Source organism: Giraffa tippelskirchi, chromosome X (assembly GCF_054371585.1).
Source record: "Giraffa tippelskirchi isolate mGirTip1 chromosome X, T2T-mGirTip1v1.2.pri, whole genome shotgun sequence".
NCBI lineage: Eukaryota > Metazoa > Chordata > Mammalia > Artiodactyla > Giraffidae > Giraffa > Giraffa tippelskirchi.
The window spans coordinates 75620640-75908997 of NC_137289.1; the positions used below are offsets into that span (position 1 = coordinate 75620640).

Genomic DNA, 288358 nt, shown 5'->3' on the forward strand with positions numbered 1-288358 from the left:
TTCTCTACGCCCTCGTGTCTCCTAACAATTCTTGCTTCATCATTGTCAAGCAATTCGCAGGTCTTCCCACCATTCATCCTACCCATAAGAGTAAAAATCTACAACTCTTTTCTACCTCAAAACTCCAGGCTAAATGTGCTACTGTACTCAGCCTGGAAAAGGAATGGAGCTTTTAACGTTCGATTAAAAAGTTTCAAATACAATGCTGTAGCCCCCTACCTGGACCCACCACTCGAGAACTACAATACCCAGAATGCACGGTTTCCCTTCCGCCTTCTACCGCGGCAGTGCCTAACTTGATCTTATTTGCACAAGAAACAGTCACATGACACGTTTCCTGTCAAGATGGCGGATAATCTCCCTTCGGAGTTTGATGTGATCGTAATAGGGACGGGTATGTGTGGCTCTGGTACTACCTGGACAAAGTGTAGGAAGTCTGTCCCATTCCTACCTTCTCTGTCAGGGGCGAGGGTCGGCGAGAAATGTTGGGGTCGAGTGTGGGACGGAGGACGGAAAGGAAGTGAGGTAGTCTGGAGTCAGCGCGGGACTTGGGCGCTCCAGGGAGGGGCTTGGACCCGCGGTGCTTAGCGCTATTTGAGTAGGGGTCGATCTGGTTGATGCCGATTGCTGAGGTTGGTTGCTGCGGGTGATTGCTGTAATTTCCTTAGAGGGAGGAGGGTTTGCAGTGTCATGAGAACGGAGGGTGGGAATTTTATCAATGGAGACACCTTTGGCATGACATTATGATTTCCTCGTTGATTTCAAAGTGATATTCCCCATCATTTTGTCTCGCCATTTCATAGGAATTTTTCATATATTTATATAATCCTAGGGTTCGGTGCATCTCGGATACAGTTTGTTACTCAGTTGTTACCCATTCACGTTTAAATGTACTAAGGCGAGGAAGTGGATTCTTTTTTGTTGTGTTGAGAAGCCTAGGGTGTTGTAATTTGTTGAGGTAGCCATTATTCCTGCTTTATAGTGCTGAAAGAAATCATTTTGATTTCTTCTACCCACCTATCTACCCACAGCTAAATGAGCTGAAAACAAGGTCTGTGAGTCCAGTTCTGGTGTGTGATCATATCTTTCTCTTGTTTGCCCATCGTTGATTCTTTATGTTTTGGGTGGTGCCAGAACTCCCTCTGCAATTTCTAGTTGACATATTACACGTACAACACATGGCAGAAGACGTTTGGAAAAAGTTGTTATTTTGTTTTTCTTAACAGTGTAAAGGGTGAACTTTAGATGGGATGAAATAGTTTGTTGGGTGGGGTTTTGTCCTGTCTACAGAATGTGGTAGGCTGGAGAACCTCTGGTGAATGAGACCCTGTCCATTGTGTTAATAAATTCAGCTCATTGTCTTCTCAAACAGTAGTAGCAGCCATGTTTCCAGGTCGGGAGTAAAAATAACTACCTATTTTCGAGTGATTATTTGCTAATCCGTGTGCTAAGCGCTTTACAGGTCGTATGTAATCCTCACCACTTTGTTAGAGTAGGTATTCTCTATACTTTACAGAGGAGGAAAAAGGGCTTAAAAAGGTTGCAGTTTGCTCAAGATCACACTTCTGGTAAATTTCCAAAAGTCCATTGTATACTAAAAGGAGAATCAGTAGTTCTGACACTCAGAATTAAACCATATTAATAGAAATAAGTGGGAAAACTTGGTTGTAGACCTTGCTTGGCCATTAACCAGCTGTGTGAATTTCTAGGGTTAGGAACTTAATCTCTCAGAGCCTCAGTTTCCTTGGTTTTGACTATAAGCAGGATAAACTAAATAACCTTTCCAGTGTTGTCTAACAAAAAATTCTCTTATTCTAGTTCTACATGGGTGATTGTTCTCAAAACAGCAAGGACATGTTTATTCTCAACCTGAGAATTGCATGGCTACAAATAACCTTGCTGTAGCTGCTATGAACAGATCTTGGATGACAGCTGGAAGGAGTCAGTAGACTCTATTTATTCTCTCCAGTCTATCCTAAAACTTAGAACAATATCCATTTTAGAATAGTTGTTATACCATACTTGGGTCCTCTGTTACTCCCTTTTTTTGTTGTACTTTGGAACTTAGGGTGTTTTAAAAATTACTTTGTATCATTAAAATATTGTTTCTTGATTCAAATTTTAGTTGGTAAGTGGCAATTCTTATTATTAAGTGCTGTTAATTCTTTTTTTGTTGTTGTTAATTCTTATATAAGAAATATTTTACTTTCTAGTTCAGTTTGTAATATGAACTATATCTATCTTCTTGGAGTCTGTTATGATAGAGGTAGGAAGATTCTGTGAGTGATCCAGAAAATTGCATCAGGAAGCATTTGGTGTATTTGGAAAAAGATTCATTTTAGACTTATTTACATGAGAGTAATGTTACTTCTCAAAGTATGGGAAGAACTTGTTTGAGTTAGAGGTTTTCATATCACTTAGTGAACACTGTTTAACTTTTCAAGCACACTGTTTAAATTTATGATGTGAAGCTTTTTCTTTAGATAAAAGTCATTCCCAAATAAATGAATTCAATAATTATAATCATTATTTTATGAGTGATTTTTAATGTGTTTGGAATATTTTTCTTCTGAAATAGTATGCTGAAAGTGGCCTTTAAGATGTGTTTGCCTTACTAAGTGTACTAGCTTGAGTCAATCATAGAAAAATCAGTGTTTCAAAGATTCAGTTTTGATAACAAAAGCAGAATTAATCATGCATGTATCAGAAACATGGAGAAATGGGCTATGAGATGCAGTTTTTCTTTTAGCAGATTTAGTTTTAGTTAAAATGTCATAAAGAAACAGTTGCTTTATCAAGTAAAATAACCTGTGGATAACATTTTAAATCCTTTTGGCCTTGATTAACTTGTTTTTCTTTTCATTCTTCATATATAACACTTTCATTAAGGTCATGTTTTGAAGAGATTATGGGAAAATAAAGATTTGTATGTATTTTCTTAGTTAAGCCCATTTCCTCCTGATTACAAAATACAGAAAATAATCTCTCAAACACCTGAAAACCAAGGAATAAGATAAAGTACTAAAACCATGCAAAATATAGAAGAAACTGAAATAAGGAAGGAGGGCCAAATGGAGCCTCAAGGGAGAGGACAGAAATGGAATAGTGACTCCAGTATAAAATTTAAAAAAATTTAAAAGTAAAAAATATCATGACAATTATCTTAAAATATGGATGTAGAGATAAGTGTCTAGAAAGTGGCCTTCAGTTTGGGTGCACGGTTGTCGTTTTTAAGGTATTTGCTGTTTATAAAGACATTTGAATAATAACTTTGTAGGTTACAGAGAAGTATCATTGGTCACAGGTTAAAAATCATCCTAGTCACATAATAACATAATAACACCTCACTGGAGGTGACTTATCTGGCATCTTGTATAATCTGTAACCTGCAGCAGAGCCATCAACTCGACATAAGGGCAGATGGGATGGAAGTTACAAGCATCATGGGATATTATTGGCATCCTTCTTACATAGGGGAATCCCTCATTCTCTCACTTAGAGCATAGTCATTTTAGAAAATTCTAGCATGCTCAGAGCATATTAAGTGTTAGTCACTCAGTCGTGTCCATCTCTGTGACCCCTTGAACTGTAGCCCACCAGGCTCCTCTGTCCATGGGATTTTCCAGGCAAGAATATAGGAGTGGGTTGGCATTTCTTCCTCCAGAGAAGACAGGAAATATTAACAACTTCTGCAAAAACTGTGTTTGGAGGGTGTCATTAGACCTATGTGACAGTTTATATTGTAATGTGAAAGAGGAGAGACAAACACACCTAAAATGCAAACCTACATCTGGCAACACAATGACCTGGGACCATTTGGCATAGTGACAGACTACACATTTTTTAGAATATTCAGCCCAGAATTACTGAGAACCTAGTCCCTGCCCTTGTGACGTTTAATGTGTTACCTATTCTGAGGAACTATTTGGGGTTCCTGACAGTCACATGCTCAGAGCTGTTCTAAGCCAATGTGGGCTTTTCATTGCATCCTTCTTGCTTTCGAAGACCACATAGAGATTCATTCAGCATCCCTTTCCTTTCTAAAGTACATCACACAAATTATATTTTGGAGTTCTTCCCCTAAATGGACTGTGGAGTAGAATAGCTTAAAACATTTTTCCCGCAGAGGATAACACATGGATCCTTTTCATTTAAGAATTTTATTGCTAAAGATTATGGGGAAAGAAATGAGATAAGAAAAATAACAAACATGGGGGAAATTACAGGGATATTGCTCATAAATCCTGACTGCCTTGCTATATCATGCTCAGCATAGTCCAGAATCAGTCATTGTGGCAGCCTGGCATAAAGGGAATCACTTAACCTTCCTTCTAGGTGACTTTGGGCAAGTTCCATAACATCTTGGAACATCAATTTGTTGATCTGTAAAGGGAGAGACTTGAATTAGGTGACCTCTAAGATAGGCATTTTCCAACTCTAAAATTTACCATTGTGTATGCATAATTATGACACTGGGTCCTTGAGGAAAGACTAAATTTTATATAGTCCTCATTTGAAGTCAGTGGCACCCCATTCCAATACTCTTGCCTGGAAAATCCCATGGACAGAGGAGCCTGGTAGGCTGCAGTCCATGGGGTCGCTAAGAGTTGGACACGACTGAGCGAGTTCACTTTCACTTTTCACTTTCATGCATTGGAGAAGGAAATGGCAATCCGCTCCAGTGTTCTTGCCTTGAGAATCTCAGGGACGGGGGCGCCTGGTGGGCTGCCGTCTATGGGGTCGCACAGAGTTGGCCACAACTGAAGTGACTTAGCAGCAGCAGCAGCATTTGAAGTCAAGTCAGTGTAGTCCTTTCCTGGGATGCCTGTATGTGGTTCTAACATCAGAGGCTGTCCATGCTTTTTTTTGCCTGTATTTCCAAAAATCCATGAACCTGTGGTCTAGAGCAGAGGTTTTTTTTTTTTTTTTTTCTTTTTTAATTTGCAAGATGCCACCTATTTGTGGGTCATGGAATCAATTCCAGCACTTAATAAAACAGAGGTAGAATAGAATATGTATTAGAATATATTATATATAGTAAGGATGAGTATAGTTTTATGGAACATATTTCATGTGTGTATCACTGAAGCACACCCACATACATATATTCGTATATATTTAAGGGGAGTGGCTAAGGGCAAAAAGTTTTAAAGTTTAGAGAATATTGATTAACTGAATAACATAGTAGGAATGAAAGTAGTATTTCAAAAGTCCTTTTGTTTTATAAATGCTATGCCATCCATATGTTCTATTTACTTTGACATGTATGTATCTAATTTGAGAGCATCGTGTAGTGCAGCAGTCCCTGATCTTTTTGGCATCAGGGACTGATTTTGTGGAAAACATTTTTTACATGGATGGGGGGCAGGATGGTTTGGGGATGATACAAGTGCATTACATTTATTGTGCACTTTATTTCAATTATTATTACATCAGCTCCACATCAGATCATCAGGCATTAGATCTCAGAGGTGGGATAACCTGGTTTAGTGATTGACAGTGTGGCTCTGAAATTGGACAGACTGTGTTTGAATCAGATATGACTGTTGTGCCACCTTACACATGTTCTTTAATGTCTAAGTTTCTTAGTTCTAAAAGAGAGTAAACCTCAGAGAGCTGTGTTGAGGATTCAGCGGAATAATTATTTAAAATGCTTAGTAGGTGTTCAGAAAACGTAGATGAAATTTATAGCCCATAATGTCATATTGAGGGGCTTTTATCACCACTGCTGTCAAGGAGTGAAGGCTTCCTAGGAAAGGCTCATGGTTTCCATGGAGAGCAGTAGAAAGATTCAGGTGTCTGAGTCATTGTCCTCCTCTTCTCACTGGCTGTTTGGTGGGAAAGACCTTTGTGTGTCTATTACCACTATTTCTATCAGACTTCTTAACTGATGGTTTTCTTTCATTTTCTTTTACTCTGTTTTGTTCACCAGCTTGCATTATTTGTTATTTGTTTTGCCTGACAGTTTTGAACAGGTTTATCTTGTTTGAGGCGTAGTATGAAACTCTTGTCAGTGTAAAATGCTGAAGGAACTAAAGAAAGCATACAGATTTTGCTGTTTGAAAAATGCTTTGCAATTCTTCAGCCATTTATTGATGAAGAAGTATGTCTTTTCTGTTGTCAATACCTAGAAAAGTAAAGGGAACTATATAACTGTGGAGAAGATTCTTTGGGAGAGGCTTACCCTTCCCTGTAAATCATAAGTTTGAACCAATCCCTCAGAGCTGCATCTGTAACCAGAGTTCTCTCTGCAGCATCATTTTCATCTCCCATGCCTCATGTCATTTCCTCGTTTTCTCCAGTGTTCTCATGATGTTTTGGGTAGCTCAGACTACAGCAATTAAAGTCAAATACGGCTGCTCACCATCACATTCTCATGTTTAACATAAAATCTTAGTGCACAGAAACAATTTTAATTCCATATAATTGACGTGTTACTCACGCTATTCAGTTTCAGTGCAATCTTCTAACTGAAAAGTTAGCCTTTGTAACTATGTAAATGGTTTAAAATGGTCTGTGTAAATGGTTTAAAAACTAGAACAGCTTAAAAATCACTAACACTTCTCAGTTTATATTCATATGTATATTAAAAACTATATGTATATGTACACATATATTATGCATAAATGCTAGAGAGATTGGAAACATTTGGGGGATATTTAGTTGTGACAAAATAGGGATACTTTTGAAAGATTGATTTATTATCATTTTTACTTTTCTGATAATCTTATTAAAAGGCAGTGTAAAAGATGAGAATTTATCAGAGATATTGACTTCTCCAAGTATGATTATGAGAGCTATTGTGTTATTCATAATGAGACTATTTAAAAACTAGTTTGAAAATAGACAAGTGAAGAGACCAGGGGCAGCTTTGCCTGTGTGGTGCTTCACATGAGTGTTTGATCTTATATTGGATTTTTACCAAGAGTTTAAGTGAATAATGTCATACCGTTTGACTGATTTCATTTATATCACATTTATGAAAGTACCAGTATCTGCTTTTTCTCCTGAGTAGTGTTCATACATATCTTTTTTGTCCAACCCAGTGTTCATGTTGAGTTACAGTGGCTTTTGGTTAATGGCAATTTTAGTCATTTTGTATTGCTTTGAACTATTTTGGGTCATGTATCTGTGATCTGAATTTGCATATTTGTTAAACTGCTTTTCGATATATGCATTTAAAATGATGGTGATGGAAAAGCTTGCACAAAATAAAGTGTCGGGATATAACATTTTACATACAGATATCAGGCATATTAGGAAGATGCTGAATTGTGTTCTAATCCTTAGTTTTCTATGTTACTTTGGCATGAGTGATCTAAGCTAAATAGATGACAGAGAATTAAATTTAGTATATACAACAGACTGTTAAACAAATGTATGAAATTATTTCAAGCATTTGTTATATGCAGAGTGCTGTATTGAGCCCGTAAAGTGCATTATCTCATCTGATTCTCACAGTAACCTTGTCTGTTGCTAGATGCTTATTGTTATCTCCATTTTACAAATGTGGAACCTAAGACTTAGTTAAGTTTGACTGAGGTTCCTCTGGCTAGGTGTTGTTAGATTGAACTGGTTGTATTTTTCCATGTGAAAAAATACCTTATATTGTGAAGGTTAGATTATTGTGTTATAGTTTAGTGGCTGGCAATTGCCTCATTTTGGGGAGTTACTATTGTTGACATTAAAGTCCTAATGCCAGAGAAGCCTTGTGATGTTAACTCATTATTATTGACAGCATCATGACGTCTGTTGTCATCTTGCAAACCTTTTGATGAAGGTGAACCAAATGACCTGGTTGTGTTTATCCCTTAAAATTGAAAAAACAGAATCGGCCACTGAAGTAATGGCAAGAAATGGGGTCAGAGAATACAGTCATATTTTCACTTGAAAATCTGTTTCCCTAGGAATTACTCACTGATTACAAGATAGATAATTTCCCATAGAAATAAAATCATTGTTAGAAATGCCCTATTTGTGTGTGTGCAAGGGTTTGCCATTTTGTCATTTAAAATTTTTTTTTTAGCTTTAGGCACTTGTAAATTAAGTTTTCAAGATCAAGCATGGGGCTCATTGTTCTGTTCTTGAAGTTTTTTTTTTTTTTTTTTTGGTTGGTTGGTTCTTTTGGTTCCTATAATTGTCAACAGTTGTCAGCACTTACAATAGATTCATCCTATTAATAATTGACAGAGTGGATGTGATAATATCTTTTCCCTCCAAGGGCCCTGTCATTAACAAATAATAATAATAACTAACACTTTTATGTCTATATTTCCAGACCTTTTCTCACTTTGTGTGTATAGATGTGTGTATGCTATTCTATTTTTCAGTTCACAGCACTATGAATATCATTTCATAATAACCAAATCTTCATCCTGTGTCTTTTAAAAAAATAACTTCTTATTTGGAGATAATTTTAGATTCACATGCAGTTGTAAGAAATAGTATAGAAAGATCATGTATATAGTTCATCCAGCGTTCCCCAGTGATAAGTTAACATCTTGCATAAATACGTGTAATATAACCAGGTAATTGACCTTATGCAATGACCTTATTCAGATGTTACCAGTCTTACATAAACTTGTGTGTATATTCAATTCTGTGTAATTTTATCACATGTGTAGATAGTTGTCAAATCCAGATACAAAACAGTTTCATCATAGTCTCTCATGATATCTTTTTATAGCCACGAACACTTCCCTCCTTCCTACATCTCTAAATCCTGGCAACCCTTTATCTGTTCTTCATTTCTATGATTATGTCACTTCCAAAAGCTTATTAAATGTCATTTTTAGTAGATGGTTAGTAAATACACTAGTATTTCTATAGATGTCCTGTCATTTAAATTATCAACTTTTTTTGGACATTTAAAGTTTTCAGTTTTTCACTTTCATGAAGTGATACTATGATGAACATGCTGTACCTTAACCTTTTGTATGTATTTAGTTATTTCCTTAGGATAAATACCTAGAACTGTAAATGTTAAATTTAATTTTAGAGGGTGGTTATGTAAAGGTTTTGATTTGTATTGGTGAATTACCTTAAGGAAAGTTTGCTAATCTAGTATCACTAGCAGAGTATGAGAATGCTTACTTTCCCAGTCTTTCAATATTTTCTATGAATGTCAACATCATAGCCAGAAAATATTTCCTTGTCTGAATTTACATTTTCAGATTATAAGTGAGATTATTTAATAGGTATATTGGTCAATTATGTTTCTTTTATTCATTGCTTTTACCCATGTTCCTATTGTGCGATTTTTTTTCTTTTCAATATATAATAATTCTTTATATATTAAAAACTTTAATTCTTTGTTATGTATTTTATAAATTTGCCTTCTATTTTCATGGCAGTTTTTCATGTGTGAAACTTTATAATTTTTATGTATCTATCAATTTTTTTTTCTTTTATGGTTCCTGCCTTTGGAGGTATGCATGGAAAGCCTTCCTCTCAAAGATTAAGTAAATACTGATGCTGTTTCTTTTTAATATTTTATATCTTACATTTAAATTTTAATATACCTGAGATTTACTTTATTCTAGAATATGAGGGTTTTTCCTCCTAAGTCATTAACTTGTTATTCTAACACCATTGATCTAATTTTGCTCCACTAATTGAAATACTGCCTTTATTTTTTCATTATAGGAACAATTTTTGAACTTTCTACCAGTAATCTGAGTGTCTCTTTGAGTATAGTTGGAACTGTTAAGTGGGAATAGATGGGTCATCTGATCTGTAGAGAAATGATAACTTTTCCTTTTTGAAATCTCAAGAAACAAAAGGAAATGTTAGAATATATAAAAAATTATAGCATCTACTCTGAAAAATAGCAAACTAAAAGAAAAAGGAAAACAGAGTAGGAATATTTGTAATTCATAACAAAGGACTATACCTTCAAATTTGTATGAAAAACGTCAAGATCTCTACAGGTAAAATGGGCAGAGAATGTAAACAGACAAGAGGAGTTACAGATAGTTGACAAGCTGTGGGGAAAATATTTTTCCTAATCAGTATTCAAGTGCAAAATAACCTAATAATTAAAGACATTAAAAACACACAAAAACACAAAAAGTTTTTACAAATTTAATATTTTAAAAACATTAACATCAACTAATTGTTGATAAAGTTGTATTCAGTTGAAATGCTGATGGTATTGTAAATTGGGACAACACTTTGGCAAAGTAATATAACGATTTGTCCTAAGAATTGTACATATGTTTATTCTATTAGACTCAGTAACTCCAGATCTGAGAATTTATTGTGAGAAAATCACTAATAGAGGTAAAAAGCTACAAGGGTGACAGCATCTATTTTAAAGCTGCTTATCATGGTAAAATTTGTAAAAAATATAATGTTGTATATTGGAGAGCCCCAATGTCTCAAAGGAGTCTGGTGGGTGGATGGAGTAGGCAGTTTTACAATATTGCTCAGGATATTTTTTATTACAAGATATCATACATACAAATGAAATATATGTGTGTGTGTGTGTATATTATTTCTTTCTTTCAATGAACAACAGCAAAGTGAGTGACATGTATGTATGACCCAGGTGAAGAAAAAGAACATTACCAGAACCTTGGGAGCTCCCTGTATGTATATGTATCACTGTCCATCTTCCCTTCCTTTCTCATGCCATAACCATTATGATAAACTGCTTTAATTGTTCTCTTGTTTTTTTTGAAGTGTTTTTTATTACATGTGTATATCCCCAAACCATATGTTGTTAGTTTTTTCTGTTTTTGACACTTGTCAAAAATTCTGTGTATTCTTTCCATGACATGCTTTCCTTGATAAATATTATGCTTGTGAGATTCATCTGTACAGATGCATTTAGTGTTAACTCCCCCTTCCCTACCCACAGCTATTAGTATTATGTAGTATTCTAGGATTGCAAATCTTCAACTTAAGTAGGTCATGCATATTCACCAAAATAATTGTATTTATTTGCCCTTTGGTTTTCAGCTTTTCAAGCCCCTGTCTCCCTTAGGAAATATATAATGTCGTAAACACACTCACACATTCAGGACACAATAAGATCATTAAGTACCTGTTTTTCTGCAACTTTTGCAGTACATACATAATTCTCCCCTTTCTTTTCATTCCAATAGTTTTATCTTATCTAGCACACAGACTGTATTTATTTTGTAAGGTATTTTGTAAGGTATAGTTCGGGCTGAGGCAGAAAAGGAGGAGAGATGGCCTTGACGGAAGTAGGTTACCTATATTCAGGCAAGGAGGGTGACAGTCGGCCTAATGACCAGGCTGAGCGCAAGAGGGATCAGGGAGGCTTCATATTTAAAGGGAGGTTTGTGGAAGCGATAAGGGAAACGTTAATCAGGCGGGATGTTTTGGGTATTCTTTAGTTGAGATGGCATTTGTAGTTGGGCAGGGGGTGATAAGTCTCTGACAGATGTAGGGGGTGGAAGGTTTCTGGACAGGGGGTGATAAGTCCCAGATAGATACAACTGGCCCGGAGCATCAAGGCAGGACCTAAAGTTCGGTTTTGTTTTCTCCAAAGTTAGATGATTCAGCAAGGGCCTTTGAGACTGTTGTTTTCTTTTCTAGGCCCAAAGACTCCTTCAACTTTCCACATTCTCCCACCCCAAAATACCCTTTACAGCTGGTATGTACAAACTTGTGTCCAATTCATTATTATGCAGTGCTTCTGTTTGATGTGTCCTGTAAATCTGTTTTATTCTGGCTTAGTTTTTTTTTTTTTTAAAGTGATGACTGAGATGTCAAAGAGAGACTAGGCCTGTGATCCTTCTCTTTTAGATTTGGCTGCTTTCTTGCTCATAGGATCATTTACCTTGTTCCTCTAGACTCTGTCCTATAAACCGAAATATATATCTAAAGGCTTGATGGATTCAAGGTTAACATTTTTGGCTAGAACATCTTTGGTGATATAGATATCATGTTGAATCATACCAGAAGACATGAAATATCTGGTTGATCCACTGTGAGTGTTGCTAAGATTGACCCAGGATTAGGATGATGACAATATGATGCCTCCATTGTATGGATGTATTTTTCCCTTGTGTATTGAAAATAATTTGTATGTTGCTTCTGGCACTATGCAAAAAACATTGTTTGATACCAGCTATTCACAGCATTGTTTTAAAATTGATTGGTAGTCCTTATCTGAATAAGTATTTTCATTAGGACTTGCAAAATGATGTTTTTGTTTAGGTCTTTGATTCCTTCTACATTTGATAGCTACCACTGAATGCCAATTTCTTAATTTACAAAAAGGAACATACCTTTATAGCATTATTATGCTGTGTTAAGTCGCTTCAGTCGCGACTGACTCTTTGCGAACCCAGATGCCATAGCTCACCAGGCTCCTCTGTCCATGGGATTCTCCAGGCAAGAATATTGGAGTGGGTTGTCATGACCTTCTCCAGGGGATCTTCCCGACCCAGGGATTAAACCTGCCATTTTATTGTCTCCTGCATTTTCAGGTTGGTTCTTTACCACTAGCGCCACCTGGGAAGCCCTTTATAGCATTATTGGTATCTACCAATAAGTACCTATTTCCAAGATTCAAGTCATTTGGGAAACTGAATTAATTGTAAGATTACTTAATGGGGATGAACGAAGAGATTTAGATGTTCTGAAGCAAGATAGTACTTAAGAGCACAGACTCTGGGGCCAGACTAGATAGGTTCCAATATTAACTTTGCCATTTACTGGGTATGTGACTTTGGGTCAAGTACTTAAGCCCTGTTGTCTGTTTTCCCATCCTTTACTGCCTAATGTATACCTGTGGACAAAGAATAGTAAGTAAAGGAGAAATGAAAAAAAATTGTTAGGGGTTGGGTTATGGGTGAGTAAAATATTTTCCTTAGCATTGTGTCATATTTGCAGTGTAAGAGAGAAATGAAAAAGAAAAGTCATGCTGATTTTTAGATGTTTTTAATGTGCATTTTCAAGTGCAAGATCATTGACAAATGACTCACCAACCTTTTATATTGATTTTGGTTTATCCCTCTTGTTACAGTGTTTAAGAAATTCTTAATGCAATAAAATTGTGATTTTCATTAAATAAAATGTTATCCTTTGTTTTATTTTAGTAAACTCAGTGTAATCACTGTTCAGCTTTTTAATAAATAGTATAAAATATTATCCTCAATGTTTTCTCAATGAAATGTAGCCAATTTTCTCTTAAATACATAATAAGACTACGTTTAAAACTTAATTTGAAGTGTTTTACCTCAAGGAATGATATATAGTAACAAATTCATAGGCTCTTTCAAAATTTAGTTCATAAGGATCATAAGGTTTTTCTCTCTACTTTTTAAAAAATGGATTTCATGAAAGGATTCATATAAGGAAGAAAGGTTATTTGTTGCATGATTTTGTAACATTCTTGAAATAAGCACAATCTCTCTTATCATCTATTATAGTCTCATAGCTTTATAAGTAATACACTAAAGGTCATTTTTCTTCTGTGACACCTAAGTAAAATATGTTCTGAACAAGAGACTTTATTTTCCTTATCACAAGTTACATATTGCTATTAAATTTGAAGAGAGCTCAGCTGGGATATCCTTTGCTGTGAAAGATGATTTTAGTCATTTAAGTTGATAAAACAGAAATACTAGCATTAAGAAAATCAAGTGAAAATTAATTGTAGTTGAATCTGCTTGTTTTATTTCCTGGTATGAAATAGGTCTTTGTCAAATATTTACATTACTTAGTAAAACTTTCATTAAGAGATTTGAGTTGATACAGTTTTCTCAGTTTAAAGAACAAAATACTAAATGTGTGTTTTCCAAGGGATTGTTTTATTTCATAGACACAGCCTTTCATTATCTCACTAAATTTGGTATTAAATTTTATTTTTTAAACGTTTTATTATGGCCAGTTTCAAACATAAAAAAAATAGAATAATAAAACTCCTCATGTACCAGTTTCCCAGTTTTGACTTTTATCAATTTATGGCTTATCTCTTTCATTTGGTACCATCCACCTTCTCATTTCAGCCTCCAATCCTGGATTATTTTAATGAAAATCCTATGTGTCATATTATTCCATCTGTAAATATTTCAATATGTATCTAAAGGATAAGGGCTCCCCTTTTAAAATATACCTACAGTACCTTTGGACTGGGCTTCCCAGGTGGCTTAGTGGCAAAGAATTCACCTGCCAGTGCAAGAGACGCAAATTCAATCCCTGGGTTGGGAAGATCACATGGAGAAGGAAATGGTAGCCCACTCCAGTATTCTTGCCTGGAAAATTCCATGGAGATAGGAGCCTGGTGGGCTACAGTCTGTGGGGTCGCAAAGAGTTGGACATGACTGAGCACTCACTCACTCCCAATAGTTACTCCTCCATGCAGGAATTTATCTAGAAGGACAGTTTTTCATTTTCCTCAGTTCATAGGGCCCAACTCCATCCCCACTTTCTCACCTCTCTAGCATTCCCAGGGGATCCTTTGCACTCATCCACAGCTTGGAGTCTGTAATGTATCCTCCCACTTGCTGCTGTTGTTCTCAGAATGACCTCTCAAGCTTCCAGTGAGTACCTGATAGCAGTTTTGGGGTTTTCTGGCCATCAATGCTGTCACAGATTTCTTTGTCTTCCGGTCATTTTCCTTGTACAGTTTCTGATACCATGTGGATCTTGCAGCTATTGGAAGTTCCTAATGACTCACTTGTATTTTGGAGTTCATCACAATATTTTGTCACCTATCTTTGTTGTAGATCTTGTCCCTGGGTGTTTGGTTTTGGTATCCTGGTTGCACTATTTTTATGGGGGCCTTAGGGGGAGATTCAGAAACTTTGCTCCTAATGCCATCTTCCCTGAATCTTGTTTTTAAGTTCAAGCCATTTGCATAAGAACAGAGGCCAGGTTGTTGATCTGTCACTAATATTCACTTTTGAGAACTTGCAACAAACCTTACAGGTCACTTACTTCCAGTTCTTCATTTTATCTATAAGGATATTTATAAGGAAGCTGAATTCCAGAGAGGCTAAGTGACTTTTCAGCTATTTACTATAAGCCTGAAAGCAAGAATCCAGTTTTCCTAATATTGAAACTTATCTCACACACTAGCAAAGTAATGTGAAAATTCTCCAGGCTAGGCTTCAATAGTAGGTGAACCGAGAACTTCCAGATGTTCAAGCTGGATTTAGAAAAGGCAGAGGAACCAGAGATCAAATTGTCAGCATCTGTTGGATAATCGAAAAAGCAAGAGAATTCCAGAAAAACATCTACTTCATTGTCTATGCTAAAGCCTTTGACTGTGTGCATCATAACAAACTGTGGAAAATTCTTCAAGAGATGGGAATACCAGACCACCTGACCTGCCTCCTGAGAAGTCTGTATGCAGGTCAAGAAGCAACAGTTAGAACTGTACATGAAACAATGGACTGGTTCAAAATTGGGAAAAGAGTACTGCAAGGCTGTATATTGTCACCTTCGTTATTTAACTTATATGCAGAGTACATCTTGCAAAATGCCAGACTGCATGAAGCACAAGCTGGAATCAATATTGCTGGGAGATATATCAATAACCTGAGATACACAGATGAAACCACCCTGATGAGAGAAAGCAAAGAGGAACTAAAGAGCTGTTAATGAAAGTGAAAGAGGAGGGTGAAAAAGTTGGCTTAAAATTCAACATTCAAAGACTAAGATTATGGCATCCGGTCCCATCACCTCATGGCAAGTAGATGGGGAAACAATGGAAACAGTGACAGACTTTATTTTCTTGGGGCCTAAAATCACTGCAGGTGGTGACTGCAGCCATGAAATTAAAAGACGCTCCTCAGAAGAAAAGCTATGACCAACCTAGACAGCATTATTAAGAAGCAGAGAGAATACTTTGCCTGCAAAGCTCCGTAGAGTCAAAGCTATGGTTTTTTCAGTAGTCATGTATGGATGTGAGAGTTGGACCATAAAGAAAGCTGAGTGTTGAAGAATTGATGCTTTTGAACTGTGGTGTTGGAGAAGACTCTTGAGAGTCCCTTGGATAGCAATGATATCAAACCTGTCCATTCTAAAGGAAATCAACCCTGAATATTCATTGGAAGGACTGATGCTGAAGCTGAAGCTCCAATACTTTGGCCACCTGATGTGAAGAACTGACTCATTAGAAAAGACCTTGATGCTGGGAAAGATTGAAGGCAGGAGGAGAAGGGGACGACAGAGGATGAGATGGTTGGATGGCATTACCAACTCAATGGACATGAGTTTGAGGAAACTCCAGGAGTTGATGATGGACAAGGAAGACTAGTGTGCTGCAGTCCATGGCATCACCAAGAGTTGGAACCGATTGAGCCACTGAACTGAATTGAAAAGCTCACACTATATTAAATTTTTAAAGAAAAACTAAATTTTGTGAGTTAATATTTCAATGGATAGTATATTTATCTAAAGTTCTAATAATTGCATATTTATTAATAACAGCATTTTCTCGCATGAGGAAGAAATCCATAGATACTAAGTTAGTACATTCATTAATATGTTTGTTATTTTGTGTGGGTCAAAGTGAATTATAATAATTGTCAATTTAAAAACAGTATTTTTATCTGTACTTCTTGGAATTCCCCTAAGCTGCTTCACTGGCAGGTTTTTTTCTTTTTAAGGTAAACACTAAAAATTAAATATAAGATAAAAACCTTTTAATTTAGAATTTAATAGGAATGAACAAAACTGCTTGAACCTGCTTTGAAATTTAATTTCTGTCTAATTTTGTGATGTCACTTTTTTTTGAATGGCTATGACATGAGTTAAGTGGATAGTGTTATGTTTGCCTTGCTCAGTCTAGTCAGTTTTGTACTTAATGTTGTTTATGCTTTGTTTACAATGGTACGGAAGGTCTGTACATAGGGTTGTTTGATAGTAAAGGATGTGGCTCTCTAAAAGCTTGTTGTACTTATGAGTTTTTCCTTGCCAGTAATTCTGTTTCATTCCTTTTTAAAAAAAGTCACAGTAAATTTTCTAGTTCTGTGTGATTTTCTTTCCATTCTGGTCTTCACTAGTTATAAATAACACATGAAGTGACTTCCAAGGTAGAAAGCAGGAATCCATTTTGAAATGTTCTAGAAAATAAGGAGTGATTGATAGTTTCATATGATTTGGGCTGAAAGCACTTGGGCTTTGCCAGGTCATCAAAGTCCTGTCAGGGGAATCTATTATTTATTGTTTGATATGCTGGGAGTGGTGTAAGTACTTAATGTTTATCTTATGTAAGTATAGTGTTAGGAAAAGTCAATTCCAGGTATAATACAGTTTTAAGAAAGATCGTAGGGAACTAACCTAAATATTATAGTTGTAAGGGATGAAGTTCAACATTAAGGATTTGGATTAAAGGGTTTTTGAAAAATGAATAAATAATAGTTGCATTCCTATAAAGTATTTTAGATAAGATTCTTGAAAATACTAATTTCATGCCTTTTTGGTGCTGATTTTAGCTTAGCCCTGTTTGATAGTGAAACATCTCTATTTTATCTAGATGTATTTTGGAAAATTATAGAAAGTTGGGACTATGCATATTTGTTATATGATCACAAAACATTCTATAAGCTTCTAATATATTTTTTCTAGTTGCCAACTTTATAGCAGAACCTCAACTGAGAAGGAAGTGATGTAAGAAACCTCAGTTTCCCCTGTTACAAGCTGTTATGAAATGCTAATGTAATACCTAATATTTAACTGTGTTTGACAGAATTAACTTGCTGGTAAAAGTTGTTGATCTTGCATCAGATTTATAAATTTTCCTTTAATCTTTGGCAGATTATTTCTTTGAAACAGCCTCACTAATGAATTTAATGATCATATTTAATGTTGTGAAATGTTTAAATGATATTGTGTTTGATGACCTTCTATAGCATAAATCTAGGAAAGGCCTATAGTATACATATAGAAAAGGTTATTGGATTTTTTTAAAAAAACTGTTTTAAGTTGTTAGATCTTCAAGGATAACTTAATAATAAGCAAATGATAGTTTTTTCCCCCATCAAATATTAGGTTGGTACAAAAGTAATTGCAGTTTCAGACTGCAAATTTCAAATCATTGTGACTAGGCTCAAATACATCTTTATTGATCAAAATAGGAATCATTACAGTCAACACATTTTTGCCAACAAGAAATAAGTTTGTTTATTCCCATAGTATAAAAATCGGTGCTTAGGGATTTGATGAACTCTTGGAAAGCATTTTCTGTCTCCTGCCAGTTGTGGAAGCATTTTCCCTGCAAAAAGTTGTTGAGATGCTTGAGGAAGTAGTAGTTGGTTGGCGAGAGGTCAGGTGAATATGGCAGATGAGGCAAAACTTCGTAGCCCAATTTGTTCAACTTGTGAAGCATTGGTTGTGCATGCAGTTGGGTGATGTCGTGGAGAAGAATTGGGCCCTTTCTGTTGATGAATGCCGGCTACAGGCATTGCAGTTTTTGGTGTATCTCATCTATTTGCTGAGCATACTTCTCAGTTGTAATGGTTCGCCAGGATTCAGAAAGCTGTAGTTGATCAGGTGGGCAGCAGACCACCGAAAAGTGACCATGACCTTTTTTTGGTGCAAGTTTGGCTTTGGGAAGTGCTTTGGGGCTTCTCAGTCCAACCACTGAGCTGGTCATTGCTGGTTGTCATATAAAACCCACTTTTTGTTGCACATCACAATCAGATCGAGAAAAGGTTCATCATTGTGTGGAATAAAAGAAGGCACTTCAGAATGATTTTTTTGATTTTTGATCAACTCATGAGGCACCCACTTACCGAGCTTTTTCACCTTTCCAGTTTGCTTCATATGCCAAGCAACTATAGAATTGTTGACATTGACTTCTTGGGCAACTTCTTGTGTAGTTGTAAGAGGATCAGCTTCAATGATGGCTCTTGGTTGTTGTCAACTTCCCACAGCCGACTACCATGCTCCTTATCTTCAAGGTTCTTGTTTCCTTTGCAAAACTTCTTGAACCACCACTGCATTGTACGTTCATTAGCAGTTCCTGGGCCAAATGCCTTGTTAATGTTGCAAATTGTCTCTGCTGCTTCACGACCCATTTTGAACTTGAATTAAAAAATCGCTCAAATGTGCTTTTTGTCTAACATTTCTGTAGTGTAAAATAAATACAAAATAAACAGCAAGTAATGTCATTATCGAAAAAACATAAAGTGAGAAATGTGTATTAAGATGATGTATAACATAGCCACATTTATTTAAGAATGTATTCCAGTATCAAACAACAAAGTTCAACAATGCAAAACCGCAATTACTTTTGTACCAACCTAATAACTCGAACTAGATAACTTCAGGTTTGTTATTGAAGGGATAGGAAGAGAAGGGAAGGGAACTAACATTTATTGAGTATATGCAACATGCTTAGAGACTCAGTGTAAGGTGTTTTATATCATTTTTACCCTATTCCTCCCTGTACCCCTATGAGGTATATTATTAGCCCCATATTATGGTTGAAAACATTGTACTTGTTTATTTGTACTCAGAGTTTTTACAGTGTGTTTCCAGTGTAATGCTGTGTGATTTGACCCTGATCTAAGGTGTATGTGAAAGTCGCTCAGTCGTGTCTGACCCTTTGCGACCCCATGGACTATACAGTCCATGGAATTCTCCAGGGCAAGGTAGCCTTTCCCTTCTCCAGGGGACCTTCCCAAGCCAGGGATTGAACCCAGGTCTCCTGCATTGCAGGCCGATTCTTTACCAGCTGAGCCACCAGGGAAGCTGATCTAAGGTATTTGTTTCTAACTCATGTCTGGCTTTCCCTTGTGGGAGAGACTGTATAATTCATTGTAAGCCTATGTATATTCCATATAAAAATGCCTCACAGGGATGTTGTGTGAATTTGAGTAACGATTCAGAAGTAAGTAGTTCACTTTTTATGGTGCCAAGTGTTAAAAAAAGCATTGTTTTGAAATTAGTCAAGGGCTTAAAAGCTATTAAAACTGAGCTTATAAATATTAATTTAAACAAAACAAACAGTTACATATTTTGCTAAATTGTAACTAAGACCAAGAAGTTTAATTATGTTAACTTTTCCAAAACAGGAATTTAGGAAACTTGAAAGCTAAAGCTCCAGTTTTATGCAAGTTCATCCTTCATGCTGTGACTAGAGATATTTTCCTGAAACGCTGATTTGATATTGTTCTTATGGCTAAAATCTTAGACTCCCTGTTGCTTAGAGGTTCAAATTCAGATGCCACAGTTTGGCTCCAGCTACTCTTTGGGGCATTACTTTTTGATACTCTCTTCCTTCACCCTTTGCCAAGAATATTCCCTTCCACTTTCTTCTTCTACAGTTTTCAGTTGGGTTATTGTAGATCTGAAAGACTGAGCTGGTTTGTGTCCCCTGCTCTTCAGAGCTTTCCATGACTACCCTTTACAGAGGGAATGCTTCTTTCCTTCATGTTCCTTTAACAGTTTTAATTACATTTATTATTTTAAACCTTTTAAATTCTTGTTGTTTAGACTCTGAGCTCTTTTAGGCTAGAAATTACCTTTATCTTTTTTTTTTTTTCTCACTACCTATCACAGTCTGTTCTGTCCCTCCCTTTCCCCATTACCTTATCTCTTTCTTTTCTTTCTTCAAACAAATGTTTATAGAGAATCTACTGTGTGCCTCCTCTGTTCAAGGCACTTGGTGTTTATTGAATGAGTGGGAAGAAGTATGAAATCCTGGCCAGGAAAACTTTAGCTGTGTTATTAGCCTGTTGTTTTAATCATTCTAAGCATGAGGATAAGAGGCCCTTGCCATTTAACATTGGAATGGTCTATTGCTTTCACCAACTTGTGTGGGACTATTAAGGGAAAACACAAATGATGGTCATTTCGGTTTTGTGTGATTTGGATTCAGATCATGTTCAGTATTGAAATCCGTTCTTGGCTTTACTTTGTCAGTAGAGACATGACTTCTCACAATGCTGATTGAAGCGTTGGAAATAACCACATGCCTATTTGCCTATCCAAGGTAACAGCTAATTTGAGCCAGATAGAGGAGAGTAATTTTATTACTGTTTGCCATTGGAGTTGGCATCTTGTAAAAGTGGGTGTATATTTGGAGTAGTATTTAGGTGAAAATGTACTGCTTCTAAAATACCTCTCTGAAGAAAATAAAAGTAGGTATTCTTTATAAAGCAAATATCCTCTGCTAACAGTTAACAATCCTCCAAGGTAGATGGTGGTATTTCCATTGATGGATGAAGAAGTAAAGGCCTGAGGTCACAGAGCTAGTTAAGCAGCAAAACTAAAATTCAATCTTAGCTCTGTCTGACTGGGACCATGCCCGTTTCATTATGTTACCATCCTGCCCTTACATCCTCATTCTCAGACTCAAGTCCAAATTGGAGAGAGTGAATTTATCATGGTAATTTGAATTTGTGATGCCGAATTACTGAATTGCTTTATCTTTGGCAAGTAATTTAACATTTCTCATCCCATTTTTTTTCACTTGGATAATACTTCTTGCCTCCCAGGGTTATAATGAAGAATAAATGAGCTAATGTATATGAAAATACATTGTGAATCATAAAGCCCTGTACTGATATTTGGTGGTATATTATTAATGCTGTCTTTATTACACACTTAAACATACTGCTTCCTGAATTCTGCTTCCTTCCAATTCTGCTTCCTGAATATTTCTTTGCTGTTGTCCTTTTTAACTAAGTCACTTAGTCAGTCAGTGTTGGTCGCTCAGTCATGTCCACCTCTTTGAGACCCCATGGACAGTAGCCCACCAGGCTCCTCTGTCCATGGAATTCTCCAGGCAGGAATACTGGAGTGGGTAGCCATTCCCTTTTCCAGGGGATCTTCCTGACCCAAGGATCGAACCCAGGTCTCCTGCATTGCGGGCAGATTCTTTCTCATCTGAGCCATGAGGGAAGCCCACTAAACCCCTTCAGTTCAGTTCAGTCGCTCAGTCATGTCCGACTCTTTGCGACCCCATGAATTGCAGCACGCCAGGCCTCTCTGTCCATCACCAACTTAGCAGCCTGTAAAGTACCATAGTGACTTCATTTCTTTATAAAGAAAACTTATTTTTTATGTATAAAGAGTTAAGATCTTAAGATAAAACGTTAGAACAATACAGTTTTTACCATTATGAAGAACTAAGCATACTTAGCTATTTAGAATTTTCCTTTCTTCCTCCTATTTCCTTCTACACTACAAACTCTCACTTTTTTTCCTTTGAATTATATCCAAAGTTAAGGTTGCAACTTTATAATGGCTTATTTCCAATAGCTGATATTTAATGGCTATATCTAGTACATTTGGTCAGAACTTCTTTTTTGAACCAAACATTTTATACCCACAAAGTGCTCAGCACTGGAAAACTACTTCTTCCATGAATGCAGATGGAGCTTTTGTTTAATGTGATTTTTAACTAGAGATTGGCTACATCAGTTGCTTCCATATGCTTGTTGCTTTTTTACATAAAGAAGATAAATCTTTGATGGATAGTGTTTTGTTTAAACCCTTGCCGGAAGGATACTGTTTCTTTTCTACTAGGTAAAAATCCAAGAGGACCATGATATCTCATTGTAGTGAAAGAGAGTCAGTAGCAACACTATAGAATTACACTAAACTAGCTTAGTTCATCTGACTGATATAAAACATTTTAGCCTCTGTTGAAATGGTAGCTCTTACAATAAAAAGTTATGAAAGTGTCTTGAATTTATAACATAGAGTGTTAACTAGCTGATGTAGCTGAACATCTGAATTTTTTATTATAAAATTATCTTTGGTAAATATTTTTTGGTATTGGTATTAGTAGTAGTAATATATATTTCCCTTTATGATAACAAAGGGGCTTCCCTGGTGGCTCAGATGGTAAAGAGTCTGCCTGCAGTGCTGGAGACCCAGGTTCGATGCCTGGGTCAGGAAGCTCCCCTGGAGAAGGAAATGGCTACCCATTCCAGTATTCTTGCCTGGAAAATCCCGTGGACGGACGAGACTGGCAGGCTACAGTCCATGGGGTCGCAAAGAGTCGGACACGACTGAGCGACTTCACTTTCACTTTATTGTAAAAAACTTTATGATATGGCTTAATTTAATTCCAAAACAGTGATGTTCTTATCAAACGACTGTATTAAGCAGAAGTGAAATAATGTATCATGTAAATGACCTTTTTTAAAATTAGTTAGCCTATTGCTTAAACTGAAAAATACATGCCATTACCCCTAAGAGACACTGTGACTTGAAGTTAGATTTATGTTAAAATTTCAACTCTAGAGCTTATTTTTTAAGCATTGGGCAGCAAGGTAAGCAGTTTGCACCCCAGTTTCTTCTTCATCTCTAAAATGTGTATGCAGATCCTTTTCTGTCAGTGCATTTGGAAGAATCTGATCAGCTAGTATGTGAATATAGTTTCTGAAACAAAGTGCTTATATGAACAATATTTTGACAGTTGCTCATTTATGGTAATTGGCAGATAAAAAGAATTTAAGTACTTGAGTTTTAAAAAATCTCCCGCATGATAAAATTTTCAGTATTAGTAGTATATGTTCAAGAAGCATCATTCAACAGTAAATATAAACTTTATAATTTTGAATACAAGAATGAGCCTCTTTTGTTAAACTCTTCTATACAGTAGTGGTATGAATTGAACATTTTTTGTGCTTTATATATATATATATTTTTTTTCTACATCATAAATGATATAGGTGTATGTTTTTATAGGTTTGCCTGAATCCATCATTGCAGCTGCATGTTCAAGAAGTGGCCAGAGGGTTCTGCATGTTGATTCGTAAGTTTATCAGTGGTAGCATTTGATACTTCCTAAATATCTCGATACAAAATTAAAATTTAAATATACGTACACATGTGTGTACATATATATGTCCAATATAAACTTTTAAAGTTAAAAAATTATTAGAATTGTTTAATTTTCACCAGAAACGTGTGAAATATATAATGTATGGGTTCTCCTATTATAGTTTGTGAAATAGTGATCTCTTTCCTTTGAGTATAAACCAAATGTACCATAATTTTATTTTTCACATGAATGATTTTGTTTTTCTAAATGATAAGTAATTTTCCACAAGGCTTGGAAACCTCACACTTACCCTTTTAATCATATATGTATGTGGGTATGTAAACCCTGTATATGCTGTTGTATTTTAGATGTGGCATTTGATAGTTGAAGAAATCAGCTAATAGAGTATGTTGTTTGCTTGCAAAATCTTTTCTAAAATATCTAGAATTTTGTTTTTTCCCCTTTTCCTTAAATGTGATGATAAAAAGGAAGTAAATGGAAAATTCAACTTTAAGGTAAAGTGTAAATCTTTCCATTCCTGCTTCCTTCAGAAACAAACCCTTAACTTTCCACCTATCTATTTAATGCATTCAACCTTTGTATTTTGGTACTTTAATTGTTCATTAAATTGGAGTAAAAAGGAAACAAGAAATAATGACTTTATATTTTCTGTTTGATAGTAACAGGTTTTTCAAAATGCCAGAATGCAAAGAATAACTAGATTTGTTACAGCTTACAGTGCCTTCTCATATATTATCCCATTGTAAGTATGTAGGAATCCAAAAGTGGTATTAGTTCATTTACCCATTCTAAATTTATTTTCAGAATATATTAATTCCCCAGTCACTGAATGAAATTTCTAAATTGAATTACTTTCTGTTTGTAAGTCCTGCTCTTGGAATTCTCTTTCACTGTTAATGCACACACACACCCCACAGTGAATCGCTCAGTCGTGTCTGACTCTTTGCAACTGCAGCCTGCCAGGCTCCTCTGCCCATGGGGGTTCTCCAGGCAAGAATACTGGAGTGGGTTGCCATGCCCTCCTCCAGGGGATCTTCCCAACTCAGGAAGCGAACCCTGAGGAGACATGAGACATAGGTTCGATCCCAGATTTCCCTGGTGGCTCAGATGGTAAAGAATCCACCTGCAATGCAAAAGACCTGGGTTCGGTCACCAGGGAAATCTGTTATGTGTGCAACTGCTGTGTTAATGTCTTAGTTCAATCTTTTTGACATATGGATTCACATGCCAAAAAAATGTGCTGCCTTGAACTCTGAGGTACTAGACCAGTATGGTTTAAAAAGGCTTAATAAGAACACAAATTCAAATTTATTTCTGATAACATTAATTAACCTAAAACTGAAAATAAAATCTCAAATTTCCCAAAGTTATCTGTTGTGTTTGCACTGTAAGCTACTTCCTGTATCAGCTTCTTTACACATGTAATTTAATTCCCATCACAGCCAAGTGAGGGTGGTGGTATTCTAATTAAACAAGTGGGAAATGTGGGGCATGGTGAGGTTAAGTAATAATTCTAACTTCACCCAGCTAGTGCATGTCTTTTTCTAAAACCCGAGATCTTCCCAGAATGAAGAATATTTTATAAATCACATAGGGTTTACTGATAATACAAAATAAGTTTTGATTAAGAATATAAGAAGTTAAATCTAATTTTGATAAACAGTGAGTCAGTGACTTGATAATGTTAAAAACTTATACCTTAATAAATAGTATTTCAAACTGACAAAACTTTTTTCTTCTATTTTAGACCCTCACACTTTGTAGCTTTTGAGAGTTTAGATACATCTAGATATTGATTTATAAGATGGTTTTCTGCTCTATGCCATGCTTAAATATTTTCTCATTTTTATTCAGTTTTGCCATTATGGCTCTTCATGTTGCTGTTGCTGTTTGTTGTTCAGTTGCTCAGTCATGTCCGCCTCTTTGCAACCCCATGGACTGCAGCATGCCAGGCTTCCCTGTCCTTCACCATCTCCTGGAGCTTGTTCAAACTCCTGTCCATTGAGTCGGTGATGCCATCCAACTGTCTCTTTTGTCCCCTTCTCCTTCTGCCTTCAATCTTTCCCAGCATAAAGGTGTTTTCTAATGAGTTGACTCTCTGCATCAGGTGGCCAAAGTATTGGAGCTTCAGCTTCAGCATCAGTCCTTCTAATGAATATTCAGGATTGATTTCCTTCGGGGTTGACTGGTTTGATCTCTTTGCATCCAAGGGACTCTCAAGAGTCTTCTCCAGCACCACAGTTCAAAATCATCAATTCTTTGGTACTCAGCCTTCTTTTTGGTTCAACTCTCACATCCATATGTGACTACTGGAAAAACTATAGCTTTGACTATATGGACCTTTGTTGGCAAAGTAGCATCTCTGCTTTTTAATATGCTGTCTAGGTTTGTCATAGATTTTCTTCCAAGGAGCAAGTGTCTTTTAATTTCATGGCTACAGTCACGATCTGCAGTGATTTTGGAGCGCCCCCAAATAAAGTCTCTCACTGTTTCCATTGTTTCCCCATTTATTTGCCATGAAGTGATGGGACTGGATGCCATGATCTTAGTTTTTTGAATGTTGAATTTTAAGCCAGCTTTTTCACTCTCCTCTATCACCTTCATCAAGAGGCTCTTTAGTTCCTCTTTGCTTTCTGCCATAAGGTTGGTGTCATCTGCATATCTGAAGTTACTGATATTTTTCCCAGCAATCTTGATTCCAGCTTGTGCTTCACTGAGCCCGGCATTTTGCATGATGTGCTCTGCATATAAGTTAAATAAGCAAGGTGATAATATATCTCCTTGATATACTCCTTTGCCAATTTGGAACCAGTCTGTTGTTTCATGTCCAGTTCTAAGTGTTGCTTCTTGACCTGCATATAGGTTTCACAGGAGGCAGGTAAGGTTGTCTGGTATGCTCATCTCTTTCAGAATTTCTCACAGTTTGTTGTGATCCACACAGTCAAAGGCTTTGGCATAGTCAATAAAGCAGAAGTAGATGCTCTTCTGGAATTCTCTTGCTTTTTCAATGATCCAGAAGATGTTGGCAGTTTGATCTATGGTTCCTCTGCCTTTTCTAAATCCAACTTGAACATCTGGAAGTCCTCAGTTCATGTACTGTTGAAGCCTAGCCTGGAGAATTTTCAGCATTACTTTGCTAGCGTATGAAATGAGTGCAATTGTGTGGTAGTTTGAACATTCTTTGGCATTGCCTTTCTTAGTGATTGGAATGAAAACTGATCTTTTCCAGTCCTGCGGCCACTGCTGAGTTTTTCAAATTTGCAGGTGTATTGAGTGCAGCACTTTAACAGCATCATCTTTTAGGACTTGAAATATCTCAACTGGAATGCCATCACCTCCACTAGCTTTGTTCGTAGTGATGCTTCCTAAGGCCCACTTGACTTCGCTTTCCAGGATGTCTGGCTCTAGGTGAGGGATCACACCATTGTGGTTATCTGGGTCATGATCTTTTTTTGTATAGTTTTTCTGTGTATTCTTGCCACCTCTTCTTAATATCTTCTGCTTCTTGTAGGTCCATACCATCTGTCCTTTATTATGCTCATCTTTGTATGAAATGTTCCCTTGGTATCTGTAATTTTCTTGAAGAGATCTCTAGTCCTTCCCATTCTGTTCTTTTCCTCTATTTCTTTGCATTGATCACTGAGGAAGGCTTTCTTATCTCTCCTTGCTATTCTCAGGAACTCTTCATTCAGATGGGTTTATCTTCCCTTTTCTCCTTTGCTTTTCACTTCTCCATAGGGAAAGGAGAAGATAAATAAAAGATTCATAGGGAAAGAAGATTCAATCTTCCCCTAGTCCTTTTACTTCCTTTTTTTTGTTTCAGTTTTCTCCTTTGAGTTTTATTGTGATAAAATTGACATGCAGTACTGTATAAGTGTAAGGTATATAGCATAATGATTTGACTTACATCATGAAATGATTAGCACAATAAGTTCAGTGAGCATTCATCATCTCACATAGGTACAAAATGAAAGAAATAGAAAAATTTTCCTTGTGATGAGAAGTCTTAACTTTCATATATAACATAAGGCAGTGTTAAGTTATATTTGTCATGTTGTAGATTACGTCCCTAGTACTTAGTTATAAGTATTAGGGATGCAATATCTCTATTGAACCTTTTGATTGCCTTCATACAGTACCCCCTCCCACACCCGCCCCACCTCCAGCCTCTGGCACCAGAAATCTGATCCTTTTTTTTCCTATGCCTAGTCCTTTTATTTATGCTTTACATCTACAATAGTACCATATATCCCTGTTCCATGTACATAGCTTCCCATACTTTATAAAAAAAAATAACCCATAAATTTTAGTTTAAAAGAAAGTAACATAATACTTGCCATCTTAACTATTTCTAAGCATTTACAAATCAGTAGTGTTGCTGCTGCTGCTGCTGCTGCTGCTGCTGCTGCTGCTAAGTTGCTTCAGTCGTGTCTGACTCTGTGCGACCCCATAGACGGCAGCCCACCAGGCTCCCCCATCCCTGGGATTCTCCAGGCAAGAACACTGGAGTGGCTTGCCATTGCCTTCTCCAACGCATGAAAGTGAAAAGTGAAAGTGAACTCGCTCAGTCGTGTCCACCTCTTCACGACCCCATGGACTGCAGCCTACCAGGCTCCTCCATCCATGGGATTTTCCAGGCAAGAGTACTGGAGTGGGTTGCCATTGCCTTCTCCGCAGTAGTGTTGAGTATATTCCTAATTGTTGTATAGCAGATCTTCAGAACTCTTTTGATGTTACAAACCTGAAGCTCTATGCCCATTAAACAATAACTCCCCATTCCTCTTCCCCCCAGTTCTTGGCAACTATCATTCTACTTTCTGTCTCCATGAATTTTACTTCTCTAGATACCTCATATAGGCTTCCCAGGTGGTGCTAGTGGTAGACATGAGACAAGGAGTTGGATCCCTGGGTCAGAAAGATCCCCCGGAGGAGGGCACAGCAACCCACTCCAATATACTTGTCTGGAGATTCCCCATGGAAACAGGAGTCTGGCGGGCTACAGTATGTAGGGTCTCATAGAGTGAGACCACTGAAATGACTTAGCACACATGCACACAGATACCTCATATAATGAGAATTAGATATTATTTGTCTTTTTGTAACTGGGTTATTTCACATAGTATAGTGTCCTCAAGGCTCATCTGTTTTGTATCATGTGTTAGAATTTCCTTCCTTTTTAAGATTGGATAATATTCCATTGTATGTTTATACAATACAACGTATTCATCCATCTGTTGATAAACACTTGACTCACCTCTGGCACATAGTAAATAATGCTGGAATGAACATGAATGTGCAAATATATTTTCAAGATCCTGCGTTCAGTTCTTTTGGATATATACCCAGAATTGGGATTACTAGATCATATAGTAATTCTATTTTTAAGTTTTTTGAGGAACTGCCATACTATTCTTGATAGCAATGGAAACTTAAAATTCTTAGTATTACTTGTTCCTTTTTTCTGTTCCTCACTGCTCTGTCTTGGTAGAGATTTGTCTATGTTATTAGTCTTTTCAAAGAACCAGGTTTTGCTTTGTTGTAACCTTCTATGTTATCTTTGTTTTCTATCTAATTAATATCTATGCTTATCTTTATTGTTTCTGTCTTTCTTTCTTTGGCTTGAGATTAGTCTTGTCCTTTTTCTAACTTCTAGAATTGAATTCTTAGTTCTTTGTGTTTTAGCTTCATGTTTAGTGTGTTTATGATTCTAGCTCCCTCTTAGGATCACATTAGATATCTTGTATAAGTTTTAAGTCTCATAGCCATTATGATCTCTTTTTTGATCCATTAGTTATTTAGAAATATGTTTTTGGATTTCTAGATACATTTTTTATTTCAATAACTTACTGAATTTATAATTTTTAACACTCGTGACAAAACAGGGAAGTGAGACAGTAAAGTTCTAGTGTGCTTCTTCATTCTCCTGCCTGCAACCCATCCTTCCCTTCTACTCTGTCTCTCACCCCTTGGAAGCAGTTGCTGTTACCTTTTTATGTGTCTTACAATATGCTTGCCAGAAAAAGAGGATGAAGCAAAAACATGTAAGTTTTTATCGTGTTTAAATTTGATTCAGTATAGAAAAAGTTCAGGATACTGAGTAGTTCCAGCACCATGGATTCCTCATTTTGCCTTTCTATGTCTGTACCCCTATTTCTAGCCTCAGCAACCACTGATTTGATTTTTAGCTGTATAATTTTGTCATTTTGAGGATGAAACTGTGCAGTGTGCATTTTGGCTTTGGCTTTTTTCACTCAGCATAATTTCATCAAAGTTGTTACATATATCAATAATTTCTTTTCCTTTGTTATTACTGAGTAGTGTTCTGTGTTATGTATGTATCATAGTTTGTTTAACTGTTCACCTGTTGAATGGCATTTCAGCTGATTCTAGTTTTTGGCTCTGATAGAATTGTTGTGTTAACATTCATCGATAGGTTTTTGTGTGCGTGAGCTTAAGTTTTTATTTTTCTGGGATAAATGCTCAGCAGTTCACTTGCTCGGTCATATGGTAATGGCATGTTTATTTTAGTTTATTAAGAAATGCAGTCTAGTTTTCAGAGTGCCTATACCATTTTACAGTCCCACTAGCAATGTATGAGTGTTCCAGTTTCTCTGTTATCTTTGACAGCATTTGTTGTTGTTAACTCTTTTTGATGGGGGAGTGAGGAGGGTTCAATTCTGGCTAGTGTGTAGGGGTATCCCATTGGGGTTTTACTTCACACTTCCCTAATGTCTAATGATGATGGCCAGTTTTCAGGTGCTTATTATGGTATCTGTGTATTCTCTTTGATAAAACGTCTTCATGTCTTTAGACTGTTTTCAAGTTGGATTGTTTTACTGTGGAGTTTTGAGAGTTGTTCATACATTTCTTACCAAATGTAATTTTTAACTATTCTTTTTTTAATAATCAATTTCTAATTTAATTACATTAATGTCAGATAATTAGCTCTGTGTGATTTCAGTTATTTAGTAATTTTGAGAATTGCTTTATGGTTTATAACTACATGACTCCATGTGACTTAAAAGGTTTTTTTGTGTTTTAGTATACTTTATTTAAAGGAAAAATTGTACGTTTTTAGAATGTTTTTATGAGTAAATTTAATGTAGAAATAAAACTAAAAAAGAAAACTTTTGCTGATTGTTGGATATGGAGATCCGTCTCTTCATTAGATCAAACTTGTTAATTTTGTTGGTTCAGAATATCTGTTATCTGCTCTATTAATTGCGAGGTGTTTATTAGGAATCACTTTTACTGAGTGTGGCATTCTTATTTTTCTTTATAATTCTATTAATTTTTGCTTTATGTATTCTTGAGTATTCATAAAAGCATATAGATTTAAAATTAATGATATCCTTATGTAGTTTACCTTATGTTTTCTTCCCCCTGCTAATGCCTTTTGCCTTAAAGTTTGTTTTTTATATAACATAGCAATATCAGGTTTCCTTGTTTTTTTCCCCCAAGATTTCTTCTCTGCCCTTTTATTTTCGGTCTTTCTGCATCTTAATATGTATGTATCTTACAAATAGCATATAAGTAGATTTTACTTTATTACTTCAATCTGGCAATCTGTTTTTTAACTGAATAGTATATTTATCATGATTTACTAATATTTGAATGTATTTCTACCGTCTTGTTTGCATGTTCTCTTTACTGTACCATTCCTTTTTGTTCTTCTCTTAGCTTTCTGTCTTGTATTGAGTAGAGGTATGTTTGTACTTTTTCCTTTCTCACAACTGGGTTGGAATTACAGATGAAATTTCTCTTCCTTTGGTCTAGAATATGCTTAAACTTTTGGCACATATATTCGAATTAAACTTTCAGAATCATCAAAGTACTTACTCTTTTCTAGCAATACAATGACCACCCCTCTCATGTCTATAGCATTTTGGTAATACTTTGATCTTATATTTTTTTTATTAATAGTTGATGGGCTTTCCTGGTGGCTCAGATGGTAAAGAATCTGCCTGCAGTGTAGGAGACCCACGTTCGATCCCTTGATTGGGAAGATCCTCTGGAGAAGGGAATGGCTATCTACTTTAGTATTCTTGTCTAGAGAATCCCACATGGACAGAGAAGTCTGGTGGGCTACAGTCCATGGGGTCACAAAGAGTCGGACACAGTTGAGTGACTAACACTTCATTTTATTTTTTGTACTTAATACTTGTTTGGATATGCCCTTGTGTTTATCAGTCTTTTTTTTTTTTTTTTCTTTGCTTACTCTTCATTCTGGAGACAATATCCTGCTTCCTTAAGTTCCTTCAACCTGAATGTTAGTATTAAGCTCTGTCTTTGTTAATGCCTTTGTTTCACTCTTAATCTCAAATTATAGTTTAGTTGGTTCTGTAATTACACACTGAAGGTAATTTTCTCTCAGACTGTCCTCTAGCTTCTTTTGTTGTTGTTGAGAAATGTCATTCTTTGTTAGATGAATTCTCTTTTTTTTTCTGATTGTTTTAATATTCTTCTGTTTGTCCTTATAGTTGTATAGTAATCTGTTGAGGTGTGGATTTTATTTCTATTTATACTTGTTCAGAAATTGTTTTGTTTCTTGAAATCAGATGATTTATGCCTTTTGTTGGTGGGAAAACACTCTACTGTTTCTTCAAGCATTATTTCTCTCATATTCTTTCTTTTAGAAATTCTCTTATGTATTGCACCTTCTCATTCTATCCTTTAGGCCTTTTAAGGGCTTCCCTTGTGGCTCAGCTCGTAAAGAATCTGCCTGCAATGTGGGAGGACCTGGCTTTGATCCCTGGGTTGGGAAGATCCCCTGGAGAAGGGAAAGGCCTTTTAATATCTCTTTCATATTTTTCATCATTTTACTTTTTGATACTACATTCTGAGTAGTTCCCTCAGCTTTATCTTCTTGTTCTGGGGTTACCAACTATGGCCCACAGATTCGCCACTGATTTTATTTATTTATTTTTGGTTGTGCTGTGTTGTGGTACATGGGCTTCTCATTACAGTGGCTCCTCTTGTTGCACAGCATGGGGTATAGACACATGGTCTTAGTAGTTATGGCTCGTGGGCTTAGTTGCCCCATGGCATGTGGAATCCTCCCAGAACAGGGATTGAACCTGTGTCCCCTGCATTGGCAGGTGGATTCCCATCCACTGTAACACCAGAGAAGTCTCCACTTGTTTTTTAAAATAAAGTCTTATTGGAATACAACCATGATTATATACTTAACACCTGTTTACATAGTGACATATTGACCATGGCTGCTTTTACATTACAAAGGCAGAGTTAAGTAGCTTCAACAAAAACTGTGTTGTCTGCAAAGCCTAAAAATTTACTATCTGGCCCTTTATAGAAAATGTTTGCAGACCTCTAGTTCATTAGTTCTGTCTTGTTGTTATTGTTTAGTTGCTAAAGCATGTCCCACTCTTTTGCAACCGCATGGACTGTGGGCCACCAGGCTCCTCTGTCCATGGGATTATCCCATCAAGAATATTGGAGTTGGTTGCCATTTCCTCTTCCAGGGGATCTTCCTGACCTAGGGATCAAACCTGCATAACCCACATCTCCTGCACTGCAGATGGATTCTTTACTACTGAGCCATCAGCTTCCAGAAGACACCTGCATTCCTTGGCTTTTGTCCCTTTGCTCTGTCTTCAAGAGCCTCAGTTCAACCTCTATCATGCCATCTTGTTTTTCTGCCTTTGACCTTCTTGCCTCCCTCATAAGGAACCTTCTGTTTACATTAGGGCCTACATGGATAATGTAGGATATTCCTCCTGTCTTAGGATACTTAATTTACACGTTAGCAAAGTCCCTTTTGCCATATAATATATATTCACAGCTTCTGAGGATTCGGATATGGACATCTTTGGGGAATAATGGTTCCCCATTTTTCTGTCTACTGCAGTGGCTCATAACAATTTGTATATTAATTTCTCAGCATGATGATTCTTGGTTTATGTGAGTGGTATGCATTAAAACATCATAGTCACCTGGTTCAAATTTGCAGTTGTAAAGTCTCAGAGAAATTTTCCCTGCCACCTACCACCTGCTTCAGCAATATTCCACCATATACTCTCAAAGTATACAGTATTCTCTTAAATCTTTATGCCTTTTTTTCATGCTGGGCTCTATTCTGTGCAAATAGAGTACTCCTCCTTAGGACATAGCTAGTATACCACTTTCTAGTGATGTCTTCCTTGATAATCCAAGTAGTATTAATTTTTCTGTTTGTCTGTAGTTTCAAGTATTCTGTATATCCTTGTAGTATTTTTCATACATTATTATTATTATTTATAAATCTGTTGGCTCTGTTAGACTCTTAGAAATTAGGGATCAGGTCTTAGTCATCTTTATATCCCCAGTGCTTGAGAGGTCTGGAATATAGCAATTCTTAAATATTTGATAAATATTACATACGCCAAGCCACTGTTCTAGTGATGGGAATTTAGAATTACCTCATACACACTCAGTGCAACATTGGTCCTTGCTGATCTACAGGAGGTAGATTCACAGTAGTTTGTAAGAGAGTCCTCGGTTGATGAGAAAGTTGAGGTTTGCCTATAGTCAAACAAGCAGATGGCTGGGGCAAAACTCAGATCTTATTCCTATTCCAGCATTCTTCAAAACATACCACACTGTCTTTGTTGTTGACGTACCTGTGTATATTTATTAAAAATAAATTAGTTCAATTATTCTAACTAATTCTAATTTGTAGACAGTAGAAAATCACTACCTTGCATTTTTGCTTATTTCTCAATTAAGTTTTCCTGTTGAATAGATTAGAATCATGCTTTTCAAACTGTAGTGGTGTTCTGGCACTTTAGGTGCTGGTGGCATATGAAGCCAAGGGATAGACAGTGGAGCATCTTCCTCTTGTATAAATTTTATAGACATTATAATCCATTAAAGTATTAAGATTTTTTGAACAGATTTTAGATTTGTGGTTAAGTTGCAAAATTAGTACAGAGAGTTTCTGTCTACACTTTATTTAGCTCCCCTTAATGTTAATATCTTCTGTAGCCATAGTACCATTGTCAAAACTTAGAAATTAATATTGGTGAATACTAACCACTGAACTGTAGACCTAATTTGAATTTCACTCGTTTTTTTCAGTAATGTTATTTTTCTGCTTTAGGATCTAGTCCAGGATCCCACTTTGCTTTTAGTTGTTAATAGTCTCAAATTGTCTCCGCCAAGGTATACTAATGTTTGCCTAATGGTAATTTTCTATTTTCCTCTTCCTATCTTCATTTATTTATTGCATTTCTTCTATAAATAAGAACTGTTTCTTCTTCCTCATTTATTTATTAAATTATATATGTATAACTGTGGGTTAATGGATATTTTATTCTCTAGGTTATAATCTCATGTTGCCATTGTTTATTTTGTTGCTCAAATTGTTCCAGCTTTGGTCATTGTGAGCTCCTTTTAGTTGGTTCCTGTGTCGTTGTGAAATATCCAGTCCTTGTTTGAGCACTTCCTTACTTTCTGACACTACAAGATGCTCCAGGCTCATCTTGTGTTTTCCCTGCTCTAGCCCTAGAAACAACCACTTATCCGTGAGCCCTCTCTCTGTGTATTTGAGAATGAGATTTAGAAACCAAGCTCAGAGTACTAGATGTCATTCTTACTGGAGTGTTATGGTTTCTAGGCTCTCTCAGTGGACAGAGCTAGTTAATATATTAATGTATATTAAGCCATTCATACATACACATCTATATTTCTGTGTCTGTCTACCTGTGCATGCTAAGTTGCTTCAGTCATGTCTGACTTTGTGACCCTATGGACTGTAGCCCACCAGGCTCCTCTGTCCATGGGGATTCTCCAGGCAAGAATACTGGAGTGGGTTGCCATTATATATAATATGTATATATATGTATATATAATATATATAATATAATACATATATATATTTAAATACCAATATCTTCCAGTGAATGGAGAGCATTTAAAAATATTACTTCAAGTGGATATATAATAGAGTAAGATATAAAATGTACCAGAGTTTTTAAAGATGACATGAAAATTCAGCAGTGTGCTTATGTAGAACTACTCTGAGCTATCTCCTGACTTCCCTTAGCATAAACTTTCTCTTAAGCCATGAGAGCTGTTTCAAAAGGAATTTCAAGAAGTCTCATGTTACATAACTTTATCTGCTCTCAGATGCTTGGTACACAGGTGCTTAGTAAATACTTTTTGGGTAAATGACTCAATATGAGAATGTATAAATGTGAAGAGGTCAGGAACTTATATTTATAGACCATGGTCAGTGTTTGTAACCTAGCCATCTTGCCAGATGTGTATCATTGACTATACAGGAGATTGGAGATAAAGTAAATTAACACTTGCAATTCAACAATAACAACACATATCCTACCACATATCCTACCATCATGTCAACATGTTAAGGACCTTGTCTTTGTATCCTGAACAACATCTGTGTGTAGACACTTCATAAATGCTATTTGTTGATTGTTTAGGGTTCAGGAGAGCTTACTTTTCATTTCTTGAAAGAATAAGATAAGAAAGTTCTACAGAACATGTTTATTTTGCAATTTTCACACCTTCAGTTTTTTTGAAAGATTTTTCCAGTCATGGAGAATGAAAGTTACTATTACTTTTCTTTAATGTTTTAAAACAATCTAAGCTATGTAATATGATACATTGAGGATCATACTATAGACAGGGGTGGGCAAACTATGGTCCACAGGCCAGCTGCCTGTCTTTGTGAATGAAGATGTATTGGAACACAGCCATGCCCATTCATTTATGTATTGTCTATGTCTGCTTTTGTTATCCAGTGGCAGAGGTAAGTAATTGTGATGGAAACCTAATGGCCTGCAAAACCTAAAATATTTACTGTCAAGCCCTTTAAAGAAAAAGTTTACAGGCCCCCCCTGCTATAGAGAATATTTTTAGTCTATATAAATATATACTTTAACTGTTCTGTTCAATAGCTAAATTGTCTAAGATAGGATCAGAGAAGAAATAATGATTTATATTTTAAAATTCATTAAAATCCTGCTTTTACTTTTTTTTAATTACAAAAGTACTATGTATACAGTGTATCATGAAAACAAAAATACATAAGCACTTGTAATAACTGCTGTCACTTGTTGTTTTATATCTGCCATAAACATTAGTTATGACATTTTTCTAAGCCATGCTACATTGGTTAGAATGAAAGAATAACGGGCTGTAATAAAGAGACCCAAAATCCACTGGCTTGAAAAATCATCCCCTGGAGTATTCCTTGCTTGCATGGTCTAAACAGGGTTGCAGGTTTGCCCAGCTTTCACTTTCTAGAAAGGAGATAGAGCATGGATGATAGACCTTTGTCCTTTTAAGGCTTGGAGTGGCATATATCACATTTGTTCCTATTTCCTGGATACACATCTACATTCCCTTGGACATTTACATATAGTTATAGAGTTATATGGAGGCATGAAATTCATCTCTAGTTTGAGGGCCACATGTCTACTCCTAGCTAGTGGGAGAAGGGGAGATTTTGGTGAACAGGTCATAGTCTCTGTAGTTTTCTTACAGAAGATGTATGTTTAAAAACAATTGAAGTATAGTTAAGGTACAATATTACATGTTACAGGTATACAATATGGTGACTGACCATTTTTGAGTTACACTCCACTTACAGTTATTATAAAATATTGGCTATAACCCCTGTGTTGTATAATATGTTTTTGTAGTTTATTTTATACATAATAGTTGTATCTCTTAATCTCCTACCCCTGTATTACCCCTTCCCACTTTCCTCTCTCACTGATAACCACTAGTTTGTTCTCTATAACTGTGAGTATTTTTTATATTAATTAGTTTGTTATATTTTTTAGATTTCACATATAAAGTGATACAGTATTTGTCTTTCTTAGTCTGACTTATTCCACTTAGCATAATACCCTCCCAAGTCCATCTATGTTGTTGCAAATGGCAACAATTCATTCTTTTTTGTGGCTGAGTAATAATTCCATTAAACACACACACACACACACACACACACACATACACACAGACATGTGTGCATGCCACATCTTCCATATCCGTTCATCTGTTGATGGCCACTTAGGTTTCTTCCCTATCTTGGCAATTGTAAATAATGCTGCTATAAGTATTAGGGTGCATGTATCTTTAGATTAGTGTTTTTGGGGTTTTTTTTTGGATATATACCCAGGAGTGGAATTTATGGGTCATAAAGTAGTTCTGTCTTTTTTTTTTAATTAATTTATTTTTTATTGAAGGATAGTTGCTTTATAGAATTTTGCTGTTTTCTGTCAAACCTCAGCATGAATCAGCCATAGGTATACATATATCCCCTCCCTTTTGAACCTCCCTCCCATCTCCCTCCCCATGCAACCACTCTAGTTTAATACAGAGCCCCTGTTTGAGTTTCCTGAGCCATCCCAGCAAATTCCCGTTGGCTATCTATTTTACATATGGTAATGTAAGTTTCCATGTTACTCTTTCCATACATCTCACCCTCTCTTGCCCTCTCTCCATGTCCATAAGTCTATTCTCTATGTCTGTTTCTCCATTGTTGCCCTGTAAATAAATTCTTCAGTACCATTTTTCTAAATTCCGTTAGGTGTTAGAATATGATATTTTTTTATTTTTTTTTAGAATATGATATTTATCTTTCTCTTTATGACACATTTCATTCTGTATAATAGGTTCTAGATTCATCCACCTCATCAGAACTGACTCAGATGTGTTCTTTTTTATGGCTGAGTAATATTCCATTGTGTATATGTACCACAACTTCTTTATCCATTCATCTGTCGATGGACATCTAGGTTGCTTCCATGTTCTAGCTGTTGTAAATAGTGCTGCAATGAACAATGAGATACATGTGTCTCTTTCAGTTTTGGTTTCCTTAGGGTGTATGCCTAGGAGTGGGATTGATGGGTCATATGGTGGTATTCCTAGTTTTTTAAGGAATCTCCATACCGTCTTTCATAGAGGTTGTACCAATTTACATTCCTACCAACAGTGCAAGAGTGTTCCCTTTTCTCCGCACCTTTTCCAGCATTTATTGTTTGTAGATTTTTTGATGGATGGCCATTCTGACCGGTGTGAGGTGATATCGCATTTTAGTTTTGATTTGCATTTCTCTAATAATGAGTGATGTTGAGCATCTTTTCATGTGTTTATGAGCCATCTGTATATTTTCTTTGGAGAAATGTCTGTTTAGGGCTTTTTCCCACTTTTTGACTGGGTTGTTTGTTTTTCTGGTATAGAGTTGTATGAGCTGCTTGTATATTTTGGAAATTAATCCTCTGTCAGTTGCTTGATTTGCTATTATTTTCTCCCATTCTGAGGGTTGTCTTTTCACCTTGCTTATAATTTCCTTTGCTTTGCAAAAGCTTTTAAGTTTAATCAGGTCCCCCTTGTTTATTTTTGTTTTTATTTCCTGTTGTGGTCCTTTAATGGACTGGAACTTGGGGGGTACAGAGTCGACCGATAAAGTGGAAGCAGGAAGAAAAGAGGCTGAGCCGCATGAAGGGGACAGAGAGAGAGAGAGAGAGAGAGAAAGAGAGAGACATGGGGACCAGTGCTCTGATGGAACAAAGGCCTTTATTTAACATATTGTGGGCATATATATACTCTCTTACAAGATAGCCCTTTTTAGCAGAGACAGGGATCAAAAATCTAACAGGTCATCCAGAAAGCCAGAGGCTAGAATCATTCTCAAAAGAGGGGGTTGTAAAAGTTACTTTACATATCAGAAGGGAAGAGAGTTGTAAATGGCTGCTGTTCATGTATCACAGCTGATATATGAATTTCTGTTATCCCCGAAAGCTGGCTTGCCAGCTCTCTGGCACCTGTATTCAGGTGCTGTTAAGGAACATAGAATTCATGCAAGACTGAAAACAGCACACAGGAAGCCTCCTGTTAAATGTATGCTGACAACTCCCCCTGTTTTATTATATTTGTAAAAGAAAAAAGGTCCTAACCATATGAGTTTGTTTAGTATCAACCAATCTTATAGAAAGGCAACGGTAAACAACGAATAAAGTCACCAAGACAAACACCAAAGTTACAGTTTAAGACCTGATGCTGTGAATAATATTTTGAAATCAACCTCGTGGGTATAGCCCAGATAATTAAACTGCTAGTTACTCAGCTAAAGTCTCTAGATAAGTGGAAGAAGGCAGATGTTTTTTAAAAAAGGTAACAAGGAGTTCTTTTTGTACATACAGCAAGGCATTATTATGTATGTTTCATAAATGAATTTTGACTTGTACCCAGTTGTAGGTACTATAATTAGATTGAACAGGAGTAACACAATATTGAGTAGAATCCTAATCACAATCAAAAGGGAATCATTTCTTAACAAGTATATAGTTGGCAATTAATACAGGTTACAGAAGGTAAAGTCTTATTAGCATGTCCTTGTAAAATGTCCATTCCAAGTTTTAAGTTTTTAGGTGTTCGCAACAAGTTTCCAGGTGTCTCGTAGTTTAGGCCCAATCAGTTTATTGATTTGAAGGCGAGGTGGGGAGATTTTTCTGTTAAGTCACTCAAGAAGTCCTTTGTCATGATAATGAATTCTTTCCCTAAGGTTTTGTAGTGTAACCATGGTTTACAATTTAAGCAAAGTCTGAAAGTCTTTTTTGGGAGGCAGGGCGAAAGCCCAAGTTTGTCAGAATTCTGTTGGTCCCATGCACAAAGGAAGGACTTCATAACCTAAAGAAATGTTAATTAGTTTTTTTCTTCTACTTTAGGGTGTGAGGACCCTTTAATGCTCTAGGGAGAAGGCATATGTATAGAGTCATTAGTAGAAACAGTTGATCTTCTCTCCGTCCATTATATCACCTGTAGTAAGAAAGGGGGTTGGGTATGAATGATTAATTTGCTTCAGGCGAAGGGGTGGCACAAGTGACCAAGCTAAGCATGGCTAGGAAAATGTTTTCTGGACTCTGTGGCATTCCCTGTTGAGAGACCAAATTTTCAGCTCGATTAGTGAGGGTTTTTATTTGTCCCCAAGTGGGGAGGTTATAAGGTTGATGTCGCCGAGGGTGGCGCTTCCTAGAGATCTTTAGAGCCGCCATGGCCCGTGTTGGAATTTCTTCTTCCTGAGGTTTTTGTTGTTTCGTCTCTGTTTTGAAGGCTGGGGGCCCCCTTGAGTCCAATTTTCTGAAGAGGAAGCTATGTGAGTTCGTTGGATCCTTCTGGGGAGACACAAGAATACCCCTTTCCCTGTAAGGTTAGTTTCCCAGATTTCCATTGTTTTGTTAACTCGTCTTGGTACCAAATGGGCAGAGGAAGAGAAGTGTCCTTCAATTCCTCAAAATGTTTTTCTGCTCTAATTAAAATATCTCTCTGTGGTAAATTTAAAAAAAATTAAAAAAATTTAAAGCAAATAAAGCTGTATTCTAGTAAAGTCTGCTTTAGATAGAGGAGACAGTACTGTTCCTGTGTATTCCTCCTTTTTTAATTTTTAGAGAACATACACTAATCACCCCTGTCTCCAGACAGGCCATAAATTTTTCTGTACCTCTTGGAGTGTAACCTCGGGCTTATTGATTATTGGCCAATTTTTTAACTGTTTGAACACATCATCTATCACATAAGGTTTTAATGTTGCAGGTTAGCCTTCTGGTCCCTCACATGGATATATTTGAGTACTTTGATAAACCTCCTGTACTTTCATTTGAGAAATTCTTGCAATTTGGCAAGAAATTTGTTGTATAGGCCAAGATTTGGGCCATAAATGATAGTAATATCAGATCCAGTGTCAAGAAGACCAGAAAATTTTTTACCATTAATTTTGATATTTATAGTTTGTCGGGCAAATTCAGATATTAATGAAGTCCACAAGGATTGTTTTTGATCTGTGCTGCTGAATCCGCCCATTTGTACATCTTTAGAGGAGTTAATAGAAATGTAAGATAAAAGCACTAATTCAGCAATTTTGTCCCTCTTTTTGAATTGCCATAAAATCTGAGATGACATCATAATTTGAATTTCTCCTCTATAATCTGAATCAATTACTCCAGGGTGAACAGTAATTCCTTTAGAAGTCAAACTAGAGTGGCCAAGTAAAAGACCGAAAGTTTGTGGGGGCAGGGCTTCAAACAGTCTGGTAGGTATTCGAGAGGGGACTGTTTGAAGGTTTGAGGGAAAAGATGGAATTTGTCCTTGGTTATTGTTGGAGGCGACCTGGGGCGTCTCTAGCTTGGAGTTTCCTGGAATAGGTTTCCCTTCAATGTCAAATCTAGATTTACAATCTTTGGCCCAATGCATTCCTCTGTGGCAGCAAGGGCAGATTTTGGGAGGTTTTTTATTAGCCCTCTTAGGGCATTCCCTTTTTAAATGGCTTTTATCTCCACATATAAAACATCCTTCGTTTCTGTTTTTAAGGACAGCAACCATTGTTTCAGCTAGCATTTGCATCTTTTGAGTTTCTGATCCTAGATTGCGACAAGCCTTCAAATAATCTATAATAGTCCCTGCCTCCCGAATAGGAGCTATGGCTTTTTGGCATTTTTGATTTGCATTTTCATAAGCAAGTAGTTTCTCTAGTTGTCTTTTAGCTTCTTCTCTAATTACAGTACGGGAAATAGCAGTTTGTAATCTAGCTAAAAAATCAGCATACGTTTCGTTAGGTCCTTGCAATATTTTAGTGTAGCTACCTGTAGGCTCCCCTTGAGGAGTAATTTGCTCCCAAGCCTTAAGGGCCACTGTTTTTACTTGTTCATGCAACAAAAAAAGGGCATTGTACTCGAGAATGTGAGCCGTACATAGTTATAATCTTTTTTATTTGTTGCATGGGATAAAAGTTAATAGCCTTATATTGAGGTATTACGTGCCCTTGAGCGTCAGAATTTCTTAAAACTGGAAAAGCGGAAAAACCATCGACTTCAGAGACCTGTGATTGTAAAGCCAGAAATTTAGAAAGCCTCTGTTGCAATGGAGAGTGGGCAGGTAGCAAATTTCTAGAATTAAGAGTATGTGGTAAAAACTCATCATTGTTATTTAGAAAGGTGTTAATTTTAATGTCAAAAGGTGTTCTGGATGAGTCGTTGCTAGAATCATTAGATTTTAGCAAAGGAGAGGCTTTTAAATTTGCCTCTGCTGGCAGATGGGGATCGCTTGGAACAACCGAGGGAGGGTTAGTAAATATATTATGTTGTTCCAATTGGGCCTTTTGTAAGGTTTTATCATTTAGTTTATGTAATAAGTGTTCTGCCTGTTGTTGAATATCTGGAGAGCCAGGATTACCTTGAAGTGGAAGAATCATGGTTTCAGTAGGAGCCCATAAAGGCCAGAAATCTGTAGGAATGTTTTTTCCCTTTCTGGCGGCTCATTTATCATGCTTTTTGACCTGGTGCCAAATTTCTAAATCAATATTGCTTTCCTCAGGGAACCAAGGGTTACATTCAACCACTGTTTGAAGGCCAGTCTCTATTTCCTGGTGCAAAACTAAAAATCCCTGAGCTTTAAATAAGTGATAAAGTAAAAATAAGTGATAAAGTAAAGTAAAAAAGTGATTGGGCTTTCCCACCGTTGTATTTACGTCCTTAGTATTTACCAGCCTCAATAGGCTCCTTGTTATATTTATGTCCTTAATATTTACCAGCCTGAATAAGCTTGCCATTATACCCATGTTTTTAGTACTTACCAGCTTCAATAAGTTTTTCTAGGGTCACTGTGTCCGACCTGCCGTATCCAAAGTCCCTGTTCTGGTGCGCCAATTGTTGTGGTCCTTTAATGGACCAGAACTTGGGGGTACAGAGTCGACCGATAAGAAAGTGAAAGAAGGAAGAAAAGAGGCTGAGCCGCATGAAGGGGACAGAGAAAGAGAGAGAAAGAGAGAGAGAGAGACACGGGGACCAGTGCTCTGATGGAACAAAGGCCTTTATTTAACATATTGTGGGCATATATATATATATATATATACTCTCTTACAAGATAGCCCTTTTTAGCAGAGACAGGGATCAAAAATCTAACAGGTCATCCAGAAAGCCAGAGGCTGGAATCATTCTCAAAAGAGGGGGTTGTAAAAGTTACTTTACATTATCAGAAGGGAAGAGAGTTGTAAATGGCTGCTGTTCATCATATGGAATTTCCATACGAATGAGATACATGAATTTCTATTATCCCTGAAAGCTGGCTTGCCAGCTCTCTGGCACCTGTATTCAGGTGCTGTTAAGGAACATAGAATTCATGCAAGACTGAAAACAGCACACAGGAAGCCTCCTGTTAAATGTATCCTGACAATTTCCATTACTCTAGGACGTGGGTCATAGAGGATCTTGCTTTCACTTATGTTGTCAAGTGTTCTGCCTATGTTTTCCTCTAAGAGTTTTATAGTTTCTGGTTTTACATTTAGGTCTTTAATCCATTTTGAGTTCATCTTTGTGTATGATGTTAGGAAGTGTTCTAATTTCATTCTTTTACATGTAGCTGTCCAGTTTTCTGAGCACCATTTATTGAAGAGGCTGTCTTTGCCCCATTGCATTTTCTTGCCTCCTTTGTCAAAAATAAGGTTCCCATGGGTGCATGGCTATATTTCTGGGCTTTCTATCTTGTTCCATTGGTCTATATTTCTGTTTTTGTGCCAGTATCATACTGTCTTCATGACTGTAGCTTTGTAGTGTAATCCGGAGTCAGGAAGGTTGCTTCCTCCAGCTGCATTCTTCTTTCTCCAGACTGCTTTGGCTATTTGGGGTCTTTTGTGTTTCCATATGGATTGTGAACTTTTTTGTTCTAGTTCTGTGAAAAATGCAATTGGAAATTTGATAGGGTTCTCATTGAATTGGTAGATTGCATTGGGTAGTATAGTCATTTTTACAATATTGATTCTTCCTACCCAGCAACATGGAATATCTCTCCATCTGTTTATGTCATCTTTGATTTCTTTCATTAGTGTCTTATATTTTTCTGTGTACAGTTCTTTTGTCTCCTTAGGTAAGTTTATTCCTAGATATTTTATTCTTTTTGTTGCATTGGTGAATGGGATTGATTCCTTAATTTCTCTTTCTGATTTTTCATTGTTAGTATATAGAAATGCATGTGATTTCTGTGTATTGATTTTGTATCATGCGACTTTACTAAATTCACTGATTAACTCTTGTAATTTTCTGATACTATCTTTAGGATTTTCTATATATGGTATTATGTAATTGTCAAACAATGAGAGCTTTACTTCTTTTCTGATCTGGATTCATTTTACTTCTTTTTCTTCTCTTATTGCTGTAGTTAGGACTTCCAGAAATATGTTGAATAATAGTGGTTAAGTTGGACACCCTTGTCTTGTTCCTGATATTAGGTGGAATGCTTTCAGTTTTTCACCATTGAGAATAATGTTTGCTATAGGCTTATCATATATGGCCATTACTGTGTTGAGTTAGGTTCCTTTTATGCACAATTGTTGAATGTGCATAAATTATTTTAATCATAGGGAATTTTAATTTATTTTAATCATAAATGGGTGCTGAATTTTGTCAAAGGCTTTTTCTGCATCTATTGAGATTATCATCTGGTTTTGATCTTTCAGTTTGTTAATATGATGTATCACATTGATTGATTGGCATGTATTGAAGAATCCATGCATTCCTGGAATAAACCCAACTTGATCATGGTCTATGTGCTTTTGATGTATTGCTGAATTCTGTTTGCTAAAATTTTGTTGAGGATATTTGCAACTGTGTTCATCAGAGATATTGGCCTGTAGTTTTCTTTTTTATGTGTTGTCTTTGTCTGGTGTTCTGATATTTCTCCAGTATTCTGGCCTGGAGAATCCCATGGACGGAGCAGCCTGGTAGGCTACAGTCCACGGGGTCACAAAGAGTCGGACATGACTGAGCGACTTCACCTTTCTTTCTTTTTGTCTGGTTTTGGTATCAGAGTGATGGTGGCCTTGTAGAATGAGTTTGGAAGTGTTCCTTCCTCAGCCATTTTTTGAAAGAATTTTAGAAGGATAGTCGTTAGCTCTTCTATTTCTCCAGTTATTTCTAGAGAAATAACTCCAGAAAGAATGAAGAGATGGAGCCAAAGCAACAACACCACTCAGAAGATGTGATTGGTGATGGAAGTGAAGTCTGATGCTGTAAAGATGCATAGGATCTTTACATACATACTATGCTGTAAAGATGCATAGGATCTTTACATACATCCTATGCTGTAAAGATGCATAGGTACCTGGAATGTTAGGTCCATGAATCAAGGCAAATTGGAAGTGGTCAAACAGGAGATGGCAAGAGTGAACATCGACATTTTAGGAATCAGCAAACTCAAGTGGACTGTAATGGGTGAATTTAACTCAGATGACCATTGTTTCTATTACCATGGGCAAGAATCCCTGAGAAGAAATGGAGTAGCCATCATAGTCAACAAAAGAGTCTGAAATGCAGTACTTGGATGCAGTCTCAAAAATGACAGAATAATCTCTGTTTCTTTCCAAGGCAAACCATTCAATATCACAGTAATCCAAGTCTGTGCCCCGACCAGTAATGCTGAAGAAGCTGAAGTTGAACGGTTCTATGAAGACCTACAAGACCTTCTAGAACTAACACCCAAAAAAGATGTCCTTTTCATTATAGGGGACTGGAATGTGAAAGTAGGAAGTCAGGAGATACCTGGAATAGCAGGCAGATTTGGCCTTGGAGTGCAGAATGAAGCAGGGCAAAGGCTAGTAGAGTTTTGCAAAGAGAACGCACTGGTCATAGCAAACACCCTCTTCCAACAACACAAGAGAATACTCTACACGTGGACATCACCAGTCGGTCAATACCGAAATCAGATTGATTATATTCTTTGCAGCCAAAGATGGAGAAGCTCTATACAGTCAGCAAAAATAAGACCGGGAGCTCACTGTGGCTCAGATCATGAGCTCCTTATTGCCTAATTCAGACTGAAATTCAAGAAAGTAGTGGAAACCACTGGACCATTCAGGTATGACCTGAATCAAATCCCTTACGATTTTACAGTGGGAGTGAGAAATAGATTTAAGGGAATAGATCTAATAGAGTGACTGAAGAACTGTGGATGGAGATTTGTGACATCGTATAGGAGGCAGTGATCAAGACCATCCCCATGAAAAAACAGAGGGATGGGTAGGAAAGTGAAAAAGTTGGCTTAAAACTCAACATTCAGAAAACTAAGATCATGGCATCTAGTCCTACCACTTGATGGCAATAGATGGGGAAACAGTGGAAACAGTGTCAGACTTTATTTTTTTGGGCTTCAAAATCATTGCAGATGGTGACTTCAGCCATGAAATTAAAAGATGCTTGCTCCTTGGAATAAAAGTCATGACCAACCTAGATAACATATTAAAAAGCAGAGACATTACTCTGCCAGCAAATGTCTGTCTAGTCAAAGCTATGGTTTTTCCAGTAGTCATGTATGGATGTGAGAGTTGGACCATAAAGAAAGGTGATCGCTGAAGAATTGATGCTTTTGAACTGTGTTGTTGGAGAAGACTCTTGAGAGTCCCTTGGAGTGCAAGGAGATCCAACCAGTCCATCCTAGAGGGAATCAGTCCTGAATATTCATTGGAAGGACTGATGTTGAAGCTGAAACTCCTATACTTTGGCCACCTGATGGGAAGAACTGACTCATTTGAAAGGACTCTGATGGTGGGAAAGATAGATGGCAGGAGGAGACGGGGACAATGGAGAGTGAGATAGTTAGATGGCATTACCGACTAAATGGACATGAGTTTGAGTAAACTCAGGGAGGCCTGGCGTCCTGCAGTCCATGGGCTCGCAAAGAGTTGGACACAACTGAGTGACTGAACTTCTCTAATTGCTTGATAGAATTCTCCTGTGAAGCCATCTGGTCCTGGGCTTTTGTATTTTTGGGAGATTTTGATCACCACTTCAGTTTCAGTACTTGTAATTGGGTTGTTCATAATTTCTATTTCTTCCTGGTTCAATCTTGGAAGGTTTAAGTTTTCTAAGAATCTGTCCATTTCTTCCAGGTTATCCATTATATTACCATATAGTTGTTCATAATAGTCTCTTATAATCCTTTGTATTTCTGCATTGTATGTTGTAACCTCTCCTTTTTCATTTCTAATTTTCTTGAGTTTATTCTTCTCTGTTTTCTTGATTAGTCTGGCTAAAGTTTTGTAAATTTTGTTTATCTTCTGAAAGAACCAACTTTTAGTTTTATTTATCTTTCCTATTGTTTCTTTCCTTTTTATTTATTTCTGCTCAGATCTTTATGATTTCTTTCCTTCTACTATTTTTTGTGGTTTTTTTGTTTTTCTTTTTCCTGTTGTTTTAGGTGTAAAGTTAGGTTGTCTATTCGATGTTTTTCTTGTTTCTTGAGGTAGGATTGTATTGCTATAAACTTCCCTCTTAGAACTGCTTTTGCTGCATCCCATAGGTTTTTGAGTTGTCATGTTTTCGTTGTCATTTGTTTGGAGGAATTTTTTGATTTCCCTTTTGATTTATTCAGTAACCTGTTGGTTATGTAGAAATGTGTTGTTTGAGCTCATGGTGTTTGTGTTTTTACATTTTTTTCTTGTAATTGATATCTAGTCTTATAGTGCTGTGGTCAGAAAAGATGCTTGATACAATTTCAGGTTTCTTAAATATACTGAGGTTTGATTTGTGACCCAAGATATAGTCTATCCTGGAGCATGTTCCATGTGCACTTGAAAAAAAGGTGTATTCTTCTGCATTTGGATGGAATGTCCTGAAGATATCAATGGGATCCATCTCATCTAATGTGTTGTTTAAGACTTGTGTTTCCATACTAATTTTCTGTTTTGATAATCTGTCCATTGGTTTGAGTGTGGTGTTAAAGTCTCCTACTATTATTGTGTTACTGTCAGTTTCTCCTTTTATGTCTGTTAGTATTTGTCTTCTGTATTGTGGTGCTCCTATGTTGAGTGCATAGATATTTACAATTGTTATGTCTTCCTCTTGGATTGATCCCTTGATCACAATGTAGTGTCCTTCCTTATCTCTTGTAATCGTCTTTATTTTAAGGTCTATTTTGTCTGATAGGAGGATTGCTACTCTAGCTTTCTTTTGCTTCCCATTTGCACCCATCCTCTCAATTTCAGTCTATATGTGTCTTTGGGTCTGAAGTGGGTTTCTTGTAGACAGCATACATGGGTCTTGTTTTTGTATCCATTCAGCCGGTCTGTGTCTTTTGGTTGGAGCATTTAATCCATTTACATTTAAAGTAATTATTGACATACATGTTCCTATTGCCATTTTCTCAATTGTTTGGGGTTGATCTTTTTCTTCTCTTGTATTTCTTGACTGTATAAGTCCCTTTAACATTTGTTGTAAAGCCGGTTCGGTGGTACTGAATTCTCTTAACTTTTTCTTGTCTGAAAAGCTTTTTATTTCTCCATCAATTTTGAATGAGATCCTTTCCAGGTACAGTAATCTTGGTTGTAGATTTTTCCCTTTCAGAAAGTACTTCAAATATATCCTCCTATTCCCTTCTGGCCTGCAGAGTTTTGCTGAAAGATCAGCTATTAAGTGTATGGGGTTTCTCTTGTATGTTACTTGCTGCTTCTCCCTTGCTGATTTTAGTATTCTTTCTTTGTGTTTAGTCTCTGTTAGTTTGATTAGTATGTGTCTTGTCAGGTGTCTCCTTGGGTTTATCCTGTGTGGGACTCTTTGTGCCCCTTGGACTTGATTGACTATTTCCTTTTCCATGTTGAGGAAATTTTCAACTATAATCTCTTCAAAATTTTTCTCATACCCTTTCTTTTTCTCTTCTTCTGGGACCCCTATAATTTCCCCTATAGTTTGAATGTCAGTGCATTTGATATTGTCCCAGAGGGCTCTGAGACTGTCCTCAGTTCTTTTCATTCTTTTTACTTTATTCTGCTCTTCAGAAGTTATTTCCACCATTTTATCTTCAAGCTTACTGAATCGTTCTTCTGCTTCAGATATTCTGCTATTGATTTCTTCTAGAGTGTATTTAATTTCAGTAATTATATTGTTTGTCTCTGTATGTTTATTCTTTAATTCTTCTAGGTCTTTGTTAGTTGATTCCTACATTTTCTCCAATTTGTTTTCAACGTTTTTGATCATCTTTACTATCATTATTCTGAATTCTTTTTCAGGTAGTTTGCCTATTTCCTCTTCATTTATTTGGACTTCTCTGTTTCTAGTTTGTTCCTTCATTTATGTAGTATTTCTCTGCCTTTTCATTTTCTTTTAACTTACTTTTTTAGAGGTCTCCTTTCCCCAGGCTTCAAGGAAAGTTGAATTCTTTCCTTGTAGGTTGAATTCTTTCTTCCTTTTGGTTTCTGACCTCCTAAGGTTGGTCCAGTGGTTTGTGTAAACTTTCTATAGGGTCAGATTTGTGCTGAGTTTTTGATTTTTTGTTTGTTTTTCCTCTAATGGGCAAGGCTGAGTGAGGTGGTAGTCCTGTCTGCTGATAATTGGGTTTGTATTTTTGTTTTGTTTGTTGTTTTGATGAGGAGTCCTGTACAGGGTGCTACTGGTGATTGGGTGATGCTGGGTCTTGTATTCAAGCGGTTTCTTATTTGTGAGTTCTCAGTGTTTGATATTCCTTAGAGTTAGTTCTCTGGTAGTCCAGGGTCTTGGAGTCAGTGCTCCCGCTCAAAAGGCTCACAGCTTGATCTCTGGTCAGGAACAAAGATTCCACAAATGGTTTGTTATGGCATTAAGTGAGATTAAAACAAATATCCAAAAACAAGAAACCAGAGATGAACCCCAGATAAAATGGCAGTTACAAAATCTGCTGCTGCTGCTGCTGCTAAGTCGCTTCAGTCGTGTCTGACTCTGTGCAACCCCAGAGGTGGTAGCCTACCAGGCTTCTCCGTCCCTGGGATTCTCTGTCCCTGGGATTCTCCAGACAAGAACACTGGAGTGGGTTGCTATTTCCTTCTCCAATACATTTACGTGAAAAGTGAAAGTGAAGTCGCTCAGTCGTGTCTGACTCTTTGCGAGCCGATGGACTGAAGCCTACCAGGCTCCTCTATCCATGGGATTTTCCAGGCAAGGGTACTGGAGTGGGATGCCATTGCCTTCTTCGGTTACAAAATCTGGCAAATATTAATTGAAATAATTGAATATACATATAGACCCAAGAGCAATATCATAACAGTCCAACAAAAATACAGTGGATTGACCTGGCAAACAAAGGAACAAAAGATATCAAAATTTTTATTTACAAATCAAGAAAAATACTAACAAAAACACAAACTGGAAAACAAAACTAAGGAAGGTGCCAAGTAAGGAATTAAGTAATGAAAACAAAACTAACAAATATGTTTAGAGGAAAGGAAAGAGAGCAAAGAAGGAAAGAATAGATATGCAAAGTTTAATAGAGGTAGATGAGGAAGATTTATATACATTAAAGTTTAACTGTAAGGGAAAAAGAACAATAGGAAAGGCAAACAAAGGAATGAATGTAGCAAAAATATAATAGGTGTAAAAAATTAAAAATTATAAAAAACAGAAAAGAAAAAAAACAGAAGAAGAAAGAAAAAAGGGGGGAGAAAAAGGAAAACACCACAGAACTGCAAAAGCCCAACATAGAGGCAGAGGTTTATAACAGCAATAAAAAGTGTGACTGAATATACACACATACATGTACACACATAAGCAAAATCAAAACAGTCCAACAAAAATAAAGTACAATAGATTGACCTGGTGAACAAAGGAAACCAAAAATTATATCTACCAGAACAAAACTAACTAAAGCAGAGACTGGAAAACAAAACTATAGCAAGGTGCCAATTGGGGAATAAAGCAATGAAAATAAAATTAACAAATGTGTTAAGAGGAAAGCAGAGAAAGAAAAGAAAGAAAGAATAGATATGTGAAGTTAAATAGAGGTAGATAAAGAAAAGTTATATATGTTAAAGATTAAATACAAGGGGAAAAGAACAGTAGGAAAAGTAAACGAATAAATGTAGAAAAAATAATAATAGGTTTAAAAAATTAAAATTGAAAAAAAGGTGAAAAAATAAAACAAGGAAAGCTCCACAGAACCGCAAAAGCCCAACGTTAGAGGCAGATGTTTATAAGAACAATGTGACTAAAAAAAAAAAAAAGCTTAAAAGCTTATTTGGATTTCTTAGTGCCAGTAAAATCATCAACTACAACAGAGGGGAGAAAAAAGAAAAAGAAGTCCAAAAGAATCTACAGAACAAGTCAAAACATAAGAATAATAAAAGTTTTTCTTGAGTCACTGCTGTCAGAGTCCTTTCCCTCACTGGGAATCAATCCACCTCACCTCCCTAGGATGCCCTCCAACACTGTGTTGGCCTCTGGATCAGCTGCGGGGGCAGCCCAGATTCTAATCTGGTCCTACTTCTGTGCGTTTTGCCTCCAATGTCCACAGTTAGCACTAATGCGTTTTCTTTTGTGGAAGCTCTCAATGTCCTTTTATACATTCCATGGGTACAGAGTCGGCCTAGTTGATTGTGTGGATTTAATCTGCAGCTTGTACAGCTGATGGGAAGGTTTTGGGTCTTCTTCCTTAGCCACACTGCCCCTGGGTTTCAACTGTGGTTTTATTTCCACCTGTTGGAGAAGGAAATGGCAACCCACTCCAGTATTCTTGCCTGAAGAATCCCATGGACAGAGGAGTCTGGAGGGTACAGTCCATGGGGTCGCAAAGAGTTGGACATGACTGATCGACTTTCACTCACTTCACTTTCACCTCTACATGTGGGTCGTCCCTTGGGGTTTGCTCCTGAGGGTGCCCTGGAGGACTTGGGTTTGCCCTTGTGAGGGCCAAGAGTGGAATTGGTGCAGCTGCTTGGGTCCCAGGGGTCCGGCAGCACCAGGTACTCAGGGGTGTTGGCAGCTAGGAAAGCAGGAAATATAGTGCTGTAGAAGGGTATGGCAACCAGTATTGGCCAATACGCTCCAGTATTCTTGCCTGGAGAACCCCCCTCCCTGACAGAGAAATGTGGCAGGCCATAGTCCACAGGGTCATAAGGAGTCAGACAAGACTGAAGCGACCCAGTGCACATACATACAAGACTTTTTTTGCCTGTGGCCGTTTTGCCCCAGTGAGAGTTGTGCATGAAGGTGGTGCAGCTGCTTGGCTTGCAGGGACCCTGGTGGTGCCAAATGTGCAGGGATATGGACTGCCTCTGCCACAGGAGTTAAGGCCCTGTCAGAGTCTTTTTTTAGAGCCTCTTATAGCTGGCGTTCAGAAGGCTTCTTTGGTCATTTTCTCTGTAGCTCCGCCCATTCAGGCACTTAGATTGCTCTCTTGCCTGGGGTCCTTCTCAGTTGTTCAGCGCCTTAGGCACATAGAGGGCCCCCCCCCACCCCTGGCTGGGGTCCTCCTCTGTAGATCGGCACATCAGGCAATTAAAGGGGCACCCTGGGTGGGGTCCTCCTCTGTAGTTTGGGGTATCAGTCACTTAAAGGAGCACCCTGAGTGGGGTGCTGCTCTGTAGTTCAGTGTGTCATGTGTTTGATGGGCCAGCCTCTGTATTGTTCAACTAGGATGCTGGCATGTGGGGAGAGAGACTCAGCAGTATCGCCTTGCTTCCATGGCTGCCTGTCTTTCCTCCACAGGCATTTCTTGCCACAGCCTCCTCCTTCACATTCCCTCAATTCCTCTCTCCGCAGTAAACAGCAACCTTCACCCTGGGATTGCTCCACAGTCCCTAACTCCAGTTCCCAGCTGCTCTACCTTCCAGGGGACCAGTGTTCCTGTCCAGGGTATATATTGCTGTGGCAATGAGTTTCACTCCGAGCCTTAAATGTTTCTCCTCTGACTCAGACAGTTGCCTAGATGTGGGGAACGGACCCCTGCTTCAGTTCCCCCACATGCCAAGTGCAGGTCCAGTGCTACTAACACTCCTGATTTTCCCCCTCGTTCCTTCATCCTGCCGAGTTTTGCGTGGTTCTATATATTCTTTTCCACGGGTCGGGTACTCCTGTCTGCTCTCAGCTGGTGTTCTACATGCACTTCTGTGTCTGAAGGTTTATTCCTGATATATCTGTGAAGAGAGATGTACTCCACGTCCATCTCCTCATCCACCATCTTGTTCTCCATAGTTCTGTTTTTAATTTATTGAGAAACCTCCATAATGTTTTCCACAGTGGCTGTACCAGTTTACATTCTCACTGACAGTGTATGAGGCTTCCTGTTTCTCCGCATCCTCTCCATCATTGGTGTTCTTTTTGATGACAGTCATTCTGACAGGTATGAGGTGATATCTCATGGTGGTTTTGATTTGCATTTCTCTGATGATTAGGTAGGTTTACTCCTAGGTATTTTTTTTTTTGATGTGATGGTAAATAGATTGCTTTTTAATTTCTCTTTCTGATAGTTCATTGTTAGTGTATAGAAATACAGCAGATTTATGCTTATTAATTTTGAATTCTACAACTTTACTAAATTCATTGATGAGCTCTAATAGTTTTCTGGTGGTGTATTTAGGCTTTTCTGTGTGTAGTATCATGTAATCTGCAAACAGATTACAGTTTTACTTCTTTTCTAATTTGAATTCCTTTTATTTCTTTCTATGTTTGATTGCTATGGCTAGGACTTATAGTACTATGTTGAATAAAATGGTGAAAGTAGACATACTTGTCTTGTTCTTGATCTTAGAAGAAATGCTTTCAGCTTTTCAATATTGAGCATGGATTTTAGGTGGGTTTGTTATGTTTAGCCTTTATTATGTGGAGATATGTTCCCTCCATGCTCACTTTCTGCAGGGTTTTCATTGAACATGGATGCTAAATTTTGTCAAAAGGTTTTTCTGCATTTACTGAGATGCTCATATGATTTTTAATCTTCAATTTGTCAATGTGTGTATCACATTGGTTGATTAGTGGATATTGAAAAATCTTTGCATCCTTGAGAAGATGTACTTTTTTATGTTTTTTACTTGAACAACATTTTAACTTGCCAAAAATACAATTTTCGAATTAATTGTAATGGGATACGTATTATTTTTTTCAATCAAACACTGTAATTTATTTATTCAGTTCACTACTGCTGTATTTGAGACTGTTTCTAGTTTCCTATTATAAACAAAATGTAGGCATCCATATACATACAGCTTCTGGTTTTAAATATCTAATATTTTGGGGAAAAGGTAGTGTTCCAAATTTTTACCACATTTGCAAAATCACCTTATGATCTTTTTCTCTAATTTAAAAATTCACAATTTCAGTGACTTAAATGTGCTTGTATAACTTCTGTGCCTTGATAAACTGAAGTTTTATGATAAGGAACTAGGTAAAATATTCTCTTTTTTGCAGGAAGATTTATGTAGTTAGCCAGCAGAATAAGTGACCTGATCTGATTATTTCATCCTGATGAACTGTTGAGTGGTATTGCTTTTCTAATCTTAATTGTAGTTTTTCTTACAGACAACAGCAGGCAAAAATGTACTTTGAATTTTTTTATGTGTATGGATTTCATCCATGATTTTGTGAAGATCAACTTAGTACTTTAACCGCCTGCTACTGTTTACATTTATATACCATTTAAGTGATGATAGTTCTGAAATGACCCATTATAAATCTTAAATACAACCTCTGTTGATTTATAAACTCTATCCAAGCATTATCCCTAGCAACAGCAGCTAATCTCATTTAAAATAGTTTTTTCATTGCTCTTTTGTCATAAATTTTGCAGGGAGATTTTAAACCAAAGTTAACTTCTGCCAAATTGCAATTGAAGGAGCTGTATTTTTGTGTGTCAGTTATCTGTGTAAGTAAATGTAAAATCTGTGGTTCTTTTTAGAGAACTACATTTACTGTAGATATTAATGAGCTCTTGACATGTGAAATTTCAAGAACAGATGTTGTGATTTAGAAAAGCAGTTTGCAGTTCAAAAGGTGGAGATTGGCATTTACTTTAATCTTGAAGTTATTTGAAGGGGGTGCAAGAAGACCAAAAGTTTATACTTTAACAGAATCTGTTTCTACCAATAATTGTTCATCTGCACGGCCTCAGTCAATCTTTTTCTCTAATACATATTGTTTAGTTTTGTTTCCTATATATCTTTACTTTCTACTATAACTGCTTCAGACAAAAAGAAGATAAACGAAATAAATCGAAAATGATGATGTTACCTCACTGCATTAATTTAAATTCATGATTTCTTGGAATCTTTTTTAAAAATGAGTATTCAGTGTCTTTATGTCTCATGCTATTAAGTATTTAGTGGATTTCTGATGTCAACCCAAATGAATGTCACAGATACAGCTATTGATGTTTTAATCTTATGTAATGACCATATTCTTATTCCTGAAAGTTGAAAACATTGTTATACTTTACTAGTTTGACCAAAGAAGTATGTTAATCTAAATAGTATTACCTTGTGTGGTTGCCGGGAGAAATGTCAATAACCTCAGATATGCAGACGACACCACCCTTATGGCAGAAGGCGAAGAAGAACTAAACAGCCTCTTGATGAAAGTGAAAGAGGAGAGTGAAAAAGTTGGCTTAAAGCTCAACGTTCAGAAAACTAAGATCATGGCATCTGGTCCCATCACTTCATGGGAAATAGATGGGAAAACAGTGGAAACAGTGTCAGACTTTATTTTTGGGGGCTCCAAAATCACTGCAGATGATGATTGCAGCCATGAAATTAAAAGACGCTTACTCCTTGGAAGGAAGGTTGTGACCAACCTAGATAGCATATTGAAAAGCAGAGACATTACTTTGCCAACAAATGTTGGTCTAGTCAAGGCTATGATTTTTCCAGTGGTCATGTATGGATTTAAGAGTTGGACGGTGAAGAAAGCTGAGCGCTGAAAAATTGATGCTTTTGAACTGTGTTGTTGGAGAAGACTCTTGAGAGTCCCTTGGACTGCAAGGAGATCCAACTAGTCTAAAGGAGATCAGTCCTGGGTGTTCATTGGAAGGACTGATGTTGAAGCTGAAACTCTAATACTTTGGCCACCTCATGCGTAGAGTTGACTCACTGGAAAAGACCCTAATGCTGGGAAGGATTGGGGGCAGGAGGAGAAGGGGATGACAGAGGATGAGATGGTTGGATGGCATCACTGACTCGATGGACATGGGTTTGGGTAAACTCCGGGAGTTGGTGATGGACAGGGAGTCCTGGCGTGCTGCGATTCATGGGGTCACAAAGAGTTGGACACGACTGAGCGACTGAACTGAACTGAACTGAATTGTGTGGTTAAAAACTGATGTCACCATACATGTCTATCAGTTTGTGGGCTAGATTTGTCTTTGGCCTGACAAATGAAAATTTTTTTCTATTTAGCAACTGTGTCTAGTTAAGAATTATTTAGGAATTGTAATAAAGAGAAGTAAATAATTATTTTGTCCATGATTTAAACGTTTTTGTTTTGTTTGTTTGAAGAAACTTTTTGCTCTTTATCATAAAAATTTACATATGCTTGTCATAAAAATTCAAGCAATGTGTATGTCTGTATATTACATGCACATATATATGAAAATATACATGTTGGTTTGCCCACATATCATTCCCCAGGGACCACTGTTGGTGTGTTACATTCTATCTGGTGGAATTAAAGATAGTTTTATGAGAATTAATTAATTTATGAGTAGTTTTATGAGAATTAATGAATTTATGAGTTAAAGGATAAAATGAATTGATTTTGATGAGGTGAAAATATGCAGTAATAGTGTCTCATCATCATATCTATCTATTTGCACATTCTTTTCTCATTTAAGGATATTTTTTAGTAATATTATGTTGTGGTAGTAATAGTGGGAAAAAAACAATTAAAAAACAAGTTTTAAACAGATAAATAGTTGATCAAAACTAAATGAGATCACATAGGATTGTATCAGGGCTTCCCTGATAGCTCAGTTCGTAGAGAATCCTCTTGCAATGCATGAGACCCCAGTTCGATTCCTGGGTTGGGAAGATCTCCTGGAGAAAAGATACTCTACCCAGTCCAGTATTCTTGGGCTTCCCTTGTGGCTCAGCTGGTAAAGTATCTGCCTGCAATGTTGGAGACCTGGGTTCAGTTCCTGGGTTGGGAAGATCCCCTGAAGAAGGGAAAGGCTACCTACTGTGGTATTCTGGCCTAGAGAATTCCATGGACTATACCCATGGGGTCGAAAAAGTCAGACATGACTGAGAGACTTTCCCTTTCAGGAAAATTCATCCCAGTAAGTTTCTTGGGAGTTGTAGACCTATGACTGATCATGATGTCAAAGGACACTTTGTGTGTTCAATGTTTCTCCACCACTGACTTGACATTATCTTGACATCACCTTTTCCTGTATATCATTGTCCATCTTTATGTTTTGACACTGAGGTGGGAGACACTAAAATTTGTCAAGAATTGTTACTTCTCAAGAAAACACCCTCTTCCAACAACACAGAAGACTCTACACATGGACAACACCAGATGGTCAATACCGAAATCAGGTTGATTATATTCTTTGCATCCAAAGATGTAGAAGCTCTATACAGTCAGCAACAACAAGACCAGGAGCTTACTGTGGCTCAGACCATGAGCTCCTTATTGCCAAATTAAGACTTAAATTCAAGAAAGTAGGGAAAACCACTGGACCATTCAGGTGTGACCTGAATCACATCCCTTACGATTATACAGTGGAAGTGAGAAATAGATTCAAGGGATTAGATCTGATAGACAGAGTACCTGAAGGACCATGGACAGAGGTTCATGACATTGTACAGGAGGAAAGGATCAAGACCATCCCCAAAAAAAGAAATGCAAAAAGGCAAAATGGTTGTCTGAGGAGGCCTTACAAATAGCTGTGAAAAGAAGAGAAGTGAAAGACAAAGGAAAAAAGGAAAGATATACCCGTTTGCATGCAGAGTTTCAAAGAATAGCAAGGAGAGATAAGAAAGGCTTCCTCAGTGATCAGTGCAAAGAAATAGAGGGAAACAATAGAATGGGAAAGACTAGAGATGTGTTCAAGAAAATTAGAGATACCAAGGGAACATTTCATGCAAAGATGGGCACAATAAAGGGCAGAAGTGGTATAGACCTAACAGAAGCAGAAGATATTAAGAAGAGGTGGTGAGAATACGCAGAAGAACTATACAAAAGGATCTTCACAACCCAGATAATCACGATGGTATGATCACTCACATAAAGGCAGACATCCTGGAATGCAAAGTCAAGTGGGCCTTAGGAAGCATCACTACGAACAAAGCTTAGTGGAGGTGATGGAATTCCAATTGAGCTATTCAAATCTTAAAAGATGATGCTGTGAAAGGACTGCACTCAATATGCCAGCAAATTTGGAAAACTCAGCAGTGGCCACAGGACTGGAAAAGGTCAGTTTTCATTCCAATCCCAAAGAATGCTCAAACTACTGCACAGTTGCACTCATCTCACACACTAGCAAAGTAATGCTCAAAATTCTCGAAGCCAGACTTCAACAGTACGTGAACCGTGAACTTCCAGATGTTCATGCTGAATTTAGAAAAGGCAGAGGAACCAGAGATCAAATTGCCAACATCTGTTGGATCATCAAAAAAGCAAAAGAGTTCCAGGAAAACATCTACTTTTGCTTTATTGATTATGTCAAAGCCTTTGACTGTGTCAATCGCAACAAATTGTGGAAAATTCTTCAAGAGATGGGAATACCAGACCATCTGACCTGCCTCTTGAGAAATCTGTATGCAGGTCAGGAAGCAACAGTTAGAACTGGACATGGAACAACAGACTGGTTCCAAATAGGGAAAGAAGTACTTCAAGGCTGTATATTGTCACCCTGCTTATTTAACTTACATGCAGAGTACATCATATGAAATGCTGGGCTGGAGGCAGCACAAGCTGGAATCAAGTTTGCTGGCAGAGATATCAATAAGATCTAATATGAAGATGACACCACTGTTATGGCAGAAAGAAAAGAAGAACTAAAGAGCCTCTTGATGAAAGTGAAAGAGGAGAGTGAAAAAGCTGGCTTGAAATTCAACATTCAGTAAACTAAGATCATGGCATCCTGTCCCATCACTTCATGGCAAACAGATGGGGAAACAGTGGCAGACTTTATCTTTTTACAGGCTCCAAAACCACTGCAGATGGTGGTTCCAGCCATGAAATTAAAAGACGCTTGCTCCTTTTAAGAGAAGTCATGACCAACCTAGACAGTATATTAAAAAGCAGAAACATTACTTTGCCAACAAAGATCCATCTAGTCAAGGCTATGGTTTTTCCAGTAGTCGTGTATGGATGTGAGAGTTGGACTATAAAGAAAGCTGAGTACCGACGAATTGATTCTTTTGAACTGTGGTGTTGAAGAAGACTCTATAGCGAGTCCCTTGGACTCCTAGGAGATCCAACCAGTCCACCCTAGAAGGAATCAGTCCTGAATATTCATTGGTAGGACTGATGTTGAAGCTGAAACTCCAATACTTTGGACACCTGATGCGAAGAGCTGACTCATTGGAAAAGACCCTGGTGCTGGGAAAGATTGAAGGCTGGAGAAGGGGACAACAGAGGATGAGATGATTGGATGGCCATCATCAACTCAATAGACATGAGTTTGAGTAAACTCAGGGAGTTGGTGATGGACAAGGAGGCCTGGCGTGCTGCAGTCCATGGAGTCGCAAAGAGTCAGACACAACTGAGTGACTGAACTGAACTGAACTGAACTGAAGAAATACATACATTACAATTAGACACCGGTTATAAAACCAGATGAGATTATGGGTATTGTTGGTCCCCGAGTGTTGAGAGGTGAACAGCAAAACAGACTGATTCCTGCCTTCATGATAACATGGAAACCTAGTACTGGGAAATAAGCATTCAACATGCTACGATTTTATAAACTGTGCTCATGAAGAAGAAAATGGTAGTGCTATAAGAGAAATGTGGATTACTTAGATTATTTAGATATGTTGATAGGAGGGTGGTTTAAATGGAAGTGGTATAATAACTTCTTAGACATTACTGTGTGGATATGGGACTATAAAGATCTTTGAGAACTAATGTCATTTTCTTTTTAAAGAAAGAGTTAAATTGATTTCTTCATAGAGGCTTTTTTTTTTTTTTTTTTTTGGTGTGGCTTAATAAAGCTCTACCTCATTGAGGTACCTCAGAAATTGCACCCGCAGTTGCATGGAAAATCAATTTTATGATATTTTTCTGCCCTGGAAATTAACTTTACATACATGGAATTGAGTGAAAAATTTGGTCTGATGCCTTGTTTCTGCAGTGGTAGAACAAAAATACTCTCTTCAGATGTTCAGTGATTATGGCTCTTGACAAAGAAGAAACTAATATTGATTCAATAGCTACTCCTGTTGTGAAGTTTCTTTTTAGTAGTTTTTGTTTGTGCAAATTCAGATGTGTTTATATTTTGTTTAAGACAAAAATATAACAACATAGCTCTTTCTCTTACACTGGAATACTTGCTCATATGTGAATAAGGTAGCTCAAAGATAAGTTTTTGAAAGGTTTCAGGTTTAAGACTGCCATTAAGGGATAAGGAAATAAAAGAAAATGTAACCTCACTTAGAAGAACATTTTTATTTATTTTTACCTTCCCATATCCAGATGAAAGGAAGAAAACCTTGTTCTGTCTCCTGTAGGATGAGAAAAATGTATCAAAGAAGCAAGTGTTACCCTAGCTTTCCCCCTTCTGTGTTTCACCATGTTAAAGACATTTCATTAGGTTTAGGGCACTAAATGAGTGAAAGTAGTTTTCAGTTGCTTAACATAATCTAGTATTCGGGACAGTGTATGCTGTTACAAACCGTGTGATGTAAAAATATCTACCATGTATTGAATATTTGCTCATTACTCTGTTAGATACTTTGGAAATATTAAGCTATTTAATTCCTATTCTATTTCTCTAAAAGAAATATAGATTCTTGCCTTTTGCGGATGAGGACACACATTCAGAATTGAAATCACTTGTCAAACGTCACATGTCTATTCAAGGGATGAAACAAGATTTATAGCCAGGTTCGTTTGACTGCAGAGCCTGTGTTTTTTCACTAAGATAAGCTGTGTGTAGGGTTGGAAGACAAAGAAATCCTGAGTTTGATGGTCAGGAGACCCAATTCACACTGTTACTCTGTCACTGATTAGTTATGTGACTTATATTGTTTTCTTCAACTGTAAAATGGGCCTAGTGTACAACCTACCTTGAAGAGTCCCTGTGTGGGACCAGTGAGATACATGTAAAATGTTGAGGTGTGGCCAGAAGGTCTGACAGTTATGTAGCAGGTTCACTAAAAGGCTTTTACTTTGGAATCACTGGGAATACGTTAAGCCTTTATTTTGGAGGGCAGTATGGGGGGAAAAAAAATCCTTGGAAGCAATTCGTGAATTTTTATGGGTTTGAAACAAAAATGTCATTTTGTCTTTAGGTCACTGAAATCTGTATGACAGGAGCTTCATTTGCACATGACAATTCTTGCACAAGGAGGATTTTTGCCCATAGTGCTCAAACAGAGGCTAGATTGATTGAGACAGCTCCTTGCAGAAATCATGATATATCAGCATTTCTCTAGGTATTACTAACTTTGACTTCTTTTAGTCAGTGGGTTTGAATGAGGATAGCTTTCACACAAACCAGAAAAACTACAAGCAAAAATAATTGAATGTACATATGCATTTTTCTGCTGCATTTCTCTCCTCCCCTCACTTTCTTCGTCTTGAGAAATTTCTTTATCATTCATCCTCCTCCAAAAGATTTCTCTTATATTTTCTTCCTCCTTGTTTTTTGTGTTTTTTTTTTTCCTTTTCACTTTGAAATGGCAACTATCCTTACCAGCTCCTTGGCGCTTTGAAGACTATGAATCAGCTTGATAGCTAGAATCAGAGTGATCGACAGCAACAAAACTTAAAGCTTTTTCCTGTCTCTCCAACTTCCCTTCTCCCACCCTCCCCCCAAAAATGAAACTGGAGTTTGATTTGCCTTTCCATGGCAAATCAAGGGTTAAATTTTAGGAGCTGTGACTACTCAGAAGCTGAAGATAGGGGAAAAGGGAGAGGGAGTCAGCAATCCTCAATCCTTTGGTCTCTCAGTTTTGCTGTTCTCTCAGCAGCGTCTGCATTCTTGTTTCTCTTCTACCTTCCCAGGGTTGTCAGTGAACCTAGCTGTTCCTGGCTGGCACTGGACTGTGGTAGTTGCCAATGAAAAGGGCACTGGGGACTCCTGTGGGTGTGTTCTCCTGTGTCCACACTTGGCATAGAGGAGGGGAGGAAGATGATAACTTACTGTGTGCTAGCCATTGCTTTAAGTGCTTTCATTCCTGTTTTAATGATAAACTGAGGCTTGAAAGAGTAACTGTAAGGTTATTGGCTGAGGTCGCACAGCTAGTAAGAGGCACAGCTGAAATTTGAACCCAGGTCCATCCGATCCTGAAGCCTTTGGTTAATAGCAGTACATTTAATTCTTTTAGCATTAAAGGTTCCAAGGTGACCAAACTGCTGCTGTTTCCCTTAAGTTTCTCCTCGTCTAGTCAGAGGAAACACTCATGCAATTTAATGACAAGACAGTATGATAGATAAAAATTGTATCATGATTCATTCATTAGCGTATAGGCTAGGCTACGGTGAAGCAATTGTATTGGTTATACTGGGCGATCATAAAGCAATCATATTGCTGCCTCTTTGTTATCAATGCATGAGTTATACCTGTAAATAAATGTGTGTTTTTTTTTCTCATAAAAAAGACAATATGACAGCTGTTACAGAAGTATGTGCAGAACTCTTGAAACACAGAGATCAGTTCTGATTATATATTGGAGAGCTGAAGACTTCACAGGGAAAATGATACTGGGTTTGAGTGGCTCTGACTGGTTTGACTAGTTTGGGTATGGGCTTCCCTGGTAGCTCAGACTGTAAAGAGTCTGCCTGCGGTGCTGGAGACCTGGGTTCGGGAAGATCCCCGGAGAAGGAAATGGCAACCCACTCCAGTATTCTTGCCTGGAAAATCTCAGGGACAACAGAGCCTGGCAGGCTACAGTCCATGGGGTTGCAAAGAGTCGGACACGACTGAGCAACTTCACATAAAAAAAGCATTGGGTATAGGGAATAGTATTAATAAAAGCAGAGAGACATGCAGACACTTGACTCACTCAGGCAATGTTGACTGCATGGGTGTGGCTGATGCATGACAGGGAAGAATGATGTCCAGAGATAAAGCTGGAGAATTAAGTTGGAAGTAAGTTTTGAAGAGTCTTAGAGTGATGCTAAGATTTTAGACAGTACTCTAGAGGCATTAGTAAGCCATTAAACATCTTTATGCTAGGGAATGACATAATGTGGTCTGCCAAGACCTGATCACAATGGCAGTAATGTGGAGTTGAGGTTGGAAGGGGAGAAACTAGAGGCAGGGAAACCTTTGAGGAAGCTAATTTAAAAAAAACAGAATAAGAGAGAAGATGTGAAATAAGGCAGCATTGGTAAGGATGGCAAAGGTAGAAGGGGTTTGAGAAATTAAGTAGAATTGAAAAATGAGAGAGGGATGATGAGAGAGTTTAAGGTTTTCTGGCATTGGCAGCTGTAAAAATGGTGTTGGTATTTACTGAAATGGGGAAACCAAGAGGGAAAACCAAACTGAGGTTTTGGGACATATAATAAATTTGTCTTTTGGACATGTAGAGATTAAAGTTAATCTGGGATATTTAGTGGATGGAGATGTCCAATAAACTAAGTGACTCATGATACGTATCTTCAGTATTGTATGAGTCTGGAGCTCTCCTCAGAGGGCCCAGATTGAAAAGAGCAATTTGAGAGTCATTGGTAGAAGGTTAATAATTGAGTCAGTAGGAATAGATGATAGGACAACCTTTGTACATTACCCACTCATCTACTTGGCTTGGTTGTCAAAAATGGATTTGAATGGGTGGACTAATGTGGAATGACTAATAACTCTAAACATAGGAAGGTCTCTTCTCCAGCCCTAACGACTGGGAACATACCATGCTATTTCATTCTGGTAGACTGATCTGATTGCCAAAGGAGCTTTCTGTAGCTATATAGGATTCTAAAAATCAAGTAAGGGCTTGGTCTTTCTCTCTCACATTAGAATTGCACCTGCATACTCTATCAAAGAGACTGACCTTCCTTGATCTTAGGATGAGGGTATAGTGAAAGGAGCTCAACTTTCTTGTGTGTCAAATATGTGGTGTGTGCATCTGTGTTCAGTTGCTCAGTCGTATCCGACTCTTTGCAGCCCCATGGACTGTAGCCCATCAGGCTTCTCTGACCGTGGAATTTTCTAGGCAAGAATACTGGAGTAGGTTGCCATTTCCCCCTCTAAGGGATCTTCCCAACCCAAGGATCGAACTCGAATAACCCACGTCTCCTGCAAAGCAGAGGGATTCTTCACCACTGTGCCACTAGGGAATCCCAATTCTGTCTTGTGTGTGTGCTCAGTCATGTCCAACTCTTTGTGACTCCATAGAATGTAGCTCACCAGGCTCCTCTGTCCATGGAATTTTCCAGGCAAGAATACTGGAGTAGGTTGCCATTTCCTTGTCCAGGGGATCTTGCTGACCCAGGAATTGAACCTGCATCTCCTGTGTCTCCTGCATTGGCAGGCAGATTCTTTACCACTGAGCCACCTGGAAAGCCCCATCAAGTATGTGGGGCTTTTAGTAAATGAGAATTTGTATAGGGGGTAAGTCTGTTATATTCCCTAGCCTGTTCTGTTATTTGTCAAGCAGGAAGACAGAAAGATGTCATGGTTCTTTGTAATACTCCAGCCAAAATTAAATAGAATAGTGCCTCTTTCAGTGTGCAAATTGATATAAGTAGACCTGCCACACTATTATTTTCCTACTCCTAGCATATAGAGAAAGGTATCTGTACACATTAATATGTTGTTTGTTGTTGTTGTTCAGTTGCTCAGTCATGTCCAACTCTTTGTGACCCCTTGAGCTGTAGCACGCCAGGCTTCCCTGCCCTTCACTATCTCCGGGAGTTTGCTCAAACTCATGTCCATTGAGTTGATGCCATCCAACCATCTCATCCTCTGTCGCCCCCTTCTGCCTTAGTCTTTCCTAGCATCAGAGTCTTTTCCAGCAAGTTGGCTATTTGTATCAGGTGGCCAAAGTATTGGAGCTTCAGCTTCAGCATCAGTCCTTCCAGGGAGTATTTAGGCTTGATTTCCTTTATGATTGACTTGTTTGATCTCCTTGCTGTCCAAGGGACTCTCAAGTCTTCTCTAGCACCACAGTTCAGAAGCATCAATTCTTCAGTGCTCAGCATTCTTTATGGTCCAACTCTCACATCCATGTGTGACTACTGGAAAAATTATAGCTTTGACTATATGGACCTTTGTTTTGTTTTTTTTGTTTTTTTTAATAAATTTATTTATTTTAGTTGGGGGCTAATTACTTTACAATATTGTAATAGTTTTTGCCATACATTGACATGAATCAGCCATGGGTTTACATGTGTTCCCCTTCCTGGACCCCCCACCAACCTCCCTCCCCATCCCATCCCTCTGGGTCATCCCATTGCCCCGGTCCTGAGCATTTGTCTCATGCATTGAACATGGAATGGTGTTGCATTTCACATATGACAATATATATGTTTCAATGGTACTCTCCCAGAACGTCCCACCCTCACCTTCTCCCTCAGAGTCCATAAGATTGTTCTATGCATCTGTGTCTCTTATTCTGTCTCGCATATAGGGTTATCGTTACCATCTTTCAAATTCTATATATATGCATTAGTATACTGTATTGGTGTTTTTCTTTCTGCCTTACTTCACTCTGTATAATGGGCTCCAGTTTCATCCATCTCAGTAGAACCGATTCAAATGTATTTTTTTAATGGATGAGTAATATTCCATTGTGTATATGTACCACAGCTTCCTTATCCATTCATCTGCTGATGGACATCTAGGTTGCTTCCATGTCCTGGATATTGTAAACAGTGCTGCGATGAACATTGGGGTACATGTGTCTCTTTCAATTCTGGTTTCTTCGTTGTGTATGCCCAGCAGTGGGATTGCTGGGTCATATGGCAATTCTATTCCCAGTTTTTTAAGGAATCTCCACACTGTTCTCCATAGTGGCTGTACTAGTTTGCATTCCCACCAACAGTGTAAGAGGGTTCCCTTTTCTCCACACCCTCTCCAGCATTTATTGCTTGTAGACTTTTGGATAGCAGCCATTCTGACTGGTGTGAAATGATACCTCATTGTGGTTTTGATTTGCATTTCTCTAATAATGAGTGATGTTGAGCATCTTTTCATGTGTTTGTTAGCCATCTGTATGTCTTCTTTGGAGAAATGTCTGTTTAGTTCTTTGGCCCATTTTTTGATTGGGTCTTTTATTTTTCTGGAATTCAGCTGCAGAAGTTGCTTGTATATTTTTGAGATTAATTGTTTGTCTGTTGCTTTGTTTGCTATTATTTTCTCCCATTCTGAAGGCTGTCTTTTCACCTTGCTTATAGTTTCCTTCGTTGTGCAAAAGCTTTTAATTTTAATTAGGTCCCATTTGTTTATTTTTGCTTTTATTTCCAATATTCTGGGAGGTGGGTCATGGAGGATCCTGCTGTGATTTATGTCGGAGAGTGTTTTGCCTATGTTTTCCTCTAGAGGTTTTATAGTTTCTGGTCTTACGTTTAGATCTTTAATCCATTTTGAGTTTATTTTTGTGTATGGTGTTAGGAAGTGTTCTAGTTTCATTCTTTTACAAGTGGTTGACCAGTTTTCCCAGCACCACTTGTTAAAGAGATTGTCTTTTCTCCATTGTATATTCTTGCCTCCTTTGTCGAAGATAAGGTGTCCATATGTGCGTGGGTTTATCTCTGGGCTTTCTATTTTGTTCCATTGATCTATATTTCTATCTTTGTGCCAGTACCATACTGTCTTGATGACTGTGGCTTTGTAGTAGAGCCTGAAGTCAGGCAGGTTGATTCCTCCAGTTCCATTCTTCTTCCTCAAGATTGCTTTGGCTATTCGAGGTTTCTTATATTTCCATACAAATTGTGAGATGATTTGTTCTAGTTCTGTGAAAAATACCATTGGTAGCTTGATAGGGATTGCATTGAATCTATAGATTGCTTTGGGTAGAATACTCATTTTCACTATATTAATTCTTCCAATCCATGAACACGGTATATTTCTCCATCTGTTTGTGTCCTCTTTGATTTCTTTCATCAGTGGTTTATAGTTTTCTATATATAAGTCTTTTGTTTCTTTAGGTAGATATATTCCTAAGTATTTTATTCTTTTTGTTGCAATGGTGAATGGTATTGTTTCCTTAATTTCTCTTTCTGTTTTCTCATTATTGGAGTATAGGAATGCTAGGGATTTCTGTGTGTTAATTTTATATCCTGCAACTTTACTATATTCATTGATTAGCTCTAGTAATTTTCTAGTAGAGTCTTTAGGGTTTTCTATGTAGAGGATCATGTCATCTGCAAACAGTGAGAGTTTTACTTCTTCTTTTCCTATCTGTATTCCTTTTATTTCTTTTTCTACTCTGATTGCTGTGGCCAAAACTTCCAAAACTATGTTGAATAGTAGTGGTGAGAGTGGGCATCCTTGCCTTGTTCCTGACTTTAGGGGAAATGCTTTCAATTTTTCACCATTGGGGATAATGTTTGCTGTGGGTTTGTCATATATAGCTTTTATTATGTTGAGGTATGTTCCTTCTATTCCTGCTTTCTGGAGGGTTTTTATCATAATGGATGCTGAATTTTGTCAAAGGCTTTTTCTGCATCTATTGAGATAACCATATGGTTTTTATCTTTCAATTTGTTAATGTGGTGTATTACATTGATTGATTTGCGGATGTTAAAAAAACCTTGCATTCCTGGGATAAAGCCCACTTGGTCATGATGTATGATCTTTTTAATATGATGTTGGATTCTGTTTGCTAGAATTTTATTAAGGATTTTTGCATCTATGTTCATCTGTGATATTGGCCTGTAGTTTTCTTTTTTTGTGACATCTTTGTCTGGTTTTGGAATTAGGGTGATGGTGGCCTCATAAAATGAGTTTGGAAGTTTACCATCTTCTGCAATTTTCTGGAAGAGTTTGAGTAGGATAGGTGTTAGCTCTTCTCTAAATTTTTGGTAGAATTCCGCTGTGAAGCCGTCTGGTCCTGGGCTTTTGTGTGCTGGAAGATTTCTGATTACAGTTTCGATTTCCATGCTTGTGATAGGTCTGTTAAGATTTTCCATCTCTTCCTGGTTCAGTTTTGGAAAGTTATACTTTTCTAAGAATTTGTCCATTTCTTCCAAGTTGTCCATTTGATTGGCATATAGCTGTTGGTAGTAGTCTCTTATGATCCTTCGTATTTCTGTGGAGTCTGTTGTGATCTCTCCATTTTCATTTCTAATTTTGTTGATCTGGTTCTTCTCCCTTTGTTTCTTGATGAGTCTGGCTAATGGCTTGTCAATTTTGTTTATCTTCTCGAAAAAACAGCTTTTAGTTTTGTTGATTTTTGCTATGCTCTCTTTTGTTTCGTTTGCATTTATTTCTGCCCTAATTTTTAAGATTTCTTTCCTTGTACTGACCCTGGGGTTCTTCATTTCTTCCTTCTCTAGTTGCTTTAGGTGTAGAGTTAGTTGATTTATTTGATTTTTTTCTTGTTTCTTGAGGTACGCCTGTCTTGCTATGAACCTTCCCCTTAGCATTGCTTTTACAGTGTCCCATAGGTATTGGGTTGTCATGTTTTCATTTTCATTCGTTTCTATGCATAATTTGATTTCTTTTTTGATTTCTTCTGTGATTTGTTGGTTATTCAGAAGCGTGTTGTTTAGCCTCCATATGTTGGAATTTTTAATAGTTTTTTTTCCTGTAATTGAGGTCTAATCTTACTGCATTGTGGTCAGAGAAGATGGCTGGGATGATTTCAATTTTTCTTGAATTTACCAAAGCTAGATTTATGGCCCAGGATGTGATCTATCCTGGAGAAAGTTCCGGGTGCACTTGAGAAAAAGGTAAAATTGATTGTTTGGGGGTGGAATGTCCTGTAAATATCAATTAAATCTAATTTGTCTATTGTATCATTTAAAGTTTGTGTTTCCTTGTTAATTTTCTGTTTAGTTGATCTATCCATATGCGTGAGTGGAGTATTAAAGTCTCCCACTATTATTGTGTTATTGTTAATTTCCCCTTTCATACTTGTTAGTATTTGCCTTATATATTGTGGTGCTCCTATGTTGGGTGCATATATATTTATGAATGTTACGTCTTCTTCTTGGATTGATTCTTTGATCTTTATGTAGTGTCCTTCTTTGTCCCTTTTCACAGCCTTTATTTTAAAGTCTATTTTATCTGAAATGAGTATTGCGACTCCTGCTTTCTTTTGGTCTCTGTTTGCATGAAATATGTTTTTCCATCCCTTCACTTTCAGCCTGTGTGTGTCCCTAGTTTTGAGGTGGGTCTCTTGTAGACAGCATATATAGGGGTCTTGTTTTTGTATCCATTCAGCCAGCCTTTGTCTTTTGGTTGGGGCATTCAACCCATTTACATTCAAGGTAATTATTGATAAGTATGATCCCGTTGCCATTTACTTTGTTGTTTTGAGTTCGTGTTGAAACATCCTTTCTGTGTTTCCTGTTTAGAGAAGATCCTTTAGCATTTGTTGGAGAGCTGGTTTGGTGGTGCTGAATTCCCTCAGCTCTTGCTTGTCTGTAAAGCTTTTGAATTCTCCTTCATATCTGAATGAGATCCTTGCTGGGTACAGTAATCTGGGTTGTAGATTATTGTTTTTCATTACTTTAAGTATGTCCTGCCATTCCCTTCTAGCCTGAAGGGTTTCTATTGAAAGATCAGCTGTTATCCTTATGGGGATCCCCTTGTGTGTTATTTGTTGTTTTTCCCTTGCTGCTTTTAATATTTGTTCTTTGTGTTTGATCTTTGTTAATTTGATTAATATGTGTCTTGGGGTGTTTCGCCTTGGGTTTATCCTGTTTGGAACTCTCTGGGTTTCTTGGACTTCTGTGACTATTTCCTTCCTCATTTTAGGGAAATTTTCAACTATTATCTCCTCTAGTATTTTTTCTTGGCCTTTCCTTTTATCTTCTTCTTCTGGGACTCCTATGATTCGAATGTTGGGGCGTTTCATATTGTCCCAGAGGTCCCTGAGGTTTTCCTCATTTCTTTTGATTCTTTTTTCTTTTTTCCTCTCTGCTTCGTTTATTTCCATCATTCTATCTTCTACCTCACTTATCCTATCTTCTGCCTCCGTTATTCTCCTGTTGGTTCCCTCCAGAGTGTCTTTTATCTCTTTTATTTCATTATTCATTCTATATTGACTCCTTTTTATTTCTTCTAGGTCCTTGATAAACATTTCTTGCATCTTCTCAATCCTTGTCTCCAGGCTATTTTTCTGTAACTCCGTTTTGCTTTCAAGATTTTGGATCATTTTTATTATCATTATTCTGAATTCTTTTTCAGATAGATTCGCTATCTCCTCCTCTTTTGTTTGGTTTGGTAGGCATTTCTCATTTTCCTTTACTTGCTGAGTATTTCTCTGCCTTTTCATCTTGTTTAGATTGCTGTGTTAGGCGTGGCCTTTCTGTATTCTGGTAGTTTGAAGTTCCTCTTTATTGTGGAGGTTCCTCACTGTGGGTGGGGTTGGACAGGTGGCTTGTCAAGGCTTCCTGGTTGGGGGAGCTTGTGTCGGTGTTCTGGTGGGTGGAGCTGGATTTCTGCTCTCTAGAGTGCAATGGAGTGTCCAGTATTGAATTTTGAGATGTCTATGGATTTGGTGTGCCTCTGGGCAGCCTGTATATTGATGCTCAGGGCTATGTTCCTGCATTGCTGGAGAATTTGCATGGTATCTTGCTCTGGAACTTATTGGCTCTTGGGTGGAGCTTGGTTTCAGTGTATATGTGGAGGCTCTTGGATGGTCTCTTATTAATTAATGTTTCCCCTGGCTTTCAGTCTTATTCTTGCAGTAGCCTCAAGACTTCTCCATCCATACAGCATCAATAATAAAACTTTTAAATTAATGGTGAAAAGATTCTCCACAGTGAGGGATACCCAGAAAGGTTCACTGAGTTACATGGAGAGATGAGGTGGGTGTGGGGGGTTTGAGGTGACCAGGAGGGGAAGAGGGGAATTCAAATGTGGAGGGAGCGATCTAGCCAGTAAGCACTTCCCTCTATGCTTTCCACAGTTTGGAACCCTCAGAGTGGTTCACAGAGATACATAGAGAGGGGGGAGGAAGGTAATAGAGGTGAGCATGAGTAGAAACGGAGGAATCAAGAGGGGAGAGAGAGATCTGGGCAGTATTCTGTTCCTGAAGTGTTCTCCAGTACCCAGAACACCCTCAGAGATTCACAGAATTGGGTTGAGAAGAGAAGGAGGAGGGTGGGAGATAGAGGTTCCCTGGGGGAGAAGAAAGAGCATCAATAGAGGGAGAGAGTAATCAGGCCAGTGATCACACTCCTGAGTAAAAATGGGTCCTAAAGATTGGGTTCTTAAATGTACAAAATTGATATCAAATATGTAAAACAAAGATTAAAAATCTAGAGTAGAGGTTAGACTCTGATAAAACTTACAATATAAAAAAAGAAAAAAAAGGAAACAGTGTGAAAAGAAAAAAAACAGTAAAACAGTAAAAAAAAGAAACAGTAAAAAAAGTAAAACAGGAAAAAAACAATAACGAAAGAAAACACAAAAGGTATAAGATATATGTATGCAGTTTGCTTTAAAAATAGGGTTTTTTTTTTCAGTTAATAGTGGGTTATGAAAATGAGAGTTAAAGGTGTAATAGAGGACTTGAAGAAAAAAGAAAGAAGGGAAAAAAATTTTTTTTTAAAATTAAACAAAAAGTAATAATAATAATAGGAAAGATGGTAACGATAACCCTATATGCGAGACAGCATAAGAGACACAGATGCATAGAACAATTTTATGGACTCTGAGGGAGAAGGTGAGGGTGGGACGTTCTGGGAGAATAGCATTGAAACATGTATATTGTCATATGTGAGGCAGAACACCATTCCATGTTCGATGCATGAGACGGGGGCTCGGGGCCGGGGCAATGGGATGACCCGGAGGGATGGGATGAGGGGGGTGGATGGGGGGTCCAGGAGGGGGAACACATGTAGACCCATGGCTGATTCATGTCAATGTATGGCAAAAACTATTACAATATTGTAAAGTAATTAGCCCCCAACTAAAATAAATAAATTTATAAAAAAATAAAAAGAAAAAATATATATATATATATATCCCGGACTTTCTCTGGAGCTGTTGTGAGCAGTGTGGGGTCTGCTCAGTTTCAGATAGATCCTTGTTCCTGCTTATACTTTTCAAGATCTATAGGCCCCTTTCAATGCAGTCAGTATTAACTCAGTTCAGTTCAGTTCAGTCGCTCAGTCGTGTCCAACTCTCTGCGACCCCATGAATTGCAGCACGCCAGGCCTCTCTGTCCATCACCAACTCCCGGAGTCTACCCAAACCCATGTTCATCGAGTCGGTGATGCCATCCAACCATCTCATCCTCTGTCGTCCCCTTCTCCTCCCGCCCCCAATCCTACCCAGCATTAGGGTCTTTTGCAATGAGTCAACCCTTCGCATGAGGTGGCCAAAGTATTGGAGCTTCAGCTTCAACATCAGACCTTCCAATGAACACCCAGGATTGATCTCTTTTAGGATGGATTGATTGGATCTCCTTGCAGTCCAAGAAACTCTCAAGAGTCTTCTCCAACACCACAATTCAAAAGCATCAATTCTGCGGCGCTCAGCTTTCTTCACCGTCCAACTTTCACATCCATACATGACCACTGGAAAAACCATAGTCTTGACTAGACGGACTTTTGTTGGCAAAGTAATGTCTCTGCTTTTAAACATGCTATCTAGGTTGGCCATAACCTTCCTTCCAAGGTGTAAGTGTCTTTTAATTTCATGGCTGCAGTCACCATCAGCAGTGATTCTGGATCCCAAAAAAGTAAAGTCTGACACTGTTTCCACTGTTTCCCCATCTATTTCCCATGGAGTGATGGGACCAGATGCCATGATCTTAGTTTTCTGAACGTTGAGCTTTAAGCCAACTTTTTCACTTTCCTCCTTCACCTTCATCAAGAGGCTCTTTAGTTCTTCTTCACTTTCTGCCATAAGGGTGGTGTCATCCACATATCTGAGGTTATTGATATTTCTCCCGGCAATCTTGATTCCAGCTTGTGTTTCTTCCAGCCCAGCGTTTCTCATGATGTACTCTGCATATAAGTTAAATAAGCAGGGTGACGATATACAGCCTTGACGTACTCCTTTTCCTATTTGGAACCAGTCTGTTGTTCCATGTCCATTTCTAACTGTTGCTTCCTGACCTGCATACAGGTTTCTCAGGAGACAGGTCAGATGGTCTGGTATGCCCATCTCTTTCAGAATTTTTCACAGTTTATTGTGATCCACACAGTCAAAGGCTTTGGCATAGTCAATAAAGCAGAAATAGATGTTTTTCTGGAACTCTCTTGCTTTTTCGATGATCCAGCGGATAGTGGCAATTTGATCTCTGGTTCCTCTGCCTTTTCTAACTACAGGGATTTTAATCTGTTGGCCTGTCACTTCGAAGGCGCTTCCCTCTGTTTATTTGGCTTCTGTTTGGAGGTCTCTTCAGTATCTAATTTCCGCCCTGCAGTAAAGGGGTGGAGGTGGTCTCTTTAGGTTCGCTTGTTCAATCGTGCTGTGGGGAGGGAGGAACACTGCAAACCTGGCGTGTGTGGTGAGCTCGCAGTGTCTGGGCCGCACTGGGTTCGCCCCCGCACAGGGCGTGTGTGCTTTCCCCGTCTACCCTGCTGAGGCTTCAGGTTACTCGGCCGGGTAGTGGGCCCTGAGATGCGTGCACTTCCCAGGTCTAAGCCGCTCAGGTTCAGGCTCCCGGTTTTTCCACAAAGGCGCAGACTCGTTTTCGCCCACTGCTTGTGCCGTTCCCGGTGGGAGCTGCTCAGGCGGCCAGGAGTTTGGCGAGCGCGCTCTCCCCTGTTGGGGCGGTGCGGCTTATCACCTCCCTGGTCCCCGCCTCGGTTTACGGGCGCGCCTTGCTCTGGTGTGCTTTGTGTCGGTTCTGGGGAGCTGGTCTCTGGCTGCGACCCTCCCGGCGGCTGTCGACCCTCCGGGATCTCAGGCAGTCTTTGCTTACAAACTGGGAGCCTGTTTGCAGTTTGGTATGGGGTGCCCTCTCTGGGGCCGAGTTTGCCCCTTTCCGGCTCTGGCGGGCTCCGCCTGCCTGCTGTGTCCGGTGGGGGATGGGGCGGTCCGCAGCCGGCTAGCTCTCCTCTGGTATTGCTCAGTCCTTTGTTCTGTGAGCGCGCCAGCAGTGCCTTAGAGTTGGGCTTTTCGCGGGATAGTTCTCTCTCTCTGGCTGTCCCACAGTTTAGGTTACTATCTCACGTTAGCTCCCTCAGATTGCCCTCAGGGTGTTCAGGCCCAGTCCTTACCCTAAGCAGTGCCGCCCGCTCCTCTCCGTTCAGCCCCCACTTGCTGGTGGCGGATGCGAGCGTCTGGGGTTCTTTGCTGGGAGTTGCTTTAGGCATGTAATCTGTGGGTTTTATTTATTTTTTCTCCCAGTTATGTTGCCCTCCGAGCTAAGAAATCTTCCCCCAAACCCGCCGGTGAGACGGTTTCCTGGTGCTTGGAAATTTCTCCTCTTTTACGACTCCCTCCCTGGGACGGGTCTCCGTCCCTAATTCTTTTGTCTCTCTTTTTATCTTTTATAATTTCTCCTACCTCTCTTGAAGATAATGCGCTGTCTTTGTGGATGTCTGATGTCCTCTGCCAGCGTTCAGAAGTAGTTTTGTGAAGTTTGGTCAGCGTTCAGATGTTCTTTCGATAAATTTGTGGAAGAGAGAGTGGTCTCCCCGTCCTATTCCTCCACCATCTTAGCCCCGCCTCCTGGACCTTTGTTAACATTGCGATGTCGCTGTTTAAATACTCTGTCTAGGTTTGTCAAAGCTTTTCTTCTGAGGAGCAAGCATGTTTTAATTTTATATGTGCACATTCAATATGAGATATGCAATAAAATTGATTGTATTTTGGATCCTAGAAATGAATAGTCCTTCCAGGTTTGGCACTAGAGTAGATGTAGTCATGAAATTCAATTTTCATTATCCAAATGAGTTGGAGAAGTGAAACGAGAATTAGACTTCATCCCATCTAGCGTCTGTAAATATATCCCATTGCTTTTACTTATAGTAAGTCAGATTCCAAGATTTGTGTTGTGCTTATGTTTATAACTTTAAATATTCTAATACTGTGTATTATAGCAGACAGTGTTATGACAATGGGAAGAGCATAGGCTTAGGGGCCTTAAGTGCTCGGCTTAATTAGGTGCAGGCTTTGCCATTTCCTAGCTATATGAGTAAAACAAGACACTGACCTTCATGGTTGTTATTATTTCCTTCTAATTTTAAAATGGTGATAATTATAGCACCAGTCTGTCAGGATTCTTATAAAGATTAAATGAGATAGTGAATCGAAAATGATAAGCTCAACATATAGAGTATCCTATTTTTCTTTTTCCCCTTAACATGATTTAAACCAGCATTTCTCAAAATAATGTTCTGTTGAACCAAATGCTGTTTCCAAAAAAATGCTAATTAGTTAACTGAAATTATTCCTTCTTGAAAAGAACAGGTATTAACATATTTTATGGTGCTGAGAAACTGTCTTAAACCATTTTCTGGTGGTTTTACTTTCTCACACCTAGCATTTTTTAAATTTATTGTGTCATTGCAACTTTTTGGTATGCCTGTTAACAGTAGATTTTATTGATGGGATACAGTTTGGAAAAGGTGAATTTAGTAATTGGGTCCAGATGCTGTTTGATATCTAAGTGTTTGGCTTCATTGAACCACAGCTACCATTATAATATCCTATGTTCTCATTGATGCTAGGCCAGCTTAGAAGTTTGGGATTGTTTATGTCGCAGTGGACAGGATTAGGGTTTGGAAGACTAAGTTTCAGTGGCAGTCCTGCCAGTTGTAGCGGTATGGCCCTGAACGGACTTAATCTCTACATAGACCGTTCTCAGGTTCTTCATCTATAAAATAACACCTCATCTGCCTCACAAGAGTGGTGGAAGAATCCATGTGAAAACAGTTTTGAAAATGAAAAATGCTGTCAGTGGAAGGTGGTATTACTACTATCCCAGGAAAAGGAATTTAGGGGCAGTGAATATAGAATAGGGCTTTTTTGAGCTATGCTGCTTCTCTTTTGAGCAGGTTTGGACCCCATCTGCTACCTACCTGAAAACATTTCAACTCCTCGGTTTCTTAATGATAAAAATGATTCCCAGATGAATGTGCCTGTATATCAGTAACTCTATCTTTTGTCAGTGTTTTTGTACCTGTTTAGAGACGCCATTTCCCAATACATGATGTAATTTAGCATCATGTAACTATGGCTTTTGCTAAATATTCAATACTGACTTGTAATTGATGCACAGGAGACAAGATTGTTAGGATTTAATTAATATTCTCTAATTAATAGGTTTAATCCTCAGCCTTCTATTACAGTTCAACTTTATTTCCACCTGTAATGTTTTTCTTTTCTGTTAGTAGACATTAAACAAAATAACGTTGCTTTAACATTTAACACTATGTAAATGAAGAGAAGTCTTACTAATAACTCTTTTAATACTATTTTTTTCTGTTGTTTTATTGGTTGGTGTTAATGGAGACAGTCATATAACTCATTTCCTTTCTGTGTCTGGAAAAACTTAGGTGGTACTTTGAGTAAGATTTGTGAACCTTTAGAAAGATTAAAACATGTTTTCTATGATTGTAAAGTCAACATTTCACACAGTGCCAAGCTGCACCTCAGTGTTGTGATATTTGGGCTTTTCTGTCTTTGAAAATAAAAATGTCCGTTTGAGATTTTTACTATTCTAGCTGAAAACTGTAGGTCACTTTTCCTTCATGAATCTTGAGAGGGCTGTTGATAATAGTTTTATATTTTCTGTCTAAATACTATAAGTGCTCACTCTCTAGTTTCACAGAGACACTAATTTTAAGGAAGTCTTTTCAGCATATAAAATAGTGTTCCTGGCAATAAAGATAAACATCATCCTTCATCATAAACTACTTTTTCCTTTACTTGATGTACAGAGACAGTTGTGACACAAGATGGGCAGAAAATGTTCCATTCCTCTTTTTTGTCAGTCAGGAAGTTCTCACTTTGTCCTTAAAATAAATTGTGTCTGTGAGTTTTAAAAACAAAACCAGTAACCTAACCTTGTTATTCATTACAGAAACAGTTTTAAAGAGTATAGAAATAGTATTTTATAAATTGAATTTCATTGTCAGAATTCTGAAGCTATATCTTTAAAAATAAAATTTAAGAAAGTATTCGGTAAGCTTTAGTTATTACTGTTTCTATTGCAGAATGGTTCTAGAGTGCATATTATAGTGTATTGATTTTTTATTTTTTTTTTTGTCATATTAATTTTGATACTTAAAGTCTTTGGCTTTCTCTTTAGGGTATTATAAACCATATTTAGAACCATGCAAACACCAAAATGAATTTAGTTAAAATCTGCTTTTGTTTTATAGTGAGTTTATTAATAATTATGTTACATTCTTTTGTTAGCAGGACCACAGTAGTAAAAACCATATTTCACCTTTTACATGCATAATTGGATGATATCACCAGATACTGATATTAAGAGCACATCAACAGGAAAAGTTGAAAATAGGTGCTGCATGGAAAAATACTAGAACCAGTTACCTCTGTCAAAAACCATATGACCAAATACAGGGGGAAAAAAAAGATTTTGACCATGAACTGACCTCAGGCCATTTACTAGTGGAAAGAAACAGCAAGATGGCCCTTTTTAGTTTTTTTTTTTTTGACTTTTAATAATAGCAGAAGATATTTTGGAAATTGGCACATTATGGTCAGTGTTGGGTTATTTTTGTTTTTCTAAAATTTTATTATGATAATTTTCAGACATAGAGAAAAGGTGAAAAAATTGCACTGTGAATACTTACGTATCCACTACCCAGATTCTACCCCTAACATTTTGCTGTATTTGCTTTATTATGTAATTATCCATTTATTAATTTTTCTATCTGTCTACTATTGTATCTTATTGTTTTAGACATTTCACAGTAAGTTGTATATGTCCAGTACCTTCAGTCTGAAACCCTTCAGCATGTATTATCATTAGCTAGTTATTTATAGTTCTTTTTTAAGATAAAGTTACAGTAAAAAGCACAGATCTAAAGTGTACCATTTAATAAGTTATTAGCAAATGCATATACTTGTGTGACTAAGAACCTTATCAAGATAAAGAATATTGCCATCGCTCCAGAAAGTTCCCTCATGCCTCTTCAAAGTCAGTTTCTGCCATTACTCCCACCCTAAAAAGCAACCACTCTTAGGATGTTTTTCACCATAGATCAATCAATTTTGCTTGTTCTAAAACTTCATATAAAAGGAGTCATGCTGAATGCACTCTTTTGGGGCAAAACTTCTTTCACTTATCATAACATTTTTTGAAATTCATTTATGTTGTTGTATATATCATAGTTTATTCCTTTAATTGTGAATAGTATCTATCATATGGCTATACCACAACTTATTTATCTAATCTCATATTGATGGATATTTGAGTTGTTACCAGTTTGAAGCTATTAACAAATGAAGATGCTATGAAAAAATTTGTATAAGTCTTTTGCAAACATGTGCTTTCCTGTGTGAAAATACCTAAGAATGGAATCACTGGATCATAGGATAGGTACACATTTAGTTTTATAAAAAAGTTCCAGGCAGTTTTCCAAGTTTTTGTACCATTATTTACTCCCACCAAAATGCCAGAGCATTCTGCCCATCCACCCCCACACCTGGTTTTGTAAATCATTTTCCTTTTAACCATTCTAGTGTGCGTGTAGTGGTATTTCATCATGTTCAATTTTAATGTATACTTACCCAGTGACTAATAATGTTCAGCATCTTTTCATGTGTTCATTAAGCACATCCATATTCCTTTGTGAAATGTCTGTTCAGTCTCTTTGCTCACTTTAAAATTTGAATATTTGTCTTATTTTTAAGTAGAGAGAGTTCTTTTATACATCCTGGATACTAGTCCTTTGTCAGATATGTTTTGTGAATATTTCTCCTACTTTGTGCCTAGCCCATTCATTTTTTTAAACTGATGTATTTTGTGGAGAAGTTTTTGACTTTGATGAATTCTAATTTATTGTTAGTTTTTATTGCTTTCTGTGCCCTTTCTGAAAAACCTTTGTCTACCCTGATTGTCAAATTTCTGGTGTATATTTATTACTTATAAATTGATGTAGCCATTAAAAAATGTACTTAGATCTTAAAGCTTTCACCCAGTAGCCAGAGCTTCTCACTTAGGACTTATGCTGGCTTAAAAGAAGTCTCTTTCCCATCAGGAAGCTTGCAAAAGCCTCTTTCCCTCATCCATCAGAGGGCAGACAGAAGAAGCAAAAACAACAATCTCACAGCATTTAGAACAAAAACCACAATCACAGAAAGCTAACCAAAATGATCTCATGGATCATAGCCTTGTGTAACTCAATGAAAATATGAGGCATGCTGTGCAGGGCCACCCAAGATGAATGGGTCACGGTGGAGAGTTCTAACAAAATGTGGCCCCGTGGAGGAGGTAATGGTAACCCACTGCAGTATTTTTGCCTCAGGAACTCTATGAACAGTATGAACAGGCAAAAAGAGATGACACCAGAAGATGAGCCCCCAGGTCTTTAGGTATCCAGTATGCTACTGAGGTAAAGCAGAGAAATACCTCCAGGAAGAATGAAGAGGCTGGGCCAAAGAGGAAACAGTGCTCAGTTGTGGATGTGTCTGGTGGTGAAAGTAAAGTCCAATGCTATAAAGAACAATATTGCATAGGAACCTGGAGTGTCAAGTCCATGAATCAAGGTAAGTTCGAAGTGGTCAAACAGGAGATGGCAACAGTGAACATCGACATTTTAGGCATCTGAACTAAAATGGACAAGAATGAACAAATTTAGTCCAGATGACTATTATGTCTACTACTGTGGGCAAGAATCCCTTAGAAGAAATGGAGTATCCCTCATAGTCAACAAAGGAGTCCAAATGCAGTATTTGGGTGCAATCTCAAAAATGACAGAATGATCTTGGTTTGTTTCCAAGGCAAACTATTCAACATCACAGTAATCCAAGTCTATGTCCCAACCACTAATGCCAAAGAAACTGAAAATTGAACAGTTCTATGAAGAACCATGAGACCTTCTTGAACTAACACAGAAAAAAGATGTTCTTTTCATTATAGGGGATTGGAACACAAAAGTACATTAAGAGATACCTGGAGTAACAAGCAAGTTTGGCCTTGGCATATAAAATGAAGCAGGGCAAAGGCTAACAGTTTTGCCAAGAGAACACATTGATCATAGCAAACATCCTCTTCCAACAACACAAGAGATGACTGCACATGAACATCACCAGATGGTCAGTAATGAAATCAGATTGATTATATTCTTTGCAGCTGAAGATAACAAGACCTGGAACTGACTGTGGCTCAGATCTTGAGCTCTTTATTGCAAAGTTCAGGCTTAAATTACAGAAAGTAGGGAAAACCACTGGTCCATTTAGGTATGCATGTGTATTCAGTTGCTCCAGTCATGTCTAACTCTGTGCAACTCTATGGACTATAGCCCACCATGCCCCTCTATCCATGGGATTCTCCAGGCAAGAATACTGGAGTGGGTTGCCATGCCTTCCTCCAGAGGATCTTCCCAGCCCAGTGATCAAACACCCGTCTCCTACATTGCAGGCAGATTCTTTACAGTTGAGTCACTGAGGAAGCCCAGACCATTCAGGTATGACCTAAATCAAATCCCTTACAGTTATACAGTGGACATGATGAATAGATTGAAGGGATTAGATCTGGTAGACAGAGTGCCTAAAGAACTATGGGCAGAAGTTCACAATATTGTATTGGAGGCTATGACCAAAACCATCCCAAAGAAAAAGAAATGCAGGAAGGCAAAATGGTTGTCTGAGGAGGCCTTACAAATAGCTGAGAAGAGAAGTGAAAAGCAAAGGAGACTGAATGCAGAGATCAAGAGAATAACAAGGAGAGACAAGAAAGCCTTAAGTGAACAATGGAAAGAAATAGAGGGAAACAATAGAATGGGAAAGACTAGAGATATATCCAAGAAAATTAGAGATCCCAAGGGAACATTTGATGCAAAGAAGGACACAATAAAGGACAGAAACTGCAAGTACCTAACAGAAGCAGAGTAGATTAAGAAGAGGTGGCAAGAATACACAGAAGAGCTATACAAAAATGGTCTTAATGACTGGGATAGCCTCGATGGTGTGGTCACTCACTTAGAGCCAGACATCCTGGAGTGTTAAGGCAAGTAGAATTTAGGATAACTATGAGCAAAGCTAGTAGAGGTGATGGAATTCCAGCTAAGCTACTTCAAAAGATGAAAGATGATGCTGTTCAAGTGCTGCACTCAATATTACAGCAAATTTGGAAAACTCAGCAGTGGCCACAGGACTGGAAAAGGTCAGTTTTCATTTTAACCCCAAAGAAAGGCAATGCCAAAAAATGTTCAAACTACCACATAATTGCACTCATTTCACATACCAGCAAGGTGATGCTCAAAATCCTTCAAGCTAGGCTTCAGCAGTACGTGAACTGAGAACTTCCAGATGTACAAGGTGGATTAAGAAAAGGCAGAGAAACCAAGATCAAATTGCCCATATCCATTGGATCATAGAAAAAGCAAGGGAATTCCTGAAAAACATCTACTTCTGCTTCATTGACTACACTATAACCTTTGACTGCATGGTCACAACAAACTATGGAAAATTCTTAAAGAGATGGGAACACCTGCAGCCATGAAATTAAAAGATATTTGCTCCTTGGAAGAAAAGCTATGCCCAACCTAGACAGCATATTAAAAAGCAGAGACATTGCTTTGCCAACAGGTTCTGTTAGTCAAAGCTCTGGTTTTTCTAGTAGTCATGTCTGGGTGTGAGAGTTGGACCATAAAGAAAGCTGAGCACCAAAGAATTGGTGCGTTTGAATTGTGGTGTTAGAGAAGACTCTTGAGAGTCCTTTGGACTGCAAGGATATCCAACCAGTCCATCCTAAAGGAAATCAGTCGTGAAGATAATCGGAAGGACTGATGCTGAAGCTGAAGCTCCGATACTTTGGCCACCTGATGCAGCGAGTTAACTCACTGGAAATGACCCTGATGCTTGGAAAGACTGAAAGAGGGTGAGATGGTAGATGGCACTACCGACTCAATGGACATGAGTTTGAGCAAACTCTGGGAGATAGTGAAGCACAGGGAAGCCTGGCATGCTGTAGTCCATGGGGTCACAAAGAGTTGGGCCCGACTTAGCAACTGAAGAATAACAATAAAAGAAATCTAAATATCTCAGCAAAATATATAAAGACAGCGGGGCTTTTTTATCACTGCTTCAGGGTTTTTTGTTTGTTTGTTTGTTTGAATACTTAGGCCATTTTATAATTTTGGTGAGTATTATATTGATGTTTAGATGATAGGAAAGGATGGCAGAAGTGTATTATTATCAGGCAAGGGAGAAGAGAGTATAAAGTTGCTTTGGAAAATCTAAATCTAACATACTTCTCTTTCCCTCCTTCTCTTCTGTACTGGCTATTGCCCACCTTTTTCTTCCCCTGTTGTCTCTGATCGAAGGTATCACGGCTTCTCGGCTTCCTTGATTCCAACACCTAGAATTGAGAGTATAGCTGAAATTCTATCTAAATTTTAAAGCTTTCTCAGGATATGGACAGTGTATGAATTTGCATTATCCCCAAGAGAACTATCAGATTATAAGTAGTGATCTGTTATTAGTAGGCCTGCTTTCACAGTTGTTTGGTTTAATCATTTTCTCTGTTAGAGTAAGCATTGATTTTTGGTAAAAAATTTGAGGGTAAAACTGATTGTTCTTAAGACCAATCAAGAGTTGATTGAGGAGAAATCTATATTGGGATTTTGAGAGGCTATTCAGTAGTATTATGGGTGAGTAATTTTAGATATCCTATTAGAGGTTTTACTTCTTGTTTTAAAAAGGCCTTTTATAAATTTTTATTTCCTTAGAGAAAGATCTGGAGAAGCAAAAATGAAAACAAAAGCAACAATCTCTCAGAACTAGAGTGAATATTATAGGTGGATTTTAGTGTACTTGGGGGCTCATCATACAAAGAATCAATATAACATGATGATTTTTGTAAGGATACGGAAGCCAAGTATATAGTGCTGAGTTCTGGTTGCCAGAAGTCTGCTACTGTGTGTGTGTGTGTGTGTGTGTGTGTGTATTAGTCACTCATTCGTGTCCGACTCTCTGCGACCCCATAGACTGTAGTCCGCCAGGGATTCTCCAAGCAAGAATACTGGAATGGGTTGCCATTTCCTTCTCTAGGGGAGGTCTGCTACTAACAGAAGTTAATTAGGAGTCCAGTGTCCACAGGGTTTATCTGATCCTAGCTATCAGATCTCTGGGTTTTATAAAATGGAGTGATTTTCACAGCACTGTGGAGTGAAGAATAGTTCATCCAGTTATCAGTAGAAATATTGTTCTTCTTATACTTATCACAGAATTCTTGATGTGAATAACTGTGTCTCAGGATCTACTTTTATTTTTGGCCCTGAAGGCTTAGAATGGCACAGGGCCTTCCACTAGAGTAGCCAGTAATATGTGTATGTATAAATAAATTTGTTTATGTATTTATGCATGTGAGATGAGTTCTCTGGTGGTCCTAGCAGTGGATATTTACTGCTTGTGGAAAACTTAGCAGTTTTTTCCAGTGATCTTGTTTGAGATCTACCAAGATTTTCTTCCCAGCCATTTTTATAAACTCAGAAGTAAAATTTGTTCATTATCACTTGCTCAGAGACACTTGATCAGTGCAGAAAATTCCAAGGAAGCCAAAGAGATTTTTTTAACTCCTTATATAATGAAAAGTTACCTTTGAGGCCTGAAAGTCCCACTTCCATTTATTTTGTTCTATTACCTCCTCTGATTCCCCACATCCCAATTATGTGTGCTTTTGAACTCTGAGGTAGCAGTGTTAAAAATGAAATGGGATGAAGATCAGTGATTAGATTTTTTATACCCTTTCATTTATTCTTTTTATTTTTTTTATTGTTACAGAAGAAGCTACTATGGAGGAAACTGGGCCAGTTTTAGCTTTTCAGGTCTGTTGTCCTGGCTAAAGGAACACCAGGTAAAATTCTTGTCTTGTTTGTTTTTACTTAATTTATTTTTTAATTGAAGGATAATTGATTTACAGAATTTTGTTTTCTGTCAAACCTCAACATGAATCAGTCATAGGTATACATATATCCCCTCCCTTTTGAACCTCCCTCCCATCTCCCTCCCCATCCCACAGAGCTTCAAAAGCCCAACAGGTAGAGATTTATAACAACAATAAAAAGTGTGACTGAATAAATACATATACATATACACCCATAAGCATAATCAAAACAGTCCAACAAAAATAAAATACAATAGATTGACCTGACAAATAAAGAAAACTAAAAAATATATCTGCCAGTTAAAAACAAAACTAACTAAAGCACAAATTGGAAAACAAAAGTAAAGCAAGGTGCCAAGTAGGGAATAAAGCAATGTAAACATAACTAACAAATATGTTGAGAGGAAAGGAACAAAAGAAAGAATAGATATGCAAAGTTAAATAGTGGAAGATAAAGATTTATATACATTAAAGATTAACTACAAGGGGAAAAGAACAGTAGGAAAAGTAAACAAAGGAATAAATGTAGAAAAAATAATAATAGGTTTTAAAAAATTGAAAATTAAAAGTAAAAAAGGAGAGAAAAAAAGGAAGAAGAAAGAAAAAAATAAGGAAAATTCCACAGAACTGCAAAAGCCCAACATAGAGGCAGAGGTTTATAATAACAATAAAAATGTGACTGAGAAAATAAAAATGCTCAGGAACTTACTTAGATTTCATAGTGCCAGTAAAAACGACAACTACAACAGATGGGGGAAAAAAAAGTAAAACGTAAAAGTCCGTAAGATTCTACAGAACAAGTCAAAACATAAGAATAATAAGTGTTTTTATTGAATCACTGCTGTCAGAGTCCTTCCCCTCACTGGGAAAAGTCCACCTCACCTCCCTAGGATGCTCTCCAACACTGTGCTGACCTCTGAACCTGTTGTGGGGGCAGCTCAGATTCTAATCTGGTCCTACTCCTGTGTGTTCTTGCTGCCAGTGTCCACAGCTATCAAAACTAGTGTGTTTTCTTTTGTGGAAGCTCTCAATGTCCTTTTATATATTCCATGGACACAGAATCTGCCCAGTTGATCGTGCAGAGTTAATCTGCAGCTTGTACAGCTGTTGAGAAGGTTTTGCATCTTCTACCTTAGCCACACTGCCCCTGGGTTTCAATTGTGGTTTTATTTCCACCTCTGCATGTGTGTTGTCCACTGGGGTTTGCTCCTTAGGCTGCCTTGGAGGACTTGGGTCTGCCCCAGTGAGGACCAGGTGTGGAGGTGGTGCAACTGCTTGGGTCATGGGTTCTGGCTCAGGGGAGTTGGTGGCTAGGGCAGCAGGAAATTTAGTGCTCTAGAAGTATGGCAACCAGTATCGGCCAATACACTCCAGTATTCTTGCCTGGAGAACCCCCCTCCCTGACAGAGAAGCCTGACAGGCCACAGTCCACAGGGTCGCAAAGAGTTAGACGTGACCAAAGTGACCCTGTGTGAATAGACACAAGAGTTTTTTTTTTCACCTGTGGCAGCTCTGCTCCAGTGGGGGTTGTGTGTGAAGGTGGAGCAGCTGATTGGCGTGTGGAGACCCTGGCAGTACCAAGTATTCAGGGACACGGACTGCCTCTGCCACAGGAGTTATAGCCCTATCAGAGTCTTTTTCCGAGCCTCTTGTAGCTGGCAATCAGAAGGCCTCTTTGGCCAATCTTTCTCCATAGCTCTGCCCATTCAGGCACTTACAGGGCTCCGTTTCCTGGGGTCCTTCTCTATTTATCGGTGTGTCAGGCACATAGAGGGGCCCCCTGGCTGGGGTCCTATTTTGTAGATCGGCCTGTCAGGCACTTAAAGGGGCAACCTGGGTGGGGTCCTCCTCTGTAGTTCCACGCATCAGTCACTTAAAGGAGCACCCTGAGTGGGGTCCTACTCTGTAGTTCAGTGTGTCAGGCGTTTGATGGGTCAGCCTCTGTATTGTTCAGCTGTCAGATCCTGGTGTGGACAGAGAGGCTTTAGTGACAGCTTCACCCCCTACGCGTGTCTCAGCAATATTGCCTTGCTTCCATGACTGCCTGGCTTTCCTCCACAGGCATTTCCCACCACAGTCTCCTCCCTCGCATCCCCTCGATCTGTTTCTCCATAGTCAACAGCAGCCCTTGACCTGGGGTTGCTCCACAATCCCTAAACTCCAGCGCCCAGCGGCTGCACCTTCTAGGGGATCTGCATCTCTGTATGGGGTATGTATGGCTGTGGCAAGGACTGTCTCATTCTCATTCCATTTAGGCTGCCACAGGTCAGTTGTTTCACTCTCAGCCTTAAATGACTCAGACATTTACCCCAATGTGGGAATCGGACCCCTGCTTCAGTTCCCCCACCCACCGAGGGGGAGGTTCAGTCCTACTAACACTCCTGTTGTTGTAGCCACGCGTTCGGGGAAACAAACTCACTCAGAAGGACAATGCAGATAGTCGAGTTCAGTTTATTACACTGGCGGGCCCAAGGCAGAGTCTTCTCTTGGCCAAGGGCCCGGACCAGTTTTGTGAAAACCCTATATACCCTAAGCATACGTGCCTAAACCCACCTCCCCAAATTCCCTGAAACTAGTCTGAACAAAGGAAAAAGAAAGATACAGTCAAAGTTAACCAGTGGTTCATATGCCTTAAGCCTAGGTAGTTAATAGTGGGCAATTATCAATAGCTTGTGGTAATACCCCAATAAGCATAATAGAATGTATGATTCTATTCGGTTACACAGATAATTAGGGTATTCTTTTAGGCGATGGAGAGCCCTGGGGCTCTTCCTTCTGGGGGCCTGGTTTTCTAGTTGGTATGTCGTTTCCATAGATACTGGGCATATAGCCCAAAGTCCACAGTCCGGCCGAGATGGAGTCCTGCTTTCAAGATAGAGCCTGTTCTGTTTCCTCCTTCACTGTTTTTTCCCCTAGTTCCTTCCTCCTGCCGAGTTTTGCATGGTTCTATATATTCTTTTCTGCTGGTCAGGTACTCCTGTCTGCTCTCAGCTGGTGTTCTGCATGCACTTTTGTGTCTGAAGGTGTATTTATGAAGTATCCATGGAGAGAGATGTACTCCATGTCCGCCTACTCCTCCGCCATCTTGTTCTCCCTTATCTTCTTTTTTTAATTTACTGGATTGTATTTGGTATCATATAATTACTCTGTGTTGAAGAAGACATGAAGGTTCATCTGTATTATAGGACTGATAATTTTTATTTACTTATTTAACAAAAATTCTGTAGTCACCTTTTCAGCTAATATTATCTCAATGCTACTAAAATACAGTAACATCCGTTTTTAAGTGTAAATAAATATGTTGACTGAAGAATGAATCATATATGTTTGATACCATGTTCTAATTACTCTGTATACCCAAATATCAGGCAAGTTTTTTCTCCAAAATATTCTTTCAAAACAATATCTCTATCCTTACAAAATCTCACATATTACTAGTTCTTTCAGTTAGTATGTTTTGGGGAAAAAAATCTAAGTATTTTGGGAAGATACATTAATTTGAAATGATCTGTCATTGGTGGTTTTGCTTATTTATAGAAGTCACCTGACAGAATCATTAAAAACAAAAAACAAGGAAAGAAATTTCATATATACTTAGTAATTTTTACCCCCTTAGAATAGAATTTTTTTTCGCTGGGCTGGAAGAAACACAAGCTGGAATCAAGATTGCCGGGAGAAATATCAATAACCTCAGATATGCAGATGACACCACCCTTATGGCAGAAAGTGAAGAAGAACTAAAGAGCCTCTTGATGAAAGTGAAAGAGGAGAGTGAAAAAGTTGGCTTAAATCTCAACGTTCAGAAACCTAAGATCATGGCATCTGGTCCCATCACTTCATGGGAAATAGATGGGGAAACAGTGGAAACAGTATCAGACTTTATTTTTTTGGGATCCAAAGTCACTGCTGATGGTGATTGTAGCCATGAAATTAAAAGACGCTTACTCCTTGGAAGGAAGGTTATGGCCAACCTAGATAGCATATTTAAAAGTGAAGAAGGAATTCATAGGGCCTGGACTCCATCTTAGGCCTATTCGTGCTGATCGTGCTCCGCCACCTCTCTAATGGACTCTGAACTCTGTGCTTAGTGCCTGTGGAAACAACAATAGAAGGATAAGACACCCTCCAGACAGGGGAATCTTGAAGATTATATCCAGGTTACTCATCACCTAAGAGAAAACATACACTGATCCCCCTACCTCTGGACAGGTCATAAATTTTTTTTCTGTAACCTCAGGCTTATTGATTATTGACTGTTTGAACACCTAACACATGAATGATGGGGTTATTATGATTGTATTTACATTTCCTTTGTTTATGTAAGTCACAAGGAAATTGGGGTGGTGGGTTCAGACACATACACCTGGGGTATAAAAGATTTTCACAAATGCTGTTCGGGGTCCTTGGCTAAGAGGAGACTCTGCCTTGGGCCCGCCGGGGTAATAAACTGCACTTCACTATGTGCATCATCCTTCTGAGTGAGCTTGTTTCCCAAAACGCGTGGCTATAACAAAAGCAGAGACGTTACTTTGCCAACAAAGGTCCATCTAGTCAAGGCTATGGTTTTTCCAGTGGTCATGTATGGATGTGAGAGTTGGACGGTGAAGAAAGCTGAGCACCGCAGAATTGATGCTTTTGAACTGTGGTGTTGGAGAAGACTCTTGAGAGTCCCTTGGACTGCAAGGAGATCCAATCAATCCATCCTAAAGGAGATCAGTCCTGGGTGTTCATTGGAAGGACTGATGTTGAAGCTGAAACTCCAATACTTTGGCCACCTCATGCGAAGGGTTGACTTGTTGGAAAAGACCCTAATGCTGGGAAGGATTAGGGGCAGGAGGAGAAGGGGACGACAGAGGATGAGATGGTTGGATGGCATCACTGACTCGATGGACATGGGTTTGTGTAGACTCCGGGACTTGGTGATGGACGGGGAGGCCTGGCGTGCTGCAATTCATGGGGTCGCAAAGAGTCGGACACGACTGAGCGACTGAACTGAACTGAACTGAACTGAACTCCAATGTTAGACATCATTCTAAAGAAATTTTTATAATATCATTTACAGCATACATTTTACATGCGGAGTTGGTTATGTTTTGGAGTTTACCAGTTTTTATGAGACATTAAAAACTGTCCTAATTTTCTATAAATGGAAATGCAGCTTGAAATGGAATTCCTGCTGAGAGCATCATATATAGAATAAGAAACTGCTGTATTTCAAAAGGGTTTAGACATTTGGGGAAGAAGGATGATAGATTCTCGAACGTTGTATTCAGTTGACTAATAATAATACAGCTAAGACTAAGTACCAAACTAAGCATTTTAGTTTTCTTGATTGATTTAATAAGTGACTCAAAAAGTACCTGTAGTGATGACAAAGAAATTGACGTTGAAGATATACTGAAGATTCAGTTTGAATAATACTGTATGCAACTAGACTGTGGAAAAACAAGCAATATTTGTGTAGTAACATTTAATGTAATAATTCAAGTTATGTGTAAATCAAGAAAGTAAGTGATATAAATAGATTCATTTAGCTATTTTTTATCAATATGCCTCAAATATTTTATGTTGATCAGAAACCATTTTTTGAATGTAATTCTTGGCAAGTATGTGTGAGGGTCACCTTATATTGAAGCATATTCAGTCCTTCTATGAGAAAATTTAACCTAAACTCTCAGAACAACAGCAACCTAAATATAAATATCCTAATTGTCTCAATGGAAAATTTTGGGTGAATGAAGGGATTTTTTTAAAAATAAATTTTGGCAATGGATTAGATTTATTAAAACAAGGTATTTTTGTAGACATTTGTTTTAATGCTTCTTTTACTACTCCAACATCTTGACTTTGTCATCTTATCCTTTTTCCCTTCACATACTTCTTTTTTTCAGGTTGGTAAACCTGTTCAAAGCTCCTATACTTCACCTCCTCTTCTATTTGTGTTGGGATGTTTAATGATTATCTAATAATTATGCTTGATAATAAGAAATGTTTGCTGCTCCTTTTTGTCGGTTTAAAATGTTAAATTCAAGACAGTGGAGCCTTTTAAAAATAATTATGGCCTACTTTGTGAAATCTGTAAGTTTTGAAATTTTCTTAGGTGAATTTACTTAAAATAAAGGCTATTATAGTTATATCTCACTACTAGTTTATTGAGTATATATAATAAATTAAAAATTGTTTTTTCTCTGAAAGGTGTGTATCAAGTAGAATAAAATTTTGAACAGATTAAAAATTGGCCCTTGAGATTTGGAAAGGTATGTCTTGACATCTTCAGAAATCCCCTGTATTTGAATATTGTATCATGTGATTTTCTCCATAGAATATAATTGGAAATTATTGAAAAATTTAAAGGGCCACTTTCAATCCTTAGTAAGAATTTGAAAGTGTGTTAGCTCCTCAGTTGTGTCCAACTCTTTGTGGCCCTATGGACTGTATTCTACCAGGCTCCTCTGTCCATGGGATTTCCCAGGCAAGAATACTGGAGAGGGTTGCCATTTCCTTCTCCAGGAGATCTTCCCAACCCAAGTACTGAACCCAGGTCTCCCACATTGCAGTCAGATTCTTTACCATCTGAGCCACCCGGAAAGCCCTAGTAAGAGTTTATATACTTTATTATGCATTCTTATTTTTAGTGTGTTTCTAAATATAAAATATTTAGGTTGATTATTATAAAGTCTTTAGTTATACTAGACTGAGTGCTTTTCAAAAATACTTTTACATATAATCAAGATTTGACACAGCTACTGACCAACCTTCAAAAATGTGAAATTAAGTAGAATGAAGTAATTTGGGGCCTGCTGTTTGACAACAAAATTTTAAAACTTTTTTAGTAACAAGTAATATGTGCACCAGGCTTCACAGTTAGCGCTAGTGATAAAGAACCCACCTTTCTGTGCAGGTGACATAAAAGACATGAGTTCCATCCCTGAGTTGGGAAGATTGCCCTGGAGCAGGGCATGGCAACCCACTCTACTAGTCTTGCCTGGAGAATTCCATGGGGACAGAATAGCCTGGAGGGCTATGGTTCTTAGTGTCACAAAGAATCAGACACAGCTGAAGTGTCTTAGCCCGCGTAATATGTGTATCAGATATGGCTGAGTCTTAGCAGATGGAGGGTTTGTTGTTCTAGTTCTTAAGCAATGTCACAACAGCCACATCCAAATAACCGCATCAGAACATCACATATCCTGATAGAAATTGGTAAACCAGAATTAGCTTTTGATAGGATAGATTTTTACACATTATTTTCCTTTCCTTCCTTTAAAGTTGTGCACTATGCTGGAGTTGCTTCAATGACTCTGAAGTGATATCCTTTGAATTTTGATGGGTTGGAAGGAAAGGCATGAATTTAGAAAGATATAAATTTTCTCAGAAAAGTATAAGTTCAGATTACCCAATTTAATTAGAATTTCTCATCTGTATTTTGTTTAGGAAAACAGTGATATTGTGAATGAATGCCCAGCATGGCAGGAGAAGATCCTTGAAAATGAAGAAGCTATTGCTCTTAGCAGGACAGACAAAACCATTCAACATGTGGAAGTGTTTTGTTATGCAAGGTATGATAAGTATTTATTTACAATAAACGACATTAATGACTTCATATTCACATCTTTTCAGAAGAAGCCAACAGTAAGAATTTACATGGCATTGCTTGCTACAAGTCTCCTTGATATGCTGACCTGCCTTCTAAAAAATATAGCTTTCAGTTTTGTTATGTTTGTTCATTTGTATTATTTTTTAGATTTCACATGTAAGTGGTATACAGTATTTATCTTTCTCTGTCTGACTTACTTCACTTAGCATAATATCCTCTAGGTTCATCAGTTTCATTGTAATTAAACTTCAGAAACAAGCAAACTCATAGAAAAGAGAAAAAGAAATCATATTTGTGGTTACCAGTGACATTGTGGTAAGAGATGGCAATGGGGTAAAGGGAGGATTGGATGAAGACAATCAAAATGTACAAACTTTCAGTTATGACTGAGTACTAGAGAGGTAATTTACAACATGATTAATATAATAAACACTGCTTTGTACTATATATGAAAGTTGTTGAGAGTAAATACAAGAATTCTCAATACAAGAAAATATATTTTTTTCCATTTATTTAATTTTGTATCTGTATGAGATGATGAATGTTCACTAAACTTATTTTGATAGTCACTTCATGATGTATGTAGTAAATCGATCATTATGCTGTACACCTTAAACTTATACAGTGATGTATGTCAGTTATATTGCAGTAAAACTGGAAGAAAACACTAAAATGTAACTTTAAGTTTTCTTTGTTTAGATAATCTTACATTAATAATTTGTAATTTACCAAGCTCTTTAAATACATTTTCTTGTTTGATCCTTACAGCAGTCCTATGCTAGTATAGAGCAAATAGTATTAGTTAGATTTTTTTAGAGTCCTCAGTGAAACTCAAAGAGTTTAATTTGCTGAAGGTCATCTGGCTTGATGAATGTCAAGCTAGTTAGTGGTGGCGTGCATGCATACTCAGTGGTGTCTGACTCTTTTGTGACCCCACAGACTGTAGCCCACGAGGCTCCTCTGTCCCTGAGATTTCCCAGGCAGTAGTACTGGAATGGGTTGCCATTTCCTTCTCTAGGGCATCTTCTCGACCCAGGGATTGAACCCATGTCTCCTGCATTGGTGGGCAGATTCTTTACCACTGAGGGAGGCACCAGGGAAGCCCTAAGTAGCAGTGGAGTCTTAGATTAAAACCAAGGGGTTTTTAGTCGATGTTCTTCTAACTCTTCTTAGATCATGTTTAGTATAGCAAAATGCAAAATTATAATTTTGAATTAAAAAAATCAAATTCAGTGGCGATGACATTTTGGGGCATATTTTTGTAAATCATGAGAGAACAGGGGAAGTAATACTCTCAGTGTCTCCTTCTAAGTGAAAGAATTCATTGTTTTAAAACAATTAGAAGAGTTTATTTTTTCAGATTACATGCTTAATGGGCTGAAAGGTAACCATCACATAGTTCAGTGCAATTTTTGAAGTAGTTATGAAGTCAAGGGATTTAGAACATCAATGTCAAGCTCTTTAATAGTAATTAAAACTTAAAATCCAAGATACTAGAGATTTTTTAGGATGTGTACTATAATCATACATAGCTTTGTTGTGGCACAGTGGTAAGTATGACTTGAGCCCTTGAAAAGTTGGGGTACTTGTCATTGATTTCTTAACCTATATTCATATCTGTCAGGTAACTAGCATTTTCTGTCATTAATACAGTTAATTTTCTATGATTTTATGTAAAAGGACAGCTTTTGAAATGTCAGATACAGATTATAATTTGCATGTGCTAAATGGCATTCAGTAAGAAAGGTATAACTCTGATACTGTTCAGAGCCAGTGTAGACTGATTTAGAACAAAAGATGATCTCAGCTGTAAAGTCGTATGCTTTAGCAAAAGCAGGGATAAATATTTGGTAACTTTATTGTGTGTCTATGAATACTACTTGACTAGAATATAGTGACAGTCATACTCAGGCCCTTTGAGAGGTGCTTTTGCTGTTTTAAGACCTCTGATTTCTCTACTCTTCATGACAATTAGTGTTTATGATTTCTAATGACTGATATGACACATTTTGAATGCAGAGGAAATCATCTTGTTTTTGATTCCTGATCTCTTCAGTTTCACTTTTGGAGCTTCCCAAAGTCATTAGTTTGTGAAAAAGTAGTTGTAGTTTCAGACCATGAATTTTAAATCATTGTAACTAGGATTAAACACATATCTTTATTAATCAAAATAGGAAAAATTACCTTTCAACACATTTTTACCAACGAGAAATAAGTTTATTCCTATAGCATAAAAATCCATGCTTCGGGATTTGACAAACTCTTGGAAAGCATTTTCTACCTCCTGCTGGTTTTGGAAGTGTTTTCCCTGCAAAAAAAATTGTCGAGATGCTTGAAGAAGTGGTAGTCAGTTGGCGAGAGGTCAGGTGAATATGGCGGATGAGGCAAAACTTTGTAGCCCAATTCATTCAACTTGTGAAGCATTGGTTTGCGGTGCCATGGTCTTAGTATTTTGAACGTTGAGTTTTAAGCCAACTTTTTCACTCTCCTCTTTCACCTTCATCAAGAGGCTCTTTAGTTCCTTTTCACTATCTGCCATAAGGGTGATGTTATCTGCATATCTGAGGTGGTTGATAAATCTCCTAACAGTCTTGATTCCAGCTTGTGATTCATCATGTCTTGCATTTTGCATGTTGTACTCTGCATAGAAGTTAAATAAGCAGGGTGACAATATACAGCCTTTTAGAACTCGTTTCCCAATTTTGAATCAGTCATTTATTCCAAGTCTAGTTCTAACTGTTGCTTCTTGACCTGCATACAGGTTTCTCAAGAGGAAGGTAAGGTGGTTTGGTATTTTCCATAGTTTGCTGTGATCCATATAGTCAAATGGCAACTCCAGTACTCTTGCCTGGAAAATCCCATGGACGGAGGAGCCTGGTAGGCTACAGTCCATGGGGTCGCTAAGAGTCGGACACGACTGAGCGACTTCACTTTCACTTTTCCCTTTCATGCACTGGAGAAAGAAATGGCAACCCACTCCAGTATTCTTGCCTGGAGAATCCTAGGGACGGCAGAGCCTGGTGAGCTGCCGTCTATGGGGTCGCACAGAGTCGGACACGCCTGAAGCGACTTAGCATAGCATGGTATAGCATATAGTCAAAGGCTTTAGCATAGTCAATGAAGTGGAAGTAGTTTTTTTTCTGGAATTCTTTTGCTTTTTCTATAATCCTACATGTATTGGCAATTTGAGAAGCTGTACCATTTTACATTCCCACTAGGCATGTGCAAGTGACTGTTTTTCCATATCCTCACCATCATTTGGTGGTATAACTTCTTCAGTGTAGCTAATGTTTATAGGTGTGTAGTAGTGATATCTCATTGCAGTTTTATTTTGCATTTCCCTGGTGCTTGATTTTCAATATCTTTTCATGTGCTTATTTGCCATCCATACATCTTTTTGGTGAAATATCTGTTCATATCTTTTGCTCATTTTTTAATTGGGTGGATTTTTTTCCGTGGAGATTTAAGAGTTCTTTAGTTTGCAGATATTTCCCCCCAGTCTTTAGCTTGTCTTTCATCCTTTTTACACATGGTATTTTGCAGAACAAATTTTTTAAATTTTGACGAGGTCCGATTTACCAGTTTTTTCTTTTGACTCTTGGCCTAGCTATAGAGCCAGGAGATTTTTTCCTGTTTAAAAAAAAAGTTTCATAGATTTATGTTTTATATGGGAAGTACATGATCCACTTTAAATTTTTGTTTATGCTGTGAGGTTTAGATCCATGTTTGCTTTCCTTTATTGATATCACGTTCCTTCAGTACTATTTGTTGAAAAGGCTGTTTTTTCTCCATTGAGTTACTTTTGCAACTTTGTCAAAAATCAATTGGCTGTACTTGAATGGTTCTCTTTCTGGATTCTGTTTTCTTTTCCATTGATTTATGTCTTTGCCCATACCAGTATCACACTGTCTTGATTACTGCAGCTGTAAGTTGGACTTAATATCTGTTAGAATGATTTCCCCAAATTTATTTTTCTTTATCAAGGGTATTTTAGCTGTTCTGGAGTTTGTGTCTTTCCATATAAATGTTTTAATAAGCTTGACCATGTCTAGAAAATGTTTCTGGATTTGATAGGAGTTGCATTAAAGTTACTGATCAACTTGGGGTGAATTGACATGTTTATTATTTTGAGTTTCCCAATCTGTTGACAAGTTATGCCTCTCCATTAAGGGAGGTCATCTTGATTTCTCTCTATGCTGCTGCTGCTAAGTCGCTTCAGTCGTGTCTGACTCTGTGCGACCCCATAGACGGCAGCCCACCAGGCTCCGTCGTCCCTGGGATTCTCCAGGCAAGAATACTGGAGTGGGTTGCCATTTCCTTCTCCAGTGCATGAAAGGGAAAAGTGAAAGTGAAGTCACTCAGTCGTGTCGGATTCTTAGCGACCCCATGGATTGTAGCCTACCGGGCTGCTCTATCCATGGGATTTTCCAGGCAGGAGTACTGGAGTGGGGTGCCATTGCCTTCTCCGATTTCTCTCTATGCTGCTGCTGCTGCTAAGTCGCTTCAGTCGTGTCCGACTCTGTGCGACCCCATAGATGGCAGCCCACCAGGCTCCGCCATCCCTGGGATTCTCCAGGCAAGAATACTGGAGTGGGTGGCCATTTCCTTCTCCAGTGCATGAAAGGGAAAAGTGAAAGTGAAGTCGCTCAGTCATGTCCGACTCTTAGCGACCCCATGGACTGTAGCCTACCAGGCTCCTCCATCCATGGGATTTTCCAGGCAAGAGTACTGGAGTGGGGTGCCATTGCCTTCTCCGGATTTCTCTCTATAGGATTGTGTAATTTTCAACATACCAGTTCTGTGCATAAGTATTTAATTTTCTTTAGAGCAAGTACTATTGTAAGTGGTATTGCCTTTTTTGTTTTGGTTTTCACATAGTCCTTATCAGTATCTAGAAATACAATTGCTTTTTATGCATTCATCTTGTATCCCGAAATCTTGATGAACTTGCTTATTCTAGGAATTTTTGTGTAGATTCCTTGGGATTTTTGCATGGACAGCTATGTTTTCTGCAAAGAGGAACAGTTTTATGTCTTCCTTTCCATTGGCTTTTTTTTTAAGAGCATCTGTTTTCTATTGAGAGTCATGTGTTTTCTCTCCATAGCCCCATACCACAAGTTAATTGTAATTTTCTCCTTATCCTTAGGCTCACTTAATGAGCGTTTTTTTTTTTTTTTTCATAAAGGAAGTTATTATCGCTTCTGAGTATCTTGTAGTTATGTGCAAATGCTGGGCAGTCATTTAGTTTCTGTTACTAATTATCTTGATCTTGTACACTACTCTCTCAGCATATGCAAGTCAAACTCACAGTCTGACCAAATGTAAAAATATTGAAAATCTTATACTTAAATGATCACTGACACCAAGAGATTATTGTAGTTAGCTACATGAGGCATATAGAGAGAAATCAAACCTCAATCCCTGGTATATTTCCTATGTAGAATATTGTTTTAAATATTTTGGTAAATTTCCAAATTATCGTGTAAAGATAGCTTTGTAATGATATGAATGCTGAAGTGTTATGACTTCTCTTCCCATTTTAGACCAGATGAGTAAGCTTATAGAGTTGATGTTTATTAGGCTAAATCTGTGATTTGATTCTCACATATGTTGCTTGATATTTCATCAAGGAAGAACAGTGGCTGTCTCTTGGCTACAAACAGTATTATAGCTATAACCAGTAGCCTTTTAATTTTTAATCTTTGATTACAAGGAGGATAGGGCAAGGATGCAAGTAGATCAGTGCAAACTCATCACCACTTTTTGGAAAATACTTCAAAGTATTGATACATGGTTAAGTCAGTAACACCATATTCTAATGTAAATATGCTGGATAGCACATTTTTTTTTCATTGTTGACTTTACTTATTTTCAGAAATAATTCTTAAGTGTTCAGTCTAAGAGTTTTAGTGATCTTTTGACCATGAAAGTTAGTACTTTTTCATTATTGCGTAGTTGGGCTTCCCTGGTGGCTCAGTGGTAAAGAATCTGCCTGCCAATTCAGGAGACACAGGTTTGATCCCCTGGGTTGGGAAGGTCCTCTGAAGTAGGAAATGGCAACCCACTCCGTATTCTTGCCAGGAAAATCTCATGGACAGAGGAGCCTGGCAGGCTACAGTCCATAGAGTTGCCAAAGAGTTGGACACGACTTAGTGACTAAACAACAATAACAACAACATAGTTAGGCTGAATATTAAAATATAATAGCTTAAGCTCAATTCTCACAAATTCTATGAAGAACTACCCAGATTGTTTTGCTTTATGAGTGCTTTGTTACCTTGGATGCTGCTAGTAATAAATGAGATAATCTGTAGTTTGGGCCAGAAATACTTTTGCTATACATAGATTATTTTTCTTTGAAACAGATATTGTGATTATTACAGTTGAATTATGGAAGGGAAGCATAAAAGGACTATAGCATTTATTGGATATTATCTTTTTGGCAACTGCTATAGCTCAGTTCCTTACATATTTTATTTCATTCACTTTCACTTAATCTGTGCTACATCAGGGAGAGCTAGAGATAGGACAGGCAGGATTTGAACCCACATCTATCTAACTCAGAAGCTTGTGCTGTTTCCATTGTATCACAGTGTATTTCAGGCATCAGATAAATATATGTATGTGCATCAAGGGAGCCATTAAACCAAGTGAATAAAGTATTTTCTTTGTGAAGACTAGCACATAAAGAAGTGCATTTACTTATTTAATTTACTAGAATATTATTTAGTAGTATAAAGTAGTTACATCTATAATGGGGAATTAAAGTACCTAACTCCCAGTGTACAGAAGATGAGGGATAAATCGAGTATCCTTTAGTTGTTGTGATTGTAGTTAGTACCCCACAGGATATTTTTGTAGTTTATGTGAGAGAATAAAAACAACTACTATTTCTGGTTTTAAACATTCAACAGACTATGAAAAAGCACAATACATTAATTCACACTTAATTCACAAAAATCCAAACACTTTTTAGGTGAAAGGTGTTGTTGGTGTTCCATCTCTCAGTTGTGTCCAACTCTTAGTGACCCCATGAATGCCAGGCTTCCCTGTCCTTCACCATCTCTTGGAGTTTGCTCAAGGTGAAAGGTGGTTGCTTATTAATTGCATAATGGCATATAGTTTCTTTAGTGAGAAGAAATTTTATCTTTCTAAAATTTTGAAAAGAACTTGTGCTTTTTCTGCCCTTTTTCATTTTTGTATAACACTGAACATTGTTTCCCCTTTTCTGATATGATAATATTAAAGCAGGATGAAAACTTGCTTCTTAGACTTACAAACGAACCAACTCTTTCATGGATTGATACTAAAATAAAGACATTGTGATAGTCATCTAAAATTCTACTTATTTATTTTAGACTCTATAATTTATAAATGTAGCATGAGCCTCTTCGACAAAAATGTTATAATACTATTAAGAAGAAAGAAATACAAAATTTTAAAAACTGAAAAGTCACTTGTAAGTTTTATTATTTACCAGAATCTGTGGTTTACCACTGTGTAATAGCAAGTTTGTTTTAGGCTACAAGTGACACAGTGTCCAATTAAAAGTGGTTTAAGTGAGTAGATGTATGGGTAGGTGGGATGGTAGGTTGGTAGGTGGGTTAGTTGGTCATTACATAATTTGCTAATTGAGAATCTTAATCACATCAATCTTGGGGTAGCTGTCCAGCAGTTTTCTTAGCTTTCCGTCCAGAGTTACAAGATAATTGCCATGATTCTGAACAGGTTTTCACACAACAGAAACCTCTAAATGTGAAACAAGGGGGGAGAGTTTTTTTTTCCTAACGTGTGTGTTTTTTTGTTTTTTTGTTTTTGCTGTTATAATGTTATACTGAGGAGTCTTTACCAAAGCCCCAAGTTCTCCCTTATCTCATTGGCTTAAAATAGATAACCTGCTCATTTTTAAATCAGTCACTAACAAAGGACAATAAAATTACCAAAGTTGGTATTAATCAGCCATGATCCAGCCCCTAGTTCTGGGTGCCTTCTGCCTAATATTGGATCAAAATTGCAACTCTTATAGTGCTGAGGAAAAGGATATGGTTGTGAAAAAGACAACCAACAGTATCTGTTCTACATCACCTTATTTTTTTTCCTTGGAGAAATATGACAAGATATTGACATTTCAGCTATATTCTACTGTGTGTGTTGACATTTTTAGTTGTTTACAAATAAGGGAATAAATCTATCAGTATGTTATATTGCATCAATTTAAAATTGATTACAGTGGATTTTTTATATTCCTGTTTTTTGGAACAGCAGCTTTTGAACAGTCTCATTTTTTGTAAATCTTATTCATAATCATTAAACATTTATTTGCAGAAATTAACAGATGGATAGCTGTGTAGCATATACTGTGCAAATCAAAAGTAAATGGCGTGGGATTTCCCCAACAGTCCAGTGGTTAAGACTCCATGCTTTCAATGCAAAAGGCAGAAGTTGGATCCCTGTCAGGGAACTAAGATTCCATATGCCATGTGACGTGGCCAAAAAATTAAAACAAGAAAAAAGTGAATGGCCTTAGAATAAAGTGCATATATCAAAGTAAAGAATATAATTTCTGCAACAAGCTGTACTGTGAGGAAGAAAAGTGCCAATAGCTGAAAAATAAATAGTGAACACCTGTGCTGAATACATTGACCAGTTGGTTGACAATTTTTCATCTGACTTATCTGAAAGTGTGACTGTTACAAGGCATTAAGGCATATTCAGTTTGAGGCATTCCCTTGTTGCTACCATTAATTGGTAACAATACTAGATAATATCAGAATTTATACCCCAAAGTCTCCCCTAAATTCAGATTAAGGCTAATGCATTCATCTAAGCACTTATTCAGAGTTGAAATTAGGTAAAATTATCTCAAAAATATTGTTATACTGTATTGTAAATGTCCCTTGAAATTCAAATTATCAATATAAATGACATTGGATTTCATTTGTCAATTTATTTTCATATTGAAAAGTTTTATAAGAACTAATGGTGCATATTTTTCCCATTTATATGTTAAAATCAGTAGTGTTTTAGAACTCAAAAGATTTTTTTTGAGAATTCATAATCCAGCCACATTCATTTACAACTGGCAAATGTGTTTTTATACTTTTTAGATTCTTTAAAGTTAATAAAATTGAGTTATTGTTCAGAAGTGTTCTTCACAACGTTGAATTATTTTATTTTTAATTTTTTAATTGGAGGCTAATTACAGTATTGTGGTGGTTTTTGCCATACATTGACATGAATCAGCCATGGGTGTACATGTGTCCCCCATCTTGAACCCCCCCTCCCACCTCCTTCCCCATCCCATCCCTCAGCATTGTCCCAGTGCACTGGATTTGAGTGCCCTGGTTTATGCATAGAACGTGGACTGGTGATCTTTTTCACATATGGTAATATACATGTTTCAATGCTATTCTCTCAAATCATCCCACCCTCGCGTTCCCCACAGAGTCCAAAAGTTTGTTATTTATATCTGTGTCTCTTTTGCTGTCTTGCATATAGGGTCATCGTTACCATCTTTCTAAATTCCATATATATGCGTTAATATACTGTATTGGTGTTTTTCTTTCTGACTTATTTCACTCTGTATAACAGGCTCCAGTTTCATCCACCTCATTAGAACTGATTCAAATGCATTCTTTTTAATAGCTGAGTAATGTTCCATTGTGTATATGTACCACAGCTTTCTTATCCATTCATCTGCTGATGGACATCTAGGTTGCTTCCAAGTCATAGCTATTGTATAAACAGTGCTGCAATGAACATTGGGGTACACGTGTCTCTTTCAATTCTGGTTTCCTCGGTGTGTATGCCCAGCACTGGGATTGCTGGGTTGCGTGGTGGTTCTATTTCAAGTTTTTTGAGGAATCTCCACACTGTTCTTCATAGGGCCTGTACCAGTTTGCATTCCCACCAACAGTTGTAAGAGGGTTCCCTTTTCTCTGCACCCTCTCCAGCATTTATTGTTTCCAGACATTTTGTTAGCAGCCATTCTGACCAGGGTGAGATGGTACCTCATTGTGATTTTGATTTGCATTTCTCTGATAATGAGTAATGTTGAGCATCTTTTCATGTGTTTGTTAGCCATCTGTATATCTTCTTTGGTGAAATGTCTGTTTAGTTCTTTGCCCCACTTTTTGATTGGACCGTTTATTTTTCCAGAATTGAGCTGCAGGAGCTGCTTGTATATATTCGAGATTCTCGGTCAGTTGCTTCGTTTGCTACTATGTTCTCCCATTCTGAAGGATGCCTTTTCACATTGCTTATAGTTTTCTTCTTTGTGCAAAAGCTTTTCAGTTTAATTAGATTCCATTTGTTTATTTTTGCTTTTCTTCTCATGACTCTGGGAGGTGACTCTAGAAGATCGTGCTGTGATTTATGTCAGAGTGTTTTGCCTACGTTTTCCTCTAGGAGTTTTATAGTTTCTTGTCTTATATTTAGATCTTTAATCCATTTTGAGTTTTATTTTGTTTATGATGTTAGAAAGTGTTCTAGTTTCATTCTTTTACAGGTGGTTGACCAGTTTTCCCAGCATCACTTGTTAAAGAGATTGTCTTTCCTCCGTTGTACATTCTTGCCTCCTTTATCAAAGATAAAGTGTCCATATGTGCGTGGATTTAACTCTGGGCTTTGTAGTATGTTCCATTGATCTATATTTCTGTCTTTGTGCCATACTGTCTTGATGACTGTAGCTTTGTAGTATAGTCTGAAGCCAGGCAGGTTGATGTTGGGGCGTTTAACATTGTCCCAGAGGTCTCTGAGGTTGTCCTCATTTCTTTTAATTCTCTTTTTTTCCCCTCTCTGCTTCATTTATTTCCACCATTCTATCTTCCACCTCATTTATCTTCTCTTCTCCCTTGTTATTCTACTCTTGGTTCCCTCCAGAGTGCTTTCGATCTCAGTTATTGCATTATTCATTATTGATTGACTTTTTTATTTCTTCTAGGTCCTTGTTAAACATTTCTTGCATCTTCTCAATGCTTGTCTCTAGTCTATTTATCTGTGACTCCGTTCTGTTTTCAAGATTTTGAATCATCTTTGCTGTCATTATTCTGAATTCTTTTTCAGGTAGACTCCCTATCTCCTCCTCTTTTGTTTGTTTTTGTGGGCATTTATCATGTTCCTTTACCTGCTGAATATTTCTCTGCCTTTTCATTTTGTTTAGATTGCTGTGTTTCAGGTGGCCTTTCTGTATGCTGGAAGTTTGGTTCCTTTTTATTGTGGAGGTTGCTCCCTGTGGGTGGGGTTGGAGGAGTGATTTGTCTAGGTTTCCTGATTAGGGGAGCTTGCATCTGTGTTCTGGTGGGTATAGCTGGATCTCTTCTCTCTGGAGTGCAATGAAGTATCCAGTAGTGAGTTTTGGGTTGTCTATGGGTTGGGCATGTCTTTGGGCATCCTGTACTTTAATGCTCAGGACTGTGTTCCTGTGTTGCTGGAGAGTTAGCTTGGTATGTCTTGCTGTGGAGCTTGTTGGCTCTTGGGTGGAGCTTGGTTTCAGGGTAGGTATGGAGGCTTTTGGATGAGCTCTTGTCTCTTAATGTTCCCTGGAATCAGGAGTTCTCTGGTGTTCTCACGTTTGGATTTTAGCCTCCTGCCTCTGGCTTTCAGTCTTATTATTATAGTAGCCTCAAGACTTCTCCATCTGTACAGCACAGATGATAAAACATCTAGGTTAATGGTGAAAAAATTCTTCATAGTGAGGAAAATCCAGAGAGGTTCACCGAGTTACATGGAGAAGAGAAGATGGAGGAGGAAGATAGAGGTGACCAGGAGGAGAAGAGGGGAAGTCAAAAGGAGAGAGAGCAATCAAGCCAGTAATCACACCCCTAAGTGAAAATGGATACTGAAGATTAGATTCTTAAAGGTACAAAATTGATAACAAATACCAAAAAGCAAAAATTAAAAAATCTAGAGGTTAGACTCTCAAAAATATAATGAAAGTACAAAACAAAATCAATCACAAAAATTATAAAATATATATATATGAAATTTGTTTTAAAAATAGAGTCTTTCAAATGCTCAAGGCTGGGGCAAAGGGATGACCCAGAGGGATGGGATGGGGAGGGAGGTGGGAGGGGGGTTCAGGATGGGGAACACATGTGAACCCATGGCTGATTCATGTCAATATATGGCAAAAACCACTACAATATTGTAAAGTAATTAGCCCCCAACTAAAATTAAAAAAATGGAGTCTTTTTGGCAAGGTAATAGTAGGTTATAAAAATCAAAATTAAAGAAGTAATAAATTACTTGTTCCAGGTTGTACTTCTTCTCAAGGTCTATAGGCCCCTTCCAGTGCTTAGTCAATGTTAACTACAGGGTTTTAATCTGTTGCACCTGTCACTTCCACAGCTTTTCCCTGTTCTTTTTTTTATTTTGGCTTCCTCTGTTTGCAAGTCACTTCAGTGACTAATTTCTGCCCTGACACAAGGGGGTGAAGGTGATCATTTATTTAGGCTCACTCATTCAGTTGTGTTGTGGGGAGGGAGGAACACAATATTTGCAAACAAATATCACTGGCGTGTGTGGGGAGTGCTCGCAGTGTATGGACCACACTAGGTTTGCGTCAGCTCACAGCGGCCTGTGCTTTCCAGGTCTACACAGCTCAGGCTCCAGGTTCTCTGCAGGGATGCTGTCCAAAGCAGACCCTGTGTTTTGTGCACTTCACATGCCTAAGCTGCTCCGGTGCAGGTTCTCGGGTACTCCTCAAGGGCATAGACTTGGTTGGGCGTGCGTTTTGTGCCCTTCCCAGTTTCGAGCAGCTCAGGTGATCAGGTGCTTGGCGAGTGCACTGTCCCAGGTGGGCTGTGCATCTTAATCACCTCTCCTGTCCCGACCGCTCTGTTTCCCAGGTTTGCCATGAGAGCACTGTGCTGTGTCTCCTCTGGGGAGCTGATCCCAGGCTGTGATCCTACTGGCAGATGTCAGCCATCCAGGATCCCAGGAAGATGTGGTTAACATCTGGGAGCCTGCTCACAGTTTGGTGGAGGATGCAGGTCTCTGGGGCCGAGATTGCCCCTTGCCTTCAGCCTCTGGCTGTGGTATGCCTGCCTCTCTGCCTCCTGCAGTGGGGAGAGGCCTGCACACGGCAGGCTAGCTCTCCTTTGGTATTTGCTCCATCCTTTTTTCTGTGAGTCATTCAAGAAAAGTTGTCACTTTTTTTTTTTTTTCCTCTCTGGCTATCCCACAGTTTGGGTTGCTTTCTGACGTTAGCTCCCTCAGATTATCCTCAGGGCATTCAGGCCTGGTCCTTATCCTAAACATGCAGCCTGCGCCTCCCTGTCCAACCCCCGCTCACTGGTGACAGACAGGAGCATCTGCTTCTCTACTGGCAGTTGTGGTTAGGTGCGTATTTGGTGTTTTGTTTTTTTTCTCCTGGTTACGTTGCCCTCTGAGATTCCAAAACCTGCTGTTGAGAGGTTTTCCTGGTGTTTGGAAACTTCTCCTCCTTTATGACTCCCTCCCTGTGATGGGTCTCCATCCCTAACTCTTTTGTCTCTCTTTTTGTCTTTTATTTTTTTGTCCTACCTCCTTTTGAAGAGAATGGGCTGCCTTTCTGGGTGCCTGGTGTCCTCTGCTAACATTCAGAAGTTGTTTTGTGGAAGTTGCTCAGCATTCAAATGATCTTTTGATGAATTTGGGGGGCAGAAAGTGGTCTCCCTGTCCTATTCCTCTGCCATCTTGGGTGAAACCAAGCTTGAATTATTTTAAGAAAACATTTTTTAACCAAAGTACAAAGTTTTTAATTTGAGGGAAGCTAAGTCTTTTCAAGTGGGCCTTAGAAAGCATCACTACGAACAAAGCTAGTGGAGGTGATGGAATTCCAGTTGAGCTATTTCAAATCCTCAAAGGTGATGCTGTGAAAGTGCTGCACTTGATATGCCAGCAAATTTGGAAAACTCAGCAGTGGCCACAGGACTGGAAAAGGTCAGTTTTCATTCCAATCCCAAAGAAAGGCAATGCCAAAGAATGCTCAAACTACCACACAATTGCACTCATCTCACATGCTAGTAATTAATGCTCAAAATTCTCCAAGCCAGGCTTCAGCAATATGTGAACCGTGAACTTCCAGATGTTCAAGCTGGTTTTAGAAAAGGCAGAGGAACCAGAGATCAAATTGCCAATATCCACTGGATCATCGAAAAAGCAAGAGAGTTCCAGAAAAACATCTATTTCTGCTTTATTGACTATGCCAAAGCCTTTGACTGTGTGGATCACAATAAACTGTGGAAAATCTGAAAGAGATGGGAATACCAGACCATCTGACCTGTCTCTTGAGAAACCTGTATGCAGGTCAGGAAGCAACAGTTAGAACTGGACATGGAACAACAGACTGGTTCCAAATAGGAAAAGGAGTACGTCAAGGCTGTATATTGTCACCCTGCTTATTTAACTTCTATGCAGAGTACATCATGAGAAACGCTGGGCTGGAAGAAACACAAGCTGGAATCAAGATTGCCGGGAGAAATATCAATAACCTCGATATGCAGATGGCAACACCCTTATGGCAGAAAGTGAAGAAGAACTAAAGACCCTCTTGATGTAGGTGAAAGAGGCGAGTGAAAAAGTTGGCTTAAAGCTCAACGTTCAGAAAACTAAGATCATGGCATCTGGTCCCATCACTTCATGGGAAATAGATGGGGAAACAGTGGACTTTATTTTTTGGGGCTCCAGAATCACTGCTGATGGTGACTGCAGCCATGAAATTAAAAGACGCTTTCTCCTTGGAAGGAAGGTTATGGCCAACCTTGGTAGCGTATTTAAAAGCAGAGACATTACTTTGCCAACAAAAGTCCGTCTAGTCAAGGCTATGGTTTTTCCACTGGTCATGTATGGATGTGAGAGTTGGACGGTGAAGAAATCTGAGCACTGAAGAATTGATGCTTTTGAACTGTGGTGTTGGAGAAGATTCTTGAGAGTCCCTTGGACTGCAAGGATATCCAATCAATCCATCCTAAAGGAGATCAATCCTGGGTGTTCATTGGAAGGTCTGATGTTGAAGCTGAAACTCCAATAATTTGGCCACCTCATGCGAAGAGTTGACTCATTGGAAAGGACCCTAATGCTGGGTAGGATTGGGGGCGGGAGGAGAAGGGGACGACAAAGGATGAGATGGTTGGATGGCATCACCGACTCGATGGACATGGGTTTGTGTAGACTCCGGGAGTTGGTGATGGACAGAGAGGCCTGGCGTGCTGCAATTCATGGGGTCGCAAAGAGTCGGACACGACTGAGCGACTGAACTGACTGAAGTCTGTTTGATGAATAGAATTTTGCATGATGAGAAATTAAGTGGAGTTTGGAGAGTTTTCTGGTGTCTTTAAAACTTCTAAGTTAGGTATTAAATTCAGTGGTGGCAGAACTCTAAAAATATTGTAGTTGTTGATGAAAAGTAAGGATGGTATTGTTTCTGTTGCATATGTTTTCCATAGTGCTAGGTATTTCACCAGATTATGATGTTCAGAATAGTAAAACTTAATAATTTATGGATATAGAACATATTTATAAAGAATAAATCCTTTTCTTAGACTTATACCCTTAATTAAGTGTTTGGACTTCTGTTTTCCAGTTTGTCTAGTACTGGTTAATGCATTTCATTCACTCTAGAAAGCTCCTTTTCTGAGAGTATAATAGAGAGCCACTGACTAGATCAATTGGTGTGCTCAGTTTCCATGTCTTCATCATCATTCTGTCTTACCTGTAAGGTATAATTAACTATCCTATCATTTCGTAGTTTAATGTTTAGGCATGCAACATTTTGCTGAAAGTTGTCACCTCATGCAACACACTTTGGTTTCCTGGTTTTCAAAATAATGAAAGTGAATACAAAGCATGAACAATTCTGTAGAAAAGACACAAATCCCATTTCATATTATCACTCTTCATTTTTAGTGTTGCTTAATGGCAATTGTGTTGTTACATGGTTATGTGGCCAAAGAGCTTTCAACATATGATCTCAGAAAAACCTAAGGACACATGTTTTGAATTGCCTCTTGACCTGTGGGAAATTTAACAGTATCTTACAATGGATTAATATCTTATGTTTGATTAACCTTTTAGCGCTCATGGGGCTTCCCTTGTGGCTCAGCTGGTAAAGAGTCTGCCTATAATGTGGGAGACCTGGGTTCAATCCCTGGGTTGGGAAGATCACCTGGAGAAGGGAAAGGCTACCCACTCCAGTATTCTAGCCTAGAGAATTCCGTGGACTATAGAGTCCATGGGGTCACAAAGAGTCTGACACAACTGAGTGACATTCACTTCCACTTTAGCGCTCATGTAAAATACTCTTCATATATATTAGGTCATTTATCTTACAATAGCCTCATGAAAGTTAAGGTAAATGAATGATCTTCCATTTCATAGATGGGAAATCTCAGAGATTAAATGACTTGCCTAATATCTACTAAGTAATGCATCCAGAACTACAACTTTACCCACTACAGTTTCCTAAATATGAAAATCTTGACGTTAATGATATCATCCTTTTTTCATTATATTTAATTGAAATTACTAGATTATAACAAGAAGTAGCATGATATTTTATTTCTTGACATTTAAAATGTTATTCTTTACTTGTACCTTTCTTATTGTAGTGCTTAATGTGTTAATTTTAATGGGACACTTTTTGTTCCATGAACCCATATTTTTTAAAGATTATTGTTCTTTCTTTGCCTAGTTGTTTGTGTTTTTTACAAATATTTGTTTCGTTTACAAATTTTTATGATAATATATTTATACCTCCATCTTTTGCATGTGTAAAACATTTATTCATCATGTGTTTATTAAATATCACATCTATAGAGAAGTACAGTAGGTATTGTGAGAGGCACAAAAGAAGAGATATTAGGCTCTTCCCTTAAGGAAATTGAAGTCTAGTTGAAGATAAAGTATATATGGGACAACCAAAGAACTGTTTGAAAGAAACTGATGAATAAATGCAAGGTAAGCCACGCGTGTGTACTGTGGTGCATGGAATAGCAGAATGATGATTGTGGTTGGATTAAGGAAGCTTCTTTAAAGTGAAATTTAAACATTTTCTTAAAATGTATCGATTGCTGCAGTATGTGATTATGTTTGGGAATGGGGGAATTGTGATATTATGGGAAGTGGGAAGAACAGACCAGAAGAAACAGTTCGGTTCAGTCACTGAGACGTGTCCAACTCTGCGACCACATGGACTGCAGCACACCAGGCTTCCATGTCCATCACCAACTCCTGGAGCTTGCTCAAACTCATGTCTCTTGAGTCGGTGATGCCATACAACCATCTCATCCTCTGTCACCCCCTTCTCCTCCTGCCTTCAGTCTTTCCCAGCATAAGGTTGTTTCCAGTGTGTCAGTTCTTTGCATCAGATCGTGAAAGTATTGGAGCTTCAGCTTTAGCATCAGTCCTTCCAATGAATATTCAGGACTGATTTCCTTTAGGATTGACTGGTTTGATCTCCTGCAGTGCAAGGGACTCTCAAGACTTCTCCAACACCACAGTTCAAAACATCAATTCTTTGGCACTCAGCCTTCTTTGTGATCCAACTCTCACGTCCATACGTGACTACTGGAAAAACCATAGCTTTGACTAGATGGACCTTTGTTGGCAAAGGAATTCTCTGCTTTTTAATATACTGTCTAGGTTGGTCATAGCTCTTCTTCCAAGGAGCAAGTGTCTTAATTTCATGGTTGAAGTCACCATTTGCAGTGATTTTGGAGCTCAAGAAAATAAAGTCTGTCACTGTTTCCATTGTTTCCCCATCTGTTTGCCATGAAGTGATGGGACCAGATGCCATGATCTTCGTTTTTTGAATGTTGAGTTTAAGCCAGCTTTTTCACTCTCCTCTTTCACTTTCATCAAGAGGCTTTTTAATTCCTCTTCACTTTCTGTCATAAGGGTGGTGTCATCTGCATATTGGAGGTTATTGATATTTCTGCCTGCGTTCTTGAAGAAACAGTTAACATGAGCCTAATTATGGAGACTTTGAGTTGACAAATTAGGATTTAAGAGATGCCATGTTGGAAAGTAGGTGAGATGAGATAAAAGATAGTAAATAAGAAGGTGATTTTGTTTAGAGACTGATAGAGGAAGATTTTGTAGGGGTAGAGTTGAGATTTGATATAAGAACTGCTGTTAGTTCTCGAGCAATCAATTAGCAGATGTTTATTTCCCACAGCCCATCATATACAAGGCAGTTTTAGTGTTGAACAGTAGGGCAACTCAATGAAAATGTAGGTTCTGTAGGGGATAAAGCACATCATGGAGAGATAGTGATGCACACTGAACAGGAACCTTTTGTGTCAATCAAGGCAATAATGGATTGAGAATGTTAACTCTAGTAGTAATATTGGAAGTAGGGCTTCCGGTAAAGTAATAGACATTAATATTGAAAACAGCAAGAATCAATTCAGAAAGATCCTGTTAGATACCACATTGTGATATGTCAACTTACACTTTTATAGCAGTTTTTTAGCTTTGTCACACCTCAGATAATGGTAATAATCTTTGATACTTACACTGTTGAGCATTTATATACCAGGCACTGTACCAAGTTCTTCGCATGTGATACCTCATTTAATCTTCACAACAACCTGGTGAGGTAGCTGGTATTATCTCGACGTTATAGATGGATAAATTGGGTCAGAGAGGATTAAAAAACTTGTGTACATTCACAGAGTTATCTATTCATAGAGTCTGGGTTTGAACCTCAGCCTGTTTATTCTGAAGGATGAGCTTGTAAGCACTGTGTTGATTTGTTTCTAAAGTACAATTCTCCTGTCTGCCTTAACTTCTTAAAAAAATATACATGTGATTAATATATACATACATACTGTATAGCACTCAGTATTCTGTAATATGGGGAAAGAATTTGAAAAAAAATGGATATATGTATATGTATAACTGAATCATTTTCTTGTACACCTGAAATTGACACAGTATTGTAAATCAACTATATCCCAAGATAAACAGAAATAAATTTTAAAAATAAGAATCTGCTTTTCAGATACACACACACATGCACACACATATGACATCACTGCTAAACCCTGAAATCTTTATGTATATTTTTTCAGATCTTAATTATGTTTCATATTGTGTAAAAACCTAAACAGATGAATATTTAATGTGCATGTCACATAAAGCAAGATATCCACTGAATTTGATAAAATAAATGAGGTAAAGAAATAAAAATTGCCATTAAAAGTTAAAATGATATAAAAAAATGTAGCCAAGTACAATTACCACTTTGATTAGTGGTGTGGATTATTATTATTATAATTTCTCATCAGTCAGGATTTGCATGAAGATGTTGAAGAAGCTGGTGCACTACAGAAAAATCATGCTTCTGTGACATCTGCAAACTCCACCGAAGCTGCAGATTCTGCCTGCCTGCCTACAGATGAGTCATTAAGCACTACAAGCTGTGAAATACCCACAGAACAAACTCCAAGCAGTGATCCAGAGAGAGCCCTAGAAGTAAATCATGTTCAAGTGACAGGGGAAAAAGAAAACCATTGTGATGATAAAACTTGTGTGCCCTCAACTGCAGAAAAGGAAACAAGTGAAAATGTGCATGTGGCCAAAGACACAGCAGAACAGCCAAAGAAAAATCAGATTTCTTACTCTCAAATTATTAAAGAAGGCAGGAGGTTTAATATCGATTTGGTATCAAAAGTAAGTAACAGTTTTACTCATCTTATCATAGAACAGTACTAATTTCTAATTGATTGAAAATAGCATCTGAGACCATAAACCCAATTTTCATTGTTTTATTCTCTGAAATGTAGAATGTTTATTTTATAAAGAGATAGTATCTGAAATTTATAGTTCCATTAAAATATTCTTTAAACCTAGGTTAAAAACACAAGAATGCTCAGTACTATATCACAGGGTTACTTCTGTATTAGAGCATGTACTCCACCCAAATATTCTCCTATTACATGGACACTATGAATTCTATCAAGAAAACAAATCTAATGAATCTAATTACGGGTCCATGTTATTATAGTCAATCTATTAAATAAACTTCTTTTTAGCCCTTATTTATATAGTAACTATTTTGGCTTCTGTATAATGATGAACATTTTTAATAAACCAATGCATTTCAAAAATCATTGGTTCAGATGTGAAGGCTTTGGAAGATAATTTAATAGTAGTTAGGGCAGGGAGGTTGGGAAGAATGCTATTGTCTTCAGGTTTTTTTTTTTTATTCCCATTCTTACCTCTAATGTTAGGTCAACATGAATTCAGAGGTGGTCCCTGAATCTTGGGAGCATACAGTGTTGCACTGGGTTTATAGGAAGCAAGGCAAATTTAGTGTGAAAGAATAGAAAACACTAGTAAGATAAAATGTAATGGCCCTGAAAGGTTATAATATAGGGCTGGGTGAAAGTAGAGAGACCAAATACCTAAGTTGAGGGCAAATGATGAGAAATTGGAAAGAAGTTGGAGAGGTTAGTGAATAACATCAGACTAGGATTTTTTATTTAATGTGCTCTCTTGAAGTTCCAAGTTATAAAGAGAGGAACTAATGTTCCTCACATTTTGCTGATCTAATCACACATCCTCATCCTGCTGATCACTTTGAACCTGATGCTTGAAAATATGAATATCTTTTTACTACTCGTTGTTTCTTTCTGATGTAGCTCTCTGTGCCTGATTGTGCCTCGGTCTGAGTTAGCTACTGCCTTGGTCCTTCCTCATATTTCTGAACTATCTATTCCACCTAATTTGATCCTGCCATGCTTTGAAATTTACCATTCTTTCCATGTTACCTTGGCAATTAGTTTCTGGGTGGAAGTTTAATCATAGCCCACCCATAGTCTTCTTGTCCTCATGAACAGGAAAGAATTTTTTAAAAAAAGAACACTAATGTAGTCAAGTAAGAAATAGGTTTCATACTGAAAATTTCATTTTGAATTAGTTACTTGGATTTTAGAAATTAATACAGTATTATGCTGGCTGATACTTTATATATGATGTAATGTTCTTAGCAGAGTCTGAAGAGGTACTCTATAATTAAACATATTAATATATATGGATATTCACATTAACTAGGACAAACAGGTGTAAGGCTTGTATCAGTTTGGGTCAGTTGTGAAAAAACTTTGGATTTCAGAATTTTTTGGATTTTGAATTTCAGATAATCAGTTGTGAACCTGTAATAAATTATGTTATGTATTATAATATTAATAGGTAGAATACTTTTTACAAATAATTTAAAATATAACAAAATTATATATCTTTATTCTGTTTTTATCAGTTTTCCCACTATTTCACCTTTTATTTCATTCTCTAAAAATATTTTCTTTGTACAGCTACTGTATTCTCGAGGATTGCTGATTGATCTTCTAATCAAATCTAATGTTAGCCGATATGCAGAGTTCAAAAATATTACCAGGATTCTTGCATTTCGAGAAGGAACAGTGAAACAGGTACTGTGCTGAGCAAGGATTGTAACCGAGTATGAGTTTAAGTTGCTATGTTTTGTTTGGGAAAGTAGTAGTGAAAATGTTGGTTGCTTAGTAGCGTCCGACTCTTTGCAACCCCTTGGAGTGTAGCCTGCCAGGCTCCTCTGTCCGTGGGGATTCTCCAGGCAAGAATACTGCAGTGGGTAGCCATTCCCTTCTCTGGAGGATCTTCCCAACCCAGGGATCAAACCTGGGTCCTCCTGCATTGCAGACGGGTTCTTTACCATCTGAGCCACCAAGGAAGCCCCATTTTATTTGGGAAGGATAAGCAAATAAGATTGTTATTTTCCTGGTAACGCAGCAAATTCCAGTCCAGCATGGTTTTTAACAAATGTAAATAAATAGTAAGAGATTGCCAATTAAAATGTCTAATGTTAATTTTCTCATGATTTATTCTGTAGGTTGATGCTCATGTTGAGAAAGTGTTAATTTCAGACAACATTGCTAGATTTGAGCTGTTGTTTGTTCCCAGTTAGGGGTGACATGCCGGTGGCCTTTTAATAGCATAAGGAGCAACTTGGCAGAATTAAGTAAGGGAACTCACAAGTTAATTAGCTCTGAAGTCAACAGAGATGCCATTAGAACTGATAGAAAGTAACATGAAACAGCCTGACTAGAAAGGAAATAATAATTTTGTTGTACTTAAAGGGAAAAAAATGTCATTTGGAATACTTGTATCACTAGGAAGCAGTTTCTTAACTTTTAAATCATATATTTTAGGTTCCTTGCTCCAGAGCAGATGTCTTTAATAGCAAACAACTTACTATGGTAGAAAAGCGAATGCTAATGAAGTTTCTTACATTTTGTATGGAGTATGAGGAACATCCTGATGAATATAAAGGTACTGTTTTTCATTAAATTTGTGTTCTCACATTATTTGAGATTCTTATTTTAATATGCTTTCTCTGATTTAGTGAACCGTTTGCTATGCCTTTAAAATATTTTTATTTTGCACTATCCAGTAGGTTAGACTCTAGCAACAAGTACCTATTTAAATTTAAATTAATTAAAATTTAGTTACAGTACCCACACATTCAAGTGTTCAGTGGCCACACGTGGCTAGTGGCTACTATGGATACTATGCAACTACAAGACATTTTCATCATGACAGCAATCTATGATAGATGTTAATTTTTATTCTTGCTAATTAAACATTGTTATCAACTGCTTCTTCATAGATAATACTCCTTTTTCATTATCCAGTTTTTTTAACCATTTTTAAAAATTGAAGTATAGTTCATTTACAATGTTGTGTTAGTTTCAAGTGTACAGCAAAGTGATTCAGTTTTTTATATATGTATATATATACACACACACACATGCACATATATACTTTTTCAGATTCTTTTCCATTATAGGTTATTGAAAGATATTGCATATATTTCCCTGTGCTATACAGTATATCCTTGTTGTTTATCTATGTTACGTATAGTGGTACATATATGTTACTCTCTCTAACCCTCATCTATTAATTTATCAGTCATTTAAAAATTTGTATATTTTATTCATTTCTCAAGGATCGCTTTTGCTTGGAATATTGAATTATTTATTTTGACTGGTTAAAAGGAAGCTAGATGGCGTGGGTGGGATCCCCTAGATTAGGAGAAGATATGGTTTCTAATCTTGGCTTTGACCCATCTCACTATGTGATCTGGGGTCAGTTACTTCAAAGTTTGTTGAAAGTTGAATACACCACTTTAGTATCAAGAGTTTCGCACTTAAAAGTGCATTGAGCTGAAAAAGTTATCCAAAATAGGAATATACTGACAATTCACTTACAAAAGTGAGAAATACGGCATTTTTTTTTTTTTACTGTATGGAATATTGAAAGTCTAACTCTTGTTCTTAAAGTTTCGAGTCCATTTATTACTGCCAGATTATTTCTCCATAGTAGCATAAACTTATATTCTCTCTGTAAATTTTTATTTTATTTTTATTTATTTTAAGTTTTTATTTATTTCTAAAAAGTTTTTCTCTTCCACTAACAGTCCAGTTACATTTTTTTCTGTTCTTCATTTAAAGGAGTAGTATTTAGGGAATCCGTATGTTTTGAGGTGGGATTATAAGGCAGTGGGATTGATACCACTAGCCATACAGAAATTTTCTTTACTTTTTAATCATAGTTCATTGTTCCAAGTTTTAGGAAGGAATAGCAATTCATAAAAATCAAATACTGCTATATCATTGTTTTCACCAAAAAGTTACCATTAGTCATATTTAATATTTCAAAGTGTAATCATTGACATTAGTCTGCAGTTGATAGTAAAGTAAGATTATTGCCAACCATGGAAACCTGCTGTGATCATTAATGAATTATTTAATGCTTTTCTAATTTTCTGAATCCATAAAATACTAAACACAGAATCATCATTTAAAGCTTAAAAATTGTGTCATCAATCCAGTTAGGATAGTGACGTTCCTAGTTTTTTCCCTCTAAAATCAACAGTCTCGGTCCAAAATGTAGTAATACTATCACCAACTATGTCCTTTGCTAAGTGTTTTAAGCAAACTTGATCTCATTTTTGTGCAGTGGTTTCAAATGAAAGTTTGGTTCTGATTTTAACTGATAAATTTTCCTCTTTCTTTTCATAGCCTATGAAGAAATTACATTTTCTGAATATTTAAAAACTCAAAAATTAACCCCCAACCTCCAATATTTTGTCCTGCACTCAATTGCAATGACATCAGAGACAGGCAGCAGTACCATAGATGGTCTCAAAGCTACCAAAAACTTTCTTCACTGTCTTGGGAGATATGGTAACACTCCATTTTTGTTTCCTTTATATGGCCAAGGAGAACTCCCTCAGTGTTTCTGCAGGTAAGACAGGCATTGGTTTTCTTATCTCTTCTTAAGATTATACTTGAATAACAGATGAAAATTAGACAAAAATGAAATTTAGTCAAGATTTAGTATATGAAGACATACACTTTGTTATTCAACTCACCCCTCCCCTCTTCTGCCCTTGCTGATTCTTAGGCTGAAGCCTAATGAGTTCATGTTCATCTTTGTTTTTTGAAAAATTAATTTATTTATTTTAATTGGAGGCTAATTACTTTATAATATTGTAGTGGTTTTTGCCATACATTGACATGAATCAGCCATGGGTGTACATGTGTTCCCCATCCTGAACCCCCCTCCCACCTTCCTCTCCATCCCATCCCTCAGGGTCATCCCAGTGCACCAGCCCTGAGCACCCTGTCTCATGCACTGAACCTGGACTGGTGATGTATTTCACATATGGTAATATACATGTTTCAGTGCTCTTCTCTCAAATCATCCCACCCTTGCCTTCTCCCACAGAGTCCAAAAGTCTGTTCTTTACATCTGTGTCTCCTTTGCTGTCTTGCATATAGGGTCATCATTATGATCATTGTAAATTCCATATATATGCATTAATTTACTGTATTGGTGTTTTTCTTTAACTTACTTCACTCTGTATAATAGAATCCAGTTTCATCCACCTCATTAGAACTGATTCAAATGCATTCTTTTTAATAGCTGAGTAATATTCCATTGTGTATATGTACCACAGCTTTTTTATCCATTCATCTGCTGATGACCATCTAGGTTGCTTCCATGTCCTGGCTATTGTTAACAGTGCTGTGATGAACATTGGGGTATACATGTCTCTTTCAATTCTAGTTTCCTTGGTGTGTATGCCCAGCACTGGGATTGCTGGGTTGTATGGCAGTTCTAGTTGCAGTTTTTTAAGGAATCTCCGCACTTCTCCATAGTGGATGTACTAGTTTGCAGTCCCACCAACAGTGTAAGAGCGTTCCCTTTTCTCCACACCCTCTCCAGCATTTATTGTTTGTAGACTTTTTGATAGCAGCCATTCTGACCAGCGTGAGATTGTACCTCATTGTGGTTTTGATTTGCATTTCTCTGATAATGAATGATGTTGAGCATCTTTTCAGGTGTTTGTTAGCCACCTGTATGTCTTCTTTGGAGAAATGTCTGTTTAGTTCTTTGGCCCAATTTTTGATTGGGTCATTTACTTTTCTGAAATTGAGCTGCAGAAGCTGCTTGTATATTTTTGAGATTAATTCTTTGTCAGATGCTTCGTTTGCTATTATTTTCTCCCATTCTGAAGGATACCTTTTCACCTTGCTTGTAGTTTCCTTCATTGTGCAAAAGCTTTTAAGTTTAATTAGATCCCATTTGTTTAGTTTTGCTTTTATTTCCGTTACTCTGGGAGATAAGTCATGGAGGATCTTCCTGTGATTCATGTCTAGGCGTGTTCTGCTTATGTTTTCCTCTAAGAGTTTTATAGTTCTGGTCTTATATTTAGATATTTAATCCATTTTGAGTTTATTTTTGTGTATAGTGTTAGAAAGTGTTTTAGTGACATCTTTTACAAGTGGTTGGCCAGTTTTCCCAGCACCACTTGTTAAATAGATTGTCTTTTCTCCATTGTATATTCTTACCTCCTCTGTCAAAGATACGGTGTCCATAGGTATGTAGATTTATCTCTGGGCTTTCTGTTTTTTTCCATTGATCCAAATGTCTTTCTTTGTGCCAGTACCATACTGTCTTGATGACTGTAGCTTTGTAGTATAGTCTGAAGTCAGGCAGATTGATTCCTCCAGTTTCATTCTTCTTTTTCTCAAGATTTTTTTGGCTGTTTGAGGCTTTTTGTATTTCCATACAAACTGTGAAATTATTTGTTGTAGTTCTGTGAAAAATACCATTGGTAGCTTGATAGGGATTGCATTGAATCTATAGATTGCTTTGGGTAGTATACTCATTTTCACTCTATTGATTCTTCCAATGCATAAGCATGGTGTATTTCTCCATCTATTTGTGTCATCTTTGATTTCTTTCATCTGTGTTTTATAGTTCTCTATATACAGGTCTTTTATTTTTTTAGGTAAATTTATTCCTAAGTATTTCATTCTTTTCGTTGCAATGGTCAATGGGATTGTTTCCTTAATTTCTCTTTCTCTTTTCTAATTATTATTGTATAGGAATGCCATGGATTTCTCTGTGTTAATTTTATATCCTGCAACTTTACTATATTCATTGCTTAGCTCTGGTAATTTTCTGGTTGTCTTTAGAGTTTTCTATGTAGAGGATCATGTCATCTGCAAACAGTGAGAGTTTTACTTCTTCTTTTCCAATCTGGATTCCTTTATTTCTTTTCCTTCTCTGATTGCTGTGACTGGGACTTCCAAAACTCTGTTGAATAGTACTAGTGAGAGTGAGAACCCTTGTCTTCTTCTTCATTTTAGAGGAAATGCTTTCAGTTTTTCCCCATTGAGGATAATGTTTGCTCTTGGTTTGTCATATATGGCTTTTATTATGTTAAGATATGTGCCTTCTATGCCTGCTTTCTGAAGAGTTTTCATCACAAATGGCTGTTCAGTTTTGTTAAAGGCTTTGTCTGCATCTATTCTATTTATCATATGATTTTTATCTTTCCATTTGTTAATATGGTATAACACATTGATTGATTTGCAAATATTGATGAATCCTTGCATCCTTGGAATAAAGCCCACTTTCATGATATATGATCTTTTTAATATGGTTTTGGATTCTGTAGGCTAGAATTTTGTTGAAGATTTTTGCATCTATGTTTATCAGTGATATTGGCCTATAGTGTTTTTGTTTGATGTTTCTCTTGTGTCTTGAGTTAGGCATGTATTGCTATGAACCCCCATCTTAGCACTGCTTTTACTGAAACCCGTAGGTTTTTGGATTGTTGTGTTTTCATTTTCATTTGTTTCTATGTATATTTTGATTTTCATTTTGATTTCTTTTGTGATCTGTTGGTTATTCAGTAGTGTGTTGTTTATCCTCCATATATTTGTATTTTTAGTAGTATTTTTTCCTGTAGTTGACATCTAATCTTACTGCATTGTGATCCGAAAAGATGCTTGAAATAATTTCCATTTTTTCAAATTTACCAATCCTAGATTTATGGTCCAGGATGTGATCTATCCTGGAAAATGTCCCATGTGCACTTGAGAAAAAGGTGAGATCCATATTTTGGGGGTGAAATGCCCTGTGTGTGTGTATATATACATAAATATATATATGTATATATGTGTATGTGTATATGTATATATATATACATGTTAGGTGTAATTGGTCCATTTTATCATTTAAAGCTTGTGTTTCCTTGCCAATTTTCTGTTTGGTTGATCTATCGATGGGTGTGAGTGGGGTATTTAAGTTCTCCACTATTATCATGTTATTATTCATTTCCCCTTTCATACTTGTTAAGCACCTGTCTTATGTGTTGTGCTGCTCCTGTGTTGGGCACACATATATTTATAATTATTATATCTTCTTGGATTGATCATTAGGTAGTGTCTTTCTTTGTCTCTTATCATGGTCTTTATTTCCAAGTCTATTTTATCTGATTTGAGGATTGCTACTCCTGCTTTCGTTTGGTCTCCATGCATGAAATATCTTTCTTCAGGCCTTCCCTTCCAGTCTGTATGTGTCCCTAGGTTTGAGGTGGGTCTCTTGTAGACAGCATATATTAGGCTCTTGTTTTTGTATCCATTTGGCCAGTCTTTGTCTTTTGGTTGGAGCATTTAACCCACTTACATTTAAGGTAATTATTGATAAGTCTTATCCTGTTACCATTTACTTTGTTGTTTTGGGTTCGTTTTTATAAACCTTTACTATGTTTCCTGTCTAGAAAAGATCCTTTAGCATTTGTTGAAGAGCTGGATTGGTGGTGCTGAATTCTTATTTTTTGCTTGTCAGTAAAAGTTTTGATTTCTCCTTCATATGTGAATGAGATCCTTGCTGGGTATAGTAATCTTGGTTGTAGATTTTGCTCTTTCATCACTTTAAGTATGTCCTGCCATTCCCTTCTGGCATGAAGAGTTTCTGTTGAAAGATCAACTGTTGTCCTTATGAGGATTGCCTTCTGTGTTACTTGTTGGTTTTCCCTTGCTGCTTTTAATATTTGCTCTTTGTGTTTGATCATTGTTAATTTGATTAATATGTGTCTTGTGGTGTTTCATCTTGAGTTTATCCTGTTTGTGACTCTCTGAGTTTGTTGAACATGGGTGGCTATTTCCTTCCCCATTTTAGGGAAGTTTTCAAATATTATTTCCTCAAGTATTTTCTCATGCCCTTTCTTTTTGTCTTCTTCTTCTGGGAGACCTATCATTTGAATGTTGGAGTGTTTATCATTGTCCCAGAGGTCTCTGAGTTTGTCCTTATTTCTTTTAATTCTTTTTTCCTCTCTCTTCATTTATTTCTAACATTCTATCCTCCACCTCAGTTATCCTCTCTTCTGCCTCAGTTCTTCTACTGTTTGTTCCCTCCAAACTGTTTTTAATCTCAGTTATTGCATTGTTCATTATTGATTGACTCTTCTTTATTTCTTCTACACCCTTTTAAAACATTTCTTGCATCTTTCAATCCTTGTCTCTAGTCTATTTGTCTGTAACTCCATTTTGTTTTCAAGACTTTGGATCATCTTTAGTATTATTATTCTGAATTTTTTTTCAGGTAGACTCCCTATCTCTTCTCTTTTGTTTGTTTTGTTGGGTTTTTATCATGTTCCTTCACCTGCTGAATATTTCTCTGCCGTTTCATTTTGTTTAAATTGCTGTGTTTGGGGTGCCCTTTCTGCAGTCTGGAATTTCATGGTTCCTCTAAACTGTGAAGTCTCCTCCTTGTGGATAGGATTGGACTAATGGGTTGTCAGGGTTTCCTGGTTGAGGGAGCTTGTGTCTGTGTTCTGGTGGGTCGAGCTGGATCTCTTCTCTCCGTAGGGGATTGAAATGTCCAGTAGTGAGTTTTGGGCTGTTTATGGGTTTGGCATGGCTTTGGGCAGCCAGTCTTTTAATGTTCAGGTTTGTGTTCCTGTTTTGGTGGAGAATTAGCTTGCTACATCTTGCACTAGAACTTGTTGGCTCTTGGGTGGATCTTCGTTTCAGTGTAGGGATGGATACTTTTGGGTGAGCTCTTGTCTATTAATGTTCCCAGGAGTAGGGAGTTCTCTGATATCCTAAATTTTTTGAATTAAGCCTCCTGCCTCTGGTTTTCAGTCTTATTCTTACAGTAGCTTCAAGACTTCTCCATCTATACAGAACAGGAGGTAAAACCCCTAGGTTACTGGTGAAAGAATTCTCCACATCCAGGAGCACCCAGAGAGATTCACAGAGTTGTATAGAGAAGAGAAGAGGGAAGAGCGAGATATAGGTGACTAGGAGGAAAAAAGGGGCAGTCAAAAAAGGAGAGAGCAGTCTAGACAGTAATCAAATACCTAAGTACTCTCCACAGCCTGGAAGACGCAGAGAGATTCACAGTTATGTAGAGAAAAGGGAGGAAGGATATAGAGCTGACCTGGAGGAGAAAAGGGAGAGTCAAAAGGGGAGAGAGCAATGAAGCCAGTAATCGATCCCTAAGTGGAAATGGATACTGAAGATTAGATTCTTAAAGGTAAAAATTTGATAACAAATATCAAAAAAGATGAAAAACCTAGAGTAGAGGTTAGGCTCTCAAAAATACAATATAAGAAATACAAAACAAAATCAGTCACAAAAATTAAGATATATATATATATATATGGAATTTGTTTTAAAAAAATAATGATTTTTTGAAAGGTAATAGTAGGCTATAATAATGAAAATTAAAGGAGTAATAACCACAATTTTTAAAAAACTAAAAAGTGATAATAGTAAAAATACATCTAGGGATTTCTCTGGAGCTGTTGTGGGCAGTGTTGAGTCAGTTCAGTGTCAGATAGTCCCTTGTTCTGGCTTGTCCTTGTTCTCAAGGTCTATAGGCACTCCCCAAATGCACAGTCTCGGTATCAATTGCTGGGTTTCAGTCTGTTGCACCTGTCACTCCCAGAGCAGTTCCCCCTTCTTTATTTTGGCTTCCTCTGTTTGCAAGTCTCTTCAGTGTCTAATTTCTGCCCTGACACAAGGGGGCAAAGGTGGCCATTTATTCACGCTTGATTGTTCTGTTGTGTTGTGGATAGGGAGGGACACTGCAAACAAATATCACTGGATATATGGGCAGTGCTTGCAGTGGATGGACCATACTGGGTTTGTCACAGCTCAAGTCTGTGTGTACTTCCTGGATCCACACTGCTCAGGCTCCAGGGTGCTCAGCTAGGGCACTGTCGCAAATGGGCCCTGCGTTTTGTGCACTTCCCAGGTCTAAGCCATTCAGGTTCTCGGGTGCCCCGGAGGGGCACAGACCCAGATGGGCTGTGCATTTTGTGCCCTTCCCAGGTCTGAGCAGCTCAGGCCACTGGGTGCTTGGCAAGTGCATTGTCCCAGCTGGACCATGATTCCTATTCACCTCCCCGGTCTTTGCCAGTTTGTTTCCTGGGTGAGCCGCAGGAGCACAGTCCTAGGTGTGCCGTGTGTCTCTGTCCAGGATCCCTGCAAGACCTGGGTGGCAACTGGGAGCCTGGTCATAGTTTGGTGGAAGATGTAGCCTCTGGGGTCTAGATTTCAGCAGCCCCTTGCCTTCCAGCTCTGGCTGTCACATGCCTGTTTCTCTGCCTCTGGGGAGGAAGGGCCCTGTATGGCAGCTGGCTTGCTTTCCTTTGGTATTCACTCAATCCTTTGTTCTGTGAGAGTGACAGGGGTCACTGTGCAACATTAGAGCCTTTTGCGGGAAAGGTCTTTTTTTTTTTTTTTTTTGTCTCTCTGGGGATCCTATGGCTTTTTTTGCTATCTCATGTTAGTTACCTCAGATTGTCCTCAGGGCATTCAGGCCTGGTCCTTACTCTAAGGACCGCTGATTCAGCCCGCTCCTCCCTACCCAACCCCCATTCACTGGTGCTGGATTCGAGCGACTGGGCCACTTCTCCGTCTCTGCTTGTAGTTGCAGTTAGGTGCATATTCTGTGGTTTTATTTTTTTTTCCTCCTGGTTATGTTGCCCTCTGAGATTCCAAATCTCCCCATAGACACATCTGTGAGAGGGTTTCCTACTGTGCGGAAACTCCTTCTCCTTCACAACTCCTTCCCCAGGATGGGTCTCCGTCCATAAAACTTTTGACTCTTTTTTTTGTCTTTTATATTTTGTCTTACCTCCTTTCGAAGAGATTGAGCTGCCTTTCTGGGTGCCTGGTGTCCTCCGCCAGTGTTCAGAAGTTGTTTTGTGGAAGTTGCGCGACATTCAAATGATCTTTTGATGAATTTGTGGGGGAGAAAGTGGTCTCCCCGTCCTATTCCTCCACCATCTTGGGACCGCCTCCTCATGTTCATCATTTTAATTTTCTAATATAAGCATTAATATGGTAAAGTTCTAACTATTGTTTTGAATCTTGCACAGTTATTGCATATTATTTTGATTATCTTTTAGTCCTAACTATCTCAATTTCCATTGTGTATTCTTCATTGACCCATGTGTTTTAAAATAGCCAATATAGTTGATTCTTCTGCTCTTACCATCTAATTTAATTCGTGTTTAGAAAATATATATTTACAGTACTAACTCTTTGAATTATATTTTATGACTTAGTGCATCATCAATTTTTGTCATTTTTCCACAAGAAGAATGTACTCAAGAAGAATGTGTTTAGGTGTTTTTAGGTACAGGGTTCTCTAATTATTGGTTTTGAAGTCTGACAAGTAAAGCTTTGAGTTGTAATTTTCAAACATCACTTTATTGAACTGTTTACCTTTGCTCTATCAATAATAGAGTGAAATCTCCCATTATGATTTTTGACTTGTCAATTTCTCCCTATAATTCTATCAGTTTTTATTTTATATTTATTTTGAGGTAATTTATTAAGATCATGTATGTTTCCAGTTGTTTAATATTTCTGATGAATTTAATATTTTGCATAGTCTGCTTTCTCCATCCCTAATAGTACATTTTCCATTAAAATCTATTTTGCCTAATATCAAGTAGCTACTCCAACTTTATAGTATTTGCCTATTATATCTTTTTCCATCCCTTCATTTTTCAACCAAATTTAGAGCTCTTAATAGCAGACTATTAAATTTTTTTAATTCCATCTGACAATCTCTGTCTTTTACCAAGCAGGGTAAATGCGATTAACAGGAATGTGTTCCTTTCTTCTGAAGTATATAATTTAAAAAATTCTTCTAGTTTATGCTCTTGAGTAGTTAATGCTTTCTAATTTGTGTGCACATGAAAATAACTTTTACTTTCCCCTTTTTGTCTTGAGTGAATATTTGTTAGTTGAAGAGTTCTAGGTTGGCTCTCAGTACTTTAAAATTTGAATTCCATTTTTGCCATTGAGAAGTTTGATGTAGCCTAATTGTCATTTCTTTACAAGTGTTATCTATTTTCTCTTAAGTCAAACCATATGAAATTAACAATATTAAGACTTTTCAACCTATAATTCCACATGACTCAAACAACTGCATTTATTTCCTCTGTCTGTGAATTGTCATTTATTATTGTCAAAAACTATCAGTCAGTATCTTGCAAACAGGTTTTTGTCCATTGTCTCTATTCTCACCTTTTTGGAACCACAAATAGATATGTTTTAAAACCTAGCATTATCACTTCCATATTTTTTAATCTCTCTTTCATATTTTCTATTTCCTTATCCTTCCTGCTACATTCTGAGTACCTTATAAAGGTCTGTTTTCCATTTTATTAGTCCTCTTCATTTGTAACTAATCTGCAATTTAACTGTTTTTTTACTTCCGTATTTTTATCCTTTATTTTTAGAAGTCCTGCTTCTCCCCCACCAAGTCTTCCTTGTCATTGTTTGATATTCTCTTTTGCTTGTTCATTTCTTTCATATACAGATATTTTATATTCTGCCACGTGTTGTTTCTGTTGATTTATATTAATGATTTATTTTCTTTTGTCATGCTTATTTTTGATTGAGAATTTGTATTTGATTGATTTTAATCTGTGGAAATCTGGAGGCCCAAATTAAGGACGCTTTCCTTCAAGGATTATTTATCTTTTGCTTCAGCCAGAAGGCAGTAAGACTTGAGACCATTCTGACTCCCTTCAGGGGGTCCTTGCTTAATAAAGGAACTGCAGATACAGCTCTCATACTGATACAAACAATGTGACATTTTTTTAAATTACAGTGTTTATTGGTCAAAGCTTTGAGTTCAGCTCAGGATTTGTACTGTGCCTATGTATGTTTGACAGAGAGGACAGAGAGGCCTGGCGTGCTGCAATTCATGGGGTCGCAAAGAGTCGGACACGACTGAGCGACTGAACTTATACATGTATGTTTGGGGTTGGGGATTTCCTCTGGATATTTCTCTTATTTTCTTCACTCATACTAATGCATATATATGGAATCTGAAAGATGGTAACGATAACCCTATATGCGAGACAGAATAAGAGACACAGATGCATGGAACAATTTTATGGACTCTGAGGGAGAAGGTGAGGGTGGGACGTTCTGGGAGAATGGCATTGAGACATGTGTATTGTCATATGTGAAACAGAGCACCATTCCATGTTCGATGCATGTGACAAGGGCTCAGGGCCGGGGCAATGGGATGATCCAGAAGGATGAGAGGGGGAGGCAGGTGGGTGGGGGGTCCGGGAAGGGGAACACATGTAAACCCATGGCTGATTCTTGTCAATGTATGGCAAAAACTATTACAATATTGTAAAGTAATTAGCCCCCAACTAAAATAAATAAATTTATAAAAAAAAAAATTATATTTAATGTAAGAAATAGTTTTTTGTTAGTAATAGGGATCCCTTCACAGTATCCAGTCGAATATACTACTGGTAGTAGGTATTCTCAAATCTGCATTTCTTAACTGTGTGATTTTGCGAACGGTGGTGAGAAGATTATGAATTTGAAAGTAACTTCATTCTGAAAGATAGGTCTATGTTTTCCAGACAAGTTCTTCCTCCTGCAGTTGCTTGCCAAAGTAGGGATGAACGGGGTGTGTCATGTCCCCCAGGACCAGAGTTCTTCCTATCAGTTAAAACTAATAGGGGAGTTTTGTGGATTTCTTGGGCTTCCCTTGTAGCTTAGCTGGTAAAGAATCCACCTGCTATGCAGGAGACCCCAGTTCTGTTCCTGGGTTAGGAAGATCCTCTGGAGATGGGATAGGCTACTCACTCCAGTATTCTTGGGCTTCCCTGGTGGCTCAGATGATAAAGAATCTGCCTGCAATGTGGGAGACCTGGATTTGATCCCTGGGTTTGGAGGATCCCCTCAAGGAGGGCATGGCAACCCACTCTAGTATTCTTGCCTGGAGAATCCCCATGGATAGAGGAGCCTGGCAGTCTACAGTCCATGGGATCACAAAGAGTCAGACATGACTGAGCGACTAAGGACGGACACACGTGGGTTTCTTAGTCATTATTTTTCTCTTCCTATGGTATTGCCTAATTCAAGAGGAGATACAATACTTTCTCTTGTATTCCCGCTTGCCACTTACTCCTGTACAACTTTAGGATAAGAAATAGGGACAGAATGAACAGATCACTGGGGAGTGAGCAGAAGCTCACTGGCTTCCTTACCAGCACTTTATGAAAATAGAAATTTAACTTCATTCTTATTTTATCACAAAATCCCTATATTTCATTTCATAATTTATACATTTGTAAATCTATATGTAGTATTTGTTTACTTGTTGTTTTTAAGAGAAAAGACATTTAAAAGTTTCATTTGTTTGTCCTGTACTGATAAAAAATTTGAATGAGATTCTTATGTGTTGAATTCAAGACAAAATATTTTTCCGCAAAGATGATTGTAATCTTCTCAATATATATTTTTTCAGCCTTCTATACCTTTTTATCCTCTGCAGAGCCTAGCTCAGAATTTTGTATGTGGTTCATATTTAATGTTTGTTGTAAAAATTATATCTCACTCTCCAATTTGAAGTGAATTCAAATTTCCAAGAATGATATAATTAAATATATATGTATAGATAGATATTAAAGACAACAACAAAAGACTTATGTTTGAAGTAGTATATTAAATTTTGGGTGATTCTGTGATAATCAAGGCAACTGAGTTCTTCTTACATATTATATATATGAATCTGTGTGGTTATAAATTTTAAAAAATGCATTTACTTGGCCTAGGGATATTAACTTTTAATTTTATATTTGATTCCTTGCATAATGCTTTATAATTTCATATAAATATTGTTCTGTTTATACCCTGAAGTACTAACACTATTACCATCTATACATCATAGTCAACACTTTTTATCACCAGGTTATCAGAATTAGGTGTCACCTGTTCTGTGATTTCTAACCACCATTCTGTATTCTTTTTTAATATAACCCTCTTAAACATTTCTCACAGCCAGTTACAGTGTGTTCTCATCAAGGCTACTGTTATAAATGACATACATGCATATTTATGTGAAGGATTCAAAGACTTTTGTAAGTCATATCCTTGCATTTTGAATGTATTCTGCATAAACATATAACATTTTAACTACTGGAGATAACTTTCATGAATAAACGCCCTTTGAGGTTTTTATCAATTTAAATCGGTAGTTTTTTTTTTTTCAGCAAAGAAAATGAAGCTTATTTATTGTACTACCTACTACCCATTAATGTGTCAAGATACATAAATTGGACCATACTAGAAGAAAAGTCATTAAACCTATATATTTTTCTAGTCTAGCAAACCATAGAATTTCCCCTACTGTGTATTAGTTGGTTGATCATTTTTTTTTGGCACATTGGGCAGGATATGTATGCAGTATACAGGTTTTTAAATTCTCACACTATATCTTCCAGACAGAAGTCCTTTTTAAGCCCTAACCAACTAATTTATGTTATCTGTGTGGTTGGTAGCATAGTAACCTTTAGAACTACTTTCTAGCTCAGAATAGGTTTCATATACTGTGTCATGTTTTTATAATGTATGAAATAAAGCAGTATCTAAGGGACCTAACAAAGTGTACATTTTTTTTTTTTTATAAATAAACCTAGACTGCCCAGAGATTGTTACTTGTTTTTGGTAAAGAGAGAGTATTTAACTGATAGTTTACTGGGTATTTCAGCCTTCTGTTCTTCAGGTTTCAGCCTACATTTTATTTTTTTATTTCTTTTTTCCCTTTAATGTAGTGAGATTGTTAAAACATAAAGAATGAGTCCATTTTACTTTTAACATGTAATATAAATTGTGTGTGTGTGTGTAAAATCACCACTGAATACTTGGTACCAGGTATTTGCATTCAAATGGCATTTTCCTGAATATTATATGTGGAAAATTTAATAGATGTGCAGTCTACCTCAGGAAATTTTCAGCACACCTTGATTAACTTACAGCTTTTTTTAATAAAAAGAGAATGACAGAATGCCAGAGGTCCAAAACATAAGTAACTTGCTCAAGATGATAGAAATAGCGTGGAATGACAGGAAAGGAAATCTCCCATTTGATACATTCAGTCAGTAATGGCAGAAAGAATGATGCCCCAAATGGGCTACATAGATGCTACTATGATTTTGTTGTAAACATGGAATTTGTATTTTAATATAAAATGTAAAACATTTTATATTGCTTTGTCTTTTTCTTCTGCTTTAAGAAAATACCTTCTTTAGTCTAAAGTCACGGAGAAGGCAATGGCACCCCACTCCAGTACTCTTGCCTGGAAAATCCCATGGATGGAGGAGCTGGGTAGGCTGCAGTCCATGGGGTTGCTAAGAGTCAGACACGACTGAGCGATTTCACTTTCACTTTTCACTTTCATGCATTGGAGAAGGCAATGGCAAGCCACTCCAGTGTTCTTGCCTGGAGAATCCCAGGGACGGGGGAGCCTGGTGGGCTGCTGTCTATGGGGTCGCACAGAGTCTGACACGACTGAAGCGACTTAGCAACAACGGCAGTCTAAAGTCAAAGATCAAAACATACATTTTACTGAATATCGTATTGTTCCATTTGGAGAACTCATAGTACAAAACATCTCTCAGACCAAAGTAACCTGCTTATTTTATTCTGCAATAACCAAATTTTTTTTTTATTCAGGGAATTTTCAGAAATCTATGAGATGTTTGCTAAACTGGGTCAACATATTTGAAAACTAAGAGAAGCCTTAAAATTGACCAAAGATTGTACTGATGGAAAATTTTACGAGTTTCTGACTTCAACTGCATGTTGTCAGAAAGAGCAACATTTGAGATGCTTTTTAGTGTCTGCTTCCAATGTTCTTTCCCCTTCACCCAAGTGTGGACTAGGTTATGGATCTAGGTTCTTTAACGGTACATTTTTTCCTCCTCAACAGCATTCTCCTTAATCCATCTTCTTGTAAAAATCTCCCTACTATTCTGCTAGTGATGGAACAGAAAAAATTAAAGTTGGAAGAATGCTTTTAAATTGTTTTGACTGGTTGTCTAATTATACAAATGGGAAAAGTTAACATAAATGAGGCTGAGGCTAGAATCCAAATTTCCTGATATGCATTCTTCACAATTCTCTACTTATGTAGTGTTTCTTCAAACAATGTTTTCTGAAAAAAAATTAAGACAAAGTTAATACAGATATTATTATTTGGGGAGATTTTTAAATATTCATTGTTAAACAAGTAGTAATTTGCTATGATTTCTCCTCTCACTGTCAGTACATAGTCACTACCCCTTCAAACAAAGGCAGAAGAGAATAATGGCTATTCTTACATTGTTCTAGAAACATGTTCCAATTCTATGCCCAATAGATAATACCAGTTTAGATGAATAAAGCAATTATTTCAACTTCTCAAATTTACCTAACTGATAAAGGAAAAACAGACCATGAACAAATTGATCTCCCTCACACCCCTATAACTTGTATGCATACATTTGATAGATACTAATGCAGATAAGCCTGGTAGCCATTATGTTTTACACATTTTGGGGACTAGTTAGCATTGATCTGTTTTATGAAATTAATTTAATTTCAAATATTGAAGGCTTGATTCAATAATCAAGCTTTACACAAACACACACACACACACTGCACTTGTCAAATATACCAATTAGAACACAGGGCCAGATTTTGCACCTAGTTGTATCATGGAGTTCTACTTACACCTGTGGCAGATCCATGTCAATGTATGGCAAAACCACTACAATATTGTAATTAGCCTCCAATTAAAAAAAAATTGCCAGAGTGAATTAAAAAGAAACAGATTAATTAATTGAACATTGAGTATATAGATCCTATGGTTAAGTAAGAAATATTTTCATAGTGGATCACTGCACGTTTTTCTTTTTGCAACACTGCAACTGAACAGAACTGCATTGAAATATGACAAGGTTCTTAACCTAAGGTGCACTGAACTTTGGAATTTATACATAGCAGATTATACGTATATCTTTATAAAATATAAAATATTCATAATTTCATCGAATCTTCATAGGCATCCATGACTTTAATAACAAGGGTTGAGAACCATTGTTAGGAGTTTTGTAGAAAAGCTAGCTTTTTTTTTTTTTTAACTCAGATAATTATTCCTTAAGAGCTTATAAAAGGAAGAGGTTCTAAAGAGTGAACAGCCAAGGTGCTTCTGGGCTCTAAAACCAGAGAGAGATGGGAAAACTTGGAAAATACTGCTATTGGAACTGTTGTGTACAGGTACCTCTTTGGGTAGATGAGAGCAGATATTTGTGTTCTAGTGGTGTGAAGGAGAGGTAAGTTTAGTGCACTGAACCAGAATGTACATTTTAGAGCCAGACCAATGGGGCCAAATCCTGGTTTCACCATTTACTAGCTGTGTATAATTGGGAAAGTTCTTTAACCTCTCTGTGCTCCCATTTCTTCATTTTTTTTCCATGGGGATAATAATGATAGTATCTACTTCATAAGTTGTGAGATTTAAAATGAATTAGTATCTAGAAAGTGCTTAAACTAGTCTTAGTAAATACTACGGAAGTATTAGGCGTTATTACTCTTACTATGGAGAAGGCAATGGCACCCCACTCCAGTACTCTTGCCTGGAAAATCCCATGGACGGAGGAGCCTGGTAGGGTACAGTCCATGGGGTCGCACAGAGTCGGACACAACTGAAGTGACTTAGCAGCAGCAGCAGCAGCACTCTTACTGTGATTGTGATAATTATCACGGCTGTTGCTATTGCTGCTGTTGTAGAATGCCACGAGGGCAAATATGAAACCAAGTTAGGGACTGAGCCAGATTTGTGTTCTAATCCAGTGGGTCAGCAAACTTTTTCTGTCAAGGGTCAGATAGTAAATAGTTTAGGCTTTGCAAGCCATATGGTTTCGGTCAGAACTATTGGCAATCTTAGACAATATGTAAAAGAATGGACATGACTGTGTTCCAAAAAAAGTTTATTGGTGGCAGGTTTTCTGACCCTAGTGTAATCAACTGGGTAGACTTCTGCCTACAAAAACAATAATGATTTTTTAAAACCCTGATGTTAGGAAGTTATACAAAATTGCCTCAGTGCAATGCCTGGTATGTATTAGTCATTCATTAAGTATTTGATGGATAAGTTGGGTGACTAGTTAGTATATATGAATTGCTGCAAAAATTGCGTGTTAAAGGACTCATAGAGCTGAGTTTCTCAAGCTTTCACTTATGTCAGAATTTGAAAGATTACTGTGTCTCACACCTAGAGTTTCTGACTTGCAGATCTGAAGTGGGGCCTGGAAATTTGCATTCTAACATGTATGCAGATGTTGATGCTGCTTGTTTAGGGAACACTGCTGAAGAGGAAGCAACTTGGGGAATTGCTCTCTGTGCCTAATTCTAATCAACAAAAAGGATTTAGTTAAAGTGACGGAAAGATTGTGATGAAGCATCTGTGTCATTTGTTGTAAGTTTGATTATTTTCGTTTCTTCCCATTTAATTCAACAGCTAGTTTTAAGCATCTGTTCTCTGCTTAGTAATCTCCTAGGTGTAGTGGATAGTGGATATATATGAAAAAGTATATGAGATAGACTTTGATGGCAGTGTCAGTAGTGTTTACTGTAGTTGAGGAAAGAAAATGCACACTCATGGACCAGTTAAAGAATAAGAAAATATATTTTATCAGGTTCCAGAATGTGCAATGTAGGGATGAATGCCATCAGTACCCAGAAATTATTTGAAGGAGCCTAAATAGATATGATGTGAAATTAATTTAATCAAGGAACACAGATGACACTTAGGAAGTTACAGAAATCTCAGACTGCTCTGTTAACCCATCTAGAAAAGATCAAGGAGATTTGGCTTCAATCTGTGCCAAGAACCATCAGTGGTCTGACCCTACTCTGTCATTGAACATGGTCCATTTCTGTGAGAAACATAATTGTTCCAGAGTCTGTTGGTTTAGGCCAGAGTTTCTTTTTTTCTTTTTTTTTTTTTCACCTTTATTTTTATTTATTTATTTTTTTATAAATTTATTTATTTTAGTTGGGGGCTAATTACTTTACAATATTGTAATAGTTTTTGCCATACATTGACATGAATCAGCCATGGGTTTACATTTGTTCCCCTTCCTGGACCCCCCACCCACCTCCCTCCCCATCCCATCCTTCTGGATCATCCCATTGCCCCGGCCCTGAGCCCTTGTCACATGCATCGAACATGGAATGGTGTTCTGTTTCACATATGATAATATACATGTTTCAATGCTATTCTCCCAGAACGTCCCACCCTCACCTTCTCCCTCAGAGTCCATAAAATTGTTCCATGCATCTGTGTCTCTTATTCTGTCTCGCATATAGGGTTATCGTTACCATCTTTCAAATTCCATATATATGCATTAGTATACTGTATTGATGTTTTTCATTCTGGCTTACTTCACTCTGTATAATGGGCTCCAGTTCCATCCATCTCAATAGAACAGATTCACATGTTTTTTTTAATGGCTGAGTAATATTCCATTGTGTATATGTACCACAGCTTCCTTATCCATTCGTCTGCTGATGGACATCTAGGTTGCTTCCATGTCCTGGATATTGTAAACAGTGCTGCGATGAACATTGGGGTACACGCGTCTCTTTCAATTCTGGTTTCCTCGGTGTATATGCCCAGCAGTGGGATTGCTGGGTCATATGGCAGTTCTATTCCCAGTTTTTTAAGGAATCTCCACACTGTTCTCCATAGTGGCTGTACTAGTTTGCATTCCCACCAACAGTGTAAGAGGGTTCCCTTTTCTCCACACCCTCTCCAGCATTTATTGCTTGTAGACTTTTGGATAGCAGCCATTCTGACTGGTGTGAAATGATACCTCATTGTGGTTTTGATTTGCATTTCTCTAATAATGAGTGATGTTGAGCATCTTTTCATGTGTTTGTTAGCCATCTGTATGTCTTCTTTGGAGAAATGTCTGTTTAGTTCTTTGGCCCATTTTTTGATTGGGTCGTTTATTTTTCTGGAATTCAGCTGCAGGAGTTGCTTGTATATTTTTGATATTAATTGTTTGTCTGTTGCTTCATTTGCTATTATTTTCTCCCATTCTGAAGGCTGTCTTTTCACCTTGTTTATAGTTTCCTTTGTTGTGCAAAAGCTTTTAATTTTAATTAGGTCCCATTTGTTTATTTTTGCTTTTATTTCCAATATTCTGGGAGGTGGGTCATGGAGGATCCTGCTGTGATTTATGTCGGAGAGTGTTTTGCCTATGTTTTCCTCTAGGAGTTTTATAGTTTCTGGTCTTACGTTTAGATCTTTAATCCATTTTGAGTTCATTTTTGTGTACGGTGTTAGGAAGTGTTCTAGTTTCATTCTTTTACAAGTGGTTGACCAGTTTTCCCAGCACCACTTGTTAAAGAGATTGTCTTTTCTCCATTGTATATTCTTGCCTCCTTTGTCGAAGATAAGGTGTCCATATGTGCGTGGGTTTATCTCTGGGCTTTCTATTTTGTTCCATTGATCTATATTTCTCTCTTTGTGCCAGTACCATACTGTCTTGATGACTGTGGCTTTGTAGTAGAGCCTGAAGTCAGGCAGGTTGATTCCTCCAGTTCCATTCTTCTTCCTCAAGATTGCTTTGGCTATTCGAGGTTTCTTATATTTCCATACAAATTGTGAGATGATTTGTTCTAGTTCTGTGAAAAATACCATTGGTAGCTTGATAGGGATTGCATTGAATCTATAGATTGCTTTGGGTAGTATGCTCATTTTCACTATATTAATTCTTCCAATCCATGAACACGGTATATTTCTCCATCTGTTTGTGTCCTCTTTGATTTCTTTCATCAGTGTTTTATAGTTTTCTATATATAAGTCTTTTGTTTCTTTAGGTAGATATATTCCTAAGTATTTTATTCTTTTTGATGCAATGGTGAATGGTATTGTTTCCTTAATTTCTCTTTCTGTTTTCTCAATATTGGAGTATAGGAATGCAAGGGATTTCTGTGTGTTAATTTTATATCCTGCAACTTTACTATATTCATTGATCAACTCTAGTAATTTTCTAGTAGAGTCTTTAGGGTTTTCTATGTAGAGGATCATGTCATCTGCAAACAGTGAGAGTTTTACTTCTTCTTTTCCTATCTGTATTCCTTTTATTTCTTTTTCAGCTCTGATTGCTGTAGGCCAGAGTTTCTTAATCAAAGTACTGTTGACGTTTTTGACAGGATAATTCTTGCTGTGATGTTGTAAGAGCTGACCTGTGCATTTTAGGATGTATAGCAGTGTCTCTGGCTTCTATGCACTGGATGCCACCACCTTTACCTACCTACTTGTGACAGATGAAAATAGCTCCAGATGTTGCCAAATGTCCCTCAGGGCAAAATAATGCCTATTTGAGAAGTACTGATTTAGTCCAACTCAGTATATAATTTGGTGTAGTCTACTCTAGCTAAATGTTGATAAGCAGGGAGAATAAATCTTACTTCTCAATTTTTGGTTCTATGATCTGAAACTAGGTAAAAATTCTTTAAAGAACAGAACAGTTCAAAATCTCTTGGCACTTGGATCAGTGGAGTAATTCATGTACGTCATTTAGCAAAGTACCTGTCAGGAGATGTTAGATATCCACTGAAAAGCAAATTCTTGGGTAGCATATAACATTTTTAGTAGTTAGGGAAAAAAAGAAAATACTGAAAAAAAAGAAAGAAAACACGCACGCACTCACTTTTATAAAGAAATGCAAGTCCTGTTTCCTACCTTGAATTCCACCATTGCTGAGTTAGTCACATATCTTCCCAGATATCTATGTATGAACATGTATGTGTATGTATACTTAAAATGTAAGGGGCTGAATAGTTCTCTGGTATATGGACCTATGTACCATAATTTATTTAATCATTTTCCTGTTGTTGGTGTCATCATACTTAATGAAATTATGTCTTTATTATTTAAGAAATATAATTTTATGTACAGAATTTTTGGAAAACAAAAACAGAAGTATTACTATTTATTATTATAATTAACTAAATCCCATCATCTGTTAACAATAATCACACTGTATTTTCTTTCCCCTTTTTTCAATCTACACGTTTAAAGAATACATGTAATAACAGTCCTCTTTATTTTTTTTATTTGGCCATCTTTAATTATAGCATAAGACAACTTATAGCCATCATCTTAAAAATGCATATCTTAGCTTAAATAGACAGCAGTAGAAGGCTGGGTATAATAATAGGAGTTCTTCAAATTCATGGGATCTTAACCTGGCACCCAGTGCCTGGAATAAATCCACCTAGATTTCAGGAATTTAGGGGTAAACATCCTGAAAGTGCATGCCAAATTTTGTGTGTGTAATGTGCATAGCTGCATTTTTAGGGGGTTCCTAGTTTCTGTCAGTGTCTCAAGGAGAGTATCACCCCTTAAAAAGGTTAGGAACCACTGAAATGTACAATTTCAATTGAGAACTGTCCTTATTAGAATAGCATTGTGGAGCAGATTAACTAGACAAAAAAGCTTGTCTCTATGATGTTTGAAAACTATTGTTTGAACAGCATTTTTATAAACTGTAAAATACTAGAGGGTAAAATAAACAGTGACATACCTCATTTTCTGAATCTTTTGTATGTGGTTTTCAAGACAGTTTTCCCTCTAGTTAATAGTTGATATTGGCATGGAGATGATACATAAAGTAGAGTGTAAGCATGATGATGTCTGTATGATCACCTGTTTGTTTTTCCCTTGAGGAGAGTGTTGTGTGGCATAAACTGCAAGGTGGTGATATAATCCATCATTTTGAAACCTGTTCTCTTGTGATGGATGGATAGATTGGTAAAATAACTCAATACTCTTCATTTTTTTCCAGGTTATTCACAGATCAGTGAGCATTGTTGTTAATAAAACAATGGAATGCTTTTATGTCCTTGCCTGCATTATTCCTCAGGTTTTGACAGAAAAACTCTTTTAATTTGAGACTAACCTCTTACTAAAACTTATATTACACTTAAGCGTGTGGTGCTAGAGGATTTATTGTGACTCTCATGAATATATTAGTATTGTAGTGGCTACACAAATTATACAGTTGGAGTTTCTACTTTAATAATAGCACCCTTCCATGCTAACTATGGGCTTCCTTTGTGGCTCAGAGGGTAAAGCGTCTGCCTGCAATGTAGGAGACCCAGGTTCAATCCCTGGGTCAGAAAGATCCCCTGGAGAAGGAAATGGCAACCCACTCCGGTACTCTTGCCTGGAAAATTACATGGACAGAGGAGCCTGGTAGGCTACAGTCCATGGAATCGCAAAGAGTCGCACACGACTGAGCACGTTCACTTCTTCCATGCTCACTAATCCAGATACTAGATTACCATTATAGGTAGGTACAGAAACTCACCCAATCATTTTTTCCTCAAGTAACTATTCCAGATCTATATATACTATTCCAAGTCTTAAAATAATTCTAATAACTTCTATCAGAGTGAAAAGTGACTGACTACATATAGGGTAAGAGTGATATTCGAGTTAAGTCCAGTGATATTTGAAACAAGTCCATGTTTAGAGCTGAAATTTTAGTTTGATTAAATTGAAAGGTAACACTGTGTGATTGTATAAACTAAGGAGCATTCAAAACGATTCTTAACCCATTTCTTTGGAACCAATATATTAACATTGGTGAAAAAGTAATTGCAATTTCCGACTGTGAATTTTAAGCCAGTTATAACTAGGCTCAAACACATCTTTATTCATCAAAATAGGAACCATTACAATCAATACAGTGTTGCGAACGAGAAATAAGTTTGTTTATTCCTGTAGCATAAAAATATATGCTTCAGGATTCCATGAACTCTTGGAAAGCATTTTCTGCCTCCTGCTGGTTATGGAAGCATTTCTCCAAAAACAGTTGTTGAGATGCTTGAAAAAGTAGTAGTTGGTTGGCGAGAGGTCAGGTCAATATGGAAGATGAGGTGAAACTTCATAGCCCAATTTGTTCAACCTGTCAAGCATAGGGCGATGTCATGAAGAATTGGGCCCTTTCTGTTCACCAATGCCTGCTGCAGGTGTTGCAGTTTTTGGTGCATCTCATTGATTTGCTGAGCATACTTCTCAGATGTAATGGTTTTGCTGGGATTCAGAAAGCTGTAGTGGATCAGACTGGCAGTGGACCACCAAACAGTGACCGTGACCTTTTTTTGGTGGAAGTTTGGCTGTGAGAAGTGCTTTGGAGCTTCATCTCTGTCCAGCCACTTAGCTAATCATTGCTGGTTGTTGTATAAAACCCACTTTTTGTTGCATGCCACAATCCGATGGAGGAATGGTTTGTTGATGCATTGAATAAGAGAGGACAACACTTGAAAACATTTTTTTTTTTATTTTCAGTCAGCTCATGAGGCACTGACTTATTGAGGTTTTTTACCTTTCCAATTTGCTCTAAATGCTAAATGACCGTAGAATGGTCCATGTTGATTTCTTCAGTAACTCCTCATGCTGTTGTATGAGGGTGACCAATGAGGCTCTCAGTTGGTCATTGTCAACTTCCAATGGCTGGCCCCTGTTCTCCTCATCTTCAAGGCTCTCATCTCCTTTGCAAATCTTCTTGAACCACCACTGCATTGTATATTCAATAGCAGTTCCTGGGTCATATGTGTTGTTGATGTTGTGAGTTGTCTCTGCTGCTTTACTACCCATTTTGAACTTGAATAAGAAAAGAGGGAGGGGACATATGTACAGCTATTGCTGATTCATATTGATGTTTGACAGAAAACAGCAAAATCTTGTAAAGCAATTATCCTTCAATTAAAAAATAAATACATTAAAAAAAGAAAATCACTCAAATTGTTTTTTTCCAGCATCGTTTCCCTATTCTAAAATACATATAAAATAAACAGCAAGTAATAAGTCATTGGGCTTCCCTGATAGCTCATTTGGTAAAGAAAAAAACCCATAAAGCAGGAAATATGCCTTAAAATGATGTATAACAGAAGCACATTTATTTAAGAATGTATTCCAGTATCAAACAGTAAAGTTCAACAGTGCAAAACCACAGTTACTTTTGCACCAACCTTATATTATTATGCAGCTGTAATAGATACAATATGTGAAATGTGTTTATTTTCAAGCCAGTTCTAAGAGCAAACCAAATTATAAAGATCTAAGGCTTTATTTGCCAGCTATGTTAGATAGCTGGGTTTCCATGCATTCTCTACTCTTCTCTTGGTTAATTATGTTTTGTTACAGATTGATCTAATTAATGTGATTGTATACAGTTGTAACAAAGCTGTTCATTTTGAATTAATCATCAGTTTATATTGAACTTTGGTAATGAGTGCTCAAAAACTGTTATTGTTTGCACAAACTTGAACATGTCATTTAAATTCTCAGAGCCTCAATTGTTTTACCTGTATTATGGCTAATTAAATCTAATCCTAACTCCTGACCAGAGCTATTGTGAGACTTAAATGTGATCCTGTTAGGGAAAGTACACTGAAAATTGTCTAGCACCAATGTACTGTAATAGAGGAAAACAACAGATTGGGAAAGACTAGAGATCTCTTCAAGAAAATTAGAGATACCAAAGGAACATTCCATGCAAAGATGGGCCCGATAAAGGACAGAAATGGTATGGACTTAACAGAAGCATAAGATATTAAGAAGAGGTGGCAAGAATACACAGAAGAAGTGTACAAAAAAGATCTTCACGAACCAGATAATCACGATGGTGTGATCACTCACCTAGAGCCAGACATCCTGGAATGTGAAGTAAAGTGGGCCTTAGAAAGCATCACTATGAACAAAGCTAGTGGAGGTGATGGTATTCCAGTTGAGCTATTTCAAATCCTCAAAGGTGATGCTGTGAAAGTGCTGCACTCGATATGCCAGCAAATTTGGAAAACTCAGCAGTGGCCACAGGACTGGAAAAGGTCAGTTTTCATTCCAATCCCAAAGAAAGGCAATGCCAAAGAATGCTCAAACTACTGCACAACTGCACTCATCTCACATGCTAGTAAACTAATGCTCAAAATTCTCCAAGCCAGGCTTCAGCAATACGTGAACTGTGAACTTCCAGATGTTCAAGCTGGATTTAGAAAAGGCAGAGGAACCAGAGATCAAATTGCCAACATCCGCTGGATCATCGAAAAAGCAAGAGAGTTCCAGAAAAACATCTAGTTCTGCTTTATTGACTATGCCAAAGCCTTTGACTGTGTGGATCACTATAAATTGGAAAATTCTGAAAGAGACGGGAATACCAGACCATCTGACCTGTCTCTTGAGAAACCTGTATGCTGGTCAAGAAGCAACAGTTAGAACTGGACATGGAGCAACAGACTGGTTCCAAATAGGAAAAGGAGTCCGTCAAGGCTGTATATTGTCACCCTGCTTATTTAACTTCTATGCAGAGTACATCATGAGAAACACTGGGCTGGAAGAAACACAAGCTGGAATCAAGATTGCTGGGAGAAATATCAATAACCTCAGATATGCAGGTGACACCACCCTTATGGCAGAAAGTGAAGAAGAACTAAAGAGCCTCTTGATGAAAGTGAAGGAGGAGAGTGAAAAAGTTGGCTTAAAGCTCAACGTTCAGAAAACTAAGATCATGGCATCTGGTCCCATCACTTCATGGGAAATAGATGGGGAAACAGTGGAAACAGTGTCAGACTTTATTTTTTTGGGCTCCACAATCACTGCAGATGGTGATTGCAGCCATGAAATTAAAAGACGCTTATTCCTTGGAAGGAAGGTTATGGCCAACCTAGATAGCATATTTAAAAGCAGAGACATTACTTTGCCAACAAAAGTCCGTCTAGTCAAGGCTATGGTTTTTCCAGTGGTCATGTATGAATGTGAGAGTTGGACTGTGAAGAAAGCTGAGCGCCGCAGAATTGATGCTTTTGAACTGTGGTGTTGGAGAAGACTCTTGAGAGTCCCTTGGACTGCAAGAAGATCCAATCAATCCATCCTAAAGGAGATCAATCCTGGGTGTTCATTGGCAGGACTGATGTTGAAGCTGAAACTCCAATACTTTGGCCACCTCAGGCAAAGAGTTGACTCATTGGAAAAGACCCTGATGCTGGGTAGGATTGGGGGCAGGAGGAGAAGTGGACGACAGAGGATGAGATGGTTGGATGGCATCACTGACTCGATGGACATGGGTTTGGGTAAACTCCTGTAGTTGGTGATGGACAGAGAGGCCTGGCGTGCTGCAATTCATGGGGTCGCAAAGAGTCAGACACGACTGAGCGGCTGAACTGAACTGAACTGAATGTAGTGTATTATAACAAAAATAACTGTGAATGACTTCACAGTTCTGGTATTTGTAATGAATATAGGATGTTTTTGCAATTACTGAAATATTAATTTATATATTATAGACCATTCAGTTTATACAAACTAGATCTGATATTTGGAATTTAGTTATGTAATTAAATTACCTAATAATTGTGTCTGTTGATAGATAGATTTGTGGTTTAAAATTGAGTCATCTTTATGTCTCCAGTAGTTACTAGCACATAAATAGGTACTCCATAATTTTTCTTTTTTTGCTATTGAATTTGGTATATTTTTCTCATACATAGTTAACTGATTAGAACTTTGGCACATAATAGGTGCTTAATAGGTTAAATATTTTGAAAATGGAATTAGAAACTACCATGGAAAGAAATTAAATACTGCAGGATAGAAACTGTTCTTTCATGTACTAGAGAAATAATTTGTAAATGAGAACTCTCTTGGGGGTGAAATAATTTAGTTTTTAACAATTCCTCCTTCTTATTTCTCTACTTGTTCATGCCTCATCTTCTCCCCTCTCCCCAAATTAAGCAATAGGTTCTTACTTGCATGATATTTTGGCATAGAATGAAAGTTTTGCCGAAAAGACCCCACTTCCATATGGCAAAACTTCATCAATTTTAATCTGAACCTCTTTAGCATTCACAACAATTTGAATGTTTTTAGTTTATACTCTGTATGTAAACAGAGTTTGCTAAACAAATGAGTAGCATAAACAGGAAGGTATACTTAGCCTACAACTAATTTTTTAATTACTCCTACAATTTTTAATTCGTACACTTTGAATATCAGAAACCTGTAACTTATCTTTAGACTGATATCCTTACATTTTTTCATTCAGATACACATGTATTTGTAAATAGTCATATTTTTCATACTTTTTGGTTTCCCAACTGGAGTTTGTAAAAGAAAAATGGAATCTCACTGTAGCTGTTTTTCTTAAGTAAATCTATTTTGACTATATTAGACTTTGAAAATACTCATTTTTGAATGTACAATCTAATTGTGATCCTGTATGCATATGCACGGTCCCATATGCATGGGGTCACAAAGAGTCGGACACGACTGAGTGACTGAACTGAACTGAACCGAACCATATGCATAGACCCATATTCTTCAGGGGCATTTACAAATGGAAGGATTTAACTCTAAAATAAACCCTTTTAAATAATTCACATTTATTGAATGTACAATTAACTTTGAATTGATCCTGATCTTATGTTTTAACATATATTCCTAGAGGTGGCATAATGTAGTAGTTAAGAGTAGAGACCCTGATGCCAGACATTCTAAGTTTGAATCCTGGCTCTGCCACTTACCTCCTGGTTAACCACTCTGTGTTTTTAGTTTCCTCCTGGTGTAAAAATGGAATAACAATATAGGACTGTTACAAGGATTAAGGAAATCAATATTTGCAAAGCTGTTAGAACAGTGCTGTGCTATGCTAGTCGCTCAGTTGTGTCCAACTCTTTGCAACCTTATGGACTGCAGCCTACCAGGTTCCTCTGTCCATGGGATTCTCCAGGCAAGAATGGTAGAGTGGGTTGCCATTTCCTTCTCCAGGTGATCTTTCTGATCCAGGGTTCGAACCCACGTCTCCTGTGTCTCCTGCATTGCAAGCAGATTCTTTACCTGCTGAGCAGTCTGGGACGCCTTAAAACAGTACCTGGAACATAATGAGCACTACACGAGCCTTTGTTATATAAAATAAAATAATTTCCAAGCTTTGTTAAGTTGTGCATATGTGGTTTCAGGTTCTTAGGTATAGTGGAGGGGCTCCAAATGCTTAATTAATTGAGTGCCAAATTTCTGACTGAAGTGTTCCACCTTCCATGATGTCTTCAAAATCAACACTTACCTGTCATCCTGTAGTAAGTTGTCTTAGGGTAGAGGGGGGTGTACCAAGATCAGAACCGCTGCTGTCTGAAATCTAGTGCAGCACTTCCCCCCATGCCTGGAAAGCACAAAAGCATAGTGAAAGGTACTTGTCCTTTTTTTTTTGTGAGGTTCGGTTCAGTTCAGTCGCTCAGTCATGTCCGTGTTTGTGAGGTTAGACCTGACTTTTTCCTGCCTTGTAGTGGTGTATGTTATGATGTACTTCTTTCACAAACAAATCAATTGCAGACAAATGTTAGTTTTCTTCATATTCCTAAAGAAGAAGTAAAAACCACTATTTAACGTCTGTTTAGTACATGAATGTTTTAATACTTAAAATGGACTCGGTTAAGATCAGCAGACTAAGACAGTGTCTGTATGTACAGATAAATCAAGTGTAAAGCAGAACCATTTGGTCATCTACTTTCAAATTTCAACTTAAATATTCTGTCCATAATAAGATTGTATTCAGTTCAATCGCTCAGTCGTATCCAACTCTTTGCGACCCCATGAATCACAGCACGCCAGGCCTCCCTGTCCATCACCAACTCCCGGAGTTGACCCAAACTCAAGTCCATTGAGTCGGTGATGTCATCCAGCCATCTCATCCTCTGTCATCCCCTTCTCCTCCTGCCCCCAATCCTTCCCAGCATCAGGGTCTTTTCCAATGATTCAACTCTTTGCATGAGGTGGTCAAAGTATTGGAGTTTCAGCTTCAACATCAGTCCTTCCAACTGAACACCCAGGGCTGATCTCCTTTAGTATGGACTGATTGGGTCTCCTTGCAGTCCAAGGGACTCTCAAGAGTCTTCTCCAACACCACGGTTCAAAAGCATCAATTCTTCGGTGCTCAGCTTTCTTTACAGTCCAATTCTCACATCCATACATGACTACTGGAAAAACCATTAGATATCAAATATTACCAAACTTACATGAGAAAGATATACTGCTTTATTCCTGAATACTTCCTGGGGTAGAAAAGAATTTTCCTTGGAATGTAAACTTTGGAGCTGGTATTTTCAAGGCCCAGTAAACATACTGATGCTCTTGATGTTCAGTCAGTTGAGCAGAATGAATGTTTTTGCTATTAACCATTCTTTATGGAGATGATCTTAGTCACAGAAATATATTAATAAAAATACTAATTAGTCAAAATACTAATATTTCTTAGTCACAGAAATATACTACTAAATAAGTAATAAATATACTGATAAAATTGGCCTCCCATCATTGCATTTAGAAAGGTTTTTAAAAATACCCTCATATATGATACATAATTAGATTAAGAAAATGAATTTGTCAACCTTGCAGATTAAACTTGAACTTGTGTGCATTTTGTTCCCCCTGGAAGATGTCAGACCATGGGGAAAACCTTCCCATGTGTAGGAATGTATTTCTTTAGAAATACCAAGTTAAGTTTGTAAATCTATGTGAGTTTAATTCCTTAATGTCAATTTGGAACATGTAGTTAATATGTTGAAATGGTATAAGAAAAACACCTAACGTCTATGGGAAATAAAAGCTAGATAGCAAAAAGAAGGATGCCAAAGACAGCAAAGCACAAAAGTATAGTGAAAGGTCCTTGGGCAGCGTTGAGGTTCTCTGTGTTGTGGGATGCCCTCTTGTTTTGTTAAGAATAGGATATTAGACAACCAGTAGTTCTCAACCCCTTTCTTTGTCAGCATACATGATGCATCCATCCTTTTGCATGATTGAACCATTCCCTGGGACATACCCTGGGAATTTTTAAAGGCTTTGACATAGGTGAAAGTGTTAGTTACTCAGTCGTGTCTGACTGTTTGTGACCCCAAGGACTGTAGCCTGCCAGGCTCCTCTGTCCATGGGATTTTCCAGGCAAGAATACTGGAGTGGGTTGCCATTTCCTTCTCCAGGGGATCTTCCTGACCCAGGGATTGAATCTGGGTCTCCTGCATTGCAGGCAGACTCTTCACCGACTGAGCCACCAGGGAAGACCTAGATAAGAGAGGCATAGTCTCTCTTGGCATAGGTAAGAGAGAGGCTGTAGTCTGTGCATAGGTCCCACCCTAACAGCACCCTTTTTTTTTCTCCCACAAACTTAAGACACATAGTCTCACAGAACATTAATGTTAAGAACAGTTATGTTATTAAACATAATAACACGTTTTATATGAGTATAAGATTCACAAGAGATCTGGAATTCATCTATGAGTGATGACTTTTATCACTTTTATCTTGTTAAATGAAAGATAGCTTATTAACAGCCAATATGTATGTTTCTTTGTGTTTTAGGGAAAAAGGAAAACAATTTTAGAAGTCTTGTTCAGAAGAAAAAAATAGTATATAAGATATATGAACTTTAGCTCTCTGTGATTCTAAATTTTAATGTATTTTTAATTTCATAAAGCCAGTTGAAGAAATGTATTTTCAGCAGTGCATATATTCAGTAAGCGTAGGATTCTGTTTACCCTTTTGACATTTTCTTTCCTAACTTGCTACTGTACACTTTCTGGTTATACCTTGCAGCACATTGACCTTTATTTATTTTTTCCTAAAAGGAAATACTTTTTTTCTCTTCCTGCTTATCAGAACATCCATGCTTATGATAAGAAATTTAGACAGTACAGAAGATATGAAGAATGAAAAAATTAAATTGATGAGATACTTTTTTTTTAATCAGAATCAGTTTGAATCCTTTTGTGAAGTGAAAGTCGCTCAGTCGTGTCTGACTCTTTGTGACCCTATGGACTGTAGCTCCTCTGTCCATGGAATTCTCCAGGCCAGAATACTGAAGTGGGTAGCCGTTCCCTTCTCCGGGGAATCTTCCAACCCAGGAATCGAACCCAGGTCTCCCGCATCACAGGCGGATTCTTTACCAACTATGCTACCAGGGAAACCCTTGAATCCTTTTGGTGTGGTTTAAAAATGGCCTTCATAAAGTTTATCATCTTTACTTTGACCATCCAGTTAGTTACTTAGTATCCTAGCCTTAATTTATGAATAGTGTCAAAACTACCCTAATACTTGAAAACTAAAACAGTTCTTCCAGATTGCTCAATATGGTAAGTATCATTGTATAAACAAATTTGTTGCTGTTGTCTAAGTCTGAGAATCCCAAAGCTTTTTTTCCCCCTACTGCAGCTTCTAGTGTTGTAAGCACGTTTTGCCTTTTTAAGTATTTATATTGTTTATTAACAAAGGCAAAAGCTGATCCTTCTGTAAATAGCTTGAAAAAAATTGAATTTCCGATTAGAGTTTATATAAGAGATAAACTTGAGTCCATATATTGGGAAATTAAGTTATGGAAAAAGATTACACACACCCTGTATTTTTTTAAATTGTTTTCATAAGTTTCCAGTGAGGATTGGAAAGAAGAGAGTATATTTCAGAGGTCAAATTACCAAAGTTGAAGTGTTTTTCCCCAGAATGTGGGAACAGTATAGAAACGAGTTCAGTGTTTATACATTTATGTACTACCCTTTTACAAGATGAAAGAATACTAGTTGTTATGATTATTAAACTAGAAACTAGAAGTTTCACTAAAATCAGCTTTTTCTACATTAGAAAGTTTTATAAATAAACCAATAAAATACAAAAAGTTTCTGAGATCTTGGAGACTTAAACTGGTTATGATCTCATTTTTTTTTCCTTTCCACTGAATATGTCCTCTTTGAAACGTATATCTTCCCTGGCCAAAGATCGAGCCACTAAACCTGTCTTGCAAATGTGTACTCTTGATCATAAGAGGAACCTAGCAAGAGTATTCATTGTGTTTGTTACTGTCAGTACACTGGCAAGTTTTGTGCATTCTTTGATAGCCATATGCATTTTGTCTAAACATCCATGCACTCAAACCCAGTCAAACACACACACACACACACACACACACACACACACACACACACACACACACACACACTGACTGGATCACACTTACTGAGTTTTTTTACCAAAGACCTAAAATGAATACATTTTTATGTGAAAAGTTAGGAGAGCATTGACTATAAACTTGGGCTCTCTGTTTTATCATATGCAAATTTAGAAGAAAAGTTAGAATTCATTTAATAAATACATGTATTGGATGCATTATACTGGCTCTTCTGTGGGTGCTAGACATACCTTGTTGAAAGCAGAGAAAGTCTCTGGTTGAGGCTTGGGGATGTTGAAGTGTGTTACAGATGGAGAGACAGTAAACAAAATTTAAGAGAATTATATGGCAATTGAGTGTAGTGACACCAGAGATGGCACTGCTTAATCTTTTGATGATTTGAGCAAAGAGCCTAGGCAGCTGGAACTGTGTCAGAATCTAAGGTGGGATCTTTTGAAATATAGGAAGGTTAATATGACTGGGACATAGTGAGCAAGTTAATCAGGAGTGGCGATTGTCACAGTACCCCACTGAGACCTTGATGAGCATACAAATTATTGCTACCTGCTCTTTGTAGCATCTCTGCATCCTAATAATTTCTTTTATGAAAACTTGCTATCTTTTGAAATATGATTTCCTTTTGAGGATTACTTTTTTACTTCTGTGGAAAAATCACATCATGTTTATTTTTCTTTATTAGCTTGATGTTCTTGTATGATTCAACAGCTTTGATGATAGGACCTCAGCTGAATGTCTAGAAAACTTTTTAAAAAATAATAAAATGAAGAATTAAATCCAGGACACAGAATGTTCTGTGTGTAAAAATAGATTAAATGAGACTAGTATATTAATTTGAGCCCTTGCCATTTTCCTCCCTGATCTCCCTGCAAAGCTGTCAGAGCCTTATTTATCTTCAGAAGGCAGAGAAGGTCTCTTGCCACCTTCAGGGAAAACTGGTTAAGGCAAAGACCTACTGTTCATTTTTCATATATAGAATCCCACATGTATAATTTTAGAAATGAAAACAGTGCCTTGTATTTTACATTTCAGAATTTGAGGAATATTTTCAGAGATTCACTTCTTTGTGTTTTCAAATTCTAAAGCAAATACAGTTCAGATTTTATTCTTGCAGTTTCAAAATTAGTACAAATGAATATGTTTAAAATAGTTCTTCCATTTTGAAAGTAAAGAAATTAGATGAAGAGATACTTTCTGTTCTGTTGGATTTGTCTTGGGAACATTATATCCACACAGTACATTTCTCTTATAGCAACAGATGCAGTAACCCTGAAGTCTGTTTTCTTTCTTGTTACATTAGTTTTTAATTAAACAACAAAACTATTTGGAGGCAGTTACTTTCTATGAAGATTTATTTTGGAAGTGACCTTCACTTTATTAGCTGAAGCAGTAATCAGCAGAATTAATAGAATAATTTAAATTATATCCAAATTCATAAATCATGAATAGTGCTATCAAAAGTTCACCTATTAATGGGTCCTATTGTTTTGCAGGTACATTAAAAAATATTACAACTGCTAATTCCTACCTACCTTGATAGGCGCTGAAATTGCTTTCTTAAAGACTGTAGGATAGGGGCTACCAGCCTCAAATTTTCACAACTGTTAATTTATCTGTAATGCAACTTGATGTCACCAGGGCAAAGTCAAAAGCGAGTACAGTGTTGGTATGTCCTCTTTCAGTAAAATCTGAATCATTGTTAGAAGCAGTACTCAACTAATTTGAGTTCTGTCAGTTTAAAATGTCTATTGTTTGGGGTTAATGGCATCAAAGAGTTAGATTATACTACAAATATACACAATTATCTGAATAATATATTGGATAGATATTATGTTGCTTTTGTGAATTTTACTTGAGCTTGTTTTAAAGAAGTAATTAAAGTGGCAGTTTAGTATTTGAAACAAAAAAGATGTCATTGAACTCAGTGCTCCTTATTTCTCAGAAACTTTTTACTTGGATTTGCATGTTCTTTTTAACTTAATTATAGTGGGACACATGGAAAATTTCTTGCTACTGAGCTTTGTACTTTTTAGAGTTGCATGTATGGAAATGGTAGATCTCCATCACTCACTTCCTATAGCTGATGATAGTTAAATTTTAACTGCAGCTTTATGCAGTCAAGCATTACATCTGTCACAGCCTATTAAAATAGAGCAAATTTATCTTTGAAAAAAATCCAAGACTTTGTGAATTTAGAAAGCAAGTTGTCATTTTTTAAATTAAAATTCAGTATGCACTATGATTATTTTATTTTGTTTCTTTGAAAGTGACATTATCTTTTTTCCCTCTAACTTTGACAAAAGGAAGACATGTTCATAAGTGAGGAAAAGTGTCTTTTTACTCAGTCATTAGGCAGACCTGATATTAATTTCACATGAATGACCATTGCTTATTTTTCGAATTTATATTTTCATTGTGATAATTTACATGTCTGAAAAGTATTAGGAAGATCTCTATATTATTAAATAGTAAATAACCAAAGTATAATGTGTTAACATTCTAAGTAAGAGAAATTCAAAATAAGGTTTAATCTTTGATTTATCACTGACTCTCCTCTCATAGGTAGATTTTTTTTTAATCTAAAGAAAGAAGCTGAGATAAATCTATATTCAAAAGTTTTCCCAAGATGCCTCAATTATTTTTACAGTCAATTTGAAGTGGAAACACTCTACTTAATCTCAGAAAAATTAATTGTGGTCACTTAGGGGCATCAAATACCTTTCCCTCTTTCAATATTTTGTATAGCAAAATAAAACATGGACACTGTCAGAATTCTACCAGTTCTATTAACATTTGCATTTTGCTGTGTCTTGAACTGATCTTTTTAATTTAGAAGATCCATATTTTATTTATTTATTTTTAAGATCTTAGAACATTTATTTCTAAAGAAGAAGTAACAGGAAACTTGAACCTAATACCTTTTGTTGCTATAAATCTTATTCTAGCTCCTAATAGTCCATACTTTAGCTGGTTTTTCTGTAGGATCATCTTAAACTTTTATAGATTATAATTCACAACCTGTCTTCATCTTTATCAGATCATCACAATGATCTTTTGAGGGAAAAAACGGGTGGGTTTTTTTAAAATTAATTTATTTGTTTTAATTGCAGGCTAATTACTTTACAATATTGTAGTGGTTTTTGCCATACAGTGACATGAATCAGACATAGGTGTACATGTGTCCCCAGTTTTGAACCCCCCTCCCATAGCAAATCATTCCACCCTCGCCTTCTCCCACAGAGTCCAAAAGACTGTTCTTTACATCTGTGTTTCTTTTGCTGTCTCACATATAGGGTCATCATTACTATCTTTCTAAATTCCATATATATGCCTTAATATACTGTATTGGTGTTTTTCTTTCTGACTTACTTCACTCTGTATAACAGGCTCTAGTTTCATCCACCTCATTAGAACTGATTCAAATGCATTCTTTTTAATAGCTGGGTAATATTCCATTGTGTATATATGTACCACAGCTTTCTTATCCATTCTTCTGCTGATGGACATCTAGGTTGCTTCCATGTCTTGGCTATTGTAAACAGTGCTGCAATGAACGTTGGAGTTCACATGTCTCTTTCAATTGTGGTTTCCTCAGTGTGTATGCCCAGCAGTGGGATTGCTGGGTCATATGCAGTTCTACTTCCAGTTTTTTAAGGAATCTCCACACTTTTCTCCATAGTGGTTGTACCAGTTTGGATTCCCACCAACAGTGTAAGAGGGTTCCCTTTTCTCCACGCCCTCTCCAGCATTTATTGTTTGTAGACCTTTTGATAGCAGCCATTCTGACTGGTGTGAGATGATACCTCATTGTGGTTTTGATTTGCATTTCTCTGATAATGAGTAATGTTGAGCATCTTTTCATGTGTTTGTTAGCCATCTGTATGTCTTCTTTGGAGAAATGTCTGTTTAGTTCTTCGGCCCATTTTTTGACAGGGTGGTTTATTTTTCTGGAATTGAGCTGCAGGAGCTGCTTGTATATTTTTGAGATTAATTCTGTATCAGGTGTTTCGTTTGCTATTATTTTCTCCCATTCTGAAGGCTGTCTTTTCACTTTGCTTATAGTTTCCTTCATTGTGCAAAAGCTTTTAAGTTTAATTAGGTCCCATTTGTTTATTTTTGATTTTATTTCCATTATTCTGGGAGGTGGGTCATAGAGGAGCCTATGGTGATTTATGACAGAGTGTTTTGCCTATGTTTCCCTCTAGGAGTTTTATAGTTTTTGTTCTTACAATTAGATCTTTAATCCATTTTGAGTTTATTTTTGTGTATGGTGTTAGAAAGTGTTCTAGTTTCATTCTTTTACAAGTGGTTGACCAGTTTTCCCAGCACCACTTGTTAAAGAGATTGCCTTTTCTCCATTGTATATTCTTGCCTCCTTTGTCAAAGATAAGGTGTCCGTAGGTGCATCGGTTTATCTCTGGACTTGGTATTGTGTTCCATTGATCTATATTTCTGTCTTGGTGCCAGCACCATAGTGTCTTGATGACTGTAGCTTTGTAGTATAGTCTGAAGTCAGGCAGGTTGATTCTTCCAGTTCCGTTATTCTTTCTCGAGATTGCTTTGGCTATTCGAGGTTTTTGGTATTTCCATACAAATTGTGAAATTATTTGTTGTAGTTCTGTGAAAATTACCATTGGTAGCTTGATAGGGATTGCATTGAATTTATAGATTGCTTTGGGTAGTATACTCCAGAAGATCTGTATTTTAAATTGTAATACACAACATCTTGAATAATAGTTTTTTAACTTAGAACATTCATAACAAGGTAAATAAAAATATCAAAAGATTTAGTGAATAACTGACACATAGAAATTGCAATGACAAATGTCTCCTGGGACCAGACAAGTCATAGAAAGGAAGCAACTAGGGGAGGAGATGGAGGGAATGGTAGGGACCACAGTGAATTCTTAAGCACAGGGCACATTTAAAGGAAGACCGTTAGTCTTGATTGCAAACCCAGTGTTGTCAAATTTTCTCTTATGCAAAGAAGTCAGAGGTCCAGATTGTGTATGCCAAGGGAATTTTTTTTAATTGAGTTCATTCAAAACTTATCTATAGGCAGATTTATCCCATGGACTTCTAGTTGGCAACTCCTAGTTGTAGATAAATAACAATTTTTATATGTACATTTAGGAGGAGGATATTTTTCACCAAACTGAGATTTTTCAAAACTTATTATTATAGCCATTCTAAAATGCTTCTTCATTTCATGAATTCATTCTTCATTACATCATCTTCATTGCAATTCTTCACTGCATCATCATAGTTAACAACTGTGGTAGGTAGTGTATTTATACCATGCACATACCATTCCCTAAGTCTAGACTTGGATTTTGTTGTGGTTGTTGTTGTTTAGTCACTAAGTCATGTCCAACTCTTTGAGACTCCATGGGCTGCAGCACATCAGGCTTCCCTGTCCTTCACTATCTCCTGGAGTTTGCTCAAACTCATGTCCATTGAGTCAGTGTTGCCATCCAACCATCTCATCCTCTGTATTTTGAGTTACTATAAAAATTGAGCACCCCTTAAGGAAACCACAAGTGTTCCAGTGGAATTTTTCTTGTCACAAATTGACAGCCTAGAAATATTGGGGTTAACCTTTGACTCTGTCCTAATTACTGTGTTATTTCCTCTCAATTTCTTGGAGATATGCTTTCCTCAGTTTGCACTCTTCTGTCCTGATCCAGGACTTATCACTTAACTGAATTCCTGCTGTAACCCCTAGCAGCTCTCCTGCTCCCAGTATCTACTACCTTCTTTGAACTGACATGTCACTTCCAGTGGCATTCTTTTGTCTGCCACATCAAATCCAAAGGCTTCTATAACCACATTCCATAATCATGTAATCATTCAACTCCTTCTTGTCTTTTCCGAATTTGTCCATCCATTCAGTTATTGGGCTTCCCTGGTAGCTCAGCTGATAAAGAATCTGCCTGCAATGTAGGAAAACCCACTCAATTGCTGGATCAGGAAGTGAGATCCTCTGGAGAAGGGATAGGCTACTCACTCCAGTATTCTTGGTCTTCCCTAGTTGCTCCGATGGTAAAGAATCCGCCTGCAATGCGGGAGACCTGGGTTCCATCCCTGGGTTGGGAAGATCCCCTGGAGAAGGGAATGGCTATGCTCTTCTGTATTCTAGCCTAGAAAATTCCATGGACAGAGCAGCCTGGTGGGCTATAGTCCATGGGGTCACAAAGAGTCAGACATGAATGAGTGACTTTCACTTTACTTTCAGTTATTTAGATATCTATGTACATTCTCACCTTTCCTTATATTTTCTCATGTTTTAGGGAGAAACATGCCCTCACCCTCAACAGCCTAACCTACTCCTCTTCAAGGCTTGATTCAGGGTTAGCCATCAGATCTCTCTCCACTACGTCTGGCTACAAGAAGCTCTGTGCTTTTCAGCAAGTAGTTTAACTTCTCTGATTCTATAACAGGGAATTGTTCCAGCTCTTGTAAAGATTTTCTCTGGTTGTGACATTCTTTAACCCCATCTCTTTCAACATGTTGACTTCTTTCTTCTCTAAACTCCTTTATAATGCTTTTAGTCTCTACCATATAATCTTCAGTTTTTCTCTAGTTATTACACTTAATAATGTCATTTGTCTCACATGCTTAACAAAGGGCTAAGTCCATACCTTATACTTTTGTGTGTATTGTAAGTTAATGCAGTGCAGGTGACTAGTTGGTTAATTTGAGCATTCTCAGTCTTTTACACAGCCCAAGGTGAATCATGGCTGATAGCTCTACCTTCAGGTTCCAGGCCAGTACTATTAACCTTTGCACTGAAAAGGTTTGCAAGCCTTTTCTAGGATTTGTCTAACACAACTGACTATCCTTTGTTTTTTTTTTTTTTTTTTTTTTATAAATTTATTTATTTTACTTGGGGGCTAATTACTTTACAATATTGTAATAATTTTTGCCATACATTGACAAGAATCAGCCATGGGTTTACATGTGTTCCCCTTCCCGAACCCCCCACCCACCTCCCTCTCCCTCCCATCCCTCTGGATCATCCCACTGCCCCGGCCCCGAGCCCTTGTCACATGCATCGAACATGGAATGGTGCTCTGTTTCACATATGACAATACACATGTCTCAATGCCATTCTCCCAGAACGTCCTTTGTTTTATTTTACTATATGGATTGCTATGTGACAACAAACGAAAAAAGTGAGTATCTGGGATTGCAGAGGCCTGGGTCACTTTTGTGTGTGAACCTTCTCAGTTTAAAATGTGAGAGAATAGAGCAGAGGTTCAGTTTGGGAAGGGCAGTTGAAGAAAATCAGTTGCCTTGGGGTACAGAGAAGGTGTAGAGGGTACATAGTTTAAAGAAGGAGCCCAAGGAACCACAGAGGAATAAGGCTAACTATTTGACCTGAGAGTCAATTTTGTAATAAATAGCTAAAGGGTGAGTTTATTGAACATATAATCCATAGGAGGAAAGAATATGGTTTTGTGAGGTAATTATACCTCAGCATCTAACAGGGTTCTTTGAGAGGGGTAAAAAAGATGTGCACAAGGGGGAGCCAGTGAACATTCAGATTTTCAAAAAGCCTTTGATAGATTTTGTACCAAAGACTGCTTTAAGAAATGTCCTCTCAAACCAGAATTGAAAGAGACACAATGTACCCCAATGTTCATTGCAGCACTGTTTACAATAGCCAGGACATGGAAGTAACCTAGATGTCCATCGGCAGATGAATGGATAAGAAAGCTGTGGTACATATACACAATGAAATATTACTCAGCCATTAAAAAGAATGCATTTGAATCAGTTCTAATGAGGTGGATGAAACTGGAGCCTATTATACAGAGTGAAATAAGTCAAAGAAAAACACCAATACAGTATACTAACGTATATATATGGAATTTAGAAAGATGGTAACAATGACCCTATATATGAGACAGCGAAAGAGACACAGATGTAAAGAACAGTCTTTTGGACTCTGTGAGTGAAGGTGAGGGTGAGATGGTTTGAGAGAATAGCATTGAAACATGTATATTATCATGTGTGAAACAGATCTCCAGTCCAGGTTTGATGCATGAGACAGGGTGCTCAGTGCTGGTGCACTGGGATGACCCTGAGGGATGGGATGGGGAGGGAGGTGGGAGGGGGGTTCAGGATGGGGAACACATGTACACCCATGGCTGATTCATGTCAATGTATGGCAAAAACCACTACAATAATTTGCCTCCAATTTAAATAAATTAATTAAAAAAAAAAGAAGTGTCCTCTCACCATGGAGTTGGGGATAATGTTTAGTCATGCATAGAGATCTAGTTTAAATAGAAGGGAGGAACAAATGGGTAGTTTAAAATGAGCTCTTACTTTCATGGAGAGATTTTTTACAGTAGGCTTTGTTTGTTTTTAGCATTTTTATAAATAATTGAAGAGTCAATATAGTAACTCCGAGTTGCTTCCCAATTTATAGTTGACATTGAGAGCTTGTAGATAGTAAAATATTATACTAAACTGAAGAGTATTATCTGAAGGACTATTTTAGAAGTCAATGTGAGAAGGCAGAAAAATGGAATGCAAGACTGAATCTCTAAGAAGAAGGCTGTGCACATATATTTCAACTCATGGAAGAGATCCAGGAGTCATTATGTAGGGATCTCTGAAGATACTTGCCTTGGATATTCATGTATCTGCATTCAGAAAGACCTACATAATTCTGTATGTAATCATAAAAAACTGTCATTGCCTGATTCAAAATTGATGCCTCTTTACCTGTGTTATTTGTACAATTTGAGTTTTGAAGATTAGGTGGCAAATAGATCAAGGATTTGAATAAGGATTATTCAAATAAGAGATGAGTATATCATATCGAGCCTAGCTCAGTTGCTCAGTCATGTCTGACTCTTTGCAACCCCATGGACCCCATAGAGTCCAGCCTGCCAAGCTCCTCTGTCCATGGGATTATCCTGGCAAGAATACTGGAGTGGGTTGTCATTTCCTCCTCTAGGACATCTTCCTGACCCAGGGATTGAAGCTGCTAACCCACGTCTCCTGCATCTCTTGCAGTGGAGATTTTTTTACCACTGAGCCACCTGGGAAGCCCGAGTATTTCAGCAGAGAAAGTCTGAGAAAGGAAATTAAAAGAAATCTCATGAAGAGCATAAGTTGGTTTACTGTAAACGTGTTTGCTACATCCTAAAAGTTTGAACAAAAGGCTTTCTTTTGAATTTGAAAGATCTGTTTTTAAATGAATTTGCTTTAGCAGACATGTGGAAAATAAGGAACATGAGGCTATTAATCTGAGTGTTCAGACTGAAAAGTTCAATTTTATCAACAACTTGGTTTAAATTATAATATGTTTAAAGAGTAGTCAATAAATACCAGTGCTTTCTCATCAAAAGCTCTATGGATATCATTGTGATAGGCTATATTGAAGAATCATTGAATTGGCATAGTGATTCTGACCCTTATACAAACCAGGGAGCCATTTTACACAAGAACTGTTGGTACAGAACCTAGGTAGTGACCCAAGCATGTAAATTGACCCCCAATACTTTGGGAAGACTTTATTTTTTAAAAATTGAATGATGACTTGTACTCTATAATTTGTGCTAATTTATTCTGGGCCCCTGGTGCAGTTATTAATACAGATCTGTTTCTGTCATCCAATACATAGTTTTAATGTGACTTTTCCTATAGAAGGTTAAATTTAAGGACAGCTGGAAAAGCTGGGGAAATAAAAGAGAATATATCATCCACAGAATGTCACCAAGAACAGGGAAAGCTAGATATATGGCTGAGATCTATAAAATAGGGACAGTTTCTGGGAGTGAGCTTTATGAAGGCTATGTATTGCTTTTTGACAGCTTTTTCTAAGTTAAGCATGATGATAATGCCTTCCTAGAGTGATAGCAGTGCCTAAAGGGCAATCCTTCTGTCCACAACCTTTTCAGTGAGTATGAAACTTGCATCAAAAGACCCACTGGACTCAGATACTTGTACCATATAATTTCTTGAACTATTAACAGTGCTGTGCCCTTCCAAGTACATGGTAACTCCTTGAAAGCACAAAAACTAACCTCTTCATTATGCCCTCCCATGTAGAAATTAGTATTAAATAGTAATTTTGAAGGATGGTCAGGAGTTATGGTCACTGAGTTGGTAAGACTTAGCTGACCCTAATAACCACACCCCAGGTGGAAGAAGAACGTTTTTGCGGAAGCCCTTCAAACCACTTATTGTACAGCAATACTCTTATCAGAATTGGGCAGTAACATTTGATTGTCACACATTTCAGAGGGGAGACTGCTCTCATGGATATGTGAATTACCTTAAATTTGTCTTCAGGAAGACATCTTCCTGCTACATCTAGTCCATCAGCAATTCTTGTCAGATTTATGTCTTAAATATGTCCCCAGTCTCTCCACTTCATGTCTCTTGCCATGACCCTGCTTTAGGCTGGCATCATCTCTCACTGGTCTGCTGCAGACATAACTGGCCTCTCCTTTTGTACTCTTGCCCTGTTGACAATTCTCTCAACAGCAGCCAGGCTCATTGTCTTTTTTATTACAAATCTGGTTATGTCCCTCTCCTGCTCAAAATCTGGTGGTTTCTCATTGTACTTAGAATAAAATTTAAAATCTTCACTCTAACTTTTGAAGCCCTGCATGGTCAGGCCCCTGACTATCTCTGTGACCCCATTTCATGTGATATTTCTCACTAGTCACTATGTTCCAGCCTTGCTGTCTCTCTCCCTCAAATACACCGAGCTATTCTGTACTTCTACATTTTCAAATTTGCTGTTTCTTCTGCTAAGTATATTCTTCCTCCAGATCTCCACATGGTTGATGTCTTCTGGTCACGTAGGTCTTAACGCAAATGTCAGTTCCTCAAAGAAGAATTATCCTGTCTAATCCTGTTTATCTTGTCTAATGTTCAAACACCTGCATCACCCTCATATTATCCTGTTTTATTGTTTCAGAACACATCACTATCTTCTATTACCTTATTTCTTTTTTATTGTCTCTGTTGTGCAGTAGATAAGTTAATGTGTCAACAGGGATAGCATTTGCCTTGTTGACTTTTGTATCCCTGATATCCAGAACTATAGTTGATACATAGTAGGCCTAGTTTCATAAATATTTGGGAATGAAGATGTAAATCTCAGTGCTTATCAGCATCAGCAGTTCTCTTGCAACTGTCACAGTTTCCTCTGGGGAAGGTAGTTGACTTGACCAGGTACCCAAGTTGCTTAAATTGTGTTAGAAGAAACTACAGGCCTTGAACACCTAGAGGCAGATTGTCATACTCAGTATCAACAACCTCAGATATGTAGATGATACCACCTCTAATGGTAGAAAGCAAATAGGAACTAAAGAGCCTCTTGATGAAGGTGAAAGAGGAGATTGATATAGCTGGCTTAAAACTCGGCATTCAGAAAACTAAGATCATGGCATCTGGTCACATCAGTTCAGTCGCTCAGTCGTGTCCGACTCTTTGCCACCCCATGAATCGCAGCACGCCAGGCCTCCCTGTCCATCACCAATTCCCGGGGTTTACCCAAACCCATGTCCATCGAGTCAGTAATGCCATCCAACCATCTCATCCTCTGTCGCCCCCTCCTCCTCCTGCCCCCAATCCTTCCTAGCATTAGGGTCTTTTCTAATGAGTCAACTGTTAGCATAACGTGGCCAAAGTATTAGAGTTTCTGCTTCAACATCAGTCCTTCCAGTGAACACCCAGGACTGATCTCCTTTAGGATGGACTGGTTGGATCTCCTAGCAGTCCAAGGGACTCTCAAGAGTCTTCTCCAACACCACAGTTCAAAAGCATCAATTCTTCCACACTCAGCTTTCTTCCCTGTCCAACTCTCACATCCATACATGACCACTGGAAAAACCATAGCCTTGACTAGACGGACTTTTGTTGTCAAAGTAATGTCTCTGCTTTTAAATATGCTATCTAGGTTGGCCATAACCTTCCTTCCGAGGAGTAAGCATCTTTTTTTTTTTTTTTTTTTTTTTTTTTTTAAGCAAGAAGTAAGCATCTTTTAATTTCATGGCTGCAATCACCATCAGCAGTGATTTTGGATCCCAAAAAACTAAAGTCTGACACTGTTTCCCCATCTATTTCCCATGAAGTGATGGGACCAGTTGCCATGATCTTAGTTTTCTGAACGTTGAGCTTTAAGCCAACTTTTTCACTCTCCTCTTTCACTTTCATCAAGAGGCTCTTTAGTTCTTCTTCACTTACTGCCATAAGGGTGGTGTCATCTGCATATCTGAGGTTATTGATATTTCTCCCGGCAATCACACATCACTTCATGGCAAATAGAAGGGGAAAAAGTGGAAACTGACAGATTTTATTTTCTTGGGCTCCAAAATCACTGTGAACAGTGACTGCAGCCCCAAAAGTAAAAGGAGCTTGCTTCTTGAAAGGAAAGCTATGTCTAACCTGAACAACGTATTAAAAAGTAGAGACATCACTTTGCCAACATCACTTTGTATAGTCAAAGCTGTGGTTTTTGCAGTAGTTATGTATGGTTGTGAGAGTTGGACCATAAAGTATGCTGAGCATCGAAGAATTGATGCTTTCGAACTGTGATGCTGAAGAAGACTCTTGAGAGTCCCTTGGACAGCAAGGAGATCAAACCAGTAAATCCTAAAGAAAATCAATGCTGAATATTCATTGGAAGGACTGATGCTGAAGCTCCAATACTTTGGCCACCTGATGTGAAGAGCTGACTCATTGAAAAAGACCCTGCTGCTGGGAAAGATTGAGGGCAGGAGGAGAAAGGAGTAACAGAGGAAGAGATGGTTGGATGGCATCACTGACTCAATGGACATGAGTTTGAGAAAACTCCAGGAGATGGTGAAGGACAGGGAAGCCTGGTGTGATGCAGTCCATGCCGTTGAAGAGTTGGACATGACTTAGTGGCTGAACAGCAACATTCCAACAATGTCAGAGGTTAAACCAACTGTACAGTTAGATGTGGAGTCCTTGTAAGACCACCCATACTTCTGGCACAGTCTACACATTTGGGGTATTCCCAAAACCAGTCTCAGTTTTGGTGGTTCATTAGAAGGACTCGCAGAACTCACTAAAAGCTGTTAACTCACAGTTATGCTTTATTGCAGGGAATGGGTATAAATTGAGATCAGTCAAGGGAAGAAGTGTGTAAGATAGAGTTCAGGGTAGCTCCAAATGTGGAGCTTTCAGTTGTCTTCTCCCCATGGAGTCAGGGCAGTGTTACTCTCCTGGCATTGTTGTACAGAAGTATTCACAAAGGATGGCTAAACAAGGAAGATCAGCTGAGCTTCAACCGTCCAGAATTTTCATTGGCGCTCCATCACTCAAGTGTGACTGATTTACCCATGGGTCTGATCTCAGTCTCCAGCCCCACCAGAGGCTAACTGATACCACAGTTCCCAAAGTCTCCATCCCAAATCAAACTTCGGTCTTTCTTAGTCTTAGGCTAGTCACTACCCTAAGACTCTCTGGTATGGCCAGTCCCCACCGTAAGTCATATTGTTAGACTGTCTGGTGACCCAACGCCCACAGACAAGGACATGTCTTTCAGGCAGGCTTGGCATTCCACGGGCTTAGAGATCACTTCTGAGAGGCAGAGACAAAGGCTAGATGTCTTTGTGGGCCAGGTTAAATTCTTTATCATACATATGAATATACTACATTTTCTTTGGTTCATTCTCCTCTTGATGGATATTTGGGTTACATGTGATGTATATCAAATAGTACCTATTTATTTAATGAGTGAGTGCTTTATGTAATACTGTGTGCCAAGCACTGTGTAGCTTCTTTTCAAATATTAACTCAGTTAATTCCCAGAAGAATCCTATATGAGATAAATACTATTATTCTCATTATACAGATGAAGAAAATAGAATACAGAAAGGTCACATAACCGCTAGAAGGACTAGCTGGGATATAAACTCAAGCAGTCAGACTCCTTCCTCATAACCACTATGATATTCTGTCTAAAAAACAATACAGCAAAAAATATATTTATGCACATCTTCTTTTGTGTATATATCTGAGAGTCTGTAAGATTTATGCCTAATAGTAAAATTGCTGTGCTGTAGGCATATTCATCTTCAACTTTATTAGACATGGCCAAATTATTATCCAAATTGTTATTTTTTAAATAATTTGTATATATCTTTCGTAGTCCATGGCTTTTCACTTTCTTTTGTTAAAAATACTTTTTTCAACATTTTCTCTACAATTTAGCCTTTTGTATCTTATTTAAGAAATATTTGCCCCTGAACTCAAATATATATCCTCATATATTCTAGAAGCTTTGTCTTTTATATTTATACTTTCACCTACCTCGGATTGATTCTGTACATGTTTTAAAACAAGTATCTCAAAACCACTTGTTCAGTGATCCATTCTTTCCCCACTGGTCTGTAATGCCACCTCTGTCATAATCATATTCACATACTTATGGGTCTTATATTAGTTTGCTATCACTGCCATAATAAATCACCATAAACTTATTAGCTTAAAACCATGCAAATATGTTGTCTCACAGTCCTGGGTGTCAGAAGCCTAAAGTGAATACGCTGGGCTCCTTCTGTCTTGGGGCCGTAGGAGAGAATCTATTTCTTGTCTTTTCCAGCTTATAAAGGCTCCCTGCATTCCCTGACTTGTGACCCCCTGTTAGCAATGGCATCACTCTGACCTCTGCTTCCATCTGCAAATCTTCACTGACTTTGACCTTTCTGCTTCCTCTTTTAAGATACCTTTCTGATGACATTGTATCCACTGGGATAGTCTAGGATAATTTCTCCATCTCATGATCTTTAATTTAATCACATCTTCAGAGTTCCTCTTGCTGTGTAAGAGAACATATCCACAGGTTCCAGGGATTAAGATGTGGACATCTGTGATGGGAGCATTATTCAGTCTACCACAGTCTTCTTCCTGGACTTTCCATCATTCTTAATGTTTTTAATCCATCCCTTTTTAGCATACTTATTTTAACTATCTGAATAAGGTTTTGTGGGAATCTAATCCTTCTGTTTGTTATGTCCATTAATTCTCACTCAGGATAAGATGTATTTCTTCATCTGTTGTATTAGATTATAAGCTCATCATAAGGGGACTCTGTCGTTGATAATTTCATGTAGCCTGGACTGAGGTCATATTGTTCTAGAAAGTTTTAGCAGTTGCTTCCACAAAGTTTTCCGGGGTACTACTGACCCAGGTGGGGCCAGTGGTAAAGAATCAGCCTGCCAATGTAGAAGACACAAGAGATATGGATTCAATCCCTGGGTTAGGAAGATCCGCTGGAATAGGAAGTGGCAACCCACTCCAGTATTCTTGCCTGGAGAATTCCATGGACAGAGGAGCCTGGCAGGTTACAGTCTTTGGGGCCGCAAAGAGTCAGACACAGCTGAGCTATTGAGCACACACACTGGCACAGAGCCATTTTTCTTGATGTTTTATTGGTTAGTGAGTGAAGTTGCTCAGTCAGAGTTTCTCAAATCATGTAGTAATGTAATTTCAGATTTCCAGTCTATGTGAGAGAAGACCACTGGTTATAAATACAGAAGAATATACATCCTTGCAGATGGATTCTTTACCACTGAGCAATCGTGGAAGCCCACAGAGGGCTTTAGATAAAACAATTTAATGTTTTCTCTCTCTTGTAGTCACTGGATTTTCCCCCTTGATCACCTTTAAGGATCCAGATATTATTAGAGAATATCTCATTCTCTACTCTCTGCCTTGTTTGAATCCTAAGGCCTCTTCTTTCCCTACATGGGCATTAAAACTCCAGCCCCTAGATTCATGAGTTAGGCAAACTCCTTAGAGCTTCTGTAGCATTTACTCCTGTGCTTATTGCTCTGGTTTTCAGTTCCCGATTTAGTTTGTGCTTACTTTTATGGTAAGTAAAATTTCCAGAGCCTTCCCAGTTTGTTTTTTTCTTAGCATTTCTTTGTGGTCACTACCTTAGGTAGCCAGTAGCTGGTTTTGGCGTGGGGGATAACTGAGCTTTGCTTAGGGACACTTTCAGCTTGGTCACAATTCTAGGTTTCCTTGTTGTATTATTAGCACTAACACCTCTGCTGCATTAAAATATTAATCTTATCTCTGAGAGATTCTTAATACCATGTAGAAAAGATAATAAATTACCAAAATCTTTTTTTTCTCTAAGACCAGTTAAATTTATTAGAGGTTAGATATTTTAAAAAACATTATGTTGCCTTAATTTTCAACTCAAGAATTCTAATCCTCATTTTCCTATTCTCTTCCTAGAATGTGTGCAGTGTTTGGTGGAATCTATTGTCTTCGCCATTCAGTACAGTGCCTTGTTGTGGACAAAGAATCTGGAAAGTAAGGATGATATAAGTTACCTTCCTATATTTACACCCCAAGCACAAGTGAAAAATGCTAAAGTCGATTTTTAAAAAATGATTCTTCAAAGATCCTCCTTGGTATTAATAACATATCAACCTTGATTAAAAGTAATTTGTGTTTAGATCCTCCAGAACAAGGAAAGTGAGTTCAGAATATAGAAACTAAATTAATTTCCCTGCAATATGACTATAGCTCCTGATCATCCAAGCTCGGAAGACAAATCATTTCAGCTGCCGGGGGTGGGTGATGAGTGATGTTAGTTTTCCTTGTGGCCTTACCTCCTCTAATTGATTTTCATCAGATGACAACAAAGCCCTCTGTTATTGCATTTTTAAAAATGGATCTCACCTAAAGACTCATCAGATTAATCTCTGCTGATAATGCATGTCACTCCAAGAGAAAAGACTTTAATGATTTTTAGGTAGATTGTTGTCATAAACTATGCTGCCCTGTTATCTGAGGATGAATTCCTTTACAAACGTATCAGGCCTGCAGGCTGGTTTAGGATTGAAATAAGAATGTACCTACTTTTAAAGAAAGCTGAACATGATCTCTTTATCTGTGCATTTTTATATTTCAGTTATATTTTTCTAGGATTTATTATTTAGTCACTAAAATATGTTCTTGTCTAAATTACACTAAGTAGTATTTTTTTTATTTCTGGGTTTTACATTTAAACATAAATGGGTCAACTGCATCAAATTTTAGGAGCTGTTTAAATTGCTATGTATTTTTCTTTTTTTAAGCATCTACTGACCCATATCTCTTGTGTGACTGTTTTTAGGGATATATAAAGAAGTAGTATTGTTCAGGTCATAAAATACCTTAATATCTGGAACTAGAAGCTTAAAAATATAAAATTTAAGCTGTTTTTTCATTTTACAATAATTTTATATAGTCTAAGCAGCATAAAGTGTTAATTTCTTATAGGCCAGTAATAGTGCAATAACTAGTATTTTGAGATATGGTGGAGAAAAATTCAACTAGAATATGTAATATTTAGGCAAGGAAAGTAATTATCTAGTAGAAGATAAAATAGACACATGGTTTAAAAGCATATAATTATCTTTAGCACTTTAACAGCAAGGTACTACATAAGTGAAACATTAATAATCTACAGTGAAAAATCTACCCCACAGGCCCAAGATATGTTGATACGTGAGGGCTCTCTGGAGGTTCATGAAGGAATAGTTGTCTTTATGATTCTTAGAGTCATTTTCCCTTATGCATTCATTTTGAAGCATGAGTATGTATCCATGATGGAAAGCTAGATAATGAATTGCTTGTTTGGTGCTTATTTACTTAGATTCTTTTACCTTTTGGAGGCCTCATTCCAGTCCCACATGTTACTCTTAGTGACATGAAGAATTTGCATGGCTCATGTTTGTTTTTTGTTTTTCTTAAAGGATCTGTTAGTACAGTAAAAAGCATCTGTTGCACTAAAGGCTGCATTTACCTTAACGTTGACTTAGTTTTTATTACAAACTCTAAACAGAGGAACTCTTCTTTGTGATCTGCTACAGATTTTGGACTGCAATAGATAGCTGAGGGCTCAGGCTCTAAAAACCAAAGTTTGGTAGTTTTCACATTTTAATGTGTCTGTAAATCACTAGGTAATAGGTAAACTCGTAAAACAAAATGCACATTTCTGTGCCTCATGCTGGCAGAGTGAAATTGGATAACGTGCTTAGAGTGGAGCCAGGAAATTTGCAGTTTTAAGGAACACCTCCAGCTGAATATAATGTAAGTGCTCCTTAGATGAAACCGAGAAACACTGATCTGTAAGGTAAAGTTCAAGATTTAGCCAGTGGTACTGTGTTCCATGATGGACTAGGGACTCTAGGTCTTAATTCATTTCTTTTGTATCTTTGTAGAAAGACCTTAAACATAATAATTATTCTTTAACAACTCTTAAGGCATGCAATGGTCAGGTAACCCTGGAGTGAAAGGAGACCTGGAACTCTGTCACTGCCATGAGGGACAGTGGGCAAGTCACTTGCCTCTGGGCCAGTTCCTTTGGCTATGAGTTAGATGGACTCTGTGGTAGTTTTCGGGTCTCCTCCCAGATATGACATGCTTCAATTGAGTTACTGAAAGTACTTAGAAAGTACTTAGTTTTTCCTTAGCACTTAGAAATAAATTATCTTAAAATATTTTATATGCCCAAATATAGTCCATTCTCACATATTGGGTAATCTTCAGTCCAGTGAAAAATTTTTAAAAATGTTAGAACAAGTTGTATGTGTCTACTTTAATGAATGTAAATGAAATAGCAAAATGGCTACTTACACTGTTTATTATTACTTTACTAGAATGTCAATTTTCCAATAAATATCTTTTTCTTGTCCATCTTGGGGTGTTTAAGATAAAGCCATTTTGTATTCTGTGTATGATTCTCATATTGGAAAACTTATCCCAAGCCATAAATATTTATTTCCTTAATAGTGGGGCAGCTGAAAATTTGACATGCATTTATAATATTTATGATATGTACAGTATTCTCACTATACTAAATTGTATAATTGATGTTTAAAAAGTTTCTTTGTAAGAGGCAACCAGTACTTCAAAACTGTAAATTCATATCTTCACTAAAAATCCATTGTATCAAGTCAAAGAGTCTCTATAAGCATCTAAAGCAAGCATTGACTGAAGTTGACTCAGGCTAATTTATCTTTCCCAAATACTATTACTTTATCATTCAAAATCAAATAATTGAGAGACCTACCAATAACAGGAGATATTTTGTCAGGATTTGAATATAAAGTGAGGGATAATTTTTTGAGGGAAAAACCTTGAGTTTATATTTGGGCATATCCAGCATACATTTCTTTCTAAGCAGTCCAGGTTGACTCAAACAATTGTTTATTCTAAGTTTTATAGGCTTTTTAATCAAGGAATTTGCAAACGTTTGCATTTGTCTCCTTATGGTTTTAGATTGTCTTGTCTCCCCTATTTTCCTGTATGGAACACTTGGCATCCTCTTTCCTCTTTGGTGTGGTTAAGAGCTACCCATGCTTCAGGTGCTTAGACCTCATGCTTAGAACTCAGAGATCTAAGTTTATTTCCTGATCCCACAGACTAGATCAGAACCCACTGCCAGCCCTGCAACTCAGGTCCCCCCATATGATTGTAAATTCTCTGTCAGAAAAGGCAGGCTCTCACTGCTATAGTATCCCCAGAATCAAGGCAGTTTCCTATCATCCATTATACTCAGTAGATTGAAGTTAAACAAATGAATGAAGATTAAAAATTGATGATAGCTTTTTGTGTGCTTTTCTTTTCACCTTTCATTGAGGAAAGCAAATAGAAGCATAAATGGTCATAGCATTGAGTTTAGTGTGGTGATTATACATCAAAGTGTTGTACAAACTTTGAGAGGAGAAATATGGAATATGTAACTAAATGCATACTTATTTTGAGCTATATCTTATTTTTCATTTTTGTTTAATGTACTCTCCTGATATCCACTTTGACTGTGCTCTCTTGGCTATATTATCCTTGACTCTGCTTTCTTAATTTTCAGAGGACATATATATCAGGAGTTCTTTTCTATACACTCTCATTAAATTCTAATACTGAAGCCCTCTGTTGACTGTTTTTGGAAACACTGAATGCTCTTGTTGAGCAGCTTTCTTCTCCTTTGTAGCAGTGCTGACCATGTAAAACTCCTGTAAATTTGATTTCACCATTTAGCAATGCAGTATTTGATATTAGTGTAGGGTATGGATGACCTTGGCCAGGCATGTCTGTAACCAATAGTCTGAATCTAATTACTTCAGCTAGTGTTCTTGTGAACTTCAGCTGTCTCACTTACTAGATTTCCTGCTATTACTATTTCTTGGAGATATCTTTTTTTTCTGATGTCAGGAATAACTGTACGTTTCCCAGGTATTTGGAAGTTAGTAATGAATAGTATGTTAGAGTGAGGTGACTGATTCTTAATACCATTTGTCATTAAATAAGAAAATCACTGAATTTCATATTTTAGTATGTCCCATTAGCAAGATGATAGTGGTAATATTCTAGATATTTAACCTCCACCAATCACATGCTAGTTGCTATGGGGATAAAGAGATGAATAAAACATGAATCTTGCCCTTGTGTATAAAGATTACAGGCTCTAAAGTCATGTAGGCCTAGATCTGTGCCCTGGCTTCCCCATTTACTAGTTGAGTGAACTTTAGCAAGTTGTTTAACCTCTCTTTGCTTCAGTTTCTTTATCTTTAAAGTGGGACACAACAGTACCTATCTCATTTGGTTATTATGAGTATTAATTTAACAGATAAAGTGTGTAGAATCCATATAGCAAGAGCTTAGTACCAGTTAGCTAATAGTAGTTATTAATGTAATTGGATACTTTGGAATCCCATAGTGGAGATATATTGGGAAGATCCTTCTGTGCTATGCTAAGGAGTTCAGATTATAATTAATGGTAGTTCAGATTATAATGTCATTTTTTTAAATTTATTATTTTATTGAAGAATAATTTCTTTACAGAATTTTTTTGTTTTCTATCAAACCTCAACATGAATCAGCCATAGGTATACATATATCCCCTCCTTTTTGAACCTCCCTCCCCATCCCACCCCTCTAGGTTGATATAGAGCCCCTGTTTGAGTTTCCTGAGCCATACAGCAAATTCCCATTGGCTATCTATTTTACATATGGTAATGTAGTTATACATGGATGAATAACAAGATTAGATTTGTTACTTTTACATTCCATTTCTGTGATTAGAAGTGATTTGGAAGAAGCACTGCGATGGAAAGAGATTCTTTACCTGCTAAATCAGAGATTCTGTAATCTTTGTTTCTGTTTCTGCACTATTCACATACATTGAATACTTCCATCATCCATCACTTATTCAGTCATCCATGCACAGTTGTCATCTGTGTGCCAGGCACTGGAGGTATAGCACAGTACAAGACAATCATGGTCTTTGTTCTCATGGAGCTTAGAGTCTACCAGGGTACATTAAGGAACAAATTAATTAACTAGATAATTATACATTCGGATCTGGCTCTGTCCTTCCCTGTGTAAAAAGCTTCAGTGACTTTATATCACTTCAGAATGAAGTCTAAGACCCTTTAACATGACACGTGAGACTCTGGTGTCTGACCTTTGCCTGCCTCTCTCAGTTCATCTGTCTTCTCTCCCTGTTTGGTTCCCTGTACTTCTCTTACTTGCCTCTGTTCCCCTGCAAGTGCTGAGCTTCTATTGAAATGTTCTTATTTGCTTGCTTTAACTGGTTTTAGCTGCTTTAAAAGCAGCTAATGTATCACTTCCTCCAAATAACATTCCCTAATACTCTGCTGCTCCCCCCACCGCCAAGCTTTCACTTCTTAGAACAGTGCTTGGTACATGGTTGTTATGCCACACACTTATGTTTAACAAATGAAGTACCAGCGTGCTAGCAATCCATTCATTGTCTTATTAGATTTAACAAGAGTCTAAGGCAGTGTCAGTGGAGATGTTGAGGAGAGGCTAGTTTCAAGAAGTCTTTATAAGGTGAAATCAAAATTGAGTAGCAAATTAGGTGTGGGAAGAGAGATTCTAAGCTTAGGAAACTCTGGTAACTGCTGGTCATGCCATTAACTGAGACTGGGATTCCAAGAAGGGAAGCAGGTGAGGAGCCATGAAGAATTCAGGTTTGGGGCATGCTAGGTTAAAAAGGCATTTGGAGTCTATCCAGAAAAAAAGTAGATAATAGTTAAAAATATGAATACAGAGCTTGGGATTGATTACAACAAAGAGCCATAGGTTTGGAGTTATAATCATGTTTGAGACTGTTGGAGTAGATATTACCCAAGAAAAATGAGTAATAGGCGTTTTGAAACGGTTTCATCAAAAAGGTAGCATTTGAATCGCCAGTCCAGGTTCAATGCATGATACAGGGTGCTTGGAGCTGGTGCACCGGGATGATCTGGAGGGATGGGATGGGGAGGGAGGTGGAAGGGGGGTTCTGGAAGGGGAAAACATGTACACCCATGGTGGATTCATGTCAATGTATGGCAAAACCAATACAATATTGTAAAGTTAAAAAATAGAAAATAAACTAATTAAAAAAAAAAGAAAAGATAGCATTTGAAATAATATGTTTGAGAAAGCATGAAAGGACATAGTGAGCAGGGGGGATTATTTTGTTTCCTTCAGTTACTGGGAATCTTCTAATTCCTTTAATTAATGTATTTTCCTTTTAATGATTTCATGTGTGATTTATGTATTCCTTATAAAGTAATTGGGATATTAATCTGAATATTATAGAGAGTGGATACCTGTTTTAATATTATTTTTATCTCCTGGACCAAATTCCACATAAAGAGTTATCATCTTGTGATTCTTTTCTTTCTTACCATCATTTTGCTATTTATGCCCTCATGTTGAACCAAGAAATGTGTAACTGTTGTGATTTGTTGATTTAGAAAGCTCAGCTCTAGAAATGTTGTGTCTGGCTTCACTGATTCTTATGATCAGCTTGGTCGTTGCGCCCTGTAACTGGGAACTCCTATCATGTTCCTCCTCAATTTACTATTTATGGGGCTCAGCAAGGTCCTCAGCTAAATCCAGAATGCTGTTAATCTTTAACGGCTTCCTCAAGTTCATGTTCGAGGGGTGAACAGAGTCTATTTTAATGTCTCATTTTGTTGTTTTCCATTACTTGAATGTCATAATATTTTATATTAATCTTTATAATACAAAGTCTTAGTCTAGGTCCCAAATCTATATTTCTTTCCTCATTGTTCTCCCAATTAGGCCTAATATATGACAGTAAGTATCTGAGGGGAAAACAAATCTTATCACTTACTTAAATGTGTCTTGGTTTGAACAGCTTTGCTCAGGCCTAGAGCCTTGGTACTTTAGCATGAGACTATGAGGTAAGTTGTGTTGTTATCATCTATCAGGCTGACTAGGCATATGTGACTGTCACATCAATTTCTGCTGAAATCAGTATTTTTTTCTATAGCAATAATCTTGACTTTCCACCTAGGATAGCGTAAAGATACAACAGTAGCTGTGACACACTCCATGGTGATTCTTCCCTGGGATTTGGGAGCTTATCAGAATCTCCAGGGGTACTTATAATTTGAAAAAGTCCCCCAGGTGTGATTCTGATTTGCTTCCTTCTCCTTCTCCTCCTCCTGTGAGAATCACTTTTTAATCCAGAAGCTTCAGCATAGATAGGCACATTTATTGGCATATGATCCTTGCATAGTTGAGCTCCCCAGTCTAGTCTCCATGCCCATCCTTCCCTTCTGAGTGATCCCCAATAGTGCTAATACCATAACTTCTGAAATCACTGTCTGCCTTTCACCAAAGCTGTAACTATCACGAAAGCAGCCCGGTTAGTGTTTGGAAACCTACAAGCAAGGTCTCCACAAGCTTTAGGGCCAGGTTTAATTATGTGGTTTATTTAAATGGGAGCCCTTTGCAAAGACTTAGATTGGAGTCCAAGGTTTATACTAACATCACTCCCTCTTCCAATTTGATTCCAACATTTTATGGTGAAAATATTAAACTCTACACCAACATGGACGAAGAAGGCAATGGCATCCCACTCCAGTACTCTTGCCTGGAAAATCCCACGGACAGAGGAGCCTGGTAGGCTACAGTCCATGGGGTCGCTAAGAGTTGGATACGACTGAGCGACTTCACTTTCACTTTTCCCTTTCATGCACTGGAGAAGGAAATGGAAACCCACTCCAGTATTCTTGCCTGGAGAATCCCAGGGACGGTGGAGCCTGGTGGGCTGCCGTCTATGGGGTCGCACAGAGTCGGACACGACTGAAGCAACTTAGCAGCAGCAGCAGCAACACCAACATGGAAAGGATTTCAGAGTGATCACCTGTATATCCACAATCTAGATTCTGCAATTAACATTTTAACATGCTTGCTTAATCATATGTCTACCCAAATATTTATCCCTCTGTTCACCTATTCACCATTTTTTAAGCATTTCACAGTAAATTCCAGATAGCAGTACAATTTCCCCTAAATACTTCAGTATGCATATCATTAACTAGAGTTTAATATGTGTTTATAGCTTCTTCTTCTGATGTAAAATTTACATGTGATAAAGTACCCAAATCTTAAGTGCTCATTACCTGAGTGTTGACAAATGGTAAATCTGTATAACCTGAATCCTTGTCAAAATACAGTAGATTTTAACACCCTCTTTTTTTCTGCCCAGATTTTTCCCTCTTGACTTTCTATAGTCTCTGAGTTAAAGGTAAGAAAGAGGCTTGTCAGTGTTTCCAGGACAAAGAGGGATTGATGCTTCATGATGGATCAACAGATTTCTCTTTTCCCTTGCCAAAGTACCTTGTGTTTTAAATTGTGTATGAATGTTTTAAAACAGAAAACTTGAAGGAATTCTCTGGCAGTCCAGTGGTTAGGCCTTGGAGTTTTCACAGCAGGGACCCTGGTTCGATCCCTGCTTGGGGAACTAAGATCCCACAAGCCACATGTCATGGCCCAGAAAAAGAAAAAAACTTTTTAAATAAAAACATAAACCAGGAGACTAACTTGCCTTTCTGGTTTTAAGTACTTATTTTTTAAAATAGATATAAATACTTTAGTTAGTTAAGTATTTTATAAAGCAGGAGCTCTAGTTTGATGAAATGTGAGGCGATATGCATAGAAAATATAACTGAGGAAGAGAAAGGAAGTAGAAGTGAGATGGGAAAAAAATCACATAAATATTGATATATTTATTAATATGTAGTCAATTGATTAAAAATATGTATATTTAACATCACAAGATATAGTTTAGCCTGATGGCAGGGTCATGCCATTTATTCAAGAATATCAGCACATCATAATCTGCCTTTAGGAAATACACATTAAATTCTTCTCACTATTGGTATTGGGTATTTGTCATTTTACTGTTCATGCCTTTATGCCTGGCAAATAGCTCTTTTTTAAAAATAGCTCTTATTTAGGGTAGCATATTTTAATTTATGCTAATATATTTAAAATATGGCATCAGTTTGAAATTACTTGTTTGCATTTTATTAGGAGTAACACATAAGTGTTTTTCAAATAAAATAATTCTAGTCTCAAAAGGAAAGCTATGACAAAGTAAACTGTGTTATTTCCATAATAAAAATATATAGGAAACATGCAGGCATTTGCATATAGTTCCTGAAATATTGCATACTGTCTTTGTCAGTGCTGGTAAATCCATTTCAAGGATGTTGCCCTTAGTCCATTAGTTTGGATAATGAGCCCTATAAAGTACATTTATAACTTGTGGCACTGCAAGGAGATGGATTCTAATTTTCATCCTTTTATCTAGACACACTGAGAGAAGGTCAATGGAGGGTTCTGTATGATTCATTGTCCCAACACATATCAGATGACAGAGACCTGATAATGTCCGTGCATAAGTGTTTTCTTTATTTGAAAACAGCTCTTGAAAAAAATCTTTCTATGATCATCCTCTGAAGTAAAGTGGAAACAGATATTAAAAAAAGCTCTATCCCTTCCCCCCCCCCTTTTTTGGTTTAAAACATTATCACACTTGTTGCAAGATAGCTATTCTTGAACAAAAGAGAAAGTGACACTTAACAGAAAAATAAGCCTTTAGTGGCTTTTATAGGCTGTGAATGATATAACAAGATACTTCATCAACTTTTCCTCCCCCTTTTCTTAGATCTGTTAAGAAAAAAAAACAGCCTGTTTTCTAAACAAAGAAAAATCTTCTATGTTCCTAAACATTAGAAAAGCTTATAGCATAATAGCTGTCCTAACTTTACTCTTACTATTAATAGCATTCAAAATAAATATTTAAGTTCTAGTCCACACTTAATAGTTTAAAATGCTTCAAAATAGCAACAAGAATATATATTCTGCAGTTTAGTGTAAGTTTTGTGTCAAAAATGTGTACTTGTGGGCAATTTTAAATCTTTTCACAAATTAGTTTTAGATTCAGGATTGGTAGCTAGCTGATGATGTTCGTTTTCTTTATTATGTAATCATCATCAATGAGAACTTTTTTCTGTGCTTATCTTCTTTGTAGATGTAAAGCAGTCATAGATCAGTATGGTCAGAGAATAATCTCTAAGCATTTCCTTGTGGAAGACAGTTATTTGTCTGAGAACACATGCTCACATGTGCAATACAGGTAAGGCACCCCTCCAGCCACTCTGCAAGGGAAGGTAAAACTTAGGGAAATTCATCTGTGTGGTTACACTGACAATTCTGTACAGCTCTGTTCTTCAAGTACAATGCAAATGCATACCAGACCAAAGATATATTCAGTGTGTTACCACTGTTCTCTTATAAGGTCTGGTTTGAGGGGAACCTAGCTTAATGTTGACTCTCAGCTGGGGTCTGTCTGCAGGTCACACATCCTCCTTTCCTGAGTCAAGAAAAGATTAAAGCAGAACTTGACTTGGTTTGGGGAGGTGACACTTTTATCATGACTTAAATCTTTCAAACATACCTTATGGTAGTCGTATAGCTATGTAAATGAGATTTATCCATGGAATCTAAGTCACTGATTAAATTTTCTGCATTACAGGCAGATCTCCAGGGCAGTCTTGATTACAGATAGATCTGTTCTCAAAACAGATTCAGATCAACAGGTAATTCTAGTCCTGTACTTGTTGGTAATATGTTGCTAACTTTATCTACATGGTAATATGTTGTAAATTAATACAGGTGAAATAAAATATATTAAAAAATATGTGCTAATAATACATTTAATGCATTTTAAAAATACATAATCGCAATTATGTTAATAATGTTGGTTTCTTAAAGATTTCCTTCCAGTGGAACAACTAATTGCATCTTATGTAACAGATTTATTCTAGGAATATTGAAATCATCCTAGTTTTTTTTTTTTTACAACTGTGGAATTGAAAATATTATGGGAAGAAAAGCATTTAGAAACATTTAAAATTCTTGGATGAGATGAGGATGATATGGTTAGATAGTATCAGTGACTCAGTGAATGTGAATTTGACCAAACTCTGGGAGATAGTGAAGGACAGGGAAGCCCGGCATGCTACAGTCCATGGGGTTTCAAAGAGTTGGACACGATTTAGCAACTGAACAACAACAACAACAAATCTTGAAGGAAAAGGGTTAATGTTAACCAGTCCTATGGCAGTGGTGGTAAGTTCACTGCTAGGGGCCTAGTGTGAATGAGCATCAGCATGCATTTTCAATTGAGGCTTTCCTTATCACCATGGTTCATTTTGGTACCCTCTTCCTCCTCATAACCGCTGATTCTATCAGTGGAATCTTTATACCTGTGGTTTTTCCTTAATCTGAACACGTAAATTCCAAAAGAATGCCCCCTTCTCCTTCTGACAACAGTTTACAGGGCTGATAAAATCAGCTTACTCGGTAAGTGTGAATGTCAGATCTAGCCTGTATGCCACTGCTTAAGATAGGTTCTGAAAAACTTTCTGTTTTATTAAACAAATATGTTAGTTTTAAGTGTGAGTGCAAATTCTTTCATTTAATCATTCAACAGAGAGTGAGTACCTTTCACATGCCAGCCAGTGTGCTAGATTCTGAGGAGATAGTGTTGACCATGATAGCATCTGTCCCCTCATAGCTTGCAGTCTGTAGGATAGAGATTGTCTTTTGTTGTTTAGTCGCTAAGTCGTGTTCAAGTCTTTTTTGACCCCATGGACTATAGCCCACCAGGCTCCTCTGTCCATGGGATTCTCCAGGCAAGAATACTGCAGTGGGTTGCCATGCCCTCCTCCAGGGGATCTTCCTGACCCAAGGATCAAACCTGTGTCTCCTGCTTGGCAAGTGTATTCTTTACCACTGATTACTCCTTAAGAATAAGGATGTAGATCCCTCAGGGGGAATGAGACAAGCTGGGACCTGGGACCCTTTGCGGCAGTGCTGCAGTGCTTGCACCTGGACACACCTCTCCTTGATCAGCAAAATACAGAGAGACTAAACTGTGTGCATACACAGTTGGGGCAAATTCTGGACCCAAAAGATACAAAGAAACCAATAAACCCAACTGCCACTTTTGAAGAGCCTGGGGCAAACACAGGATGTTGGAGCAAAAGCAGGGTACTAAGCATGCTCCCTGCACACAACAGAACATAGGGATGGGCGAGCAAAACACCTAAGCCACTTCTCTGGCCACATCTTCTGCATTGCAGGTGGATTCGTTACCACCGAGCCACCAGGGAAGCCTGCAGTTACAGATACAGACAGATAAATAGGAAGGGCAGTTCAGCATGGCAAATGTGAACAAGAAGTTGTAAAATCATAGCATTCATCACACTGTCCTGTAATTGCCAGTTTACTGTCTATCTCCCAGTAAACCATAAGCTTTGTGAATGGGTCGAAGAGTGACAGGCAGAAAAGTAAGAGAGCAAACAAAGACACTTCTGAAGAAGCTAAGCTGGGAAGAGTAAGAGAGAGGAAAGTGATCTCTGCTGAGGGATGTGGAAGTGAGGAGGGCATTTCTTTGAAGTGTTAGAGTATATTTCAACTGATGTGAATGGGGCCAGCAGAGGAGAGGCTGAAGATTCCCAGAAGAAAAGGAGGATAATTGATACAGCAAGGTCCAGATAAAAGCTAGGGGGGGATGGGATTCAGAGAATAGGTGAGAAACATTGTCCTTAGATGGGATATGTGACACTTTGAAATAAGAGGGTGAATGCATGAACACCTTGAGCTGCATGCAACAAATTCTGGTAATTCCTTTTTCATTTTTGTTCTGTTACAGATATTTTCTAATTTTCCTTTTTATGGCTTCTTGGATACACTCATCATTTTAAAATGGACATTTAATTTCCAAATACATGTTTTTTAAAATTTTATGTATTTATTCGTTTATTTTTCGCTGTGCTGGGTCTTTGTTGCTGCTTGTGGGCTTTCTCTAGTTGCGGTGAGTGAGGGCTACTCTCTAGTTGTGGTGCATGGGTTTCTCATTGGTGTGGCTTCTCTTGTTGTGGGCCATGGGCTCTAGGGTACAGGCTCAGTAGTTATGGTGCATCGGCTTAGTTATCCTGCAGCATGTGGAATCTTCCCAGACCAGGGATCGAACCTGTGTCCCCTGCATCGGCAGATGGATTCTTAACCACTGGACCACCAGGGAGGTCCTACATGGGGTTTTTAAAGTATCTTTGATATTAATTTCTCATTTATTCTCTGCTTTATTTCTGCTTTATTCTCTGCAATCACCTTGTGTGTTTTTTCAGTCTTCTAACTTCATTGAGGCTTTCAGTGGCTAAGTCAAAGATCTCTCTTGGTAAATGTCACATTGTGCTTAAAAATATGTGGCTTATTTCCAAATATCTTTTGATATTGATTTCTGGCCTATTTTCACAGTGATGAGAGAAGAGACTCTGTGTGATTTTAATACCTTTAGACTATAAAATTTTTGCACCTTGTTTTATGTCCCTGGATATGTTCCAGTGTCTGCTAGTTTATAGTCTGAGGGAACTTGAATAGAATTTGTATCTTGCTGTTGTGTGAAAATTGTATAAATCTTAATTATGGTGAATTAGTTCATGGTGCTTTTCCTTCCACTTTTCTGTATATTCATTTTCTTAATTTTTAAGAGATTGATATTGAAGCTCCAACCAAAAATCTTAATTTATCTACTTAAATATTTGTAATATAAAGTAGAACTGTATGTAACTTTGTATTTTCCATGTCTCCTATAAATGTGTTATCATTCTTTCATAATTTAAAAAATAAAGAGAAAAAAATCAAACTAACACAGAATAAAAATTTTTTAAAAAGGGAAAAAAAGAGTGAATCTGGGAACATTTGTAGACTTGGGAGTTCCCATCCGATGGGTTCTATTTACTTTTTAAAATTACAAGGTGAGGTCATCTCCTGAGAATGGGGGTGTGACTGTGGGAATGGGTCAGAGCTCAAGGAAAGGAGTAAAATAATCACAATGGAAAGTGCCATTTTTTATTTCCTGTATCTTTTTTTTCTCTTTTTGAATTTTTGATCATAAATAAATTGATGAGATGTAGAGGAAAGAGTGGTGTGATCACTCAGCTAGAGCCAGACATCCTAGAATATGAAGTCAAGTGGGCCTTAGAAAGCATCACTACAAACAAAGTTAGTGGAGGTGATGGAATTCCAGTTGAGCTATTTCAAATCCTAAAAGATGATGCTGTGAAAGTGCTGCACTCAATATGCCAGCAAAATTAGAAAACTCAGCAGTGGCCACAGGACTGGAAAAGGTCAGTTTTCATTCCAATCCCAAAGAAAGGCAATGCCAAAGAATGTTCAAACTGCTGCACAATTGCACTCATCTCACATACTAGCAAAGTAATGCTCAAAATTCTCCAAGCCAGGCTTCAACAGTATGTGAACCATGAACTTCCAGATGTTTAAGCTGGATTTAGAAAAGGCAGAGGAACCAGAGATCAAATTGCCAACATCTGATGGATCATCGAAAAAGCAAGAGAGTTCCAGAAAAACATCTATTTCTGCTTTATTGACCATGCCAAAGCCTTTGACTGTGTGGATCACAACAAACATTGGAAAAGTCTTCAAGAGATGGGAATACCAGACCACATTATGTGCCTCCGGAGAAATCTGTGTGCAGGTCAAGAAGCAACAGTTAGAACCATACATGGAAAAACAGACAAGTTCTAAATTGGCAAAGGAGTACTTCAAGGCTGTATATTATCACCCTGCTTATTTAACTTATGTGTAGGGTACATCATGTTAAATGCCAGGCTGAATGAAGCACAAGCTGGAATCTAGATTGCCGGGAGAAATATCAATAACCTCAGATACACAGACCACCCTTATGGCAGAAAGCAAAGAACTAAAGAGCCTCTTGATGAAAGTGAAAGAGGAGAGTGAAAAAGCTGGCTTAAAACTCAACATTCAGAAAACGAATATCATGGCATCTGGTCCCATCACTTCATGACAAATAGATGGGGAAACAATGGAAATGGTGACAGACTTTATATTTTGGGGCTCCAAAATCACTGCAGATGGTGACTGCAGCCATGAAATTAAAAGAAGCTTGCTCCTTGGAAGAAAAGCTATGACCAACCTAAACAGCATATTAAAAAGGAGAGACATCAATTTGCTAATAAAGGTCCATATAGTAAAAGCTCTGGTTTTTCCAGTAGTCATGTATGGATGTGAGAGTTGGACTGTAAAGAAAGCTGAGTGCCGAAGAATTGATGCTTTTGAATTGTGGTGTTGGAGAAGACTCTTGAGAGTCCCTTGGACTGCAAGGAGATCTAACCAGTCAATCCTGAAGGAAATCGATCCTGAATATTCATTGGAGGGACTGATGCTGAAGATGAAATTCCAATACTTTGGCCACTTGATGTGAAGAACTGACTCATTGGAAAAGACCCTGATGCTGGGAAAGATTCAAGGCAGGAGGAGAAGGGGACAACAGAGGATAAGATGGTTGGATGGCATCACCAACTCAATAGACATGACTTTGAACAAGCTCTGGGAGTTGGTGATGGACAGGGAAGCCTGCCATGTTATAGTCCTTGGGGTCGCAAAGAGTTGGGCACGACTGAGTGACTGAACTGAACTGAACTGAGAGGAAAGAGTAGGTGTTGGTCTAGGTAAATTTTATCAAAGGGTTATTCAAGGATTGAAGGAATTACCTTTTGATGGTTTTTATAATCTCTCTGTGATTTAAGATATTTACCTTTTCAAGAGTTGAGACAGAAGACACTGTGGTAGGGGGTCACTGATTATACGTGATAGTTTTTGGAAACAAAAGAAGTACTTAGATGTTGGTCCAATCCTTAAGATACCTTTTCAGTTATATATGTTTTTAGTCATAATTGTTTGATAATAATTATGCAACATTAGGAGCTTCCCACGTGGCACGGTGGTAAAGAATCCTCCTGCAATGCAGGAGATATAGGAGATGTGAGTTGGATCCCTGGGTCAGGAAAATCCTGAAGGAGGAAATGGCAATGTACTCCAGTATTCTTGCCTGGAAAATCCCATGGAGAGAGGAATCTGGTGGGCTATAGTCCACAGAGTTGCAGAGTCGGGCATAACTGAGCACGCATGCACACAACATTAGATCTATGTTTTAGTGTCTCCTCTCTCTTTAGTGCTTCAGTACAACATGTTTCATTATAGCAGCAAAAGGAGTTGAGGAATATGGAAAACACATTTTTTGAGACACTGTAAATCTCCAAACGTATATACAGGTAGTGATAGTAAGAAGGTCATGATTATCAAAAAAATTTTATTTTCAGAACTTAAAAGCATTTCCTCTGTTGGCTATCATTATGATGTTGCCAGTCAAAATCTAAACATAATGCTCACAGGTAAAAGTACAAGTAGGGCTTTACTTTTTGGCAATATTTCCTATACAAAACAATATATTTTCCACAGATTGAAGATTAAATTGAGAATTGGTATTGAAGCTTTTGGTTCTGTAGAGAAATATTTACCTGACAGTTATTTAAAGTTTTTTAAATATAAAGCCATATAGCATACTAGTGGTGCCTAGCACAGCATACTGCATATTAATGGAGTCCTTAAATTAATTTGAAGCCATTCATTTTGAAATATTTTGGTATTTGTTTAGCTGTACTTTGGTATATGTTGACATATGCTATGCTTATTTCAGTATCTTTGCAATTTGGTTTTTTTTTAGGTTACATTTCAAATTTTTAGTACTCTATAACTTCTACTTTTAGCCATTATGAATAATCAAAATTAATTTAATGTACTGTAATTGGAACAATGAAGTGAATACAATTCAGAAATAATGAATTGTGCCTTTATTGTGCCTTTTGGTGGGGGGCACAATAAATTGTTTAAACCTTTGGAACAAAATGAAGTAATTAATCACAGCTTTTGAAAGTATGTAGTAAGTGAAGGATTTAATAAACATTAAAGACGTTTGAAATATTTATTGTCCATGAATTTCAGGACTGCAATATATATCATGTATAAATATATCAATAATGGGCCACACGTGCATGCTTTATGTTTCAAATTTTGTTCTAAAATTCATTCCTACCAGCTAAAGTTTTTTTCAAACATCAGTGAGTGTTTGAAAAAAGGCACTCAGTTTGCTCTAATGATAGAAGAATGAAAATGAGATCTAACAGCTATGTCTGATATTTTGTTTCTGCTTTTTAGATTTCCATTTTGACAGTGCCAGCAGAGGAACCAGGAACTTTTGCTGTTCGAGTCATTGAGTTATGTTCGTCGACAATGACATGCATGAAAGGCACATGTAAGCACAATAGAGTCTGGTAGTTTGTCTTTTGTGTTTGTTTAGGAAATAAAGGGGGACAGCTCTTCTTACGGTTGTCAGGATTGTATTAATAGAGTTTTGCTACATATATATTTTTTTAATTCATAGTATTTGTTCACATCATGTAAGTCATACAATAAGTCATTTCATACCTTCTCCTTGCCTCTGAACATTTCTAAAACTAAATCTTCACATGCACCAGTGTTAAGCTATCTATCTGTTCTTCTACCTGTGTGTATCAAAATTTCTGTCTCAACACTGTCAGATATCATGCCGCCTACAACATATTTCTTAAAAATGTTTCAGTAAGTAAAATAAGCAAGTGTACATTGGCTATCACTATGCCTAGACCTAAACTGTGTATTCATAGGGATTATTAAGGAACATTCCCGATTTGAAGTATTGATAATCTTACTGCACATCCAATGAAACAAGACAATATTAACTGAGTGCAGTGTGCTCTCGTAGGCATATCAGGGTAGCTGAAGATGAATACAACATAGGCCCTGAACTTGGGGGACTCACAGTCTAGTGGGACAGATATGACAAATATAGAAGTAGTTGTAAGGGGCAGATTATTAAAATATCACAAGAGAGGTACTAACAAATTAGACTCTAGATATTCTTGGAAGGAAAACATAACAATATCATTAGCTACGATTATTTTAAATTATGTAAACTTATATTGAGTTTTACTGCAGCTGTTAACATGAATTATGAAAAGCTAAAGACTAATCTGATTTGACCTAGTCAAGGAATATTTGACTATGCTTACAAGTGTAGGACTATCGCTTCCTAAAAGATGGTAAAAACATGGTCAAACAGAGAAGTGGGAGTGTGATGCCAACAGGGAGAGGGAAGCAAACTTACCCAATATTGCTATAATCCTAAACTTCCATTTGAAAAAGTAGCTCAAGTTTTTCTCCTTTTATAGTGGTATAGGTAATCTTTACCATATTATTTTTCCCCTGTTACTTTAGCCAGTTGTTTTTGTGTGTGTCAGTTTATCTGTGTTAGTATCTTAAATATAAAACTACATTCATTTGGGATTTTCTAAATTGCATTTATTTTATGTTTGTGAATATTTTTAAAAATTTATTTTTATAGATTACTTTTCAATGTGAAATATTTTATATTCCCAGTCTTAATAATATATATTCACTGTTGACAATTTGGAAGATGTAAAAAAGAAAAGTAAAATTACTGTAATCCTTCTCCTTAGAAATGATGAACACTTGATTATGTTTGTCTTTTTTTAGATGTGTATGCATATATATTTTCATTAAAATGCAATACTATTTATGTACTGTTTTATAACCTGCCTTTTAAAAAGACTTTAATACAGCAAAAATCTTTTTGTAATTCTGTGATATAATTTTCAATGATTGTGGATATGCCATTTTTATTTAATCCCGTGACATTGAGATTGTTTTGAAAAATTTTACTTAATAGTCTGATAAAATCTAGCCATCTTTATAAGTAAATATTTATGAATATCAATTATTTTTTGTAAGGTTTTTTTTGATTAGAATTATTGGGTCAAAGTAGATTTTTTAAAATTTTGGAATAATTATGGATTCATAGAATTTGCAAAGATAGTACACAGAGGTCCCATGTATCCTTCATCTAATTTTTTCCAATAGTTACATTTTACTAAATTATAGTGCAATATCAAAACCAGGAATTTGACATTGGTACAATGTGTGTATGCTTTTGCTATATACATAATGTTTTTTGGTTTTCTCTCAAGTCTACATTCAAGATTTTTCTCCTTAGTCTTTGATTTTTAGAATTTTGATCATGGTGTGTCTTGGCATTTATTTCTTTGGATTTATTCTATTTGGAATTTGTGCAGCTTCTTGAGTCTGCAGGTTTCTGTCTTTTTTCAAATTGGTGAAATTTTTGTCCTTTGTTGCTTTGAGTATTTTTCAGCGAACACTCTTTCTCCTTCTGGGACTTCTTTGCCATGTCTATTAGATCTTTTCTTTTTTTTAATTAATTTATTTATTTTATTGGAGGCTAATTACTTTACAGTATTGTAGTGGTTTTTGCCATACATTGACATGAATCAGCCATCGATGTACATGTGTTCCCCATCCTGAAGACCCTCCCACACCTCTCCCCATCCCATCCCTCAGGGTCATCCCAGTGTACCGGTCCTAAGCTCCCTGTCTCATGCATCGACCTGGACTGGTGATCTATTTAACATATATAATATACCTGTTTCAATGGTATGCTCTCAAATCATCCCACCCTCAACTTCTCCCACAGAGTCCAAAAGCCTGTTCTTTACATCTTTGTCTCTTTTGCTGACTCATATATAGAGTCATCGTTACCTTCTTTCTAAATTCCATATATATGCATTAATATACTGTATTGGTGTTTTTCTTTCTGGCTTACTTCATTCTGTATAATAGGCTCCAGTTTCATCCACCTCATTAGAACTGATTCAAATGCCTTCTTTTTAATAGCTGAGTAATATCCCATTGTGTATATGTACCACAGCTTTTTTATCCATTCGTCTGCTGATGGACATCTAGGTTGCTTCCATGTCCTAGATATTGTAAACAGTGCTTTGATGAACATTGGGGTACATTTGTCTCTTTCAATTGTGGTTTCCTCAGTGTGTATGCCCAGCAGTGGGATTGCTGGGTCGTATGGCAGTTCTATTTCCAGTTTTTTAAGGAATCTCCACACTGTTCTCCATAGTGGCTGTACTAGTGTGCATTCCCACCTACAGTATAAGAAGGTTCCCTTTTCTCCACACCCTCTCCAGCATTTATTGTTTGTAGACTTTTTGATAGCAGCCATTCTGACTGGTGTGAGATGATACGACATTGTGGTTTTGATTTGCATTTCTCTGGTAATGAGTGATGTTGAGCATCTTTTCATGTGTTTGTTAGCCATCTGTACGTCTTCCTTGGAGAAATGTCTGTTTAGTTCTTTGGCCCACTTTTGGATTGGGTCATTTATTTTTCTGGAATTGAGCTGCAGGAGTTGCTTGTGTACTTTTGAGATTAATTCTTTGTCAGTTGCTTCATTTTCTATTATTTTCTCCCATTCTGTAGGCTGTCTTTTCACCTTGCTTATAGTTTCCTTTGTTGTGCAAAAGCTTTTAATTTTAATTAGGTCCCGTTTGTTTATTTTTGCTTTTATTTCCATTACTCTGGGAGGTGAGTCATAGAGGATCCTGCTGTGATTTATGTCAGAGTGTTTTACCTATGATTTCCTCTAGGAATTTTATACTTTATGGTCTTACGTTTAGATCTTTAATCCATTTTGAGTTTATTTTTGTGTATGGTGTTAGGAAGTGTTCTAGTTTCATTCTTTTACAAGTGGTTGAGCAGTTTTCCCAGTACCACTTGTGAAAGAGATTCTCTTTTCTCCATATTGTATATTCTTGCCTCCTTTGTCAAAGATAAGGTGTCCATAGGTGCATGGATTTATCTCTGGGCTTTGTATTGTGTTCCATTTATCTATATTTCTGTCTTTGTGCCAGTACCATACTGTCTTGATGACTGTAACTTTGTAGTATAGTGTGAAGTCAGGCAGATTGATTCTTCCAGTTCCGTTCTTCTTTCTCGAGATTGCTTTGGCTATTCGAGGTTTTTTGTATTTCCATACAAATTGTGAAATTATTTGTTCTAGTTCTCTGAAAAATACTATTGCTAGCTTGATAGGGATTGCACTGAATCTATAGGTTGCTTTGGGTAGTATACTCATTTTCACTATGTTAATTCTTCCAATCCATGAATATGGTATATTTTTCCATCTATTTGCATCATATTTGATGTCTTTCATCAGTGTTTTATAGTTTTTTATATATAGGTCTTTTGTTTCTTTAGGTAGATATATTCCTAAGTATTTTATTCTTATCGTTGCAATGGTGAATGGGATTGTTTCCTTAATTTCTCTTTCTGTTTTCTCATTGTTAGTGTGTAGGTATGCAAGGGAATTTGTGTGTTAGTTTTATATCTTGCAACTTTACTATATTCATTGATTAACTCTAGTCATTTTCTGGTGGAGTCTTTAGGTTTTTCTATGTAGAGGATCATGTCATCTGCAAACAATGAGAATTTTGCTTCTTCTTTTCCAATCTGGATTCCTTTTATTTCTTTTTCTTCTCTGATTGCTGTGGCCAAAACTTCCAAAACTATGTTGAATAGTAGTGGTGAGAGTGGGCACCCTTGTCTTGTTCCTGACTTTAGGGGAAATGCTTTCAATGTTTTACCATTGAGGATAATGTTTGCTGTGGGTTTATCATATATGGCTTTTATTATGTTGAGGTATGTTCCTTCTATGCCTGATTTCTGGAGGGTTTTTATCATAAATGGATGTTGAATTTTGTCAAAGGCTTTCTCTGCATCTATTGAGATAATCATATGGTTTTTATCTTTCAATTTGTTAATGTGGTGTGTCACATTGTTTGATTTGCAGATATTAAAGAATCCTTGCATCCCTGGGATAAAGCCCACCTGGTCGTGATGTAGTATCTTTTTAATATGTTGTTAGATTCTGTTTGCTAGAATCTTGTTCAGGATTTTTGCATCTATGTTCATCAGTGATATTGGCCTGTAGTTTTCTTTTTTTGTAGCATCTTTGTCTGCTTTTGGTATTAGGGTGATGGTGGCCTCATAGAATGAGTTTGGAAGTTTACCTTCCTCTGCAATTTTCTGGAAGAGTTTGAGTAGGATAGATGTTAGCTCTTCTCTAATTTTTTGGTAGAATTCAGCTGTGAAGCCATCTGGTCCTGGGCTTTTGTTTGTTGGAAGATTTCTGATTACAGTTTTGATTTCCATGCTTGTGATAGGTCTGCTAAGATTTTCTTTGTCTTCCTGGTTCAGTTTTATAAGGTTATGCTTTTCTAAGAATTTGTCGATTTTTTCCAAGTTGTCCATTTTACTGACCTATATTTGCTGATAGTAGTCTCTTATGATCCTTTGTATTTCTGTGTTGTCTGTTGTGATTTCTCCATTTTCATTTCTAATTTTGTTGATTTGATTCTCCAGTTTTTCCTTGATGAGTCTGGCTAATGGTTTGTCAATTTTATTTGTCTTCTCAAAGAACCAACTTTTAGCTTTGTTTATTTTTGCTATGGTCTCCTTTGTTTCTTTTGGGTTTATTTCTGCCCTAATTGTTGATTTCTTTCCTTCTACTAAATCTGTGGTTCTTCATTTCTCCTTTTTCTACTTGCTTTAGGTGTAAAATTAGGTTATTTATTTGATTTTTCTCTTGTTTCTTGAGGTTAGCTTGTATTGCTATGAACCTTCTCCTTAGCACTGCTTTTAGTGAATACCGTACATTTTGGGTTGTTGTGTTTTCATTTTCATTTGTTTCTATGCATATTTTGATTTGTTTTTTGATTTCTTCTGTGATTTGTTGGTTATTGAGAAGCATGTTATTTAGCCTCCATATGTTAATATTTTTTTCCCTGTAGTTGACATCTAATCTTACCACTTTGTGATCAAAGAAGATGCTTGAAAAGATTTCAGTTTTTTTAATATACCAATGCTAGATTTATGGCCCAGGATGTAATCTATCCTTGAGAATGTTCCATGTGCACTTGAGAAAAAGGTGAAATTCATTGTTTTGGGGTGAAATGTCCTATAGATACCAATTACGTCTAACTAACTGGTCCATTGCATCATTTAAAGTTTGTGTTTGCTTTCTACTTTTCTGTTTAGTTGATCTATCCATTGATGTGAGTGGGGTGTTAAAGTCTCCCACTATTATTGTGTTACAGTTAATTTCCCCTTTCATTCTTGTTAGCATTTGCCTTACATATTGCAGTGCTCCTATGTTGGGTGTATATATATTGATAATTGTTATATTTTCTTCTTGGATTGATCCTTTCTTCACTATGTAGTGTCCTTTGTCTCTTTTCACGGCCTTTATTTCAAAGTCCATTTTATCTGATATGAGTATTGCTACTCCTGCTTTCGTTTGGTCTCCATCTGCAAAAAATATCTTTTTCCAGACCTTCACATTCAGTCTGTATGTGTCCCTAGGTTTGAGGTGAGTCTCTTGTAGACAGCATATATAAGGGTCTTGTTTTTGTATCCATTCACCCAGTCTCTGTCTTTTGCTTGGGGCATTCAACCCATTTATATTTAAGGTAATTATTGATAAGTATGATCCCATTGCCCTTTATTTTCTTGTTTTGCTTTTGAGTTTATACACCCTTTCTGTGTTTCCTGTCTGGAGAAGATCCTTTAGCATTTGTTGAAGAGCTGGTTTGGTGGTGCTGAATTCTCTGAGCTTTTGCTTGTCTGTAAAGCTTTTGATTTCTCCTTCACATCTGAATGAGATCCTTGCTGGATATAATATTCTGGGTTGTAGTTTTTTCTCTTTCATCACTTTAAGTATGTCCTTACGTTCTCTTCTGACCTGAAGAGTTTCTATTGAAAGATCACCTGTTATCCTTATGGAGATCCCCTTGTGTTATTTGTTGGTTTTACCTTGCTGCTTTTAATATTTGCTCCTTGTTCTTGATCTCCATTAATTTGATTAATATGTGTCTTTGGTTGTTTCGCCTTGGGTTTTTCCAGTTTGGACCTCTGGGTTTCTTGGACTTGAGTGGCTATTTTCTTCCCCATTTTAGGAAAGTTTTCAACTATTGTCTCCTCAAGTATTTTCTCATGGCCTTTCTTTTTGTCTTCCTCTTCTGTGACTCCTATGATTCGAATTTTGGTGCGTTTAACATTGTACCAGAGGTCTCTGAGGTTGTCCTCATTTCTTTTAATTCTTTTTTCTTTTTTCATCTCTGCTTCATTTATTTCCACCATTCTATCTTCCACCTCACTTATCTTCTCTTCTCCCTTGTTATTCTACTCTAGGTTCCCTCCAGAGTGCTTTTGATATCAATTATTGCATTATTCATTATTGATTGACTCTTCTATATTTCTTCTAGGTCCTTGTTAAACATTTCTTGCATCTTCTCAATGCTTGTCTCTAGTCTATTTATCTATAACTCCATTCTGTTTTCAAGATTTTGGATCATCTTTACTATCATTATTCTGTATTCTTTTTCAAGTAGACTCCCTGTCTCCTCCTCTTTTGTTTGTTTTTGTGGGCATTTATCATGTTCCTTTACCTGTTGAGTATTTCTCTGCCTTTTCATCTTGTTTATATTGCTATGTTTGGGGTGGCCTTTCTGTATGCTGGAAGTTTGTGGTTCCTCTTTATTGTGGAGGTTGCTCCCTGTGGGTGGGGTTGGAGGAGTGGCTTGTCAAGGTTTCCTGATTAAGGGAGCTTGCATCTGTGTTCTGGTGAGTGGAGCTGAATCTCTTCTCTCTGGAGTGCAGTGAAGTGTCCAATAGTGAGTTTTGCAGTTTCTGTGGGTTGGGCATGTCTTTGGGCATCCTGTACTTTAATGCTCAGGGCTGTGTTCCTGTGTTGCTGGAGAATTAGCCTGGTATGTCTTGCTGTGGAGCTTGTTGGCTCTTGGGTGGAGCTTGGTTTCAGGGTAGGTATGGAGGCTTTTGGATGAGCTCTTGTCTCTTAATTTTCCCTGGAATCAGGAGTTCTCTGGTGTTCTCAAGTTTGGATTTTGCCTCCTGCCTCTGGCTTTCAGTCTTATTATTACAATAGCCTCAAGGCATCTCCATCCATACCGCACAGATGATAAAACATCTAGGTTAATGGTGAAAAAATGCTCTACAGTGAGGGACACTTAGAGAGGTTCAAAGAGTTACATGGAGAAGAGAAGAGGGAGGAGGGAGATAGAGGTGACCAGGAGAAGAGGGGAAGTCAAAAGGAGAGAGAGCAGTCAAGCCAGTAATCACACCCCTAAGTGAAAATGGATACTGAAGATTAGATTATTAAAGGTACAAAATTGATAACAAATACCAAAAAGCAAAGATTAAAAATCTAGAGTAGAGGTTAGACTCTGAAAAATACAATATTAAAAATATAAAACAAAATCAATCAGAAAAATTACCCAAAAAAATATATGAAATTTACTTTAAAAATAGGTTATTTTTTTTGCAATGTAATAGTAGCATATAAAAGTGATAATTAAAAGCGTAATAAAAAACTTAAAAATTAAGAAAAAATTTTAAAAATTAAAAAATGATAATAATAAAAATATATCTAGGAATTTCTATGGAGTTTTTGAAGGCAATGTGGGGTCAGTTAAGTTTCAGATAGTTCCTTGTTCCAGCTTATACTTCTTCTCAAGGTCTGTAGGCCCCTTCCATTGCTTAGTCAATGCTAACTACAGGGTTTTTATCTGTTGCACCTATCACTTCCAGAGCAGTTCCCTCTTCTTTGTTTATTTTGATTTTCTCTGTTTGCAAGTCTCTTCAGTGTCTAATTTCTGCCCTGACACAAGGTGGCAAAGATGGTCACTTATTTAGGCTCTCTTGCTCAGTTGTGTTGTGGGGAGGGAAGAACCCTGCAAACATATATCACTGACATGTGTGGGGAGTGCTCGGAGTGTATGGACCACACTGGTGTGTGTGCTTTCCTTGTCTGCACTGCTCAGCCTCCAGGTTGCTCTGCAGTGGAACTGTTCAAAGCAGGCCCTGGGTTGCATGCACTTCCCAGGTATAAGCTGCTCAGATTCAGGCTCTTGGGTATTCCACAAAGGCACAGACTCGGTTAGGAATGCATTTTGTGCCCTTCCCATGTCCAAGCAGCTCAGGAGACCAGGTGCTTGGCCAACGCACTGTCCCAGGTGGGCTGTGCATCTTAATCACCTCCTCGGTCCCAGCCTCTCTGTTTCCCAGACAGAGCAAGGGCGCTGTCTCAGGTGTGCCGTGTGTCTCCTCTGGGGAGCTGATCTCTGGCTGAGAGCCTCCTGGCAGATGTCAACCGTCCAGGAGCCCAGGAAGACTTGGGAGCAACTGTGAGCAACTGGGAGCCTGCTCACAGTTTGGTGGAGGATGCCATCTCTGGGGCCAAGGTTACATCTTGCCTTCCGGCTCTGGCTGTCACCCTCCTGCCTCTCTGCCTCCGTCAGTGGGGCGGGGCCGGTCTGTAGCCAGGTAGCTCTCCTTTGGTATTGGCTCAATCCTTGGTTCTGTGTGCGGGCCAGGCTACGCCTTAGGTTAGAGCTTATCACAGGAAAGTGTTCTCTCTCTATTTTTTGTTTTTTTTCTCTCTCTGGCTTTTCCACAGTTTGTGTTGCTATCTCAGGTTAGCTCCCTCAGATTCTCCTCAGGGCATTCAGGCTGGGTCCTTACCCTATCCATGCAACCCATGCCTCCCTGTTCAGCCCTTGCTTACTGGTTGCAGGTGTGAGCATTTGGGCTACTTCTCCGCTGGGGGTTGCCATTAGGAGCATATTCTATGGTTTGTTTTTTTTTTTCCTCTTGATTATGTTGCCCTCTAAGATCCCTAAACTCCCCACACACCCACCGCTGAAATGGTTTCCTGGTGTTTGGAAACTTCTCCTCCTTCCCATCTCCCTCCCTGGGATGGGTCTCCATCCCTAACTCTTTTGTCTCTCTTCTTGTCTTTTATATTATGTCTTACCTCCTTTTGAAGAGATTGGGCTTCCTTTCTGGGTGCCAGGTGTCGTCTGCCAGTGTTCAGAAGTTGCTTTGTGAAAGTTGCTCAGCATTCAGATGGTCTTTTGATGAATTTGTGGGGGAGAAAGTGGTCTCCTCATCCTATTCATCTGCTATCTTAGGACTTCCCTTGTCTATTAGATTTTTTCCTTATACTTCCACATGTCTCTGAGGGTCTGTTCATTTTTTTTATTCAAAAATATTTTGATACCTATTGAGAGAATGTACCCTGCTAGACACAGTGGATTATAGGAAGGAATATAGCCAAAGTGGTAGCAATACTACAGATAGTACAAAAGCAAGAAGAGTGCAAAGTACATGTATTTCTGTTCATGTTCATATAGTCTATTTTCTATGATTTGTTCATATTGTGCCATTTCTACAGTTCTAGTTTTAAGTTCAATGGTTCTTTCCTCTGTGCATTCCATTCTGCTGTTGAACCTATCCAGTATGTTTTAGAATTTTAATTATTATATTTTTTAGTTTAAAATTTTCTGTTTGATTCTTCTTTAAATCTACTTGGTGCTGGTGGAATGAATCAGGATTTTCAGAACTCTAATCAAGAAAGAGATATCAGGAGACTACTAATCCAAGATAGATTAAAACAAGAATTCATTATCATTACCAAGATGAACTGATGAGTGATGGTTGTGACTTTTATTTTTTAGAATACTATTGATGTTTTAATGTTCTTTTTTCCTGGATTGAAGGAATCTTTTTTTCTTAAGCTATCTATAAATTATAATGATTATATATATTTTGCTTTTGTAAACAGATATGAGCAATTTATCTTTTCTCAAAAAAAAAAAAAACAACTTTTCTACTTGTTTCCTAACGCTTTCTCTTTCTTTGCTGAGAATGTCATTTCATTTGTTTCCTGCATGTTTGTAATCAGTCACTGATGCATTTTTATGATGGCTACATTAAATCTTCAGACAAATACAGCAGCTGTATCATGCTGATTGTCTTTTCTTATTGAAGTTGAGATTGTCCTGGTTCTTGGTATAATGAGTAATTTTTTATTGCTACCCAGGTATTTTTGTTATATAATGGGACTTAGATCTTATTCTTAGGCTTCCTCTGACACTGTTCTGGTAGCAAAAGAGAGTGTTCCCTTGTTACCGCCAGCTGATAGTGGAAGTCCTGGTTCCCTGCTTGGCCCCTGCTGGCATGCAGAGATTGGAGCACTTCCTTATTACTGCTCAGTGATTGTAATCTCCAGTAGGCCTCACTGATTCCACCCTGGGTGGGAGGAGCAGCAGTGCCTCAATACTGCTCCACATGGCCTCAAAGACACCATGGGGACACGGTGTAGCTTCATTACTCAGGCATTGGTGGCCTCTTCTAACACCACCCCAGTGGGGCTGAGGAGCTGTCTTCTTTACTGCTGGATAGGGGTGAAAATCCAAGATCCCATCATGGTCTCTGCTGATATGGTAAAGGATGGGGGGATTGTTTCTCCTGGTAAGTCCTGGCTCCCTACTTGGCCTTCTTTGACACCACCCTACCAGGGATGTTGGGACACCTCATTATAACCTGGTGAAGAATGGAAGTCTACATACACTCCCCATTCAGGCACTAATGGTGAGTGTAGAGGTGGGGCCTTGTTTTTTTTCTGCGGTGTTCAGCTGGGGTAGAACAATTACTGTCTAAAAGTTTTCTGTCTTGCTAGGTTGCCCCTTTCCTGATCTTTTGACTAGAAGAGAGGCAGGCTTTTGTTGGGGCTTTGTTTGTCCAAGTCCACTGATGTTTCTGGGTTGCCAGTTTCTCTGGTAACTACTCTGGGATATATGAGGCAAAAAGAAAACTCAGTTCCTTGCCATTTTGTTCCTTTGGTGTCAAGGTCCCTTGCTGGTCCTCTTTATTTCTTTATTTCAGGATTTTCTTATGTTCATTTTATATATTATATCCAAGATTTTTAACTCTACTTAGCAAGACCAATAGAGAATGGTATCTTTATTCCATCTTTCTATAAATGAATGTCCCAAAGTTTCTGAAAGTTTCTGGAGTTTTTAGAGCTTTCTCCCGTCTTCCAAAAGTATATCAAATTACATATCCAATGGTAGTTTATAAGCAAACATGTCTGTTTCTCCAAACATACAAGAGCATTGTGTATTATCTTACCAAATCTCTATTGCCAGTTTTAAAGTAGAAAATGATATTTTGTTTAAATGTGTATTTAATAAATCATGAAGTTGACCATCCATCCTTTCGTAGTGTTTACTGGGTATTTATCCTTTTTCTGTGAATTACTTATTCATTTAATTTGTCTATTGTATTGATTATTCTTTTCTTATCACTTTATAAAAACAATGTAAACATTAAGGGTAAAAAAGAAAAATAATAAAAATAAACATTCATGAAAAGATGCTCAACATTGCTAATTATTAAAAAAAATGCAAATCAAGACTACAATGAGGTATCATTTCACACTGGTCAGAATGGTTATCATCAAAAATTTACAAGCAGTAAGTGCTGGAAAGGGTATGGAGAAAAGGGGACCCTCTTATACTGTTGATGGGAATGTAAACTAGAACAGCTACTATGGAGAGCAGTATGGAAGTTCCTTAAAAAACTAAAAATAGAGCTACCATATAATCCAGGAATCTCACTCCTGGGCATACCTGGAGAAAACCACAGTTTGAAAGGATAGATGTACTCCAGTGTTCATTGCACTACTGTTTACAAAAGCTAGAACATGGAAGCATCCTAAATGTCCACTGCTGGAGGAAGGGACAAAGAAGGTGTGGAACATATATACAATGGCATATTACTCAACCATAAAAAAGGAAGGAAATAATGGCATTTGAAGTGACATCGATGGACCTAGAGATTGTCGTACTGAGTAAAGGAAGTCAAAGTCAGATAGAGGAAGACAACTATCATACTGTATCACTTAAATGTGGAATGTAAAGCAATGGTACAGGTGAACCTATTTACAAAACAGAAGTTAAGTCATGAAAGGTTGTTACTGAACCACGAAAGACACTGGGATTCTTGGCCTCCGGAGGAGAAGAATTCAGTCCAGGGCCAGAGACGAGGCTTGATCGCGCAGAGCTTTTGTGTAATACAGTTTTATTAAAGTATAAAAGAGACAGAGAAAGCTTCTGACATAGACATCAGAAAGGGGCAGAAAGAATACCCCCTTGCTAGTATTAGCAGTGGAGTTATATACCTTTTAATTAGTTATTACAGTGAATCAAAAGAATGTCTCAAGTTTGTGAAAATTTTACCAGACCCACTCCCATAATATACATTCTGAGATAACAGGATTAGTCAGAAGGTTTTCAGGAAGGAGAAACTGTCCTCAAGCAGGATACATTGTTGGTGTATAATCCCTAATACAGAGTTTAAATTGAGTTGTGTAATTGACTAAGACTAAGGAATGTACACAAAAAAAGTTTGTCCTTTCCTCCTCCTTGAGAATTCTAGATCTCTATCTCCACTTCGAGAGCCCCAGACCCCTTTCTCCTCCTTGGGGACCCTGGACTTCTTATCAATCTGCCTAGGGATTGACTCTCTGTCACAGATGTAGAAAACAAATGTGGGGGCGTTGGTGGAAGTGAAAGTTGCTCAGTCATGTCCAACTCTTTGTGACCCTATGGACTATACAATCCATGGAATTCTACAGGCCAGAATACTGGCGTGGGTAACCTTTCCCTTCTCCAGGGGATCTTCACAACCCAGGGATCAGACCCAGTTCTCCCACATTGCAGGCAGATTCTTTACCAGCTGAGCCACAAGGGAAGCCCCATGGGGCAGGGGGGAAGGGAGAGGATAAATTGGGAGATAGAGAGTAACATATACGTATTGCTATATATAGAATAAATAATAAATAATAAGGACCTACTCTATAGCACATATCAATACTCTGTTAATGCCCTATATGGGAGTAGAATTTATAAAAGAGTAGATATATGTGTATGTATAACTCACTTGGCTATACTGCAAAAACTAACACAACATTGTAAATCAACTATAAGCCAATAAAAAAATTAAGTTAAAAAATAAAAAGTAAGCCTGATAATTTCACCATAGGAAATTAAAATAAACAAACATTAAGGGTATCAACCCTTTGTCTTATGTGTTGCAAGTATGTTTCTTGGTTCACTAAGCATTTTTTAAAGCATGGGTTAAGTAGAGGGCATTACCCTAGGTCTTGGGAATAAGGCAGAAAGTGATAAATAATTCATGATCTCCAGAAGCTTTAATTTTATGGGGGAAGAGCAAAGCAACAACAAATAAGCTAAAAATGAAAACAAAAACACAGTAAGCAAAGCACAGTAGCGTAAACTAAGGATGCAAGCAATGAATATTAAAGGGAGGAGAGGCCATTGTGGTCTAAGATGATCTAGGAGTTCTTCAAGAAAATTATGGAACATGATCCTCACCTTAAGAATGGTATATAAGAAACTTTGTGGTTTCATGTTAAGTATAATGATAATATAGTTTGCTTATATAAGTTTTATGTTATCAGTAAATTTTTTGAACTAATTTTGTATTGTGAGGGATGAGCATATTTGTATGGGTTTATATATACATATGCACACACATATGTGTGTATTTATAGGTACATCAGTGTATTTATAGGTAACAAATTCCAGAGAATATATGCCAAATAGTGGTTATCCACTAAATGATGTTTAGTGAATGTTTAGTGGATAAGAGTGATTATCCCTGAATGATGGGAAGACAGGTAAACTAACTTTTAGGTTTTTTTATTTGTTTACCTTGATTTTCTGATTTTTCTACAGTATGAATTAAAAACAGATTTAACTGATTATGTCACAAGGATAAAGGATCGTATAATAGTATGACCAAAATTGAGCATACTATACCAGATTTCTTTATAATTTTGATTGTGTACAATTGAATCCACAGTTTGAAGTGTTTATTTCCAGTCTGCTACAATACAGATCGAACACCCTCAATGGTCCAGATTTCACATGTATGTGAAAAAGCCACCTGTAAGGTTTGATGATTTATAGTTTAGTTGTTTAACAGAGACGGAAATGGCAACCCACTCCAGTACTCTTGCCTGGAAAATCCCATGGATGGAGGAGCCTGGTGGGCTACAACCCATGGAGTCGCAAAGAGTCGGACACGACTGAGCGACTTCACTTCACTCACTTTAACAGTGAAATACTTTAAAGATACATTGTTGATGAGCAAATTAGCTTGTTTGTAAGACATACTTATAAAAAAATTATGGCTTCTAGAGAAAAAATAGAAATTGTTTAGTATAAATTTAAGTCGTTTTGAATTGAAATATAGTTGATTTGTAATGTTTCATAAGTTCAGCAAAGAGATTCAGTGATCCTTTTTCAGATTCTTTTCCAGTATGGGTTATTACAAGATATTGAATATAGTTCCCTGTATGATACAGTTGGTCCTTGTTAAGTCTTTTTTACTTTAAATTCTGGGTTTTATTAAAGTCTAACTCTAGTATAATCAATTCTTCATTAGCCATTGCAATCTATATGTGAAGATTTATTTTCCTTTTAATGATGTTATTGATTTCAAAAGTGTTTTTATCCATTTAAGTAAACATGAGAAGACAAAGGAATTTAAATTTGTCACAGATACTCTGCTCTTAGCTAAGGAAGATTTTATGTTATTTGTGAGCACATACTAAGTACTTGTTGACTAATTCTGGTACTGAATTCATTGTTACTCTGTTCAATATCTACTGCTCAAACTCTCATTGTTTTTTTTTTAAACCACTACAATATTGTAAAGTAATTAGCCTCCAATTAAAATAAGTAAATTAAATTTTAAAAAATCAAACTCTCATTCTTGAATTAGCACTAGCTTTCACTTTCTTCCCACTGAGAACAGGATAGACATTTTAGACTTGTTATAGTATAATTCATGGATGACCAATACTATGGTTTTCTGTTGTTCAGTTGCTTTGTACTTTATATTATTAGTTTGGTACAAAAGTAATTGTAGTTTTACATTGTTGAACTTTGCCATTTGAATTTGGAATACATTCTTAAATAAGTGTGGTTATGTTATACATCATTTTAGTGTGCATTTCTTGCTTTATGTTTTTTTGCTAATGACTTACTACTTGCTGTGTATTTTATATTTATTTTAGAACAGGGAAATGATGTTAGACAAAAAGCAAATTCAAGTGATTTTCTTATTCAAGTTCAAAATGGGTTGTAAAGCAGCAGAGACAACTCACATCAACAATACATTTGGCCCAGCAGCTACTAACGAACATATAGTGCAGTGGTGGTTCAGTAAGTTTTGCAAACAAAACAAGAGCCTTGAAGATGAGGAGCACAGTGGCTGGCTATTGGAGGTTGACAACAACCAATTGAGAGCAATCATCAAAGCTGATCCTCTTACAACTATACCAGAAGTTGCCAAAGAACTCAGCGCCAACCATTCTATGATAGTTTGATATTTGAAGCAAATTGGAAAGGTGAAAAAGATTGATACGTGGGTGTCTCATGAGCTGACTGCAAATCAAAAAAATTGTTTTGAAGTGTTCTTTTATTCTATGCAACAACAATGAACCATTTTTTGATTAGATTGTGACATGCAACAAAAACTGGATTTTATACAACCAGTGATGACCAACTCAGTGGTTGGGCTGAAAAGAAGCTCCAAAGCTCTTCCCAAAACCAAACTTGCACGAAAATAAGGTCATGGTCACTGTTTGGTGGTCTGCTATCTGATCCACTACAGCTTTCTGAATCCCGGCAAAACCATTACATCTAAGAAGTATGCTCAGCAAATCGATGAGATGCATCAAAAACTGCAATGCCTACAGCTGGCATTGGTCAACAGAAAGGGCCCGATTCTTCTCCGTGACAATGCCTGACTGCACGTTCCACAACCAACGCTTTACCAGTTGAAAGAATTGGACTACAAAGTTTTGCCTCATCTGTCATATTCACCTGACCTCTCGTCAACCAACTAACACTTCTTAAAGCAACTTGACAACTTTTTGCAGGGAAAATGCTTCCACAACCAGCAGGAGGCAGAAGATGCTTTCCAAGAGTTCGTCAAATCTTGAAGCATGGATTTTTGCACTACAGAAAATAAGTTAAAGAAACAAATGTGAAGATTGTAATGGTTCCTGATTTCATTAATAAAGATGTATTTGAATCTAGTTCAGTTCAGTTGCTCAGTCATGTCTGACTCTTTGTGACCCCACGGACTGCAGCACGTCAGGCCTCCCTGTCCATCACCAGCTCCTGGAGTTGACTCAAATTTATTTGAGTCTAGTTACAATGATTTAAAATTCACAGTCCAAAACCGCAATTACATTTGCACCAACCTAATAAATAGTATTCAATTGCTATATTGCATTCAGTGAAGTAGACATAAAATTCATTTTGTTATCTGTGTTAAAGACAATCGTAATGTTTTAGGCATTGTGTAATAAGCTAGAATATATAATTTTCTCAGTGTTTTCAATTTGTATTTTAGTTTTTATTTTTTATAAATCACATGCTCTATAGCATGTGATTTAATTCTTCACCTAATGCTGTGTCAGTACTGTAGCAGCACCATAGTCCTAAGTATGTGGCAAATACTTTAAATTCACTTTCACCTTTTAGTCTCTTTAACGTTTTTTCATGGCTTATATTTGGCTTGATTTAGAATTGTAAAACCATAAGTGTGCATTGAAGTCATATGGTATGGGGATGGTGTATATGAAAGGTACTTGCAAGGCAACTAAATAGTTTAATTAACAAGAAAGATGCATTCTAATGATACAGTATTATGTTGCAGTTGAGAACAATCTAGGTTTAAATCCCAGCTCTTTCTAGTTTGATTGACTTTAGGCAAGTTACTTAACCTCTCTTTACCTCAGCTTCCTCATCTGTAAAATAGGGATGATGGAAGTACCTACCTCTGGATTGGTATCAGAATCAAATTCATGTGAATAGTGTATGGCACTTATAAGTGCTCAATATATACTACTTTTCACTTAAATACTCATCACCAGAGTTAGAGAGAACTCTAGGAACCATAGAGATGTGTTCCAAAACTTGGACACATGTCTTGGTGAGCTGAGCCAGTGATTATCTTGCATTTGTTTCAGAATAATTTCCTACTCGAGGCTTCCCAGGTGGCACTACTGGTAACAAAAGAAAACACAAAAAAACCCACCTGCCAATGCAGAAGACGTAAGAGATGAGGGTTTGATCCCTGGGTCAAGAAGATCTCCTGGAGAAGGAAATGGCAACCTGCTCCGGTATTCTTGCCTGGAGAATCCCATGGCCAGAGAAGCCTGGCGGGCTACAGTCCACAGAGTTGCAACAAGTTGGATATGACTGAAGTGACAGCACAGCACAATATCCTAGTCAAAAAGTAGACTTCTGACCTGTGTACAGACCAGAAATGGCTAGCAGAGATACCATCTAAGGAAACTGGGAATACCTTTTGTTCAAAATGAAAATATTTTAGGTGATTTGTTAAATGAATTTTCATTACAATGAAATTGATGCTAAATAGGAAAAGTTTGAGAGCCAGTTAGAAATATCCATTAGCTTGTAAATACTGGTCAATATTACATTATGTATTTAATACCCAGTAGGGTGCTGTAATCTCCACAAATACTTTCTTTTGAAATGTATCCTTTTAGGATTGAAATTTATTAGGGTTGACGTTTTTAAATAATAACCTTCCTAGCATGTTTCACACATTTCCTTCACCATACTGTACTGAATATATGAAACATTTAACCTTTCTCTTTTCTCTTTTTTGGTTTTCTGGTCCCAACTGTTTTCTTTTTTTAAGTTTTTATTGGAGTATAGTTAATTTACAATGTTGCGTTAATTTCAGTTGTACAGCACAGTAAGTCAGTTTTATATATATATATATATACATATATATATATATATAAACATATATTCACTCTTCTTTAGATTCTTTTCCCATATAGGCCATTACAGAATATTGAGTAGAGTTCCCTGTGCTATACAGTAAGTCCTTATTAGTTATCTATTTTATATATAGTTGACCTTTTTCTTATAATTTAGGAATATTATGAACATTATTTATTGTACTTCCTTGTAATCTAGCAATGTCCTTAAGGCCTGTTGAAGTACTTAGATCTACTTGTTCCTATGCTAAATGGCCCTGTTCTGTCAAGCATTTATCATTTCTTGCATCTACATTTTGTATGTCTTCCTCCAGCTGTTTTCATGCAGCTGTCAGGATGTTCTTTCTGGCAGCTCTTTCCACTGACTTCCCTTCCCCCTTATTTCCTACTTGGAATCTGCAGAGGGCCAAAAAAGTTAGCCAAACTGGTCATGTTAGTCTGTGGGTGTTGTAGCATCTACCTTGGGTGCTGAAGCTTTTTTCTTTTTTTAATGGGGGTGCACACTTCCTGTTTCTTTATGGTAGATAAAAGACTTCTGAATAAATGAGGTATTACTGTAATTGTTATATAAACAGAGGTCAGTATTGGCTAAGTGTATTTGATACACTGATAGCAAATCTAGGTTAGTCTAGTTATTTTATCTTTTTAAAGTAGTAATGTTACATTTTTCTAAAATCTATAAGTCAATTTAACTTCCCTTCCCTACAGATAATTTGGTTCAAGTTTTAAGTTTGTTAAATATTTGAAATTTACTTATTGTGTTTTTCAAAGGTAAAGTATATTTTTTGTATACATAGTGCATCTTTCAGAACATCTTACATCTTTATTTTCTACTCATCCTTCCTTATATCCTAAATGAATCTAATTATTTTCTTTTAAAATAATTTGTAAATGTGTAAAACATCATCTCTGTAGCCCTTCCATTTGACAGTTTCACACTCTTTACAGTGCTTATTCGTATTCTAACCAGCTTAAAAAATCTCTTTTTTATAAATAATCCATCAGTAACAGCTGTCTTATTCTGAGATTTGATCTTACAGGGTGTTATTTATCTGTGACATTATTATATATTTATGAATACGTAGTGTGAATATATATACATATATGTGTTTGATATATATGTGTATACTTGATAATCAAGAATTTTATGTAGGTAGTTACTTATTCAGTCATATCAGACCCTTTGCGACCTCATGGACTGTAGCCCGCCAGGCTCCTCTGGGATTCTCCAGGCAAGAATACTGGAGTGAGTTGCCATTCCCTTCTCCAGGGGATCGTCCCTACCTGGGGATCGAACCCAGGTCTCCTGCATTGCAGGCAGATTCAATGTAACCTGAAACTTATTACTCACTTGACAATACTTCCCATGTAATTCTGCATTCAAAATTAACCTAATTACTGTAATATCTCTCTTTGGGATTTTTCAGGGGCCCTCTGAAGCATCCCAAAGTTAGCTAGAAGTCAAAAGTGCTTCATTAGAATGATTTACGAAAATTTTCAACAAATATCAAAAAGATTTGGAACTCTCGGTCAGATAGGATTATTGGTCATTGTGAAACAATAGCTATTCACTTAACCAAAGTAACAATAAAGGATTTCAGAACAGATCATTTAAGAGATAAAGAAACTTAAATCTATTATCAAAGGCAGTTCAGCATCTGAAGAAAAGATGTCTTCTTCACAGAGAGAAAAGCCAAATTCAATTTTTTGCACCAGCTTACTTTTAAGCTCATTTAAAGATAAACTTAATTAAATTTATTTTAAACTTAGTCAGTCCTGACCATGCACAAAACTCTTTTCTTAGGGTCCACTTTCCACAAACCTTCTTACCACTTTCTGCACCCATTACTTTGTTCTCCCATCTTGAAAGAGCCACCTGTAAGTCAGACCTACTTCCTTTTCCCCTCATAAAATCCAATTCCATTCCTCATACCTTTTTTACTGAAAACATACATCCTATTTTCTTTAAGCAACCAAGAACTGACATTTATATTAGCATTCTGTAGATTGGTGAGCATAAATATCAGTGATAATTTCTATAAATATTTGCTTTCTTAAAGAGAAAATCTCAAGATGGCACCAAACATTATTCATTAATAGTCCCAAATCTCTTTAGATTCTCTGTAAGAGAAAATTAATGTTTAGTAATGAATATTTCAAACTCTTATTTTATTTGGAAATGACCTAGCTATTCAATATACTTCTCATCACTTAGTTTACCACAACCCTAAGAAATTCAAGTTACCTCAATCTGGAGAGACTATTTTAGACAGACATTCCTAAAGCATAATTATATTTAATAGAGTTTACCTAAAAGTTCATATCTTATTTGCATTTTTTAGAAGTTTCTGTACTTGAGGTACTTTCTTTGTTGACAGTCTTGTAACAGATATAATAATATTTAACATATAAAACCTAGGCACAATAAAAATATAATGTTAATGATTCTTAGACATATCTATATTAGATCAACAAACAAACATTAATACCAGTTATTTAATACTGAATATTTCCTAGTTCACATGAACCTGAAATTCATTTAGGTTAATTTCTCTTGTGTTTAGAATTATTTGATTTAAAAGCACTTACTTTTCTTTAGGCCAGTTAGATTACAGCTCATTTACAAACTGATCTCAGCAAGATTATCCAAAAACAAAGATACACACTGAGACATACATAATTACAGACAGAGACCTCTTAGTTTTCTGTTTGAGATTTAAAATGTCTCTTTGCCCTCTCCCCACTGTTTTTTAGCTTGAATCTCTAATTTGCCCAAGAGTAAGGTCTCAGGCAAACTGGGCTGTATATTTCAAGGACATGGCAAGGGTTAACTTCAGTCTTTTCCCTAGGCAGGCCTTTTTAACAAGCTAACTATTTTTAATTGCATATGCAATAAAGAACTGGTTCTGCAGTTTCCAAGAAATAAAACATTTCATTTTAATCAGTTTTCTCTGGAGTCTAATATCATGGCGACACTCTCTTTTTCTTTCTGTGGTCATGGTCTCATCAGTCAATCAGTCAGTTAAGTTGCTCAGCCGTGTCTGACTCTTTGTGATCCCATGGACTGTAGCATACCAGACTTCCCTGTCCATCACCAACTCCCGGAGCTTGCTCAAATTCATGTCCTTCAGGTTGGTTATGCCATCCAACCATCTCATCCTCTGTCGTCCCCTTCTCCTCCTGCCTTCAATCTTTCCCAGCATCAGGGTCTTTTCCAACGAGTCAGTTCTTTAGATCAGGTGGCCAAAGTATTGGACTTTCAGCTTCTGCATCAGTTCTTCCAATGAATATTCAGGACTGATTTCCTTCAGGATTGACTGGTTAGATCCCCTTGCAGTCCAAGGGACTCTCAAGAGTCTTCTCCAACACCACAGTTCAAAAGCATCAATTCTTTGGCGCTCAGCTTTCTTTATAATCCTGTTTATAATCCCAACTCTCACATCCATGCATGACTATTGGATAAACCATAGCTTTGACTAGATGGGCCTTTGACGTCAAAGTAATGTCTCTGCTTTTTAATATGCTGTCTAGATTGGTCATAGCTTTTCTTCCAAGGAGCAAGCGTCTTTTAATTTCATGGCTACATTTACCATCTACAGTGATTTTGGAGCCCAAGAAAATAAAGTTCGTCACTGTTTCCATTGTTTCCTCATCTATTTGCCATGAAGTGATGGGACTGGATGCCATGATTTTTGTTTAATAGATGTTTAGTTTTAAGCCAGCTTTTTCACTCTCCTCTTTCACTTTCATAAAGAGGCTGTTTAGTTCCTCTTCAATTTCTGCCATAAGGGTGATGTCATCTGGGTATCTGAGGTTATTGATGTTTCTTTCTCCTGGCAGTCTTGATTCCAGCTTGAGCTAAAATTTAAATTAGAGAGTGCTCAAACCAGCTCTGATAACAGGGGCACATTGGCTAATAAGTGTTGTCCCAGCAGGGATTGTCTCTCTGGGGAAGTTAAGGTCTCAGTTTGATTAATGCCAGGCTGTTGATTATAGGAGAAAGTCCTGGACATAAGTGAACTTCAGTCCATTTTCCTATCCTGTATCAATAAAGATGTAATACTTTTAGGCCATTTTTCTTGTCACTGGATAATAGCTATAGGTTGACCAGTCATTTAAAAATTTTTCCAGTGAGTTCCCAGGTGGGATGTGGAAACTTAAAAGGAAATACTTCCCATATTAGTTCGAGCAGTTTGTACCAGATGTCTAGAGTGCTCAAACCAAACCAACAAAAACCAAACCAAACCAGAACCTCACCAGCTGGGAGTCACACTCCAAATAAAATAAAATGCAAAGAGATACCCAGAAATCAGAAGCCAAATGGCATAAATGTGAAACATGACTTCCCAGTCCCATTAGACCTACAGCCTGCAGTGCTAGCAGCCTTTTTTAGTTCTGATATCAGTCAGTTCAGTTCAGTTGCTCAGTCATGTCCGACTCTTGCAACCCCATGAATCGCAGCACGCCAGATACAGTTTCAAGCAATTTATTGTTGGTTTCCTGCAAAGAAGTTACTCTATTGTTTCCTCTTTTAGAAGTTTCTAGATACCAATCAAAGCAAGCACAGCTGGCCTTTTCTAATTGTGCACACAAAAATATCAATTTTGGATTGTCAAAAGAGTCCCTACTTGGCCATTTTAGGTTGAGATCTCCTTTAGTCTAATTTCTCCAATTAACTAGGTATTTCCAAGTATGAGCTCCATACCTATTGTACATGCATCTTGCTGGAGTGTTAAAGGCTGACTTTCTGACACCCCTTTGTTTCTATTTTTGAGATTCTGTTTCCCATTTTAAGTTGAATTTGCCTGGGATAAAAATCACTAGTGAAATTGTGTAGTGGGCCAGTGTGCTGCTTGTGAGCTTAACTCCTCTAGGAGTCATTTCAAAGTTTTTTCAACCCATCTTACGTGTTTCAGATTCTGCCTCTGGCAACCTAAACCACCGTGGCTGATCAAGTCGCTGAATGGCCAGTTATGTGCCACCCCCGGACAAGCAAATATTTTAATTAAAGAGTGGGTTTCCCTATGGGACCACTGCATGGTATGAGGACTAGGCCTCCACCACTCCCATAAATTTCTCAGTCTCCTGAGAAAACCAAAAACTGGCCGGGAGGAGACGTCCCTTTTTTTCAGAGTAAAGCTCTCATCTATTCTCCTTTTATTCCAACAAAGTCTATAAAGGCAGTCGAATGAGGGAAATTGTCAGATCAGCTTCTTACTTAACCATTCAGCCAAGACCATTGAGTCCCGTACAACAGAGCAACCTCAGCATCTTTCAGCTGAGTTCCAGGTATTCCTCGATTTTTTTCTTCAATTGACCCCCCCGCTCCTGCCCAGTACCCCAGTACCTTTCCACTGGGTGGGTAATTCCCCTGGCATCTTTCAGCCAGCCCCCCACCCAATATATTTTGACTGGGTGGGAATTTCTCGGTATCTTTCAACCATGCCCCACTCAGTGTCTAGACCATGAATGGGTATACCCTGGATGAAAAGTTTCACTTGGGCCCTGCCCCAGTATCTTTCCAATTGGGAGTGGGGCAGGTAACCTGCTCCGCCACCAAATAAAACTCAGAATCTCAACCAATATAGGAGATTTGAGAACCAGGAGAGACTTACCCAAATTTGTCTGCACTCCCCAAGGAGGCGAATGAGCACAATGGGCCACTGTTGACACCAAATCTCCAGTTCCTCGTGGAGTTCAGGCAAAGGAAGATGTCTGATCTGGGTCGCTTTGTCAGTCACCATAACTGTCCACTAAAAAAGATGTACATCCTGAGAGTTGCATGGTAAGTTTTCTCTGGGACAAAATGAGGACTGCAGCCTGGGAGGCAGCACCTCAGATAGCTCTGAGACACTGCTCCAAATAAGCAGTGGGAGGAAGTTCAATATATAAGGTTTTGGTGAAGGCAGAGTTCAATACCATCAAGCACTCATTGTAATGGTTTATATAACCTTTTCTGCTTTATTATCCTTTCAAGTGATTGTTATACATTTCATAAAAATGAGTTTAAGTAATGATTTAAAACAATCATTGGTGTCTTTTTTCTTTTCTCTTTTGTTAGTATTATCATCATGAAGCACAGATTTAATCTTATAAATAAACTAATTTTTCTTTGTGATCTTAAGTTGACATTAAAGCATTTGTATTTTGTTTTGTTTTTTCCCATTAAATTCTATTGAGAAAATGGAGTTACTGTGGAGTTTTTCATGGTTGGATTCAAAAACCAAATTGTGTGCCATGTGTCATCGAACTCAGTTCCTTACTTGGTATCATAAAGAAAATGTATTTCTGACATTTTGTGTCTTATTGACACAGTCATATATTCTTAATTGGACTATATTAAATAAATGACATTTGGCCTTTATGCCTGTATGAAGGATAAGGTATGAGGCACATCAATCCCTATGCACTTGGAAAAATTTTGTCTACTTGCATAGAGTGAATGACTGCTGTGTGTGATAATCTCAGAAGCTTAAGGAATTTCTCTTTTCAGCAAGCAAATTTTCAGTGTAAAATTTAGGTTTTACATTTATATTTGTAATGTCAGTTTTTGGCTTAAGATCTGTCATCACTGAAAGAATCATGGCTGATTAGTATGAAGATAAATTCATGAAAACCTTAGAACTAGAAGAAGTCTTGTAGATGGAACTAATTCTACCCCTTCCATTTAATCATAAAAATGCTGAGGCCAGAGAGATTAAACTAACTTGGCTAAGTGAATACAGAGAGCAGATATAATACCAGACCTCCATAACCATCCTCTACTGTGTCACCCTGCTACTTATATGAGACTTGTCACTTTTAAGTACATACATTTTTATTGCTGTGCAAATTCTGAGTCGTGTGTTTCAAAAAAAACAACTTGTAAGAAGGCAGTATCTTATGTGAGAAATGGGTATTCTAAACCCAGTTTTAGACTACCGAAAGTGTGTTGTTATTTCTGGTTTTGTTTTGAGTAACTTATGACTTCTGAGTTTCAGATGCTCTTGTTTCTATACTGCTGGTTGTGACTGGCACTTGATTCACTAAAGTTTTTCAGTTATTACCCTTATGAATTAAAGGAATTAAAGCTTATTTTGCCATTTCTTTTTTAGATTAAAGGATAGTTGATTTATATTGTTGTGGTCATTTCTGCAGTACAACAAAATGATTTAGTTTTCAGTTCAGTTCGGTCACTTAGTCGTGTCCCACTCTTTGTGACCCCATAAACCGCAGCAGGCCAGGCCTCCCTGTCCATCACCAACTCCCAGAGTGCACCCAAACCCATGTCCATTGAGTTGGTGATGCCATCCAACCGTCTCATCCTCTGTCATCCCCATCTCCTCCTGCCCCCAATTCTTCCCAGCATCAGGGTCTTTTCAAATGAGTAAGCTCTTCACATCAGGTGTACAAAGTATTGGAGTTTCAGCTTCAACATGAGTCCTACCATTGAAGACCCAGAACTGATCTCCTTTGGGATGGATGGGGTTGGATCTCCTTGCAGTCCAAGGGACTCTCAAGAGTCTTCTCCAACACCCCAGTTCAAAAGCATCAATTCTTCAGTGCTCAGCTTTCTTTATAGTCCAACTCTCACATCCATACATGACCACTGGAAAAACCCTAGCCTTGACTCAATGGACCTTTGTTGATGAAGTAATGTCTCTGCTTTTTAATATGCTGTCTAGGTTGGTCATAACTTTCCTTCCAAAAATAAGCGTCTTTTAATTTCATGGCTGCAATCACCATCTGCAGTGGTTTTGGAGCCCAAAAAAATAAAGTCTGACACTGTTTCCACTGTTTCCCCATCCATTTCCCATGAAGTGATGGGACCAGATGCCATGATCTTAGTTTTCTGAACGTTGAGCTTTAAGCCAACTTTTTCACTCTCCTCTTTCACTTTCATCAAGAGGCTGTTTAGTTCTTCACTTTCTGCCATAAGGGTGGTGTCATCTGCATATCTGAGGTTATTGATATTTCTCCCAGCAGTCTTGATCCCAGCTTGTGCTTCTTCCAGCCCAGCGTTTCTCATGATGTACTCTGCATAGAAGTTAAATAAGCAGGGTGACAATATACAGCCTTGACATACTCCTTTTCCTATTTGGAACCAGTCTGTTGTTCCATGTCCAGTTCTAACTGTTGCTTCCTGACCTGCATACAGGTTTCTCAAGAGGCAGGTCAGATGGTCTGGTATTCCCGTCTCTTTCAGAATTTTCCAGTTGATTGTGATCCATACAGTCAAAGGCTTTGGCATAGTCAATAAAGCAGAACTAGATGCTTTTCTGGAACTCTCTTGCTTTTTCGATGATCCAGCGGATGTTGGCAATTTGATCTCTGGTTCCTCTGCCTTTTCTAAATCCAGCTTGAACATCTGGAAGTTCACAGTTCACGTACTGCTGAAGCCTGGCTTGGAGAATTTTGAGCATTACTTTACTAGCGTATGAGATGAGTGCAATTGTGCGGTAGTTTGAGCATTCTTTGAGACTGCCTTTCTTTGTGATTGGAATGAAAACTGACCTTTTCCAGTCCTGTGGCCACTGCTGAGTTTTCCAAATTTGCTAGCATACTGAGTGCAGCACTTTCACGGCCTCATCTTACACAATTTGAAATAGCTCAACTGGAATTCCATCACCTCCACTAGCTTTGTTCTTAGTGATGCTTCTTAAGGCCCACTTGACTTCACATTCCAGGATGTCTGGCTCTAGATGAATGATCACACCATCGTGATTATCTGGGTCATGAAGATCTTTTTTGTACAGTTCTTCTGTGTATTCTTGCCACCCCTTCTTAATATCTTCTGTTTCTGTTAGGTCCATATCATTTCTGTCCTTTGTTGAGCCCATCTTTGCATGAAATATTCCCTTGGCGTGCCTAATTTTCTTGAAGAGGTCTCTAGTCTTTCCCATTCTATTGTTTTCCTCTCTTTCTTTGCATGGATCACTGAGGAAAGCTTTCTTATCTCTCCTTGCTATTCTTTGGAACTCTGCATTCAAATGGGTATATCTTTCCTTTTCTCCTTTGTTTTTCACTTCCCTTCTTTTCTCAGCTATTTGTAAGGCCTCCTCAGACAGCTATTTTGCTTTTTTGCATTTCTTTTTCTTGGCGATGGTCTTGATTCCTGTCTCCTGTTCAATGTCACGAACCTCCGATTTAGTTTTAGACATGTGTATACACACACACACACACACACACACACATATATATACATACAAACACATATATACACCTTTCTCAGATTCTTTTCCATTATAGGTTATTACAAACTATTAAATATAGTTAACTCTGCTATACAGGAGGACCTTGTCATTTATCTGTCTTATAATTCATAGTGTGTATCTGTTAATTCTAAGCTCCTAATTCATCCCTCCCCCACCTTTCCCCTTTGGTTTATTTAAGTTTGTTTTCCATGTTTGTGAGTCTGTTTCTGTTTTGTAAATGAGTTGTTTTTTGTCATTATTTAGATTCCTCTATTAAGTGATAGCATATGGTATTTGTGTTTATCTGACATACTTCACTTGGAATGATCATCTCCAAGAACATCCATGTTGTTGCAAATGGCATGGTTTCATTCTTTTTCATGGCCAAATAATATTCCATGGTGTATGTATACCCCAGCTTCTTTATCCATTCATCTGCTGATTAAAATTTAGGTTGCTTCCATGTCCTGGCTATTGTAAATAGTGCTGTAGTGTGCATTGTGATGCATATATCTTTTTGAGTTACCATTTTCTCCAGATACATGCCCACGAGTGGGATTCCTGGATCATATGGTAGCTCTATATTAGTTTTTTAACGAACCTCCATACCATTCTCCATAGTGGCTATACCAATGTACATTCCCACCAACAGTGTAGAATTCTCTGCAGAATTTGCTGTTGGTAGATTTTTTTGATGATAGCCATTCTGACCAATGTGAGGTGGTATCTCACTGTAGTTTTGAATTGCATTTCTCTCATAATTAGTGACATTGAGCATCTTTTCATGTACAGTTTGGCCATCTATATACCTTCTTTGGAGAAATGTCTGTTTATATATTCCATCCATTTTTGATTGGGGTTTTTGTTTGTTTCTTTTGTGCCATCACTTCATAGCAGATAGATGTGGAAACAGTGGCTGACTTTATTTTTCTGGGCTCCAAAATCACTGCAGATGGTGATTGCAGCCATGAAATTAAAAGACGCTTAGTCCTTGGAAGGAAAGTTATGACTAACCTAGACAGCATATTAAAAAGCAGAGACATTACTTTGCCAACAAAGTTCCGTCTAGTCAAGGCTAAGTTTTTTCCAATGGTCATGTATGGATGTGAGAGTTGGACTATAAAAAAAGCTGCCCGCCAAAGAATTGATGCTTTTGAACTGTGGTGTTGGAGAAGACTCTTGAGAGTCCCTTGGACTGCAAGGAGATCCAACCAATCCATCTGGGTGTCATTGGATGGACTGATGTTGAAGCTGAAACTCCAGTACTTTGGCCACCTGATGCAAAGAGCTGACTCATTGGAAAAGACCCTGATGCTGGGAAAGATTGAAGGCAGGAGGAGAAGAGGACGACGGAGGATGAGATGGCTGGATGGCATCACTGACTCGATGGACATGGATTTGGGCGGATTCAGGGAGTTGGTGATGGACAGGGAGGCCTGGCGTGCTGCAGTTCATGGGGTCGCAAAGAGTCCGACACGACTGAGCGACTGAACTGAAGTGAACTTTTGTTATTGAGCTGCGTGAGTTGTTTGTATATTTTGGAGGTTAATCCCTTGTCAGTTGCTTTATTTGGAAATATTTTCTCCCATTCTGATGGTTGTCTTTTTGTTTTGTTTCTGGTTTCCTTTGCTATGCAAAAGCTTTTAAGTTTAATTCGGTCCCATTTGTTTGTTTTTGTGTTATGTTCATTACTCTGAAAGGTGAATTAAAACAGATCTTCTGCAATGTATGTCAGAGAGTGCCTATGTTTTCCTTTAAGAGTTGTATAGTATGTATCATTACATTTAGATCTTTAACCCATTTTGAGTTTGTTTTTGTGTATAATGTTAGATAATGTTCCTATTTCATTCTTTTACATGTAGCTATTCAGTTTTTCCAGCCCCACTCATTAAAAAGACTGTCTCTTTTCCACTGTTTATTCTTGTTTTCTTCGTTATGGCTTCGTTGACCATAGGTGCATGAGTTTATCTATGGGCTTTGTAGGCTGTTCCATTGATCTATATTTCTGTTTTTGTCACAGTGGTATACTGTTTTATTGACTGTAGCTTTGCAGTATAGTCAGGGATCCAGATTCCTCACACTTCATTTTTCTTTCTCAAGATTGCATTAGCTATTCGGAGTCATTTGTGTTTCCTTACAAAATTTAATTTTTTTTGTTCTACACATGCGAAAAATGCCACTGGTAGTTTGATAGCGATTGCATTGAATCTGTAGATTGCTTGAGGTAGTATAGTCATTTTCACAATATTAATTCTCCAGTCCAGGACATAGTATATCTCTCCATCTGTTTTTGTCACTTTTTTATTTCCTTCATCAGGTTCTTACAGTTTTTGAAATACAGTTTTTTTGTCTCCTTTGGTAGGTTTTTTCCTAGATATTTTACTATTTTTGATGTAGTGATTAATGAGATTGTTTTCTTAATATCTCTTTCTGATCATTCATTGTTAGCTTTAGGAATGCAGGAGATTTCTGTGTATTAATTTCGTATCCTGAAACTTTACCAAATTTGTTGAGGAGCTCTCATAATTTTCTGGTAGCATCTTTAGAGTCTTCTATGTATAGTATTATGTCATGTGAAAATAGTGACAGTTTTACTTCTTTTTATATTTGAATTCCTTTTATTTCTTTTTCTTCTCTGTTTGCCATGGCTAGGACTTCCAAAAATACATTGAATAAATTGGTGAGTGTTGACATCCTTGTCTTGTTCCTGATCTTAGAGGAAATGCTTTCATCTTTTCACCACTGAGTATGATGTTACCTGTACGTTTGTCATGCCGCTGCTGCTTCGAGGTCTCTTCAGTCATGTCTGACTCTGTGTGACCCCATAGACGGCAGCCCACCAGGCTCCTCTGTCCCTGGGATTCTCCAGGCAAGAATACTGGAATGGGTTGCCATTTCCTTCTCCAAGGTTTGTCATATATCATCCTTATTATGTTGTGGTAGGTTCCCTCTATGCCAACTTTATGGAAAGTTTGTCATAAATGAGTATTGAATTTTGTCAGAAGCTTTTTCTGCATCTATTGAGATGATCATATGATTTTTATTCTTCAGTTTGTTAATGAGGTGTATCATATTGATTTGCATATATTGAAGAATACTTTCATCCCTGGGATAAAGCTCACTTAATCATGGTGTGTGATCCTTTTAATATGTTGTTGGATTTGATCTGCTAGTATTTTTTTTGAGAATTTTATGTCTGTGTTCATCAGTGATATTGGCCTGTAATTTTCTTTTTTCCTGATATCTTTGTCTGATTTTGTTATCAGAGTGATGGTGGCCTTGTAGAATGAGCTTGGGAGTTTTCCTTCCTCAGAAAATTTTTGAAAGAGTTTTAGAAGGATAAATGTTAAATTTTCTCTAAATATCTCATAGAAATCACTGGTGAAGCCATCTGGTCCTGAAATTTTGTTTGTTGGAAGTTTTTAAATCACAGTTTCAATTTCAGTACTTGTTGTTAGTCTGTTCATATTTTCTGTTTCTTCTTTGTTCAGTTTTGGAACAATGCACCTTTCTAAGAATTTGTCAGTTTTTTCTAGGTTATCCATTTTATTGACATAAAGTTGCTTGTAGTAGTCTCTTATGATCGTTTGTATTTCTGTGGTGTCTTTTGTAACGTCTCCATTTTTATTTCTAGTTTTATGGATTTCAGCCCTTTCCCTTTTTTTCTTGAGGAGTCTGGCTAGAGGGTCATCAGTTTTTTTAAAAATCTTTTCAAAAAACCAGCTTTTACTTTCATTGATCTTTTCTATTACTGTCTTTGTCTCTATTTCATTTATTTCTGCTCTGATCATTATGATTTCTTTCCTTCTACTAATTTTAGATTTTGTTTGTTCTTCTTTTTCTGGTTGCTTTAGGTATAAGGTTAGGTTGTTTGAGGTTTTTCTTGTTTCCTGAGGTAGTATTGTATTGCTGTAAACTTTGCTCTTAGAACTGCTTTTTCTGCATCCCATAGGTTTTGGGTTATTGTGTTTTCATTGTCATTTGTCTCTAGGTGTTTTTATTTCCTCTCTGATTTCTTCAGTGATCCATTGTTTGTTTAGTCTCCACATGTATGTGTTTTTTACAGTTTATCTTTCCCTATAATTTGTTTCTAATCTCAGTGTTGTGATCAGAAAAGATTCCTGATACCATCTCAGTTTTCTTAAATTACTGCAGCTTGATTTGTGGCCTAGTGTGTGATATATTCTGGAGAAGTTCTATGTGCACTTGAGAAGTGTACTCTGCTGCTTGTGTATGAAATGATGTAAAAATATCAATTAAGTCCATCTGATCTAATGTGTCATTTAAAGCCAGTGTTTCATTGTTGATTTTCTGTCTTGATGATCTGTCCATTGGTGTAAATGGGTCATTAAAAAGTCATCCACTATTGAATTACTGTTGATTTTCCCTTTTATGGTTATTAACATTTGGCTTATATATCAAGGTGATCCTCAATTTCTCTAAGTAGTGATGTTGAGAATTTTTTCATGTGCCTGTTCACCATTTGTATGTCTTTGGAGAAATGTTTATTTAGGTCTGCCCATTTTTGATTGTTTGGTTTTTTGATATTGAGTTGTTTGAGCTTTTCATATATTTTGGAAATTAAGCCCTTATTGGTCACATCAGTTCAAATATTTTCTCCATTGCATAGGTTATCTTTTCAATTTGCTTGTGATTTTCTTTGCTGTGAAAAATTTCATAAGTTTTATTAGGATATTTTGCAGTTTCTTTAATTCCAATACAAAGGTAAATATATCGCCAAGAGAGGAATTTGTGACAGAGAACACATTTTGTCATTTTTTATGCCATTAAGCCTTTATTCCTGTGCTGAGCTGTGCTCAGTCATGTCCTACTCTTTTGCAACCCCATGGACTGTAGCTGGCCAGGCTCCTCTGTCCATGGGATTTTCCAGGCAAGAATACTAGAGTGGATTGCTATTGCCTTCTCCAAGGGATCTTCCCGGCCCAGGGATCAAACCCAAGTCTCTTGTATCTCCTGCAATGGCAGGTGGATTCGTCACCACTGAGACACCTGGCCAATGAAAATGAAAAGGAGCTTAGTTTATAAAAGGTAGATTCACGATTTAAACCAATTTTCAAGTCAATTATAATCTCACATGATGCCAGTGGGCAATATTTCCAGTCCTATTGCATCTTCCAGAATCTTAAGTTATATTTGTTAATTGGTACCAGTGGATGTAATACTTTTAGGAAAGCAGTTGGCCCACTGATCTAATTTGTGATCATTTTTAGCATTTATTCAGCAAGTTAGTTTGATGGAAAGGAATTAGAATTGGTCACAGAATAGGAAGAAGCATTTTATGTAGAGATTCAAATTTTAATAGAAATATGACATGTTCTGGGCATGGTTTTGTGGTTATTTTAACCCCTTAAGGTCTTGAAGTCTTTTTGCTCATGTACCCCTCAAACACTTAGAAGTTGGCTTATATAATTTTTCATCATAAGATTCAAATAATTACCAACTATGTAGTTTCTAACAGTATAAATGTTGATGTGGCATGATAAAACAGTAACATCACCCCTTTAAATATATTCAGTGGAATTTCAGTATCAGAAATATTTGATCCCCACTATCACCCATTTCAAATAATTAATGGAAATAGATTTTTTTAAAAATTTCTTAAGACAGTAAGCTTCTCAGTATTAAAAAAAATGTCTTCTGGATTCAGTAATTCCAATTAGTATTTGTGTAAAATTAATCAAACTATCATAAATACATTACAGTTTTGAAAAATGATGATTAAACACAAATTAAATTTCTTGAAATGCATTGCTTAATAAAGTGGAAGAAGAGGAAGTTGAGCATCTAGACAATGACTTGCTTGGAATTATTTTTGTTGTTGTTGTTATTCAGTCACTCAGTTGTGTCCAACTCTTTGCGACCCCATAGACTGCAGCATGCCAGGCTTACCTGTCCTTAACCATCTCCTAGAGTTTACTCAAACTCATGTCCATTGAGTCGGTGATGCCATCCAACCATCTCGTCCTCTGTCATCCCCTTCTCCTCCTGTCTTCAATCTTTCCCAGCATCAGGGTCTTTTCCAGTTAGTCAGCTCTTTGAATCATATAGCCAAAGTATTGGAGCTTCAGCATCAGTCCTTCCAATGAATATTAAGGGTTGATTTTAGGATTGACTAGTTTGATCTTGCAGTCCAAGAGACTCTCAAGAGTCTTCTCCAGCACCACAGGAGTTATTTTACCTTGTGAAAAGTCCTCTTGTATCTTTATACACATACCAGTTTAAAGATTGCTGCCTTTAGTGACTTGTAGCACCTTATACAAGAGATTATTACAATTACTGAACATCATTTAGTGACTAAGAGTGGGCATTCCAGAGGCAGACCATGTGGGCTTGAATTTCAGCTCTGAGCTTCAGCTCTTCCTTTTACTAATTGCATGACTTTGGGAAATCTGCTTAACTCCACTGTTAACTCTTACCTGTAAAATGAAAATAGCGATTGACTGTTGCATGGGTAAAATGAAATAATACATCAGACATGCTTAGGGTAGTGTCTGACATATGAAAGTTTGCTGTACAGTAAATTCTAGATAATCTTTTCAATTCTTTTGAGAATTTCATATAAGTATCTTAAAGTGTCTATGAGCATTTCTCAGGCAGATTTAAATAATTTAAGGAATATTCACTAATACTTTCCTTACTTCTACCCTGGTCGGTCAAATAATTTTCCACATTTTGTACAAGAAGCTAGTAAAATTTTCCTATGCATGTGTATGCATACATATATTTGTATGCACACATATGTCTTTGTAAGACTGTGAATACTTAATGTCTACTCATGGCAGAGAAGCAAATTGTCTTTACCCACAAATATTTATTAAACACTCAATGAAAAGTGAAAGTTATATTTAACAAAGAAGAGGAAAACTGACTCTAAAACTTGCCCTCGCTAAAGACTTATGAGATGTATGAAGATTAATAAGCCAATTTTGAAAGTAATTTGAATTAAAAAAAAAAAAAAACACAACCTCTCTGATTTGAAAAGAAGGCAGTAAATTCAAAGTGACCTAAACGAGAAAGTAATATAGATACCAGGAAAAGCAGGTAACAAGAAGCAGGAAGAAAAAACAGTTGTTCATATCTTAAAATTGTAAATCAATTATTAATAACAATGTAGCATCTAAGCAGAATCAAAGTATATACATTAGCATTCAAGTTATGGGTGTCTTTAATTTTTTCTTCTAAGAATTGTAATAAAGCTTGTTAAGTACAAGATGCTAATCTGACCTTATTACTAAAAAATTTTGCTATCATTGCCTGAACTGAACTCTTACATTATTAGGAAACATAAGGATATAGTTACTTGGTGTATTTCTTTTATATATCCTGATTTACAGAACTAGTAGTTTAGTATTAAGATATTTTTTAAATATACTTTTTTATTTATATTAATGTTCACTTGCTTTTCCTCTAGTATACATTAATTGAATAGGAAAGCACTGGAAAATTGAGAACTTTGATGTGAATGTTAGTATTTTGTGAGACTGAGATGAGAGACAGGACAATTTCTGTCAAGTGTTACATCAGAGATTTCTACCTTTATAGTTATATACTCTTGTTTAATTCAGAATTTATCTGGGGACTTTAAACTTCCCACCAAAGTTATATAACAGTTGAAAATTTTAATTTCATTAGGAATAATTTCGTTGTCAAGGTTGTTTACCTTTTGAAGTAATTAGTACCATATATCTTTCAATATCCCAGAATCAATGGGAATCATTATTACATTCATATAAAAGCATTGCTTAAATAAGATGGGTATTTTATTGGCCATACATAAAACAGGAACTTCCTTAGAATATCACTTTAGTTGGTACACCTGGAAAAAATACTACAAAATTAGATTTTAGCTCACATGATTATTAAAAGTCCCTCTACGCTTAGATATATTTAAAAAGAATTCTATTCTGATGTTACACTTCTATTGTAAACTTTGAACTATCTTCCTGAGGTTTAAAAAAAATCTACTAGTCTAAAATAAACTTTTAGAAAAGAAGCACGTGTACTTCTCTACTGGGGTTTTAGGAGCAGGACTGTCTCAGTTCTTATACTTTTCTCTAATATGTATTTTTTCTTCCATAATTCTGTTCTGCCTTAAGCCGTTTCCAGAACCATAAGAATTACTCCCATTTAGGGATCCCCTTAGTTCTTCCTTTCAGTACATAGACCCTTTTGTCCTTCCTTTACCCTATGTATTAATATGTAGGCCTTTAGGAATTTTAAGTGCCTTAGGCTGCAGTATTTCACTTCTGTGAAGGGCCTTTTTCTACATGATATTCTAACCCATTCTTTGAGATCCAGGCCTTATGAATCTGTAAATGCAGGACAAAATGATTTGGAAATCCTGAAAATATTGCAGACTTTTTTGAGTTGTGCCATATTATAGACTTTTAAGTATATGTATGAGTTAAACTAAGCTAACAGTGTTCCTCAAAAGCTTTCTTAGAGAACCCTATAATGAATAGATGATTTGTTTTTAACTTATTAGTAAAGTTTGCATAAATGGTCTTTTCAGTCTGAAGAAAATGAAGTGTGTTCTCTAAAGTAAATAGATAGTCGACTTTTAGTCTTTTTTAATATTCACTATTTTGCTTAGCAATCCTTTATCCACCCTCGTTGGGAATGTTTTAAGGATAGCTTAAGCTGTTTCTATGAACACATGGTTTCCTAAGCTTTTTTACTGTGCTGATTTGACAAAACCATCCACTGGTACTTCTTGAGTCTCAATATGTTCCCTCTTAGTTAACATGTATTTTCACTATACAGTTAACACACGTAGCCTATTGCTTTGGGTTTTACACGCCCCCATCACTAGATTATAAACTTCTTAAAGGCAGAGGCCATGACTTACTTGACTCTCTTCCCCCATGGCATCAGCTTAGTGCCTTGAATATTAGTACACAGTGAAATTTGTGATATGCAGGAACTCAAAATATTTTTTTTTAAACAGATTTGGTTCATTTGACTTGTACATCTTCTAAAACAGCAAGAGAAGATTTAGAACCAGTTGTGCAGAAATTGTTCACTCCATATACCGAAACGGAGATAGGTAAGAACCATAATCAGTGATTCATGATGGAAAGGTAATGTGACCACTTTACTCTTCTTAGAGATGTCTTGAAGGTTTCTGTAGCCTGAACTGAAATATGTTGTATTCAGCACCAGTACTTACATGTTTTACTAGGATGATTAAGCACATTCTCTTCCCAAAAATGGGATAGTGTCTGTAAGGATAAAGGAAAATATACATCTCACACACAATGTATATATTAAGTGCAAAACTATACATTTATATGTGTATATACATGCATAGAAAAAAACTGTCAGGAAATCTGTCAATCTTGGTGGAATTATAGGTAATTTTTTTTTTAATTTTCTTTATTTTATAGATGTTGTTCAACAAGCATATATTCCTTTATCAGAAAAAGTTTTCTTCATTTATTAAAAAAAAAACTTGATTCGACTGAGAGATTAAACTATTAATTGGCAAGTGCAGGAATCCTTCCTGACCAATAATTGTCTTTTAATGCATAGTATGTTAGTGATGTGATATTTAGCTTTCAAAATATGTATATCACTTTGCTACTTACTCATGGTGGAAAAATGCTTTTCAGCCATAAATTTTGTAACTTTTCTCCCCACATCATAGGGTAGTTCTTATAGATATGAATGGAGAAAATTGTAGTGAATCTTGTGTATAATTGATTAAAACATACCTAATGGATCTTACTCATTTATATAGGATTAGCATGTCCAATTGAATTCTGGCCAGTTTCCTCATTGATTCATATGTCTTCATTTTCTTTGAATGCTGTGTTTGTTCAGGCAACAATTTATTTACTCCCTACTTATTGTGTTTCCTTTTAGTTCATCTCCTGTGTGTCTTGCTTGTTTTCTTTGCAGAGACAGTGCATAAAGGGGCATTTACATAGGAAAACAAACTGATCCATTCTGAAGAGCTTATGTCAATATAATTAATTTCATTTTGAGCTGCCTGAATCAAATCCTGCAACCTGAAAATTTATTTCACTTTTGTTTAGAATTTAATTTGTTCCATATTTACTTTCTTTAATTAAAAATATATAAACTTCATATAAATATTATTGTTAAAAATTTGATTGCAGAGTTATGGTACACAATAATATTCTTAACTGTAATATGAAATCAGTATTATCTTTGGCTTTAATTACCTTGCTTATAAAAACTCTGAATTCCTTCTTTTTTCTGAAGTTTTTCATAATTTTTTTGTAATTTCATTGTGTGGTGGTCTCAATTGTATCATTGCTTTTCATTTTTTAAATGCATATAGTTTTCTTTTTTAAAAGTCAAAATGGGGAAATTACATGTTCTTTCCTTAGCATCTTCTAGCCGTTTTAGATTTTTAAACATTAATCTTAATGGTTAATGTGATCCCATTTTGAAATGATGTATTGTTCAGAACCTGAGTGAAATTCTTCAGTAAGAACTATGTGCTCAGAGGGGTCCTCAGGTGCACTGAGGCACTGAAAAGCTAGTTTTCACTGACACATAGGCCTTTTTATCATCAGGATGAGGTAGTGGCCATATTTTAATTAAAATGTCAGAACAAATACTGTTGGAGTTATTGAAAATGAATCACCAGATAAAGTGAGCACTGGGCCATGGCAGGTCAAAGAGGCAAAGTCACCTGGAGAAGAGAACTCAATTTATTTTCCTGCCTAAATGAGAAAGAAGGAACTTTATGAGCAATATGAACTTTTAATACATTAAAGCACATTCTTCTCTGTATCAAAAGCGTCTGTTTTCATGGATTAGTGGCTTGTACTGTTATGTTTTAATTATTTGACAATGATATGAAACTTTATGCTTTAGAGCTTTGTAAATACTTTGTCTTAAAATGCATGCCAGAAGAATAACATTAGTTAAGCTTATTTTCTTTTTATTCAAGTTCTATGTTCTGTGTAGTGCTATGCTTCATAAGCTTCTGTGAAAGTCAGCCTAGTCACTTTAATGAAGTTTATTTATTGTAAAAGGTAATGTTCTCTTCTCAAACACAGTACTTCTTTTCCTTTGTATCTGAGAAATTCAATGTCCTTGTGAAGGTATGCCTTCTATTCTCTCTCCTTCTTCCTTGTTCATGTTTAAGGTATCAGCTGGAACTCTTATCATATGCTGTGCCTTAAAGAAGCAGTTGTACTAATACTTCCAAGAGCCCTACTTCCCAGGCTCTTTTAAGAACATCAGAGATCTCTATAAATTCTTCCCTGCTTCACAGTGCAAGGACATTTCAGATGTTTTATGCTTAATAAACCTGATTCTACAGGTGAGAAGATGAGGTGATTGCTCACCATTCATAGGTGCATTAATTCTTCAATAATCCATGCATGCATGCATGCTCAGTCGCTCAATCATGTCTGACTCTTTGTGACTGCATGGACTGTAGCCCTCCTGGCTTCTCTGTCCATGGAATTTTCCAGGCAAGAATACTGGAGTGGGTTGGCATTTCCTCCTCCAGAGGATCTTCCCAACCCAGGGATCAAACCCATATCTTCTGCATCTCCTGCATTGGCAGGCACATTCTTTACCACTAGCACCACCTGGGAAGTCCCTAGATTCCATAATATCCTTCTAAGCCTTGGTAGAATTTTCCTAAGTATTACTTATTTTACTCAGGAAATTAAGATTTTTCCATACAAACTGAAGCAGGAATTTCATTAGTACAGTGTCTTCAAATGTGTGCAATGTAGTATCATGACTTGTACCATCTTCTTTCTCTTTTTCCCTCCATTGGACACAACATGTGGAGTTACCTCATTCCATCTCATTCAGTTCCTATCTCAAAAAGCAGCACTGCCTGAAAACAGGAATTCCCCTTATAGATGTCATTTTGAAAAAGGTGGCTGATGAGGGTATTCAGAATTACTGGACTGAGAAGTCAAATGCCTTATCTTAATTCCTTTTTGTATTTGTTGTGTTCAGTCTAGGTGGTAATCTGTAGTAGTCTCCTACTCTCTTGGTCTCATGTTAGCTATGTTGCTAAAGTAGTTCACTTTCTCCCTAAACATGTCATGCAACTGTAGACTATTGGTTGCTTTTATTTGGTGTGCCATTGTTGATTTTCTTTGGCCTACTTTGTTCTGTACTTGCCTCTGTTTAATTTGTGCAAGATTTTACTCCAAATTACCTATTCCTTATTTAGTCTTTGCACAATCTAATTGAACGAAATGAGCTTTTACAGAAAACCAATTCTATTTCTGGCCAAGTGATGTATTCCTATCCAAACCTTGACAGCTTTAATATTTTTTGACAATTGTGCACTGCACAATTGCATGTTATTTTTCCAGCTCTCTGCCTTCCAGCTGGCCTCAAAGAAAGATGAAGCAATTATATGTTTCTTTCAGGCTTTTAAGGTCAAAGCCCGATAACTCCCTTGTATCTAGACCATTTATATTCAGCCTATGTCATCTTTTCATCTTCTTGGTTTCCTTTCAAATCTTCAACCTCTATGAAATTTCTTTCCTAAATCGATTGGATTGTTCGTTTTCCCCAACTTGTATTGAGTGAAACCCCTCCTCTGAGCTGGAGCTTTCATAAAATATAAGATAAGCTCTCTTAATATATGCTTGGAAATGGAATGAGTAACATTAAAGGACTTCCAGATCTTAGCCCACTTTTCTGCAGTGCTCCTAGAGTCTGGTTTCACAAGTGATAGGTGCTGTGTTTAATATCTTCCTGTAACATTTAATGAAACTAAACTCACCAGTAAAGTTACTAAGAGCCATATGGTTTTAGCTGTGAAATATGAGTATCTTATGTTCCTTTATTTTGTTAGTAAGTAGTCTTTGCCATCTATTGTGTGCTTACACAAAGCTGGTGATACCTTAGACTCATAGATCTTGGCATTAGAAAGGGACATCTTAAAGAATCACTTCATCCAACGTTTCTCTGTCCTATCACATTAATAATTATGGATTATTCAGGATGAACAAGGAAAAGAACATATTTGGTATTCTTATAGTGGAGATATTTTGAATTAAGTATAATAAATACCTGTTTGTCCTGAATTGGGAGATGGGTCATTCTTTTTAACTGAATACTATAATTAGCTAACTTTTCTACACTGATTATAAATTAACAAATAAGATTTAATTAACTAGATAATTATACCTTTAGAACTTTCTTTATGATTCCCATAGTGCCTCATGGTCTTGGGTGGTTGTCATGTATATCCGTTACTACCATTATACAAAATTTGAGTTTTTCTTCAAATTCAGGCTAAGAAAACACTATAGTCAATATATATATTAACAGTAATGTTTTCTGTTTTCAACCAAAGAAAATGTAATTATAACATTTCCAAGGAGGAGGGGCATAAAAATAATTATTAAGATAGAAAGGAATGTTGTGGTTCTGTTACCAAGTCATATCTGACTTTTCGCAACCCCATAGACTGCAGCACACCAGGCTTCCCTGTCCCTTACCATCTCCTGGCGTATGCCCAAGTTCATGTCCATTCAGTCAGTGATGCCATCCAGCCATCTAATCTTCTATCCCCTCTTCTGCTTCTGCTTTCAGTCTTGGACAGCATCAAGGTCTTTTCCAATTAATCATTTGTTCACATCAGGTGGCCAAAGTATGGGAACTGCACCTTCAGCATCAGTCCTTCCAAAGAGTATTCAGGGTTGATTTCCTTTAAGATGGACTGGTTTGATCTCCTTGCTGTCCAAGGAACTCTCAAGAGTCTTCTCCAGCACCACAGTTTGGAAGCATCATTTCACAGTTCGAAAGCAAGAAATAGGCTTTAGTTATTGAGGTTAATAACTTTTAAAAAGCATATCATACTATGATTGTACCTGAAAACAGAAGTAAAATTAGTTCAAGAATGACTCATTGAGCATCTGTTGTATACTAGGCTCTGTATTAGGGAACATGAAAATTCAAGAGAATAAGGACTAAGTCTACTTCAACTTTGTATCCCCAGCTCCTAGCCTGATGCCTAACATATATAATAAATGCTTGCTGTAAATGAGAGAATGTGTACTGAAAACAACTTACAGTCTCATTGTCGTATTTTTCTTGTTGGTTGGCATTACTTTTGTAATCTAGTAGGACAGAGTGTTAGTGAGTTAGGATATCCAAGTTTTAATCTTGTATATACTATTTTTTAATAACAGCTTTATTGAGATTCACATACCATACAGTTTACCCATTTAAAGTGTAAAATCCAATGTTTTTTAATTTGTTGTTCAAACATCACCACAGTCAATTTTAGAATATTTCCATCACCCTTTAGCCATTAACCTGTTCAGTTCAGTTCAGTCGCTCAGTTGTGTCCGACTCTTTGCGACCCCATGAACCTCAGCATGCCAGGCCTCCCTGTCCATCACAAACTGCCAGAGTCCACCCAAACCCACGTCCGTTGAGTCAGTGATGCCATCCAACCATCTCATCCTCCGTCGCCCCCTTCTCCTCCTGCCCTCAATCCTTCCCAGCATCAGAGTCTTTTCAAATCAGTCAGCTGTTCGCATCAGGTGTCCAAAATATTGGAGTTTCAGCTTCAACATGAGTCCTTCCAATGAACACCAAGGACTGATCTCCTTTAGGAAGGACTGGTTGGATCTCCTTGCAGTCCAAGGGACTCTCAAGAGTCTTCTCCAACACCACAGTTCAAAAGCATCAATTCTTTGGCACTTAGCTTTCTTTATAGTCCAACTGTCACATCCATACATGACTACTGGACTAGACGGACCTTTGTTGGCAAAGTAATGTCTCTGCTTTTTAATATGCTATCTAGGTTGGTCATAACTTTCCTTCCAAGGAGTAAGTGTCTTTTAATTTCATGGCTGCAATCACCATCGGCAGTGATTTTGGAGCCCCAAAAAATATAGTCTGACACTGTTTCCACTGTTTCCCCATCTATTTCCCATGAAGTGATGGGACCGGATGCCATGATCTTAGTTTTCTGAATGTTGAGCTTTAAGCCAACTTTTTCACTCTCCTCTTTCACTTTCATCAAGAGGCTTTTTAGTTCTTCTTTGCTTTCTGCCATAAGGGTGGTGTCATCTGCATATCTGAGGTTATTGATATTTCTCCTGGCAATCTTGATCCCAGCTTGTGCTTCTTCCAGTCCAGTGTTTCTCATCGTGTACTCTGCATAGAAGTTAAATAAGCAGGGTGACAATATACAGCCTTGACATACTCCTTTTCCTATTTGGAACCAGTCTGTTGTTCCATGTCCAGTTCTAACTGTTGCTTCCTGACCTGCATACAGGTTTCTCAAGAGGCAGGTCAGATGGTCTGGTATTCCCATCTTCTTCAGTATTTTCCACAGTTGATTGTGATCCACACAGTCAAAGGCTTTGGCATAGTCAATAAAGCAAAAATAGATGATTTTCTGGAACTCTCTTGCTTTATCCATGACCCAGCGGATGTTGGCAATTTGATCTCTGGTTCCTCTGCCTTTTCTAAAACCAGCTTGAACATCTGGATGTTCACGTTTCACGTATTACTGAAGCCTGGCTTGGAGAATTTTGAGCATTACTTTGCTAGCGTCTGAGATGAGTGCAATTGTGCGGTAGATTGAGCATTCTTTGAGATTGCCTTTCTTTAGGATTGGAATGAAAACTGACCTTTTCCAGTCCTGTGGCCACTGCTGAGTTTTCCAAATTTGCTGGCATATTGAGTGCAGCACTTTCACAGCATCATCTTTCAGGATTTGAAAAAGCTCAACTGGAATTCCATCACCTCCACTAGCTTTGTTCAGAGTGATGCTTCCTAAGGCCCACTTGACTTCACATTCCAGGATATCTGGCTCTAGGTGAGTGTGACTGATCACACCATCGTGATTATCTGGGTCATGAAGAACTTTTTTGTACAGTTCTTCTGTGTATTCTTGCCACCTCTTCTTAATATCTTCTGCTTCTGTTAGGTCCATACCATTTCTGTCCTTTGTTGAGCCCATCTTTGCATGAAATATTCCCTTGGCATCTCTAATTTTCTTGAAGAGATCTGTAGTCTTTCCCATTCTATTGTTTTCCTCTATTTCTCTGCATTGATCACTGAGGAAGGCTTTCTTATCTCTCCTTGCTATTCTTTGGAACTCTGTATTCAAATGGGTATATGTTTCCTTTTCTCCTTTGCTTTTCACTTCTTTTCACAGCTATTTGTAAGGCCTCCTCAGACAGCCATTTTGCTTTTCGCATTTCTGTTTCTTGGGGATGATCTTGATTCCTGTCTCCTGTGCAATGTCATTAACCTGTACTTTCCCTCAATTCCTCCCCAACTGAAGGTAACTGTAATCTACTTCATTCTTTTCTTTATTAGGGAAGTGCCATGCACTTATGGGATCTTAGTTCCCCAACTGGGGATTGAACCTGGGCCACAGCAGTGAAAGCACTGAGTTTTAACCACTGGACTGCCAGAGAATTTCCCTACTCCCTGTCTATAGATTTTTCTATTCTGGTCATCTCAATCCTATGTATAGTATTGACTTTATAATATTTTAAGTTGATTTATCCATGTAAAACATAAGAATATCAGTTTTTGTTAACTTCTCACTTCACTGGCATAATTTAAAAATGAATATGATCATAAGCACTTTGAAACTGGTGATGAGAAATAAGATAAGTCCAAGGAAATGTGATTGGAGTTAAATCTAAGTAACTTACTGATAATCAAAATAATTTTTAATTCTAATTTCTCTTGTTGAAAAGCCATCATTGCTTGAAATATCGTATATATGTATTAGAGTATATGTATGCAGATATACTATTGTTGAAATACAAAGCTCTGATTTATTTACTACAATGTATAGTTATGGTTTTGTTAGTAATTGGCTACATATTATAGTAATTGAGAGGTATGCTGTGCTTTAGATATACATAAAATTTATGTTTACATTTAGAAAATGAAGAAGTTCAAAAGCCAAGACTTCTATGGGGTCTTTACTTCAATATGAGAGATTCTTCAGATGTCAGCAGGAACTCTTATAATGATTTACCATCCAACGTTTATGTCTGCTCTGGCCCAGACTGTGCTTTAGGAAATGATAATGCAGTCAAACAGGTAAGGCTGTTGGTCTTTCTCAGTTTTAGATTAAAAAGTTGGTGTGGTAGGGAAAGTGAATTGTTTTTTCCTCTAAGAGGTGGGAAGAGAGACTAAAAAAGCATCTCTCTCATTTAATACCATCTCTGCAATTTGCTCCTAAACATTTTCTCTCTGAACAACAAAGCCACATTAAATATATTTTAAATGTAGTATCAAATATTGTCATGGTCTTGAATATAATGATGAAATACAAGAGATTGTTTATGAGTTCCATTGTGGGAATAAGGATAGAAGATCTTAGAAATACATATTCAGAAAATGAATTTATAATGCCAATATTCTAAAGAGACATTGCTTCTAATTTAAATTGTGGTCTATCAGTGTATTTTGAAATACATGAACTTTTTTCCTCTTTAAACTTGAGTTATTTCAAAAGGAGTGTAACTGGTAAGGCACACAAAATGTATTTTTTAAATGGCATTTTTAAGGCACATTCTTATCATGGAAAAGAACATACAGTTTTTCACAATGAACATGATTCCTTTAATGTTTTGACACAAGCTGGTATCCCAAAGCTACTATAGTAACTGCTGAAGAGTATGTTAAATCAAGGTGGAATTTGTGACAGCACTCCTGGGCAGGGCTATAAAGGTATAAGGTAGGTGACACAAAATGCCAAAAGTGAATTATGACTCTACTAAGCTGAAAATTCATATGCATGTACAAATATACTTTTCTGCACTAGTCTGAAAGAGAAGAGCAGAAAATACTGTTTTTTAGCCATGAGCCTAAACTTTTTACCAGTATAATTAGTGCATCTATCTATTGAATCAATAAATGGATAATTTAGCATTGTTCTAAGACTACAGGTGGAAATTTCATTCCCACTAGTGGCAAGGATCTTATAGGAACAAATGGCTTCTTTGAGCCTTTAATCTTTCGGCATAGCAGCAATGCCGTGACCCATATATTTACAGTTTTTTGCCAGATTCTTTGTTTTTAATCCTCAGAGTCTAATGGTAATCCACGATAATTATATTTTGTCAATGATAACAAACAAAAACAGAAAGTCACATCTCTCATCCATCTTTTGTTCTGTTAGTTTAGTAGGAACCCAGAATGGGTCAATATCTACATTTATGGCTTAAAATGGCCAGGTCATATTTGCTTTAATGTTCCATTTTTTCCCAAGCAGAAATTACCAACAAGTTATCAGCCAGATAACTTTATTTCTCTGTGAACTTTAATATTTTTATCCAAAATGAAAGGCCTTAAATAAGGACTTAGTATAGAAGTGCTAATGTGGTTTAAGCTGTAAGCTAGAAGATTATAATTAAAGGATAATTTTATCACGAGATAATTTGCTTCCCAAGAAGATAGACTTGAGTACAATGTTATCACAGAAGAAAACAATAATAATGCTAGTTTGGGTGCTAATTATTATATGCTATTAATTATAAGTAAGCTTATATTTGTTACATAGCTTTTAACCTCAAATAAGTTTTAGGAAAAATATTATAATGCCTACGTTAAAGGGCATCAATAATAACTTTTAAAAATAGCCAGTTTATTCAGATAAACTGTGTTCTAATTCTAGTATATTACACTGTGTTCATCTCAAATGCCAATTGATGACTTCTGTCTTCCAGATTGGCTATAAAACCCTCAGAATATCACCTAAGTTTTGCCCATGTAAGAACATAAGCACTTGCAGATTTCTTTTTTCCCTTTTTTAAGTAAAATGCTTCATTTTACTATTTGTCAAGTTTGCATCTGCCATTCTTATTTGTAAATGTATAGATGTTGAATAACATAGACCTGTCTCCCTTGTGTTCATTTGAAGTTCTGATTTGAAGACATTAAAAATAGGAAGTAATCTGTGTTTAATACTCACAAGTTAAAGTTGTATGCAGGAGCATACCAAGACATTCCCGATTATGTAATTCTTTCTGTGACTTGCTAGTTTTGTGGTCTATGTTCTAGTTTTTTTCTGAACCTCACGTAGATATTTATTTTCTTATATGAGGAATGTTTCATTTACCCACGCATACTGATAAACAGACTGGTCTGTAGTCCCTACTGGTCTATACTCCCAAGGCAGTGATAGCTCACTTCCCTTTCAGGAGTCCCCATTGCCTTGGAGCTGCCACTGCCTTAGGAACAAAAATAGTTAAATAGTGCTGTACCCCATATTATACTTCCGGTATGAAATGGGTTAAATTGGCTGATGCTGGCTGGACTGGCAGTATAACCACCATTAGAATGTTGTTTGTATGGAGAGATCAGCAAATTGCTTATGACTTTTGGTACATAATTTGTAAGTTGAAGATGAGCTTTCTTGGTTGTAAGAACTGTCAAGTTGCTCACATAGTGCAGTATCATTTACTTTCTCAAGCTATTGAGGGAGAGGGCAATTTTAGGTGTCATATTTTCTGAAGCTTCCATTTATTGTGCATTTTCTATATGACAAGTACTGTCCTAAGCATCTTATATATGTTATCTTATTTGGTCCTCACAGCAACCCTATGAGGTAAGTATCTGTTGCATCCCCATTTTACAGATGAGGAAATTAAAGCCCAGAGGGGCTAAATAACTTGGCCAAAGATCACATAGCTGGTAAATTTTGACCGAAGATTTAACCTTAGGTCTGTTGGACTCCACTGCTTGTACACACATGTAGTGTACAGTGCTTTCATCTTGTTAATATGGATGCATCCTAAATATATTAAACTGCTAGATTGACAAAATATTTGTTTGTTTTTAGACTTCCCTATAGCTCAAATGGTAAAGAATCTGCCTACAATGCAGGAGACCAAGGTTTGATCCCTGGGTTGGGAAGATCTTCTGGAGAAGGGAATGGCAACTCACTCCAGAATTCTTACCTGGAAAATCCCATGGACATAGAAGCCTGGTGGGCTACAGTCCATGGGGTCACAAAGAGTTGGACATGACTGAGTGACCAACACACACAATGTTAAGTAAACATAGGGATATCTAAATTACTCAGCTTGTTTTCTCTGTACTTCCCAGTATTAGGAAACCAAGTCACAATATAATTAGCCCTTTTTAATTATTTTAACTACATGAAAGCATTTACCCTTTAAGCTTACTTCTGGCTTTAAAATGATGGGAAAGATTCAGTTCAGTTCAGTTCAGTCTCTCAGTCGTGTCCGACTCTTTGAGACCCCATGAATCACAGCACACCAGGCCTCCCTGTCCATCACCAACTCCCTGAGTCCACCCAAGCCCATGTACATCGAGTCGGTGATGCCATCGAGCCATCTCATCCTCTGTCGTCCCTTTTTCCTCCTGCCCCCAATCCTTCCCAGCATCAGGGTCTTTCCCAATGAGTCAACTCTTCACATGAGGTGGCCAAAGTATTGGAGTTTCAGCTTCAACATCAGTCCTTCCAATGAACACCCAGGATGGATCTCCTTTAGGATGGACTTGTTGGATCTCCTTGCATTCCAAGGGACTCTCAAGAGTCTTCTCCAACACCACAGTTCAAAAGCATCAATTCTTTGGCGCTCAGCTTTCTTCACCATCCAACTCTCACATCCATACCTGACTACTGGAAAAACCATAGCCTTGACTAGATGGATCTTTGTTGATAAAGTAATGTCTCTGCTTTTTAATATGCTGTCTAGGTTGGTCATAACTTTATTTCCAAGGAGTAAGTGTCTTTTAATTTCATGGCTGCAATCACCATCTGCAGTGATTTTTGACAGTTAAGTCCTCTGAACCAGCCTCTTTGTATAAGTCTCAGAATTGTGGCTTAGTTGGCAAATGAAATGAAGCACACTAAGAAGCTTCCAGAAAGACCTTCCAGAAAGTGACAGTTGGCCCTACAATGTTCCAGCAGTTGGAAAGAGAGAGACTTGGGAATGGCCGGAGTCTGGCCGTGGGAAATTGGCAACAGCAGAGGCCAGTGGCAGATGGGCTAAAGGGGGATTTCCACATCAGGTAGAGTACAAATAAGGGCAGGACAGAAAAACCTATGGTTGGTTGGCAGTCTTAGGACACACATTTTTCATGACAGGAATATACAGAAACAGATTGAGTGGGATCCAGCCATGGAAACAGGTTCAGGGGAATCTATCCTATAGAGAGGTGGCAAAAGAGAAACAAGGTGTAAGATACAGAGGAACTGAAGTAGAAGTAAAAGAAAGAGTAATAATTATTATTATTATAGTATTTATATTCAATATTTGCACAATATACAGTTTCTAAAATTCTTCCATTTATATATATACTTACATGTATAGCTACATGTGTGTGTAAACTATATTGTACAGATGTTGGATATAAATATTACAACATACATTACATATATGTACATACATATGCATACATCATATATATATATATATATGTAGAGAGAGATTCTGTTCCGTGCTTGGCACTAAGGATTCAGAGTTAATTAAAACCTAGTCATCATTCCTGGGTGAATCACTGTCTGGTAAAGGAGAAAAACATGTAAACAAATGACATTGCAGTATGGTATATGCAATAAAAGAATGATATTGAGGGACTTCTCTGATGGTCCAGTGGTTAAGACTCTGCATTTCCAATGCAGGGAGTGCAGGTTCAATCCTTGGTTGGGGAACTAAGATCCCACATGCTGCATGGCAAGGCCATAAACAAAACAAACAAAAGAATAGATTTAAAAAAAAGAATGATATTGAAAGTACAAAGGTAATATAGAGGAGCCACAAGTTCTATCTAGGAGTCAGAGAACCTTACACAGAAGGATATAAAAGATGAGTAGCAGTTCTTCATCCAAATGGAAAACAATCAAATTGAAACATTCCATACATTATAGCTTTTGCACCAGCCTTGGATGTAAACATCATATGTTTAAGAAGTCAGTCAGTTCAGTTGCTCTGTTCTGTCCGACTCTTTCTGACCCCATGGACTGCAGCATGCTAGGCCTCCCTGCCCATCACCAAGTCCTGAAGTTACTCAAACACATGTCCATTGAGTCGGTGATGCCATCCAACCATCTCATCCTCTGTCATCCCCTTCTCCCGCCTTCAAGCTTTCCCAGCATCAGGGTCTTTTCCAGTGAGTCAGTTCTTCGTATCAGGTGGCCAAAGTATTGGAGTTTCTTCAACTTCAGCGTCAGTCCTTCCAGTGAATATTCAGGTCTGATTTCCTTTAGGATGGACTGGTTGGAACTCCTTGCAGTCCAAGGGACTCTCAAGAATCTTCTCCAATATCACAGTTCAAAAGCATCAATTCTTCGGCACTCAGCTTTCTTTATAGTCCCAACTCTCACATCCATACATGACCACTGGAAAAACCATAGCTTTGACTAGACGGACCTTTGTTGACAAAGTAGTGTCTCTGCTTTTTAATATGCTGTCTAGGTTGGTCATAACTTTTCTTCCAAGGAGTAAGCGTCTTTTAATTTCATGGCTGTAGTCACCATCTGCAGTGATTTTGGAGCCCCCAAAAATAAAGTCTGTCACTGTTTCCATTGTTTCCCCATCTGTTTGCCATGAAGTGATGGGACAGGATGCCATGATCTTAGTTTTCTGAACGTTGAGCTTTAAGCCAACTTTTTCACTCTCTTCTTTCACTTTCATCAAGAGGCTCTTTAGTTCTTCTTCACTTACTGCCATAAGGGTGGTGTCATCTGCATATGTGAGGTTTCTGATATTTCTCCCAGCAATCTTGATTCCAGCTTGTGCTTCATCCAGTCCAGCATTTCTCATGATGTATTCTGCATAGAAGTTAAATAAGCAGGGTGACAATATACAGCCTTGACGTACTCCTTTCCCACTTTGGAACCAGTCTGTTGATCCATGTCCATTTCTAACTGTTACTTCCTGACCTGCATAGAGATTTCTCAGGAGGCATGTCAGGTGGTCTGGTATTCCCATCTCTTTAAGAATTTTCCACAGTTTGTTGTGATCCACACAGTCAAAGGCTTTGGCATAGTCAATAAAGCAGAAATAGATGTTTTTCTGGAACTCTCTTGCTTTTTCGATGATCCAGCGGATATTGGCAATTTGATCTCTGGTTCCTCTGCCTTTTCTAAATCCAGCTTGAACATTAATGGTTCACGTACTGTTGAAGCCTCCAGCAAACAGGTAATAGTAGCAAAAAGTAAATTGTAGCAAAAAGTCTGAGAGGCAGAGATGGGGTGAAGTAGAAGATGATGAGACCATAGAAGATAGACCTGAAGAGTTTTGTTTGCCATAACCATCTTGGATTTTTATCCTGTTAGATGAGTTTTAAGCCAGAATACAATGGCTTAGCAGGTAAAGTATCTGCCTGCATTGCAGGAGACAAAGGAGACATGAGTTCGATCCCTGGGTTGGGAAGATCCCCTGGAGAAGGGCATGGCAACCTATTCCAGTGTTCTTGCCTGGAAGTTCCCATGTCAGAGAAGCCTGGCGGGGCACAGTCCATGGGGTTGCAAAGAGTCGGACACTACTGAGTGACTAAGCACGTGGCATAAACAGAATTTCATTTTCCATTGACCCCTCTGAGGGCAGCATAAAGATGGATTACACAGGAAAATCCTAGAGGCAAAGTGAATAGTCCAGTTCTGAGATGTTGCAGTTGTCCCAGGGAAAGATGGTGCATGTCTGGGCTGTGTCTCTAGGAAAAGAACAGATGGAGTCAAGAACTAAGAGATAAAATCAATAGGATTTGGTGATTGCATCCAGAAAGTGAAGGGGAAGAACTTCTTCAGGTAGACAAGGTAGAGATAAAAGACAAAATGACCATTAGAGTAACTAAAGTGTGAGGTAGAGGCTCTGTCTGACATCAGTCCTCCTGTTTCTAGAGACTAAATGTCTCCAGCAAAGATGTATATTGTGTGATCCCAGGGTGGAAGCAAGCAAAGCAGGCATTTCAAATATTTAATTTGAAAAGAACCATAGTAAATGGCAGGTCCTAAAATATACCCTTGAATTATACTTAAGAAGGAAAGAAACTGTTCTATTTACTGGATGCAGGAGTATGCAATTTTAGATGGCCAGCTAGCAAATAGTTTTGATTTTGCAACCCATATAATGTATTTTGCAACTGCTTGACTCTACCATTGCAGTGCAAAAGCAGCTATAGATAGATAAATGAGAGTGACTGTGTTCCAATAAAGCTTTATTTATGAAAACAGACAACAGGCTGGATCTGGCCTGTGGGCCGTAGTTGTCAACTCCTGGCCTAATGGATGACTTTGTGTGTACATTGGGATGGAGGGTTGAAGTGGTACAGACAGACATTGTAAACTTTAAAGCAAAACAAGCATATATCTTAAAACCCTTTAATGACTTTCTTTTACCAGTAGGGTAGCATGCAAACTACCTAACCTGGCAGGGACCCCTATCTAACAAAGAAATGTATTCATCTAAATAAAACCAGGAATATGTTTAGAATAAAATAACAATGCTACTTGCCACATTTGCTTTCTTGTATGTGTGTATGTATTTGTTGTTGTTAATTAAGATCACATTTACTTTCTTATTCTCTTACCCTGCCAGACTAAGCTGAGCTTAAATCTTGACATTTTAATTTCTGTTATTATTAATAACAGTGATAACAGTTATCATATAAAGAAGCTTATGCTCTTCTATGCTGTGGACAAAGAGAGCAAGGCTCAGACGCTAATTAAACATTCCCTAGATCACATCACTACTGCATTTGGCATGGTTTTCTATTCAGAGTCCATAGTCTTGGACTATGTAATACTCCTCAAAGCACAGAGGGAAGAAAACTAGAAAAGCAAATAGTTGAACAATGAAAACTGTTCTTGATTTGAACAGTTGTTAAAATTGGTATATGCTAAATTAGACTACAGATATCACAGATAAGCTCTATTAAGAAATTATATAAAGGATATTAAAGGAAATTTTATTTCTATTGACATATAGAATAATGACCTTAAAGTCTTGACTGGGCACCTGATCAAGTACTGATATACTTGAAGGGTGGGTCTGAATGAATGTATTTGAGTTCTGAAAGCAGATTTTAGAAGGTTATGTATGCTGTGTAAAGTTCTGTAAATGATTATAAGGATGATACTTCATTTTTTAAATTGTTCCAAAAAGGTTCATACATTTTAAGTTAGTGTTCAAAAACTATTGTGCCCTTTCTTCCCTGGCCAGGCTGAAGCACTTTTCCAACAAATCTGCCCCAACGAAGACTTCTGTCCACCCCCACCGAATCCTGAAGACATTATCCTTGATGGAGACAGTTTACAACCAGAGGCTTCAGAATCCAGTGCCTTACCAGAGGCCAACTCAGAGACTCCCAAAGAAAGCTCAAATCTGAGAAACCCAGAGGAGCCCTCTGAATAACGAGTATATACCAAACTGGATACCACACTGTGGAAAATCCTCCTAGCCTGAGAGTCTTCTTGATGAAAGAACTGTTTGAAAAATGTTACAAAACAGCAGCCACTTAACATGTGGAATTACCAAGAAATACAAGTGATAGAAATCCAAAAGGGGATTTTCCTTAAAGAGGACATTCTAAGACCACAAAACACTTTGTAAAGCACATTGACTTGCCTGCTTTAAGATACCAAACCTGTGGAATTAGCAGATAAAAATTATAAAGTGGATTGATTCCCAGAAATACAGCTATGTTTATGAAAGTGATCCTATGCATTGTTAGTAATTCTGTGGTATTAGGACAGCTTTTGTCTGCCACTTGGCTTGAAAGCCACATCTTTGGAATTAACTCACAAATTTCCTTTGATTATTTGAGTTATATTTTCTTTATGGGTGTGAGCATCGTGACACAAATGATGAAAGTATATGTAGATATAGTTGAAAAAATTTAAAGTGTCATGATCCAAGCAGGAGCCTATGTTTGAAACAGAGGTTTGTTTTGTTCTCTATCTTGAGGAGAATTGAAGATACTATATTAAAGTAGACACTTTTACAAACAAGTCATGAGTCCCTTACTCAGTTTTTTTTTTTAATGTTAATAGTATTTGTATTTGAATCCTGAACATACTGCAAGAGCTCAGTACTGGAGAAATGAAAGGAAAGATTTGACTAGGCTCCTTTGGTGTTTGGAAATTCTTTCTAGCCGAGTACATGGAGCACTAACCTGATTATCTATGGACCTAATTTCGTCCTAGCTATGCTATTGATGATATTAGGCAAATTGTTTACTTTCTGCACCTCAGTTTCTCCACATGTCTACTGTATGAGAATGATTTTGAAGATATATGCAGTGCTATCCTTAGAATGATTTTTCTGGAATAAAAGTTGTTTCAGAATTTTCTCACTGACTTGGGGGTGAATATCAGAGATCTCATGCAGCAAATAATTGTTTGCTGTCACTTCCCCCAACACAATAAATCGTAGTGTTTTTACTGCATTAAGCTTTTAAAATAAAAATGTATTTCTTAAATTAGTATTTAATAGTCTTATAGAAAAGTAAAGAAAGTAACATATAGAATTGTGGTTTTAAATCTTAATAAGGAAAACACTCTATAAACTCTTCATATTCCTTTTCTAGTAGTTAGACCTGAAACCACCAAGGACTCTAAACAGAATATGACAATTGATAAACCCTAATATGCACTTAACATAAAAATATAGGGGCTGTGAATAGACAGCAAATCTAGGTACAGTGAGTGCCTGTATTAAAGTCTTTCCAAATGCTGGGCTCTGATGGTTTACCTTCTTTGAGCAATAGTTTGGACTTAACAACTTATTTGTATAAATAAATTTATTAAAAGTGTATTGTCATGCAGTCTGGCCTGTATTGCTGATCAGAGAGCCATGGCTACAGTAGAAAGCACATAGTTGTTACATTCTTCAGCTGCAGCAGGGCTTTGACCTCTCCAGATTTCAGCGATCTCAAAGACAGCCGGCTCTTTCAGGTCACAGACTCATGAGAAATGGAAAGAATGTCGCTTTTGCCTCACCTTTTAAACCCCCAGCGGGGTTTAAATTCAGCAGATATAGCTGAATCCAGAGGAAAACCTTCCAAGCCTCTTAGGCTACTCCTAACCCCTCTCCCCATTGCACAGCCATTCCCCTATCTCTTTAATCCCCTCTATCCCTCTCTTCCCTTTTTATAATATTATACAAATCAGGGACAATAGAATTACATTATAACCTACTTCGTTAAGTGGATTCAGATCTGTCTTAAATTATATTTCCTGAAACCCAACTATGGCATGCACTAAATGCACAATACACAACTATAAGCACTGGGTATTGGCTCTGCCCTGCAGTACCAGCAATATAAAAGGTTCCACTATATGAGAGCATCGAGTTTGAATACAAATGCAGTAAGCTGCACCGATTAAAATATTGTACTTTGTTATAGTCTTAGAGTTAAGGCCTCTTGATAAATCATGCACACTTATGTAAACAGCCAATCAGGGTAGGCCCAGAATAACTAGAAAAATTCTGATAGCTTTACTACAGTTCTCTGAACAATGAAAGAGATACTCTGTGGTCTTGTGGCCCAATCTATACTGTACCCTATTTCATCCATTAGCCAGTATCAGAATTTCTCTTCTGGATTATTTATTAATATTGTTGAAATGTTTAAAAGCTCCTGAATATCATTAGTGATGATTAAGATAATACACAGCTGTTTAAAACTTTGTGTTAGAAAACTTTAGATACTTCCTCTTGCCTCAGAATGTAATAGAAATTATTCTCAGAACATTCTTTTCAGCTGTCTTGCTGCAAATACTTCTTTTCATAGCTTTAAAGAAAAACCTTTCAGTTTTATTGTAAAACCATAAGCCTGAAGTCATATGAATAAAATTTAGATGTTTGTATGTGATGCAGAAATTTCATTAGCTAATTTTAAATTTTGAAAATTGCTATTATCAAAGAATTTTTATTCCTGTGTTTAAAATATTTGTGTTATGCATGCTTCTTATTAGCCAAAAGTACCATTCAGTTTAGTTATCAATATGAAAACAGATTACTAACCCTGTGTTGCTACTGTATTTTTGTCTAGTTGGTATGCCTGCCAAGAAAAACATACATATATATATATAATAAACATATATTTTTCTATAGGAAAACTGAGTTATAATTTCCCCATCTACTATTATACTTGGCTGCTTATAGAAAAATGGTCATGTTAATGGTTAACTTCTGGAATAGTAATTTCTGAGATTGGCAGCCCTCTGCCCAAAATAATGGCCATGCTAATGATTAACTTCTGTCACAGCTGTAGTTCTGGAGAAAGCAAAATATGTCTAAAGTCCTAAAAACCTCCAAAAAAATTTTTGTTGAAATTTTATTGCTAAATAGTAATGATCCTTCAAAGCAGTTTTCTTACAGATAAGTATTTACTGCTATTAGGATAATTTCTCTCAACTCTTGATTGATTTTCTTAAGTGCATTTCAAAAAAGCATGACTATATGGTTATTCATGATTTGCACACTGTAACAGTAAGTTTTCAGAGGAAATAAAGTCTGTTTTAACGCCTTTCAGGCATGGTATCCTATTTTTTAATATTAACATTTTGTATATATGCCAAGAAATTAAAGATTGTCTTGAAATTGATTTATTTGTTGATATCGGTCTATTATTTAACCTCTCAGTTAATTTTCCAGCTATATATTTGACTTTTTTCCTAGGCAACTGCCGACTGTGTCAGGCTTTTGAAAAAGGCAATCAAATGATACCTGGGTATGATTTACTTAGCAAACTCTTCTAGATGCCAGCATCAAACTTCATTCTGTTTGAAATCAGTGTTCAGAGGCACGGGGCATGGCATTGCAATACACTGTCTGCCAACTGTTTTCCCATTTCACTTAGTGTGTGAGACGCTGAAATGTTTTTCTTATTTACTTTGTGAATGAGACTCTGAAATGTTTTTCTTTGTGGTAGTTGAGTCCCCAGTAGCTTATTTACAACAGATAAGAGACTGTTGATGTTCTTTTCATGCAGAAATTATTCACTGAACTGATTTGTTCTTGAATCAAATAATTAAAGCAGAGTGACATTTCCTGTCAATTCTAGGTAGTTTCTAAAGCTTCTCAGACAGGATGTATTCAAAGATAACATCACTATTTAAAAACTGACAATTTATCTGTGATTATTAATAACTCAAGTTTTAAAAAGATAAGGTTAATTGAATTTTTAAACAAGTAGCTATATCATCCTTCAAGCACGTTGAAGCTCAGAGTATTCACACTTTTTTAAACAAGTGCTTTGATACGTTTGAATTCTTTAATGATGGCTTTTTAAAAATGCAAGAGGTTTAATCCTTAACATCCCAGGTCACACTTTGAAAACCACTTTTTTTTTTCTATTATAGTTTAGCTATGGGGCTGCAATGAGATGCTCTTCCCATACAAGTTCCCACGTCTGCTCTTTGTGGTGATGATGACTCTTAGGACCATTTGACAGATAATCATGAGAACTTGAATTCTAGTAGACTGGAGGGTCTTATCGCCTATCACTACAGGGCGATTTATGTTGGTAACACCTATCAATGTTAATAGGACTTGCATGTGTAAATCCTCTTCCTGTCAGTGAGACAGTTGACCCCTGAAAGAAATATTCTTTAGATACGGACAGTTTTACTCTAGAAACATTAGTGAATTGTCCTATTCAAATTGTTCATGTGTGAAAAAAAATGGCAATTCAGCAGAGGATTTGTAGAGCTTGAAAAGATGAAATACTAGTTCATATTTTCTATTCACAGTCTAATATATATTAGACACTATTACTCGTCATCTTATCAACATAGCATTTTTCTCTTATTTTCACTTATTTTTATTTTGTAATTGAAGTATAGTTGACATTCAGCACTATGTTAGCTCCAGGTATGCAACATGTGATTCGATATTGCTATACAATACAAAATGATTACTGTAGTAAGTCTAGTTATCAACTGTCACCATACAAAGTTATTACAATATTGACTATGTTCCCCATATATATCTCATCCCCATGATTCATTTTTTTACTGAAAATTTGTACCTCTTAATCTCCCTCACTGATTTCACTCATCCTCCCCACACTCCTCCTCTCTAGCAATCTCCTATTTTTTCTCTATCTACAAACCTATTTGTTACATTTGTTCATTTGATTTGTTTTTTAGATTCCACATATAAGTGAAATAAAATAGTATTTGTATTTCCCGACTGCCTTATTTCATTGAGCATCATACCCTGTAGGTGCAATCCCTTTCAAACCACCAATAGCATTTTTCACAGAACTAGAACAAATAATACAAAAATTTGTATGGAAACACAAAAGACCTCAAAAAGTCAAGACAGTCTTGAGAAAGAAAAACAAAGCTAGAAGTATCACACTCCCTGGTTTCAAACATGTTACAAAGCTACTGTAATCAAAACAACACAGTGGCACAAAAACATAGATCAATGGAACAGAATAGAGAGCCCAGAAATAAGTCCACACTTACATGGTCAATTAATCTATGACAAAGGAGGCAAGAATATACAATGGGGGAAAGAGAGCCTCTGATAAATGATATTGGGAAAATTGGGCGGCATTCTCACACTATATGCAAAAATAAACTACAAATGGATTAAGGACTTAAATGTAAGACCTAAAAATGTAAAACCCTTTGAAGACAACATAGATAAAACACACTTTGACATTGGTCTTAGCGATATTTCTTTGGATCTGTCTCAAGCAAGAAAAAAGCAAACAAATGAGATATCAAACAAAAAAGCTTCACATCTAAGGAAACCATTGACAAAATGAAAAGACAACCTATGGAATGCGAAAAATATATGCAAATAATATGACCAAGAGGTTAATATTCAAAATACATATATAGACCATAAAACTAAGTATCAAAAAAACCCCAATTTATAAGTGGGCAGAAGTTCTGAATTGATATTTTGCCAAGAAGGATATGCAAATGGCCAACAGGCACACACACACAAATGCTCAACATCACCAATCATCAGAGAAATGCAAATCAAAACAACAGTGAGATTATCACCTCACACTAGTCCAAATGGCTATCATCAAAAAGTCTACTAATAACAAATGTTGATGAGGATGTGGAGAAAATAGAATTCTACTACATTGTTAGTAGGATTGTAAATTGGTGCAGCCATTATGGAAAACAATATGGAGGTTCCTCAAAAAAGCAAAATAGAAGGATCATATCATCCAGCAATTTCACTACAGGGTATTAATATATATCCAAAGAAAATGAAAATGCTAGTTCAAAAATATGCATGCATTACAATGTTCATAGCAGAATTATTTCAATACAGTAGCCAAGACATGGAAGCAACCTAAGTGTCCATCAACAGATGGATGGATAAAGAAGATGTGGTATACCTAGATATACATACACAGTGAAATATTACTGAGTCATAAAAATGAATGAAATTCTGCCATTTAGAACAACATGGCTGGACCTAGAGGGTATTATGCTTAGTGAAATAAGACAAAGAAAGAAAGGAATGTGGGGCTTCCCTGGTGGTCCAGTGAGTAAGAATCCGCCTGCTAATGCAGGGGATATGGGTTTGATCCCTGGTCCAGGAAACCCCACAATGCCACGGAGCAACTAAGCCTGTGTACCACAACTACTGAGCCAAAGTGCTGTAACTACTGAAGCCTGCAAGCTTAGAGCCCATGCTCTGCAACAAGAGAAACCACCATAAGAAGCCCAGGCAACACAACAAAAAGTAGCCCTCACTTGCCACAACTAGAGAAAACCCACACACATCAATGAAAACCCAGTGCAGACAAATATAAAATAAATAATTCTTGAAAAAAAAAAGAAGAAATGAACGTATATAATGAAAAGAAACAGGACCTTAGGTATAGAAAACAAACTAGTGGTTACAAGTGGAGAGAGGGATCAGGCGTGACGCAAAATAAGAATATGGAACAAACTACTATGTAAAAATAGATAAGCAACAAGGATATATTGTGTGGCACAGGGAAATACAGCCATTATTTTGTAACGATTTCAAATAGACTCATTATTCATCTGTAAAAATATTGAATCACTATATAGTACACTTGAAACTGTTGCAGTATTGCAAATCAACTATAGTGAACCAGTGAAGTTGCTCAGTCATGCCCAACTCTTTGTGATCCCAAGGACTGTAGCCTACCAGGCTCATCCATGCATGGAATTTTCCAGGCAAGAGTACTGGAGTGGGTTGCCATTTCCTTCTCCAGGGGATCTTCCCGACCCAGGGATCGAACCCAGGTCTCCTGCATTGCAGGCAGACGCTCTACCGTCTGAGCCACCAGGGAAGCAAAAAATCAACCATACTTCAATTAAAAAAAAAAAAAAACAAAACTACTAATGAGTGGAGATCATGCCAGTGGCTTTTATCCAAATAGAGCTACTGATGGAACAAATAAGTATGTAAATTGAAATGTGGACTTATTTTTTAATCAAAGAATTAAAAGATAAAATCAATAGAATCAAAAGATCTATTCGCTTTGCTTACATACATGTTAAATTACGACTCCTCACTTCCTCATCTCCCTCATTCAGTTGAGCACAACATCTTATTGATTTTATCTCAGAATATCTTCCCAGGTGGTGCTAGTGGTGAACCCACCTGCCAATGCAGCAGACATGAGACACAGGTTCTATCCCTGGATTGGGAAGATCCCCTGGAGGAGGGCATGGCAACCCACTCCAGTATTCTTGCCTGGAGAATCCCATGGACAGAGGAGCCTGGTGGGCTACAGTCCATGGGGTTACAAAGAGTCGGACACGACTGAAGCGACTTAGCATGCACACACATTTTACTGATCACAGCCTCCTATTTCCACAACTCTCTATTCTCATTCTCTTTCAGATTATTATAATCAGTCTTCCTGACACCAGGCTCCTCATTCTATTCCAACTACCCACTGAGGCAGAAACCACTGCATGGATTCCTTCTCCTGCTTAAATATAATGAGAAGGGACCCATTTAGCACAATAACACACCAAAGTTAAGGAAGAATAAAGCCCTTGAGGGGGCATTCATTCCCAGCCTACACCAGATGTTTCAGGATGTAGCTTGGGCAGAGAGAAGAGTAGAAAACAAAATGACAGGTAACATGTGTAGTGCCTATTATGTACCAGGCACTATTCAATTATCAATAAAAATTTAACCTGTGGGTAATATTATCATATTCCATTTTACAGTTGAGAACTTGTCAAGGAAACTGAAGCACAGAGATAAAATAACTTGCCCAATACTGCACAGTTAAAAAGGCTTGGATTGTGAGTGGGGCTAAAATGGCAGAGGAATAGGACGGGGAGACCACTCTCTCCCCCACAAATTTATTGAAAGAACATCTGAACGCTGAGACAACTTCAAAAAACAACTTCTGAACGCTGGCAGAGGACGTCAGGCATCCAGAAAAACAGCCCATTATCTTCAAAAGGAGGTAGGACAAAATATAAAAGATAAAAAGAGAGACAAAAGAGTTAGGGATGGAGACCCGTCCTGGGGAGGGAGTCATAAAAGAGGAGAAGTTTCCAAACACCAGGAAACCCTCTCACCGGCGGGTTTGGGGGAAGATTTCGAATCTCGGAGGGCAACATAACCGGGAGAAAAAAATAAATAAAACCCACAGATTACGTGACTTAAGGCAACTCCCAGCAAAGAACCCCAGATGCTCGCAACCGTCACCAGCAAGTGTGGGCTGAACAGAGAGGAGGGGGCGGCACTGCTTAGGGTAAGGACCAGGCCCGAATGCCCTGAGAGCAATCTGAGGGAGCTAACGTGAGATAGCAACCTAAACTGTGGGACAGCCAGAGAGAGAAATATCCCGCGAAAAGCCCAAATCTAAGGCACTGCCGGCCCGCTCACAGAAAAAAGGACTGAGCGATACCAGAGGAGAGCTAGCCGGCTGCAGACCACCTCATTCCCCGCCAGACACAGCGGGCAGGTGGGACCAGCCAGAGCCATAAAGGGGCAAACTCGGCCCCAGAGAGGGCACCCCCTACCAAACTGCAAACAGGCTTCCAGTTTCTAAGCAAAGACTGCCTGAGATCCCGGGGGGTCAACAGCCGCTGGGAGGGTCGCAGCCAGAGACCAGCTCCCCAGAATTAACACAAAGCACATCAGAGCCAGGAGCGCCCGTAAACCAAAGCGGGGACCAGGGAGGTGATAAGCCGCACCGCCCCAACAGGGGAGAGTGCACTCGCCAAACTCCTGGCTGCCTGAGCTGCTCCGACCGGGGATCAGCACAAACCGCAGGCCCAACCGAGTCTGTGCCTTTGTGGAGTACCCGGGAACCTGAACCTGAGAGGCTTAGACCTGGGAAGTGCACGCATCTCAGGGCCCACTCCCTGGCAGAGTAACCTGAAGCCTGAGCAGGGCAGACTGGGAAAGCACATATGCTGTGAGCAGGGGCAAACCCAGTGCAGCCGAGACACTGCGAGCTCTCCACACACACACCAGTGATATTGGTTTGCAGTGTTCCTCCCTCCCCACAGCATGACTGAACAAGCGAACCTAAAGAGACCACCTCTGCCCCTTTGTGGCAGGGCAGAAATTAGACACGGAAGAGACCTGCAAACAGAAGCCAAATAAACAGAGGGAAGCACGTTGGAAGTGACAGGGCAACAGATTAAAATCCCTGTAGTTAACACCGTCTTCACTGAAAGGGGCCTATAGATCTTGAAAAGTATAAGCAGGAACAAGGATCTATCTGAAACTGAACAGACCCCACACTGCTCACAACAGCTCCAGAGAAAGTCCGGGATATATTTTTACTATTATCTTTTTTTTTTTTAATTAAAAAAAATTTTTTTTCTTTCTTTTTTCTTTAAGTCCTCTATTACACCTTTAATTTGCATTTTAATAACCCACTATTACCTTGCAAAAAAAAAACAACCCTATTTTTAAAGCAAACTGCATACATATATCTTATACTTTTTGTGTTTTCTTTTTTTACTGTTTTTTCCTGTTTTACTTTTTTTACTGTTTCTTTTTTTACTGTTTTACTGTTTCTTTTTTTTACTGTTTTTTTTTCTTTTTATACTTTTTTCTTTTTTTTATATTGTATTTTTTATAAGAGTCTAACTTCTACTCTATATTTTTAATCTTTGTTTTACATATTTGATATCAATTTTGTACATTTAAGAACCCAAGCTTTAGTACCCATTTTTACTCAGGACTGTGATTATTGGCTTGATTACTCTCTCCCACTATTGACGCTCTTTCTTCTCCCCCAGGGAACTTCTATCTCCCACCCTCCTCCTTCTCTTCTCAACCCAATTCTGTGAATCTCTGAGGGTGTTCTGGGCACCGGAGAACACTTCGGGAACAGAATACTGCCCAGATCTCTCTCTCCCCTCTTGATTCCTCCCTTTCTACTCATGGTCACCTCTCTTACCTTCCTCCCCCCTCTCTATGTATCTCTGTGAACCTCTCTGAGGGTTCCAGACTGTGGAGAGCACAGAGGGGAGTTCTTACTGGCTAGACTGCTTTCTCCACGTTTGAGTCCCCCTCTTCTCCTCCTGGTCACCTCAACTCCACCCCCCCCTTCACCTCTCCATGTAACTCAGTGAACCTCTCTGGGTATCCCTCACTGTGGAGAATCTTTTCACCATTAACCTAAAAAGTTTTATTATCGATGCTGTATGGATGGAGAAGTCTTGAGGCTACTGCAAGAATAAGACTGAAAGCCAGAGGAAACACTAATTAATAAGAGATCATCCAATAGCCTCCACATATATACTGAAACCAAGCTCCACCCAAGAGCCAGTAAGTTCCAGAACAAGACCTACCACGCAAATTCTCCAGCAACGTAGAAGCATAGCCCTGAGCGTGAATACACAGGCTGCCCAGAGGCACACCAAATCCATAGACATCTCAAAACTCAATACTGGACACTCCATTGCACTCTAGAGAGCAGAAATCCAGCTCCGCCCACCAGAACACCGACACAAGCTCCCCCAACCAGGAAACCTTGACAAGCCACCTGTCCAAACCCACCCACAGTGAGGAACCTCCACAATAAAGAGGAACTTCAAACTACCAGAATACAGAAAGGCCACGCCTAACACAGCAATCTAAACAAGATGAAAAGGCAGAGAAATACTCAGCAAGTAAAGGAAAATGATAAATGCCCACCAAACCAAACAAAAGAGGAGGAGATAGGGAATCTATCTGAAAAAGAATTTAGAATAATGATAATAAAAATGATCCAAAATCTTGAAAACAAAATGGAGTTACAGATAAATAGCCTGGAGACAAGGATTGAGAAGGTGCAAGAAATGTTTATCAAGGACCTAGAAGAAATAAAAAGGAGTCAATATAGAATGAATAATGAAATAAAGGAGATAAAAGACACTCTGGAGGGAACCATAAGTAGAATAACAGAGGCAGAAGATAGGATAAGTGAGGTAGAAGATAGAATGGTGGAAATAAACGAAGCAGAGAGGAAAAAAGAAAAAAGAATAAAAAGAAATTAGGAAAACCTCAGGGACCTCTGGGACAATATGAAACGCCCCAACATTCGAATCATAGGAGTCCCAGAAGAAGATGAAAGGAAAGGCCATGAAAAAATACTTGAGGAGATAATAGTTGAAAATTTCCCTAAAATGAGGAAGGAAATAGTCACAGAAGTCCAAGAAACCCAGAGAGTCCCAAACAGGATAAACAAGGCGAAACACCCCAAGACACATATTAATCAAATTAACAAAGATCAAACACAAAGAACAAATATTAAAAACAGCAAGGGAAAAACAACAAATAACACACAAGGGAATCCCCATAAGGATAACAGCTGATCTTTCAATAGAAACCCTTCAGGCTAGAAGGGAATGGCAGGACATACTTAAAGTAATGAAAGAGAATAATCTACAACCCAGATTACTGTACCCAGCAAGGATCTCATTCAGATATGAAGGAGAATTCAAAAGCTTTACAGACAAGCAAGAGCTGAGGGAATTCAGCACCACCCAACCAGCTCTCCAACAAATGCTAAAGGATCTTCTCTAAACAGAAAACACAGAAAGGATGTTTAAACATGAACTCAAAACAACAAAGTAAATGGCAATGGGACCATACTTATCAATAATTACCTTAAATGTAAATGGGTTGAATGCCCCAACCAAATGCCCTCAACAACTGGCTGAATGGATACAAAAACAAGACCCCTATATATGCTGTCTACAAGAGACCCACCTCAAAACTAGGGACACATACAGACTGAAAGTGAAGGGATGGAAAAACATATTTCATGCAAATGGAGACCAAAAGAAAGCAGGAGTCGCAATACTCATTTCAGATAAAATAGACTTTAAAATAAAGGCTGTGAAAAGAGACAAAGAAGGACACTACATAATGATCAAAGGATCAATCCAAGAAGAAGATATAACAATTATAAATATATATGCCCCCAACATGGGAGCACCACAATATATAAGGCAAATACTAACAAGTATGAAAGGGGAAATTAACAATAAAACAATAATAATGGGAGACTTTAATACTCCACTCACACATATGGATAGATCAACTACACAGAAAATTAACAAGGAAACACAAACTTTAAATGCTACAATCGACAAATTAGATTTAATTGATATTTACAGGACTTTCCACCCCAAAACAATCAATTTCACCTATTTCTCAAGTGCACACGGAACTTTCTCCAGGATAGATCACATCGTGGGCCATAAATCTAGCCTTGGTAAATTCCAAAAAATTGAAATCATCTCAGCCATCTTCTCTGACCACAATGCATTAAGATTAGACCTCAATTAAAGGAAAAAAACTATTAAAAATTCCAAAATATGGAGGCTAAACAACACACTCCTGCATAACCAACAAATTATGCATAGAAACGAATGAAAATGAAAATACAACAACCCAAAACCTATGGGACATTGTAAAAGCAATGCTAAGGGGAAGGTTCATAGCAATACAGGAGTACCTCAAGAAAGAAGAAAAAAATCAAATAAATAACCTAACTCTACACCTAAAGCAACTAGAGAAGGAAGAAATGAAGAATCCCAGGGTTAGTAGAAAAGAAATCTTAAAAATTAGGGCAGAAATAAATGCAAAAGAAACAAAGACCATCGCAAAAATCAACAAAACTAAAAGCTGGTTTTTTGAGAAGATAAACAAAATTGACAAACCATTAGCCAGACTCATCAAGAAACAAAGGGAGAAGAATCAGATCAACAAAATTAGAAATGAAAATGGAGAGATCACAACAGACAACACAGAAATACAAAGGATCATAAGAGACTACTACCAACAGCTATATGCCAATAAAATAGACAACTTGGAAGAAATGAACAAATTCTTAGAAAAGTATAACTTTCCAAAACTGAACCAGGAAGAAATAGAAGATCTTAACAGACCCATCACAAGCACGGAAATCGAAACTGTGATCAGAAATCTTCCAGCAAACAAAAGCCCAGGACCAGATGGATTCACAGCTGAATTCTACCAAAAATTTAGAGAAGAGCTAAGACTTATCCAACTCAAACTCTTCCAGAAAATTGCAGAAGATGGTAAACTTCCAAACTCATTCTATGAGGCCACCATCACCCTAATTCCAAAACCAGACAAAGATGCCACAAAAAAAGAAAACTACAGGCCAATATCACTGATGAACATAGACGCAAAAATCCTTACTAAAATTCTAGCAAACAGAATCCAACAACATATTAAAAAGATCATACATCATGACCAAGTGGGCTTTATCCCAGGAATGCAAGGTTTCTTTAACATCCGCAAATCAATCAATGTAATACACCACATTAACAAATTGAAAGATAAAAACCATATGATTATCTCAATAGATGCAGAAAAAGCCTTTGACAAAATTCAACATCCATTTATGATAAAAAACCCTCCAGAAAGCAGGAATAGAAGGAACATAACTCAACATAATAAAAGCTATATATGACAAACCCATAGCAAACATTATCCTCAATGGTGAAAAATTGAAAGCATTTCTCCTAAAGTTCGGAACAAGGCAAGGATGCCCACTTTCACCACTACTATTCAACATAGTTTTGGAAGTTTTGGCCACAGCAATCAGAGCTGAAAAAGAAATAAAAGGAACACAGATAGGAAAAGAAGAAGTAAAACTCTCACTGTTTGCAGATGACATGATCCTCTACATAGAAAACCCTAAAGATTCTACCACAAAATTACTAGAGCTAATCAATGAATATAGTAAAGTTGCAGGATATAAAATTAACACACAGAAATCCCTTGCAATCCTATACACCAATAATGAGAAAACAGAAAGAGAAATTAAGGAAACATTATCATTCACCATTGCAACAAAAAGAATAAAATACTTAGGAATATATCTACCTAAAGAAACAAAAGACTTATATATAGAAAAGTATAAAACACTGATGAAAGAAATCAAAGAGGACACAAACAGATGGAGAAATATACCGTGTTCATGGATTGGAAGAATTAATATAGTGAAAATGAGTATACTACCCAAAGCAATCTATAGATTCAATGCAATCCCTATCAAGCTACCAATGATATTTTTCACAGAACTAAAACAAATCATTTCACAATTTTTATGGAAATATAAGAAACCTCGGATAGCCAAAGCAATCTTGAGAAAGAAGAATGGAACAGGAGGAATCAACCTGCCTGACTTCAGGCACTACTACAAAGCCACAGTCATCAAGACAGTATGGTACTGACACAAAGATAGAAATATAGATCAATGGAACAAAATAGAAAGCCCAGAGATAAACCCATACACCTACGGACACCTTATCTTCCACAAAGGAGGCAAGAATATACAATGGAGAAAAGACAGTCTCTTTAACAAGTGGTGCTGGGAAAACTGGTCAACCGCTTGTAAAAGAATGAAACTAGAACACTTCCTAACACCATACACAAAAATAAACTCAAAATGGATTAAAGATCTAAACGTAAGACCAGAAACTATAAAACCTCTAGAGGAAAACATAGGCAAAACACTCTCCGACATAAATCACAGCAGGATCCTCCATGACCCACCTCCCAGAATATTGGAAATAAAAGCAAAAATAAACAAATGGGACCTAATTAAAATTAAAAGCTTTTGCACAACAAAGGAAACTCTAAGCAAGGTGAAAAGACAGCCTTCAGAATGGGAGAAAATAATAGCAAACGAAGCAACAGACAATTAATCTCAAAAATATACAAGCAACTTCTGCAGCTGAATTCCAGAAAAATAAACGCCCCAATCAAAAAATGGGCCAAAGAACTAAACAGACATTTCTCCAAAGAAGACATACAGATGGCTAACAAACACATGAAAAGATGCTCAACATCACTCATTATTAGAGAAATGCAAATCAAAACCACAATGAGGTACCATTTCACGCCTGTCAGAATGGCTGCTATCCAAAAGTCTACAAACAATAAATGCTGGAGAGGGTGTGGAGAAAAGGGAACCCTCTTACACTGTTGGTGGGAATGCCAGCTAGTACAGCCACTATGGAGAACAGTGTGGAGATTCCTTAAAAAACTGGGAATGGAACTGCCATATGACCCAACAATCCCACTGCTGGGCATACACACTGAGGAAACCAGAATTGAAAGAGACGTGTGTACCCCAATGTTCATCGCAGCACTGTTTACAATAGCCAGGACATAGAAGCAACCTAGATGTCCATCCGCAGACGAATGGATAAGGAAGCAGTGGTACATATACACAATGGAATATTACTCAGCCATTAAAAAAATACAGTTGAATCATTTCTATTGAGATGGATGAAACTGGAGCCCATTATACAGAGTGAAGTAAGCCAGAAAGAAAAACATCAATACAGTATACTAATGCATATATATGGAATTTGAAAGATGGTAACGATGACCCTATATGCGAGACAGAGTAAGAGGCACAGATGCATAGAACAGTCTTACTCTGAGGGAGAAGGTGAGGGTGGGACGTTCTGGGACAATAGCATTGAAATATGTATATTATCATGTGTGAAGCAGAACAGCATTCCAGGTTCGATGCATGGGACAGATGCTCAGGGCTGGGGTGGTGGGATAGCCCAGTGGGATTGGATGGGCGGGTGGGAGGGGGGTTCGGGATGGGGAGCACTTGTGGACCCATGGCTGATTCATGTCAATGTGTGGCAAAAACCACTGCAATATTGTAAAGTAATTGGCCCCCAACTAAAATAAATAAATTTATTTAAAAAAAAAATTAGCATGGAAAAGAAAAAAAAAAACAAAAAAAGCTTGGATGGTTTCTCCTAATTCAGTATGTACTGAAACATGTTTGTGATCTACTCGTAGTAAGATTATATTCTTTCTCATCATAATGAGCTGTATCTGCTTGCCCTACTAGTGGTATAGTTTCACCTACAAAATAAATACAAATAAAATCCCTGATCTTGTAATTTTTCTCCTTAAAATCTTTTCCATATTAAATACAGTCCAATCTCTTTAGCATAGCATATGAAACCACACCCTTCGAAAACCAAAATATTCCTCTTCGGCTTCATCTATCATTCTACTTCCCTCCCCAACTCATATGATGAACTTCTCAGTATCTTCAAACTCTTCGACCCCTTGAATATACCACTTGTTTTTTGGAGTTTCCAGACCTCTCTGTGCTACCACCACACCCCTTTCGCCTTACCCTTCTTTTCATACTTATAAGCCCAGCTCTAATATTGCTTCAGCTGCTAACACTTGGGCCACTCCATGAGGCAAAGTTACTTTTCTTTTTGTGCTCCCCACCCAGAACTGATCATAAAGCCCATATCTCATAGGAATCCAAGTTTTTTTTTTAATTTTGTTTCTTTCTCCTAGATACTAAGCAGCTTGAGGGTAGGTTCCCTCCTTGCATCTATACCACCTAACAACACCTGGCTATGGCCATACATCTCCTGCATAACCCTTCTTCTATGACTACAGTGGTTTCTATTTTAGGTAGAGACATGCTCCTGCTCCTCTTTGGAACTGAGACTCATAAAGAGCTTGACTTTCTGAGTGGCTGACCCATAACACAAAATCTCTTTAGCTATTTGTTGTTGTTTAGTCGCTAAGTTGTTTCCAACTTTTTGCCACCCCATGGACTGTAGCCTGCCAGGCTCCTCTGTCCGTGGGATTTTCCAGGCAAGAATACTGGAGTGAGTTGCCATTTCCTTCTCCAAGTGATCTTTCTGACCCAGGGATCGAACCTATGTCTCCTGCATTGGTAGGCAGATTCTTTACCACTGAGCCACCTGCAAAGCCCTCTGTTTAGCTCTCAGTTCAGTTCAGTTGCTCAGTCGTATCTGACTCTTTGTGACACCATGGATTGTAGCACGCCAGGCTTCCCTGTCCATCACCAACTCCCGGAGTTTCCTCAAACTCATGTCCATTGAATTGGTAATGCCATCCAACCATCTCATCCTCTGCCATCCCCTTCTCCTCCTGCCTTCAGTCTTTCCCAGCATCAGGGTCTTTCCCAGTGAGTCAGTTCTTCGCATCAGGTGGCCGAAGTATTGCAGCTTCAGCTTCAACATCAGTCCTTCCAATGAATATTCAGGACTGATTTCCTTCAGGATTGACTGGTTTGATCTCCTTGCAGTCCAAGGGACTCTCAAGAGTCTTCTCCAACACCACAGTTGAAAAGCATCAATTCTTCAGTGCTCAGCTTGCTTTATGGTCCACAGCCTTGTCTGACTCAATGAAACTATGAGCCATGCTGTGTAGGGCCACCCAAGATGGACAGGTCATGGTGGAGAGTTCTGACAAAACGTGGTCCACTGGAGAAGGGAATGGCAAACCACTTCAGTATTCTTGCCTTGAGAACCTCATGAACAATATGAAAATGCAAAAAGATGTGACACTGTTTAGCTATGGAGAGCTCCATTTTCTACTGTGTGGCTAAGAAAGCCAAGACAGTTTGCAAAGAAAGAAGCGGTGATAAGACACAGAACTGACAGATGAACCGAAAACTGGTTTCTGAGAGCTTTTGAAATCCACAATCAGGTCCTCCCTGAGGCCCAGTATCATTCCTGCCATTGGTTTTTTTGAGACCTTCCTTTCTGATAATCAGATTTCTTTTGATGTTCAAGATATACATGTTGAATTCTGATACTTACAAAAACTAAATTATAAATCTTTATTTTAAATAAATACACCTGGGAAATTTCATTATCAGAGCCTTCCAAAGTACCTCTATCTCTGTAATTCTGTGTATAGGTTTGTGAATGCATTTGTGTACCATGGGAATTTAGATTTTTACTGATTAGGAAATGTCATAAAATGTTCAGGTCCAAAGTTCTACACAGAAGGGAGAGTAAATTAAGGATGAACGAAAATGTTATCTACACTTGAGAACTTCTCAAAGAATTATCTTGGTAACTTTTAACCACTATCTAACCACTTCTAACCACTATTTTTATTCTGAGAAAAACCATAGGAGAGGCAATACTCACTAACAAGTATGTGCTGTAAAAAGCAACTGTTGTTACAATGGAAGTCAACTATGGGTACCTAAACCTTTGGTACATGTGATGTGAAGTTGTTCTTTTTGATTTGGATTTATCTTAGAAATATATGGTTTCCAAAATAATACTTTGGAATAAGACCCTTAAGTTCAAATATGGTCTACAGTTTTGCAGAAGTTCACCTTTGTTTGGTTTGGAAGCTATTTGCATAATACATAAACATTTATTTATAATATATAATATATATAAGTATATATTATATATAATATATAATAAATGAATATTTATTTATAATATATAAACATTAAGTTTTACAGATAGTTAAATTTGCAAAGCATTAGATATAAGCTATACCCTAAGGAGCTTAGAATTTTTAAATCAGGAATGGGCAATGTACCAGAAAAAGATTTCCTTTGGTTGAGCTTATGTAATAGCAACAAAAAGATTTGTGCAGAACTTAAAACTTCTTTCTACATATCTTTATTATGACTGGAAAAAATTGCCTACAGGAAATGTTTTTCCTTTTCTAAATCTTAATCTTGATTTGAAAATTATAAGAACAGATAAACTGAACCTTGAACATAATTTGTCTTTCAGATATTCTGAAAGTAATTTTTGACTGCTAGATTTGAGATGCTAACAGGTAATGGTGGTGGTCAAGAACTTTCCTGCCAATTCAGGAGACATAAGAGATGTGGATTCAATCCCTGTGTTGGGAAAAGGAAGATACCGTGGAGGAAGGCACAGCAACCCACTCCAGTATCCTTGCCTGGAGAATTCCATGGACAGAGGAGCCTGGAGGGCTATGGTCCATAGGGTAGCAAAGAGTCAGACACAACTGAAGTGATTTAGCATACAGTCCATATTCAGATACATCCTGTTTTAAGAGAAGAGTCTATAAGAATATCTGGATTTATAATGCACAACATTTTGGAGGGTGACTGTGCCCATTACAAAGTAGTTCTTTGCTTTACCAAAATTCAAGCTGCTTTTAAGTAGGAGTTCCTAGGAGTTCCCTGATGTTATATATCAACACTGCATAAGCTATTAACTTCTAGAAAGAGGTAAGTGTGGTAGGTAGAACCACTGCCAACTGAAGATCAAACTGAGAATAAAGCAATTCTAAAATGATTGTGGAAGTAAAGGAGGAGATATGGACTGACATAAATTTGGTTTGAGAACAACTTTGCAGGAATACATGTGTTGTATAACAAATGTTGCACTTAAAGTGAAGATTATTTGGGGACTACAGTTCCCTCCTAATAGTAGAACCCATCAATCAGGTTGCCCCTAATAAGTCTACATGAAACTGCCATTCAAAAATACTCCTTACATTTGGTTCATATTTTTCATTAATACTGCATGGCCAAAATCTTCTTGACCAAAAGATTATATAGTGAATAGTTTTTTCCCCTCATTTTCTTAGATGTCTAAGAGTAATTTGTAAAATCATGGCATTTGCAATGTGGTTCAGGCCTTATAAATAAGCAAATGTTGATCTTCTTCAGTAAAACCTGGGAAGTCTGCCTATGTACGCCTACCTCATAAATGGAAAAGAGAATACTATCCTCTGGAAATGTGAAATATTATGTGTTCAATATATACTTAGGATTGAGGGGGCTAAGCAGAGCTGGGGGTAGGATCTTAAAGTTATGGCTCAGGCCATATGATTCTAAGTATCCACTCTTGATGGAGTATTGGGGTGGCTTCTGCTGCCCCCGCCATATTCCTTCTTTTGTCACCTTCACTCTCTGGGTGATAAGCAGTATGAGGGTGCAATGGCAGGAACACCTTGGCAGTATCAATGAAAAAAAATGTTGCTTGCCATATCGGTAAGCAAAGGATGTTGTAGCCATCAATCCACCATATTACAGCTGCCTTGAGAGCGAGCCCTGAGGGAACCTGGGATAGAAACAGGATACCCATTATCAAGCAGTCAATTGCTGCATCCATCCCCTGGACAGTGCACCCTGAGGAGACTCAGGATGAGAAGTCACAGATACTGGCCCCAGGTACCTGACATGCATATCAAAGGAATGGTTTCAATGAGCTGTGACTTTTGCAACCACTGGCTCAGCAGTAAAGAATTGACTGCAATGTAGGAGACCCAGGTTGGATCCCTGGGTCAGGAAGATCCCCAGGAGGAGGGCATGGCAGCCCACTCCAGCATTCTTGCCTGTAGAATTCAATGGACAGAGGAGCCTGGTAGGCTACAATCCATGGGACACAAAGAGTTCAACTCGATTGAGCGATTAACACTTTCACTTCACTTTTTTCTCCACTTATTAGTTGTAACACTTGGCAAACTATTCTTTCCTCTGTAGTTATCCATTTCCTCGTTTGTTCATTGGTAATGACGATAGTACCTACTGCATAAGGCTTTTTGTAAGAATGAATATGAGAAAAATCATGAAGCACTCAACAAAGTGCCTGGCACATAGAAAAGCCCTCAATAAGTGGTAGCACTGCTGTTGTGTAATTAATGAGAGTCAGGTTTAGGACCCAGGTTTCCTAATTGCCACTGTTCTCTTCACCATGACTGCAACAGCATAACTGCTAGAGAATCTTTAGTAAACTTGAACATATATTTTATAGTTGTACTCCATTAATCAGACCAGAGTTCCCCTCATTACCAGTTGTTAGTGGGTTTAGATATTTTCACCTAGAAGATAAAAAGTGACACCTATAATTCCATTAAAAGAGACAATTAAATCTAAATATTCAGTTTCAATCCCAAGAGAAACAGCACAATATACTCTCCAAGTTGCACTTTATAAACTAAACTGCTTCTGAATACCTAAAATTTTGTCATGAGACACAGGAAACTCAGGAGGAATACAACATTCAAGCTGTTGTTGTTGGAAAAGCACTTGTTATGGATTCCATCACTAGCTTTATTTACAGGCCTTTTACCCATATTCTAATAGTGATTGGTGCATCACAGGATGAAAAGGAAATTTCATGGAAATACTGTAAATCTCTGCAGCAACTGGGACTTAGAACTTGACAAGGAAGATCCAAGCAGATGCAGTGGCTGTCTGCATAGGAGGTCTGATCAAAGGGAACTGGAATAGAAAGCACTACATGTGCCATAACTTGGACAAACAATTAATATTCGACTAACAATACTATTTGTGGTAAGAATATCTACTTGGATGCATATCAAGAATGTGGTATATATGTAAATAAAATTTTGTGGCAAGAGTCATTGACTTGTTTTTCTGCTCATGTTGCAGTCCAGACCAAAAAAACATTTTACAGGTATTTTCTATAAAAACTTCAACCTCTGCATAGAAAGTTCTTTGAAAAATATCTCAGTTTGAGCACACTAATGGGCACTCTTTCCCTCCTGCTTCTTCAAATATCACAACACTTGTCTGAATGAGCAATGTTGATATTGTATACACAAAAGTTAATGCTTCTGCAGCAGTAAAAATAATGTCTTAAAAGAACATTAAAAGAATATAGATGTATATAAAAGCAAGGGATCTAGGAAAGTTCCTGAAATGTAGTAATCCCTATAAATGTTTTATAAATAAATAAATAGGTAATTAATGTCATGGGGAAAATCCACAATATATGGTTAAACAACAACAAAAAAAGCAAGCAAATTACAGCTATACACCTGGAACTAACTCAACATTGTTAAACTATATTTCAATTTTTTAGTTTTAAAATTAAAAAAAGGTTACAGAAATAGAATGTATAGCACATCTCATTTTGTGTAAAGAATAGAGAGCAGTCTACATGCATATGTGTATGTTTGTGTGAACTCTAGAAGAATGCACACAAAATGGTGACATTAGTTATTTTTGAATTGTGCAAGTATATGAATAATGTTTTCCCTTTATAATTTTTGAATTTTCTACATTTTTGACATATTCATTCATCAGCACTTCTAATATCACTCCTCACCAGATGTGTAACTCTGTTCTTTCAGATATTTTTCTATGTACACACACATGCACACACCGACTGACACACTCAGTATAGGGTACACAACCTTTGTAAAAAAAAAATGTAAAAATAAATTGGCTTATATCATAGTTCTGTAATAGCTTTTTACAAAACAATGTATCTCGGACACCATAAAATCCAATAAATAAAAAATTGCTCACCCCTTTTTCATTGCTGCTTAGTGTTCCATGGCATGAAATTCATTTAACCAGTCGTTATTACTGAACATTTAGTTGTTTCTAGTTTTATTGCTACTGCAAGCAGTGATTCAATGAACATTTCATATGCATATTTCTGTTCACATGCATATTTCTGATGAGGGAATTCTTAGAGATTAAATTCCTAGGTTAAAGAACATGCACATTTAAAACTTTGATAGAAATGGACAAATGGTACTCCAAAAAGACTTTATCCATTTGCACTCTCATTTGTACTAGTTGTTATTATTCCTTTACTGTCTGCCAATCAGATGAGCCAAAACATGGCATCATATTTTTATGCTTTGCATTTCTCTGATTACTTTTACATCTGAGCATATGTTTATTGGTGATTTTGAATCACCTACTCTGTGATTTACCAATCCATGCCCTTGCCGCTTTTATGATTTGTTACCAGTTCTTTTTGTATTCTGTGTACTTACTTTTGTTATATACATTGTAAATATTTCCCTCCAATTCTGGATTTTAAAATTGTTTATGGGGTGATTTGTTACATAGAAACTTTAAATTTTGATATAGTCAAATCACTCAGTATTTACCCTTATGACTTCAGGGCTTTTCATCTTGTTTAGGAAAGTCTTTCCCAATTCGACACTATGAAAATAATTCCTATATGTTGTTTAAATACTGTCACGACATTGTTTAACCTTTAGCTCTTTGTATGTGTGCCCAGTCATTCGGTCATGTCCAATCCTTTGCATGCCTATGGACGGTGTGGCCTTTCAGGTTCCTCTGTCCATGGGATTCTCCAGGCAAGAATACTGGAGTGGGTTTCCATACCCTCCTCCAGAGGATCTTCCAAACCCAGGGATCGAACCCAGGTCTCCCGCATTGCAGGCGGATTCTTTACCCCCTGAGCCACCAGGGAAGCCCAAGAATACTGGAGGAGGTAGCCTATCCCTTTTCCAGGAAATCTTCCTGACCCAGAAATCGAACTGGGGTCTCCTGCATTGCAGGTAGATGCTTTACCAGCTGAGCTACCAGGGAAGCCTGGTAACCACAAATCTGATCTCTTTTTCTACAAGTTTGTTTGTTAATTGTCCTACAACACTATGTTAGTCCCTGGTGCACAAAATGGTGATTCATTATTTCTATACATTCCAAAATGTTCACCACAATAATTCCAATTTACTTTATATTACATTATTATTGATTGTATTCCCCATACTGTACATTTCATACCCATGACTCGTTTAGTGTAACTGGAAGTTTGTACCCCTAATCTCCCTCACCTATTTTTCTCCTCCTCTTACCCCCACTTCCCTCTGGCAACCTTCTGTTTGTTTCCTGTATCTATGACTATTTTTCTTTTGTTTATTTGTTTTGGTTTTTCAGATTCCATATATAAGTGAAATCATATGGTATTTGTCTTTCTTTGTCTGAATTATTTCACTTAGCATAATACCCTGTAGGTCTATCCATGTTGGTGCAAATGGCAGAATTTCATTCTTTTTATAGCTTAATAATGTTCCCTTAATATTATATTTAAATATTTATATTATTATAATGGAATATTATTTACACCACACATCTTCTTTATCCACTCACCTATCCATGGGCACCTGGGCTTCCCAGGTGTTTCAGTGGTAAAGAATCGGCCTGCCACTGCAGGAGACATAAGAGACATGGGTTCAATCACTGTGTCAGGAAGATCCCCTGGAGGAGGGCATAGCAACTCACTTCAGCTTTCTTGCCTGGAAAATTCCACGGACAAAGGAGCCTGGCAGACCACAGTCCATAGAGTTGCACAGAGTTGGATATGACTGTAGCAATATAGCACACATGCATCCATGGTCACTTAGGTCGATTCCCTATCTTGGATATTTTAAATAATGCTGCAGTGAACATAAGGTTGCATATACCTTTTCAAATTAGTGTTTTCATTCTTTTCTGATAAATATCCAGAAGTAGAATTGCTGTATTGTTTGGTAGTTCTCTATTTTTTTGAGGAACTTCCATACTGTCTTCTACAGTGGCTGCACCAATTTACATCCCCACCAAAAATGCATGAGGGTTCCCTTTTCTCCTTGCCAACAATTGTTATTTATAATCTTTTTTCTTGAAATATATTTGATTTACAATATTATGTTAGTTTCAAGTGTACAGCGTAGTGATTTGGTATTTTTTGTACATATTCCATTATAGCTTATTTCAAGATAATGGCTCAAATTTCCTGTATTATATAGTATATCCTTGTTACTTATCTATTTTATATATAGTAGTTTGTATTTTATATACAATACTTTGTATCTGTTAATCTCATACCCCTAGTTTGTCCCTCTCCCCTTCTCTCTCTGTTAGCCACAACTTTGTTTTCATATCTGTGAGTCTGCTTCTGTTTTGCATTATACATTCATTTGTATTTATTTTTAGATTCTGCATATAAGTGATACCATGCAGTATTTGTCTTTCTCTGTCTGGCTTAATAAACTAAGCATAAAATTCTCAAGGTCCATCCATGGTGCTGCAAATGGCATAATATCATTCTTTTTTATAGCTGAGTAGTATTCCATGGGTATATACACCACATCTTCTTAATCCAATCATCTGTTGATGGGCACTTGGATTGCTTCCATGTTATGGCTATTGTAAATAGTGCTGCTATGAAAATTGGGGCATGTGTATCTTTTCAAATTAAGGTATTGCTTTTTCCAGATATAACTGGAGTTGTTGGATGACATGGTAGTTCTACCTTTAGTTTTTGAGGAACCTCCACGCTGTTTTCTGTAGCGGCTGCACCAATTTATATTTCCACCAACAATATTCAAGTATTTCATTTTCCCCACATCCTCACAAGCAATTTTTATTTATGGTCTGTTTGATAATAGCCATTCTGACAGGTGTGAGGTGATATCTCATTGTGGTTTTTGATTTACATTTCTCTATTGAATAATAATAAGCATATTTTCATGTGTCTGTTGGACATCTGTATGTCTTCTTTGAAAAAATGTCTCTGCAGATCCTCTGCCCATTTTTCAATTGAGTTTTTTTTGGGTTTTTTGATGTTGAATTGTATGAATTTTTGTATTTTGGATATTAATATTTTATCAGATATATCATTTTTAAATATCTTCTCCCATTCAGTAATATGCCTTTTTATTTTGTTGACAGTTTCCTTTGCTGTGCAAAGCATTTTCATTTGATATAGTACCATTTCTTGACTTTTGCTTCTGTTTCTATTGCCTGAGGAGGCATATCCAAAAAACATTTCTGAGACTGATGGCAAAGAGTGTACTGCCTATGTTTTCAAGTTAAATTGGGTCAATGAGCTGAGGGAAGTTCAGTTCAGTTCAGTCACTCAGTCGTGTCAGACTCTTTGTGACCTCATGGACTGCAGCACATGAGGCCTCCCTGTCCATCACCAACTCCCATACTTTACTCAAACTAACCATCTCATCCTCTGTCATCCCCTTCTCCTCTCACCTTTAATCTTTCCCAGCAGCAGGGTATTTTCAAAAGAGTGAGCTCTTCGCATCAGGTTGCCAAAGTATTGGAGCTTCAGCTTCAACATCAGTCTTTCAAATGAACATTCAGGACTGGTTTCCTTTAGGATGGACTGGTTGGAACTCCTTGCAGTCCAAGGGACACTCGAGTCTTCTCCAACACCACAGTTCAAAGCATCAATTCTTCGGTACTCAGCATTCTTCATAGTCCAACTCTCACATCCATACATGACTACTGGAAAAACCATTGCCTTGACTAGACAGAACTTTGTTGGCAAAGTAATGCCTCTGCTTTTTAATATGCTGTCTAGGTTGGTCATAACTTTTCTTCCAAGGAGTAAGCGTCTTTTAATTTCATGGCTGTAGTTACCATCTGCAGTGATTTTGGAGCTCAAAAAAATAAAATCTGCCACTGTTTCCCCTGTTTCTCCATCTATTTGCCAGGAAGTGATGGGACCAGATGCCATGATCTTACTTTTCTGAATGTTGAGCTTTAAGCCAACTTTTTCACTCTCCTCTTTCACCCTCATCAAGAGGCTCTTTAGTTCTTCTTCACTTTCTGCCATAAGGTTGGTGTCATCTGCATATCTGAGGTTATTGATATTCTCCCAGAAATCTTGATTCTGGCTTGTGCTTCATCCAGCCCAGTATTTCTAATGATGTACTCTGCATATAAGTTAAATAAGCATGGTGATAATATACAGCCTTGATGTACTCCTTTTCATATTTGGAACCAGTCTTTTGTTCCATGTCCAGTTCTAACTGTTGCTTCCTGACCTGCATACAGATTTCTCAAGAGGCAGGCCAGGTGGTCTGGTATTCCTATCTCTTGAAGAATTTTCCACAGTTTATTGTGATCCACACAGTCAAAGGCTTTGGCATAGTCAATAAAGCAGAAATAGATGTATTTCTGAAACTCTCCTGCTTCTTCGATGATCCAGAGGATGTTGGCAATTTGATCTCCTGTTCCCCTGCCTTTTCTAAAACAGACATGAACATCTGGAAGTTCGCGGTTCACGTATTACTGAAGCCTGGCTTGGAGAATTTTAAGCATTACTTCACTAGCGTGTGAGATGAGTAAAATTGTGCGGTAGTTTGAGCATTCTTTGGCATTGCCTTTCTTAGGGAGTGGAATGAAAACTGACATTTTCCAGTCCTGTGGCCACTGCTGAGTTTTCCAAGTTTGCTGGCATATTGAGTGCAGCACTTTCACAGCATCATCTTTCAGGATTTGAAATAGCTCAACTGGAATCCCATCAGCTCCACTGGCTTTGTTCTTAGTGATGCTTCCTAAGGCCCACTTGATTTCACATTCTAGGATGTCTGGCTCTCGGTGAGTGATCACACCTTCATGATTATCTGGGTCATGAAGATCTTTTTTGTATAGTTCTTCTGTGTATTCTTGCCACCTCTTCTTAATATCTTCTGCTTCTGTTAGGTCCATACCATTTCTGTCCTTTATCACGCTCATCTTTGCGTGAAATGTTCTCTTGGTATCTCTAATTTTCTTGAAGAGATCTCTAATCTTTTCCATTCTAATGTTTTCCTCTATTTCTTTGCATTGATCACTGAGGAAGGATTTCTTATCTCTCCTTGCTATTCTTTGGAACTCTGCATTCAAATGAGTATATCTTTCCTTTTCTCCTTTGCTTCTCTTCTTTCCATAGCTATTTGTAATGCCTCCTCAGACAGCCATTTTGCTTTTTTGCATTTCTTTTTCTTGGGGATGGTCTTGATCCCTGTCTCCTGTACAATGTCACAAACCTCCGTCCATAGTTCATCAGGCACTCTGTCTAACAGATCTAGTCCCTTAAATCTATTTCTCACTTCCAGCGTATAATAGTTAGGGATTTGATTTAGGTCATACCTGAATGGTCTAGTGGTTTCCCCTACTTTCTTCAATTTAAGTCTGAATTTGGCAATAAGGAGTTCATGGTCTGAGCCACAGTCAGCTCCCGGTCTTGTTTTTGCTGGCTCTATACAGCTTCTCCGTCTTTGGCTGCAAAGAATATAATCAATCTGATTTCGGTGTTGACCATCTGGTGATGTCCACGTGTAGAGTCTTCTCTTGTGTTGTTGGAAGAGGGTGTTTGCTGTGACCAGTGCGTTCTCTTGGCAAAACTCTATTAACCTTTGCCCTGCTTTATTCTGTACTCCAAGGCCAAATTTGCCTGTTACTTCAGGTGTTTCTTGACTTCCTACTTTTGCATTCCAGTCTCCTATAATGAAAATGACATCTTTTTTGGGTGTTAGTTCTAGAAGGTCTTGTAGGTCTTCATAGAACCATTCAGCATCAGCTTCTTCAGCATTACTGGTCGAGGCACAGACTTGGATTTCCCTGATATTGAATGGTTTGCCTTGGAAACGAAGAGAGATCATTCTGTCGTTTTTGAGACTGCATCCAAGTACGAGGGCAGTAAGTTATAAATTCTGCTCTCATTCTGCTTGACCATGCTGAGAGATATCTATGATATGCCTGCTAAAGTGGATTTTGATTTTGATTTCTGGGGAATCTCAACATGATAGCAGGAGAAAGGTCAGAGAAAATGTAAATAAGTGAGGTCAAAGGAAAAACACAACAAGCAAGACAATCTTCTCTTTAGAATCAAAACTGTGTTTTTAAAGCCAAGTTTAACTTCTATTAATTAGATTTTATAATACTAAAACTAATAGATAGCTATTAACTAACCCATAGCATATACATCGTAACAGGCATTTTTTAAATGCTTCATATACATTACTCCAAATCAATGGACACTATTATTATCCCCATTTTTATAGATGAGGAAACTGAGACACAGACAGATTAAATAACTTGCCCAGTATCAACACAACTAATTGGAAAAGCTACAGTTTGAACCCAGACAATCTGGTTCCAAAGCCAAGACAATTATAACACATGTGTGAATATGGTAATTTGGATTTTGGAGGGGTAATTTGGATTTTATAAAAGCAACAGATAAATCTAAATGCAGAGTATGCACATTCCCTGCCCCCTTTTCCCTACCACTCTGGTATTGTCTCCGTCATTTGGTGGTAGCTCAAGGAGTTAAACTAAAAAGAGAATACTAGTTAAATGCTTGACTTTGATGCAAATCTCTTTCACTTATTTAAACACAACATACTGGACAATTTTAGTAGCTCAATTTCTGTACAATGTTTTACACAACAACTTAAGAGTAGAATTGTCACAATAGCCATCTATAACCTCACTGTGGCATAGTTCTCTTATTTGACCTCCATTAAGCAAAAACGATACTCAGCTGTGGATGTGACTGGTGATAGAAGCAAAGTCCGATGCTGTAAAGAGCAATATTGCATAGGAATCTGGAATGTTAGGTCCATGAATCAAGGCAAATTGGAAGTGGTGAAACAGGAGATGGCAAGAGTGAACGTCAACATTCTAGGAATCAGCGAACTAACATGGACTGGAATGAGTGAATTTAACTCAGATGACCATTATATATACTACTGTGGGCAGGAATCCCTTAGAAGAAAAGGAGTAGCCATCATGGTCAACAAAAGAGTCCAAAAGGCAGTACTTGGATGCAATCTCAAAAACGATAGAATCATCTCTGTTCGTTTTCAAGGCAAACCATTCAATATCACAGTAATCCACGTCTATGCCCCGACCAGTAACGCCGAAGAAGCTGATGCTGAATGGTTCTATGAAGACCTACAAGACCTTCTAGAACTAACACCCAAAAAAGATGTCCTTTTCATTGTAGGGGACTGGAATGCAAAAGTAGAAAGTGAAGAAACACCTGGTGTAACAGGCAAATTTGGCCTTGGAGTACAGAATGAAGCAGGGCAAAGACTAATAGAGTTTTGCCAAGAGAATGCACTGGTCATAGCAAACACCCTCTTCCAACAACACAAGAGAAGACTCTACACGTGGACATCACCAGATGGTCAACACCGAAATCAGATTGATTATATTCTTTGCAACCAAAGATGGAGAAGCTCTATACAATCAGCAAAAACAAGACTGGGAGCAGACTGTGGCTCAGATCATGAACTGCTTATTGCCAAATTCAGACGTAAATTGAAGAACGTAGGGAAAACCAGTAGTCCATTCAGGTATGACCTAGATCAAATCCCTTATGAGTATACAGTAGAAGAGACAAATAGATTTAAGGGACTAGATCTGATAGACAGAGAGCCTGATGAACAATGAACAGAGATTCGTGACATTGTACAGGAGACAGGCATCAAGAAAATCCCCATGGAAAAGAAATGCAAAAAAGCAAAATGGCTGTCTGAGGAGGTCTTACAGATAGCTGGGAAGAGAAGAGAAGCGAAAAGCAAAGGAGAAAAGGAAAGATATTCCCATCTGAATGCAGAGTTCCAAAGAATAGCAAGGAGAGATAAGAAAGCCTTCCTCAGTGATCAATGCAAAGAAATAGAGGAAAACAACAGATTGGGAAAGACTAGAGATCTCTTCAAGAAAATTACAGATACCAAAGGAACATTTCATGCAAATATAGGGTCTATAAAGAACAGAAATGGTATGGACCTAACAGAAGCAGAAGATATTAAGAAGAGGTGGCAAGAATACACAGAAGAACTGTACAAAAAAGATCTTCACGACCCAGATAATCACAATGGTGTGATCACTCACTTACAGCCAGACATCCTGGAATGTGAGGTCAAGTAGGCCTTAGAAAGCATCACTACGAACAAAGCTAGTGGGGGTGATGGAATTCCAGTTGAGCTACTGCAAATCCTGAAAGATGATGCTGTGAAAGTGCTGCACTCGATATGCCAGCAAATTTGGAAAACTCAGCAGTGGCCACAGGACTGGAAAAGGTCAGTTTTCGTTCCAATACCAAAGAAAGGCAATGCCAAAGAATGCTCAAACTACCGCACAATTGCACTCCTCTCACATGCTAGTAAAGTAATGCTCAAAATTCTCCAAGCCAGGCTTCAGCAATACATGAACCTTGAACTTCCAGATGTTCAATCTGGTTTTAGAAAAGGCAGAGGAACCAGAGATCAAATTGCCACTATCCACTGGATCATTGAAAAAGCAAGAGAGTTCCAGAAAAACATCTATTTCTGCTTTATTGACTATGCCAAAGCCTTTGACTGTGTGGATCACAATAAACTGTGGAAAATTCTGGAAGAGATGGGAATACCAGACCATCTGACCTGTCTCTTGAGAAACCTGTATGCAGGTCAGGAAACAACAGTTAGAACTCGACATGGAACAACAAACTGGTTCCAAATAGGGGAAGGAGTACGTCAAGGCTGTATGTTGTCACCCTGCTCATTTTAAGGGAAGGAGTACGTCAAGGCTGTATGTTGTCACCCTGCTCATTTAACTTACATGCAGAGTACATCATGAGAAACGCTGGGCTGGAAGAAATACACGCTGGAATCAAGATTGCCAGGAGAAATATAAATAACCTCAGATATGCAGATGACACCACCCTTATGGCAGAAAGTGAAGAACTAAAGAGCCTCTTGATGAAAGTGAAAGAGGAGAGTGAAAAAAGTTGGCTTAAAGCTCAACGTTCAGAAACCTAAGATCATGGCATCTGGTCCCATCACTTCATGGGAAATAAATGGGGAAACAGTGGAAACAGTGTCAGACTTTATTTTGGGGGGCTCCAAAATCACTGCTGATGGTGATTGCAGCCATGAAATTAAAAGACGCTTACTCCTTGGAAGGAAGGTTATGGCCAACCTAGATAGCATATTTAAAAGCAGAGACATTACTTTGCCAACAAAGGTCCATCTAGTCAAGGCTATGGTTTTTCCAGTGGTCATGTATGGATGTGAGAGTTGGACGATGAAGAAAGCTGAGCGCCGAAGAATGGTTGCTTTTGAACTGTGGTGTTGGAGAAGACTCTTGAGAGTCCCTTGGAATGCAAGGAGATCCAACAAGTCCATCCTAAAGGAGATCAACCCTGGATGTTCATTGGAAGGACTGATGTTGAAGCTGAAACTCCAATACTTTGGCCACCTCATGAGAAGAGTTGACTCATTGGAAAAGACCCTAAGCTGGGTAGGATTGGGGGCTGGAGGAGAAGGGGACGACAGAGGATGAGATGGTTGGATGGGATCACTGACTTGATGGACATTGGTTTGGGTAGACTCCGGGAGTTGGTGATGGACAGAGAGGCCTGGCCTGCTGCAATTCATGGGGTCGCAAAGAGTCAGACACGACTGAGCTACTGCATTGAACTGAACTGAAGAGAATGTAACATATATCAAAGTTAGAATCTTCCAGTCTATTAATGTAGGCTGCTGAGAAAGAAATGTAGCCTTATGGGTATAGTTTTCACTAGTTCAGCCTAGCAGAGTATACTACACCATCAAATAAATGCATGCTCGGTCTAAAATTTCAACAAAATTAAATGAGTCCCATCTTAAGTGCGCCCTCTTGCCCGTGAAAACTGGACCCTGACAGGAAAACTGAATCAATCAGGCCCAGGTTGCTTGCTACGGAGGCTGGATTATATCCAGGAATTGAGAGACAGATCACATCCCTCTTCATTGAATGCAAGATATATGGTGGCCCTGTTCAATTCTTTAAAAACACTGATGGGTGAGAAAAAGATGAGATTTGAGCTAAGCGACATTTTCATTATTGTTGCTGTTTAGTCATTCAGTCCTGACCATGTCTGACTCTTTGTGACCCCATGAACTGTAGCCCACCAGGCTCCTCTGTCCATGGGATTTCCCAGGCAAAAATGTGGGAGTGGGTTGCCATTTCCTTCTCTAGGGGATCTTCCTGACCCAGGAGTTGAACCCATGTGTCTTCCTTGGCAGGTGGATTCTTTACCACTGAGCCACCTGGGAAGTCCAAGTGGCACTACTTGATCTTAATTGGAGATGTTAAAACAAGCATATGAATATCATATTTCCCAAAGGTTCTTTAATCTGTTATAATGTGGTAATAGAATACAACCAATGGTACCAGTGTATTCTTGAGAGTGTATGCTCTCACTATGCAACTCAAACTATTTCTTCTGCCTGGTTTATTTATACAGCATGCTTTACAACACTCAGTGCAAACAGTGTATTCTAATGCCTTCTGAAGAGAATACCTGAGTTTGGACACCTACATGCTGCCAGAATAATGATAAATGGCTAAATCATCTTCTTCTGACATGAATAGCAGCACTGATTCAACAGTGTGAAGTGTTGTTTAGCAGAGGAAACAGTGAATGTTAACGATATGCTGTAAATATGTGCTGGAAAAAATACTGACGACAGGTGCAAACAATTTTATGCGTGGAAATTCAAATATAGCTGTAATGATATGTGATAGAACAGGAGATGTTTCCCAGAACAAGTAACACTTCCATCACTAATGCTTTCCTTATTTTTAAGCCACTTTCATTGACTCATAGAAACATTGATTTGTTTAGGGTTTAAAAAACAGAAGTAATTAAAATGCAATGCAAAATGATCTTTTATTGAAATATGTTTAATTTCTGCACATGATTTGCTAGCAGAGGGAAAGCTGCTTTATTCTTTAATTAGGTCCAAATGCTAATGTCATTTTACTCTTGCTTGGTAAAGCTTTGAGCTTTCTTGTTTTTGACAAAATGATAAAAAAAATTATATTATTTTTATACTACAATAGTTATGATTATGAAAATTAGGTTTTTAAAAATATTCACTTTATATTTTAAATGAACTGACATTTTTATGAGAATCAATGCCATTGAACCTCAATATTTTTCTATTATTAGGACCATGCAAAAGATTTCAGTTCACAGACATCCTTATTTATAGACCTTTGTATCTATAAGAAGGGATGGGGGAAGATTTTCCAGTTTCTGGGACTATGAAGGAGTCATGTCTTTTTGAAGAAGAAATAATACGGGAAGAAAGAAATTACGACTTGGCTGCTTTTCCGCCTCCAGAGTTAGGGTACTGTGAATAAGATAGTGTCAAGAAATTTGAGGAGCTCAGAATATGGATATGAAGATGTGCCAGAATACAGAAAGATATCCTCGGGTTTTGAAACAGATGGGAGAAACAAAAACATTTTACAAAGTGAGAAAAGTTAGGGTACTAAGAACAGCATAAGGTGGTGAGAAGGCTGAAACAAGCATATTAAATCTTTAGTTAGCTTTTAAATAAATTTGTTTATTTTGAATTGGAGGATAATTTCCTTACAATGTTGTGTTTGTTTCTGCCAAATATCAACATGAATCAGCCACAGGTATACATATATCTCCTCCCTTATGAACCTCCCTCCCACCTCCCACCCCTCTAGATTGTCACAGAGCACCAGGTTTGAGTTCCCTGCATCATACAGCAAATTCCCATTGGATATCTATTTGACGTATGGTAATGTGTATGTTTCAATTTTACTGTTTCAATTCGTCCCTCACTTTCCTTTGCTGTGTCCACAAGTCTGTTCTCTATGTCTGCATCTCCATTGCTGCCCTGCAAATAGGTTCATCAGTATCATCATTCCAGATTCCATATATATGTGTTAATATATGATATTTGTTTTTCTCTTTCTGATTTACTTTGGTCTGTATAATAGGATCTAGGTTCATCCACCTCATTAGAATGGACTCAAATGCATTCCTTTTTATGACTAATATTCCATTGTATATTTGAACCACAACTTCTTTACCCATTCATCTGTTGATGGATATCTAGGTTGCTTCCATGTCCTAGCTATTGTAAATGGTACTGCAGTGAACATTGTGGTACATGTGTAATGTTCAGTTATGTTTTCCTTGGGGTATATGCCCAGTAGTTGTATTGTTGGGTCATATAGTAGTTTTATGCCCAGTTATTTAAGGAATCTCCATGATGTTCTCCACAGTGGTTGTATCAACTTACATTCACACCAACAATGCAAGAGGGTTCCTTTTTCTCTACATCCTCTCCAACATTTATTGTTTGTAGATTTTTTGTTTTGACGAAGGTGAGGTGGGAGAAGGCAATGGCAACCCACTCCAGTACTCTTGGCTGGAAAATCCCATGGACGGAGGAACCTGGTAGGCTGCAGTCCATGGGGTCGTTAAAAGCCGGACACGACTGAGCGACTTCACTTTCACTTTTCACTTTCATGCATTGGAGAAGGAAATGGGAACCCACTCCAGTGTTCTTGCTTGGAGAATTCCAGGGACAGGGGAGCCTGGTGGGCTGCCGTCTATGGGGTCGCACAGGGTTGGACACGACTGAAGCGTCTTAGCAGCAACAGCAGTGTGAGGTGATACATCATTGTAGATTTGATTTGCATTTCTCTAATAATGAGTGATGTTGAGCATCTTTTCATGTGTTTATTAGCCATTTGTATATAGTTTTTGGAGAAATATCTGTTTATGATTGGGTTGTTTGTGTTTCTGTTATTGAGCTGCATGAGCTGCTTATATATTTTGGAGATTCATCTTTTGTCAGCTGTTTCATTTGCTATTATTTTCTCCCATTCTGAGGGCTGTCTTTTCACCTTGGTTATAGTTTCCTTTGGTGTGCAAAAGATTTTAAGTTTAATTAGGTCCCATTTGTTTATTTTTGCTTTTATTTATATTATTCTAGGAGGTGGGTCATAGAGGATCTTGCTGTGATTTATGTCAGAAGTGTGCTGCCTACGTTTTCCTCTAGGAGCTTTATACTTTCTGGCCTTACATTTGATTATTCCATTTTGAGTTTATTTTTGTGTATGGTGCTAGGAAACAGTTCTAACTTTATTCTTTTACGTGTAGCTGTTCAGCTTTCTCAGCACCACTTATGGAAGAGGCTATCTTTTCACAATTGTATATTCTTTCCTCCTTTGATAAGGTTCCCATAGGTGTGTGGGTTTATCTCTGGACTTTCTGTCTTATTCCCTTGGTCTATATTTCTGTTTTTGTGCCAGTACCATACTGTCTTGATGACTGTAACTTTTTAATACAGTCTGAATTCAGGAAGGTTGATTCTTCCAGCTCCATTTTTATTTCTCAAGATTGCTTTGGCTATTTGGGATCTTTGTTTCCATACAAATTGTGAAATTTTTTGCTCTAGTTCTCTAAAAAAATATCATTGGTAATTTGATAGGGATTGCATTGAATCTGTAGTTTGCTTTGGGTAGTATAGTCATTTTCACTCTATTGCTTCTTCCAGTCCAAGAACATGGTATATATATATATATATATATATATATATATATATATATATATATATATATATATATATATATATATATCTCCATCTGTGTCCTCTTTGGTTTCTTTCATTAATGTCTTATAATTTTCTCCATGCATATCTTTCATCTCTTTTGGTAGGTTTATTCCTAGGCATTTTATTGTTTTTGTTGCAGTGGTGAATGTGACTGTTTCCTTAATTTCTCTTTCTGATTTTTAACTGTTAGTATATAGGAATGCAAGGGATTAATGTGTATTAATTTTATATCCTGCAACTTTACTATATTCATTAATTAGCTATACTAATTTTCTGGTGGCATCATTAGAGTTTTCTAGTATGGTATCATGTCATCTGCAAACAGTGAGAGTTTTACTTCTTTTCCAGTCTGGAGTCATTTTTATTACTTTTACTTCTTTGACTGCTGTGTTTAGGACTTCCAAAACTATGTTGAATAATAGTGGTAAGAGTGGGAACCTTGTCTTGTTCCTGGTCTTAGGAGAAATGTTTACTGTTTTTCACCATTGAGAATAATGTTTGCTGTGGGTTTGTCGAATATGGCCTTTATGACGTTTAGCTATGTTCTTCTATGCCTACTCTCTGGAGAGTTTTTATCATAAATGGATGTTGAATTTTGTCAAAAGCTTCCTCTGTATCTATAGAGATGATTGTATGGTTTTTATATTTCAATTTTTTAATATGGTGTATCACATTGACTGATTTGTGTATATTGATGAATCCTTGCATCCTTGGGGGAAAGCCCACTTGATCGTGATGCATAATCCTTTTAATGTGTTGTTGAATTCTGTTTCCTAGAATTTTGTTGAGGATTTTTTGCATCTAAGTTCATCAGTGATATTGGCCTGTAATTTTCCTTTTTTGTGGCATCTTTGTCAGGTTTTAGTATCAGGGTGATGGTGGCCGTGTAGAAAGAATTAATGAGCTTTCTTTTGAAATTTTCTGGAAGACTTTGAGCAGGATCAATCTTTGCCCTTCTCTAAACTTTTGGTAGAATTCACATATGAAGCCATCTGGCCTTGGGCTTTTGTTTGCTGGAAGATTTTTTAATTACAGTTTTGACTTTCGTGATTGGTCTCTTTATATTTTCTATTTTTCTGGGTTCAGTTTTGGAAGGTTATATTTTTCTAAGAATTGATCCATTTCTTCCAGATTGTTCATTTTATTGACAAATAGTTGCTCATGGTAGTTTCTTATGACCCTTTGTATTTCTGTGTTGTCTGTTGTAACTTCTGCTTTTTTATTACTAATTTTATTGACTTGAGTCATCTCCCATTCTCTCTTGATGAGTCTGGCTAATGGTTTGTCAATTTTATCTTCTTAAAGAAACAGCTTAATCACATCAGGATCCTCTATGGCCCACCTCCCAGAATATTGGAAATAAAAGCAAAATTAAACAAATGGGACCTAATTAAAATTAAAAGCTTTTGCACAACAAAGGAAACTATAAGCAAGGTGAAAAGACAGCCTTCAGAATGGCAGAAAATAATAGCAAACAAAGCAACGGACAAAGATTTAATCTCAAAAGTATACAAGCAACTCCTGCAGCTCAATTCCAGAAAAATAAACGACCCAATCAAAAAATGGGCCAGAGGACTAAACACACATTTCTCCAAAGAAGACATACAGATGGCTAACAAACACATGAAAAGATGCTCAACATCACTCATTATTAGAGAAATGCAAATCAAAACCACAATGAGGTACCATTTCACGCCCGTCAGAATGGCTGCTATCCAAAAGTCTACACGCAATAAATGCTGGAGAGGGTGTGGAGAAAAGGGAACCCTCTTACACTGTTGGTGGGAATGCAAACTAGTACAGCCATTATGGAGAACAGTGTGGAGATTCCTCAAAAAACTGGAAATAGAGCTGCTATATGATCCAACAATCTCACTGCTGTGCATACACACCGAGGAAACCAGAATTGAAAGAGACATGTGTACCCCAATGTTCATCACAGCACTGTTTATAATAGCCAAGACATGGAAGCAACCTAGATGTTCATCAGCAGATGAATGGATAAGGAAGCTGTGGTACATATACACAGTGGAATATTACTCAGCCATTAAAAAGAATACATTCAAATCAGTTCTAATGAGGTGGATGGAACTGGAGCCATTATACAGAGTGAAGTAAGCCAGAAAGAAAAACACCAATACAGTATACTAATGCATATATATGGAATTTGAAAGATGGTAATGATAACCATATATGCGAGACAGAAAAAGAGACACAGATGCAAAGAACAGTCTTTTGGACTCTGTGGGAGAAGATGAGGGTGGGACGATCTGAGAGAATAGCATTGAAACATGTATATTATCATATGTGAAACAGAACGCCAGTCCAGGTTCGATGCATGAGACAAGTGCTCAGGGCTGGGGCAATGGGATGACCCAGAGGGATGGGATGTGGAGGGAGGTGGTGGAGGTTCAGGATGGGGAACACATGCAAACCCATGGCTGATTCATGTCAATGTATGGCAAAAACCACTACAATATTGTAAAGTAATTAGCCTCCAACTAAAATAAATAAATAATAATAAAAAAGAAACAGCTTTTAGTTTTATTGATCTTTGCTATTGTCTCTTTCATTTCTTTTTCATTTATTTCTGCTCTGATCTTTATGATTTCTTTCCTTCTACTACCTTTGAGGGTTTTGTTCTTCTTTTTCTAGTTGCTTTAGGTGTAAGGTTAGATTGTTTATTTGATATTTTTCTTGTTTCTTGAGGTAGGCTTGTGTTGCTATAAACTTCCCTCTTAGCACTGCTTTTAGTGCATCCCATAGATTTTGAGTTGTCGTGTTTTCACTATCATTTGCTTCTAGGTATTTTTCATTTCCTCTTTGATTTCTTCAGTGAACTATTGATTATTCAAAAGCAAATTGCTTAGCCTCCATATGTTTGTGTTTTTTAATACTTTTCCCCCCCTATACCTGATATTTAATCTTACAGCATCATGGTTAGAAAAGATGCTTGAGGTGATTTCAAAATTTACCAAGGCTTGATTTGTGATCTAAGATGTGATCTATCATAGAGAGTGTTCCATGTGCACTTCAGAAAAAGCTGAAATCTATCATTTTCTCATGAAATGCCCTGTAAATATCAATTAGGTCTTACAGCCCCAAAGTATCATTCTGGGCTTGTGTTTCTTTATTAATTTTCTTCCTGGATAATCTGCCTATTGGTGTGAGTAGGTTACTAAAGACCACACCACCACCACTATTATTGTGTTCCTGTAGATTTTCCCTTGAATTGTCATTAACATTTGCCTTATGTATTGAGGTGCTGTTATGTTGGGTGCACATATATCTATAATTGTTATATCTTCTTGGATTTATCCCTTGATCGTTATGTAGTGTCCTTCCTTGTCTCTTGTAAAGATCTTACCTTTAAAGTCTATTTTATCTGATACGAGTTTTGATACTACTGCTTTCTTTTGATTCCCATTTAAGTGGAATATCTTTTTCTAGCCCCTCACTTTCAGTTTGTATGTGTCTCTAGGTCTGAGGTGTGTCTCATGTAGAAAGTCTTGTTTTTGTATCCATTCATACAGTCTGTCTTTTGGTTGGAGCATTTGATTCATTTACATTTAAGGTAATTATTGGCATGTATGATCCTATTACTATTTCCTTTTTTCTTTTGAGTTTGTTTTTGTAGACCTTTTCTTTCTCATGTGTTTCTGTCTAGAGAAGTTCCTTTAGCATTTGTTGTAAAGCTAGTTTGGTGTTGCTCTATTCTCTGTATTTTTCTTGTCTGTAAAGCTTTTGATTTCTCCCTCAAATCTAAGTGATATCCTTGCTGGATAGAGTAATCTTGGTTGTAGGTTTTTTCCTTGCACTACTTTAAGTATATCCTGTCACTCCTTTCTGGCCTTCAGAGTTTCTCTAGAAAGATCAGCTGGTAGCCTTATGGGGATCCATATGGTATGCTATTTGTTGCTTTTCCCTTGCTGCTTTTAATGTTCGTACTTTGTGTTTAATTAGTTTGATTAATATGTGTCTTTACATGTTTGTCCTAGGGTTTATCCTATTTGGGACTCTCTGGGATTCCTGGACTTGGGTGGCTAGTTGTTTCCCATGTTAGGGAATTTTTTTGGCTATAATCTCCCCAAATATTTTCTCATACCCTTTTTTTCCCTCTTTTTCTTTGGTGACCCCTATAATTTGAATATTGGTGAGCTTAATATTGTCCCAGAGGTCTCTGAGATTGTCCCTGTTCCTTTTTACTCTTTTTTCTTTATTCTGCTCCACTTCAGTTATTTCCACCATTCTGTCCTCCAGCTCACTTATCCATTCTTATGCTTCAGTTATTCTGCTATTGGTTCCCTCTAGTGCATTTTTAATCTCAGTTTTTATGTTATTCGTTGCTGATCGTCTATTCTTTATTTTTTCTGGGTCCTTGTTAAACATTTCCTCTGGGTCCTTGTTAAACATCTCTTGAATCTTCTCAATCTGTGCCTCCAGTCTATTTATCTGGGCCTGCATTTTATTTTCAAGATTTTGTATTATATTTATTATCAATACTCTGATTTCTTTTTCAGGAAGACTGCTTATTTTCTCTTCATTTTTTTTTTTTTGGTCTTGTGGGTTTTTACCATGTTCTTTCATCTTCTGCATGTTTCTCTGTCTTTTCATTTTGGTTATTTTACTGTGTTTGTGGTTTCCTTTCTGTAGGCTGGTGGGCCATAGTTCCTCTTAATTGTGAAGTCTCACCCCCATGGGTGGAGTTGGGCCAGTGCCTTGTGAAGATTTCCTGGTTGGGGGGACCCTTACCCATGTTCTGGTAGATGGAGCTGGATTTTTCTCTCTGAAGGACAGTGCCATATTCAGTAGTGTGTTTTGGGGTGTCTATGTGTTTGGTATGGCTTTAGGCAGCTTGTCTGCTAATATGCAATGTTATGTTCCTATTTTGCTGAAGGATTGGCAAAGGGCATCTGGCACTGGAGCTTGCTGGCCTTTGGGTAGGGCTTGGTCTTAGTGTTGAGATGGAAGCCTTTGGGAGAGCTCTTGCTGATTAATATTCAATGGGGTTAGGATTTCTATGGTCCAAAGTCCTCAACTCAGGTCTCTTACCTTGGGGCTTCAGGCCCAACCCTTTACTGTAGCACCAAGACTTCTTTGGCTACACAGCACATAAGACAAAACTCCAAGATTATTGGTGAAAGTAACACTCAATCGCCAAAACACCCAAGAAACTCACACTCTCAAAGATAAAAGAAGAGAGAAAAGATGATAAAAACAGGAGCCAAAAAAGAAGAGAGTAATCAGACCAATAAACAAACCCATACATAAAAATGAATACTAAAAACTAGACTTCCAAAACAACAAAATTTAGAACATGGGGAAAATGCAATATAGCTAAAGGGTACTATAAAAGAAGTAAATAAAATAAAATGAATTTATTTGAACTAAGATGCTTTAAAAAAGTGTAAAGTAAGTTATAAAAAATAAAAACTAAGGGAATAATATAGAAAGAACAACCTTAGAACAATATGAAAAAGAAAAAAGGGGGAAAATTATATAGAGAGCTGTGGTAAGAAGGTCCTCATGATTCCTCTTTTTTTCCACTCCACACAGTGTGTTCCAGTCAATCTGCCTACTCAGAAAATCCTCCAATATTTCTAGGAAGGTCTCTGGACCTGTTGTGGGCAGTGTGGGGTTCGCTCAGTCTCAGATCTGGCCTTACTCCAGTTTGTACTTGTTCCAATTCCACAGTTGTCCCCAAAGTCCACAGTCTCAAGGTAATTATGGGGATTTAATCCACTGCACCTGTGGCTGCAGGTGTTAATACCCTTTCTCTTCTTCGGTCACACAGCCCCTGGTGTTCCACTTTGGTTTTGGACACAGCTCTGCTTGTAGGCTGCCCTCTGGTGTCTGCTCCCCATCCAGGCAAGAGGGGGCAAAAGGCTGAGACTTATTAGGGCTCACTTGCTCAGTTGGGCTGGGGAGAGGGAAGGGTATGGAAGCCACAATTGGGATGTAACAGGGAGTGCCTGAGGTGGTAGAAACCTGCTGAATATTGTTATAGTCAGGTGGGTTGTGTACTCTCCCAGAAGAATTGGCCCCAGGTCATGGGTCCCTAGAAAGGGCCAAACTGCTTGGGTTCCCAGTAAGGTGTGGGCAGTAACCTGTGCCTGCTCACAGCCTGGTGGTAGCTGCTTTGGCAGTGGCTAATGGCTTACGTTTCCTCCTCGGGATCATAAACTGCAGTCATGTCCAATTCTGTTGGTGGTGCTCCTACCAGTTTTGCTGGTTTTGGTGGCCACTGGTGAAGTCAGAGTGTCCTGGTGATTACAATCTCCTGCCTCTCTGAGATGCCCCGTCCCCACCCTAGACTCCCTTAGCTGCATCTCACCAGCCCCCTCAGAGTATCCTTGAGGCAGCCAACCCCGGTCCTCTCCCTGAGGTCAGATACCTGAACCTGACTGAGCCTCAGCACCCTGCCCCTATTCTTTGCTGCTGGCGCAGGCGTGTGAGCCACCTCTCTTCTGGGAAGTGCTGTTCGGCAATGATCTCTGTGGTGAATTCTCTCCGTTTTGTCTTCTGAACATCTGTTGCTGAACTCCCCTCTGAAGTTCCAAAGCTCCCTCCTGTCCCCAACCATGAGGGGGTTTCTGAGTGTGTGGGAACTTTTCCTCCTTCACAACTCCCTCACTGAAGTGCAGGTTCCCATCCTGAAATACTTTGTCTCTTTTTTTATCTTCATCTTTTGACCTATCTTCTTCTAAGGAGATTGCCTTTTTGGAAGTCTGGAGTCTTCTGCCAGCTGTCAGAAGCTGTTCTGTAGGAGTTGTTCCACATGGAGATGAATTTTTGATGTATTTGTAGGGAGGGAGGTGATCTCCCCATCCTATTTCTCCACCATCTTGGATGCCTCCACTTTTTCATTTATTAAGGATGAAATAGTGAGCATTCAAAAGAGTAGAGTTTGGGCTAAATTGAGGAATTAAAATCTTTTATATATTTATGGCCATTAGTTATTAGTATTTATTTTTACTAAAATTATATCTTGGTAAATTTGTATTAAGATCTGAGAAACAGAGATCTGGTATGTCTTTAATATGGAAACTAGTCCCAGAATTTCTGACAAAGGGAGAATAGGTATGTATGTGTATCTGTGTGTGATCAGAAGCAGGGGATTGATGGTGTAATTGGAGAAATTCTACTCGAAGGGAAGTTTTGTTTTGACAATTTCAGTTTCAGGTGAAGGATATCTCAACTCAAACTAGTTCAAACAAGAGAGAAGTCTATTGTTTTGTACAAACAGAAGTCTGAAAGTCCAGATCTTTAGGCAGATCTGGTTTCAGACACTGAAATGATGGCTCTCACTTTCCCTCTTTGATTTCTTCTGTGTGTGTTTGTTATCTTTTGGAAAATCTCCTATGGAAGCAACAAGTATAGGTTTATACCATGTTTATATCTTTCAATTGCAGAGATAAAATTTCTTACTCAAGTTCCAGTAAAAGTTCTAGAAATTTCCCTCAGTGACTGGCTAAGATCGCTTGCCCATTCCTGAACTAAACATTTGGGTCAAGGGGATGAAATACTATTGGAAACACCCATTGTCTCACCACTCCTATGGTCAGTTAGAGGAGTTAATCTGACCCCCCAAAAAGGTTCTAGTACTAGAGGAGGAATGGGGTGGGAGAAAGTCATATTGAACAGACAAAACCATAGGTAACACAATATACTACCAACAGTATGATCAAACTGTTGATGTGATAAGGGCACATGATATGAGTTTAACAAAAAGCAAAGTAGAATACTTCAGTTTCAATTACCTGGATATATTAATAAAAGTATAGGAAGAATACATGCCCACTTTTTATTCAGGTATGATTCTTAATTAGTATTTATCGAGTACAGTCCTTGGACCAACTGCACCAGAATTATTTTGGAATCTTGCTTAAAATATAGCTTCCTGAGTTCTATCCTAAACCTGCTAAATATGAACCTACAAATAAATTCCTGTTGGCCAGGAATCTACATTTTTAGCAGGTGATCTCGGTGATTCTTAAGAACATTAAAGCTCCAGAACCATGATTCTATTTTATTTAGACACATTGACTTGTAATACTAGGAGAAGTTATTGTGTTTGGGCTTGTAATTAGGGATGTAAATCTAGTCAAGCCCATTGTTGGTGCTCAACAAATATTTGATGCATTGAAATCTTACTAGTATCTTACTAGTTCAGACTAATTAGGTAGAAGCCATCTGAACTAATGAAAGTTCAAAACCACAGGTTATCTTAGAAAGGAAACATGGGGACTTCTGGCTATGATGTAGTGATGAAGACAACAAAATTCCTTTGCCCCAAAACAACTGTAAGACTCAACAACATTGTTCAAAAAACCAGTCATCGAAGTGTACTCCTTGGTCCTGCAGATCTGTCTCTTGCTTCAACAGTGCTTGGACAGAACAGACCCAGGGATGCCCCTTGCTCCCGCAACGGACCAGCCTTCAACCTTTTTTCCAGGTGCAACCTTCAGAATCAGCCACTCAACTGTCCGTGATCACCAGGGCCAGCCATCATTTTTGAACTTAACTCCTTATTACCATGAACTCCAAGATTCCAGAGTTATTCCACTGAGGTAGAGGCCGCCATCAACTGCCTGCTCAACATGCACCTGCAGGCTTCCTATACCTACCTTTCTCTGGGCTTCTATTTTGACTGCGACAATGTGGCTCTGGAGGGTGTGGGCCACTTTTTTTCACAAATTGGCCAAGGAGAAGCACGAGGGTGTAGAACAGTCTCTTGAAAAATGCAAAACCAGAGCAGCAGCCTCGCCCTCTTCCTGGATGTACAGAAGCCATCTCAAGATGAGTGGGGTAAAACCCAGGATGCTATGGAAGCCTCCCTTCTCATAGAGAAGAGGCTGAACCAGGCCCTTTTGGATCTGCATGGCCTGGGTTCTGCCCTTGCAGACCCCCACATCTGTGACTTCCTGGAGAACCACTTCCCAGATGAGGAGGTGAAACTCATCAAGAAGATGAACCACTTTCTCAAGTCTCAGACACAATGGAAACAATAAAGCTTTTTGCAGCAAAAAAAAAAAAAAAAAAACCCAAAAAAACCACAAAAAACAAGCAATCACCATTTCAGAACTTGAACAGAAGCAAGTAGAAGAAAAAAGAAATATTTATTCATGAATAACTGAATTTCAGGTATGAACAGTGAAAGTCTATGGTGTTCTTTTCTGGAACTACTCCCATCCTACCTCCATATCAGGTGAGGTAGGTGAGGTTGTTCTACCACAGTGGGGCTGGCAGTGAAAAATCAGCAGATTTACTGGTAGAAAGGACTAACTTGGTTTGGAATAGATGATGAAAAACCTATGTCCAATGGTATTGTTGGTAAAGTACCAAATTTGGCAGAAATGAGCAAGGAAAGCCAGGAACAATGCAAGCCTCAGGGTGAAGTCCTGGTTGAAGTCAGTGGTAGACAAACTAATAAGCTGAGATTTAATAGGGAAATTCTGGATATGAGAGAAGCATAGAGAAACTATCCTTGGCTGTCCAGGAGGCTAAATGAATGCATGGGGAGACCTGAGAAATCCTGATAAAAATTAATAGCTGAAAATGGCCTGAATTCGTACACATACTTAAAATCACTTGCAAATCCATCAGCAGTGGGTGGATACCTTACTGACTCAACTTGGTTGAGCGCAGCTTCTTACCAATCATTAGCTGACCATTAAAATAAGAAAACACAGAGGTGACTCCTAGAGAGCCAAACTCAAAAGGAAAAATGAAATTTAAAAAAATAAGCAGAACAGAGACTAGAAAGCAGGAGGAAACAAATTCCACAGATTAAGCCCAGGAAGCCTACAAATAAATGAAACAAACAAAATGAGCAACACCTTCAGTGGAATAAAGAATCCAGAACTCCTACAATACATTGTATAAAATGTCTAGTTTTCAAAGATAAAATGACAAGACGTGAAATGGGAACGAGTGACCCAAACTCAAGGAAAAAGTCAATAGAAATTGCCTGAGTGAGCCCAGATGTTGGATTTAGCAGACAAGGACTTCAAAACACTGATAAATATGTTCAAAGAATTAAAGGAACCATTGCTTATGAATAAAGGGAAAATATGATGACAACAGCTGCCTCATTGGAAAAGTTCCAGATGCTGGGAAAGATTGAGGGCAGAAGGAGAAGAGGGTGTCAGAGGATGAAATGGATGGCATCACTGATGTAATGAACATGAACTTGGGCAAACTTTGGAGGTGATGAGGGACAGAAAGGCCTGGCATGCTGCAATCCATGGGGTTGCAAACAGTCGGACACAACTGGGGGACTGAACAACAACAACAACAACAACAACATGCTGACAATGGGGCTTCCCCAATGGCTCAGCAGGTAAAGAATCCAGCTACAATGCAGGAGACACAGGTTCTATCCCTGATTTGGGGAAATCCCCTGGAGAAGGAAATGGCAACCCACTCCAGTATTCTTGCCTGAAAAAAATCCCATCCCATGGACGGAGGAGCCTGACTGGCTACAGTCCACAGGGTCACAAAGAGTCAGACCCAGCTGAGTGACTAAGTGCAAACACATGATGACAATGATACAAAAAAAGAGCAAGTCTCAGTTTAAAAAAGGAACTTTAGAAAGAACCAAATGGAAACTGCTCAGCTGAAATTACAATAACTGATACGAAAGTTTACTATATTTACTCAAACATCATATTTGAAATGGCAGAGAGAAGAGTCATTCAGTCTAAAAAACAAAGAGAAAAAAACTGAAGAAAATGAACAGAACCTTAGTGACCTGTGACTACTTCTAGCATGCCAACTTACATGTAATAGGAATCTAAGAAGAGGAGACAAGAAAGAAAAAATATTTGAAGAAATACTCAAAAACTTTCCAAGTTTGGTGAAAAATATTAATTGGCAAGTCAGTGAAGCTCAATCCCATGTAGGATAAACACAAAGGGATGCATGAGTAGTCATATCGTAGTCAAACTTTTGAAAGCCAAGAACAAAATCTTGAACAAGAGACAAATGACTCCTCATACACAGAGAAACTACAATATGTTTACCCTATGGTTAACATTATACATAATGATCAAAGACTGAATGCTTCCTTCTTAAAACAGGAACGAGGAAAAGATCTACATTCTCACTACTTCTATTCAATATTTGCTGGATGTTCTAGCCAGAACAATAAGGACAGGAAATTAAGTAACAGGCATCTAATTTTGAAAAGAAGTGAAACTAAATCTATTTGTAGGTGGCAAGATCTTACATGTAGTCTACCAAAAAAATTAGAACTAATAGCATACAAAATGATCATAGGATACAAGATACAAAATTCAATTGTGTTTCTATACATGAGCAATGAACATTTGAAAATGAAAGTAAGATGTAATTCTATTCATTTTAACATCAAAAAGAATAAACTAGAAATAACTAACAAAAGAAGTATATGACATATATACATTGAAAACTACACAATATTGCAAAGAAAACTTAAAGACTTAAATCCCCCATATTGACCTATTTATTCAACACAATTCCTATCAAAATCTTAGCAGGTGTTTTTTTTTTTTTTTTTTTTTAAAGAAATTGATGACCTGATCCAAAATTTTATATGGGAACACAAAGTACCCAGACCCAGAAAAGCCAAGCAATTTTGGAAAGGAGAGGAGTTGGAGGACTTAAGGTACCCAACTTCAACTTACTATGAAACTACTGTAATGAAGACAGTGTGGTATTGGCATAAAAATAAATATATGGATTAATGGAACAAAAATAGAGTCCAGAAATAAACCCTTAACTTTATGGTCAATTGATTTTTTTCAAAGGTTGCAAGACGATTAGATGAGGAAAAAGATCATTTTTTTTAAGCAAATTATTCTGGATATCCACATCCAAAAAATTAACTTCAACCTTTACCTCATATCATACACAAAAATTAAACTGTAAATGGATCATAGACCTAAATGCAGTAGCTGAATCTATTAAAAGTTTGGAGAAAATATTAAGACAATTTTTAATTCTCTCTCTCTATATATATTATATCCAAGTTGTTAGAAAAATATCATTTTATGATAGTATTTCTAAGACTGCATAGAAAATCATCCCCAAACTTAAGTTGTACAGGTTATTTTGCTCATGGTTTCTATGTAACATGGCATTCAGCATACAGAGGAGATGGTTTGTTTCTTTTCCACAGTTCCTGGAACCTCAGCTGAAATTCTAGAATTCTCGAGGTTGGAATCATTGCAAGGCTTGTTTACTCTCATGTCTAGTGGTTAATGATGATCATCAGTCAATCCCTTAATTAAGACTGTCAGCTTAAATATGCACATGTGGTCTCTGCTTTGGTATGGGACGCCTTACAACATGGTGTGTTTGTATCATGTTTTTCTCATGATTAGACTGGGTTTATAGTTTGGGGGAGGATGATCACAGAGGTGAAGTGCCATTCTCATCACATCATATCAAAGGTATACATTTATCTATTACTTATTACTGATGATGTTAATAATCTGGCCAAGGTTGTGTTTGTCAGAGTTCTCCACTGTAAGGTTACTTTTTCTCTCTCCCTTTTTAATACTCTACTTTTTGGAAGCAAGTCACAATATCAACCTCCTTAAGGAATGAAGAGTTATGCTTCATCTCCTCGAAGACAGTATATAAGTCATTTAGAATTCTTATACAGAAGAGATTTGTCTATTCTTTACTTATTCAATCATTCATTTATATCAGTATGGATTCATGGATATTTATTTTGTAGTTTGGGTTATAATCCAATACTACTTTCTTTTATTGTTCATATAGTTCAAGTTTTGGCCATTGGAAGCTGTTTCAGTTGGCCCCACTACCCCTTTGTGAGTGTGTTGAGAACTTTCTTACTTTATGGCATTACAAAATGCTTCAGGCTCATCTTGTATATTCCCTACTTCAGCCTATGAATCAGTCATTTTTTTCAAAGACTCACGGTCCTTTTTGTTGAAGAATGATATTAATTATCAACTTCTAGACACTAAGTGTGTTCATTGGGGTGTCATTGCTTCTAGGCACTCTCAACTATCAGAGAAAGAAAATATATGTGTATATACTAGCCCACTTACACATACAGATCTATAAATATGCATATATGCATCCATATGTATCTATTAAGCAAAGCATGAGTTCATAGTGAGATCTCTAACTCTAATCCAATAGCATGGAGCTTCCCAGGTGGCTTGGTGGGTAAAGAATCTGCCTGCAATGCAGGAAATGTGGGTTCGATCTCTGGGTCGGGTAGATCACCTGGAGGAGGGCCTGGAAACCCACTCCAGTATTCTTGCCTGGAGAATCTCATGGACAGAGGACCCTGGCAGGCTATAATCCATGGGGTCACAAAGAGTCAGACATGTCTGAAGTGACTTAGCATTCATGCATGCACAATCCAGTAGCACATGGATCACTCTGGGCTTCTCCCTTTATTTCCTTTTAAAACCCCTTTTCAACAGTGGGAAGCCTAACTCTCACTATTCATCATTCATTTATGCTTATTTGTTCAATCACAGTGTACATCTACAGCAGTTTCAGAGTTGTTATCTGTCTACTTTTTTATATCATGTGTCCATTTTCCATTTTCAGCTCAGCAGTGGAACTGTATCCACAAATGCCAAAGTACAATGAAATAAATTCATTAGGAATCAGCATATTATTATTATTATTATTATTATTGGCCTCATGGAATGGCATGCAGGATCTTGGTTCCTCCACCAGGGACTGAATTTCTGCTCCCTGGAGTGGAAGCATGGAGTCCTAACCACTAGACTACCAGAGAACTTCTGAAATCAGCATTTTAGATATTTTAACTTTTATACCACATAACATCAAAGCCAAACATCAGAGATTGCTTAAGAGAAAAGAAAAAAACATAATTTAAAAATAATTCCTTTTCCTTTTAAAATGTTTCTTTTTTACTGTGGTAAAAAATATGCAATATGTACCATTTAAACTATTTTTAGTGTGTAATTCCGTGGCACTAAGTACATTAACAATATATACAACCATCACTAGTATCCATTTCCAGAATTTTCATCATGCCTTATTGGAACTCTGTACCCGTTAAACAAGAAGTCCTCAGTTTCTTTCCTTTCTCTTCTGATAACCTCTGTTCCACGTTCTGTCTCTATGAATTTGCCCATTCTATGTAATTCCTATAAGTGGAATCATAAAAACAGTCGTCTTTTTGTATCTGCTTCTTTCACTTAACATAATACTTGTGGAAACACAACAACCCAAAACCTATGGGACACTGTAAAAGCAATACTAAGGGGAAGGTTCATAGCAATACAGGCGTACCTCAAGAAACAAGAAAAAAATCAAATAAATCAACGAACTCTACACCTAAAGCAACTAGAGAAGGAAGAAATGAAAAACCCCAGGGTTAGTAGAAGGAAAGAAATCTTAAAAATTAGGGCAGAAATAAATGCAAAAGAAACAAAAGAGACCATAGCAAAAATCAACAAAACTAAACGCTGGTTTTTCGAGAAGATAAACAAAATTGACAAGCCATTAGCCAGACTCATCAAGAAACAAAGGGAGAAGAATCAGATCAACAAAATTAGAAATGAAAATGGAGAGATCACAACAGACTCCACAGAAATACAAAGGATCATAAGAGACTACTACCAACAGCTATATGCCAATAAAATGGACAACTTGGAAGAAATGGACAAATTCTTAGAAAAGTATAACTTTCCAAAACTGAACCAGGAAGAAATAGAAGATCTTAACAGACCCATCACAAGCACGGAAATGGAAACTGTAATCAGAAATCTTCCAGCAAACAAAAGCCCAGGACCAGACGGCTTCACAGCTGAATTCTACCAAAAATTTAGAGAAGAGCTAACACCTATCCTACTCAAACTCTTCCAGAAAATTGCAGAAGATGGTAAACTTCCAAACTCATTCTATGAGGCCACCATCACCCTAATTCCAAAACCAGACAAAGATGTCACAAAAAAGGAAAACTACAGGCCAATATCACTGATGAACATAGATGCAAAAATCCTTAATAAAATTCTAGCAAACAGAATCCAACATCATATTAAAAAGATCATACATCATGACCAAGTGGGCTTTATCCCAGGAATGCAAGGTTTTTTTAACATCCGCAAATCAATCAATGTAATACACCACATCAACAAATTGAAAGAAAAAAACCATATGGTTATCTCAATAGATGCAGAAAAAGCCTTTGACAAAATTCAGCATCCATTTATGATAAAAACCCTCCAGAAAGCAGGAATAGAAGGAACATATCTCAACATAATAAAAGCTATATATGACAAACCCATAGCAAACATTATCCTCAATGGTGAAAAATTGAAAGCATTTCCCTTAAAGTCAGGAACAAGGCAAGGATGCCCTCTTTCACCACTACTATTCAACATAGTTTTGGAAGTTTTGGCCACAGCAATCAGAGCTGAAAAAGAAATAAAAGGAATACAGATAGGAAAAGAAGAAGTAAAACTCTCACTGTTTGCAGATGACATGATCCTCTACATAGAAAACCCTAAAGACTCTACTAGAAAATTACTAGAGTTAATCAATGAATATAGTAACGTTGCAGGATATAAAATTAACACACAGAAATCCCTTGCATTCCTATACTCCAATAATGAGAAAACAGAAAGAGAAATTAAGGAAACAATACCATTCACCATTGCAACAAAAAGAATAAAATACTTAGGAATATATCTACCTAAAGAAACAAAAGACTTATATATAGAAAAGTATAAAACACTGATGAAAGAAATCAAAGAGGACACAAACAGATGGAGAAATATACCGTGTTCATGGATTGGAAGAATTAATATAGTGAAAATGAGTATACTACCCAAAGCAATCTATAGATTCAACGCAATCCCTATCAAGCTACCAATGGTATTTTTCACAGAACTAGAACAAATCATCTCACAATTTGTATGGAAATATAAGAAACCTCGAATAGCCAAAGCAATCTTGAGGAAGAATGGAACTGGAGGAATCAACCTGCCTGACTTCAGGCTCTACTACAAAGCCACAGTCATCAAGACAGTATGGTACTGGCACAAAGATAGAAATATAGATCAATGGAACAAAATAGAAAGCCCAGAGATAAACCCACGCACATATGGACACCTTATCTTCGACAAAGGAGGCAAGAATATACAATGGAGAAAAGACAATCTCTTTAACAAGTGGTGCTGGGAAAACTGGTCAACCACTTGTAAAAGAATGAAACTAGAACACTTCCTAACACCGTACACAAAAATAAACTCAAAATGGATTAAAGATCTAAACGTAAGACCAGAAACTATAAAACTCCTAGAGGAAAACATAGGCAAAACACTCTCCGACATAAATCACAGCAGGATCCTCCATGACCCACCTCCCAGAATATTGGAAATAAAAGCAAAAATAAACAAATGGGACCTAATTAAAATTAAAAGCTTTTGCACAACAAAGGAAACTATAAGCAAGGTGAAAAGACAGCCTTCAGAATGGGAGAAAATAATAGCAAACGAAGCAACAGACAATTAATCTCAAAAATATACAAGCAACTTCTGCAGCTGAATTCCAGAAAAATAAACGACCCAATCAAAAAATGGGCCAAAGAACTAAACAGACATTTCTCCAAAGAAGACATACAGATGGCTAACAAACACATGAAAAGATGCTCAACATCACTCATTATTAGAGAAATGCAAATCAAAACCACAATGAGGTATCATTTCACACCAGTCAGAATGGCTGCTATCCAAAAGTCTACAAGCAATAAATGCTGGAGAGGGTGTGGAGAAAAGGGAACCCTCTTACACTGTTGGTGGGAATGCAAATTAGTACAGCCACTATGGAGAACAGTGTGGTGATTCCTTAAAAAACTGGGAATAGAACTGCCATATGACCCAGCAATCCCACTGCTGGGCATATACACCGAGGAAACCAGAATGGAAAGAGACGCGTGTACCCCAGTGTTCATCGCAACACTGTTTACAATAGCCAGGACATGGAAGCAACCTAGATGTCCATCAGCAGACGAATGGATAAGGAAGCTGTGGTACATATACACAATGGAATATTACTCAGCCATTAAAAAAAATACATTTGAATCGGTTCTACTGAGATGGGTGAAACTGGAGCCCATTATACAGAGTGAAGTAAGCCAGAAAGAAAAACAACAATACAGTATACTAATGCATATGTATGGAATTTGAAAGATGGTAACGATAACCCTATATGCGAGACAGAATAAGAGACACAGATGCATAGAACAATTTTATGGACTCTGAGGGAGAAGGTGAGGGTGGGACGTTCTGGGAGAATAGCATTGAAACATGTATATTATCATATGTGAAACAGAACACCATTCCATGTTCGATGCATGAGACAAGGGCTCAGGGCCAGGGCAATGGGATGACCCAGAGGGATGGGATGGGGAGGGAGGTGGGTGGGGGTTCCAGGAAGGGGAACTCATGTAAACCCATGGCTGATTCATGTCAATGTATGGCAAGAACTATTACAATATTGTAAAGTAATTACTATGCTATGCTATGCTAAGTCGTTAGCCCCCAACTAAAATAAATAAATTTATAAAAAAAAAAACATAATACTTTCAAGGTTCAGCCATGTTGCACCATATATTAGGACATCCTTCCATTTTAAGTCTGAATAATATTTCATTATATGTTTATACCACATTTTATTTAATCCATTTATCTGTTGGTGGACATTTTGCTGTTTTAGCCTTTTGTCTATTGTGAACAATGCTGTTAGGAACATGGATGTTCATGTATCTGAGTCTCTGTGTTCAATTCTTTGTATTTATATTTAGAAATGGAATTGATGGGTCATATGGTAATTCTATGTTTATGGTTTTTTGGAAGCCACCAAAGTGTTTATCACAACAGCTATACAGTTTTACATTTTCCACAGCAATGCATGAGGGCTTTAATTTCCCCCACATCTTCACCAACACTGGTTATTGTCCTATTTTCTTAAATAATTGTGACCTAAATGGGTAGTGACTTAGTCTAATCAGGCTGCTATAACCAAATTACATAGAAATGACATCAGCAAAATGGCTAGACAAGATGTTCCTTGCAAGTATCTACCCCTCCACAGCAAAATTTGGCATCGACCCACAAGTAAAAGTACCTTTGAGGGAGCTGTGGCTTCTAGTACCATACATAAGGAACATGGAAGGATTCTTGTTTACCTACACATTAGGTAATAGGTATGCAGACCGTGGTGCCAGATGTGCACCCTGAAGTGGTCCATGAACCAACTCCAGCGCCTCATAGCCATGATCTAGGAAACTCCAGAGGACACTAATTTAGACAATAAACCACAAGTGAGAGGACATTTGTGGAAATCTAGGACTTCAGTGGAGAAGTTCCAGCATACCACAGGAGTAAAATAAAAATCCAAATGTGACACATTGGAGAGGGTAAAAGGAATATTTTGATCTTACCTGCATTACCCCTCCCCCAGGGTGGCACATCTCAGTGAAAGAGAGCCTTTGTTGGCTTGTAATTTCTTCTACAGGGGAACATGAGAGCATGAGAATGAATACTTGGCTACTTCAGCCATGTGGAATGCTGCCAAAGGGGCCCATTTCTCTCTTGCCATTCCAGAGTACTGAGTCATGAACTGTGTGACTTGGGGGCAGTGAGAAGCTGGGAGAACAGAAGCCAGTGCTCTGAATGAAACAGCTGTATCAAAGGGACATGGATCCTACTAGCCACATCACAGCCTCCACTGAGAGCCTCCCAAAAGCCACTCAGGACACCTCACCTGCAACCGCCCCCCCAACTGGTCTACAGGCAATCCCAAGACCCTGTTAGGCTCACCCCTACACTCCTCCAACCTGTGGTCAGACCCCTGTGTGCACTCTGGATGGAAATAAGATTGAGCTTTTTTCAGACAGCAAATATTGCACATACAGATATCAGGCCTGAATCTGGGGTACAGAGAGAGATCACAAACTCGAGCATTTAACATCAACCTTGGGAGAACAAAAGGGAAGCAATCAGTGCATAGGCTTGGCTTTGCAGGTTCAAGAAAAGGCACACAAGCTTAAGAATTCTGTCACAGGAGGGAGTCAAGAGTGTGGATCAGGCCTATCCACAGAAGGTCTGAAAAAGCCTAAGAATCCTTAGCAGAG

General features: G+C 37.5%; 1 protein-coding gene across 1 annotated transcript; it reads left to right on the plus strand.

Annotated features, from left to right (window-relative positions):
* The first annotated feature begins 319 nt into the window (after window positions 1-319).
* CHM (CHM Rab escort protein) lies at window positions 320-236638 on the plus strand. The gene is made up of 15 exons (XM_081563843.1): window positions 320-394; window positions 23632-23698; window positions 84641-84713; window positions 92178-92302; window positions 111612-111996; window positions 113640-113756; window positions 114513-114633; window positions 116385-116610; window positions 163247-163324; window positions 173367-173471; window positions 173871-173934; window positions 180440-180536; window positions 217059-217157; window positions 224991-225151; window positions 233251-236638. Exons 1-15 carry the CDS (start codon window positions 346-348, stop codon window positions 233440-233442), a joined length of 1959 nt encoding a protein of 652 aa, XP_081419969.1. The 5' UTR covers window positions 320-345; the 3' UTR covers window positions 233443-236638.
* Window positions 236639-288358: the final 51720 nt, after the last annotated feature.

Excerpts from the sequence above, each read along its gene's own strand:
- CHM (XM_081563843.1), top strand. The coding sequence starts at position 346 with ATGGCGGATAATCTCCCTTCGGAGTTTGATGTGATCGTAATAGGGACG. Across the intron at positions 23,699-84,640 it reads AGGGTTCTGCATGTTGATTC|AAGAAGCTACTATGGAGGAA; the intron begins GTAAGTTTATCA and ends TTATTGTTACAG. Across the intron at positions 116,611-163,246 it reads CTCCCTCAGTGTTTCTGCAG|AATGTGTGCAGTGTTTGGTG; the intron begins GTAAGACAGGCA and ends TTCTCTTCCTAG.